General features: G+C 44.6%; 3 protein-coding genes and 1 pseudogene across 6 annotated transcripts; 1 reads left to right on the top strand and 3 right to left on the bottom strand.

Annotated features, from left to right (window-relative positions):
• Positions 1 to 2,663: 2,663 nt before the first annotated feature.
• On the bottom strand, positions 2,664 to 3,686 carry LOC308531915 (transcription factor E2F3; the record flags this gene model as incomplete). The annotated part of the gene is made up of 1 exon (XM_081109006.1): positions 2,664 to 3,686. The coding sequence occupies one exon, from the start codon at positions 3,684 to 3,686 to the stop codon at positions 2,664 to 2,666; it is 1,023 nt and encodes a 340-aa protein (XP_080965132.1).
• Positions 3,687 to 25,749: 22,063 nt separating this feature from the next.
• On the top strand, positions 25,750 to 81,145 carry NDEL1 (nudE neurodevelopment protein 1 like 1). 3 transcript variants are annotated; one of them, XM_081109005.1, is made up of 10 exons: positions 25,750 to 25,897; positions 41,216 to 41,313; positions 43,081 to 43,234; positions 44,319 to 44,467; positions 46,452 to 46,588; positions 50,794 to 50,967; positions 55,340 to 55,431; positions 58,738 to 58,889; positions 66,243 to 66,313; positions 80,924 to 81,145. In XM_081109005.1, exons 2-10 carry the CDS (start codon positions 41,228 to 41,230, stop codon positions 80,944 to 80,946), a joined length of 1,038 nt encoding a protein of 345 aa, XP_080965131.1. In that variant the 5' UTR covers positions 25,750 to 25,897; positions 41,216 to 41,227; the 3' UTR covers positions 80,947 to 81,145. The 3 variants fall into 3 exon arrangements, with proteins under 3 accessions (XP_080965131.1, XP_080965130.1, XP_080965129.1); XM_081109004.1 differs by lacking the exon at positions 80,924 to 81,145 and adding an exon at positions 78,431 to 79,249; XM_081109003.1 differs by lacking the exon at positions 80,924 to 81,145 and adding an exon at positions 66,550 to 67,601.
• LOC308531797 (bifunctional methylenetetrahydrofolate dehydrogenase/cyclohydrolase, mitochondrial-like) lies at positions 31,429 to 35,820 on the bottom strand (annotated as a pseudogene). Its single transcript has 2 exons — positions 35,815 to 35,820; positions 31,429 to 32,283 (listed from the first exon to the last, which is right to left on the bottom strand). The product of its transcript is annotated as a bifunctional methylenetetrahydrofolate dehydrogenase/cyclohydrolase, mitochondrial-like (transcript).
• Positions 74,226 to 218,438, bottom strand: MYH10 (myosin heavy chain 10). The gene is made up of 42 exons (XM_081109002.1): positions 218,174 to 218,438; positions 210,632 to 211,007; positions 188,701 to 188,857; positions 180,400 to 180,427; positions 168,519 to 168,621; positions 167,912 to 167,941; positions 161,040 to 161,132; positions 143,287 to 143,350; positions 142,302 to 142,400; positions 140,659 to 140,802; positions 140,330 to 140,425; positions 136,322 to 136,440; positions 135,626 to 135,778; positions 132,335 to 132,508; positions 127,779 to 127,952; positions 127,419 to 127,533; positions 113,338 to 113,531; positions 113,131 to 113,252; positions 109,460 to 109,529; positions 109,211 to 109,371; positions 108,677 to 108,785; positions 108,455 to 108,586; positions 107,361 to 107,567; positions 103,798 to 103,935; positions 103,221 to 103,344; positions 101,430 to 101,601; positions 100,061 to 100,273; positions 96,466 to 96,610; positions 95,029 to 95,235; positions 92,311 to 92,415; positions 90,803 to 90,955; positions 89,922 to 90,170; positions 89,439 to 89,651; positions 87,269 to 87,481; positions 86,094 to 86,255; positions 83,567 to 83,695; positions 81,065 to 81,153; positions 80,155 to 80,278; positions 79,860 to 80,068; positions 78,480 to 78,588; positions 76,858 to 77,030; positions 74,226 to 75,866 (listed from the first exon to the last, which is right to left on the bottom strand). Exons 2-42 carry the CDS (start codon positions 210,974 to 210,976, stop codon positions 75,722 to 75,724), a joined length of 5,961 nt encoding a protein of 1,986 aa, XP_080965128.1. The 5' UTR covers positions 210,977 to 211,007; positions 218,174 to 218,438; the 3' UTR covers positions 74,226 to 75,721.
• Between the last annotated feature and the right edge of the window lie 2,337 nt (positions 218,439 to 220,775).

Raw genomic sequence — 220,775 nt, 5'->3', positions numbered from 1 at the left:
TGCTATGCACAAGTCTGTACATATAAACACACACCTTAACACTGTTTGACAGCTCATGTGTTGCCCTTTATACAGTTTATTTTCTAAGGCTCACGCAGTCATAATTTGCACACTTGTAACTTTTAGCCATTTCATGTGTGAGCTTTAATAGCAGCAACTCAATGGTACCAGGAAACCGGCATACTTTGACTTAAAGTAACACAAATACTGGAGAACTAACCCACTTTGTGTGCCGGACACTATGTTAAAAAAAAAAAAAAAAAAAAGACGAATGCGAACAACAAAGTATGGACATTTCACTAATGGACCCCAGTTGAGCCCATTAACTGGAGAAATCTTATGCATGAAGGAACTTTTAAGACTTATTAGTATTCCTTTCATTTTAAAACAATAAATACGGCATTACATTACGAAAGGTTTAAGGAGAAATTCAACAAAACACACAACAACCTAGCCAGGTGAGCTCAGTCGTTAGACTTTGGAAAAAAAATTAGCTTTGTGCAGCTGGCAGAGAATTACACAAAGCTGGAAGCAGAGGCAGCTAACCAGATGAGATAAATATGGGAAATGGGGAAAAGCTTGGCATAAATGGTTTCCTATCCAGGAAAACACCCCACAGTGCATTTCCAGTAGGCACTTGACACAAAGCTCTCCTCCCCTCCCCCACCCCAAAGCTTCATCTCGGACCACATATTTGTACCAAGTCCAGTGTGTGAGGGGAGGAGGCTGGGGATGGAGGCTGAAGAAAAAGGAGGGTAATCTGCACCTTGTTTTTCTTCCCAAACACACACCCACGCATACCTACACAAATCGTTTAAAGTGCTGGTGTCATGCTTTTGACCCCCACCACCACTTTGCATATTGTGGAACTCTACCTAGAGTAAACTGGCTGGGGCGTTCGTGGTTGACCGTTTTGTATTTTTCCTAAGGGATATTTTCAATTCAATCACACACGTGAATAGAGTGCCTACTATGTGCCTACCAGTGGGCCAGGCACATAGCACTTCAGTTTCTCTGTTCCTGTTGAGGTTGTTTTTTTTTGTTTTGTTTTTAAATAAGACTCCCTCATCCCCCTGGTCTTTAGCATCCAAGGAATGGATTTGAGGTACTAAGTCACATTCCCGGTGGGAAATGGCCACCTCCCCTGGCCAATGGGAAAGCCACTCTTGGACATAACTGGTAGGATTTGCAACTGACACGAAGCCTCCCACCCGGGACACCATTCCTGAAGAGGAAAGTGGGAAAACACCCCGGCATTCTATCGCTTCATTTTCTACGCCCGCACTTCCCTGGGTCCAGCTTACTCCTTCATAGGGAAGGGGGACAGGTTGTGGCCAGGGGCGTTGCAGCCCTCCACAAAGCGGGAGCTCCCTGGGCTCACCAGCCTGAGTAAATGCCACTGGTAGAATGCCACTCACACAATGGGATGCCTTTCTCCCTGGAGGCCTCTCCATCTGACCGCATCCTGAGAAGTGGTCTCCCTGAGTGCAGTGTAAGAGAGCCCTTTCCCCGGTCACGGGGCCCCGGGAAGCCCAAGGACGGAGGGACCCACACCTGCTGTTCCTTGGGACGGCTGTATCATCTGACCTGGCCCTCCTTTCAAAGGGGCCACCAATGTCAGCGAGGACAGACTCGCTCCAAGCTCCCCTCCTGGGAAAGGAAGCCAAATGGGGCAATGCTTCTGCAGAGGCTGTTAAACCTTAGGTCACACTCGTTCAGATGCTCGGATCAGAGAGGTTCTCTATCTCTGCTTAAATAATTTGAATGAGCAAAAACCGCTTCAAAGTAAACAGTTAAACTGTAATGGTGATGGGTGCCACAGGAATGCTTAAATGGCAGCTAAAAAAAAAATTTAAAAGTCTAAAACAATCCACAAAGAACTCCTCAGTAGGCGTTTGCTACAAATCAACTTTAAACTCACAAACATGTTGGGGGCAGGGCAGTGGGAGTGGTTTATGGAGACAGGAAAATCCACAACAGCTTAACAGTGGCAGATCTCAACTATTCTTCTGTATCTGCAACAAGTATTCGAAAACAGGTTCTTCATCCGAAAGGCTGTTGGAGGTTCTCTTGACCTCCAAGTTGGACCCATGGCCCATAGCTTACACTGAATTATGACAGTAATTTAAATATTCCTAAGAAGAGCTGAAGACATCCGTTTCATACTTTTGCATGACTTCAAGTTTACAGTTCCTGCAGTTCCATTCCATATTAGCAGACCCCAAAGACATGCATTCTGCAGAGAAGGCACGGCTTGAAATGCTATTAAGGAAGATTGCTGTATTCCAGTGGCCCAGGTGGCCAGACCCCCTTCTACAGCCCATCCGTCAGGCACAGCAAGCCAATCCGGGAGGGAGGGAGGGAGGAAAGTATGGGTGAGAGACACCTGATTGCACATTTTCTCACTTGCTGACTCATCCAGGAGATTTTGGAGCCTGGGGCAAAGCAGGGTTTTCCCAAGGGAGCCTGCAACTGTGCGTAGAGACAATTTATATATATATATATATAAAAATTCATTAAAATGTCAGCTTTGTTCTGAAGTCTGTAGTTTACTTCATGATACTATCTTGGAGGAAGAAGGTAGGAAGGGACAACACTGCATGACAGATGTTCTGGTTCCATAATAAAAAAATATTGGTTTATAAGGAGTTCACAAAGCATAATCAACTACACATAAAGTCTTCCACCAGCGGGAGCTTTTCCAAATCATAAGCATCGAAGAGATCGCTGATGCCTTCTTCCTCCCCGAGGCTTAGGAGATAGTCTTCTTGGAGCAGGGGAGGCAGTAAGTTCACAAACGGTCCTTCTAGGTTGGAAGGAATTTGGTCCTCAGTCTGCTGTAAGAGGTTGGCTGGGGAGGCCAAAGGAGAAAGGCTCGCCATAGAAACTGAGCAATCACTATGTCCTGAGTTGGTTGAAGCCAAGTCTTTGGAAGTGGGTTTAGAGATATTCCCATTGTGGTCTTGGTTGTTTGTTTTCATTGGACTGTGTGTTTCAGTCTCTTCGGGACACAAGTAAACCTCAATGGGCCCTTGGGTACTTGCCAAGTGTATTTGCAGGCTCTCTATTGGGTCAGGCACTTCAAGTCTTGTTTCTGGAGGGGCTTTCACAACTATAACAGTTTGGTCTTTAAGGCCACTAATTTTTCGAATATCTTGATATGTAGCATAAGCTAACCTTTGATTCTCTGAATCCTCGGTTAACAGTTTGAGGTCCAGGGTGCAGCTTTGGATCAGTTCATCTAATTTCTTCTCTTCCTGACTGAGCTCGGTCACTTCCTTTGACAGGCCTTGACACTGGGCCAGCATGCCCCCATCCTCAGACAGACTGCAGCCCATCCATTGCACGTTGTTTTTAGACTTCTTCTTAATGAGGTGGATGCCTTCCAGTACATTGGTGATATCATAAATCCTTCTCTTTTGCACTTTCAGCACCTCTGCTGCCTTGTTCAAATCCAAGACCCCATCAGGTGACTGGCTCAGGAGCTGAATGAACTTCTTGGTGAGCAGACCAAGTGAAGTATCATACCGTGTTTTTTCTGAGGGAGATTTTGGAGTTTTGGGACTGTCTGGACTTCGCAGTGCAGCTCTCCCTTTGCCCTTTGGGGTTTTTAAACCATCTGAGAGGTACTGATGACCGCTTTCTCCTAGCTCCAGCCTTCGCTTGGCCTGCTGCTGTAAGGGCATTTCCGAAACCAGCCTGGCTCTGGGAGAGGTGGGGGGCCGGCTGGAGAGGGGCCCGGAGGGCCGAGCAGACCGGCGGCGCCGGGCGAGGGCGGGCGCCCGTGGGGGGGTAGGGAGAGGAGAGGGAGGGTGGCCGTGCCGGGGGCGGGTGCGAGGGCGCCGGGACCGTCCCGAGCCAGGGAGCCGGCGAGCAGGAGGAAGTGGGTGCCCCCTCTCCCCTCCAGCGCCCCCTCCCGCCGCCGCCTCCTCCCCAGTCACAGGCGCGTCCTCCGCGCACGTGTGCGAAACGTCACCGGCGGGTCCCGGCGAGAGGGACAGAACCGGGCGGCGGGACGGGAGCACGGCTGCACCCGCCCTCCGTCGCCGGGGGGCGGGGAGGGGGACAGGGCGGGGAAGGAAGGGGTAAGGGGAGAGGCGGGTCAAGGGCAGGCCCGGGGCCCGGCGGGGAAGGCCCGGGCGCTCGGGCCACGCGGGCGCTGCCGCTGCCACCGCCAGGATGCGCCCAGGCCGGGGCGCCCCCTGGCTAGCCCCTCACCCCCAGACAGCTCACGCCCCGGCCCGCACCCGACTGCCAGCTCCACCGCCTCCCCTGCCAGCTCAATAAAATATATTTAAAAAATAAAATAAAATATCTTTGGCTATTTGTATTCTTCTTCTACCTGTATATTTTGCCCAGTTTTCTATTTGGATGCTTTCCTTTTCTTGTTGATTTCAGATAGACATAAATATAGGCAACTAGAACGGTGTCCATGGGAATGTTGCACATAATCAGTGTTAAATCTTTATGCTGTGGTTCGAACACTCAGGGCCTGGTTTGACCGCTTGCTTTGACATTAGCGAGAAGAGTCCGTAGTGAGAACGCCCGATAGGTGTTCACCGCTGCCTAATGAATTGAACTGAATTGAGAAGGTCAAGGGGATAATAAGAAAACATGGGTTCTACATTATTGTCACCTAGAGAATAAGGACTTATCCAAGCCCACGGCAGGAGTAGCGAATAGTGAATGTTGAAGGCCAAAAAGGGAGCAGAAATAAACCGGGCTGCCAAGAACTACCGGAATTTGACAAAGACCAAAATGTGTGGTACATACCCAATCAAGGCCAGCAGGCGGCGCTCTAACCATGTCCCATTGCTGCCCAGACTACCAGGGCCAAACCTGAGCGCTGAGGGAGTGGAAACTGGTGGAGGCATGGGGAGAGTCTGAGACCTAACTTTTTGGCCCCGCGTTTCCTCCAGGGGTGAAATCCCAGGGCTCAAGAGCCCCCCCACCCCCTCACCTTTTTAAAATTTTCTAGGCTTGCTTTGCCCATGCGTGCCTGTATAGCAACATCCATTCAATTCAACTCAGTGTGGCTCTAACTTTGATGAGCAAATCCATCATCTGATTCTCTTGGGAAAATGTACATGATAATTCAGTAGGACTGAGGTGGGGCCTGAGCTTTTGAATTTCTAACAAGCTCCCTGGCGATGACTCACTCCGTCATTCTGACATTTATAACACGGCTGCCTGCAAGGTCCCCATCTCTGTGCAACACGGGAGGTTGGAGAAAAGCAGACCTGGGTTCTGCCCTCCAAGGGTTTAACAGCTCCCTAGAGTAAAATCCCACGGTAATGTCTGTAATACAAGTTAGAGTGTGAATCCACGTCCTGTGTGACCTGGGGCAAGTTGCATGACCTCTTTAGGTCTCATTTCCTTATCTGTAAAATAGGAATAGTAACAGCTTCTACCTTAAAAAGTTAAAGCAGGTAAAGCAGGATGTTGTATATAAAGCGGAGGGTCTGGCACATAATAAGCGACAGGCTTGGGGATACACTAAGAGACTTGGGGTACACTCAGACAGTATGGAGCCAGGCGGGCAGCCCTGGTGGGGTGGCAAACTGGAGGGAGGTGAGGGACAATCTTTTTTTTTTTTTTTTAAGATATATTTTTATTGATTTCAGAGAGGAAAGGAGAGGGAGAGAGAGAGAGAGAGAGAGAGAGAGAGAGAGAGAGAGAGAGAGAAACTTCAATGATGAGAGAGAATCATTTATTGGCTGCCATCAAGCCTGCAATTGGCATGTGTCCTGACCGGGAATCAAACCCGGGACCCTTCAGTCCCCAGACAGATGCTTTATCCACTGAGCCAAATCGGCTAGGGCGAGGGACAATCTTTAAGAAGGTGCCATCACCTGAAAAGCAGGTTAGCAAGGTGAGGACAGAGAGCCAGGAGGAGGGTAGGTCTCCTGTCAGTTGGCGAGTCAGCGCCAGCTAAGGGTTGCTTTTCATAGATTTCAGGATGCTGTAGGCTACGCAGGCTTCCTTCTGGAAATGCACAGGGTGTGGGGGAGCAGGACTCAGGCAGATGAAGCTTCAGCTTTCAGCAGCCCCCTCCCGCCCCATTCCACATCTTGAGGGGTTTTAGGGGATTGTGAGAGGAGCCAAGGATCGCCCTGGCTCTGCCCTCCTGCCCACAGCCTGCACAACCTCAGCGCCGCTGCTACGGAGCCCCCGGCCCAGGGACCTCAGTTTCTCTCTGTGCTGTAAAGATGGTGGAGTTTCCATAGCATCACGAAGGTCCTCGAGCATTTATAGACTAACGCCTGCGGAAAGCTCCCGAGGATACAGAGACAGATCCATGCTGCCCCTGCCCCTGCTGGGTGACATCACCGTGGGAGAGGAATGATCAGCGAAGGGCCTCGTAGCAGCTCTTCACCGTGTGCTTCTGTGTGGTGAGACGAAATCACTCACCTGTAGCCACTGCGGAGGCGGCGGGTGCTCAGGGTGACTGCCAGACCAGGGAGGTCTGGTCTGAGAAGACCGAAGGAGTGGGTCCGATGTGGAGAGGCAGAAAGGTGGCGAGTCACCGCCAACTGGCAAAGGGACCAATTGGACCGTATCTCATTTCAGCTGAAACAGTGCAGTGCAGCCAGTGCTGGGATTGCCTCCCTTTCATAGGCGAGGAGACTCAGGGATGAAAGCAGCTCATTCAAGGTCTCGCAGCTGTAAGTGGTAGCTGGAGTCTATCTGACTGTTTATTTTTTTTTAAAAAAAATGTATTTTATTGATTTTTTACAGAGAGGAAGGGAGAGAGATAGAGAGTCAGAAACATCCATGAGAGAGAAACATCCACCAGCTGCCTCCTGTACACCCCCTACTGGGGATGTGCCCGCAGCCAAGGTACATGCCCTTGATCGGAATCGAACCTGGGACTCTTCAGTCCACAGGCCGATGCTCTAGCCACTGAGCCAAACTGGTCGGGGCTGTTTATTCTTTCAAGTGCCCTGTATGTGCTATGCCAGGGTCCGTGCATCTCCTCCCCTGAGTAAGTGAGCCAGGATCGAGTTTCCATCTACAAACCAGAAGGTCAGGGTTCTATTCCCGGTTGAGGCACATGCCCAGGTTGTGGGCTCGATTCCCAGTGTGGGGTGTGCAGGAGGCAGCTGATCAATGATTCTCTCTCATCGTTGATGTTTCTCTCTCCCCTTCTCCCTTCTGCTTTGAAGTCAATAAAAAATACATTCAAATAAACAAACAAACAAACAAACAAACAAAGTGAAAGCTCTTTCCCGAGCCCTTCCCCTCCAAACACAGGACAGAGGCGCACACACCTGCAGGGGCAGTGGGGAACCTTGAAGGCCTGGCTAACGAGATAGATTTGCGTTTTTTTCCCCTTCCCGGGCACTGAAGTCTTGCTCAAGTCCAGCTGAGCGGTGAGGCCGGCAGGGTTGCCTCACTTCTAGAGGGCAAGCCCCAGCCCTCCTGGCCCAAACCCACTTCCTGTGCTTGTGCCTCTTTTGTCAGAGGTGACTCTCACGCTTCCTGTTGACTTCTGTTCCAGCTGGCCCCGTGAGCTGCCGTTGATCGGATTCGTGAGGCCGGGGACGCGGGACCAGGTACACTGGGTCGGTGCAGGGGTCTTCTGGGAGAAGGTCGGGGCCAGGTGAGGCCGGGCCTAGGGCACACCAGAGTGGGGGCTCCTGGTGGCCTGAGGACCCTCCCTGCCCACATGGTGGGGGGCTGTCAAAGGCTGAGGTTGGTTTGTAAATGTGGTTATGCCCCTGTGGGGGTGACACTGTCTGCCCACATTCCCCCAAGATCTCATCACCTTGATGTGGCTTTCTGTTTCCGAGGCTGCCAGGGAGCATTGTCCTGGGGGTGCAGAGTGAGTTTCCTGGGTTCCAACAGGTTTACCTGGGACTGACTGAGCTTTCGTTGGCGTGGTGCTTGAAACTGGGCTGGGCTGGGCTGGGCTGAGCTGAGCAGGTCAGGGGCTTGTGATGACGTCCTGGCTCCTGGTTTTTTTTTTTTTACTTACTAGCCACTCTCTCAGCTTCCCTCTGAACTTCTTTCCTCATCGACAACATGGCAGAATATCTCTATTTTGTGGGATTTTTGTGATGCTTAAGCAGGACAATGATTGTGAGAGTGTTTTGTAAATTGTGTGCTGATATGCTTCAGGGTTTGAGGTTACTTTTATTTCATTTTCTAAAGGAAACTAGACTTTTTAAAATGAGAATATGATCATTGTAAAAGATCCAAACAATACAGAGAAAGTGGAAGTTTACATACTTCCTTCCCCAAAGATTACTATCGACACATTAGTATATAGACTCATATACTAATATAATTCAAAAAAATTCTTATTGTGGTAAAATACATAACATACAATTTTAAAAAATTTATCATTGCCGGAACCGGTTTGGCTCAGTGGATAGAGCGTCGGCCTGCAGACTGAAGGGTCCCAGGTGCTATTCCGGTCAAGGGCATGTACCTGGGTTGCGGACACGTCCCCAGTGGGGGATGTACAGGAGGCAGCTGATCGATGTTTCTCTCTCATCGATGTTTCTAACTCTCTTTCTCTCCCTTCCTCTCTGTGAAAAATCAATAAAATATATTTTTTAAAAAATTATCATTGTTAAGCGTACAGTTCATCACTGCCACCCACCTCCAGAACTTTTTCCACCTTCCCACCCACAAACTCTGTGCCCGTTAAACAATAACTCCCCATTCTGTCTCACCCGACCCTGGCAGCCACCATTCTACTTTCTGTCTCGATGAATGTGACCACTCTATGTACCTCATTTAAGTGGAATCATATAGTATTTGTCTTTTTGCAACTGCCTATTTCACTTAGCATTAATGCCCTCCAGGTTTATCTGTGTTGTAGCATGTGTCAGAATTCCCTTCCTTTTCATGGTTGAATACTATTCCATTGTATGTATATGTCATATTTTGTTTATCCATTTATCCGTTGATGGACATTTGGGTTGTTTTTTGGCTATTGTGAATAATGCTGCTGTGAACATGGGTGTGCAAATATCTGAGTCCCTGTGAATTCTTTTGGGAATATACTCACAAGTGGATTTGCTGGATCACATGGTAATTATATTTTTAATTTTTTGAGGAACCTTCATACTGCTTTCCATAGTGGCTGCACCATTTTGCATTCTTTTTAAAATATATATATATATATTTTTATTGATTTCAGAGAGGAAGGAAGAGGGAGAGAGAGAGAGAAACATCCATGATGAGAGAGAATCATGGATCCGCTGCCTCCTGCAAATCCCCCACTGGGGATCGAGCCCACAACCTGGGCATGTGCCCTTGACCGGAATCGAACCTGGGACCTTTCAGTTCGCAGGCCAACGCTCTATCCACTGAGCCAAACCGGCGAGGGTCCATTTTATATTCTTACCAGCACTGCACAAAGGTTCCAATTTCTCCACATCCTCGCCAGCACTTGTTCTTTTCTGAGTGTGTGTGTGTGTGTGTGTGTGTGTGTGTGTGTTATTGTAGCCATCCTAATGGGTATGCAGTGGTGTCTCCTTGTAGTTTCGATTTGCATTTTCCTAATGATTAGTGATGTGGAGCATCTTTTCACATGCTTATTAGCCATTTGTATATCTTTTTTGGCAAAATGTCTATTCTAGTTCTGTGCCCATTTTCTAAATCAAATTGTTCAGTTTTTATTGGTGCGGTGGTGGTGTTTGAGTTCTTTATATATTCTGCAAATTAACTAGACTTCTAGACTTTTTTATTTTAATATATATTTTTATTGATTTTAGAGAGGGAGGGAGAGATAGAAACATCAATAATGAGAATCATTGCCCTACCAGTGGTCGGCAAACTCATTAGTCAACAGAGCCAAATATCAACAGTACAACGATTGAAATTTCTTTTGAGAGCCAAAATTTTTAAACTTAAACTATATAGGTAGGTACATTTTATTAACTTAATTAGGGTACTCCTAAGGCTTAGGAAGAGCCACACTCAAGGGGCCAAAGAGCCGAGTGTGGCTCGCAAGCCGCAGTTTGCCGACCACGGCCTAGCCAATTTGGCTCAGTGGATAGAGCATTGGCCTTCAGATGGAAGGGTTCTGGATATGATTCCGGTCAAAGGCACATGCCTGGGGTTTTGAACTCCAACCCCAGTAGGGGATGTGCAGGAGGCAGCTGATACATGATTCTCTCTCATCATTGATGTTTCTCTCTCTCTCCCCCTCTCCTTTCCTCTCTGAAATCAATATAAATGTATTTTTAAAAATAATAATAATGAGAATCATTGAACGGCTGCCTCCTGCACACCCCCTATTGGGGATTGAGCCTGTAACCCGGACATGTGCCCCTAACTGGGAATTGAACTATGACCTCTTGGTTCATAGGTCGATGCTCAACCACTGAGTGACACTGGCCAGGTGAAAATAGCAGTTCTTAATGACGACATCTAACATTTTTTTTTCCTCCTTTGGATTACAAAAGTATCTGTAGAAATTTTCTATAGAAAATTTGAAAAAACAGATCAACACACAAAAAGGTATAGATCACCCAGAGATAACCACTGGTTATTAATATATCCTTCCAGTCTTTTTTTTTTTTTCTGTGAGTGTGTACTTATAAAAATAAAAACACAGTTATTTTATTTTGTGTTCATGGTTTTTATTTACTAAACCATAATTTGTTCTCATATTATTACACATTGTTTTATGGCATCATCATTAGTGGCTATGTAGTATTCCATTGCATACAATCATTTATTTAGTGAATACTCTACTGATGGCCATCTATCAGTAGGTTCTTATTGGGTTAAAATTTTAATTTACAAGTTTCTTTTGATCATTAACCCATCTGACCTTGTTTTCACTGCGTATCTGCTTAGCAATCTCTTTTTCTGGAGGGAAAGGATGAAGGTAAACATTAATGCTGTTCTGGTTAAATTATTACTGATTCCAAATTAATGAATACAGACCCATGGAGATTTTTAGCACTTAGTCTTGTGTTTCTGGTTTTGTTTTTCCTGTGGGTCAGAGTGAGAGAAGGGTCACTTTCATTGGATTCCGCTACAGTTTTCGAGTAGCATGAACACGATGAAGGGCAAAAGCCCCAGTGAAGGGTCATGTATGGAAGCATGAGAAAAAAATAAGCAGATCAGGCAGGCACCTGAAGAAATCATCCAAGAAACAAAAGCTTAAAAGAGAGGGAATCGCCTGATGGGGGTGGGGGGGTGGTGGTGGTGGTGGTGGTGGTGGTGGTGATTCAGTGCTTGAGTGTGAACCAGGAGTTCCCAGTTCGATTTCCCATCAGGGCACATGCCCAGGTTGTGGGCTCGATTCCCAGTGTGGGGCGTGCAGGAGGCAACTGATCAGTGATTCCCTCTCATCATTGATGTTTCTATCTCCCTCTCCCTTCCTCTCTGAAATAAAATTTTAAAAAACATATTAAAAAAAAAGAGGAATTTGAAAGAACTGATCTAAGAGTTGAAGATAGGAATTCCGTCCCTGAGTCTGCCGCTATGTCCTTGTGCAGCTTGCTCAACCTCTCTGGCTGTCATTGTCATTCCTCATCTGAAGTGGATGTCTCATTCTCTTGTATCCTCTGAGGTTCTGTGAACACAGACTTTGTCACACCAGCCGTGTAACCCTGGGCACGTTGCTTAACCGCTCCTAGACTTTGCTTTCTCATTTGTCAAGTGAGAACACGCATAGCTACTCCGTAAGGTTGTTGTGACTGGATGTGTGTAAAGCACCTGTCGCAAGGCCCGTCCCATACCAAGTATCCAATGAATGAAAGCTGTTTTTATTGCAGGCCCGGGGTTATGTAAGAGGAGGACAATTATATCATCTCACACTCTGTGCAGGAACTCTGTCTTCTCAAAAGTGGTTTTCAAAGGTCAGTTGGCAGGTGGGAAAGAAGCCAAGGGGCATAGTACAAAGTCACCCCCAGATAAGTAGGCTGCAGGGGAAGCAATAGGAAACCCCACTTTTCAAACATACAACATCCGTGAGTGTAACAGAAGGGGAACTGAGCCCTCCATGATAGGAATCACCAACGCAGGATGGTATTAAAGAAAAAAGGCAGACATATAAGTTGTGATGAATGAGCATGGAGATGAGGGGAAGAAGTGGAGGCAAAACTTTCCTGAAGTTTTTGCTCTTTGCTGCTGGGTATTCTTGGACACATTACCCTTTTCTGTAAAATCAGGGTTCTATTTTTGTTCCCCAAAGGATGTTCTGTGTGCTACTGGTAGAATGGAAAGTGATGTTATGTGGTACAGAGATGAACATTTGACATTTTAATAGCCATGTATTTAATTTATGGAATATCAGGGGAAAATGACTAGCCATCACTTTAATGATTTTATAGATATGACTAGAGGCCCTATGCACAAAATTTGTGCAAGAGCCTCAGCCCTCGCAGCCCTGGCTTTGTCCTGAAGGTCGTCTGAACGGTCGTTCTGCTGTTCGGTCTAATTAGCATATTAGCTCTTATTATATAGGATTGTTTATGATAAGGCCAACGTAGGATTTAAATTCATTTTTTTAAAAGTGGGTCAATTCAAAGAAAAAAAATCAAAGATGATACACAGCCATGACAAATACACGTGTTGTGAAGGTGGTAAACTGGAACGTTAGGTGTGGTAGGCAGAGTAAAGCCCCCGAAAGATGTCTGTGTCCTAATCCCCAGGCCCGGTGTGTATTGTCTTATATGGCAGCAAGGACTTTGCAGATGTGACTAAGTTAAGGATTTTGAGATGGGAAGATCATTCTGTTGAGAAACTCTCTGATCTCCTGCCTTGGAAGGTACAAGCCAGGCAGCCAGCATTCTGGGAGGCCGTCAGGGCACAGAAGCTGGTGTCTCATCATTTATTATGTAGCCTTTGAAGAATGCCCCTCCCTCTGTCCTGCTTCCCTTTATAATGCAGTGATTCAGCCTTGCCCTCTGGTGTGCCCAGTGTCCCCAGGTCTAGAGCTTCCCTGGTTTAATTTGTCCAGGGAATAAACCTATTTCCTCCAGCCTGCTGGCAGGACTATCTGGGTGGGTGGGCCCCACATCATCTGAAGGGTCTTTATAAGAGGGCGGCAGGAGGATCACAGCCGGAGAAGGCAGCGTGATAACAGAAGCAGTCACTGGAGGGATGCAGCCGTGAGCGAAGGACCCCTGCAGACTCCAGAAGCTGGAAGTGCAGGAGGCGGGCACGGCACCAGTTGTCAGACCAAACATGGTTTTCAGCAACTGCGGTGCTTGGGTTCCGGGTAGAAAAGAGTTCAGAGCAAGACCCAAACTGTAAGAGAACATTTATTGGGTAAATTACAGAGGGAGCAAAAGTCATTCCTGGAAGAAATGGGCTTAGCAGACAAGTTCCAGAGGTAAAGAAAGGGCCCTTGGAGCTTGGGGTCAAGGAAGCTAAAGGTAAATTGCCTGGTGCAGAGGGAGGGGGAGAGTCAGGGGGAGGGGGGAGGGGAAGGGAAGGGAAAGGCACAGGGATGCTCCCAGGAGGGAGTGCGATCTGGGTCCTCTCTCCTAAGGGTTTAAGGGTGGAGAGTTTAGGGGAGGCCCCAGGGGAAGATCTCAATAGAATAGTCAGCAGTTTTCCAGGTGTGTCCTCAGGTTGTGGTCTCCACGGATTGATTGGCTGGTATCAGGGCAGGGGGGGTCATCATTCAACGCAGCTGGTCCCGACATCAGCTGTGGCTGGTTTTGTTGCTTATCTGGACCTGGAGCTGATATACAACTGAGGCCTAGATATTATCTCTAGGGAGGAAAGGTCAGGGGGTGCAAACCTCAGACCAGGGATATGCTAGAGGAGGAAAGGTCATGCGGGGGGTGGGGGGGGGGTGAGGTCCTGCCCTACAATTGATTGTCCATTGCTAGGCACCTGGGCTTTCCATTCTGGTGACCTGTACCTGGCCCATTGTCCTTGCTATGCTCATGTCTAACTGCCTACATACAGGGGTCCTCAAACTTTTTAAACAGGGGGCCAGTTCACTGTCCCTCAGACCGCTGGAGGGCCGGACTATAGTTTAAAAAAAAACTAGTCGGCTGCTAAGCAACAGGCAAGGGACGGCAAAAACACCCAGCGGGCCAGATAAATGTTTTCGTAGTTTGAGGACCCCTGGCCTACAACGTCAGTGGTGAGGAACTGATTTTCCCCTAGGAGCTTCCAGAAGGAACCAGCCCTGCCTACACCTTAATCTTACCCTGGCTCATTTTGGACATCTGACCTCCAGAACTCTAAGAGAATAAATGTGTCGTGCTAAGCCACTGAGCTTTTGGTGTTATGTCAGCCACAGGAAATGAACACACCAGACATTAGACAAACTTGAAGTTGGTGCCTCCTGCCTGTTCAGCGATTCCCCGGGACACAGGAGAGGAACGCTGGCGTGAATGAGGCTGTCCCTGTCACCTGTCCCCGCCCATCTAGGAGAGGCTGGCTCCGCCATCAGTTGGGCAAACTGGCTGAGGAGAGGCAGGGCTCTCAGGGCCCCCAGGAGGGTGCTTAGCACCTAGGAGACATGGGTCCTGACTCACAGGAACTGGTTCAACCTGCTCATTTTACAGATGGAAAAACTGAGGCTCAGAGAAAGGAAGCAACCAGCAGAATCACCGGCGATGAAGCTGATTTGGCTGAGAAGAATCGACAGCTGGATTCCTCAGGGGGGGGAGGGAATACCAGCAGGCCACAGCGGGGTGGGGAGCCCTGAGGAGGGGTGGGGAGCCCTAAGGAGGGGTGGGGAGCCCTGAGGAGGGGTGGGGAGCCCTGAGGAGGGGTGGGGCCAGCACCTTTGCTGGGAGTGGAGGTGGATCTTGCCACCTTTTGATCACCTTCTCTGTGTGTCTGGGCTTCTTGCTTTCTTTTTCTTTAATATTTTTATTGATTTCAGAGAGGAAGGGAGTGTAGGGCGCGGCTATAGGGTTAAGCCTCGGACTGACCTGTTGGCAAAGCCACAAACAAGTCCCAGGTTAGAGGGCACAGTCCTCTTAGCACAGTGGTTCTCAACCTTGGTTGCACATTAGAATCACCTGGGAGTCTTTGTAAAATTCTGATTTCTGGGCCTCATCCTCCGGAAATTCTGTTTCTTTGTTACTAATGTTGTGGCCTCACCCCATAAGAAACAGAATTTCCAGAGGATGAGGCCCAGAAATCAGGATTTTAAAAAGATTCCCAAGTGATTCTAATGTGCAGCCAAGGTCGAGAACCACTGTCTTAGCATAATGAGGTTTGACCTTATGAAGCTCCCTAGATCTTACCTGGGGAGCTCATAGGCTGAGGGAGATGTAGCAGGTGCTGCCAAAACAAGTGAAACTCACAAGAACACTGTAACTATGGTGACCACTATCTTGTTTACCTCTGGCTATAAAATAATGGCTCAGCTTGCCTCTGGATCTCTCTCTGTGGCTCAGCCAGGCATAGGAAGATCCACCTAGACCAGCCCTGGGCAAACTACGGCCCGCGGGCCGGATCCGGCCCGTTTGAAATGAATAAAACTAAAAAAAAAAAAAAAGACCATACCCTTTTATGTAATGATGTTTACTTTGAATTTATATTAGTTCACACAAACACTCCATCCATGCTTTTGTTCCGGCCCTGCGGTCCAGTTTAAGAACCCATTGTGGCCCTCGAGTCAAAAAGTTTGCCCACCCCTGACCTAGACCTAGCTTATTCTCTTTGTCATTTCTTCATCCATTCACCGCCCTCACTCAGGCTTGTGAACCCTTGGCTGAGCTGGCTCGGCACAAGGGAGAGGGAGAAAGAGATGGAAACATCAGTGATGAGAGAGAATCATGGATCGGCTGCCTCCTGCACGCCCCACACTGGGGATCAAGCCCAAAACTTGGGCATGTGCTCTTGACCGGAATCGAACTTGGGACCCTTCAGTGCACAGGCCGGCACTACCCACTGAGCCAAACCAGCCAGGCCTCTTGCTTTCACACTGCTTCCTCTAATGTTTTTGGTCAGGGTTTTCATAACCACCCTGTTAACACATGGCTTTAGAAAACTGCTGAAAGAGCCACGTGCTTGGGGAAAGGGATCCCCAGCGCCCCCCTCATCCCGCCTTCAGCACAAGTTGTCTTCTTGTCTGCCTGGCCCTCTCTCCACAGGAACGCCGACTTTCTTTTCATAGAAGGGGTGGTGATCAGGGAACCCGGATGTTTCCTGTCTGCATTTCTGCATATCGGAATCTGAATTGGCCTCTGGGGAATGGACACTCCTGAATATCAAAGCCCAATCTCCTAATTTTAAGCAGGAAATATTTTCCATATAAAGGCTACAAGACCTCCTTGTGATTTTCAAAGTGGCCCTGAAGACCTGCGTTGTATTATACAGGACCTGATGAAAGGTCGTGCAAAATCTCCTCTGAGATCCCATGGACTGGCATTTCCCATGTTAGGGTGTAACTATAAACGGTTAGGGTACAGTTCCCTTATTTAGACAACCAGACAGGTCACCCCAAGAGAAGCAATCCTCACAACCCAGGTTACCTAGAGTTGAACTTCTACCACTCAAAGTCCCAAATATCCCTATATTGCCAATAAACAGGGGTTCAGAAGATGTGAAATTAAAAAAATTGTAGAGTGGAAACTTTATCAGTAGAACCAGCATACACAGGTGGGGCAAAAGTAGGTTTACAGTTATGAGTATGCAAAACAGTTTATTTTTATTATTATTTATTATATTAGTTTCCACATGAACAACTGTAAACCTACTTTTGCCCCACCCTGCATTTGTTGACAGGAGGTAATAATATCAGGTTGGCCTAATTAGGGAAAGAAAAAGGAATGAATTTCTGTGATCTGTGCCATGGAATTGGGAGCCCTCCTATCGAAGCTCAGCCATAACCAGTGTCTGTGCCACTCTTGCATCTGCTGGAGTGACTTGGCTGAAAGGATGGATTTTAAAAAGGTCCTAAAGCCAAGAAAAATAATTGGCCAAGAATTTCGAGGACATTATCTTGCTTTGTTAAATTTGGATGCATTTTTAATTCTCTTCAGGTAAATTCCTAGGAGAGGCCGATCGCTGGGGTTGTGTGTTTTCTGTGTGTGTGTGTGTGTGTGTGTGTGTGTGTGTGTGTTGGGGGGGGGGCGCGGTAATCCTCATTCGAGGATATTTTTCCATTGGTTTTTAGAGAGAGTGGAAGGGAGCAGGGAGAGACACACAGAAACATCGATGTGAGAGAGACACATTGATGGGTTGCTTCCCTGACTGGAAGTGAACCCCAGCAACCCTTTAGTCTGTGGGCTGACTCTCTATCCCCGGAGCCAAACCGGCTAGGGCAGGGCTGGCAGGGTTTCAAGTGTCTGGTTCACACACCCGAACTGCCTATCAGGGAAACTCCATCTAGTGATACCTACCCGCTTGGTGCCCTTACAGGAGAGTGCTGGTTTCTCTGTGCTGTGTCTGCACTTTGTAGTGTGTTTTAAAATCTCACCTATTTGTTTGATGAAATATGGAACCTCTGCTGTTGTATTTGGAATGTTTTTTTAAAAATATATTTTATTGAATTTTTACAGAGAGGAAGGGTGAGGGATAAAGAGTTAGAAACATTGATTGGCTGCCTCCTGCGCACCCCCTACTGGGGATGTGCCCGCAACCGAGGTACATGCCCTTGGCCAGAATCGAACCTGGGACCATTCAGTCTGCAGGCCGAGGCTCTATCCACTGAGCCAAACCGGTTAGGGCTGGAATGTTTTTGATTAGGAGCAAGGTGGAATATACTGTGATTGTGAGCCACCTGTGTTTAAATTTTTTTAATTTATTGATTTGAGAGAAACATTGACTTGTTGTCCCACTTATTGGAGCATTCATCGGATGTCTCTTGTATGTGCCCTGACCAGGGATCGAACCTGCAGCCTTAGTGTATTAGGACAACGCTCTAATCAACTGAGCTACCTGGCCAGGGCCGCCACCTGCATTTTTTAAATTGTGCTAATTGCTGCTTGTTGTTCATTGTTTTATGGGGGAGTTCTATATTAGTGTTCTAGATGATGTAAGTGCTTTGATGCAAGAAGAGAGCAATGAAAATCTTAAAGTTAAAAACATTTACTGCAAGGTATTTATTTATTCAACAAATGTGAAGTGCCTATTACCTGCTAGGCGTTGCCCTAAATGCCACCCTAAATATAAAGTATCGAAAAGTCCTAACTTTTTTCTCCTTAGGACTTATTGTCCAACATACTATTTCTTTATTTTCCATTTCCTTCTTTCCTGTCAGCTTGTTTTGTTAGCAGTTCTATCTCTGGGCCTAGAACAGTGCAAGGCACTCAGCAATATTTGCTGAATGGTTGAATGCATGATCTTCAGTCCTGGTAACTTTGACTCATTGGCGTAGCTGGTGATGGGAATGTGGCTGAAAATGGCCAGATGCGACCAGCTCAGGTTGGTAAGAAACATTCCATGTCTTTTAAGCCCTGTCGTTTCATTAGAGTGGTGTGGGAGTGGGTAACACTGGTGCCACCGTGTCTGTGTACAGGTGCGTCAGCAGATACTGCTTTTGTCCAGGGAGAGTCACACTGTGTCTGGAGGTGTGATGTCAACCGTCGTTGGGGTTGCCAGGTGTGAACCAAATTAGCAATCAACACTGTCATGCCATCCTTTTCTGTGGAGGTAGCTGTCACTCTGGGGTGCGGGTAGTGACAGTCAAGGGGCTGGGTGGGGACCGGGGCTGACCGTGAAGACTGAAGTCTGGGGGGAGTGGAGGCTCTGAGGCCACAAAGACCTCCAAGAGGCTGCAGACAGTTCCAGAACAGTTCAGGGAGGCTGCTGGGGAAGAAATTGGGGCAGCTCCGAGAGCGTCATAGGAGCAAGGCAGGATACCATGGTACCTAAGGAGAGAAAAAGGGCTAAGCAGAAACTCTTAACACCTCAGTTTACCCCCCTGGCTGGGCATGAGGGCCCTTTCTTTCCAGATACCAGGAACCAGGGCAGGACCCGGATGGAAAGGTCTTTTACAGCCTTCACCTTAATTGTTCTCATTTTTCTCATCTGCAAGAGCCACTTTGCAGAGAAGCTACACCTGGAAACAGTGTAGCACCGGACAGAGTGAGGCACCCTGCTGGCCAGTGGACCCAGGGCCAGAAGCAGGCTGCATTCTCAGACACGCAGGACATGCGAAGGAACAGGAGGGAGGTTTGGAACGGAAAACAGCTCAAGGGAAAGTCACCATACCCAGTTCTTGCCATTCTGTTGACTGACAGCCACTGGAGTTTGCAATTTAGGGGACAAATTCTGACAGAAGAGCTGAGGTTGGGAGCCTGTTTGTTCCAGAAGCTACTGAGGGTGCAATAAAGGCAATAAATGGAACCTTCTTCTCCCTTCAAGGGGGTACAGGGATACCCTAGGCTGGGAAGTTCATGGCTGGCTGGGCCAAGGGTCAGGGATTAACCAGAAGTGGACATTTTTCTATCAGACATGAAAGGTTACCACTCCTTATCCTGAACGGGAAATTGATCATCTGGTTGAAGGCGATGGCATTCTGTAAATCACCTAGCAAGTCATTCTTCCAACCAGTATTTACTGAATGCCCACTCTCTGCCAGGCCCTTTGATACACTTCTCTGTTTAAGGCATCTGCATATATTTCAACATTCTTAATTTCACAACTCTGTTATATTTTATTTTATTATTTTTTAAAAATAATCATCATCGTGGGAAATTTCATCTTTTTTTTTTGAAAACCCAAATAACCATGGTTTATTATTTATTTATTAAAAACATTTTTATTGATTTCAGAGAGGGAGAGAGAGATAGAAACATCAATGATGAGCCCTAGCCAGTTTGGCTCAGTAGAAAGAGTTTTGGCCTGGGGACTGAAGGGTCCTGGGTTCGATTCTGGTCAAGGGCATGTACCTTGGTTGCAAGCTTGCTGTGTGTGTGAGGGCAACCAATCGATGTGTCTCTCTCATGTCAATGTTTCTGTCTCTCTTTCCCTTCAAATCTCTCTCTAAAAAAAAAAAAAAAAGAAAAAAAATCAATGGAAATATATCCTCAGGTGAGGAGTAACAACAACAAAAAAGAAAGATCAGTGAGAATCATCGATCAGCTGCCTCCTGCACGCCTCCTACTGGGGATTGAGCCAGCAGCCTCGGCCTGTGCCCTTGACCAGAATCAAACCTGGGACCCTTCAGTCCACAAGCCAACGCTCTATCCACTGAGCCAAACCAGCTAGGGCCCTGTTGCATTTTATACAGCAGCCCTTCACAGGCATACCTCAGAGCTGTCGTGGGTTCACTTTTAGACCATCGCAATAATTCATGTCATAATCGTTTTGCTGGGGGGCCGGTCTTGCCTTCAATTTGTAAATAATACAACATCTGTGAATAAAATGAGGTGGACCTGTATTTTAAGGGCCTTACCTATTTTATAAAGGAAAGGAATCCCATGAACATTAAGCTCTATTTTCACTCAGGGAGCAGCCTGCCGCACCTTATCCTCTTACGCTGGTTATATTTCTTTATAGCACTTGTTATGACGGACAGACCTGTCATGTCTATTTGCTTATTGTCTGCCTTCCCCACTAGAATATAGGCTCCATGGGGCTGGGGCTGGGGTGAGGTGTGCCTTTTATAGTTCAATGGTTGAGTCCCTACGACCTAGAACAGAGCAAGCACTAAACTCATAGCTCCTGAATGACAGACTCTCCTCCCTCCATAAAACCACTTACCACCTCTAGGTCCAAGTGTATACTTTTTTAAAGTTAAAAAACTATTATTACTAGTATTTTTTATTAGCAAAAGATGTTGCTTTGGGTGTCATACGTGCTATAGATTGGGTTTAAGATTTGGTCTAGAGCAGTGGTCGGCAAACTCATTAGTCAACAGAGCCAAATGTCAACAGTACAAGGATTGAAATTTCTTTTGAGAGCCAATTTTTTTAAGCTTAAACTATATAGGTAGGTACATTCTACTTTGAATTCAACTTTAAATTCACGGTTTTCGTCTTCCGTGTTTCTTTGCTTTTTCTTTGCAGCCATCTCAAACAGGGCACCTAAAAAATGTTTCATTTTATAATAATAAAGCCACCAACACCAAAGAATTACAATTCTTAAATTGATGACAAAAATACCTGTAGGTGCCGAAGCCGGTTTGGCTCAGTGGATAGAGCATCGGCCTGCGGACTGAAGGGTCCTGGGTTTGATTCCGGTCAGGGGCATGTACTTGGGTTGCGGGCACATCCCCAGTGGGAGATGTGCAGGAGGCAGCTGATCGATGTTTCTCTCTCATCGATGTTTCTAACTCTCTATCTCTCTCCCTTCCTCTCTGTAAAAAATCAATAAAAATATATTTAAAAAAAAAAATACCTGTAGGATTTGCAGCTGGTTGGAAAATACAGGTAACTTTATGCTTCGAGTAGGTACTTTTGTCACCCTTGCGAGGTTTGCGGACGCAACTAGCACTAACCACTGCACAACGAGACTGCTGACCGACTGGCTCACTCACCTCGTGCATGAATCGCGCACGCCTCCCCCGCGCTGCGTATCCCGGGGCCGCCCGGCCCACCGACACCCCCCACTTCTTCTAACGCCACTTCTTCAAAATAGACTTGCCCAGGCCGAAAACTGACTTCTGTGCATGGGCCACGAAGTTTCAATCGCACTGTACGTGTGTGCCCGCACGTGGTATTTTGTGGAAGAGCCACACTCAAGGGGCCAAAGAGCTGCATGTGGCTTGCGAGCCGTGGTTTGCTGACCACTGGTCTAGAGAACAGTCGTAATTGCCCATGACTTGAATCCCAGCCCCTTTATCACCTGGCGTTACCTAAGCTGGCCACTCATAGCGGTGAAAATCTTCTCTCTACGAGATAATTTTTCTCAGAAGTTGGGTCACTTCCCAGGAAGTGCTGTTAGTCCTTGTATTTGGAGTTCTAGCCACTAAATCATTGATTCATCCTTTCATTTTCACCGAAGCATATTACACAAGTGTGTGTGCTAAGTCCCTTTTGCTGGGGATATTAAGACAGTCAACAGCGTCCCTGTGCTCAATGAGCTTTGGTTCCTTGGGGAGTTCAGACACCTCCATGACCAAAACGCTGTGTTCAGTAAGTCTCCTGTGAACTATGCGGAGCTCTACCTGAGCTCAGAGGACGGAGCACTCACTGGGGGCTTTAGTTAACAGGGAAGGCTTCCTGGAAGAGGTAGCGTATGCGTGGGACTTCAAAAGGCAGAGCGAAAGTTGGGCTGGCCAAACCTAGGGAGCAGCTGCAGTGCACAGGACAGTGGGAGTTAATAAAAGGCCAGAGAGGAAGGGGACTGTCTCTTTGGGGCATGCAGTAGAGGCTCTGTTCAGACCCAGATGGGTGAACTATAAGAAGCAGTCTGGAGCCCTAGCTGGTTTGGCTCAGTGGATAGAGCATTGGCCTGCGGACTGAAGGGTCCCAGGTTTGACTCCGGTCAGGGGCAGATTCCTGGGCTATGGGCTCGATCCCCAGTAAGGGGTGTGCAGGAGGCAGCCAATCAACAATTCTCTCTCATCATTGATGTTTTCCTCCCTCTCCCTCTCCCTTCCTCTCTGAAATCAATACTATATATTAAAAGAAAGAAAAAAAAAAAAGAAGCAGACTGGATAAGTGTGTTGGAGTTGCTTTGGGAAGACCTTGAATGCTAGACATTGTAGTTTGTACTTCATCACATAGGCAACAGGAGGCCAAAACAAGTTTTAGAACCAGTGATGCTCTGTACAGTGGGATTTTAGGGAGATTATTCTGATGACTCTGTGGGCTGGAACAAGAAGAAATTTGAGAAAGAGACGTTTGGGAAGTGAGGGACAGATAAATGGATGACTTGGGACTGGGGAGATACAGGGGGAAATACTGGGAAATGGGTTTTTTTTTGCCAGGAAAGACATTGGACTGCTTGTTCATGCTCTCAGGGACTGTGACTTTGACCCCTTTGGCTCTACCCAAGAAAGACCTTGTACTGGGACTCAGGCCTCAGCAAACCCTTCCTAATGGTTTATGAAGGCAGAGGGTAGGGCAACCACCACTCACCTTTTCTACCTTCACAAAGCTGATTTCGTCATTTCTGTTTCCCTTGGAGGCTGCCTTCAGTCTTCACTTCCACTTTATTTTCCCTGGATGGGCATACCGGAAGCAGGGAGTGGGGCAAAGTCTGCTGAGAAAGCTCAACCAACACGAGGAAGGAGATTAGCACAGGGCTTTGATATGTCTGAGAACTCTGCCAAGCGAAGACTACTCATTAAGGTAGGGCCAGGGTATCAGTCCTAACAAATACCAGTCTGGGTCCAGGCTGGGTGGGAAAGGTGGTGGACTGAAAGGTGACACCAGCATTTTCTGCAGGGCCTGGCCTACCATTAGGTGACTCAGTGTGTTCCCTAGGACTCAGCCCGGGGGCAGGGACAAGAGTTGCAGCCCTTTTTCCTCTTGGGATGGACTGTTCTGTTTTGGCACTAGGTCCACAGGAAGGCCTCCCTATCGAATTACCTCTCTGCCTGTCAGCTCATCAGCCGGAACACAGCTCCAGTCAGGGAAGCAGAGCCCCAGAGCATAGCGGAGCGTCCATGATGTCCCAGGTCACCAGGCTTGGACTAAGCCCTGCGTGGGGTTTAAAACCCCAGCTCCTCAGTTTTTCAACATAAAAAATGAAGGACATAATTTCAGCCTCACAAGCTGCTTGTGAGATTGAGGGAGGCATGTATGTAAAGTACTTACGTTAGCACTATGTTCTAGCTCACTAAGTGGTGGTGGTGGTTATTTTTAATCCCCACCTGGGGATATGTCTTTTTAAAAAAAATATATTTTTATTGATTTCAGAGAGGAAGGGAGAGGAAGAGAGAGATAGAAACATCAATGATGAGAGAGAATCATTGATGGGTTGTCTCCGGCTGCCTCCTTCATGGTCCCTACTGGGAATGGAGTCCACAACCCGGGCATGTGCCCTTGACTGGAATTGAACCCGGGATGCTTCAGTCCACAGGCCAATGCGCTATCCACTGAGCCAAACCGGCTAGGGCAGGATATGTCTTTTATTATTATTATTACTATTTTTTTTTCTTAGGTAGTGAGAGGGAGAAAGAGATTGGGAAACATCAATGATCAATGTGAGAGAGTAATATTGATAGGTTGCCTTTAAAACCTGGGCATGTGCCCTGACCGGGAATCAAACCTGCAACCTTTAGGTCCATGGTCGGCAAACTGCGGCTGGCGAGCCACATGCGGCTCTTTGGCCCCATGAGTGTGGCTCTTCCACAACATACCACGTGCAGGCGCGCGTACAGTGCGATTGAAACTTCATGGCCCATGCGCAGAAGTCGGTTTTCGGCCTGGGCGAGTCTATTTTGAAGAAGTCCTGTTGATATTTGGCTCTGTTGACTAATGAGTTTGCCAACCACTGCCTTAGGTGCACAGACAATGCTCCCACCAGCTGAGCCACACGGCCAGGGCAGAGTGATTATGGTAAATAGTCGTCCTTCTTGAGCAACAGGATAATAGTGATTCACAGTGTGTTTTCTGGGTTAGACAGTCCAGACGAGGTGGGTGTGAATCTTGAGTTCTCTTTTTTCTTGTTGAGTGACCTTGGACAACTTCATCTTGCTGAGTCTCCATCCCCCATTTATAAACTGGGAACGCTAATAGTACCTATCTCACAGGATCACTGTGAAGACTGAATTATGCAGACCAAGCATTTAGCAAAATTGCTAGTACGTACAAACAGTACAACAAAAGTAACTGCTCATTATTGTGATCTTTTCAACACTATTCTAGCTCAAGGTACCATCCTTTCCACAAACCCCATTAATCACTTTTCTGATCTTCATTGATTGGGATACCTCTTACAATCCATCTTGCATTGTTTCTGCTTATGACCGGGCCCTCAACAATACAACTGGACCTCCCAGGCTCACCTTGCTCTCACCTTGAGGCCTGTCTTACACATCATTATCGTGTCCCAAAACCCCACAGATCCAATCCCAAGAGCACTGACATCAGAGAACCATTGCACATTACACAGCAAAAGCTCCTAAACTTGTTTAAAAAATAGCGCGATTTCTTCGTTTCCACCCCTTAAAATGTTGCTTCTCCCTTTTCTGAGCTACAACCCCCCTTCTTTCTCAAGTCTCCTAGGGGGAGTATGTATAATATACAAAATGGATCCCATTCCTTGGGGACTCCAGGGAGGTGAACACACACAGATTTATATAAATAAATACACGCTTAGATATATAAAGTATATATTTATATTCCCTTTGCCCTCAAGGAATCCATTAATTCAACAATAGTTGAGTGCCCGCTTTGTGTCCGGACCAAGGTATCTGTTGGGATACGAACAGCCTAAGATAGAGGTTCTAGCTCTCAAGGAACCTACATTCTCCCGAGGATCACAAGAAAAATATAAAATTTCAGCTACAGGAAGTGCCCTAAAAACAAACAACATCGGCATTTGTGAGCGAGGAGGGGGATTAGAATACCCCTGCTATTCTATTGGGTGGTCAGGGCGGACTCGGAGGTGAAATGAGCCGAGATTCAGTTCATAAACGGGAACACTGAAACGTACAGTTGAAGGACCTTGGAGGCCGAAAAACTGCGAGATCGGTTCTCCTCCACGCGGCGCCCCTTTCCGAACAGCTGCGCGTTTTGGGGAACACCGAAGGCTGAGTTTTCGCACTTCGCGGCGTCTGGGGCGCCTACGAACTGGCCGCCGGCAGCTTGACGTCAGCGCGGGGCGGGGGCGGGGCCCGGCCCCTGTGACGCCATCATTCCCACAGCCCCGCCCCGCAGCGCGCACGCTCCCGCGCATGCTCCGAGCCCCGCCCCCGTGCGTCACAGAATGGCCTCCGGCCCCCAGGCGGCTCCTGACGTGTCGGGGAGGAGCCGGGCGGTGGGGTGCGCGCAGTGGAGCTCAGGCTGCGGAGGGGAGCGGAGCTGAGCGGCTGGGCGGGCCTGGGGAGGCCAGCGGAGCGGAGACGCCGGTCGGGTGGCGGCGAATATGCGCTTTTGATACGTCGGAGGTGAGCCTGCGGCGCGCGGCGGCCGCGAGGGTGCCGGGCCGGCCCGGGGGCGCCCAGGCCTGTCCCCGGGGAGCCTGCCGGGCCCTCGGGCAGTCTGAGGCCGCGCCGGACCGGACTCGGGCCGGGTTCTGGGGCGGCCAGCGTGGGGGCCAGGGTTCCAACCGCTCTAACTGCTCCGTCGCCGCCCTGGCCCGAGGTGTGGTCCACGAGGGGCGCCTGCAGGGGAGCGAGCCGGGCGGCCTCCCGAGGATGTGCCGGTGGACGGAGGCCGGGACGTGGCACCGCGGGCCTGGGGCGCTGGTGGCGCAAGGGGTGGCTCCGTTCAAGTGGCAGCGGCGTGTCCAACCTTCTCCCCGCCCCTTCCCACTGACATCCCTGCGGCCGGGAGGCTCGTTTGGAGCGGGTTGAAGGTGAGCTTCCTTCGCTTTCCCGTCGGGGGCGAGAGCGGAAGCAGCCCACGTTGGGCTGCAATGGCATTCCCGTGACTGCGCCCCGAACTGCCAGTCACCCCTCTTGGAGTTCGGAGAAGTGCCACCAAACGGGTTGAGGTGGCTCGTGCGCGCCTCTCTCCTGCTGGTTGGTTAGCAACGAAGCAGTCCTTGCAGTTTTGCGAAGGAAGCGTAGGTTCTTCCCCCGGAGCGTCCTCACACATTTGAGACCACTTTTGCCATCGCGTTTGAACCTCATCGCCCGGTGGTGGTGCCTGACCCTGTTGTCGCCTTTGGACGGGTGGGGGGGTTGAGCCCGGGTGGGGCGGGAGCTCGGAAGTGATTTAACGGGGATTGCGGATTCCACCAGCTTGTGAATGGGTTCGCTGGGTTCGGAATTTACTAGGTTCGGAGTTGGGAATTTTTCTTGGTGGGATTTTTATTTTTATTTTTTTAATATATACGTTTCTCTGCTAGAAAGCAAAGCAGAAAACTTGACTTGCCAAAAATATACCAGAAGGTGGTCTAGGAGAAGACTTACTCAGATATTGTGAGCAGACTCACCTAGGGTTGGAACTGCTACTCAGTTACAAGAAAGGTCCTTCACGGGTTGCTGGCTAGTTATCTAGGTAACGGCTTTGCTAAATGGTGAATTTGTTGGTATAGCATGAAGTCACGGGTTGAAGAGAAGTAAAGGGGAACCGAATAAGATATCTCTTCCGAATTTTTGTTAAAATTGGAGATCTAAGGAACAGAGAAAACCGTTGGCTAGCCCTGGTGAGAGGTTGACCTGCTTCAGACAGAAGTTGCTAACACTTAAAGAAGTTGTTCTTTTTATTTATTTTTTTTAGTTCTGTTTTGACGCAATTAAATAAATTGAAGTTGGATAAGGAACATTTAAAATACGTAAAAACCTCAGTAAAAACTTAGATCTTGCTCTCAAGACATCTGCAAAACTTATTTTAGTCTCATTTTGAACCACGTTGAGATAAATTTACTTACTTAAAGCTTAAAATTACTTCTGACATAAGTATCTGTGCACTTCGTAAGGTAGAAAAAAGAAGTTCAGGACCAAAAGGGAGGCCACATTTAGATCGACTTAGGAAAGTTAAACATTCTGTAAATGTTTCCTTTGGGAGAAGTAGGAGAATTTTGATAAAAAGACACGTATTACCTACAGCATCAATTTTCAACCTGTGTGCTGCAAGAATTTAAAAAACATGCAATGCTTGACTATTTAGTCAGGGGCGCGGAGCTGTTTTCCCTTAGGTTGTCAAATAAAATAATGACAGCCAACACAACAGTAGCTGTCGGGTGAGAATGAATCAAAATTATACATATTTTTTGTGAGATCTGCAAAAAATACATTTTTTGATGTGTCACAGAATTTTAGTAATTAGTTTGTGTGTCATGAGATGAAAAAGTTGAAAATCGCTGACCTATAGTGAGGTCCAAAAGAACTTCTAATCTCATTAGTGCATTCTACAATTATAAACGAGAAGACAGCAATCTCATATAAAATGGATTTTCTTACCAATGCACAAAGAGTAGTTCCTTTATAAATACAGCATTTTAGACATACTGTTTTATACCCAAATGAGTTGATTTGTTAGTTGCTAGAAACCTGAAGGTCATATACAGTATGATAATGCCCCATGTGAAAGTTGTCATACTTTAGAGATTCATAACTCCATCCATGAGACATGGTATTGAGGGACGATTTGGGTAGCAGAGGAGAGAACATAATTATCTGCCTTCATTTAAGCTTCAGGAGATTATAGATGAATCATTAGAGTTTTTTTTATTTTTTTTACCAGTATAGTTTTCTATATTGGCTGTCTATAGCCTTAGTATCTCTAGTTACATAGTTTCAAATAACACAGTGAACATATCCTCCCACTGTAACTTGAAGCAAACTGAACAGACTGTCTTTGCAACCCCTGAAAAGGTCTTTTGAATATCCACAGGGGTAGCAAACTTTTGTCATTTGTAAAAAATTTGAATTTTTGGAAAGGGTAAGTCTGATGAATAAAATTGGAGTAAAAAAGTTGGATAATACCAGTTGTCCAGTAAAATGAGGTGGTACCACGGAGAACTTATTTAGTTTTTAATCTGGCTCTTCAAAACTATTCCAAAAAAGGTTTTAGAAATGTTTTCAGTAATGGTGATATCATTGGAATGTGCATATAACTTCTGGAAGTGATTAATTTTAAGGGGTCATTTGTATGTTATAAATTCTAAAACACATTTATATTTTTCCAGTCAGAGGTGTTTTATTCAAAACAAAAGAAAAGAAAGTTTGATTACATTCAATATTAACTTAAGCTCTCAGAAATCTATCGGGGAAAGCTGACAGGTGTACCAGAGAAAAGCAGGCAGCTGCTGACAATTCTTTGATGGAAAAGTAAGTTGCATACTTATACAAGCTGCCCAAGGTTTTTTTTAAAAAAATATATAATTTTATTGATTTCAGAGAGGAAAGAGAGAGAAAGGGAGGGAGGGGGAGAGAGAGAGAGAGAGACATCAATGATGAGAGAGAATCATCATTGACACCCCCCCCCCCCCCCCCCACACACACACACACACACACAAACGATTGAGACTGCAACAAGGGACTGTTTCCTGACCCGTAATCAAACCCTAACCTCCTGGTTCATAGCTTGACACTCAACCACTGAGCCTTGCCGACCAGGCTCAAGCTTTGTTTTTCAAAAATTGGTTTCAAGATCTATCAGAGAAGCCATACAGACATCCCCAACAGTACAAAAATTTAACTGAAGTTTAAGGATATGGGACAAATCGAGTGTGACAATACACATGAATTGTTTATAAAATGAGCCTTTCAATCCTAGTGGAGAAACCTCACGAATGGTAACACACATAAGACAAGGGCTAAAAGCATATGGAACAAACGGAGATGTTTTCCCAATGACTGACCAAGCTATAAAATAGCTCAGGGTACTGTTAACATGTAGCTCTTCTGGTTATCAGTCAGTATGTGTAAAATTTGGATAAATTTTTTTTCTGCTCAATTACCATCATTTCTTCATTTTACCTTTTCCCTAATTTTCTTTAGTAACATTTTTCCTTTGTTTTGAAATATGCCTCTGATTCATGGTTATCAGTCAGTATGTATAAAATTTGGATAAATTTTTTTTCTGCTCAATTACCATCATTTCTTCATTTTACCTTTTCCCTAATTTTCTTTAGCAACATTTTTCCTTTGTTTTGAAATATGCCTCTGATTCATGGTTATCAGTCAGTATGTATAAAATTTGGATAAATTTTTTTTCTGCTCAATTACCATCATTTCTTCATTTTACCTTTTCCCTAATTTTCTTTAGCAACATTTTTCCTTTGTTTTGAAATATGCCTCTGATTCATCTTCATCGTGTTAATGTGAAAAACAACATTCAAACCTGTAAAGAATTTTTGTGAGTTTATTTGAGCCAATCTATTGACATTTGCCGGGAATCAGAACCTCAAGGATTGAGCTAATGCTCTGGAGAATGGAAGGTTACATCTGTATTTATACATTGCAATCAAAGGAGGGATGAAGGTGGGTTACATGAAACCCATTGGTGATAGACTAGAAAGGCGGGAGAAAGCAAAGGTGAGGGGCGAGGGGGACCCCTGGGATTGGATAAAAAGTAAAATGATAGACACATACTTAGGTGGGTGCAGGAAAAATGAACATAACAATGAAGGAATTTGTGGTATCTGTCCTGGCACCCAGGCACATTAGATTGTGCCCTAAGGGGTCCAGAAAAAGAAGTTTCAAGTTACCCAGACATTTTAAGGGTATGTTATTATAGATGCAAATAGATAAGGCTCAGTTAAGGTAAAGGTTGACCTTGTCAGTGAAGATACCAGCCTAGAATGTAACTAGCCACCATAATTGCTTTTAGTTAAAGTTTAATTTCAGACCATCCTTTTTGGTTACTTTAGGTCTCTGAGTTTGCAAGACCGCCATGCAGGCCTTCCCTGAGCTTGTCAGGTTAGCATGTGGCCAGGCTGTTACTGAATTTCCCCAGAGCAAATAGGATGTGGGGGGTTAGGAGGGGGTATGAGAGCTGTGATTCCCCTAAACAAAGGGAGATGGAGACAGCTAGAAAGGTATCAGCCCAATATTTTAATGGCCCCCCAATGGGAGACAGCAAGACCTAGGCGCTGTATGAGAGCAGGTGATCTCACAGGATTCAGCCATTGAGGAGCCGGAGGAGGGACTAAATAAATAGGCTGTGTTCCCTGCCCCATGTGTGTTCCTGTACAATGGGAATGTTACTAAAAGTCTCATTTCGCCATGTTTCTGTTTTCTCATTTCGCCAGTCCGTCATTTGAAATTTGGACAGGTGAGTCATTTCTCACACCAGTTGAACTCAAAAGGTTTGGAACCTAAAGTGAGTATCAATTGGAATAGCACTTGGGAAGTGCAGTCTTAGAAAAGGCAAAGTGTAAGTGAAGTGGTCTGATAACGTTCAGCAGCCATTCTCAATGTGACAGTGTCCCCCATGTCAGTCAGTAACTAGGATAATGGCTTCTCTTATGGCTAGATGACATGACCCAGCTTGATAATGGGTGCTCCCTGGTAAGGTGCTACAGACCTATGTGTGCAAACACCCATCAGTTAAGTTTTCAGAACAGAACATTTAAAACCATGTCAGTAGAATAAATTAAGAAATACTGCATTTCTATTGGCCTGTTTTGCCTCATGAATTGGCTTGGAGTACTGTTCTTGACCCAGAAGATGCAATAGTTAATGAGTTGTCACAACAAACTCCTTAGAATTCAGTACTTCTTTGTTTTTAATTTATTTTATATTTTTATTGATTTCAGAGAGGAAGGGAGAGGGAGAGAGAGAGAAACATCAATGATAAGGGAGAATCATTGATGGGCTGCCTCCTGCATGCCCCCTACTGGGGATCGAACTCACAACCGGGGCATGTACCCTTGACCAGAATTGAACCCAGGATCCTTCAGACCACAGGCTGACGCTTTATCCACTGAGCCAAACCAGCTAGGGCGAATTCAGTACTTGATCTTCAAGACTCAGCACTTTTTTTTCTGCAATAATGGGATCACCTCATTAGCATCACCATGGGATCAGTGCCCCCTGGGGACTGGAGTGATGTAACTGGGGACTAGAGTGATGTAACCGGCTTTTTTCCAGACTCCTTCAAAATCCACCTCTCTGACCAACTTCAGTTAAGCAGTGATGGGATCTTGAATTTTTATTTATTCCCACATCAATCACGGCTCCTCCTTCCTTGATCATATCTGCTGTGATCAGATTTGGAATGCCTGCATTGGAGACCACAAGACCTGCAAGAATTGTATGTTTCTTCAGCTGCTCTTTGGGAGTGATTGAGACTTTGTGACAGTGACATCATCTCCAGGACATTTGTGTGCTCCACTTGTGTGAAGTAACATTGCAATGGGCATTCTAATATTTTTTGACCTTCCAGCTACAATCACATTCTTCCCTAGGGTTGGAATGCTAGCTCTCTTCATTATTTCCCACATACCCCATTGGCTAAACACAATCACCTTACCTTAATTACACGAAAGCCGTCAACATCCTTGTCTGGACAAACAGCTTTGCAGATCTTTCATCAGTGTGCTTTGGAATAGCTGAATAAGAAGGCGGTCTACATTATCATCATTGTTTCTTGATTAAATTCAACAGTTCTTGCTCTGAATTGAAGCTGGTTTCACAGTTGTCTGTTGATTCTGGCATTTGCAGCAGCCCTGGTTTTGTTGAGGACATAGGAATGACTTCAGGATCTCACCAAACCGGATCATGCTCAGGTGTGGCTGTTTGTTGTCCGATGCCACCCACTCTTCCACCTCCTGCCACACTTCCTGCTTGATCTGCTTGGCAAGTTTTCTTCCAGATACGACAACAGCTTCATTTCCAACTGCTGAGAGGTGGAAGGGATGATGGTGGAGGTGGCAATTCTGTGTGTGGCCAGAGCAGCCTGGTAGCCAGCATTGACGCAAGGAAAGCAGCAGCTGTGATGCCAGTGCTGGGAGAGCCTGAAGCACACTTATTTTGTGGTCAGACTTGAAAGGTCCACTACACTGAACTACCAGGTTTTTGTTTTGTTTTTTAACTACTCACCTGAGGGTTTTTTGTTTTTTTTTTTGCGAGAGAAACGGGGCGAGAGTAGAGAGGGAAGCATTGATATGAGAGAGAAACATTGATCGGTTGCCTATCATATGTGACCTGGGATTAAACCTTCACCTAGGTATGTGCCTTGACCAGGAATCGAACCCACAACATTTTGGTCTATGGCCGTGGTCGGCAAACTGCAGCTCGCGAGCTACATGCGGCTCTTTGGCCCCTTGAGTGTGGCTCTTCCTAAGCCTTAGGAGTACCCTAACTAAGTTAATAACAGTGTACCTACCTATATAGTTTAAGTTTAAAAAATTTGGCTCTCAAAAGAAATTTCAATCGTTGTAGTGTTGATATTTGGCTCTGTTGACTAATGAGTTTGCTGACCACTGGTCTGTGGGATGATGCTCCAACCAACTGAACCACCTTGCCAGGGCTTGAACTACCAGTTTTTTATAATTTAATGAAATTTTTGCTGCATTTACTATGTGCCAAGCTCTGTACTGAGTACTTTATAAATATTAACTCAATCTTCATAACAACCCTATTTTAATTATCCTCATTTTATAGGTGAGGAAATGGGGCACTGAGTAGTTTAGTAACTTGCCCAAGGTCAACTAGAGAGTAGAGGAATCTGATTCATATGCAGGCAGTTTGGTTCAGGGTCTAGGTTCTAAACCACTATGCTGTGCTGCTCCTACCACCTGTTCACTTGATTAAATGTTTTTAATTGGTTTATTCTGGAAAAGATGATGGTCATTTTTAGTAAAAGGTTTCTGGCATCCTATCTAATAATAGACAAACATGGTAATTAACTGTACCTTCGCTACGCCTCCCATTGGCTAATCAGCGTGATATGCAAATTAACTGCCAACAAAAGATGGCTAATTTGCATACTGCAGGCAGGGCAGGATAGCGCCATCCTGCCTGCCCTGCCGCCATCCGGGCCTGCTATCTGCGACTCAGGACGGCGGGTGTCCGTGTGTGACCCGACCCGGGGTGGCCAGGCGGGGCAGCAGCGATTGGCTGGCCCGCCTGGGCGTCCCATGTGCGACCCTACCCGGGGCGGCCCCCCAACCCCCGGATCGGCCCTGCCGTGTGTGCGACCCAGGGAGGCGGGGCAGGCACCGAGGGATCGGGCCTGCCATCTGCCACCCGGGGAGTGGGCCTAAGCCAGCAGGTGGTTATCTCCCGAGGGGTCCCAGACTGTGAGGGGGGCACAAGTGGGGTTCAGGGACACCCCCCACTCCCCTCCCCTGCCAGTGCACAAATTTTTGTGCATCGGGCCTCTAGTAGATTATAGTACTGTTTGAGGAGCCAGTAAACAAGCTGTAAAAGTAGCCTGTTAATTAGAAAAATTGTCAACATTCAGTCCACATAAGATTCAGCAGGAAAATGGAGAAGCGTGTATGAAAACATTGAAATAATTGTGTTAGAATTTGACCCTTAACTAAGTAGTTAATAAGGAGGATACAAGAAAAAGAACTAGATTCTCAGGAAGTTTCACATGAAGGGTTATTTAAAACGTGGGTCACCAGGGAACACTGGAAAAGTTGGCAGTTGTATTAAAAATAAGGCCCTATTGCCCTGGCTGGTTTGGCTCACTGGATAGAGCGTCAGCCTGGGGACTGAAGGGTCCCAGGTTCGATTCCAATCAAGGGCATGTACCTTGGTTGCGGGCACATCCCCAGTAGGGGGTGTGCAGGAGGCAGCTGATCAATGCTTCTCTCTCATTGATGTTTCTAACTCTCTATCCCTCTCCCTTCCTCTCTGTAAAAAATCAGTAAAATATATTAAGAAAAAAAATAAGGCCCTATTGAAAAACCCCAAATCAGGGACAAATGGATACTTTATTGTACACCTAGAGGTGTGAGCAGTGAGATTTCTCGGGACAATACTTAGCTAAACTCTCTTCAAAGTATTAACTACTGGTAGGTCCTCTGATACTGTAATAATGGGTCAGTAACAACAACAAAAGTCAGCTTCACACAGAAAAGTTTCAAACTGGGCGTGAGAATGATAACATTTATAGATAAAAACAACCGTAACCCTATTTGTAGAAGGTTTGGCTCCATATTAAAATAGATTCAAATAGCCCGGCTGGCTTGGCCCAGGAGATCAGGGCACATGCCTGAGATGTGGGCTAGATCCCCAGTGTAGGACCTGCAGAAGGCAATCAATCAATGATTCTATCTCATCATTGATGTTTCTATTTATCTCCCTCTCTGAAATCAATAAAAATATATTTAAAAGAAATACACTCAAATGTTAAATGCCAGGGAAGGCATCTAATTGCCATTATGACCTTTTATAAAGACACTGATCCATGAACCACACTATATATAAAGAGGAAAGATACAAATTAGGCCAGGACGCTGTAACAGGTCACGACCACAGGAGGAGGTTGCGCATGCAGGTGAGGCCTTGAGCGGAGATGGACAGGACAGGGATGGGAGCCGGCCCACAGCCTCCAGGGCCGAGTGCAGGCCCAGAGAGCAAACGGTGGGCCCGCCTCCCGCGGAAGCAGCGTGGGTCCCTCCCGGCTCCTGCGCAAGTGGCATGGCTCCCTCCCGGTTCCCGTGGCGCTGGTGGCTTGCTTCCACCTCTAGCGGAAGCTGCACAGCTCTCATGGAAGCAGCGTGGCTCCCGGCGGCGCGCTGGGGTTCCCACTGGCTCCTGCGGAAGTGGCGGGCGGCCTACTGCGTGCGATAACGTGCGATGGGCTACTAGTGTATATAACTATAAAAGGCTAAGTGACTATCGACCTGCTGTACATATGACGTGCACTGACCACCAGTCACTTATAATAACAGAAGGGGTGCTGAAAACTTAAAGAAGAGTACCCTACCCATGAATAAAATGTTGGTCCAGAAAGGTATATATGTAATCTAGAGCAGGTCCAAAGCATGACCTTGAAAATATTAAGGGACTGAGATGGATAAGCTAAAAAGACAAATATTCACTTTGAGAAGACCAAGGAGAGCAGTATTATCATCAAAGTCTATAAAATTAGCCTGGCCACTGTGGTCAGTGTTTGAGTGTTGACCCATGAACCGAGACATCACTGGTTCGATTTCTGGTCAGGGCACATGCCCAGGTTGTGGGCTCTATCCCCAGTAGGAGGCGTGCAGGAGGCAGCCAATCGATGGTTCTCTCTCATAGATGTTTTTATCTCGATCCTTCTCCCTTCTCCTCTCTTTTTAAAATAAAAACATATTTAAAAAATAGTCTACAAAATTAGAAAGGGCATTAAAAAGAATACAAACTTGTTCAAGAAATTCTAGACCCTTACAAGATAGCAACATAGGAAACTTGTGGTAAATTTAAACCAAATGTAGGAAATTCACTGATGTCTATATACTTGTGGAACTTACCTCCATTACATACAATAATATAAAATCAGCAAATAAAAATTTTTTAACTTGAAATTGTTGTTAATCCTCATCTGAGGAAAAATTTTCCAGTGCTTTTCAGAGAGAGTGGAAGGGAGGGAGGGTGGAAGAGACAGAGAGATAAGGAAGAAATATCGATGTGAGATCCACTGGTTGCCTCCTGCATGCACTGGGGGCGGAGAGCCCACAACCCAGGTACGTGACCTTGACAGAATTGAACCTGTGGCCTTTCGGTGTTGCTCTAACCACTGAACACACTGGTCAGGGCTGAAATCTTTAATTTAAAAAATGTTTTATATATAAGTGTTACTGAACTCAAGGGGTTTGCTGCTGGGGTGCTCTGTTCAAGAAGGAGAAGTGGTTGGAGCAAGGTAGCTTCATTTTCTTGCAGCAAGTGAAGGAGATGGGAATCATATTCAAAGGGAGGCTTAGCTATTGCTTATATACGCTGTTTGGTTAATTACATGTTGATTTCTCCTTAAGTATAAGTATAGGCAGTTGGCTATACTTATGAGGTTTATCCTGTTTACAGCTGCAGCTGCAAAATTCTGAGCTGCATTTTAACATTTAGCAAGAAATAACATTTAGTGATAACATTTAAAACTGCCCAGACCTTGAGACCCTTGTCCTATTTAAACATAAGGGTCAGGACATTCTTATACTGCATTTTGATTTCTCTGGAGTTTCTGCTGCCTTTTTTCTTTCTTTTTTTAAAAAATATATTTTTATTGATTTCAGGGAGAAAGGGAGAGGGAAAGAGAGACAGAAACATCAATGATGAGAGAGAATCACTGACCGGCTGTCTCCTGCACGCTCCCTTCTGTGGATGGAGCCTACAAGCCAGGCGTGTGCCCTTGACTGGAATCGAACCCGGGACCCTTCAGTCCTCAGGTCGACGCTCTACCCACTGAGCCAAGCCAGCTAGGGCTGCTGCCTTTTTCCTTATTGACAAGAGTGATGTGCTTTCATCACAACCTCAGATTTACCTGGTTCCCAGTCGTGCTCTCTGTTATGTGGGATTCCTCACTTTTCCTGGAGCCATCCAGCTGGTTGATGACCTAGGCTTCATTGTGAGACCTTTGCAATCCTGATTTGGAGCCCTTATTTCTTATACCTTGTGCTTTCTAGGTCTTGGCTTTGTTTCTTCTTTGTAACTTGTCTCAGGAAGTGTGTGGGAGGTAACCCTTCTGAGTTGTTCTATGAGAAAAAAGTTCTCTCATTTCCTGAATTATCTGTTTCCCCTCAGTTCAGTAGGTCCTAGGATTTTTGTATTCATGCTACTTAATGGGTTTTCTCATTTGTCTGGATGGTTCTTGCTTGCCCATTCATATTTAAGATGGAGGGGCTGACGATGATTATTTTAGGTAGCAAGGCTCTTCCCAACAGGTCCCATCAGCTCCCTACTCTTTGATGTGGAGCCTATACTGAACTTTAAAAGTGCCTGTGAATGTGGCTTGGCATGCATCAGACTGATAATTTTGTCTAGCTGAGAATAATAGATTTATAACCTTTGTTTAATATATGGTGGTACATTGTGAGGTAGAAATAAACTACCCACAAATCATTTTGCTTACTTAATCCTGAAATAGGAATTTATTTATTTTTTTTATTTTTTTTTAAAGATCTTTTTTTTTTTTTTTTTAAATATATTTTATTGATTTTTTACAGAGAGGAAGGGAGAGAGATAGAGAGTTAGAAACATCGATGAGAGAGGAACATCGATCAGCTGCCTCCTGCACATCTCCCACTGGGGATGTGCCCGCAACTCAGGTACATGCCCTTGACCGGAATCGAACCTGCGACCTTTCAGTCCGCAAGCCGACGCTCTATCCACTGAGCCAAACCGGTTTCGGCATGAAATAGGAATTTAGATGTTAATAAAGTGATACCTTGAAAGTAAAGAGGGAATAATGACAGGTTATAAGTCAATTCAAATATTTGTTGGATTTTTGGTGTGTTTCATTTTCTGGTGATGCAGAAAGTATCCTATATAATAAAAGCCTAATATGCTAAGTGCCCGGTTGTCTGGTCATCTGTTCAACTAATCAAAGTGTAATATGCTAATTATATGCTAAGACTGCTCAACTGCTTGCTGTGATGTGCACTGACCACCAGGGGGCAGAAGGTCCGACCAGTAGGTTAGCTTGCTGATGGGGTCTGGCCGATCAGGACTGAGCAAGATGGGCTGGACATGCCCTGGAGCCCTCCCTGGCCAACCTCTTGTGTCCCTCCCTGGCCCGATAGTGCACTCGTGGGGTCCCTCGGCCTGGCCTGCTCCCTCTCGCAATCCGGGACCCCTTGGGGGATGTCAGAGAGCTGGTTTTGGCCTGATCCTGCAGGCCAGGCCGAGAGACCCCACTGGTGCACGAATTCGTGCACTGGGCCTCTAGTTTATAAATAAGACAGAGGTCCTGCCTTCAAGGAGCTAGCTGGAGAGACTTAATCTTTCACTTTTCTTTATGTCCTTTTTGTTTTAAGTTAAACTTGTGTTATTCTGATCTTCATTACATTTTGCAAAAACATAATTTTTCGGATTGTGTAGTAGAAACTGAATATTTGAGCTGCACATTGATACATGGTTGGCAGTATTCAAATGGCAAGTGCATTTATCCAAATTTGAGAATCAGTGCCAATAGTTTATTTAGGACTGGCTTCATAGATTAAAAAAAAAATTTTTTTTAATTGATTTTTTACAGAGAGGAAGGGAGAGGGATAGAGTGTTAGAAACATAGATGAGAGAGAAACATCGCTTAGCTGCCTCCTGCACACTCCCTACTGGGGATGTGCCTGCAACCAAGGTACATGCTCTTGACCAGAATTGAACCTGGGACCCTTCAGTCCGTGGGCCGACGCTCTGTCCACTGAGCCAAACTGGTTAGGGCTGTAGATTTTAATTGTAATCAACATTTTTTTTGGCACTTTGGGGAAAGATCTTGTCTAGAGCATTCAGGGGACATAGTGATTATTGCCTCACCCTTAGATGCTTCTCATAACCTGTAATTATATCTTCATCTGGCTTGTTAATACGTCCCTTTCCTCAAGGATACTTGGGCAGTAACTCTCAGAAGTTATTGATACTATAAGGTGATGCCTTTAAGTGCTTTGGATTTTCTTTTGAAATACAAATACCTCTTTCTGCCAGATTAGCCTCACCCTCATTCTTACCTTACTACAAATTAAATTACAGTTACAAATAAGATTATTCCTACACTTGGGAAAATAGAGTGGGAATTAGGAGCCTTGATGAAGGAATAGGATTATAAAATGAATCAGTATTATTTACTAATCAGAAACATACTTGAAAAACACATAGTCTCGTCCAAACTCTCATTAGATGAAAAAAACTCTGACTTAAAAGACATTTAGCAGGTTGAGATTTTAATGGTAGAATTGGAACCCTAGACTCCAGTCTCAACAGCACTCCCAAGTCTGGGGGGGGGGGATTTACATTTTAATGTGTTATCATATTTTAAGGATACCTCCGAGAGTAGAATAATACAAACAAAAATGTGCCAGTGTAAGGATAATCAGATTACAGGAGGGGTGCATGTGGTGCACTAAATATTTGTCCAGTACTTAATGTTTGATACATAGTAGGTGCTTAGTAAACATTTGCAAGCATTCTGTACTTTCTATAAACATTTGCAAGCATTCTGTACTTTCATGTTATGCTTGATGCCATGAAGGGATGCAAAATACGGAAAGGATCCATCTCTTTTCAAAGAACTCTTAGGCTGATTGGTAATTTAAAATAATTGGAAGATTGACTAACAGATGTCAAAAGTAATAGATGGTGTAGTCAGGAGAGACTTGACTAAAACAGAAAAAATTGCAGTAGGCCACAAAGGAATGAAAGTAAGTGCATATAACTACATGCTAATTTTACTCACTGGAAACCATTTTGAAATTGAAGTTCTGTATTTGTTCTTGTTGGTGACTTTTTGCTAAACCTTCATGAATAGCATTCTACAACTCTAAGTTTTTATTAATTTGCTTTTAAAGCGGGTCTTGAATTCTTGCTGCCTGGTATGGATTAGGTTGAATCAATTTTGGTTTAATTTAGTAAGTACAGTATTAGAGTATCTGCTAATGTGTAAGCAGTGTGCACGGGTAGAAAAAAGTCAGAATAATGCATAGCCTAATAAGGGGACATGGAAGTGTAGGCTGTGTGGTAAATATATTCATGAAAGCATGTGAGGGTATAGAGGTAGCCAAGAGTGTGGGAGATGTTAGTGTGATCTAGGTGAGGGTGAGAAAGGCTTTCTGGGAAAGATGACAGCTAGGTTTTTAAATTTTTTTTTTATTTCAGAGAGGAAAGGAGAGGGGAGAGAGAAACATCAATGAGGAGAGAGAATCATTGATTTTCTGCCTCCTGCACGCACCCTACTGGGATCAAACCCACAATCCAGGCATGTGCCCTTGACTGGAATTGAACCTGGGACCCTTTAGTCCACAGGCTGACACTCTGTTCACTGAGCCAAACCAGCTAGGGCTGACAGTTTAGGTTTTAAAGTATAAATAGAAGCTCTCCAAATATACAAAGAAGGGAGAGCCATTCCAGGTAGAGAAAACATCCCGAACTGAAACAGAATGGTGTGTTAAGACAACTTTGAACAGTATTGCTGGATATAAAGTGGGATGCTTGGGGAGGGGATTACAGGAGGTAAGACTCTTACAGAACTTTGCTTCTTAAAGTTAGGCATGTATGGAGCTCACTGTCTTTGGTATTCCATTTGCCCTTGACAATCAATTGGGAGTTTTAGGTAGTCAGTCCAAATGCAAGGTTAATTAAATAGGCATTTTTTTCCTACCTGCTCTGAACGCCTTGGGAGAAGAACCAAATGAAAGAACATTAAAGTTGGAGGATTAGTGGATTTAATGGAAGAAGCTTTGTATTTAAAAGAGAATTAACAGGAAGGTTTTACAAATGCAATAAAAGTAACTTATTGAAAACGTGGTATATGATCTCCTAGTACGATGACCTGGCTTAAGTGTCTCCAGCAGGTGTTTTGAAGCAGTTATACGAAAGGGAAAGGCATGCAGTAGAATTAGTTCTGTCAGTAAGCTTGTTACTGTCACCTGATTTCCAGAAGATCAGTTGGCTTTAAGCCAACTGCTGGAGCCCTGTGTGCAGGATGATTCTGTTGGGCCAATCCACCAGAACCTTGGGCTGCTGTGACCAGAAGTGCTTTATACCTAAGAACTTTGTTGATCTTCTGTCCTATCATGACCTCACCCACGATATTGGTGGTCCCCAATAGTGGGTAGTGAAGTGATTTATATGCCTGAGTTACAATAAAGAGTTAACCACTCTTAGAATCTTCCATGTTTAACTTCCTCCAAAATGCTGCAGGTTTATAAGTGTGTTTTTAATATTTCACAGGCTTTCTTGATCATGGATGGTGAAGATATACCAGACTTTTCAAGTTTAAAGGAGGAAATTGCTTATTGGAAGGAACTGTCCTTAAAGTATAAACAAAGGTAATGTTGAAAAACATCCTAAAAATAGGGGAGGGCATTTGGAATGCACCATCTCTAGCATGTGCATTTTTTTTTAAACATAAAGCTAAAATTAAGAGTTTCAGATTTCGGATTGGGATTCTAGAGCTAGTCATAACATTGCTTGTATTTAAATAGTACAAAAATGCCATAAATCCTTATTATATTACTCAAGTTATTAAAATAGTAAGAAAACTTAGTGTCACTGATTTTTTTTTTCTGGTAGCTTACATCCTTTTATGCATATTATTCTAATTGGCCATGTTTGGCCTGCTGCAGGTGCACTGCTGCCTCATCATTTCTGTCTTTTGGAGATTCTGATAGGCTGTCTGAGACTTCAGACAGCAGACCTCAATTCTCCTCAGGCAAACACTATCAGTGTCTGCAGCCAGAAAAGCTTTGAGGGAGGGGAGAAGAGCTTCAGGTGTATGGAGCATTTTATAAAATCTCAATTATTTTAATTAGTTGGGAGAATTTTTACATGATCTTGTGAGCACCAAGACTTGGCTTAAATTTCTTTTTAAAATGGAATTTTTCTAAAATAAATATACATTTCATACTTTGATTAACAGTTTTCTAAGTCTTATTAAACCTTTTATTGCTATTTCATTGCTATTGCTGAAGCTAGTTATATTGTGCCAGTGGATTTAAAAGGTGGGTGTCTATGGCAGGGATTCTTTTTTTTCTTCTTTTTTAAAATGTATTTTTTATTGATTTCAGAGAGGAAGGGAGAGGGAGAGAGATAGAAACATCATTGATGAGAGGGAATCATTGATTGGCTGCCTCTTGCACGCCCACAACTAGGGCATGTGCCCTGACCAGAAATCAAACTGTGACCTCCTGGTTCATAGATTGACGCTCAACCCCTGAGGCACATTAGCCAGGCTATGGCAGAGGTTCTTGTTTTTTTGTGTGCCATAGATTCCTTAATAGGCTGGGGAAACCTGCAGACCCCTTCTCAAATAATGTTTTTAAATGCATAAAATTAAATAATAGAATTACAAAGGAAACCAATTATATTGAAAAACTTATCTAATAATAAACTGATTTGCAATATAGTAATATGTGCTTCTTTATTAATACACTAGAGGCCTGGTGCACGAAAATTCATGCACTCGGGGGGAGGGGGTGTCCCTCAGCCCAGTCTGGGAGCCCTTGGGAGATGTCCAGCTGATGGCGGGGAGCGGGCCTAAGTCATAGTTGGACATCCTTAGCGCTGCCATGGAGGCAGGAGAGGCTCCCGCCACTGCTGCTGCGCTGGCCAGCCATCAGCCCGTCTAGTGGCTGAGCAGCGCTCCCCCTGTGGGAGCGCACTGACCGCCACCGCCCCGCCACCGCCTCGCCACCGCTGGTCACCACCGCCACCCCAATCGCCGTCCCCTCCTTCTGCCCACTGGCACCTGCTTTGGCTGGCCTGGCGCCGTCCACTCGCCAGCCCCACCCCCTGCCGACCTATCGTTCCACTGTTTGGCCGATTTGCATATTAGGCTTTTATTATATAGGATTAAGTAAGGAAGAGCTAGCAGTGAGTGTATAAAATGTGAGTCCTTTTAGGGCCTATAACTCATTTTCATTGAGCCTTGAATATAGAGTAAGAGATGTGTAAAATATTATCTTTATTATTTAGTATATTTTATTATAGCATGGCATTCAGGCATAAATTCTTGAATTGGTATGTAATCGTCTTTAAGATGATCCTTATGGTTCCTACTAACTACAACTTATCTTTCCCACTTTGTTTTTTATTAGCTTCCAGGAAGCTCGGGATGAGCTAGTTGAATTTCAGGAAGGAAGCAGAGAATTAGAAGCAGAGTTGGAGGCACAATTAGTACAGGCTGAACAAAGAAATAGAGACTTACAAGCTGATAACCAAAGACTGAAATATGAAGTGGAAGCATTAAAGGTAATTGTGGCAGTAGGAGCCTGGTGTCTAATGTACTGGGATTTATTAAAATGAAAAATGTACTTTTTTAAGAGGAGTTTAAGAGCAGCTGGCAACAAAAAATATAAATAAAAGGAGGCTTAAAGTGAATTTTTGTCAAACTGTTTTCTTTCATGGAACTAAGAGGAGATTTAGAGTTACAGGGGTGAGCAAACTTTCTGACTCGAGGGCCACAATGGGTTCTTAAACTGGACTGGAGGGCCGGAACAAAAGCATGGATGGAGTGTTTGTGTCAAAGTAAACATCATTACATAAAAGGGTATGGTGTTTTTTTTTTTTAGTTTTATTCATTTCAAACTGGCCGGATCCGGCCCGCGGGCCGTAGTTTGCCCACGGCTGGTTTAGGAGCTCACTTAGAAAGTCTGTAGCCATCAGTGTTTTAGTGATCATGTTCCTAGGTATACTTTTATAGTCCCTATAATTTTCAGAAGCTGCCTGATTGTTTTGATAAGGCACCTCATTTTGTGGTACTTAAAAATTATATTTGTATGAAATATACACATTTATTTCATTGTTCTTCATAGTCCCTTTAGTTTTAGAGTTTAGTTTGGATTTAAAAATTGCCTTCTAAAAAGGAATTTTCAGGAGTAAAAGGTTTAGCCGCTTTTGTTGCTCTTTAACCACCTGCCTTAGCCAGATGCTTAGAGACTTTCCGTGTCTGGGGAGTCGGTGGGTTTGGGAAGGTGGGGGTGGGCAGGTAAGGGGTAGGGAATTTGAACTCTGTCAGTCTACTTCTTTGTGCTCACCCTGAACTGCATGTAGCCTGAGAACTCGGAAGTTCCCCACCATGTTTGGGTTTTCATTATTTTACTATTTTCAGAGAGACCATTATTAGATTTCTAAGAGGACAATGGGTGACTATTTAAACCTTATATGAGTGAGTTAAGTCACTTGGGATGAATGTGTGATTGTTTTGAAATATTGTAAACTTGGATTGTGGGTGAATTCTTTGGATTTTCCCTCCTCTTTAACTTGGGTTGCATCCTTCATTAAAGAAAACTTCATATTAATGACACATACTTTTTTCCTATATCCATGTCTTTAGGAGAAACTAGAACATCAATATGCACAGAGCTACAAGCAGGTCTCAGTATTAGAAGATGATTTAAGTCAGACTCGAGCCATTAAGGAGCAGTTGCATAAGTATGTGAGAGAGCTGGAGCAGGCCAATGACGACCTAGAGCGAGCAAAAAGGTGAATGATGTGCATTTTGTTAGAATAACGAAAGTTGGCAATCAGTGATTAAAATGTATGTCTTTAGGTTCAATCTATCACCTAGATCTTAGTCCCAGAACACTTCCTTTTGGTACTCATTACATTGAAACTAACCAGAAATTCTTACCTTCCCAGATAATTCCCTTCTAAGCTTTTCTTTTTTCCTTCTTTCATGTGCTGCTGTTCCTGTGGCTTTTCATTAAAATATGTATCATTCATTCCTCTATCTTTCCCTCTCTTTCTCAATACCACCACACTTTTTGTAGGTCCTCACACCTTTTTTTTTTTTTTTTAAATCAGTTGTGTTTCTTTTTAAAAAATAACTCAGATGTATTTCTTCCTTTTTTTTTTTTTTTAAATTGATTTTACAGAGGAAGGGAGAGGGAGAGAGATATAGAAACATCAAAGATGAGAGAGAATCATTGATTGGCTGCCTCCTGAACACCCCCTACTGGGGATCGAGCCCATAACCCGGGCATCTGCCCTTGGTCAGAATTGAATCTGGGACCCTTCAGTCCGCAGGCCAATACTCTATCCACTGAGCCAAACCAGCTAGGGTGGTCCTCACATCTTAAACCTGAATTCTGCAGTTATTTTCTAGCTAATCTATCTTTAAATTTTTACTCCTTTTTATTCTCTTCTGTTTTAATACCGACAGATGAGTTTTCTCAAAATATTGCTTTAATTATGATTTTGCTGAATAACCTATAGTGGCTTGCTATTACTATTGCCAGCTTTCATGTATCTGTAAATTAGTTGTTTCTTAACCACTCAAAATTTAATTCCTCTTATTTTATTCCTATTACTTTATTATCTGGTATTTCTTTCCTTAATAGTTGAGTGACTTAAATGCCTGATATGATGCTAGAGTTGAGGATACAAAGATAAACTAGCTACTGCCCTTGGGTATAACAGGTGTGGAGGTTTGATATGATAAATTATCTAGTAGAAAGAGTGTACAAGTCGTTCCAGGGCATAGAGCAGGGAGCAGCTGAAGTTACCCTGGGAGAGTTGGGGAAGCAGAACGTACAAGGAGAAATAGAAGTTAACCAGGTGAAGAGAGAGATGCAGAGTCAGAGAGGCAGGAAAGTGTGTGAGGTATTAATATTTCACTTTGAAATATATAGAGACATGGCTGAACAACATGAGGCTGGAAGGTGGTTGAGGCCAGGTTGTGAAGAACCTTGTGTGCAATGTTTGATGTCATTCTGTAGGCAATGGGGGCCTCTTTAATAATTTTTTAAACAAAGGAATACTGTTTTAGACCATGATGTCAGCAGATAGTACTGAGGAATTGGAATAGAGAGGAGGAGATGTAAAGACCTCTCATCACTACCATTTAGGAGTAATCCAGGTATTGGATGGAGTATTGAACGGGGGCAGAAGATTGAAGGAGAGCAAATGGAACTGAGAGATATTTGGACAGTTGACAGGATATGATAAAATTGGACATTGCATTATGAGTTCTGATGAGGGTAGGGAATTTTATATCTAGCAGGTAAGCACATAGCAGGTAGTGGACACATAGTAGATACATGTTAATGTTTGTTGAATAAAGGAGTAAGATGAGAAGTGCAGGAAGAAGAAAAGGATTGGTAGGAAGAATGTAAATGGAGTGGGACCTGGGACTTTGTGTTTTAAACAAACTTTTAGTTAATTCTTACGTATTCTAAAACTACTGCAAAGTTTTCCTGAACTTGATTGTATTGTGTTTAAAAATCCAGTGGGGAGAACTTTAAGGAATTTAGATGGGAATTTAAGAGAAAAGAATATATTTAATGGCCTTAAATGATAGCAGAAACTCTAAATGCCACCAGAGATCAGAAGGAGTGAGATCATTGTCTTTCAACTGGGCCAGGCTTTCTAGGTCAGGAAATGATATGAGATAAACTGACAGTTTCCTTTTGTATTACCTATTTCACATTATTTATTTAATTCATGGGTTCTAATTTTTTTTTTTTAGGGCAACAATAGTTTCACTGGAAGACTTTGAACAAAGGCTAAATCAGGCCATTGAACGGAATGCATTTTTAGAAAGTGAACTTGATGAAAAGGAATCTTTATTGGTCTCTGTTCAGAGGTTAAAGGATGAAGCAAGAGGTAAAATTTATAACTTAAATGAAATTCTGCTGTCCCTAAGCCAGAGTTCGAAGCTAGCTTCAGGATCAACTTGTTAAAGCTATAGATTTATGTACTTTATCAGACACTATGCTAAGAACTTTTAATCTTAACTTACTTAATACCTACATCATTAACTCTAGGAGGCAGGTTGGTATTATCATCCCTATATTATAGGTCATAAAATTGAGGCACAGAGAGTTTGCATTTGTCCAGAGTCTTATAACTTGTCAGTTGGGATTCAGACCATGGTCTGTTTTCCAAAGCCTTAATCACTACCGCTGTGCATATACTGCTTGCTTAGTTTGGGTTTTTCTTCTACCTAAATAATTTTGTTATGCATATAATAACGTGTACATTGCTGTTTATATATTGCATGTCTAATGAATACATATATACTTTAAAATTCTCCTTCCCTCCCCCTCTTTTTAAAATGCATTGTAATATGTGAAATATTACAAAGAAGAAAATAAAAATCAATGCCAATCCATTTATCTTGAGAGAACCTACTAGCAATTTGGTGTGTTTCTTTCCAGTCTTTTCCATGAGTGTATATGTATATGTATATGTATACACACACACATATATATTTATTTATATACATACATATACATATATATATAATAAGAACCACACAATATATACATATGTATTTTTTTCTGTCCTCCCCTTTTTTCACTCCTTAATATAGCGAATATAATTCATGCCATTAAAACATCTTTTAAAACAGGTTTTAATAATGTATAATGTTTATTATATATATTTTATTTGATGGATTCTTCATTATTGGTGATTAATTTCTTGCTATAAATAGTGCTGTGAATAGGATTTTTGTTCTTAATATTTAGGAATATCTTTGATAATTTCTTTGGAATAGATTCCTTTTTTTAAAAAATATATTTTATTGATTTTTTACAGAGAGGAAGGGAGAGGGATAGAGAGTTAGAAACATCAGTGAGAGAGAAACATCGATCAGCTGCCTTCTGCACACTCCCTACTGGGGATGTGCCCGCAACCAAGGTACATGCCCTTGACCAGAATCGAACATGGGACTCTTGAGTCCGCAGGCCGACGCTCTATCCACTGAGTCAAACCAGTCAGGCCTGGAATAGATTCTTAAAAGTGGCAAAGCATATAAATGTTTTAATGGTCATAAAAGACACTGCTAAATTACTTTTTTTTTAAAAAAAATTTTTTTTATTTTTTAGAGAGGAAGGGAGAGGGATAGAGAGTTAGAAACATTGATGAGAGAGAAGCATCGATCAGCTGCCTCCTGCACACTCCCTACTGGGGATGTACCCGCAACCAAGGTACATGCCCTTGACCGGAATTGAACCTGGGACCCTTGAGTCCGCAGGCCGGCGCTCTATCCACTGAGCCAAAGCGGTTACGGCTAAATTACTTTTTAGATAATTGCTATGTTTATACCCCCTATGGCAGTGATTGAGAGTGTTCTTCTCACACTGTTAATTAGCATTGTGAATAGTAAAAATAGATTAAAAATTATTTAAAAACCCATTGCAAAGTTGAAAGCTGTTATCTAATTTTTAAACAATTTGTAATTCTTTTATTTTAAAAAAATACATTTTTATTAATTTCAGAGAGGAAGGGAGAGGGAGAGAGAGATAGAAACATCAATGATGAGAGAGAATCATTGATTGGCTGTCTCCTGCATGCCCCTGATTGGGGATTGAGCCCATAACCAGGGCATGTGCCCTTGACCGGAATCAAACCCAGGACCCTTCAGTCTGCAGGTTGACACTCTATTCACTGAGCCAAACCAGCTAGGCTTTGTAATTCTTTGATTACTACTTATGAAACATTTGATCTAATGTTTAAAACTAGTTTTACATGCTCTTTTTTTTAAGAACTTCATCTGAAGAACTTCTCATAATTTATATAATTATAAAATATTAACTCTTATTTATTTGTTTACTAGAGGCCCAATGCACGAAAATCGTGCAAGAGTAGGCCTTCCTTCCCCCAGCTGCCGGCACCGGCTTCCCTCTGGGCTTCATCTGGAATGACATCTGGTCTAATTAGCATATTACCCTTTTATTATTATAGATAATTGTGGTCAGAACATGTAAAATTTACATATATATTTTTAGAGAAAGGGACAGAGAGGGAGAGAGAGAGAGAAACATTGATGTGCTGCCTCCCGAGCTCTCCCTGACAGGAATCCAACTTGGAATGTAGACATGTGCCTTGACTGGGAATCAAACCCTGGACTTTTTGGTGTACAGACAGATACTCCAATCCACTGATCCACAATGGCCAGGGCTAAAATTTACCATCTTAACCATTTTTAAGTGTACAGTTCAGTAGTGTTAACTATATTCACATTGTTATGCAACAGATGGCTAGGATTTTTTCTATGTTGTACAATTGAGACTATACTCATTGAACAACAACTCCCCATTTCCCTTTTCCCCAGCCCCTGGCGATCACATTTCTCTTTCAGTTGCTAGTTATGAGTGTGACTACTTCAGATACTTCATATAAGTGAAATCACACAGTGTTTGCCTTTTGTGATTGCTTTTTTCACTTTGCATAGTATTCTAAAGATTCATCCATGTTGTGGCATGTGATAAAATTTCCTTTTGTTATAAGGCTTAATAATATTCCTGTGTATGTATACTGCACTTTCTGATCCATTTATCTGTGGCTGGACACTTGGTTGCTTCCACCTCTTGGCTACTGTGAATACTGCTGCATTGAACATGGATGTGCAAGTGTGTCTGTGAGATCTTGGTTTGAATTCGTTTGGATTTGTATCCAGAAGTGGGATGACTTTGTATCTTTTTTTTTTTTTTTAATATATTTTATTGATTTTTTACAGAGAGGAAGGGAGAGAGATAGAGAGTCAGAAACATCGATGAGAGAGAAACATCGATCAGCTGCCTCCAGCACATCTCCTACTGGGGATGTGCCCGCAACCCAGGTACGTGCCCTTGACCGGAATCGAACCTGGGACCTTTCAGTCCGCAGGCCGACGCTCTATCCACTGAGCCAAACCGGTTTCGGCCTTTGTATCCTTTTTTTAACATAAAAAGTATTTTGTAGGTCTGTTGCTAACTGGAAAAGAAGATATTAATTTTGAGTTGAAAATTCAACTTTGAATACAAGAAAAAATTGCAACTATTTTGACTACTTCCTTTCTAAAACAAAATATGTCATAGTGACAATGAACAATACCAGCCCATTTAAAATTATAAAAATGCACTTTATTGATTTTTGCAATGATCCCCAAACTACATCATCCTATGTAATAAAGAGCTAATATGCTGATGAGACTGAACAGCGGAACGACCTTCTGGACATCCTTCCGGACGAAGCCGGGGCTGTGAGGGCTGAGCCCTTGCATGATTTTCATGCATCAGGTCTCTAGTTTCAAAATAAAAGCAAACGATAATTTTGTGTCATATATATGTTTTTTCTAGTCCTCACCTGAGGACATGCTTAGAGAGGAAAGGAGAGAGAAAAAGAAAGAAACATTGATTGGTTGCCTGTTCTATTCCTTTTTTGCATATGGGCATAAATAACAGTTTTCTTAAGTTACAGCATTTTTCAATTCTAAAACATCATTTAACCCTGGCCAGATGGTGCATTTGGTTAGCGCAGTGGTCGGCAAACTCATTAGTCAACAGAGCCAAATATCAACAGTACTTTTTCAAAATAGACTCGCCCAGGCCTAAAACCGACTTCTGCGCATGGGCCATGAAGTTTCAATCCCACTGTACGTGTGCACCCGCACGTGGTATTTTGTGGAAGAGCCACACTCAAGGGGCCAAAGAGCCACATGTGGCTTGCGAACCGCAGTTTGCCGACCACTGGGTTAGCATATTATCCCAATATGCCAAGGTTGTGGGTTTGATCCCCAGTCAAGGCACATACAAGAATTGATGTTTCTCTCCTTTCTTTCTTTCACTCTCTCTCCCTCCTCCTCCCTTTCTCATTTCATCTCTCTTTCTCAAAATTTTTTTTAAAAATAAGTATTATAAAAGAAAGGTCATTTAGACTGTAGGATTGTCATGTTTATCCCCCTAGAAATAATTGTTAAAAAGGAAATTTATATTTGAGAAATAATAATTTAGGAAGAAAGTCTTTATTTATCATTTTAGATGACTTTGCTTTACGTATTTGCTTTTTCTAATGAGTATTACTACCTTTGCTACATTTTTCAGATTTAAGACAAGAACTAGCAGTTCGGGAAAGACAACAGGAAGTAACCAGAAAGTCGGCTCCCAGTTCTCCAACTCTAGATTGTGAAAAGATGGACTCTGCTGTCCAGGCGTCACTTTCTTTGCCAGCAACTCCTGTCGGCAAAGGAACAGAGAACAGTTTTCCTTCACCAAAAGGTTTGTAATGTCTTTTCTTTTGTTTCTTGCTATTCTTTCTTTTGTTGTTACTCTTCACCTGAGGGTATTTTTTCCATTAATTTTTTAGAGAGAGTGGAAGGGAAGGGGGAAGGAGGGAGGGAGATGAGAGACATCGTTTGGTTGCCTCTCATTGGTTGCCTCCCGCTAGGCTCAACTTGGGGCCAGGGATTGAACCTGCTACTCAGGTATATCTCCTTGACCGGGAATCGAACCTGCAACCCTTAGATGTGAGTACGATGCTCATACCATTGAGCCACATGGGCTAGGTCTGCTTTTTAAAACTATGGTAGATTATCAACTTAGAGGATTTGCTGATGAAGCAGTAGTTGCTAAAGTTTAAGCAAAATTTCAGTTTAAAAGTTGGTTAAATCTGTGTGAAGAAGAAGGAATTATTTTCCTAAGCCACTCAGCCATAGGAAACAATGAGAATGCTGGCTAGGTTTAAGACAAGCCACTTAATAAATTGAGATTTTGAAAAGTTGGAAAGTTTTTAAAGGAAGTTTATTTTTTTATTGTAGCAGTAATATATGTTCATGCAGAAGATTTTAAAAACAGAAAAGAAAAAAGAAAAACCATCTGTAATCTTACCGTTTAAAGTTAACTACTCTTAACACTTTGATTTTTTCTTATTTTGTGTATGCTTATTTGTGTTTGTGCCTACCTCATTACACACATTCTTTGGGGATCATATTTAAGTCTAGTTTTATTTCTTGCTTTTGCCACTTAACATATCGTGGGTAGACTAGACGCCTTTATGCTAACATTTGAGAATTGTACATGGGATATATAGAGACTCAAGTTACCAGACTCGAGTACCATTGGCTTGGATGGGCACGTCCAGTCTCTTACCTGCCTCTGTAGCTGAATGCTGGATGTCATAAGCGACATTCAGAGGAACTGTTGAGTGGTGCATAGAGAATATTCCTTTTGCCATCAGCCAATGTGGTTTTTAATCCTGATAAGTAGAAAAGCCATTTAGTAGCCACTAGAATAGAACCCTGATGCTCTCAGTTCAGATTTAGTTTTTTGCAGCTTGCAGATCATATTTCAGCTACTCCTACTCCCCTATGGAGGGATCTTCCTACCCCTTCTTTAAATACAGGATTATATCTTTTAGTGATATAAGATTTTCTGTCTGGGCAATTAGTGTAGTAAGCTCTCTATATCTGTGCTGTCCAATACAGTAGCCACTAGCCACATGTGACTAAATTTAAGTTTTTACTAATTTAATATGAATTAAAATTTAAAAATCAGTTTTTGGTTGTATAAGTCACATTCCAAGTGCTCAGTAGCCCTTGAATAGATAATTCACCTGTTCTTGAGTTGAAATTAGATAGGGTACGTGAAAATGCTGAATAGTCAAAAGGTGTTACTAATTGTACTAGTATGTGTTGAGTGTCTTGCTGAGGACATAGACCCAGTAGTATATAGGTTGTAGCAGTCCTCAAAAGCTTTCACTGTTCATTTTTCAGAATAGTGCTTGTGTATTTGAGGCCCTCAGAATTACTGACATTTGAAAATTAACAAAGGTTTGCTTTTACTCATTTGAATTATGCAGATGAATTCTGAAAACTTTTTATTTGAGTACTAATCAGAATAATCAGGAGCTGAAATCAAGGTAACACCCAGAGGGAGGTGTACATTCTTTTACAGCTCATTAGATTTTTCATGTGAGAACTTGGGGTAGGGGAGTGACAGTAGGACATAGAGCTTACTCTGGCACAGAATTAAGATAGGTCAACCCAAAGGCTGTAATCTTGTCCAAATAGACACACTTTTAGACTGGAACTGACAGTGTAAACTCACCTAAAAGCTGCTATATAGTGGATCATGGCAGTTTTGTGACAAGGAGATCAGCACAGACATACTAGTAGAAGCAGGAGGTTAGATAAATCAGTGACAAGGTTGAAGAACATCTCTGTGAACTGGTCTTTTAAAAAAATATTTTTATTGATTTCAGAGAGGAAGGGAAAGAGCGATAGAAACATCAGTTATGAGAGAGAACCATTGATCGGTTGCCTCCTGCAACCCTTACTGGGGATTGAGCCCACGGCCTGGGCATGTGCCCTTGACCAGATTCAAACCCAGGACTCTTCAGTCTGCAGGCCTATGCTCTATTCACTGAGCCAAACCAGCTAGGGGCTGAAATGGTCTGTTTTTAATTGCATTGCATTGATACAATGCCCGTTTCCCAAAAGCACTTAATACAGTTTATCATTAAAGCACAGATATAATACCTAAAGTACAAAATTTGAGGAGAATAGGGAAAGCTGAGATTCAGAAATCCCTGCCAAGGAGTCTAGTAGTTTATTTATATCAATTGAGCACCTATTATGTGCCACACATTCTAGATTCTGGGAGTATAGTGGTGAATAAGACAAGTCCCTACTGTCAGTGAGATTACATTATAAAGGACAGAATGGTAAACAACAGCCGCAGCTGCAAAAGCATTTTACAGGCTGACCAGCACTCTAGAAAACAAAAAATAATAGTTAACATTTATTAAATACTGTGCTAGGCATTTTAAAAGCATGTTAACTAGTTTAAACTTCACAACAACTTTATGAGGTAAGTTAATTATTAGCTTCTTTTGCATATGGGTAAGTTACTCAAGGTCACACAGGTATCAAATGACGAGATGGATTTGTATCTAGCAGTTCCACTCAAGAGCTCTTAACCATTATGCTATTTATGTCAAAAATAAATTGGAGAAAGATGCATAATTGGAAATCTTTGCTGAAGGGCATGGAAGAAGAGCATGAATAGCATGCTCAATACTATGATTCTGAATGGAAAGACTTAATTTTGTTGTAATATCTATTCTCCCTAAATCAATCAATAATTTAAATTTTTAATAAGAGTCTTAGGATTTTTTTTTAAGTTGTCAAGTTGATTTTAAAGTTACTCTTGAAGAGTAAATGTGTAAGACTAGCCAAGAGCCCAGCCGGCGTGGCTCAATAGTTGAGCCTGGACCTATGAGTCTGGAGGTCATGGTTCGATTCCCGGTGGGACACATGCCTGGGTTGCGGGCTCAGTCCCAAGTGTGGGGCCTGCAGAAGGCAGCTGATCGATGATTCTCTCTCATCATTGATGTTTCTATCACTCTCTTCCTCTCCCTTCTTCTCTGAAATCAATAAAAATATATTTTTTTAAAAAAAGAATAGCCAAGAAAAGTTTGAAATAGTTTACTAACAAGAAGAGACTTTGCCCTTCAAGATACCAAAATTTATTTTAATACTATAATAACCGAAGCAGCATCTTTCTGGCAGAGTGGACTAATAATTTAATGGAGTTAGGGAATTCAGTATATGGTTTTAGTACTATTTCAAGTGCTAAAACTATTTTAGTACTTTTTCACTAATTGGCTATCCATTTGGAGGGGAAATATGTAAATATTTGATAAGTGATCTAAGGGCAAAAAAATTTTTAGGAAAGCAATTAGGAGAAAATATGGGGAACATTTTTTATAATATTGAGGTGAGGGAGCCAAAGGCTTCCTCCCCAAAACATAAAGCTTAAAAGATAAATGTCAGCCCTGGCCAGTTGGCTCGGTGGATAGAGTGTTGGACTGAAGACTGAAGGGTCCCAGGTTTGATACTGGTCAGGGGCACGTGCCTGAGTTGCAGGCTCGATCCCCAGTGTGGGGCGTGCAGGAGGCAGCTGATCGATGATTCTCTCTCATCATTGATGTTTCTATCTCTCTCTCCTCCTCCCTTCCTCTCTGAAATTAATAAAAATATATTAAAAAAAAAAAGATAAATGTCACTCTGAGAAATACAACATAAAAGAGAAAGGGTGAATATAATTATTGTTCCCTTGCAAATTGGTTAAAGGAAAGACAATCTAGTAGGAAAAAAATGCAAAGGATAGGCAGATAATTCCGGAAGAGATTCAAATGATTAGTTACTAAGGAAATAAAAATTAAAACAAAATGACTATCAAATTGGCATAAAAAGATGTCTAATATTATTGACGACACCACCGTACACATTGCTGATATTGACATAATCTTCTTGGTGAGCATTTTGGCAGTCAGTAACTGTTAAGGTGAAAGAAATGGGCATAGCATATCCTCTGACCCAGCAGTTCTATTTTTAGGAATCTCTTCTTCAGAAATACTCATCTGGATGTTTTAAGGCTATACGTCCTTTTAGCATTATTTGTAGTGATGTAAAATCGGATGTAATCTAAATACTCATCAGTTGTAGAACTGTTAAACATGTTTATGGAATCTCCACTTTATCTGTAGTTTGGAATATATATTGATTTTTTTACATTGAGGGTATACTATTTTGCATAGCAACAAAACCCAAATTGCATGTAGAAACACTTGTGTTTTATTTTTCTGTAGCTATACCAAACGGTTTTGGTACCAGTCCACTGACTCCTTCAGCTAGGATATCAGCACTAAACATTGTGGGGGATCTCTTACGGAAAGTAGGGGTAAGTAGTCAATTATTTATCACTAGGTGTTTCGATTGCAAAGGTATTGAATTATTTCTGAATGTGAAGTCAGGGAAGAAAAAAGGATACCTCCCTGTGGTAATTAAACTGAAAAGCAGAAGCATCCGGTGATCAGCTGAGGCTGGTCCAGGTACTCACCTCCAGGGCGTGGGCTTGCTGGTGTCTCTGCAGGAGGCCCAGCGTGCTGACCTCCTAAGCTTCCACTGAGAACTCTGCATGTTCCCCAGGCCTGTTTCTAAAGGACAGTGAGTCCTCCACTTTTTCCTAAAATACTTCCTGCTGTATGTCCTTTTTTTCCCTTTAAATTAAGCTTTTTAAAAATTGATTTTTAAAGAGGTAGGAAGGGAAACATCAGTGTGAGAGCGAAACATTGATCGGCTGCCTCCTGCATGCCCCACACTGGGGCATGTGCCCTGACTGGGACTTGAACTGTGACCTCCTGGTTCATAGGTTGATGCTCAACCACTGAGCCATACAGGCCAGGTGCTAATTCAGTTTTTTTACTCTGTATAATACTCTTGGACCTTATCAAGAGAGTAGTACTCAGTTGTGTGTTTTTCAGCACTCTCTTGCTTTAACTTTGTTCCTGTTCATATGCGATCCCACAGATGGTTTCCTCTGTTACTGTTGAGCATGGTGTTTTTGGCCATGGAGGAGACCTGCAGTCTGGATCAATCAAGAAATGTGACTTCTTTCCTTCATTCAGATCACTGGAAACAATAATATGATTGTGTGGATTTAAGCTTTTCTTATTTCCCTCAGTGACTTGAACCTCTCTTTTCAGTAATCTACCCCTGAAACTTCCCACTATCCACCATGCCTTTACTTATTTTTTGTGTGTAAGACACTTTCTGAAAAAAGTAGAAGTTGCATTATACTTTCTTTGAAGAAGAAATGGGAGGCCAAGATACAGGGTCCTATGTTTACCTTTTCTAGCTTATGGAATTATTTTAACCATCAGATTCACTCTAAACTGCAATTTAAAGTTGCTATAAATAGTAATGTGCTTAAATCATTCATACAGTACACAGTTTTTTCTTACTTTTAAGATAATCATTTTTATCCAATTTGTTGTAAGAGTTATGGTATTTACCTCTGTAACTTGATAAAATAATGTTTTATTTTTCTGTATCTTGACTAACCAATTTTAAGCAACAAGATGAGGACTTTAACTCACATTCTCGCAATTTTTATTTTTTGTTGTTAGTGTTTTTTGTAATTTTAAATATAAAACCTCTATTTCTGAATTTATTAGATTATATTGCAACTCCTTATTGTGTGTGTGTGTGTGTGTGTGTGTCTGTGTGTGTCTGTGTCTCTTTGTACCTTCTTTTACTCTCCATTGGTTAGTTCTGAAGATTGAAAATTAGTCAATAGCATCTATAGTATCATGCCCATGTGTGCTACTGTATAATCATAGAGGACAGCTGGCTTTTGGGTTATTTTATTCATATTGTTCAACAGATGGTTCAAGCATTTTGTTCTTTATCACTTACTCAGAATCATATCAGATTTTTTTGTATCATGTGAGAGCTCACCTGTATGCCTTTTTCTTTTTTTCTAGTCTTCCTAATTACCCTTTATTGTTATAGATAGAAAAAAATGCACTCTTTGCAGTATCTCATACCTTCCGGCTTCTTACCCTCACTCTTTGCTGAAAGCTCTGATAGGCTTATAGGGCTGCTGCACCACCGTCGTCCTTGACTTTCTCTTCATTATATGCTATTGGATCAGCACTGTCTATTTCTGGACCCCAAGTTGTCATCTTTCTTTGTTCTTGTTTATTTTGTTTTAGTGCCATAAATAAACTATTCAGAAATGGTGCATTAAAGTTGAACTTGGAGTCCTTGCATGGTTTACCTGTTTACCAGTCTCCCAAGATGTCATAAAACTTTGGTCTGCTTATCCGCCAGCTCCTGGCGTGCTTCTATGAATATTCTTTTGTCCACTGACTAGAACTACTCGGAAGCCGCATCCCCACGCTTGCATCCTCTTCCACTGAGAAATCAAGGCCATCTGACTTGAAGTTTTGTTTTCTCCTTTTCTTTTATTATTCTGTTACCTCTGTTTGTAGCTCTTCTTCCTATTTCAGTGGTAAAAGTGTCATATTCGTGCTCCTGGCTAATTTTGTCCCTGTGCTTTGGATCCCATTCCTTCTAGCCTTGTCATCTTTATGTCTTGGACACAGGAGCTTAGTGGCTCTCGGTGTTACTGTGTGTGTACATTAACAAGCTGCTGAAATAATGCTTATGTAAAGCTTACCCCACACGGTCACTGCCTCTCTTCTGTTTGTTCTTATTTTATAGGTCATTGTACTTTTGTTATAGGAAAGGAGGATAGAAGACGTTTGTTTTCATTTCTGTTTCTTAACAGCTTGTATTGAAATTATGGGGGGAGGATTTTTAAAGTGCATATGTTATCTGTGGATTTAATTTACTTATGCATTCCTAATTCCTTAGTGTCATGGATAATAGGAATGGACTGTTTTTTGCCCTCCTCCTTTTTTTTTGTCAGGGAGAGGGGTTTGAGTTGGTCAGAGTGTCTATGGGGAAGGGGGAGTTGGTGATATCTGTGTGTGATGGAAATAGATGAGGAAGTCCTGTTCTCTTCATGTCGTCTGTTTGTAGAGCCTGGCAAGTACCAGGTGCCAAGAAAGGCACCCAATTTAGAGGTAAATGCTCTAAAGGTCTGGTGTCATTTTCCGGTGAATTATTTAATTATAGAAAAAGGGTATCAGACATTTACACTGTGTTCTAAGAAGTAGGAATAGTCTTTAACGTCATGTGAAGTGTTGTAAATGCTCTTATCCATTTTAATGCATTAGAAATAACTAAACTGAAATGCTGTAGAAATAATTGGCTGCTTTAAAAAATTCTCATGATATTTTTGCATTCTTTATGCATTTGCTCCCAAAAGAGCCCTCCTCCATACTCATCCACCTCTAACTAGCCAACTAACAAAACTCAGAAAGACATAATGGATGGGGTCAAGAGACCTGGGGTCTGTCTTGGTTTGCTTGTGCCACATTTTTCTTATGTGAGTGCGGATATTTGTATCCCTCGGAACAGTGAGAGGGATAAGTAAAATGTTCTGAGCTCATTAGAAAGGGAGTCAGCATGAACATTTCCTTTGTCTGCCAGAAAGGTGATTGATTCTGGCTTAAGTAGCCACCAGTATCCACGGAGAGAGTAAAGTTTGAGTCTCAAAATAGAAATGGTTTGAAATGCAGATTTTTATGTGCAGCTACTGTTTTGACAACCAAATCATTCCTTCTTTCTTTTGTAGGCTTTAGAATCCAAATTAGCAGCTTGCAGGAATTTTGCAAAGGACCAAGCATCACGAAAATCCTATATTTCAGGGAATGTTAACTGCGGGGTGATGAATAGCAACGGCACAAAGTTCTCTAGATCAGGGCATACGTCTTTCTTCGACAAAGGGTAAGTTTTGGAAGTTTTAAATAATTTCAAGTATTAAAGTTACACGTTATTAAGTGAGCTTACTGAAGCTTTGAAAAGATAAACTCAGTTTGATAAATCTACCTGAAGCCTGTTACCATTCAGACCTCACAGGACATGAAATCTGTTGCTGTCTTCTGTCCCCATGGAGTCTGTTGCCCTGGGAACCCTGACTCTGAGCATCTGTCCTGGAAGCAGACTCTTGGAAGGCAGCCGTGCTAGGCTCTGCCCGTGATATAGTCCTTGTTCTCAAGGCACTTACAGGCTCATAGACTTTTCTGGCAAGTAAAGAATGGGGCAAAAGTAGGTTTACAGTTGTATGGACAATAATAATAATAAGAACAAACGGTTTTGCATATTCACAACTGTAAACCTACTTTTGCACACCCCCCCACCCCAGTATTTGTTAAGGGTAGAAGAGAACACTAGTTATGTATACATGCAAACTCTGTAACGAACGTTCTGCCTGAAGATTTTAGAAAAATATAAAACCACTGGATCAAATATAGTTTAGGAGATACAAATTTTGTATGATGTGAAGATGGTTTTTAGGGAATTGAGAAATTAAAAAAATTGTGTTAGGATTGAAGCCATGATACATCCTTTTTTTTAATTTCAGAGAGGAAGGGAGAGGGAAGGAGAGAGAGAAACATCAATGATGAGAGAGAATCATTGATTGGCTGCCTCCTGCACGCCCCCCACTGGGGATCAAGCCTGCAACTGGGCATGTGCCCTTGATTGAAATCAAACCCAGGACCCTTTAATACGCAGGCGACGCTCTATCCACTGAGCCAAACCAGCTAGGGTGTGATATATCTTAAATGCAAAAAAATTTCAATTGGTGCAGAAGTACATAAAATAAAAGTAAATGTTTTTTTGTTTTCACACTATTTTTACATTCTTACAGTTATTTCTAGTCATTTACAATCATATGTATGTATCTTCTATAAGCTTTTAAGATTTATGAGATTGTACTTCAGATATTCTTTAACATGCCTATATGATTTATATTGCCAGTATCTTTTCATGTCAGTACATACTACTCTACCTCAATTTAAAAAACAAAAACATTGCATGGTTATACTCTTTTATGGGTGTGCCTTAATTTAGGGAACTAGTTAAATAGTTAAGACCTGTGGTCTGGGGATGCTGACCACGTTACCCAAGGTAGCTGTTATTAGAACAACGACTGAGGCAGCGCCATCCCTTGGCACTGTCTCTGCTTTGAGTCGTAGAGGCTGCTCATTCTTGTCCTGTGAAAGCAACACAGATACAACTCTAGAAATTTTACCAATTTCTTAAAGGAGCTTGTATGTTCTGCTTTCCTATGTAACTGTGGCATTTTTCCGGAGGGCCTGAGAGATTCTACCTTCATGTATACATATTTCTTTAAGGAGAGCATTCTAAAATACCAATACATAAATCAGAACTTTATTTTAACCATTGGGATTCCTCAGGGGGAGTAAGTGTAAAATTAATTTTCCTCAGGTTTAGGAGTTTCAGGCAACCTTGAGGAATGCTCATTTTTATACAATAATGATAAGTGGAATAAATAAGTATTTGACATTAAATTGCCATTTGCCCCAAACAATACAGGGATAGTTTAGGGGTGCCTAATTATTTTTTTTCTGTAACCTGTAATTACCTCCGGTAGAGTAGTTATTAGTCTCTACCTGGAATCATGTTTCTTTCCTTGGGCACCTTATGACGTGAGAATAGGCATGGACCAGAAACAGGTTGGTTGACAAATAGCTTTGCATGTAGAAAGTCCTTAGAACAGTCATGACGAAGGAGGAATAACAGTCAGTTCAGGCTCGCTGCTCCGGTCTTCGTTAGAGACTGGCTTCCATTTGACCCCTGATGCAGAGCAGTGGTTGCCCGGAGGCGAACCCATTCTTAGGTAGATGCAGAGGCTTCAGGTGACCTGGAACCAGGCCTGGGCCCTGGGCACTGTGTGGAGCCCCACCTCCGCCCTCTGGGAAGCATCCTGGACGCCGTGCAGGCTTTATTCCTGCACTGCACCTGGAAGTGTACCGCTCCATAGAAAGTTGCAGAGGATATTTAGTTTTGGTTTAAATAGGACACATTTTTAACTATTATTTCTATTAAGAATTCAGTATGCTTTTGTGGGTTGGTCTTTCCTCAAGTGTTTAGTTTATATGACAAATAGGTTGCTTATACACACTCAAATATTAACCTGTTGCTTGAGTTGCATTTGTCTAGTTGCCATATTCCTATAGCTCTCTTTTGTGGGGTTTTGCTGTGTTCTTACTTCCTTGCTGCTTTACTTTGATTCTGGCTTCCTTCTGACCCACCTGGCTTTTTACCTCTGACCTTTCTTCCTGCAGACCTATCCCATGTAACAAAGAGGTAATATGCAAATTAACCCTCACGCCCTCACAAGATGGCTGCCTATGACCAGGCCGGCAGGGGGATTAGTGAGGGACGACCAAATGACTGAACAGCAGGCTGCATGGGGCGACCAGGCCGGCAGGGGGGGGTGGCAATTGGGGGTGACTAGGCTGGCAGGGAGGGCAGTTGGGGCAACTAGGCGGGCAGGGGGGGCAGTTAGGGGTGACCAGGCCGGCAGAGGGGGGCAGTTGGGGGCCACCAGGCCAGCGGTGGGGGGGCAGTAAGAGGCGACCTGGATGGTGGGGGGGCAGTTAGGGGCAACCAGGCTGGTGTGGGGTGCACTTGGGGTGACTAGGCCAGCACGGGGGGCTGTTAGGGGCGATTAGGCTGGCAGGGGGGCAGTGAGGGGCGACTAGGCCAGTGCGGGGGGCAGTTGGGGGTGACCAGGCCGGCAGGCGGTTTAGTGATGGACGACCAAATGACTGAACAGTAGGCTCCATGAGGCGACCAGGCCGCGGGGGGAGCCGTGAGGGGCAACTAGGCCAGCAGGGGAGGCAGTTGGGGGTGACCTGGCTGGCAGCACGGGGGCAGTAAGGGGTGACCAGGTTGGCGGGAGGCGGGGAGGGAAGTTAGGAGCGACCAGGCCGGCGGCGAGGGGCAGTCAGGGCAACCAGGACGGCAGGGGGGTAAGTTAGGGGTGATCAGGTCAGCATGCAGAGGCAGTGAGGGGTGATCAGGCCGGCCGTGGGGCGGTGGGGGGGGGGGGCAGTTAGGGGCGACCGGGCAGGCAGGTGAGCGATTAGGAACCAGTGATCCAGGATTGTGAGAGAGATGTTCTCTCTGCTCCATGATTAAATGTCAGGTTAAAAGAAGAAATGCCAGTTCTTACAGACTGCAGCTTGCAGTTTCAGTGTGAGAAAAGCCCTTCATTTTGAAGTCTGGGCTCTAGAATGTGCCTGCTCTATCTCTCGCTCCTGGGCAGTGTCTGGAGCACTGGCACCAGCTTTACCGGCCTCCTAGGGTCCTGGAGGAGCATTGTTTGGGAGGTTAAGGCCAGTTTGTGTGTGAGTGCGCATGTGTGTCAGGCGCAGTGAGGCCTTGCTACATAAAGCAGTGTACCGTATTATTACATTTACTTTATAGGACTTGAAAATATTCTGTAAGTTCTGGTTATTTGAGGGCCTCTTGGAATCAGGATTTTTATCTAGTCTGTGATCACCTCTGCAAGTTCCTAAAATATGGCTCGCTGGACCTGCTTTCCAGGTGTTGCTCTGCTTCTTCCAACCACTAGGAGCCCTTAATATCACTCATCTGAAAAGATACAAATTCTGTGTAGTATAGTCATTTATATTATCTCAAAAATATTCTTTTTTTCTTCATAGCATTTATTTAGTTTTCTATGTATCACTTAGCCTAATTTTGTAAGCCAGTCAGATTTCTTTTGGGCTATGTGTAGGTAGGTGGGCATACACTAATTTTAGGGCACGGTATGAAAATAGTATTTGCATTACTGTTTAATGTTTTTTCCTTTTTTTTATTAGGCAAGAAAAAGTCATATTTCCCACGTTGTTCATGGGTAATTGAATTTGTTTGCTGTGCTATTTTTTATTCTTTTTCAATCATGATGTGTGGTGGGAGACCCATTAACAAACTGTTTTCACTAACTGCATGGGGCTGACTCTGCTTTAACCCACTTACAGCCCATAAGTGAGCCTTCAAATTCCTGTTTGACTCACCTGTATACCATTATTGGTTCAGCTGTGCAAAACCAAGCTGATGAGTTGTAGTGGTGCTGGGCAGTTGTGAATAGCAGGCACTCGCTGTGTGGTCAGGTGCTGAGAGATGATGCAGGACTCGAGTCGGGGCCACGGGTACCTGGCAGGTCCTGGGACCATATTTGAATGTCTCTGTGGGACTGGGTTCTTCCTGTTACCAGTGTGTCTTGTTTTTTCAAAGCAGGCAGTAATGATTACGGAGCCTTGCTGGGGGGACTCTCCCCTCTGCGCTCACTCTTGTTTCTCAGAGCACATTGGAATGATAGATGGAGGCGTGTATAAGATCTGCCTTTCTTCTCAGTTTTCAGGAAGGCACATTTCAGTTTGTAGGGCCTGGGGCAAGGTCGCAAGCTGGCTGAGCTGCGCGACTCCCAGGGACCATCTAACTAGGAAGATGGGTCTGGAGTGTGTCTGCTGCCTCCTGCATGAGCGCTGGCCCACTCTCAGGCCTTTCTCTACCGCCCTCTCAGGTGTCCTCCACTTGCTGCTTTGTGTCCATACGTCATCACTGTTGTGTTCTGTTTATTGCCCTCCTGACTAGCTTATAAAGGTGCCTTTTCACTTCTGTTGTCATTTTATAACTCACGTTAGTTTCTTTTCTCAGCTGGAGTCTCTATTTTTCACTCTTTAACTAGATTTTGGTGGTAAGGCCATGAGATTTCATAGCTTCTGTAACCTGTTCACATAGATAATTCCCAAGATCTGTGTCACCACCCCTGCCTGCTCTCTTTCCGTTCATTTCTGTGGTGTCCACTGGGACATTTCCTTTCAGCTCTTTTGCTGCTTCCTGAAACCAAATGTGAATATGGAGGTTTCTTTCCCCATTTCACAGCTTTGCAGTTTCCTGAAGGTGCCTCACCAGACACAATCCTACCTCTAGGGTCAGCTCTCTCCCTCTGGTCTTCTGCATCCCACTTCTTGGCTCAGGAAAGAAGTGCTGGGCGAGGCCCTTGTTATTCTCTCTCTATTCTGTCCAACTTGCAAATCAGAATTTCCATTCCCATTCATACTGAGAACGACTCACCTAGTTTCTTGTCCTTTTGTATTCTGATCGCACTGCTTATTTTCCCCACTATAGCTGACTTGGGTTGGGAGCACCAAAGTGGTTGCTCACTGAGGGCTGTCAGGTCTCCTCTGGCCAGGAGGGTGTTGGGAAAGGAGAATGGCCTGGACATCTGGAGGCAAGTTATGAGCCCTGCTTCCCCACTGATGGGCTCATAGGTGAACTCAGGTGAATGGCTGGACCTTCTCCTGCTTTGTTTTTTTGAGCATTACAACAATGGGGATGGACTTTATGTTCTTTAAAAACCTGTCTAATTTGAAAATGCCAAATCTCAGTCCTAAGCCTGCACGTGGAGCCGTCCTTGTGGTCGCTGCTTGTGCACACCCCTGTGGAGCAGGTGCCAGGTTCTTCCTGGCACCCACAGTGCTCCCCTTCTGCTGGTTTTGGGGGTGTCTGTAGTACAGCCTGCAGAATGTGGTGTTCACCTGTGTAAAGCTGAGGTTTGTGAGGCCTGCCTGGTTCTCCTTGGGCTTTGAGGAGAAGCGGGCATTGGTGGCTCTGGGACTAGTCAGACAAGTGACAGCTGGGCTTATTACGTGAGGGCTGCAGTGGCATATAGGATGGGGCCTTGGGAGAGTAGGAGGGATGATTTCAAGTTTTCACATACAACGAGGCTCAAATATCAGGCCTCCCCTAGCCCTAAACAGAACACGGGTGTGCAGCAGGGAGAAATGACATGTAGAGCCCTGTGGCTCTGTGTGGGTAGCTTGACTTCAAACTTGAAATCTGGACTCTGAGGTTATTTCTTCAGGCATTAACTGTTTCTTCAGGGTAGCGCAGGGTCATTTGTCAAATCTCTTTTGCATGCCTGTTTCTCTGAGATTACCCTCACCTCTTCAGTGTATGTAGCACTTATCTTTGTGGGGAATGTGTGTGCATTTTTGTAAGAATGAGTCTATACTCAACTCCCTAGACCCCTCTGATGAGTGGATGGCGGGGGGCAGTGGTGGGCAAGTGTGGTGAGTGCGGCCTTTTGCAATTCGCTGTATTTCCCAAATTGCTAGTGGGACACTTTCCTAGGAAGTTTTCCAGGATGGAGAGGCTGAAGTGGCTTCCTGAGAGGTTTCAGACCTCGTACTCACCCCTCACTGCCTCCCGCGGCTGTGCTGCCAGATGGGTGGGCTGAGGTTGGCACTCTGCATCCCTGGGCTCAGGTGCGCGGCCCTCCTTGTAGACTCCTGTGCTGGGCTGGTTGCTCAGCAACCAGTCTGCAGAGCAGCCTCCCTAGCTGGCTGCTTAACAATGTAAAAAAGTTACTTTCCCCCTTCATTAAGATATTCATGTATATTGTAGGAGATTTGGAAAACAATAAAGTATAAAGTAGTAAACAAAATTTACCCATAACCCAGAGGGAAGAAAAGTAACTTGTTATATTTTCTTTCTATAATATATATGATTTTATGTACATATATGTGTGTGTGTTTGTGTGAGTACCTCTACACATTCTAGAATTAGCTACACAGGTAGTAATGCCTATCTATAGCCCTAAGGGGCTATAGTCTAGATTGAATACATACTACTTACACTTTTTCTTTTTTCTTCACATCATTGAACATATATAGTTTGGTAACCTTTTTCTACTCACCATTAATTACATTCTGAATATTTTCCCATGCTGTTAAAGAACTGTGGAAATGGATTTTAAAAATATTTTTATTGATTTCAGAGAGGAAGGGACAGAGAGAGAGATAGAAACATCAATGGTAAGAGAGAATCATTGATCAGCTCCCTCCTGCACGCCCCAAGCTGGGGATCAAACTTGTAACCCAGGCATGTGCCCTGACTGGGAATCACACCGTGATCTCCTGGTTCATAGGTTGACACTCAGCCACTGAGTCATGCTGGTAGAGCATGGGGAAATGGATTGTTAATGGTCGTATACTATTTTATCATTTAGTTGTGGCTGCAGTGGCCAGTGTGATGAAGCTGCCCATAGTCTCATTTCCGTAGGACCACTGAGTTCTCAAGTCTAACCAACTGATGCTCGAGGCAGCCACTCTTCCCTGGGCCGTCGGGATTCTGCTATGGGCCGGGAAGAGGGGTAGTTTTAGAGAGAAAATGAATTTGTTGCTGTGTGTCAAGTGGTTTTAAATGACTGTCTCTCTTTTTCTTCCCCTTCTCTCCTCTGCTCTGTCACCCCCCCAGGGCAGTAAACGGCTTTGACCCAGCTCCTCCTCCTCCTGGTCTGGGCTCCTCGCGCCCCTCGTCTGCACCAGGTATGCTGCCTCTCAGTGTGTGAGTGCCCAGCTTCCCAACGGGGGCTCCCGCCCTCCTCCAACAGCCCAGGACACCCACGCCTCACCCTTCGGTGCCTGGGCCCAGCCCGTGGCTCTGTCTGCCTCCCTAGGGCTGGCAGAGAGAGGGCAGGCTGCATGCAGTGGTGGCTGCTGGGCCCTGCCCAGCCCCAGGACTGCGCGATATCAATACTGGCTATTTTCTCTTCTCGCCGTAGTGCCGTTGGTTTCACATGATTGCACTTTTGTGGGTCACAAAGTGATACGTACATGTATTACTTGGTCACTGGATGCAGAAGTACCCATTCATCACACCTGCCTCGTAGCCCCGCCCTGCTGTGCTGATAGGATTTAGTTGTATTTAGGACATTGCAGATCTTTTAGACGTTCTCTCCCAAATCAGGTCAACGTGTGCCCTCCTGAGCTCCCACCCAAGCACTTTTGTGCTCATGATCATGTGTTTGTCCCCAGCTCCACCCCACACAGCCTGGGCCTGTTGCTGGCAGACAGTCAGGAAGGTCACTGAATTAGGGAACACAGTCTCATTACCCTAGGACCACTGAGCTCTCCAGTCTCATTACTGCGCCTTCTGATTTTGCTTCAGCAGTTAGCACTCCACAGCTTGGCCTCCCAGAGCAGGAGCCTGTGGGGCCTGGACGAACAGCTGGGCCTCTGCTGTCTCCTCCGTGTGCCTCAGACGCGGGCGGGGTGGAGGTGGTGCAGCCTCCCACCAGCTTTCTGGTCACTCAGTTAAATGACAGCTTCACAGCTTTTGGTTTTGTTCTGCGGCCTCTCCAGTTGTGTTAGGAGGACTGAGCGGCCTGGTTCCGGGGGCCGGCTGGTGCCAGCTCCTGGGGGCAGACTGACCCCAGTGGTTGTCCCTGTGCACCTTTGGTTACTCTCATGCTGCATTGACTGTTTACATTTGTTGTTTTGTACATAGGTTTGTAAACATTATTGCTCAAGATATTTGTAAATAACTTGGGCTTTGTAGCTTTTATTTATTCATAAGAGCTCATACGGCATGTTAATGACTTATGATGGTGTCCTACTCTGGGCAACTGTATAGAATCATCATGTGGTTAAAAAAAAAAAAAAAAGAAAGTACTTCCCCTCCAAAAAAATCTTTTAATGTGGAAACAATAAATTTCACACAAAAAAGTATCAAGGTTGTGTTATTGGGTTCCCGCCATCCTGTGGGAGAAGAGCTGGAGTTACAAAGCCAGGTTCAGATGTTGCTTCTGCTCCGACCTGGGACATGTGGGTGGACAGCAGCGTGGATTGGGCAAAGGCAGTTCAGGCAGCGTCCGGAGAAGTCTGACGCCCGAGCAGGTGTGCTCAGGCCGGTCCTTGTAGCTGAGTCTCCGGGGGCAGCCTGAGGTGGCCCTGGGGGGAGGCCCCGGACTTTGAGGGAGGCCACTCGCTGGTCACAGGGTAGCTGCGACGGAGCCAGGCGCTGGCCCTTCCCTGTGCTGCCTGTCGTGGTGTGTGGTGTCCTGGGAGTAGAGGTGACTCGGGCCTGGGCTTTTCTCCTTACCCCTCAGGCTGATGTTGGCAAGTGGGAGGAGGCGCCGTGTTTGCAAGACATCAGTGACCGGACTTGAGAAATGTCCAGACGTAGGAGTCAGTACGGATGTATCACGTTCTGAACGTTGCTTATAACAGAGCAAAACCAGGATAGTGTGTAGTTTTAAATAAGTGAAAAGTGAATCAAGTTCCTAAGGGAATACTGAACTTTAAGGAGGATACATTAAAAACTTCCTCTGTCTGCTAATATGTGGGCAGGAATATTCTGTTAGTTGTTCCTGGAGGTTTTGCTGTGAGCTGCCTCCCGAGAGATGTGTCCAGGGGGGTGTGCTGTGGAGCAGGGGAACAGAGAACTTCCGGCCTCTTTCTGATGGGCGGCAACTCGCAGCTTCTTTCCCAATCATCGAAGCGATTGGATTAGACCAGAGGCTGAAACATTTAGCCAGACCTTTGTTAATGCAGGAACCCCAGATCTAACACATAAAGAGCAGAGCTACTCTGCTGAAAGCAGTGATGAGTTCTGGAGCCCTGAGTCGTCGTCCCTGGCTCCCAGTGATTTCCCGGTTCCTTCTTAGCTGAGCACCCCTGGAATCATCTCATCCCGGTGGTCTGTCAGTTCAGTCAGGTGGTGGCAGGGGAGGCCCTGGCTGCAGAGGCCCAGTGTCATCCCCAGACGTCATCTCTGCTTCGAGTCCAGGAGAGCAAGGGCCAGGCGCGTGAAAGGGCAGGAGCACACTGCTGGGCTTTATAGCAACAGCTGCCCTTGGCGTATGACCCATGGGGAAGCTGGATGACTCTCCTGGCCTCAGTTTCAGCTGTTTGGATGATTTGGTTAAATGCTTAGCTAGAACATTTGCTGCTCACACGAAAGCTACCACATTCTGTCTGCTCTTCTAGCTAAAGATTGCCTAGCAGGCCCCTGCCCCTCAGTGGGTTCTCTTCCTGGGGCCCCCCATGCCTAGGTCTGCCTGGCCCTCGCTGAAACTTTTAGGAGTGATCCCTCCCCTGAGCTGGGTCCACGGGTGGTCTCCCTGCTTGGAGGGGGTGAATCTTCAGGTGGTGAGTCCTCTTGCCTCCAGATACTGTTCTCTCACCACCTGGTCCCATCCCTTGCTCCTGAAATGCATGAGAGTAGGAGTGAGTGCTCCACTGCCTTTCAACCCAGAGTGGTAGGAACTATGCCCAACCAACTCTGCTGAGGTCTTAGCCAAAGCTGGGCATCTGAGAGTTAGGTGTAGGCAGCCTGAGAGGAGAGGAGCTGGCTTACCTGTTTACAGAAGGGAAGGCGGGCCCAGAGTGTTGGTGACTGGCCTGAACTCACACAGCTAGTTCATAGCAAAGCCAGGGTTGGAAGTGAGCTCTTTTTCGGCTGTTCTCCACTTTTCCAGACTTGAGGCCTCGTTGCCCTGACTCTGTCTTGTGCCTCAGGAGATGAGCTGCTGTGGATGCTGGGAAATGTGTGGGGCGGGCACAGCCTTTGCAGCAGGAGGAATGTGATGCACCCCCCCTCCGCTTCCAATCCTGTACTTGAGTATTGACTGTGCTGCTCTCAGCAGCTGTTGCAGAAGGGCCATTAACATCTCTGAGAGCCAAGGTGGGAATGGTGCCTCTGGGGCCGGGGAGGTGTCCTGGGGTGGAGCCTCAGCTTTAGGGAGCATCTTGCTAGCAGCGGTTCTCAACCTGTGGGTCGTGACCCCTTTGGGGGTCGAACGACCCTTTCACAGGGGTCGCCTAAGACCATCGGAAAACACATATATAATTACATATTGTTTTTGTGATTAATCACTATGCTTTAATTATGTTCAATTTGTAACAATGAAAATGGGGTCACCACAACATGAGGAACTGTATTAAAGGGTCGCGGCATCAGGAAGGTTGAGAACCACTGTGCTAAAGCCACAGCGTCCTGCCTGGCCAACACAAACAGCCCGTCCGGCTGCTGGTGGGACTAAGCCCAGGAAGGGGATGGGTCCAAGCAGTCAGTTTTCTGTTTGCCTCGATTAGAAGATGCTAGAGGACCCTTTCCTCCTTCCAGCATTTACTTCAAGGATTTTTCTCTCTACTTTTGCCCCAAAGGTTGGAACAAATTGAGAAACGCTAGCTTCGCCTTCAAAATTTAGATGTTACTTGAATCATTCTTAAAAATGGGAGTAGGGGAGGAGGCATCTTTGTAAATCTTCCTATGACTTAAAGCGTCTTATCTGAAAACTGGTCCTATGACTAAAAATAGGACCTATGGGAATACAGTCGCCTTTTTTATTTATTTTTTTATTTTTAAAATATATTTTATTTTTTACAGAGAGGAAGGTAGAGGGATAAAGAGTTAGAAACATCGATGAGAGAGAAACATCGATCAGCTGCCTCCTGCACGCCCCCTACTGGGGATGTGGCCTCAGCTAAGGTACATGCCCTTGACCAGACTCAAACCTGGGACCCTTGAGTCCGCAGGCCACTGCTCTACCCACTGAGCCAAACCGGTTAGGGCTACAGTCGCCTTTTTTTAAATGTTAAGGAAAAACAACAATCTGGAGTAAATATTAGTTTAACAGACTCCCTTGATAAGATAGCACATGTGAAGAGGCAACTGTGAGAACGGAGCAAAGCGTATAGTGCTGGTTGGGGGACCAGGCGGGTTTGTGCCGTGTGGGTTATGGTTTGCAGTGATGTTAGTTGCCTGTCAGTTCTGAAGCCTTCACCAAGCGAAGCTGAATAGGAATTTAGCTTGTTTACTTCCGGGGAGTTTGTAATCAGGTGTCAGTTTGACTAGTGCCCATTAAAATGCGGAGGTCCTGCCTGGTTGTGGTTGCTGGTGGAGGTCTGGAGGGTGCCAGGCAAGCAGGCCTTGGCACAGTTTGGATAAACAGTCAGATGAGTGTCATCCAAATGAGCTAGGGCCCTGTTGCTCCCTGTCGGTTCGTGATGGAACTGAGAAACACTGTTTTTCTGGTTAAAAAAGGTGATTGTTTTAACTAGGAAAAAATCCCAGCGAATCCCACTGTCATCTAGACTTTAGGGCATACACCTCTGCATTTTTGGTGTCACTAAATTATTTTCTGTAAGTCTTGAGTCTTACATAAGCTATACAAGCTCTTTCTACTTTAGGGATAACGTCTCATGGTAGTAAGAACAAGTAGAGTCCATCTCAGTGGTGGGAGTGGAAGTGTCTGATGGGGAACGGCCAGGAGGACGGTCAGCTGTGCAGGATTCCGTAGAAACCCGAGTGTGCAGACGCAGCTCGTAGGAACGGAAACCGCCGGCGGGAAAAGGACACAAACTAAATGAACATATTAATTACAGCTTTAAAAAGTCAGAAGTGAAATGAAAAATGCAAACAGTTTACTGATTGAGGCTTCTGATTTTTTTGGTAAAGTTGCCCAAATTCATTTTTTAAAAATTGAAGTAATGAGACTGATTTTCTTTCATTACCCAATTGGCCTGAGGACGTGTGCTAAGTTCTGAGATTTGAGCAAGTAGCTCAGAGCAGAGGCTCCCTGGCTGCTGGGTGACCAGTGAGTGCATTTTAAAACGGACTCCCCCAGGCTCCACCCCAGCGCCAGCCCCGGGAGGAGTGCACATTAGTTCACAGAATCTCAAACCAGCAATTATGAGCACCTTATTTTGTGAACCGCTAAGAAAAATGTGCCAGTAGAACTGTGAAAATGCTTATCATTTTGACTTTTTATATTTATTGAGAATTCTTTAAGATTTTAGACGGGTTTTCATCACGTCACACTTCATATACAAAAAGGAAATTGTGCGACATGGCTAAGACTTCACATTGTGAACCACTTCTGAGTTGTCCTTGCAGTTTTCCAAGCAGCGTTGTCCTTTGGGTCCTGGTCAGCGCTGGTGATGCAGTTTCTGAAAAGATGTTCTGTTGATGGCTCCAGAATTTTCTTCAAGGCTGCTGGTACCCGTTCTGCAGGATCTGATGCTTGGGGTTTATTGACCTTCCTCTGACAGCCACATCACAGCTGCCACCTGCTGGTGGCACTTGTGAGACGCACGCGTTCACATGTGAGAACACGGGTGTCTTAGGGCCTCTGCAGGATGGCATTTTGTCGGAGGCAGTGGCTCTGCTTGGATGCTTGTCAGACTCGAGTTTAATAGATGCCACTTTACATCTTGAATGAGGCTTCATGACATCCTGTCAGTGGGGATGAAGTCCATTATTGGGGGGCTACTTGGAAAAAACAAATAGACCTGTGTTGTAATGAGTCAAACACGAAGTTCTAGTCTTGGGAAGGGTTGAAGGACATGGTCACACTTCCGTGTGTGGCACACAGGTACTGGAATTATAGTTACCATTGTCTGAAAGCTGGCATCATGCCCATATACCCTTATTGATCGTTTCACATTAGATTTCTGTCAGTTGTATGAGACACGTCACAAGATTTGCTAGATTCCCAAACGATAATGAGGCTCCACTAGGGCGTGGGCCGCCCCATCTGGTCCTGACAGCTGGCACAGCGTACAGCACCCTAGCGGGTGCTCAGAACTTGGTACAGATGTGAGTTCCCAGTGACTAGAACCGATGGTGCATGGGGACTCCCTTTGGGTCTCAGTCACAGGCTTCCCTCTCAGACCTGCCTGGAACTTTCTAGATCCCAGCCTACGGCCTGTTCCTGGGTGGGCTTTCTGAGGGGGTGAGGATGAGACAGGAAGTGGTGGTTGACAGCTTTGAGCTGTTTCTTCTCCAGGCTTGACACAGAGGCAGGGGCCATGGGTCAGCCCTGCCCAGAGCCACAGGGGGGCTGCCTGTGAGGGGACGCCACAGCTTGTCTTCAGGCTCACACTTCATCTTAGCGGCGGTTTCCAGGGATGGGGAACTGGTGACAGGAAGGAAAGGTGACATCAGTGACACCCTTGGGCCAGTCCCACTAGGACTATAGGTGTGCTATTCCTTCTGACGCGGTTTAAAATAATTCCCGAGTGGATGCATGAAAAAAGAAAGCCTAGGATGTGGCAGGGGCAGACAGCGTGAAGAGCTGAAGTTAAAACCCCCACCTCATCTCAGCAAAAGGACAGGCGTTCCCAAGTCTCGCCTGGTCTCTTCCTCACGACGAACCACTCTCCTGGTGGCAGCTGGCCAGCAGCGTTAGTCTTTTTTTTTTTTTTTTTTTTAAATATATTTTATTGATTTTTTACAGAGAGGAAGGGAGAGGGACAGAGAGCTAGAAACATTGATGAGAGAGAAACATCGATCAGCTGCCTCCTGCACACCCCCCACTGGGGATGCGCCCACAACCAAGGCACTTGCCCTTGACCGGAATCGAACCTGGGACCACTGAGCCAAACCGGTTACGGCAGCAGCTTTAGTCTTTGACCCAAAGCCCAGCTCCCATGACTGTCTTCCTTGTGCTGTCAGTGCCCGGCGAAGGCTTTATGCACGACCTTTCCTGAGACTGCGAAGCGGGGCTTGTTGAGTAAGGAAAGGCTCCTTATGGCTGGCATCTCTGGAGTCAGGAACTGGAGTCAGTCTGTGGAGATGGAGTTTCTCCCGATAGCTGAGTCGTCAAACAGTGACTACACCAGCCACACCAGCCAGGTGGGAAGCATTCCTTCTGAGAAAAACCAGCCTCTGAATTCCACACGCACCTGGACTAAACTAAGGGAGCTGAATGCCAGGGTGGACACACGAAACGTGGTAACTCACCTTTTTTCTCCCTTGGTAGTGACACGGGAGGAAAGGAGTACGTCTGTCCATTTTTTACATTCTCTGCCAGGAAGCCTGGATATGTGCCGTATGCCCCCAGGGCCAGCCTGAACTATGAATATTAGGGAATAATAATAAAAAAGCCAGCATTTCCTACGTGATTTTGTGATCCCTAGTTACTCCTCTCCAGCCCATCCTAATTGACCCACACTAGTGAGGCTGCCCTTGGGTCTTATTACTGAATCCCTCCCTCCCCGCCCCCCAATTATTTTCAGTGTGAATACTGCTTGAAAATGCAGTCTGAACCTTGGATTTCTTAAAATACTTCAGTCCAGCAAACAGCTCCATCAGCTGGTGACCGAAACCCTCCAACAGCTTCATCCTCAGCCCTTTTCTATTAGCGAGCGGGTCGCCAGCCCAGGCCCTTTTCCTCCCCAGTGCAGCTACATACAGAGGCCACTGGGCAGGATGCGACTTGTAGCCGACTGCCCAGAGAACTAGCCTGTCACCTGACACTTGGGAGTGCAGCGCCCTCAGAAAATGGGCCTTTTAAGTCTGTGGGACTCTCAGCTGCCAATCAGATCACAGATGGGAAATCGAGAACAGAAGGTAAGAAAACAGATTCCACATTCACATGATTATTCTCATTTATTGAGGTCTGTTTATTCTTAATGGGTGCTTTTTCCTCCAAGTAAATAGAGCAGGCGTAAATATCTATAATGAATAAATTTATTGTCTTACAAAAATCATTGTCTAGAAATATGGGAATACAAGAAAAGATATTTGCAGTCCGGTGTCTGGTGGTCAACAGCCAGTACAGTTCATAACGGGGAAAATCAAAGGTTCCAAACCCACATGACAAGTTCTTCCTAAAGATGTTAAAGCTTTTAACCCAAAAGGTTTGTGTTTTCAAGCACATTGCAGAGGATCAGGGATTTGTACTTAACACTGATTCATTGTCACTGAATGTTGGTAATACCACTTTGACTAGAGAGGTACATGATATGAAGCACAGTCAAACTTAATACATTAAATTGTTACAGAGGCAAATAATAGATTTAACATTGTCTTAGTGCTGTAGTGTCTAAGGCACTTTCTGTAATGTCAGTTTGCTTACCTATCAACCAAAAACAGAATGTTAAATGTTCACTGTTAACACTGTCCAGAGGGGAGGGAACGGGAAAATGAAAAGGGATTCACATCCACTGGCATGTCAACATTCAGGCAGATGGCATCTGTTCTTGAGGGTCGGTAACCTCATCAACAACTTGGAACAAGTCTTGGACACAAAACCAATGTCCCCATTTTGGGCTCAAAGCAGCGGCTGAATTTGTAAGGTCAGCACAGGGGCCTGGCTGGCAAGGGAGGGCCTCCCACTGACTCTGCTGAGGCGCCCACAGCTCCTGTTCCTGAAGCGAGGCGCACACTGGCAGGGCCAGGGGTTCAGGAGACCATCCGGGCGTCGACGTGATTGCTGCCACTGGGGCTTCAGCGGCAGGCGGCTCCTATCCTTTCTACGCACAGACCAGCCCTGGCCAAGGACAGTTCACACGAAGAGACGAGGGGATACCACCAACAGCGAGACAGCATGGTAATCCCCAATGAACGCTGCTTCCCCAATCCATCCCACCCCTCCTAATCTTTCCAAAAAGCCCCTTTCACAGTTTGCTCGCTGAAATAGTGTTGATCGTTGTTTGAAGGAAATGAGATACAAGTGCAGTTTAGGTTCCACAATGTTCTAAGAGAATTGATGTGGCTGAGGAGTCGGGGCCACATGAACACAGCTAAGGTACCTGTCTGTCTGACAGAGAGCATGCAGAGCGACCGAGCAACAACCACGGGGCTGCCCCAATACCCAGCGACTGGCAACAAGGGTCTGGAGTTTGTTTGAAAAAGAGTTCTCTTCTTAACATGTATTATAAAATGGTCTCTTGATGAATATATGGAAAATAGATGCAATGATGAGACAGTCTGTTTAATATGTGCATGTTTTGTGTATGTATATATATAAAAAGGGGAGCAATTGTACCTAAATCTGAAGCAGGATACAGTATGTGTAGGCTGGAAAGCCTTAAGACACAGTTGATCTTGCAGTAAGGAGTCCCGTGGCTTGCCAACTTCCTAATCTGCAGGAGGCCCGAGGCAGGCTGGTGCCGGGTGCGTTCCTTCGTGTCCCACTGTATTGCCTCCACTGGCTTCCGGTGACCCTACTCCGACGGGGGTGGCTGTGTCTCATTGACATCACTGGTCTTGCTTTCGGTGTCATCATCTGACAGCTCCAGGGAAGCCCCTTCGATGTGCAGCTGGCGCCGGCCAGATCGGCTCGAAGAGAAGCTGATTGGGCCGCCTCGCCTGGCAAGAGTAGGAAGTAGACACGTGGGTAAACATGTAAGAACATGTGGCAGTCAAGTTGTCCAGTCACCAAACTTCCACCCCTTCCTCAGGACACACCACCTGGGGGTGTGAGTGGCACGATCAGGACAGCCTCTGGGCCTTCCGCCTCTGCTGTCACCACGCCTGACTGCCATCCTGGCCAGCACAGCGTGCACTTGGCAGGAGGTCCTCAGTGTACCTGATCCAGTTACGGCTGGCTGTGCTTGCTAACCAAGGGTATTTCCATAAAGGGCATGTAACGGAAGGGAGGGGGGGAGAGACAGAAACACTGATGTGAGAGAAACAGCCTCCCACACGAGCCCCGGCTGGAGCCAGGGATCGAACCTATAACCCAGGTATGTGCCCTTGACCGGGAATCGAACCTGTAACCCTTTGGTGCTTGAACCAACGTTCTAACCACTGAGCAACACCACCCAGGGCAGATAGTAAATATTTTACTTAGGCTTTGTGGGCCATATCAGGTCTCTGTTGCATGTAAAAAACATTCTTGGCTCACTGCTGGACAACAGCAGGACACATCAGTTTGGCCATGGGCCAGCCTGCTCCTCTGGGGGAGGAAGTTCAGTGCTCATATTCGGGCCTCTCCCTGGTGGGGGTGAGGACGGGGAGGGGCTGATGGTGCCAGGCCCTGGGAGAAGAGGCTGGGACCTTTCCTCACATGGATGTTGGGACATGGATGGATGCGACCTTGTCCCAGCTTGGTGTGTCTGTCTGTCTGTGTGTGTGTCTGTGTGGGTGGGTGGGTGGGGGCTGTTCCTCCTGTTCTCCTAAGGAAGGACTACGAGAGGTCAGAAATCCCGAGTGGATAAACTTCAGAGCAAGAACGAGTAACTCCATGAACTAAGGAAACCAGAACAATCAAGCCCCAAGCCTAGAGATCCGGCTGTTTTGGGAGCTTTGGCCACAGACTCCACGAGACCCAGCGCCTCTGAGCCCCTCAGTCGCTCACCTCAGCCGGTTCTTCAGGGTGCTGACCTCGCGGCTCAGCCCCTCGTTGGCCTCGGTGGCATCATCCAGTTCCCGCTGGAGTTTACGCCGAGATGCATTGGCACGTGTAGCTTCTTCTTCCGCTTCCTCCAGCTGCCGTTTAAGCTGCTTCATCCTGGCATTGGCCTTCTCCATCTTGGGGAAGTGACATGAATCAAGTCAAACCAAACTGGCGAGTCCAGATACAGTCCCACCGCATCCTGAGTGCCCGCCAGCCACGTGACCTGCCATTGTCAGCAAAGCCAGTGTGTACAGAGCAAACTACGTGAAAGGAAATCTCTAAAAACTTAAACCCCTATTTTCTCCACGAGATTTTAACAGAAAATGAGTGTAGTATCTTCACATAAGGTATTAAACCTATGGGAGAGCCAGCAACGTGAGTCTCTAACCCCAGGAGGTGGTACATCCATGTTTATGCCTCCTTTCAATACGGGTGTTTCAAGTTCAAAGCCTCACATGAAGACCTGACGTGGTCACACTCGTGCAGCTCACGCCCACCCAGAAATGCCCCGTGCTCTATGCTGAGGGCGGGGGTAGGAAGGGAAGGCTGGGTGCCTCATGAGCAGGGGAAGAAAAGGGAGGGGGGTTGGGGCCAAAGGCGGCAGAATCATCTCCGTCCACCTCAGCTACCTAGGCTATTGTCTATGCAGACCTGGCCGTAGTCTTATTAGATTCTCCTGATACTTAAAAAAAAAAAGATGCCTGGAAGCAGACAAGGAAAACCATTCAGGTCCTGCATGCAGTACATTTGTTTCTCTCTGCTTTCTATTCTGCATCCACCCCCCTTCAGCTGACACCGCCCGGGAACTACTCTAGGCATCTGAGATGCTGGGGAGGGAGACTGACAGCGAGGCAGAGATCGCTGCACTCATGAAGCGTGCACCCCGCGGAGGAAATCGGCCTCACACTTCAATGCCCTCACCTGCAGTGTGCTCTCACCTGCCCCTCCTCTGTATTTCTGGTGCTGGGGGAGCCCCGAGGGGTGGGGACGGAGTCTTAGTTACCTGTGTCCCCAGCACCCAGGAGTGCCTGGCAGGAACAGCATGTGTGTGTTAAAATATGAGCATTTAAGAGTTTAAAATAGCATTAAAAAATATTTTTATTGATATCAGAGAAGAAAGGAGAGGGGGAGAGAAACATCAATGATGAGAGAATCATTGATTGGCTGCCTCCTGCACAGCCCCTACTGGGGATCGAGCCCGCAGCCTGGGCATGTGCCCTTGACCGGAATCGAACCCAGGACCCTTCAGTCTGTAGGCCAACACTCTATCCACTCAGCCAAACTGGCTACGGCAGCATTTTCTTTTTTCAATTTTTCTTTTATTTGCAAAGAGAGAAACATTGACTTGTTCTACTTATTATGGACTCATCAGTTGTTTTTGTATGTGCTCTGACGAGATCGAACTCGCAACCTTGGTGTATCAGGACGATGCTCTAACCAACTGTGCTAACCCAACCAGGGCCTCAGAGAGCATGTTCTTAATTTAGTCACCAAATGGTAACACGTGGCTCTTTTGCATTGTCTCCTTGTAAAGCATTTCTAAGATGGAAGACATTTCATCCTGGCCCACCTTCTTCCCTTACCTGTTCTTTATACTGATCTGCATGTCGACGCTCATCTTCAACCTGCATGAAGATTTCTTTCAGTTTCTTCTCCGTTCGTCGGACCAGTTTGTTGGCTGCTGCTCGTTCCCTGTGAAGATGATCAACCATTAATTAGCCTTTGTAATTCTTGACATGATAGTTCGAATTGAGGAAATAATTTTTAAAGTCCCTTTTCTCTGGAAGATGACAAATGTTGGGAGTGTTTTCCAGGGCCTCTCTGATGAGAATAAATTATGATAATACGGCCCAGAAGTTTTTCCCTTCTGGTCATGAGGGGCCATAATAACGTATTCTAACACAGGTAGATAAAGAGTATTCCTTCACGTGCAGGCATTAATTGAGGGATCTCCTAAAGATCAAACATTACACACAAGCTACCTGCCATATGGAGTGCGGACTTTTTGAAGACAAAAACCTTGGTTGGTTATTCTAATCACCTAACTTCTTAGCCTGGAGACCAGAACAAAGACCCATTGTGATGCTCAGGTCTATGGCAGCTAATGGGGGAGGGGACCGCCCACACTCACCCTTTAGTTTAGTTAGAAGGCAAATCACCATGTTTCTAGACAGGCCTACACTGTTCCTTAGGAAGGAGAGCGAGCTTACTGGGTGAACCCCATTGACAACAGCGTGCGGGAGCTCAGAGATGCACTATGTCCAGCAGTAAAGGTGCCTGGGAAATGTGGGCCTCTTGAACCTGTGACTCTTGGTGTATGTTTCTCCTATTAAAGCTCCTATGAGTCTGAATAAGGCCGCGTGTCAGTGCTTCTGAATCATGTCTGGTCTGAGTCCTGAATTTTAGACTTTTTGACCTTTCCCCAACAAACAGAAAAAGTCCATTTGTTCCTGGACAAATGTTATACAGAAATGGACCGTGATGGAGTTAGCTGGAAGGATTAAACTCTGGCACCTAGAAAATCCTGGCACAGTCTGACCAGCTGAATCCTGGCAGAGCTGACAGGTGAGCCCAGCCTTCCTGGAGGCTCACACCATCTCTCTTTCTCTCTCTCTCTCTGATGACATGTATCCTTGCCACCTCCCCTGCCACAGGGACTCCCTCTAGGGCAAGTGCCTGGCTGCAGGCTGGACCTGGCCCTGGCCCGCAGAGATGCAGTGAGTTTTGGTTTAGTTGCAGGGGTCCTCAAACTTTTTAAACAGGGGGCAGTTCACTGTCCCTCAGACCGTTGGAGGGCCAGACTATAGTTTAAAAAAAACTATGAACAAATTCCTATGCACACTGCACATACCTTATTTTGAAATAAAAAAACAAAACGGGAACAAATACAGTATTTGTATTTGCATGTGGCCCGCGGGCCGTAGTTTGAGGACCCCTGGTTTAGTGCATCAAAAACCTCTTACTTGGCCTCCTGCTCAAGCTGCTCCTCCAGCTGCCCAATCTTGGCTTCCAGGGCCGAGATGGTGGCCTTAAACTTGGACTTGACAGCGCCCTCTAGCTCCTGCAGCTTGGCCTTCAGCTCCTTGTTCTGCCGCTCCAGCTGCTGGCGCGCATTGTCGCTCTTCTGGGCAGCACTGCGCTCAGCCGCCAGCTCTGCATTCAGTGTGTCCACCTGGAGACGAGAGACGGTTTAGTCACTCGTGCCAGACGGGCAGCACGGCCCCTCCCAGGTGACGGACGGGCTGCCGCCTGAGCCACCTGGAGCGTGGTCTTGCGGAAGCGGTCGTTGAGCAGCTCCATGTTGCTCTGCTCCTCCTCCAGCTCCTCCTCGAGCTGTGCGATTCGTGCCTCCAGGCGCCGCTTCTCATCCAGCAGAGCAGACCTGTGGGGCAAGGAGGCGGACAGCTCAACGCCAGCCCCGTGTCCCGGGCCTGCGCAGAGGGCTCCTCCTCCCACCTGGAGGCGACAAACAGCACCACTCGACTTTTCTCTCCCCTGCACCCGTCCAGCACCTGTCAAGTCCTGCTGATCACACTTCCAGACACCACTCACTTGTGCCCTACGCCTGCCCCCTCCAGGCCCCCTCCCCTCTCACTTGGACCATGGGAGCCTCCCCGTGGCCTCCCCGCTGCCCCTCCCTCTGTTCTCCACAGCCAGCAGCTTTCAAAGGGCACAAAGACTGGCACTTCTACTTTACACTCTACTGGTTGCCCGGAGCATTGAGGTAAAACGCTAACTCCCCCTCACGGCACGCTAGGAACTGACCGTGATGAGCCCGCAGACGGTAATTAAATAGAGAAAGCGACGTCCTAATTGGAAAAAAAAGATCTTTCAATGAAAACTCATTCAAAAAAAGGTAAGTCAAAGGAACCTACTTGCCAAACCTAATGAATTTAAGAGTGAAGATTGCATTGCGAGGCCGTACAGTCTGCGGAACCGGGTTCATTCTGAATGTACTTCCTCCTCACCTGTGGGCATGACTGGCACAGTGGGACCTGCCTGGAGCATCTTGTGCTCGTCTTTCCAGAATTTGACCAAACCAACTACTGACCCCTGATTGCCGGACCCCGCCACGGCCTTCTCGGTGCAGCAGGCCCAGGTGCCAAGAGAACCAGGGGCCGCCACTCATTTCCAGAGGCTACCCCTCCCACTGCTGCAGGAGACTCACTTGCCAGAGGCGCTGTTCGCGATCTCATCCGCCAGCTCGTCTCTTTCTTGCTCAGCATGTCGGCGGGCTCGCTCGGACGAGGCAAGTTCCTAAATGAAGTCAGATAGGATTTAAGCTCTGGCTGTTACTGTTTCGTCAAATGTGAAATCTGATGAAGCCCGCAGGCTGCAGCCACCTAGCTCAGGCATCTGTGTGTGCCTGAAACTGCACTTAGATTTGAGGGATAACACTGGAAGGCTTGTTGAGGGAGTATTCGGGTGCAGGTCAGCCAGGTGCTGTGCTGTGTCACCATCCGGACACACAGGTGCCCACAGAGGGAAGGCCTAGTCTCTGTAAGGGCGTGGCTGCCCCAGTGTCAGGGATGGCTATGTTCCTGCCCTCCTGAGAAAGCTGGTGTTTCTTAAACATGAACTGAGCGAAGCTTTATGCAAACCCAGGACTACGGCAATTCATGGTCGTGAAGTATCTGTTGCACAGACAAGGAGTACAGTGTGGACGTAAAGCACACTACCCAGACAGACCGGAGAACAAGGTGCTGGTGCAGTACAGTGAGCACAGCCCCCTGGGAAGGGTGGGTCTGACCTCAGCTCAAGGCAGGGCCTGGGTGGTGTGTAGGGCCTCTTCCTTGAGGAGATGGGAGCCCTGGCCGTCAGGCTCCTGGGCTCTGCAGGGCCTCGGAGAACTGGGCAGGGCAAGGGGACGCCGGTGCCTGCCGCCTCTGGAGGAAGAGCTGCCCGATGGCAGCTTTCGCACTTTCCTTGGGGAGCGGATCTCCCCCAGGCAGGTGCCCGTGTGCATTTCTCACCCCCCTGGGTCAAGATCAAGATCACAGTCTCAGAATCTGAGATGCACAGCGCCCTTATTTTATGGAGGAAACCGAGGCCGTCGATGAAGGGCCTTGCCCAAAGCCTCAAGGTTGGCCAACAGGAGACACTCAGGGTCCTGCCCCTCCCTGCCCAGAGCTGCTTCCCACCAGCCGCCCCTCCACATGGTGCTGTGTTTGGAGGAGCACATCTCAGGATGCCTGTGGGCTCCTCTGTGCTGTGCACGGGCACCTGCGTCTACTTAGAGCACAGGATGCAGGCCCCAAAGGCCTGGCTCCAGCGCACAGCCAGCACGTGGGGCAGGCATGCGTCCAGCTGTGACAGCAGCAGGTGGAACGCAGGGCCGGACCGAAGGCCTCTGTCGAACACACTGCAAGCGCGGCTCTGCCATCTGGCCTCTGCAGTCGAGTTTCCTGGGCCCGGCAAGGGCTCCTTCCCGACCACTGGCTGGGTGTGCGACAGACGGGAGGGGCCCCTGGGAGGAGGGGGAGGCCCCGAGGGCCTGTAACCTAATGAACAAAGGTGACGGAGGTAAGGAAAAACAGAAACAGACGGGAGGACAGCCTAGCTTTCCAGTCAGTCCCCTCCGCGAGGTAGTGAGCCCTTGTCTGAAGGTCTGCAGACCTGCAGCTTTGAAGACACAGAGCGCTGGCCTGCAGGGTGTGTGGACACAGGCCATGCCAGGCGCCCTACAGGACACAGGCTCCCAGAGCCCATCACCTCTGGGGATGGCATCACTGGTCAACTACATGACGACGTACATAGGTCCTGACATGCTGCTTCAGTGACGAATCCACTTCCTCTTTAAGCACACATGGCCCTAGAGCTGCTCGACTGTGTTCTCTAACCATAAAACTAGAAACCAACGAAGAAAAAATAAATGCCATACATTTGGAAATTTGAACCGCACTTTTAAACTATTCACGGGATAGAGAAACCGTAGAAATTAGAAAAATTTGGCATTTAAATGACAAATAGGAAGGATACAGTGAAAACTACCCTGAGGGGAATTGACAGTGTCCCATGAACATACTAGACAAGAGGGAAGCTTGGGAATCACTGAGTGCCCAACTCAAGAGAAAATCCAAAGGAAATAAAGGCACGAGCAAAAATGAACAGAATAGAAACCAAGAAGGATTAGCCTGGAAGCTGACTCTCTGGTAATCTCAGGATCTGCTCAGTGTTTACTTACGGATTTTCCTTCTACTTTTCTGACACCTTGGGAGTTAGTGCCCTTTCTTTCTTGCAAGCTCAACTCCGCATTTACTTGTTCTTGGTAACTTGTTGGATTACAAGATGATTCACTTAGAGATTCAATGAAACCACCTCACACAGCGCTTCTGTACACACAAGGCCATCTTCTATCACTGAGGTCAGAGTTCAGCTCCGTGGTCCTGGTGCTTGCCAGCACTAAGTACACGTCACTCCTGTTTCTTACTCAGGAGACAAGACTGGAAAAGCTACTAGTCAGCTCCTCTGCCTCCAGCCAGGTAGAGGGATATACGAACAGCATCAGGCTGACCACTTTACTGAACTAAAGCAATAGATGGTCCAGTCACATAGTAAAAATGGACAGAGAGATTACACACGGCTACGGCGACATTAAGATAGTTATCTGCTCTCAGAGAATTGCAAGGACAAATATTTGTTGAACAAATGGATGAATAAGCAAACAAACCTCCTGCAATTGAAGGATTTCCGCTTCTAGACTCTTTAATTTCTTTTCACTCTCTTTGGATTGAGCAAAAATCTCATCCCTGGAGGCACGAGCTTCTTCTAACTCACGCTGGTAATCCTTCATCTGAGCCTAAAGATAAATAGGAAGCAGGTTTGGGCAGTTTTCATTCTTTGTCTTTAAACAGTTTTTTTCCCAGATTATGAAAGTAATATACATTCATTAAAAAATAAAAGTATATAGAAATGACAAAGCTATCACAAAACATTCAGACCAATAGCCCTTATGAGTATATATGCAAAAATCTTCAACAAAATAATATCCATCAACATATAAAAAAACATACATATAATTTATACACCACTATATCCCACCATCCAACTGAGATACATATGAGCAATGCAAGGTTGGCTTGATAACGAAAAAGAATTAATATAATCATATAATCATCTCAAAATTCGGAAGTTGTACTTGACAAAATCTAACACCCTTTTCATTATAAAAACAGTAAGCTGAATAGAAAGAAATTTCCTCAACGTTGAGAAAGGCCATCCATCCAGTTGTCCCAGAACTATTTGTTAGAAAGACTGGTCTTTCTCTCATTGATTATTCTCTCCCATAGAACTATATGTCATGAAAAAGAAGGACAAAGATGGAGAAGTCACACTTCCAGATTTCAAAATTCACAAAGCTACAGCAATCAAAACTACAGTATTTGCATAAAGACAGACATATAGATCAAGGGAATAGAATTAATTCAATGAGGGAAAAACTGACAGCTATTATGATAATACGATACTTAATGGTCAAAGACTGAATGCTTTCCACCTAAAAGCAGCAGCAAGACAGGGATATCTGACGTTGCCACTTCTGTTTAACATCGTAATGGAGAGTCTAGTCAAAGCAGTTAGGCCAAGAAAAAGTTACTCAAGACATCCAGATTGGAAAGGAAGAAATAAAACTAGATCTTGTGTACAATAAATCTTAAGGAATTCATTAAAAAAAAACCCACTGGAACAAATAAGTCCAGGAAGGTTGTAGAATACAGATCAATACACAAAAGTCAATTTTATTTCTGTACACTAATTATAAACATTCGAAAAATTAAGAAAATGATTATACTTAAAATAGCATCAAAATGAATAAAATATTAGGCACCAATTTAGCTAAATAAGTAATAAGGCCAATACACCAAAAACTATACACCATCATTGAGAAAAGGTAAAGAATAGGTAAATAAACGGGAAGATGGCCATGTTCATGGACTGGAAGACAATACTGTTAAGACAGTAATGCTTCCAAACTGATCCATCAAGTGGACACAATATCAGAACCCGAGCTGGCCTTTTTTTTTCTCTCTCGCAGAAATTGACAAGTTGATCCTAAAATTCATATGGAATTGCAAAAAACCTGGATAGCTAAACAATCTTGAAAAAGAAGGACAAAGTTGGAGAAATTACACTTTACAAAGTTACGGTAGTCAAGACTATTAGTATTTGCATAAGGACAGACACATAGATCAGTGGAATAGAATTAATTCAATGAGGGAAAGAATAGTCTATTACACAGATGGTTCTGGGACAACTAGATATCCAAATCCAAATAAATAAAGGTGAGTTTATATATAAAACCACATGATAATTAACTCAAAATGGAGTTTAAAAGAGTAAGGTTTAAAACTCTTGGGAGAAAACATGACCTTGGGTCAGGCAGTGGTTTCATAGATATAATATTATCCAGGGATGACTTTTCCTTCTAAATTCTCTAAGTATGTGTATCTACACGACTATATGCAAACATCTACACACACGTGCAGGATTATAAACTCAACTGCCCTACCCAGTATCTTCCTTTGCTCACGTAGGCCCTGCTATCACTGCGCACACATCTCCAGCATTTAAGCGGCTGTCAGTCCACCGACATGTAGGTTGTTTCCAGTTTTGCTATCAGGAACATTTTAGCTGTGACCTTGGTATATGAACATTCCTTCTCATCTGTATATTTTATTAGAACACATTTTCAAGATGTGGAATCACCAAGGTCAAAGGGAAGGAGGTTTTCTAAAGCTTTTTGTCCAACAAATACCCCCCAAGAAGTGCCTGCGTATAGGAGGGACCGTCCCCTCCTGCCCGCACCAGGTTTGTCATGTGATGGTGACACCAGCACAAGCGATGACTGAACCAGACTGAAACGATGACCAACGCTCACGGCACCCAGGAGGGGAGTCAACACCACCTTCCGCTCTGGTGGCTCCGTGGCCCCGTGGCCCCGTGGCCCCGTTGGCGAAGCGCCAACAGAAGCTGTTCAGAGCCCGAAGAGCATTCCTACTGGTGGGTGCTCCACCTGTTGACCCCACCCTGGCTCTGCCCAAGCTCGCTGAGTGCTGAGTGCGACGTGCCACCTTTGGGGCTGCTGCACCCCCACAGCCAAGGTGACGGCTCTTGGCGGTAAGATGTCAGGCTGGGAGTCGCACAGGCCTTCCTCCCGGGCAGGACGACACCATCGAAGACCTCTGGTTGGCTGCACATACCTGAAGTTTACGAAGCTGCTTGATGACTTCATCCCGAGCCTTGTTTGCAGCCTCAATTTGAGATTCAAGGTCCTTCAAGTCTATTTCCATTTTCTTCTTTGAAGCAACAGCAAGCGCGCGCTGCTTCCGCTCGTCCTCCAGCTCTGCCTCGAGCTCCCGCACCTAAGAGACAGCACCGTGTGCCGGTCAGGCCCCGGACCCTGGCACAAAGGACAGGCAGCCTGGCGCCATACAGGGCTCTGGTGACTGCACAGGTCCCCCGCCCCCAAGCAGTTACTGTTATTAACAGGAAGCCACAGTAGTGGCATCTTGTTCACAGATCTTTACAAAACACCACCTGGCACACACCATTTCCACCGACTGCTACAAGGCACCTACCAGGGCTGCGTCCCTGATCCCAAGTTCATGTTCCAGGTGATGCAACAAAATGGAAAGACAGGACCATTTCTTGGAGTTCCCTCCAGGGACAGACACTCAAGCAGCCCGTGGGGAGGCCCAGGTTCCAGGTGCTGAGGTCTCGGGCCAATACCACGGGGGTGAGCCTGTTGGACAGGATCCCCCAGCCCACCAGGCCCCCAGGCAAAGCACCCGCTGAGTCCAGAATTCCCCACCTACAGAGGCTGTAACAAGTGTTGTCTTAAGCCACTAAATCTGAGCTAATTTGTTATCAATAAGTGACTAATGTAATAAAATTAGTGGAATGAAAATAAACCACTTAAATATCTAAGAACTGATTCCATGAACTCCAAGGGAGTGTCACAATATTCACAAAATTTTTTTAAAGTAAATTTTTAGAAATTTAATGTACATTTTAAAAAGAACATAAATCATGAGTGCCTAACCACTATTTTAGTTACAAAAATATAAATATCTTTTTTCTCCTTTAGAGAGTGGTTTACTGAGGACACGTGATTGGAATGTAAGCAATAAGCTGAACCACCTGTCAGTACGTTTAGATTCTTTCCTCACCCGTACCTTTAAGATCCACAGAACATGAATTTACACCATATTCCCCAGAGATTTCACTGAGGGCTTTTCTATCGATGATTATGCCTTGTAAGCAGCACCGATACTGCCTGAGACCAGGAATTTACTTACATTAAATGTAAAGAATAAACCTGATGATTTGACTCGTGAACGTGCTCTAACGAGAGGATGGCCGTACGCCCACCCACCTGCTTAATCAGCAGCCGCTTTTTCTCTTCATTCTGCTCGTCCCTGGTCTGCAAGTCCCGCTCGAACTGGGCCTTCATGGCCTGCATGTTGACCTCCAGGCGCAGCTTGGCGTCCTCCGTTGCCTGCAGCTCGTCCTCCAGCTCTTCCAGCTGGGTCCTCATTTCTTCCACCTGCTGCTCCAGGGCCCGCTTGGATTTTTCAAGTTCATGAACCTAACCCAGTGGTCGGCAAACTCATTAGTCAACAGAGCCAAATATCAACAGTACAACAACTGAAATTTCTTTTGAGAGCCACATTTTTTAAACTTAAACCATATAGGTAGGTACATTGTTATTAACTTAATTAGGGTCCTCCTAAGGCTTAGGAGGAGCCACGCTCAAGGGGCCAGTTTGCCGACCACGGACCCAAACCACAGGCGGCATCGAGAGCTGACCCCCAGCGGGGGTGCAGCATGGCCAGTGCGTCCTGCTTACAGGCCCCAGCGTGGTGGACGGCAGGCACCGGGCCAGCTTCCGGCCCCCGCGACCCCTCCCTTCCCCTCTGGGCTGCTGCCAGTCCCGTCCAGGCTGCCATGTGAGGGACAGACAGCACTGACGCCTCTGCTCACACGTGCTCGGTAACCAGCACTTGATTCTCTGACGACCTGGACGCTGAGAGGTCTTTAAAGCCGAAGAACAATGCAGAGCGCCTGCCTTCGCAGTGTCTGGACTCGGCCCTACAGCTCTCCTGCTGGGGAAGGTCATTGGTACGAAAACGCACACGTGGGAACTTGTGAATCTGAGGGGGGTGAGGCCTGAGGCAGGGCACCGACAGAGGCCGCCCTTCTCTGACGGGCTTTCCCCTCAGACCGGCAAGCGCAGGTGCTGCCGCCCGCCTTGGGTCCGTGCTGTGCCGCTCTCGGGGGCAGGTGAGGAGACTGCACCACGGGGCCTCGTCTCAGCAGCGTCTGGCCCGTCACAGGCTCAACAGAAATGTTTTGGGAATAAATGTGTGACCGTCAGTTACTCTAGATCAGCGGTTCTCAACCTGTGGGTCGCGACCCCTTTGGCGGTCGAACGACCCTTTCACAGGGGTCGCCTAAGACCATCCTGCATATCAGATATTTACATGACGATTCATAACAGTAGCCACATTACAGTTATGAAGTAGCAACGAAAATAATTTTATGGTTGGGTCCCAACATGAGGAACGGTATTTAAAGGGCCAGAAGGTGGAGAACCACTGCTCTAGAGCAAGCGAATGTGGAGCAAGGAAAGGGAGTCACTGTGGAGCCCTCTCCACGCCTCACTGACCAGCCCTTCCTACCCCAGGTGCCTCTCCTGGTCCACGGGCTGGTTGGTCCCTGGGCACGAGGCTGTCGGAGACCCGGGAGAGAGGTGGGCAGTCTCCCGCCCTTCCGCTGTGGCCGGGAGCCCGTGTCCCATGGAAAGGAGACTGTAGAGGACGGTGCTTTGCGAAGCACCTGCAGTCGCTTCACTCATCCGGGCAAAGGTGCTGTGCATTTGACAGGTGAGGAAGCTTAGGCTGAGAGAGGTTCTGGCTTCTGCTGGGCAGACGGACGCTGGTGGGAAAGCCTCGTCCTGGGCCCAGGCTCGCTGACTCTCCTCACATTGTACACTGGGGGGCGGGGGGGGCATGGGGGGGACACTGGGGGGCGGGGCGGGGGCGTGCGGGGGGGATAGGATCCAGCGCGGCTCCTGTGGGCGAGGTGGTGCGGGGAGGAGAAACAGTTCCCCGAGACTCCCACTGTGAGCGCGTCCCCGGTGCACCTGAAGTCTTCAGGGAAGACACGGGGCTCCCTGGGAAGCCCACCTCGCTCCTCTCCAGGCCCCGCTCCGGGCGGAGGGGTCCCACATGCCTCCCTCCGAGCGGCCCTCGTGCTTGGCAACCACCTGCTCACTCAGGAGCCGTGAGCCCCTCCAGTGAAAGGGCCGCCAGAAGCAGGTCCGGGCGGGAGGGCCCGTGAAAGGGACAAGAATCAACAAGCCTCCACCACCCGCAGGTGCGGCTACAGGAACGCCACACCAGGAGCAGGCGGCAGGAAACCTGGCAGTTGGTTCCAGAAGACTCTAGCCTCGTGCTTAGCCATGGGCCAGGCCCTCCCAGGCCCCCCCGGCCCTCCAAGGAGCTGCCTGCTCCCCGTGACGGGACCAGCCCAGGGACACTCACGTTCTTGCCCACGTCGTCCTTGGAGCTCATCAGGTCTTCCATGTCTGCTCGGAGCTGCTTGTTCTGCCTCTCGAACTCCTCCTTGGCCTCCAGGGCCTCCTCCAGGGCTCGGGCCAGGGACAGGGCTTTGGTTTCCTTCTCTCTGGCCTCCGCTTCCGCGCGGTCCCGCTCTTCCGCGTAGCGAGCAGAGATGTTCTTCTCTTCTGCCAGCAACTACACGGAATGGCATCGGGAAAGGTTAAAAACAAGTTCAAAAGCAACGTGGACCCCTCATGTCTGACCTATTGCTGAGAACACTGCTGCAAGATTATGGGTGTTCCCTTTTTTCCTTTTCCGCTTTTTCCAGTTTTGCTGTAAGTGTATCTTGCTTCCCAATAGGAAAACATTATTTTAAACTAAAATAGGACCGAGAGCTCTGCCCGGAGGAAAGGCCAGTGGCACTGGCTCTGGAGTCAGAGAGACGGACGCAGAGCAAGAACCCACCTGGTCAAACTTCTTCTGCTTCTTCTCCAAGTTGGAGACGATCTGGCGCTGGTGGTCCAGGTCCACCATCAGATCGTCCAGCTCCTGCTGCAGGCGGTTCTTGGTCTTCTCCAGCTTGTCGTAGGCCAGTGCCTTTTCCTCCAGGCGCTGGCTCAGCGCCTCCCCGTCTTTCAGAAGCTTCTTTTTGGCTTCTTCCAAACTTTCAATTGTTCCCAAGTCATCGTCTACTTTCTTCTTTGTATCAGTCAACTAGGTTTTACGTCAAGAAAAAAAGATCAATAGTAAAGACGTCAACTGATTTTCACATTTGAGGAAGAAAGAAAAAATGTGTTTTCAATAATTTGTGGGAAGAAATAACAAATCAATGCTATTTGATTTTGAGCAAATTAATCTCAGACAGTAACTTAATTTCTTAGCTAATAATCTACAAAGTGATGATGGGATTAAAACCTTACATAGTTGATACAGTCCTGTGTCTTTATTTTATTTTAAAGTATTTTTTATTGCTTTTCAGACTGAGGAAGTGGCGGGCGGAGAGAAACACCGATATGGTAGCAAAACATCCACCGGCTGCCTCCTGCACGGCCCCCACTGGGGGGTCAGACCTGCAACGGGGTGTGCCCCGATCAGGAATCGAACCAGCAACCCCTTGGTGCGCGGACGACCCCCATTCAACTGAGCCAGGGCCTGTGTCTTTAAATGCTTCCAATATCAGAGCCAGCACAGCATCGGCATTTGGCTGGGTCAAAGAAAAACCACTTAATGGGCTTTATTTAGTGCAACCTAGTTAACGGTCCCACGTGAGCTGAAGCAATCCAGCACAGCGGGACACGAGCTGCTAACACACACTTCCGGGCCACCACCGCCTCCCGAGGACACACCTGGGACTGCAGGGCCAGCACTTGCTTCTCCAGGTTCTTCCTGGCCTCCTCCTCCTCCTCCTGCTGCTCCTGCAGGCTGTTCTTCTCCTCCTCCAGCTGCCGGATCCGGCTGCTCAGGTTCAGCTTCTGGCGTGTTTCTTCCTGAAGAAGCTCCTGTTTATTTTATAAAAGGTCGATACTCCAGTTACCTTCATCACCCTCACAAAAGACCCCATTAAAAATGCATGTCATAAAGCACAGAGAGCCTCGGTGTATGAGAAATACTCAGTGATATTAACAAACAGAAAAGATTTAAAAACACGTGATCACGTTATAAAAGCTCTTAACACAAATACTGCTTCAAACTCATTCAGGAGGAATGGCAGCATCCTCTGTCCACCCAGCGCCCAGGCCAGGAACCTGCACGTGGCCAAGCCACCTCCCCTTCTGGCACCTCCTCATTTCTAGACCCTCTGCCTGTCCCGCCCTGCCCCGCCCAGGCACTGGCATTTCTCAGGAGGATGACTATTTCCAGGACTGGGCGACCCTTCCATTGCTTCTCCTTTACACTTTCTGCCCGAGTAATTATTCTAAAATGTAAGGGCAAACAGGTCTTTCCCACTTAACGCCGTCAGAGGCACAGGCAGCTTTCTGTGAGCGGCCCTCTGTCCCTCACCAGCCAGGAGGGGCCTCAGCACAGCGTAGGCCAGTGATGGCGAACCTATGACGCGCGTGTCAGAGGTGACACGCGAACTCATTTTTTTGGTTGATTTTTCTTTGTTAAATGGCATTTAAATATATCAAACAAATATCAAAAATATGTCTTTGTTTTACTATGGTTGCAAATATCAAAAAATTTCTGTATGTGACACGCACCAGAGTTAAGTTAGGGTTTTTCAAAATGCTGACACGCCGAGCTCAAAAGGTTCGCCATCACAGCGTAGGCCCTAAGTACAGTGACCCTGTCCCACTACCTCCGATGCCACTCCTGTGTGTCTCGATCTTTAACCTGTATCCCCAGCACCCAGCCCAGAACCTAGCAAATACGCTCTATAGAAAGTTTGAAAATTTAACAAGAATTTTACATCTCCAAGAAAGTTGCTACATTATGTTCATATTATCATGGTCATTAACCTAACTGCCATCCTAACCAGTAAATTAACACAAGTCTTATGAAAGTACGATCAAGCTTCAACCCACCCTTTTACAAAACGGACTCTTTCTCCGAGGTCAGCGTATTGACATTTCAACTAGAACAAACCCCCTTATTGAAATGGCCAGCGACACACGTGTGTGCAACAGGACGCTGCGGGCGAGCCACGCCCCAGGCAGCGCCCCCGCCGGGCCCACGTGCCTGTGCCACAGAACCTGGGCTCCGCACGGAGCCTGAGCTTCAGGGGCTCCCGAATGTCACGGCTGTCACAGTGCAAGTGGCTCCAGACAGAAGTCACCGGAAACCCGAAGGCAATTCACATATCGATTCCGGAAATGGTCGTGTTATTAAAGGCCCCTCACTCCCCCCGGAATACCTGTGTATCCTGCAGTTGAGACTCAAGACTAGCTGCATCCTTAGAAAATTTAATGCCCTTCTTCTCCGCTTCTTCCAGGAGAGAGGAGACGTTATCCAGTTCATTCTGCACGGAGGAGCAAAGTTACATGCAATCCGTCAGTGAGCAGATAAACGGCCCAGAACCACCTCCCACGTGAGCATAAAGCAGCGTTGAGGGAGGACGCCAACTCGGTTAAGGAGGACTTTCTCACCGAGCGCCTGTCACCTCCCAACAGTGCCCATGTTGGCAGGCACTGTCCCAGCCGCCACACACAAGGACGTCGTCTCTCCCCACGGAGAGGACAGGGAGCTTGGAACTGCAGGGCGCACGCATGGCGGCTCTCCCAGCCGCTACTACCTGGTTTACAGTGAACAGGCAGTTACAAGCCGCCCAGGGCTGCCCGCCGGTGAGGGGCCTGAGGGCAGCAGGCGGCTACTCCATCCTCTTTCACACAGAGAAGCAGTGACCATGTGCGGGGGGGGGTGGGGGGCAGTATGATTACTATTCTTACAGAACTTGGAAGTTTTATCAGAGAGATTCAGAGTTTAGATTCTAGTCTCTTTAAGCTTTAAAACATCAGTCAATAAGGTTGTGATGACTGCACGGGGACAGATGGCTACCAGACGCAGTGTGGCGATGACATCCTAAGGTATTGCATGTTGAAACAAATATAATATTGTATGGAACCATACCTTAATACATTTAGAACACTGGTATTAATTGGTATTATATATTTATCATGAATACTTAGTTACCTCTTATGGTCAAATTTTATGAATAATGTGGTCAAAAAATTTTTTTCATCAATTAATGCTAGCTCTAAAATACCCCTCCCCCCATTATAGGTCCCCACGCTGTAAGACCTTCCACAGGTCTGGGGACGGGGGTGTAAGAAAGGAAGAGGGATCTGGAGGGGACAGTAGGGCCCCTGTGTTCTAGCTGGTCCTCCAGTCAGATTAGCAGAGGGACAAGTTAAACAAGTTTCTAAGCGAATGACATTTCTATTTTTGCTCATCTTAGCACGTCCTTCAGAGAGCCACACGCCATCAGTCTTGGCCACAGCGTGGAGAAGGGCTCTGGTCCCAGCACACCGCCCGCCGTGACCTGCGAGGGAGCCACCGAGGCAGGCAGGCAGCCCGGCTTCCGAGCCTCACATTCATTGCTCATTGCTCATGGCCCGGCCCGGCCAGGGTGATGGAGCAATGACCCGAGAGCACGGACAGGAGCCGGATGCATGCCCGGCGCAGCACTGGTCCGGGAGCGCCCCTCGCCTCGCCTCCCCACCACACGCGGTTCTGACATCTCGGAGGAAAGCGTGGGTCTGTGAGCACCTGAGCATCACACCCGACTCCGCTACAGAGAGGCGCTCGCGAGGCGGCCCTTGGCTGGCGTCAGGGAGCTTAGACTTTGGGAGGCTCCTACGTTCCCCACGTGACAAACGGCTGGCTGTGCCTCAACCAGGAGCAGGAGCACGAAGCTCCTGGGAGTCTTCCCAGTGATGAGTCGTGAGGCGGGCGGGCCTCCCACTTCACACATTGGTGTGAACAATGGTTTATGTCGAACACCTGCTTCCCTCTGGATCTGGCATTTTGGTCTGTGCCGGGCAGAGGGCGCCCGTGCCCGGCCCCTAGTCACCACCCGGGCGCTGTCTCTGGGCTCCCCTGCAGCTGCGGGGCCAGCGCTGCTCTCTGAGGGCCTCGCAGGGTCCCGTCCCTTTCCTTCCTGTGCCCTCTCACCGGGTCAGTCACCGCTGTTGTGGGGCCGCACGCCGGGCCCGGGTCTCCACGCCACACGCTGATTGTTTGCACTGCAGCACACTAATTACATCTTTCGCACCAACAGACACTCCTACTGAATTGTTTGCACAGTAAGTGTGCAAACAATAAAAACACTTATACTTCCAGCTATATTCTTCTATGCACACTTCTGCAGTAGAGAGGCTGACTGGAATCTGTGTGCACATCCTTAATGGTTTCTCGGGGACAAACCTCTAGCCGTGAAGTCACTGGGCAGGGGTATCATATTATCAAGGCTCGTGGCACCAAAACTGCCACACTGTCCTCCAGAGAAGGCTGTGTTAACTTACACTTAACCACGGTGTAAAAAATCCCAGTTTCACAAGCCTTTCCCAAGACTAGGTACAATTTTTTTTGCCCATTGTTCCTGCTCTTATTGATTAGACAAGCCGTGGGCAAACTACAGCCTGCGGGCCGGATCCGGCCCGTTTGAAATGAATAAAACTAAAAAAAAAAAAAAAAAAAAAAAGACTATACCTTTTTATGTAATGATGTTTGCTTTGAATTTATATTAGTTCACACAAACACTCCATCCATGCTTTTGTTCCGGCCCTCCGGTCCAGTTTAAGAACCCATTGTGGCCCTCGAGTCAAAAAGTTTGCCCACCCCTGGACTAGACTGATGGAGAAGTTGAAGTTGTACTTGAAACCAGTGAAAGTACTATGTCTATGATTCACTGTGAATTCACTAGGCTCAGGCCAATTCATGCTGTCTCATTCCTAAGCACAGTTAAACTTTAACTCAACCACAGAAATGCCCCTGAGGGACCTGCGCTGGGACATTCAGGTGCGATGCGACGCCAGGCACTGAACAGCACATCAGCTCGGTCTCTCAGGGCCGCGGGGGTGCAGGGGGAGCTGTGTGCCACGCTGGGGCAGGTGCGGTGGTCGCCGGGGCTCACCTGCAGTTTGTTCGCTTTCTCGGCCAGTTCCACGCGGAGCCGGTCTCCCTCGGAGACCTTGGCGTGGAGCTCCTGGACCTGGGCATCCAGTTTCTTCCTCTTGTGCTCAGACTCGGCCTTGACCTGCTGCAGCACCTTCACCTCACACGCCAGCTCCTTGTTGTCCGTCTCCAGGCCCTGCTTGTTCTTCTCCAGATTTGCTTTGAACTAGGAGGGGGACGGGAAAAACGGTATCTTCATTACACGCCATGAGAGGCACTGCTTGCTGGTTTGTCGGACTGTGCCTGACACAGTGAGCCTGAGTCAACGCTGAATGAATGCATGAAACATCTGCTGTGCTGTGTGAAGAGTGCTGAAGAAGGAACACACGTGTGCACACTGCTTGGGGTAGTGGGTGCCGATATTTAGGGGCTCACTGCACTGTGTAATGCATCCTTGTCAGTGCAGGCTGGGGGGCGACATCCTGAGCACATCCTGTCCAAAGAGTAACGATTCATTCATGTCCTCCTTGTCTGAAGCGAGCTCTGTGAGTCTCAGGTGGTTATGACAAACGAGTGAGCAGTGTGTGTTGGTGCAAGGTGGTCATAGTAGGCGGGTGTCTCACGGACGACATGGGACAGGCTTTCACAGCCATCTAGTTGGGGGTGGCATGGGGCTCTGTGGCCGTCCTGCCTGGCCTCCATCTGCCTTTCCACTTACGGGCTGTGTGGTCCTGGCTTAACTTCCTAACGAGACTGGGCCTCAGTTCCTCGTCTTTGAGTGAAAATGACAGAGACTAACCTATAGGATAGAAATGAAGCTTAAGAAGGCAGTGCACGTGACTGGTGCACTGTGACAGCACTTGGCAGCGACGGCCACATACTGATGGGAATGTCAGCATCTGCTACTGTTGTCACTGTGTAAACTGGAAGGTGGTATGTGGGCGGGAGGAGAGCGCACCGGGGAAGTCGGAGCAAAGGCACAGAGCGTGGAGGAAAGGATAATGACTGGGAAACGCTGCCCAGGGAGGCCGAGTCAGAGGGTAAATGAAATGAGTTTCATCAGGATAGAAAGCCTGTGCTAGAGACACATAAGAGGGAGCAACGTATACAGCGGTTTGAGGTCAGAGGCAGGAGGGCCAAGGGAGAGACGCGCATAAGGAACACGTGAAATATCGGGGTGGGGGTGGGGATGGGACAGATGGACACGATGACGCGCTGGCAGCACATGAGTGGGAGGAAGACCTCAAACTGCTCAGCTGCTTGAGCTGAGACGTCAGAGAAGGATGGTGAGTGAGAGGCGGCCCTGGGAGGAAATGTGCCTCCAGATGGTGGCTGGGCCCACCGCTCTTGGGAAGAAAGCAGCCGCCACAGCGCGCGCAGAGGGGGGTGGACACTGCAGGGGAGGGTGGGCGGAGCGGGTCTGGCCGCCCAGCTCTCCAGGGCAGGGCTCCCTCACCCGCTTGGCCTGCTCCAGCTGCTCCGACAGCTCCTCCAGGGCCGACGCGTGTCTCTGCCGCATGTCCTGGATCTGAGCCTCATGGTTCTTAGTTTCTTCCTCAAGAGCCTTCTTCAGCTCTGCCACTTCCTGTTCACGTTTTGTTCTGGAGAAATGTGTTTTAGAGAAAGCAGCTCAGAATTAGTTGGCTAATTAAATTAAAAATTAATTTGTTATGTCCTGGGTGGTTCAGTGGTTGAGCACCAACCCATGAACCAGGAGGTCATGGTGATTCCCGTCGGGGCACATGCCCAGGTTGTGGGCTTGATGCCCAGTAGGGGGCGTGCAGGAGGCAGTCAATCGATGACTCTCTCTCATCATTGATGTTTCTTTCTCTCTCCCTCTCCCTTCCTCTCTGAAATCAATACAAACGTATTTTAAAAAAATCAAGAAAACATTAAAAAGAAGTGATGCTTAAAAAAAATGCTACATCCATTACTTTGATTATTATTTGTGGCGCTATTTTCCAATAGGCTGGTGCACCCCTAACTGTGGTGCAGGGAACCTTCCGGAAGCAGCCTGCTCCCCTCCACAGCTGACCTCCGCTGGAGACCCAGTGGACATCCCTGAGGGCTCCACGGTGCTCCGGCAGCCCTGCCGCACGACAGGGCAGGAGCGGCTGACACGGGTGCCAGGCTGCTTGCTGCAGCACCAGCCACACTTCAGTGAGGCTGGAAAGGTGAGTCCAAGAGGCTTTCGGAAGCTCAGGACGTTGGAGGTCAAACCAGTCCAGACGCTGCACCTGAGAGAAGCAGGAGCCTCTCTGACAGCGTGGGAACTGCAGTCACTAAACCTCCCGTCTGCCTGGCACGGCCACACGGAGGCGGGACAGGAGGCAGGAGGCAGGTGGAGGCCGCACGCCAGGCTCAAGGGTCTCTGTAAGCTGAGAGGAGACACGGCAGGTCCCAGACCACAGACCTGGGAAGCCCGGGAGGCCAGGAGGCTTTATCCAACCTGCAGCCACCGTATGAAGGTCACATTAGTATCAAATGCTTTTACTTGGCTTTCTGACTTTTTTTATAATTTGTTATAACATTTGGGTAACTTGAAAAATCAATGTTATTTCACCAACTAGAAAAGCCTTCACCCCAAGTCACTCTTTTTTTGTTTTGTTAACCCTCACCTGACGATATTTTTCCATTGATTTTTTAGAGAGAGTGGAAGGGAGGGGGAGAGACAGAGAGAGAAACATTGATGTGAGAGAGAGACGCCGATTGGTGACCTCCCACACATGCCCTGACCAGGACCAGGAATCGAGCCTGCAATCTAGGTACATGCCCTTAACCAGAACCAAATCCAGGACCCTTCAGTCCGCGGGCCGATGCTCTGTCCACTGAGCCGACGAGGGCCCAAGTCACTCTTTAAGTGGGTGGATCTGAGCACCGTCTTTAAGCATATAGCTTGTCAACGACTGAAACCACTAAGCTAAGTGCCATGTTAACACCAAGAATTTAACTCACAATCATCCTGAAGCACAGCTCTGGCAACCTCGCTCTATATTAAAACCATTTCACTCTCCACACTAAACCAGGAACAGTTAGAACAGTGACTTGCACGCTGACTCCCGTGTGGACACACCGTCCTGTCGTTACTGGTGGAATGGTGGGATCTAGAGGGCGGAGGTCAGCTGGGCCAAGAGAGAAGGGGCCCAGGCAGCTGCCAGCTCTGGGGTGGCAGGTAGCCAGACAAAAGGAATCCGCGAAGACTTCTTGTGGTCCAGCCTCGCTCAGCCCCGGTGCCTGGCAGTGACTATGCATCTGTCTGGCATGTCTCTCCTCCCCGCCCCTCGCCAATCTTCATCCTAAGTCCTAAAGAGCTAAAATGCCAATGAAGATGGAGCCCAGTGAGGGTCCTGACTTGCTGAGCCCATTCCCTTTATGCCAATCATGTGATACCCAGCTGGAGAGGCAGGGCGTGGGGTCCTTAGCCAGAGCGGAGGACTCACGAACACTAGCACATCTGAGCTGCAGGCACGGTAATTCCTCACACAGCAGAATCTATATTTGAGGACAGCCATGGCTTTAATTAACATGCATGCATCAATTGTACTGTCTTAAAAATATGTATTTTCTAAGAGTTGAATGGAAGAAATGATCAGAACGCCTTTTTCTATTGTGCTCAAAAGACTAGCTGAGAAGAAATACTTCAACAAAGTCTAGTTCTGTGGTTTCCAAATTTAAAAGAAGCAGACATTTTAGAGAAGGCCGGGACTTAGAACTCCTACAAGCAGGGTTACTCGCTGAGGTGGGCAGGGAGCCTCCAGCCTCAGGTGGGCTCCAACCGAGACAGGGCCCTCTTTGGGGACACAGCCTCCGTTCGCTGCCCTCTTAGGGACCCGTGGCAGGTCCCTGGCGTGTTCTAGGCTCACCACTGCTTCTCCGCCCCTGAACCCTCTCCTGTCGCCTGCAACCCGACCAGGAAGCCTGCTCTGCAGACACGGGGACGTGGTTCTCTCCGGGTCCCAGCACCCAGGTGAGCACGTTGCAAGCTCCATCTTCCAGGGAAGGGCACCACTGGCTCCCCCCAGCACACCTCCTCCCCAGGTCCTCAGGTCCTCCCACCTCTCTGACCGCCCGGCTTCACCAACGATTCCTCGTCCTTGTTTTGCCCCAGCCTCCTTTTTAGCACGATGGGCTACTACACCCTGGAACAGCCGGCAGGCATGTGTATGTATGTGTGCGTGTGTGTATGTGTGTGTGTGTGCATGCGTGTGTGTGTGTGCGCGCGTGCACACTGCAAGCAGCCAGCCAAACCTGCCAGCCACAGTGAGCTGGGCCCCTGCACCTGGCCGCTTGAGTCTTGAGGGGGAAGCAGATGGTCAGGAAGAGGCCAAGACAGCCGTCTGGGAGATGACATCGCGGCTTCGAGGAGAATTCTCTCTCTTGCCAGCAGGAGCCACAGGCTGCCTCTGCTCACAGCGCGTGGCTATCGCTCTCTGCGACTCTGTGGCTGACACGTGGAGGCCGTGTGCAATGTCTCCAGCTGTGCTCCCTCGCCTGTGCTTGTCCCTTTCTTCTGCCCGCACCTGGCGGCTGGCTCATCTGTGACTGCCCCTGCCCCTGCCCCTGCCTCTACCTCTGCCTGAGTGCCTGTCCTCACCTTCCTCTCCTTGTCCTGAACACGTGCCTCCCTCCCATCTATTCGCTCACCAGTGGTGCTGCCAGCAGATGCGTGCCACCCTGTACCTCCTCCTCTGGGCCTGTCCCAGCTAGTCCTCCGGTCCTTTCTCTCTCACGTGGTCTAAGCCAGTCTCCTTCCAGCCTCGGTGGGTGTGTCTGTCCGTCTTTCCCTTAGATACCCAGCACTGACAGGCTTTCTGATCATGGCTCCCTGATCATGGGCCTCAGTCTGTCGGTCCATCCACCTACCCGCGTAGGCTGGCTTGCTTCTAACCACTGTTATTTTGTTACTGTTCTACCTGCCATTATTTCCAGGACGGAGAGGGGACACTTACAATACAGCCTAAAGAACGCACACCATCTCCTGAAGAGGCCAGCGAACCCGCCATGTCAGCCCGCTCTCGTGCGGAGCCCCGCGGGCGCCGGCCCCCACTCACCGAAGCTCCTGCTGGGCGGCGGTGGTGTCCAGCGTGTCCTCCAGCTCGGTTTTCAGAGCCTCCAGCTCCTCACTCAGGTCCCTTTTCTGCTTCTCCGCCTTGTTCCGTGAAGCCTTCTCGGACTCAAAGTCCTCCTGAAGCTCGGCAATCTGGGCTTGCAGCTCTCGCACCACCTTCAGGGCGTTGTTCTTGTGGAGCGTCTCATCGTCGCCCCTGTGAGGACAGCCAGGCCGGGCCGCGCTCAGCCGGGGCGCCGAAGGGCTGCTCCCCAGCGGAACCGCCCCTGCACGTCTCCACAGGGAGACCCGGTTACCCAGCTCTGCCGTGGCACGAGCCTGGCGCGGCACAGGGCCTGCCCGGCAGGCACGGAGGCACACGGGCAATGACCTGCAGGCCCGAAAGCTGGTTGGCAAAGCTAGATTCACAATCGAGCCCAGCCCCCTTTGCAAAGGGCTACCTATCTCCATTAAGAGAGAAGACAATCACTTTAATGATTAGAACCTTAAAAAATTCCCTATAAAATAAACTGTTATCATTAGAACACCGCTCAGGGTAGCAGTCTAGCCTACCAAACTGGTGCCATGCTACAGGGAACCGGCAAATTCAAAGCAGTTCTTAGAACACACAGCAGAGGAGACAGCCGCCGCCAGGCCTCCCACCTATGCTCTCTCTCCGCCTCTTCTTGCTGGTGTGCGGCTGGATGGAGGCAGACACCGCCTGGGCGTAGCTGGGATGTCTGTGATGAGCGAGGGGAAGCTGACAGCCATGACAGTGAGTGTGAGAACTTTAATTTTAGAATCTAGCTCTCACCTCTGTAAATGAAAAGGCAGAAATTTGGCCAAAGGAAGAGTAACAGTGGTAGAGGACAGAAAAATGTCTGTTATAGATTTTGATTATAATAAATTATAAACTCTAAGTCCTATGACCATGTAGTCAAATAGTTATTCTTAATAAAGAAATGAAAGTATTAGATATAAACATATTCACTACATAGGGTTTCTAATGGTCTAGAACTGAATAGCAAATCACGCTTCAAGTGTATGGGGTGGGTATCCTTTCTGAAGTGATTTCTCTAAACTTCTCGAACATACTGACGTGGACAGAAACCAAACGTTTGCTGTGACACAGTCATTTTTTCTGCTGTGAATTTCCAAGGATTTCCTGAGGAGACTAGTGAGTTTCAGTGCGAATTCTGAGAACGGCTTATGTTTTCTTGCTGCCCCGACAAATGACGTGCTCCTGGGTTTTTAGGTTTGGGTGCCACACCCAGCAACTCGGAAATGACGTGTTCCCTCCCAGGGTTTGGGTCTGCACCCAGACATGGACAGAAAGCCCACACAACACACTCCCACGGGCTCTGGGGGCAGACCTGGCCAGCGCGCCCTGCAGCTCCTCCTCCTTCTTGGCCAGCTGCACCTTGAGCTCGTCGATCTGGGCCTGCAGCTCAGCGATCTGGTCCTGCAGGTCAGTCGTCTCGCCGTCCAGTTTCCTCTTGGCCTTTTCCAGCTCCTGACGGGTTTTCTCTTCCTTCTTTAAGCGCTCTTTAAGGCAAGACAGAGACCTTCAACACACTGAGGCACACGCCATATGAAAAACTTCAAATGAAAACTGATTAAAGTCGAAAAGAAGCTATTTTATTTAAAAGCATGTCCTTGCCCTGATAACACTGACAACACTGTACCAATGAGTCATTCAAAACCCATTCAAAACTGAAGGCAGATCACTGGTGGGAGGAGGGTATTTTAAGGAAGAAGCTGGGTGGGTTCTAAGGACGTCCTTTCATGGGAAGTGGGCACGCTATTAGAGCGAAGCGATCAGAAAGCTTCTCATGATGCGCCCACCGCTGTGCCCGGGTTTGCAGGGGGGCCTGGCCGAGGCTGGCAGTGTGGGCAACGGCCTGTCCCCCCCTCCCTTTCATGGGGAATCCCTGGTTGAACCAAGACAGCCGTTCCCACGCGTGAGGGAGAGAGGGGAGAGGGCTCTGCAGCTCTGCCCTCCCCGCTTGGACTTGGCAATGGTTCCTTAATCAACAGCAGCGACCTGTTCCACTCGGATGCCTCCTCACAACAACGGAAGCTGTAAGCCTCTGTGCTCTGCAGCGGGAATCCAATGCTAAGAGATGAGACCGAGCGTCGCTGGCCCGTCACACAGGGAGCAGCACCTCTGCTGTGGGTGCCCTTCCCCAGGAGGGGACCACACACCGGGAAAACGGCCTCTGAAAATAATTTCCTACGGCAGCCCTTTTGTCTATACCAGGGGTGGGGAACGTCTGGCCCGCGGGCGATGAAAGGCCCACCATTTGCTCTGGCCCTGCCGAGGCAGTAGGGGTGAGTGAGTTAAGTGAATGACCGAATATAGCAGGGTAATGTTTTAAGTTGATAATTTTGTATGGCCCGTGAATGATGCTATAAATATCCACATGGCCCTTGGCAGGAAAATGGTTCCCCAACCTCTGATCTATACTTAAAAAAAAAAAAAGACCGCAAAGCCCTAAACATTAAAAACAAACAAACAAACAAACTCCTTTCTCCCCCTTATGGAAGCAATGCACTGGAAAGAGTGACCACGCCCTGCAGGACCCACAGCCCTCACAATGCTGGGCGTTAAGCGTCGGCTCTTCCCCTCGTGGGGAGACCGCTTGCAGCTGCTTGCTGAAGGGAAGGTTTCCTATGCTCTTCCCAACATCTACCCTTCTCTCTCTCTCTCTCTCTTTCTCTCTCTCTCTTTTAAGAAAGCCATGACTGATTTTGCAAAAACCCCCAGGATTCCTGACTATCTTTTGCCACTGGCGTGGGCACTGTCACCCTCGGCCGCTCTGTCCCTGCAGGAAGCGGTCCCGTCGTGAACGGAGCCCAGGCGCACTTTCTGGATCAGACCCACAAAGCCCAAGGGCCTGAACAGCTCAAACATGACTTCGATCCCAAGTATGGCCACAAAGGGCACCGTGTTTCACCCCGGGACCTAATATTAAAAAGTGAATTAAAAAGAATAATTTACTGCTATTCTATCACAAATTGTGGTGACTAGATCTGTTTTAATAAACACAAACCAAAGGCTCATTAGTAATCACCATGCATCCTCTGTTATCATGTTCTGATTAAAGTAAAATCTAAACATTCCTATGTCCCGGTCCTACATTTTTCTAGCCCCAAACACTAACCTTCTAAATCCGAGATCATCACTTCTTGCTTATTCCTGATTTTGGCCAAGTTTTTTGCCTTTTCTTCCTCTTCAGCCAGCTGAGAGGAGCACTCACCAATGCGATCCTCCATGAGTTTCTTTTCCTGAACAGAAAACACTGCCTCAGAAAAGGCATTCAAAGTAACAACTCGGGTTTGTATAACTTAGAACACAACCGGCCCTGCCTCCCTACAGGCCACATCCTCCAAAGAGGCGGAGGCTCATCATCTTGGTGCTGACCCCTCGGGGCTGCCCAGGCGCCGGCCTTCAGATTCCCACAACCAGAGCTGACAAATGAATGCTGGGCCCGTGGGACAAGTCATCGATGAATGATCGACTTGCACCAAGGGCGCAAGTGAGAAGTCTAAAGGACTATAAGGATGCTGAGTGGATGTAAAACATGACATTGTGACTGTGTCTTTAGAAACCTACACAGGTAGAGACTTAGGGAGAAGATGAATCTGAAATCTTTGTAGAATTTTTTTGGTTAAAGCCCCTTTCATGACCACAGAAATATTCCCGTATTCTATAGCAGCTTGGGAGGGAAACATCCGCACTTTGATAAATTTGGAGTTTTGGTCCTCAAGAAGCAGAATCTCCTCCTCCATCTTCTTGATTTTCGCCTCGGCCGTCACCTTCTCCAGCTGCAGCTTCTGCCGGGCCCCTTCTTCCTCGTCCAGCTGCTCCTCCAGGTCCTGTGAACACACGGTCAGCTCGCATATTCCCACCAAACCCGGCCATGAATACCCAAGGAACACATCGTGAAATGCCGATTCGTGAAAAAACAAAACAAAAACCCACAAACAAACAAACACCAATTTGTGATGCTCAGATGGCAAGGCCATATATGTATACATATATATCTACTTGTTAATCCTCAACCAAGGATATTTTTCCATTGATTTTTAGAGAGTGGAAGGGTGGGGTAGAGACAGAGAGAAGCATCTATGAGAGAGACACATCGATTGATTGCGTCCCGCGCGCACCCCGATTGGGGCTGGGGAATGAGCCTGCAACAGAAGTACATGACCTTGACTGGAATTGAACCTGCGACCCTTTAGTCCATGGACTGACGCTCTAACCACTGAGAAAACCAGCTAGGGCTGGCAAGGATATTTTTAAAAATATGAAATGCAGTTATGTGAAACAGACATTCATATGAACCACAGGTTAACGTACAAACTGGGTCAATCCTTCTGGAAGCCAGCACGAGAAAGTGCAGCAAGCTTTGAAAACAAGCATTTCTGTTAAGCCAGCGATGTCAGGAAATAGTAACACGTGTGATTCATATAAAAAAGTGAAATTTTTTTAAAAATTGATTTTTAGAGAGAGAGGAAGGGAGAGATACAGGGGGACATAAACACTGACCGAAAAACATTGATCGGTTGCCTCCCGTATGCACCCAGACCAGGAATTGAACTCGCCACTTTTGGTGTATGGGGTGATACTCCAACCAACTGAGTCACACCAGCCAGAGTTAAATATGTGTAATATTGAGGAACGATGAACACACTACATGAAAGTCTTGGTAATTAAAAGTTGGCATTTTATTTATAAAATGGGATAACATATAGTAATTAAAATTCATATTTCTGAATTAGTGACACAGGGAAATATGAGTAACACAGAACTACATCAAACACATACTTATCTGTTTCTACTCTATATGTTGGGCCACAAGCTGAGAGAACAGAACAGAAAGAGGAGAGGGCCTGGCAGTGGGCTGGCTCCGTTCAAGCATGCCTTTCACCACAGGAGCACGTCACCAAACTGGGTGGGCTTCTGGTGTTTACACATACTTTTATCATATCAGGCTCCTCTTTATTTCATATGCTGACATTACTGTACACAGTAACATATATCTGATTGCACAAGGTTGTACATACAAAGCAATGTAGGATCAATTTGAGAAAGTGTCATGGATAACTTTGGCTAAATAATTTACTCATGGTTGATTCTGAAATGAAACCCTTGCAAAAGACTAACTTTTTATTGTGTAAACCTCAGACACAGATATGGAGGACACAGGCAGCACAATGAGCCCCACACAGATGCAGCAGCCCCGCCTGAACAAGCATCAGCTCATGGCCAACCTCACTTCCTCTCTGCCTCCACCTTCTCCCTGAGCATTATTTTGAAGCAAATCCAAAACACATTTCATTTGGGAAACCAGGCGGTAGGTATCACTAAAAGGCCACTTACATATATTAGTTTATTTGAATCAAAACCCAAATAAGGTTCGCACACTGGGACAAACCTCAGAGAAGAAAGAAAAAAGGAAGGGGCAACAAGGGTGGATCTTCCCACGGCCAGGCAATTAACAGCATGAGCCTCTGGTATTTCATGAGGAAAAACAGGGATACTTAATAACAAAATTACCGTAAATGTTTTTAGAATGTGTTTGAATTAGTTTACATGTCGCAAAGGGAGAGAATAAGGTAACAGTGCAAAACCCTAGAAATATCAGAGAGTCTGGTAAAGAACGCAAAGATAAAAAGCCTTGAAAAACCAAACCAAAATAAAAACACCCTATTTCTACAAGGACATATTTGTTTTCTAAATAGAGAAATGCAAGTATTTTATTGGAAGTTGTTAAAATGTAGAGTTTATATTAAAAAGTAGGTTGGGGGATTAGAGGTGAATTCGGGGTCCTTCCTCCATGAGTAAAACATATTACTGAAATGAACAGAGAACAGAAAATTAAAACTGCTGATAATGCCTCCAGGGAAACACTGCTGTTGGTGTTATTTGGATCTGCAAATTCCCATATAAAATCCTACAAATAAATTTATGTTATGTAAATACCTTAAACTCGATCCATTGTGTATACTATTTTGCAACTATCTCTATCCAGATATTATAAGTGCCCATGAAAATAAACATCTTAACATTTAGAACAGTATAGCATTGCCCTGGTTTAATAACCCCCCAATGTTAGGTAGCTAGATGGCTTCCATTGATTGATTCTTTGAATAAAGTCTAGGATTAGACTTGATAATGACAGGTTTTTCACTTTTTACAGCTTTTGTGATATTCTGTTAACTTATTATGGGTTATCTGAAAGCTGTGTACTTTGAAGAATGGAAAGTGTCCCAATGATTTACTATATGGGGTATCTGCCAAGGAAATAATATATTCTTTGTGGTTTTGACAAACATCTGAATTATCTGTGTTTTGTAATAAGTCATGGGGTAAGAAAATATTAAGGGAAAGACATGGAGGAAAGGGAGCTTAGTTTGAAGTGAAGGTGGCAGATACAGATGCCCTGACACTTGGAGCATGTTGGATAGGCCGAGGGAGGGAGGCCGGAGAAGGAGAGGGGTGTGTGTCCGAGGTCACACGCAGAGCAACTACTGTCTGTGTCATCTGTCTGAGAGTTCACCCACAGCGATAGCTGTGCTTCCTGTACAGTTTGTATCTATAAGAAAGTAGCCACCAGCAAGGACTGAGTATTTTATTCTGGTTCCTGGCCACCTCCTACGTCAGTGCTAAGCATTTCTTATGAGCCAAACCACCTCATAGATGCCTATCTAATGAATGGAGTGAGTGCACAATTATTAATGACAACACAAAGGACAAATTATGTTCCCTACAAAAGGCTACAGACCTTGGGAGTTCTATTTTGAGTCACTTTACATACTGTAAGATGCCACATCAGAACATGAAAAAGATTCTTCTTCAAAACAATAAATCTGTGTTTGAAGAAAATCTATTACTTGTGTGCGCCGAATGATGGTCATCTTTTAAGAGTAGGTACTTAAAATCTAGACTCCTCTTGCCCTAAATACACATTAAGAGTCCTAGCCTGTTTGGCTCAGTGGATAGAGCATTGGCCCGTGGACTGAAGGGTACTGGGTTTGATTCTGGTCAAGGACACATACTCTGGTCAGGGCACATGCGGGAGGCAACCAATCGATGCGTCTCTCTCACATCAGTGTTTCTCTCTCTCTCCCCCTTCCTTCCATTCTCTCTAAAAATCAATGGAAAAAATATCTTTAGGTGAGGATCAACAACAATAAAAAAATACACATTAAGAATCTAAACCCATAGCTTCTATTCATTCAACAGGTTCACTTGGAAAACCCAAAATAGAATTCTAAATAAAAGTGATCACAGATACCTGAATATGCGCTTGCATTTTTTTCTTTTCATTTTGGAGGATTTGGTTTCTTTCTTCTTCTTCTTCCACCCTCGACTCCAAGTCATGCAGAATCTCCTCCAGCTCCTGCTTCTTAGCAGCGAGTCTGGCTCTCATCTCTTCTGCCTCAGCAAAGAGCTCAGTCTCCGCCTGCAGTTGCTCTGCAAGGATGTTCTTCTCTTCTAAGAGCTGCAATCACAACACAGCGCCCAGGACTAGGACTTGCCCTCAGCACACACACAAGATACAGTCACCAAGATCTCAGTGGTCAATGCACCAAAGAAATGGAAAGTTACAAATATATTACCGCCACTGGCAAAACTTCCAAGTATGTTTTTGGCTGTAGCAAAATAAGCCAGATGAAAACACTTTAGTTGTTTCTGCTGTCTCAAGTTGTAGCATGTTAAACTCATGCTATTTTAAGAACTCCCATTCTTCTATTAAGATAATTTACGAAGGGAGAGAAAAACAGGAGAGGGAAAACACTCAAATGTAATAAAGTTCATGGTGACTGCGAAAGCTGTGTGGTATCAAGTGACTTTTTGGCCTTTATTGTTAACCTTTTTGGCCTTGAACACTCCAGTTCTATCCCTGTCATCTATAAACAGTTCTGAGCCTCTATGTGTCATGAAGAACCACTGCCTGGGAAGGGACATGGACTGGAGACCACTGTCGCTGTGGAGAGGCAGGTGGTGGCCTTGCACCATCTCATCCTTTTACCTTTTTCTATTTCCCCCAGGAGCAGTCACAGGATGGTAGTAACACTGTGAGTCTCACTGAAAACGGGTGCTAATACATGTCTGATAAGCAGACATGCTCATCTGCGTGTCCAAATACAACAAAGACAAAATGCAAGAGGTAAGGCTGACTTTGGTTCATATAAAGACAAATGCATGGCATAACGATGTGTTGTCTCTGTTCTCGAATGCCTATGCTGTGGAAAGGAGTGACAGATACGCATCAACTAAGATGGTATGCGGGTACAGCGACCACAATGAAACGTGTGCGAGTTCCTGCCAGTGGGGGCGCTCACGTCAGCTGGGACGTGTGCCCCTGTAAGAAGCCAGCGCACACACCTGCTGGTGCTTCCGCTCCATCTCCTCCAGCTCCCCTTCCACCTTGGTCTGCTTCTCCTTCACCTTCAGCAGCTCTTCATCTTTGGCCTGAAGTTCTTCCTCTTGGCGAGTGACCTGCAGGAGCGGCTTCACCTGTGACAAAATTAAGCAGTTTATCATCACGTCTCCTGCCGGAGGGTGGTCCCGGGGCGATCGCTGCTCCGTGGAGAGCCCGCAGCCCACCTTCGTGAAGACGCGCCACCACTGCCAGTGCCGCAGCTTCAGGTACGCGGCGCAGTTCCGCTGCAGGACCTTCAGGGCGCTGAGCTGCTGCTGCTTCTTGGCAAAGGCCCTGAAGGACAGCAGGAAAAACTCGTCACATACAGAAAAGTGTGTCGTAAAGGTGGTTGTCATGAGACCACTTCCTAAAGGCAACCATTCTTATTTGGCTAAGACACAGAGTAGGTCCATGTATCAATCAAGCCCTCAGTGACACCACGGGAACCGGCTGCTGCTGGAGCCCAGGTCAGTTCATGAGCCGCCCAGCCAGCCTCAGGCACCCATCACGGACGCCTTCCCCTTTCTTCAGAGATGCTGCCCGACAGCGCGCTGCCATTTACCCCGTCCCACACCGCGGGTCTGAGGCAATGCCGGCAGTGCGACGGGGTCCCTCCCGTTCCCTGGCTGGCGGTTGTAGTCCTGCTCTATTAACTATGTCCTTCTGTTGATCTGTCACAGAAGAGACACCTCCCACCCCCTTTATGATTGCCCACTTACTTTCTTGCTAGGTAACCTCTGCAAACGGCCTGGAAGAAGATAATGATATCGGTAATTTTTAAATCCCGTTCTTCCTCTAAATGTGCCAAAACTCCAGCTCGGAAAAATATCTTGCTCTGTCCAATTCTGTACAAGTTTGGGTCTAATTCTAAAGCCCGGATCTAAAAGCGAAAGAGTTCATTTATTTTTTGCTGTAGGAAAAAGATTATATAAATAGTCCACAAAGCAGGAAAATCAAGAAAAGCTTACCATTCGTTCACAAGCCTGTTTGCCATCCATAAAGCCTTTAGGAATAGCATTTGGAGTGAGGATCTCATATCTGTAAGAAAAGCAGCCAAAAGGTTTTGGTAAAGATTTGTGAATGTTTACCTACTGTGAGTTCTGCTTTCTCTATGAGGCAATATGATGGGTAATCATGTCAAATTAAGTGTAAAGAAGTAACCAAGTGATAATCAGATTTTCTATTTCTCAAAATAAACAAATGAACATAAGGCCAATTCTCCCATGTCAAAGACGAGGTATAAAAATTGTGGCAGAGAAGAATAAAAGCATGGTGTTTTAAAAACCTTTTGCTTTTTGTTTCTCCCACAATGTTCACATGCCCAAGATGCAGGAGAATTGGCTCTCTGTGCCCGATTTGTGGACATCTATTGGATCATAGAAAAGGCCATGACAACAATGCCCAGAGGCTCCACTGAGAAGAGAAAGCAGCAGGTGACATTCAAAATGGCAATGGTTTGGGTGTACATATATTCACTAAGCTGCACGCTGAAGACTGCACTTTATAGTAACTACTAGAGCAGTGGTTCTCAACCTTCCTAATGCCGCGACCCTTTAATACAGTTCCTCATGTTGTGGTGACCCCCAATTTCATTGTTACAAATTGAACATAATTAAAGCATAGTGATGAATCACAAAAACAATATGTAATTATATATGTGTTTTCCGATGGTTTTAGGCGACCCCTGTGAAAGGGTTGTTTGACCCCCAAAGGGGTCGCGACCCACAGGTTACGAACCACTGTAAGACCGCCAGCCTGCTCATCCAGGCTCTGATGCGCCTGCTTGATAGGCTCGATGCAATCTCTGGTAGTATAGTATAGCTGTTTCCAGGCTGGCCACAGCCCCTTCAGGGTAGGGGGTCCCCCCTGGGGTGCCTGGCCAGCCTGGGTGAGAGGCTGATGGCTGTTTGCAGGCTGGCCACGGCCCCTTCAGGGTGGGGGGTCCTGCTGGGGGTGCCTGGCCAGTCTGGGTGAGGGGCTGAGGGCCGTTTTCAGGCTGGCTAAGCCCTCCAGCGGGCACCCTCACCCCATGAGGGTGTGGCCATCCTGGGTGAGGGGCTGAATGCTTGTTTTCAGGCTGGTCATGGCCCCCAGCCACCCAAGCTCCCAGTGGAGGCTGGCTGGAAGCAGGTATCTGGGATTTATTTATCTTCTATAATTGAAACTTTGTTGCCTTGAGCAGAGCACACAGCCAGCTCAGGGAAGGTGGGAAACTTGGCTTCCTCCATCGCCCGGGCAACCAGCCGTGGCTCCTGCTCCGTGGCTGCCAGCCGCCATCTTGGTTGGGTTAATTTGCATATAGTTGCTCTGATTGGCTGGTGGGCGTGGCTTGGGGCATAGCAAAGGTACAGTCAATTAGCATCTTTGTCTTTTATTAGTGTAGACTAGTAGATGTATGGTGCCAGGTGGGTACTGGATATATCAGGGGACCACTTGGTAGAGCATATGATTATCCAACCACTATGCTATACACCTAAAACTAATATAAAATAATACTGAATGTAAAGTGTAATTGGAAAAAAAGATTTGTGTGTTTTATGTAGTTACACCTCAGTAAAAATAAAGTGGAGCAAATAGGTAGTTGGCTATATTAAAGATGAATCCTGGCTACACCATCAACTTTGTCCTCTGGATGTCAATTATGTTCCTTTTTCTCCTACCCATAAAAAGGGAGAGTCTACCCAACTGTTTATCATACAATGAGGCCACAATACAGGTTCCCCCAAACCCATAAGGGCTGGAATAATTGCTCAACGGGATTTCCTCTGGAACAGTGGGAGAAAGGGCCATCCTATGATGGCAGGCTTGTTTATATTATGGAACAACAAAGGCTGCCATAATTGAAAATCCAATTTCCAGGAGAAAAAAAGCAAACTAAATATTAAAGAAAATTATGCAATACATTAAAAAAACCAATTTCCCATCATAAGTTTTCATCCATTTCTACTGCATCCATTTCTGTTATTTTTACACAAACCTAGATGGTACAGCCCACTGCACACCTAGGCTGTATGGTATAGCCTGTTGTTCTTAGGCTATAAGCCTGTTCATGTTACTGTACAAAACATGAGTTAAATGAAGCACAGAGAAGATGATGTAATCAGACATGCGGGAAACATGAGATAGTGAGGCTGCTGCCAATAAAACATGGCACACTGTTTTACAACAACATTTTTAACAAATAGAAGGAGTACCCTCTAAAATAATGATAAACAGTGTAGTATAGTAAATACATAAATCTGTAGTTATTTATTACATTATCAAGTGTTATACACCAGTGGTAGCCAACCTTTTGGACCTCACGGACCACCAGTGGTCCCTGGACCACCGGTTGGCAACCACTGTTATATACTGTACATAATTGTATGTGCTGTACTTTTATATGAATGGCAACTCAGCAGGTCTGTTTATACCAGAAGCACCACAAACACGAGGAATGCGTTGTGCTGTGACCTTACAATGGCTGTGAGGTCACCAGGTGACAGGAGTTTTTCAGCTCCATTATAATCTATGAGACCACCATCATATATGTGGCCTGTCTTTATCTATCTATCTATTTATTTATATATTGTTAATCCTCACCTGAGGATATTTTTCCATTGATGTTTTAGAGAGAGTGGAAGAGAAGGAGAAACATATTGATTGGATGCCTCTGGCACGTGACCCAACCAGGGCCAGGGCCCGGGAGGAGTCTACAACCACGGTAAATGCCCTTGATCAGAATCGAACCTGGGCCCCTTTGCTCTGTAGGCCAATGCTGTATCCACTGAGCCAAACTGACTAGGGTGTGGCCTGTCTTTAACCAAAACATTGTTATGGGGGCATGACTGTATTTTAAAATATCAGCTTAAAAAAATAATTATGGCCCTAGCTGGTTTGGCTCAGTGGATAGAGTGTTAGCCTGTGGACTGAAGGGTCCTGGGTTTGATTCCAGTCAAGGGCACATGCCCAGGTTGTGAGCTCCATCTCCAGTAGGGGGCGTGCAGGAGGCAGCTGATTGATGATTCTCATCATTGATGTTTCTATCTCTCTCTCCCTCTCCCTTCCTTTCTGAAATCAATAAAAAATATATATTAAAAAATATAATTATGTTTAGCATTGGCAGGTGTTGCTCAATGATTAGAGCATCAGCCTGAGCACTGAAATGTCTCGGCTTTAATTCCAGGTCAAGGGCACATATGTGGGTTGCAGGTTAGATCCGCAGCCCTGGTGGGGGTGAGTATGGGAGGCAACCAATCGATGTGTCTCACTCACATTGATGTTTCCGTCCCTCCCTCCTTTCCTTCCTTCCACTCTCTCTAAAAATCAATGGAAAAATACTGTTAGGTGAGAATTAACAAAAACAAACAAAAAACACCAAAAAAAAAAAAAAAAAAAAGTTCAAGCCCCAGATGGAACTGTTTAAATGAGCAACTGGAAGCCTCAGCCGACCCTGCAGACAGCAGTTTCTGAAGCACCACAGCAGTCACGGCGCGACTTCCCCAGGAAGCAGGCCCTCAATAGTCTTGACCAAAAGTGAAGGTAATAAGGATTAGCCTTTCCCACATGTGAAGAAATCGGACTCTCCAGGGAACAGGAAAAGAATGCCTCCCAACCTCGTGCTGTGAGGCAGGTGGAAAGGTGAGCGCGCGGCCCATACCTCTGCCGGAACTCCTGGAACACGATCCGGTTGGGGAAGCCCTGGCGGCAGATGCGGATGCCTTCCAGCACACCGTTGCAGCGCAGCTGGTCCAGCACGAGGTGCGGGTCCAGTTTCCCGGCCTGACCAGAAAGGAGAGTGTTACCTTTGAACCGCTCTACCCCGACCTCGTTCAGTGTCCGATCCCAGCACGTGCTGGACACATACCCGCTTCTCGTGGTTTGGAATGATGCAGCGAACGAAGTTGGGGTTGGTGTTGCGGAGAGTCGCCATCAGCTTGGTGAGAGACTCTTTGTAGAGCTGGCCGACGGTTCGAAACATGCCCTTCTTGGTTTTATAGGCAGAGCCAAAAGCTGTCTCCGTCATACCAGTGACTTGATCCAGGCCCACAATACGATCCACTGGTGAACATAAAGAGGAAGAGGACGACGAGTCAAACCCACTCTCCAGCAGGGAAGACAAGACACAGTGAGTGCAGCAGCACAAGCTTGTGGACAGATGAGGAGAGATGCCATCTAGGGGGGCAGTCAGCATACGGAGACACTGCACAAGCCGTGGGACCAACAGCCACACACTTCAAGGGCGGGTAGTGTAGCTCTGACAGCTTCAGACCACATACCAGCAGATGCCTTCCGCTGCGCTACTTTCAGGGACTCTGCCTGATAACATTTGCCCGTTACATACACAATTACTTGGTATATAAGAGACCATTGGCTGGCATTATTGATACACAAATGGATATTATGACAAGTCTCAAAACAGGAAAGGCTTATAAAGATATACATAAAAATATAAGACTGTACAAAGCAAATCCACTTAATGAATATGGCTCAGGAACTAGGGACCAGAGCCATCTCTCATCAGTCATTAGGATTTTAGTAAAAAAGTCATTCAAGTTGCAGGGAGAGATTGCATTAGTTCAGATTTGTGGGAATGAGTAAACTTCAGCTCTTTCCTCAAAGCGTGAATAAACTTTAATTAAAGGGCAAGAACACAAATTTGGAAGGAGCCTCGTAAAAAGAATCAGCGCCTAAGCTACGCTTAATGATGGTTACACTTCTCAGATCCTTCAGCTGAGGGTTCACATTGCCCACACAGACCTAACACCTCAAATGATGGGATTCTAAACAGAAGTCCAACACAGGGCACCACCCACACTTGGTGCACAATACACTCTCATTTGAAAAAACTGTTACATGAATGAAACACACTACTGAAATATTTTAATCAAAATATCGATTTAATTGCCCTGTTAATGCCCTTGTCAATCTTAACAGCCACCTGCATTTCTTTCATCCATTCCCCAGAATAGAAGGTATGTGGGGACCTCAAGATCTCAATGAGCTTTGTGCAGAAGAGAAAACCATGATCCAGGAGGTAAGGCAACTTTTCAAGTCACACATGTCTTAAACGGAAGTGGGGAGAAGGGGGCTGAAGTCGGATCGATTCCCAGGCCCAGCCTGCACATACCATTCCTCCTAGCGAAGCCACCAGACTCAGGGGTTCAGGTCAAAGCTACTGTTTGTGCTCAGGACTCTGCCTACCATCCACCTCGGAGACCACCTTTCTTCCCTGGCCTTCAACCTGTTCCTCTTACTTGCTCTGGCAAAACCCCCACCAAACCCCACCCCTGCGTGTGCCACGAAGCAATGAGCTTCCTCTAACCTGCGCCTGCCCACTTCTCTGTCTCCTCAGAGCCAAGCTTCTTTCCAGAGTAGTTCATCCGTGGGCCACTCTGCATCCTCTCCGCTCATTTCCCGCTGCCCAGCGCCCTGGCTGCTAGCCTGCCCTCCCTCCACCTGACACGCAGGCAACCACCAGTCAAGTGTTAAGAGCAGGCTGTCCAACATCTATTTTACTTGACCCTGATATACTAGTATTTTCCTGTTGACCACAGAGCGGCATCCTAAAGCCTCTCGTCACTCCTGGCTCCTTTCATGAACCCCACCTTCTCCTTGACTTCTATCGACCTCTCTAGCTACTCCAGTCTCCCCGATGACTTCTCTGCCTTTCCCGTACACCGGGGCACTCACAAGGGGTCCAAACTCAACACCCCTGAAAGCCTTCCTAGGATAAGGCCGGATGCAAGTCCAGGCACACACTGTCTGACCTGCTTTTCCCAAGCCATAGCCTCACCCCGGGTGATCTCATTTGTGACTTTAATGACCTATACCCGACTCCCAGCATCAGTCACCAAACACCTATATTCTCCTCTCCACCCAGAAGTCACAGAGGCCCCTCTGCCTTCCACATTCTCGCTAAGCGCTTGTCATGTGTGCTTTTACTCAACGTTGCACCCTTGCCCCTAGCATGATGTCTGGCATAACAGGCTTGATGCACAGATGTTAGTGAATAAAAAAACATTTACAACTACAAAGTGAGAAATGCACTGACAAAAAGGACAAGATGCTGTGAGAGAGATGGGTGGTTAGAGATCTCGCTGGAGAAACTACACTTACTGCCAAGAGGGAAAGAACGAGCCAGAGGAGAGAATATTCTAGAGAGGGGAACAGCACGTGCTAAGGGCCAGGGGCAGGAAGAAGTGCGAGAGGCCAGTGCCAGTGAAGCAGCACGAGGGACCTTCCCTTGGCCACTGTGGGCAGATGGTGGGGAGGAGGCCTGGGAGACCAGACAGGGGGCCACTGGAGGGTCCAGGTTCTAAGGAAGATGACAGCAGCTTGAACTTGTGAGGCTTAGAGGAGAGGGACAGAGGAGGAAAACTCAGGACCTATTTTGGTGGGAGACTTGACTTGCTTTAATGATTAACTTGACAGAAAATAAGGGAAAGGGGCCAGTCAGGAATAACGCCTAGGAGTTTGGCTTGAGAACTGAGTGGCTTGTGGTGCCATCGGGAAGATGGGGGAGAGGTGGGCTTTGTGGGTAGGAAAATGGGGTCCAAACTGTGTAGGTTGGGGTGCCTGTGGGACATTAAGGTGGAGATGAGAAGCTGAGTGGATGAGAAGCAGGCTGCTGCGAAGAGGGGTCTGGACCGCGAGGTAAATCTGGGATTGCTGGCTTAGTGTTTACAGTCAGGAGACTGGATGGCCCATCTGAGGGGGGTGAGAAGAGGTGAGGGCAGGGGGGCAAGCCCCACGGCGCTGGAGAGGAAGAGCTGGGTGAGGAGAATGGGCGGTAGGAGGGGCAGAGATCAATATCCTAAATGCGAGCACATTCTCTGTCCTCGCTGCTACCCTGTCCCTCCTGTGTTTCCTACAGACGTGACCAACTTACTCAAGCCAGAACCAGGGGTCAGACTCCATTCCTCTCACATCAGCTGCTCACCGAACTTTCAAACATCCTCCATCCATCCCTCCTCTCCGCTGCCCTCGTGGGGGCTCTAAGCCCTCACCTGGATTCGGCAACCCCCTACCTGGTTCCTTCCTCAGCCCCAGTCTCCCTGTGTCCCCTCCCCCTGCCACACAGGTTCTTGCTATGCCTCTGTCCGTGTGTAATGACTCACAAGTAGTTCTGAAAGATAAAGCTAAATGAGTTATCTTTCCCTCCACTTAAGATCCACTTTCTCCTACCGCTTATAGGATATGGTCCAAGGAGTCGTGTAACAGTGATGGGAACTCCGCTCCAAGAGGCAGAAGCACTGCCCACTCTGAGCGTGATCTGGATGGAGCCCAGCCCCCCAACTCCTCCAGCCTCAGCGTCCCCTCTGTGGTGTGACCTGCCCTACAGGCGTCTGTGAAACACTCAGGTGCTCAATGAAGGAGCCTCCCTGGCATTTCCCACACACACCGAAGCTCCAGCTGTGCAGACCGGGGGCATTTTCTGAAAGACGCAGGCCCTCGAGTCTCCATCCTGCTCTCTCTGCCGGGACTGCAGAGCCCTGCTTGCAGCCTGGCAGTTCCTCATCTGGTGCTTCCCAGGCTCCGGATTCTACCTGCCTCCAGACTAAATAGGCTCCTCCCTCCTCCAGGCTTCAACTCACCACGGCCAGATCCCTGGGGCACCTCCCTCTACTCTGTGTATCTCCTCGCGGCCTGGGCTTCCCCAGGGACGTCTGTCCAGCGTCTAACACATGCAGGGCCCGGGGAGCCCTTTCCTGCTGTCGCTGCACCCCTGTGACCACCGGCTTAGACAACACCTCAAACAAGGAAAGAGGAGGCGCGGTGCTCACTGTGCGGGGAACTCCACACACTGGCCCCGTTCTCTGAGCTGCTCTTTATACACGTGACAGCGGTCACAGTGCTGTCCCCAGCAGGAGTCGCTTTGACACTAACAACCCCAAAACACTCAAAATGAACTAGTTTTCAAATTTATTTTATTTATTTATTTTTTTAAATATATTTTTATTGATTTCAGAGAGACAGGGAGAGGGAGAGAGAGACAGAAACATCAATGAAGAGAAAGAATCATTGCTCGGCTGCCTCCTGCACACCCCCCACTGGGGATTGAGCCCGCAACCCGGGCATATGCTCTTGATCAGAACTGAACCTGGGACCCTTCAGTCCGCAGGCTGACGCTCTATCCACTGAACAAACCGGCTAGGGCTCAAATTTATTTTTAATAAAGGTAATCCAAAGCTAAACATTCAGCATGCTTCGGACTTTCAGTTCTTTTTTTTCCCTTAATTCAAAAATTTAAAATCAGGGTTAGCTTCCACCAATGAACAAATTTATCCTGTAAGAGAGACACTTTGGGAACTGCATTAAATGACTTGGGCCACACTAATAAAACACAATTTCACTAAAAAATCAAGACCTATAAAATACTCTATTTTACAAAGACATTTTCTTGTTGAAAATGGTGAGAGCAGGAATCAGAGAAAGGCAGAAAATGAGGAAGACAAGATTGTAGCAGCTCTTTGAAATGAGCATCTCTGCTTCTTCTAAGACCTTCACAGCCACTAAAACAAAACCTCCACGTGCAGAGCCCGTGGTTTCTGGGCTCTGTTGATCCTCTTGCTACAAACTCTCCTCCCCGAGGTGCCAGGAGAGCCTGGCCAGGCTGCACGTGGGCACTGTAACTCACCAGCTGGCTGCCCACTAGCCTGAAAAGATTTCAAAGTATTTTCACAGACAATTTATTATTCTAAAAGCTTACTTGGACAGTGAGAAGTGAGATGAGCTCCACAGAGCTGCCATCTGTAAGGGCATATTTATTATTTAAGAGGAGAAAAATGCAATTTATAATCATCTATCTCATAAAACTGCATGAATAATTTTTTAATGATAAAAGAATGACACTGTCTAGTGCCAGACGCTTAACCGGCCCTTCTTCTAGGGGACAACCTCAGGAGACGAGAGGCTTGTGAGATTTTCACGTTCTTCCAGTCTGTGCATGGGCCAAACACTGGTGTCGCTACATTAGATTTTAATTATTTAGGCCAGCACTTTAGAAACGCACTGCAGTTAATATGGCTAAAAACCACAGTAAGGGGAGAAACTTATTTTAATGTTAATTTAATAGCCAGATAGTAATAAATTAGAACCCTATCAGATACTCCCGCAAAAGGCCTCGGGCACCTGGCACTGTTACATGCCTCGGGCTAGGCATGCGCATGTTCTCAATGCTCATTTAAACAAACTGAGACAATTCCACACTGATGTACACTGAAATGATACTAACAGTTAAAAACAAATTCAGACACAGCTATGTAACTCCTATGACTTCTCAGCAACGATCCTAACATCAATTAGTATACCTTCATAATATCCCTAACATCAATTAGTATACCTTCATAATATCCCTAACATCAATTAGTATACCTTCATAATATCTCTAACATCAGTTAGTATACCTTCATAATATCTCTAACATCAGTTAGTATACCTTCATAATATACCTCCACTTGTTATATCCCCAGTAATAACAAATTTACAGTGGCCACATAAGTAATTTTACAGTATTGGGAGTTTTTAGGAAAACTGCAGGAAGTCCAGAGGTGACAATACTGCTCCTTCTCCCAGCACCAGTGCGAGCTGAGCCTGAATTTGCCTCCTCTACCTGCCTCCTCTGTACTTCCCACCCCCGCAGAAGCCAAAGCTGCTGGGCCAGTGGTCGGCAAACTCATCAGTCAACTGAGCCAAATAGCAACAGCACAACGACTGAAATTTCTTTTGAGAGCCAAGTTTTTTAAACTTAAACTATATAGGTAGGTACATTGTTTTTAACTTAATTAGGGTCCTCCTAAGGCTTAGGAAGAGCCACACTCAAGGAGCCAAAGAGTCAGTTTGCCGACCACGGTGCTGGGCAAACAGGAAGCCCATTCACCCTGCAGAGTTCCTACCGCACTTCTCTGTGTCTCCCTTGGGCAGGGCCCGTGTGCTTAACGCATCGCCCTGGGCAGCAGAGCAGGGCTGCTGACCAGCTTGGCCTCGGGGCACCATGAGTAAAAGTGGACATGCATTAAGTACTAGCCAAGGAGGTAGACGCTAATCGATTTCTGTTTTGCACCATTCCAACTGCACCAGCACTAGGGCGCACCAGCAACTGCAGCAGCTGCGGAGGCAGCGGCAAGTGCAGTGCCAGACGCCAGGCATTTGGGCACTTCCCGTGTGCCAGGTGCAGGCTCAGGTTGCCTCGTCTGATACAAGAGCCCTGAGAACTAAGTGTCACTGTCCCCATTTGACCTCAGGAACTCCAGCTGCAGTCCCCAAGGCTGTTTCTCCTGGAGCTCCCACCTCCTATTGAGACTCCAGGAAAAACATGGAGGAGACCACACTGCAACAATGAAACCTTCGTCTACTGAAGGATGACAACTGAAATAAGCACTAAACCATGTGAAAGCACTGAACCACAGCTCCTAAAATGGCACTAAAAATAGATTTATGACCAATTGACATAATAATATACAAGGAAATGACAATTATCATTTTATCAGTCATGCTACCTGAATCTAAGTAGAACTTCCTGGTTTGCCCAGCGTGGCTCAGTGGTTGATCATCGACATATGAACCAGGAGGTCACGGTTCGATTCCCAGTCAGGGTACATGCCTGGGTTGCTGGCTCGATCCCTAGTAGGGGCATGCAGGAGGCAGCTGATCAATGATTCTCTCTCATCATTGATGTTCTCCCTCTCCCTTTCCCTTCCTCTCTGAAATCAATAAAAATATATTTTTAAAAAAGGGAAGACTGGTTCAAGGTTTTGTAAGTCAGAACTTCATTATTTCTTAGTATGAACCACGGCTAAAGTAAAGCCTTTCCCCTGAATGACAAGGAGACACGTAAGAACTCTGTGGGCATCAGAAGACGCAGGAAGACCCCAAAGAGTGTGTGAAACTGAGGAAGCCCTCCGAGAGCAGTGACCAGCCCCTCCTTGGTGGTTCTGCCTCAACTGCTGCTACTGTATTGCAAGTCCCGCTTCTATGAAGGACCGAAAGGAGCGAGGGACTTCTCTATCAATAATTAACATTTGCTTCATGTACTTCTCACGTTTTCTCTGGTGGCACCTTTCAGATGTCAGCTGCCACCCAGCACCAGCGAGTGATCAGAGACACCGAGCTGGTCCTACTCTGGAGGCTGCAGGCACGACCCGCGGGGGAGCTCACGCTGTCCTCCAGCACAGCCAGGCTCAGAACTAAACTCAGAGGCCCCATTGCAGACCCTGTGAATCTGAGAACCCTGCCCACAGCTCTGAGGTCGCCATCCCCCTCTGCTGGTTTACTGTGCTTGCATCTTCCATGACTAGCTATCTCAGAGGTCCAGACTTCCAAAATATCTTATATTTGGAAGAAAGCCATCCTTTGCTTGGTAGCACAAACTTGTATGGCCTCCTCATCTGATCTCTAGGGATTCTGCTCCTCTCTCTTCTGCACTGGTCCCCGATGCGTCTGGAAACCCCTCTTTATCCCAGGCTCTCATCTTCATCCTCAAAAGTCTTTAGTCCCCCATAATGCCGTTTTCCTAACAGTATGAACGTTCTTTGTGGTGTCTTAGAGAGATGCTCACTGCATGGTAGCATGTCAGAGGCCACCGCAACTTGGATCCCTAGGAACCCCGTCATCACTGTCTTCCGAGAAATCATGGGAAATGCTAAAGCCTCACATTTTCATTTCAAACCTGTTATTGGGGGTTCGAATCCATAAACACAGATTGAGGAGAAAAACGCTTTGCTGTAGAAACACGATACACAACTTCAAGACCACACTTAGCTGTGGGGGAAGGAGGCCCTCTAAGGAGAGGCGGAGACGGAGACCCCCGGATACTTGGTTCAGCTGCGTAACTCAACAAAGGACACCTCGCGTGAGAGAAACCGCACATTTCAGGTGAGAATGTGCCAAGGGGAGAATGTGGGGTGGTGAGTGGGCTTACTCCCCGCCAGAATGATGCCAGCGAAGTGGCTCTATCCCTGTGCTGTGGGCACAGAGAACACCTGGTCCACAAGGAGGAACATGCGCACTGTAGGGGAGGAGAGGCCCAGCGGGCAAAGCTGCTGTGCATCAAAGTGGGCGTGGAATCCCCACGCACCCACCAGCCCCCTCCCTCAGGGACTTACTGATGGGTCCACCTTTGTGCCACGTGCTGAGGAAACGACAGTGACCACAAACAGGCACTGTCCCGGCTCCCAAAGAGCTCACACCTGGAATTCTCTTTAAATATTACAAATCCCAAAGATGAAAGGAAACGGATTTAGAGAGGGCACTCCAGCTTGGGAGGAAGTCCAGAAGATCAAGCGCTAACCTTTTAACAAAGCACAAGGCTCAGGCAGGCCACGGCTGACAACTACCTCCTGGCTCTCTCTTCCTCCCCCACGTCCTCAACTTGGTCAGGACCCCCCAAGGCCCAGGCTGACGGAGGACTTCTTCCTCTGCAGTTCTGTGGAATATCCATTCCAACTCATGGAACCATCTTTGGCATGACCCCCACCCCCCACCCACCCCGGCCCCGGCCCCTGAAGATTGCAATCTACTTTTTTCATCAACTAGAACTGATGGCAGGAATCTGGACTTGGATAAAAATGGGCACATTCCTTCAACATAGTTTCTAAAAACCTTTTGGGTATAGATCTCAGCATTATCATGTTCTAAAAAGTATAAAGGAAATTTTATAAGATGAATTTGACTGTATTTTTTAATTTCATTACATGATAACATCACTAAATAACTGGAAGGCTGGGTAATATTCATTTTATATTACTGTTCTTTGGGGGGACCTCTAGCATGGTTAGGCCGTATTTTAAAACAGGGCTAAGGATTCAGACCACAAGGCCCATCTGGAGCTCAATTTTAAGTTCAAGGTACAAATTCTACCACCAATGCACTCTATCTTAGTCTCGCCTTGCAAATATCAAGCCTGGTGGACAGTTTCACTATCTCCAGTTCAAAAGAAGCCAACTAGCTAGCTATGCACATAAATCTCAAATAAGAGGTATAACGATGAGACCAACACCTGTGAGGTAAATATGCACTCATTTGTTCATAAATGCTAATGACTTACAGAAAACACTCCTCTTTGGAATTTCTTAGAGTTGAAAACTTAACGGTAACTCAGAGACAAAGAAGACATTACTAGTAGATCAGTTCCTAACCATTCCCTCGGAGGACTGTGTATCAAAACGGCACTACTGGAAAAGGTAGTGACATACCTTTTGTATGCAGTGCTGCAAGTGCTATGCATAAAATAAGAAGCAATGTGTAGGCAGTAGCAATTGAATTGTTTATGCACTCAAACAGTTGCCTTGAAGTAGAATAAAACTGAGCATGAAATGAAAGGTTCATGCAGGTCTATGAGCGAAACAAAAACAGAAACCAGCCGCATCCCTCTACCCTGCCCGCCCGGCCGCCCGGCCAGCCCGCAAGTTCTTCCTGTGGGCTTAGGACCCTTCTGTTTTGGAAGACCTACAGGCTTTATACATTCACCTGGTGGCTCATGAAGACCAGAAACACTGTCATAGAAAGAAGCTCTCTGAATATTCTGAATCTCTAAAGCAGAGAAACAGCAAAAACAGGACAGAAGAGCAAATACACAAACACTTCAGTTAGTGTGAAAGACATTCGACATCACAAGTAAACTTTGAAATTGGGTACGAGAGTCGCTAGTCCTGGGAAGATCCCATGCAAACATTACTCATTAGAGAATCTGCACATTTGGACAAAGTTCTTTATAAAATAGACTTAATCTGAATGAAAATGCCTATTCCCCACTCCAGGTGTGAGCATTTTATCACACCAGTGTTAAATGACCACCCCGCATAAATGCAGGATGAAATGTTAAGAGTAGTAAGGTACTACTCGAGTTGTCCTTCATAAAATCATCTTGCAATTAGCTCATTAGGACAAGGGGCAGTAAGTTACATTCTGATAAGTGTACGCATTAGTAACTTTTACTGTCAAAAATTTACACTGCTGTGCAACTTTACTTCCAATACAGATTCTGGAAATATAATTTACTCCAGATACACATTACTAATACATAGGTAATCACCCTTAAGGAAAACAAAATTCAAGTTCTGCTTAGCAAAATGTTAAAAATAACTTCAAATCATAAGTAAGATGACACTTGATACCCCGAGGCACATTTACATAAGAAATGCAATCTTTGGTTTTTTTGGTCTATAAGCCCCCCGGAATGTGTTGAGAAGTCCCGTGCAGCTGGGAGAGAGATCCCCAAACATCTCTTAGCAGAAAGTAGGGCATTATGAGTCTCTAGGGCAGGGCTGCCACCAAAAATCTTATTTCTCCGGGTTTGGCCTTGAGAAAAATCTTTAACACCCTAACACAAAGTCTATTTTAATACATAGTGTTTTCTAGTCAAGATATTGCACCTTCACAGGAAACTATATTCATACAACACATATTCATACATTTGTGGTCCACTTATTATTTTCTGCTTTTGCCTTTATGTGGCTGTAACAATAGAAAAAATAGAATAGAAAAATACATGTTTTTCCAGGGTTCTTTTCTTTTCCTGGAGAAAAAGCTACCCTTATCCCAAGAGATCTCTACACCCAGAGTGAGCAGCGACGAATTCTCCACCCTCGCACACCCTCTTCCAACTCCTGGGCCTGCCCTGACTTTCTGGATGAAACTCAGTTCTGCTGCTCCCCCTGCCGCTCCCTTGACAGTGGGTGACCTCTGAGATCCTGGCTCTCAGATCACACTGAATAACTGTCCACTACGCAGATGGACGACAGGCGTTCCTAAAGCAGCATCATGAGGAGAGCAGACTCGGGGAATATTCCAGAGTGGATGCCAGCACAGCCGAGTCAGATCCGGGGCCGGTGAGACTGCCAGCAGCCTATTCTGACAAAAGGGACCACACGTGCGCCCAAGCGCCTACCTGCAGAAAGGCAAGGGTCACAGCGGGGCTGTGCGGGCTGTGGGTCTGAGCTATGGAATAAATCCAGACGCACAGGCCTCGGGCCAGGACTGAAGGAGCTCAACAAGGCTGCAAGTGTGTTCTCTCAGCATTTCTGGAACCGAGTAAGTTCTTCGTGGCTATGGAAAGCACAAAAAGCCAGGGGAGCTCTGGCTGCTGTTGCTCAGTGGTTAGAGCACCAGCCTGTGAACTACGGACTGTGGGTTCCATCCCCTGGTCAGGGGCATGTACCTTGGTTGCAGGTTCAAATCCCCAGCCCTGGGAGGCAACCAATCACTGTCTCTCTCTCTCGAGTCTATGCTTCTCCCTCCCCCTTCTACTCTCTCTAAAAAAATAAAAATAAAAAACAATGGAAAAAATATCCATGGATGAGGATTAAAAAAAAAAAGGCAGGGAGCATGCTCTAGACATGGCCCTGCCCACAAGGCACATCACCTGTGACATGGATCACTGAGCCCCCACCTCTATCCTTGCCGGCCAAACCTTATTTTCTTGCAACTTCTGACCCACTGTTGCCAGAGGCTCTCCCACATCTGGGAGCCGAAACAGGCTGGCTCTGTGCTAGGCTGCATCTGCATATCCTGCGTTTCCCACTGGATCACCAGGTCTTGGGGCGGGGCCGCATCTTTCCTCATTCCCCCGAGACTCTCCCAGATGGTAACCATGGTGCACACAGTTACACATGTGCGTTTGTTATATGAATGGTCAGGTGATCACTAGGTGTCCCCACAATATCATTTTCGGTTAAGAAACTACAAAATAAGAGTCAAAGTGGTTCACAATCTCAGAACCAGTATGTAACTCAGGACCCACTTTCTTTACTGTTGTCATTAATTCCCAAATACCTGCTTCTCTTCCCCTTCAAAATGAAGAGAAAATCAGATTTTGAAATCCGATTTACTTCAGGAAAGTAAAAACGCCAGTTTCCTCTGTTCCTTTCTTCCTGTTCATTCCATGCCCACTTCGAGGTTCTTTCCCACCAACCCCACAGCGTTTACGTCAGCCACACGTCTCACCTGCCCTGGCTCACAACCTACGGAAGCTACTTATTCAGTGGAGTCAAGTCCACCGAGACCGGCAATCAGGCCTCTCCACCGTCTGCTCTCAGCCTGTGACCTGGCCTCGCTCCCTGCCCGTACCCTTCGCCCCAGCCCCGCTCTAACGCCCAAAGGCACCACGTGTCCTGAGCTGCAGTTCCCTCACTTCCATCCTCTGATCACTCACTCCACCTGCTCGGCCTCCTCCCATGCCAACTTCACTTCCGAAACGCTCTGCTCCCCTGGTGAGCTAGCTCACCGCAAACCTGCTCACCCTCAATGTTTAAGGCCTGATCAGGACATGGAGGCTCACATCTTAGTGCTGAGAACTGCCCGGCACTTAGTCACTATTTGGTAAAGTCAGTTTTCTTTATTTATGTAACAAATCATTCTCCTTCAAGGACAAGGAAAACTGCCTTCTCCTTCATGGCATTTTAGCGTCCCCTTCACACAGCACTCACCAGGTACGTCTGGTCCTCAGACCTCCGCCTACTCATCCCGCCCCGTTCCTGTGCACTGAGACCTAAGCAGGGCCGGGAGGAGGGGCCACGGGACGCCAGCCCACGTCGTGCCCAGTACAGTCACAGCGGAACTGACTCCTAACAGAACACGAGTGTCCAGGTGGCAGCACTGCTCCCCTCCTCTCTCTGCGGCCTTTCTCACGTGCAGTTCCAGCTCCAGTGCTGGGTTTCCTAGCACTGTGGACACGCTGTTTAGCACAACTGGAGCTCACAGTCCTGCTTCTAGTTCCTCATCTTCCATCTAACATTTCACAGCAGCAGGCTCGGGAGTCCCTCAGCGATGGCACTGTGAATACGCTAGTCTCTGCCCTCAGCCCTCACGCAGCAGCCTGGCTGACCGGTGACAGCACGCACCAGGGGACACGCAGCAACGGTTGAAGACTTTCATCCAAAGGCATCAGGATCAAAAGCTTCCGTGTTACGCGTTGGGAACCTAATCTGCTTTCCGAGTCCCGCCTTTTACACAGTCTGTCCCAGGCACTGCTGTCCCAGGACACGTGTATGCATGTGTGCAGCGTGCCTGCTGCGTGGGCTCCTCGCATCTCGGGCGGATGTATGTGATCATTCCTGACTAGATCACCTTTGATACGGTTATCTTCCCCTGCTCACTTTCTCTACATTCACTCTGCTCTTCCCACCTCTTTCCTTTTGCCCAAACTGCCTATACCCTTCTTTCTGTTTCTTTCTCTCTGCCTCTGAGAAGACAGCATCACAAGCTCTTGATTTGCTACAGGAAAAGCAGAGGTGAGCCAGGTTCCTGAACAGGATGGCCTCGGAGTCAAGGCCTAGCCAGGGGCAGGTCCAGGGCTAAGGTCTTGCATGACCTGAGGCCAAGCACAGAGGTGGGACACAGTCAGGATGAGATGCAGGAGGGAGAGCTAAGCTCTAGAAGATACGGTGCCCACTGCATAGGTACACAGAGGTGTGCTGTACTAGCAACTTTCTAGTCTATGACACAACATCGCCAAGACATTCCCCAAGGCTCATGTAAAGAAAAGCACTCAGGACTGATGGGAACAGAAACTGGTCTACACACAGGGGATCTGAGTGTGTACACCAGCCCGTGTGTGTGTGTGTGTGGGGGGGGGGGGGGGCCGGCAGTGGCTAGGATGCATGACCTGCGTGTGGCACAGAGAAAATGCACAGGGCTTCTCGGGTTTCTTGTCCCCTAACCCCTGGATTATAGTCTAACTAGGCCAGGGTGGCCCGAGGATATGCAGCTCTTTCTGGCTCTGAGCCTAGAAGGTTCCCACACTCCCCACAGCATCTGACCAAGAGGGCAGATGTCTTGTGACCCAAGTATTCTCAAAGTGGGTAAATCCCGAGATAATGGCAGCCCTGCTCTAGGGAAAGAGATTTACAGTAAAATATATGTGCACATAGATATGTAAGAGAACCATATGCAATCCTTCATCGTAAACGACTCCGGCCAACCTGAGTTACGAACGTAAGGCGTGCTCACCATCCTTCCAGAGCTCGGCCACAAATCTGTCCGAGGACTGGTGCAGCAGCGTGGCCACGTTGTCGTTCAGGGGATCCATGTTCTTCATCAGCCACTCGTCCGCCTTGTAGTCCACCTGGCCGGCCCGGAGCCGAACGAGGCGAGACGGGAAAACAAACAAAACCCAGAAACAGTTAGCCTTATCCACAGACGTTCACAGAGCAACCTAAGAAGAGGATTGTCTTAAAGGCCCTCAATTGCAATGTACACTATATTTAGGGATTTACAAATGTTTATCGGCACATTTCTTATAAACGCCATCACACGTAGCAAAGTTTCAAACAGTCCTTTTACCAGGAAATCCAGTACTCCAGCCCTTACCTTCCCTGCGTAGTGTATGATGCAAAAATCAGCTTTGTCTTTCAGCTGCCGGGGTTTCTGGAACTTGGAGTGGGAACCTTGCTCTTGAACTAGTTTTTCAACAAAGGTTTTATCTGTGGCTTTCGGGAACCAGCACTCCTCATCCAAAAGGGCAAGCACACCGGGAGGGTTGGCCTGATAACGAGAAGCAACGAGAATGGCGAGTTTGCATGTAATACCATCGGGTCTGATCCAGACCACGGACACCGACGGCTGGGATAGGAGGCCGTGACCAGGCCAACCCTATGCCCCAAGCACCCAGGCCTCCGAGTGCTAAGTAAGTACAGGGGGGACAGTGGGTGAGTCACTTTCTCATAAACACACACGTGTAAACTGTAGGTAAACGAATTCCAAGCAGATAGTCCCTCAAACACAGCAAATAAAAGACACCACAAAGGAGCGAGGAGGTGGAGAGATGAAACTGAATGTTCATAGTCAGTGACTGGATGGATAAGTTATTCAAAACCCCCACTAGGTGGAATGCTTCAGACGTTTTATATCCTAATCCATTTTTCTGGTTAAGTAACGATTAAATAAAATAAATGTACTGCTTCACACTTGGTGAAATGTTTTAAACTATTAAGTAGAGTAGATGGAAGGTGATGAAATAATTTATCAGTTACTTTATAGATTTGTTTCAACAAACACTTGAGAGCCTATTTTATTTCACACAACTAATTCCCTGAAAAAAGATAGAAACATAAAGTAGGTTAGTGTGGTCAGGGACTGGGGGAGGGGAGCAGGGAGCACCTGCTAACGGGAGGGAGTTTCTTTCAGGGATTATAAGCATGTGGAATCAGATGATGGTAATGGCTACACAACTTTGTGAATATGCTGAAACCCACTGAACTGTATACTTTATATTTATTTATTTATTTATTTATTTATTTATTTATTTATTTATTTTATTGTTTAAGGCAGGGGTCCTCAAACTACGGCCCGCGGGCCACATGCAAATACAAATATTGTATTTGTTCCCGTTTTGTTTTTTTACTTCAAAATAAGATATGTGCAGTGTGCATAGGAATTTGTTCATAGTTTTTTTTAAACTATAGTCCGGCCCGCCAATGGTCTGAGGGACAGTGAACTGGCCCCCTGTTTAAAAAGTTTGAGGACCCCTGGTTTAAGGTATTACAAATACTAGTACATATGTTTCTCTTTTTTTTCCCCCCACTGACGACCCCCTGGCCTCCCCTACCCCCCGGCACTTGCCCTCGTCCCCAGTGCTTATATGCGTGCATATAAGTCCTTCGGTTGATCTCTTACCCCCCAACCCTCCCCTACCTTCCCGCTGTAGTTTGATGGTCTGTTCGATGCTTCTTCGCCTCTATTTTTGTTCAATAGTTTGTAATGTTCTTTATTATCCATAAATGAGTGTAAAGAATTGTATACTTTAAAAGAGTGAGTTTTAGGGTCTGTGCCTATAGCCTGCCATTCTCTGGAAGCTCAAAATTTAGTGGCCTGACTTCTTTCTTGGAGGAAGGTGGGGTTCTCAGTGGTCTATTTTATAGCTTCTGCATGAGCATTCATTGCCACTCTGAAATACAGCAACTTGTGATACAAGACTGAATGCCTCCATTCCAGGGCCTATCAGTTTCCTGAATAAATCTCTAGGATCAGTTTTCTGCAACTCACAAGGCCTTTCTATTTACTCGGGAAGAGAAGGCTGTGTACAAATAGCACTTAAAGAGTAACTAGAGGCTATAGTTAAATGTGAGTGAAATAATGTAATAACATGGTCAAGGGCAGGTGACAGCAGAAGCTGAGACTCCTCTGCAGCGAGCCCAGCACTGAGCCCTCCCTCCACGCTGCTGGGTTCGCATCCTCCCCCTGAAGAACTACCTGAAAGAACTTCTGAGCAGCTAAAAAAAGACTGTGATCAAAGCGACCGGGATCTCTAACTTCTGAAATAGGATCCCAAATATAATTTAATCTTTTCTAAATGACTCAGTGACAGCATAATTATGAATATCCATTATGGTGTCTCCTTGTTATTTTTCCTGCGTCATCCTTCAATGTCAAGTTCACTATTAGCACTTCTTTTAATTGGAGCTGTAAGTATGAGTGACTGTTTCCTGCCTAAGGCCAGAGGTACTCTCAAAGGTTTTTAAGCAGCTTTCTGAACTTAGAGGCTCACCCACTGCCGCGCCCCCCCCCCCCCCCCCCCCCTAGGCTGGGCAGGGCTAGGTTTGGGAGAGAGGAGGTCAAGACTGGTCCATAGTTTTCAAGGTATTTATTTTCCTTCTGGAAAATGTTCTCACTCTCCATTTTGAAAGAACCATCAATAGCATCATTATCCCATATTGTACATGCCATAGTTAAATTTCCTACTGTTATAACATCTTTATGTTTCTATGGATAAGTAGAAAAGGGTAATCCTAAAGATTTAAAGAGTGAGTCAGCATTCGATCCTAAACTCCCTCCCTCCCCTTTCTGAGCCGCCTCTCCTTTAAGTTGGGACCAGTCAGGCAAGAAATAAAACGGTACATTCTAAAGTCTTTTGGGGAAGAGCCTAGAGATGCCAGTACAAAAAGTATAGGAGGAAGGAGGAAGGAGGAAGGAGGAAGGAGGAAGAAAGGAAGGGGAGAGGGAGGGAACAGGGAAGCAGTGAGGAGAAAAGGAAGAATTCATTCTGCTCACTGTCCTTAAGTATCTAGACCAGTGATGGCACCTATGATACCTCTGACACGCAAACTCATTTTTTTGGTTGATTTTTCTTTGTTAAATGGCATTTAAATATATAAAATAAATATCAAAAATACAAGTTTTTGTTTTACTATGGTTGCAAAGATCAAAAAATTTCTATATGTGACACGGCACCAGAGTTAAGCTAGGGTTTTTCAAAATGCTGACACGCCGAGCTCAAAAGGTTCGCCATCACTGATCTAGACAAAGCTGGCATATCCTCCCCATGCCAATAGCTTCTGAACACCCTGACTGGACAATTTTCCTAAAATCCCACTATCCTCCCAATTTCTGGAATGTGGCCCTTGGAACGCTCTCCCACTGCTGTCCTGGCCTTTACCGTCTCCAAATTCAGAGCGTCACTGACCAGGAACCACTAACCAGTGAACTACCACCATGTTCTGCTCTGTTCTCTGGCTTTAAGATCAGGTCCCTTAGGACCAGGGCCATGCAACTACTCCCCACACCCCCACAGCACCCCAATCTTTTTATTTCCAGCTGTAATAGAGGAGTTAATAAAATTTTGCAGCCTCGATCTTATCCTAATCTAATAATGGTCAACAAAACAACTAAAAGTGCAGATAGTTAATACTTTCTTAACACATAGAGCTCCCAGTGTTACAGATACACATAAGTGAGCATCTCAAATCATATGATCGCTGATAATACCAATATTAAATGTTCTATTCCCTTATTTATATTAAATTCCCAAATAGTTTTTTGGGCAAAAAAAGCTGTAAGGAAATAGATGCACATGTTTGTGTGGACACTGGAAGTTACTACGAGTAATGCCTTCAATATTATTGCTAAACAATGCTTCAGGGTACACAGAGCAGCATCCTCCCAAGTGCAGTAATTTGAGAGTTCGGCCCCAAACAAGTGGCTGCAGTGCCTTGAAAGGTAAAATGATCTCTCATGGATGAGCCAAATGAAAACGATGTTCCTTCCCTTAAACCCAAACTTCTAATGCGCGACAAGTACGTCTCTAACAAGGTGAGTGTCCTCTAGGCTCCTGTCCCTCGTTCGGAACCAGGTACTGAGCATCCAGGCTTAGGCATTGGTCCTCCAACCCCTCAGACACGAGAACATGGGTGCAGACTGAGTAGCACAAGGAGAACTACTCTACAGCCTAGAGCGCCCCACAGAACACACCCCGTGGGAACACGCGTGCTGAACCAGCATTAGGCCTTCACCTAAATGACTGGTATCGGTGCTTAATTGCGCTTTAGTTTTCCTATGTTTTGGTAGTTAGCAAAGTAAAATACATTCACTTGGGATCATACAGTTCCATTCGAGAGTTATACATGTTCCATGTATTTCTACATGATACTGAACCAAAAGAAAATGGTCTAAGATTGCTATAAAAATATACCTGCCTTAACCTTAAAAATAAAAACTTCTAATTAAAAAAATCTGTCAGAATAAAAACATCCTTGTGCTTATCAGGATAAACTTTAGTTATCTGAAAAATAGATTTACACGCCATGTCTTAGTTTTGGGCAAATGAAGTGCCCTGTATTGCCTAGGAGGCTAGTCAGGTGGAGCCCTCCACCCTCCCAAGGTGCAGAGGATTGTAGGTAAACGTGACGGCCACCACCATCGTGGCACCTGCAGTCTGGGAAGACCGGGTACATGAGACAAAGAAGGGTCTGAATGGCATGCTACTTACTTTTTCAATAGGTACTTTATCACAGTATCACCTTCCTAGAACATTTAGATTAGAAAATTAACACTGAGCAGACAGGATAATTCACACAGATCAGATTAAGCCAAGAAAAACTCAAGGCACTGCCTGCAGCAGCTCTGAAAGCCAACAGCAGGGAAACACTCACAGGCCTCTCTATCAGGTCGATGCAGGGCTGCAGGTCGAGCCCGAAGTCGATGAAGTTCCACTCGATGCCCTCGCGCTGGTACTCCTCCTGCTCCAGGATGAACATGGTGTGGTTGAACAGCTGCTGCAGCTTCTCGTTCGTGTAGTTGATGCACAGCTGCTCGAAGGAGTTCAGCTGCCAAGGTTGAGAGAACGGGTTTCCAAACATGGGGAGGGGACAGAAAAGCAGAAACAGTCATCTAGTTATCAAACAATTCATTAAAGGTCAATTAGGTGTCAACTATGTTATTGCTTGTAATGATAGCGACTGAAACGAGAGGGTCTCTCTCTCTCTCTCTCTCTCTCTCTCTCTCTCTCTCTCTCAAACACACACACACACACACACACACACACACATTACTGAACGGCTACAATGAGAAAATAATAAACTCAGTATGCTAACTGAATAATCTACAAATAAAACAAAGCTTATTAGTGAATGGTTAGTGAGTATAAATTATGAAATAAATGAGAAAGAGAAGAAGAAAAACAGAGAGATGTGGGCAGGCAAAGGAAAGCAAGCACCACTCCATAAGCTCTGAGGGGCCTAGAGCATGGACGTGGCGCGGTCCCATCTACTCTTCACTCAGCTGCCAGCGCAGAGGGAGCTCAGAAAGAACGAGTGTGTACCTCACAGGGATGTTGTTGAGATCTAGCCGGGCCTGACGAGCAAAATGCACTCAACCCAGTGTGAGGCTCCCGGCTGCTCCCTAGGCATCCCTTCTGATCAAGTGTCTGACCTTTGCCAATACTAACAGTGACACTGCATTGTTCTCAGGAAGTGAACTTGAGCATCTTTGCATATGTTACAGACATTTGTTTCCTTCTCTGCGATCTCTGCCTGTTTTTCTATTGTGCTGTTAATAGGATGAATGACCAAATGGATGAATTAATAGGCACAATATTCTTAAAGCAATCACTTTCTATATTAGAGGCACTCAACCCTTTTTCCTGCCTTCACACTATTCACACAAGTAGCAAGTGCCCATAAATAACCTCTTTCATTATAAAAAGTGATCCTCAAGTAGGGCAGGTACAACCCATCTCCGAGGAATAAATTTATAGTCTGAGAGACATTCTAGTCCCCCACCCCCTACGGAGGTGTTACACTCACCATTTTGGAATGAGGTCAGGCTAGGAAGGCAGGGGCAGTGTTTGCTTGCTCAAACACATTTCGAGTGAGCCACACGAACATCTACAGGCTGCTCGACGGTGCTTATTCATGTTTGTGTCAATGGCATTGCTCTGCCTTAGGATTATGAGACCTTATTCTCTGTTTAGCCTTACTAGTATGTGTGGTGGTATTTTTTTAAATAGTTTTTTTTTTATTTCTCTTCCATATTTAAGCTATCAACTATATGTTAAAACAATCAATATTTACATTGGTAATTCATGGTATAAAATTAAAAATGCACAAGAATTGCAGTCTCATTCCCTAGAGTCAACTACTATCACTTAATTCTTGTGATCCTTCCAGAAATAGTCTGTGCACTTATAAATGTGTTACCTTGTTTTATTTTTTAACTCAACAATGTATTTGGAGTCTTTCCATATCAGTAAATAAAGCCACGTACTCTTTATAATGGGTGCGTAGCACTCCACTCTATGGGTATCTCTAGATTAATTGAACCAATCTCCTAATGGTGGGCATTTAGCTTTTCCCATGATAAATAACGATCAATAACATCCTTGAATTTTTAGCATTACACACTTTTCTACTGTCCGTGTACTTTCATGTATAGCTTTCTTTTACATCCTTTAATACCCTCGTGAAGATTTAACCTCTACAGTACTACATTTTCCTATCCAAGAACAAGGTATGCTTTTTCAACTGTTCAAGTCTTCGATGTTTTCACAGTAGCCTTATAAAATTGTCTTATAAAACTGTCTTCAACTTAATCTTGCCCATTTCTTCTTAAATTTATGCTTAGATATTTCATCTGCTTTTGCTGAAGTTGGAAATATAATTCTTTTCTTTTATTGCATCTTCTGATTATTTATATATAGGGTGGAAATGATTTTAAAAATGTAACTTTAAGTTACAGACATTTCTGTTTCCTTCTCTGTGAACTCTGCCCATTTACCAGGCCACCTGTCATGATTTCTCAAGTTATTTACAAATCAATGCACATTAAAGCAACTTCTTATTGTGGCAGTTGCAGCTGAGCAGGCAAAACAGCGTATACGGTACCAGTTCAGACTGCATGGAAGGAGATGTAATTTTAAAGTGGCCAAAGTAGCACACTGATCCCAAGAAGTACATTATTATTTGTTTCTTACATATATACAATCAGCCTATCAAAGGAAAGATAAAGATATAAATATTTAAGAGATCAAAATGTTATCAACTTTTTTTGCAGGCGTACAACTACAAACCTTTGATGGATTGATGTTGAATAAATGGAAAAATCTAGTCAGATCAAGAATAAAAGATATTGAAATCCATCATCAAATCCTATGGCTTTATCTTCAAAACAGAGATCATTATCCTTCCTGATTTCTCCATCTCACACTGCTTATTCCTGACTCCTGAGCCGGCCACCATCCCCTGGCCCCTGGGCCACGATAAAGGCCAGTGGCCTCACGGTCTCCCTACTTCTGCTTTTGCTCCACACCACATTCCAGTTCCCGTTGGGCAGCTACATCTAGTCACTCTGGCTTTCCAGCAATTTCTAACATTAACAAATCCCCTCCCATACAGGACTGCTGCCTGGAGAACTTAGGGAGGCTGGGCTTCTCCTCCTCCATGTACCCATAAGGCCAGCACTGCAGAGACACCTCCCAAGACTCCGCTGTCTAAAGCCGGCCTCCCCATTCTCCTATCACAGCAGCACTCACAGTTCTGAGAATGTAGTGGCTCTTCCTCTTTTATGGTCTGAGTCTCCACTAGAATGGCAGGGACTGTCCCTGCTTCTCTACCACTACGTCCCCAGTGCCTAGCACAGCAGTGAGTGTACATTGTGAGCCTTCATTAATATCTGTTAAAAGAATAAGACGAGCCCGACCGGCGTGGCTCAGTTGAGCATCGACCTATAAACCAGGAGGTCAGGGTTCGATTCCCAGTCAGGGCACATGCCCGGGTTGCAGGCTCGATCCCCAGTTGGGGGCGTGCAGGAGGCAGCCAATCAATGATTCTCTGTCAACACTGATGTTTCTATCCCTCTTATCCTCTCCCTTTCTCTCTCTGAAATCAATAAAAATAAAGAAAGAAAGGAAGAATAATTTGAAGGAAGAGCAGGAGGGAGAGACACACCTCAAAAATTTCAAATCCAGCAATGTCCAGGATTCCAATGAAAGATGCTCCCTGACGCTTGGTCCTATCCAGAGCTTTATTGATCCGGTGAACGAGCCAGCGAAAGAGCCGCTCGTAGGTAGCTTTTGCCAATGCTTCCACTGCAAAGTCCGCCTGTAATTACACAACACCATGCTTTATTCTGGGAATGATCTCAACAAGGCATTCATGGCTATTATATATAGTTCAATGTTCTACAAAAATCCTGAAATAGCATGTACTGCTTAGTCATGTCTCAAGTTTACACATCAACAAAGGGTGTTAGTACAATTAAATGTAAACTAGAGACAATCAATTTAAGGGAAGGTGAAGATGGCCAGTAAAGAGGAACCCCTCCCTGTGTCCCGGGGCTTCTGTGAGCCTATCTGCTCGGAGTCTGAAAGGAGTCCACCCTGAAACGGGGGAGTCCAACTCCTATACTCTTGGCGGGTGGGCTCTACAAGGACATAACTTTGTCCTCCTGGATCTACTATCTACTGGGGAAAACTCAAATTTCCTTTTAAAAAAACTATACAAGAAAACCCCCACTCAATTAGTCCCAGGAAACATCCATATTATAGAGCTTTATCTGATTCAGTTTGTCACACACCACTCAGAAGGTCTTATGACCACAATTTATCATTCAAACAAATGTAGAATAATTAATGGTAAATGTACTTGTTCTTTGGTCTGGGCTTTCTGCACGTAGTCTCGGCCGACCTTGATCCGGGGGGTAAGGATGGCCCGGGTGAACTCCATCACATTCATCCCAAGAAGATGGCACAGCTTCTGGGCAACTAGAGTGTAAAAAAAATCTCCTAAATAGTGGCCTCCTCCTTATGATCCAGTCACAACACATGCAATAAACACTCGAAAAACCCGAGTCATCATTAAATTGTATTAAGAAATAACAAGTTTTAGGTCTGATGGAAAATCCCTTCATCCCTTCAAATTAATAGCACTCATCCTTAGGTTATTTATAAGAGACGGCTAGCCAGCAATTACTTATTATGGCTAATAATGCAAGTTACTGAGTCTTGGAAGCCATGATAACACACAGAATGAGAAAAACAGTGCTACCAAGATAACTGGCTGTGATCATGTAATGATCCTAATAATATTTTAATGGGTAAGAAATCTATAAGTTTAAAAAAAGTTATTTGATTACATGGCTAACATGAAACACTCGATACATAACTGCTACTTTTGTTATTGTTGATTCTCAGCAGCATTAGGGCACCTGCCTCACTAGAAGTTCATTGTCTAATATCCCCCAAGGTCCACCAAGTATACAAATTATTATAATTAGTTTTGAACTAAGTGTTAAAAATAACAATAATATTCTCTAAAGGTAAGCGCATTTTGAATTATGTTACAGGGATAACCTACCCAGGTCATTTCAAGACCTGCATCCTATTACCCTAACCCAGGCCAACTGCTGGCCGCCTGCAGGAGCCCTGTCTGCAGGGCGGGCCGTGCCTCGAGAGCACTTTCTGTGCTTTGGGGCTCTTCTCACCGGCTCTTATCAATGGCCCTGCCTCAGCTGCTAGGTCGTGGCTCCCTTTAGTTAATGAGTGGATCATGAGTGTAGGTATTGGATAGAAAATTAGAAAATACAAAGAAGTACAAAAGGCAAATTAATCCCTTTGCTTTGAGACAAATATCATTTCAGCAGCTAAAATATATACTTCACAGTGGGGCTATATCTTGGTTTACTTCATTCCATTGGATATTTAAGGTAGCTCCCTTGTCGCCACTGCGTACATCTTTGTGTGGTAAGTGTTCTGTCTGTCTCTTATTCCCCTTCCTGAGACTACTTCAAAGAGCCAAGCTTAGCACAAAAGTTCCAGAAGTTAAATAAAACACCGTAATTAATTAAAGCTAGCGAATAGGAAACTTACTGGCCATCTAGCCATGGCAAGTACAACTTTGGTTTTATGATGTTACGGTAAAGAAATGTGGCTAAATGTTTAAACAGGCCTATTAGAACTCATCTATCTTATGGAGAGCTGGCACCTTGGGTGGCAAACACTCACTACAGGGCTGAGTGCTGCTCAAGGAAGAATAAAACAGAAACGGGTGAGACTGATTTCCGACAGGGGTAGGTGGAAACAGGGCAGAAAGAATGGGGGAAGGGAACAGACTGGAAGAGATGGGGGTGGGTGGGAACAAAATCAGAAGTACACATTTTTCTGTAGCTCTTTTAGAATTATTTATATGTTGCATATACTAAAATATAAGCAAAAAGGGTTGATGGGGGGCAAAATGCAATACAAACAGAAATAAATGAAGCTACCTACATTACAAATGAAAGCGTAGCCAGTCGAAGGCGGAAGGAGGGAAGAGTAAAACAGCCTTTTGACCCACCATCTGCTGATGGGCACTTAGGCTCTTTCCAAATCTTAGCTATGGTGAATTGTGCTGCTATGAACATAGGGGTGCATATATCCTTTCTGACTGGTGTTTCTAGTTTCTTGGGGTATATTCCTAGAAGTGGGATCACTGGGTCAAATGGGAGTTCCATTTTTAGTTTTTTGAGAAAAACTCCTTACTGTTCTCCACTGTGGTACACAATGGAATACTACACTGTGGTAAAAAAGAAGGAACTCTTACCATTTGCAACAGCATGGATGGAACTGGAGAGCATTATGCTAAGTGAAATAAGCCAGTCAGAGAAAGATAAATATCACATGATCTCACTCATTTGTGGAATATAATGAACCACATAAACTGATGAACAAAAACAGATCCAGAGACAGAGAATCATTGATCAGATCGTCCAACCTCAGAGCGAAGGTAGGGGAGGGCGGGGTTAAGGGGGAGAGATCAACCAAAGGACTTGTATGCATGCATATAAGCCCAACCAATGAACACAGACACCAGGGGGGTGAGGACATGAGTGAGAGGGGAAATGGGGGGATAAGGACACATATGTAATACCTTAATCAATAAAGAAAAAAAAACGCAAACAAACAAAAACCCACAGTATTTTGACTCTGTACTCTAATGCTAACGAACCGTACACAGATACTGTTTATTAATTAGCAGGTTTGTTTTCCGGAGGAGTACAAGTAAGTAATTCTGAAGCTCTTTTATGGGTATTCTAGGATCAAACAAACAAATATACTGTAGATAAGACTTCTTACTGTCAGAGAAAGGAGTTTCAAATAAAGAAAAGGAAATGGCTAGCATAAAACCTGTAGTGTCGGATCAAAATTGGAGGTATCAGTATAAATCCATGGTTTTGAATATACAAACAAAGAAAAGAAAATAGGAGTGAGTACACATGTATGCATGTTCCCTTGCTCTGTCCTCTGAGAGAAGTCAGAAACAAATGAGACCCTACAACAGTGATGGTGAACCTTATGAGCTCGGCGTGTCAGCATTTTGAAAAACCCTAACTTAACTCTGGTGCCGTGTCACATATAGAAATATTTTGATATTTGCAACCATAGTAAAACAAAGACTTATATTATTGATATTTATTTTATATATTTAAATGCCACTTAACAAAGAAAAATCAACCAAAAAAATGAGTTCACGTGTCACCTCTGACACGTGTGTCATAGGTTCGCCATCACTGCCCTAAAACAACCAGGTATTGGCAGCTAAATCCCATTCTTCAATATGAAGAAACGGTAGCGAAAGGGCCAATTCCAGGGCCGGGCTGGACAAATACAAAATGAGTCTGGAACATTTTGTGTTGCCATAAAGTAAGAAAATGCTTTAAAATAAAAGTGACAGAGTCATGTCAAAGTGGCCTGAGCACTAGCCTGAAGGGCTCCAACTCCTCACGGCCACACCCAGGACAGGAATGAATAGATGATTACGGAACGGACCATAAACCACACAATTAAAGACGGGCCCACGTGTCTATACTGACAGGAATGAAAAAGCGAAAGCTCTTCCTTACAGTAGAATTCCAGGGAGTGAATATACAAGAACGATGCAGACAGAAGTCACCACTTGACATACACCACAAGCAAGACTCATTTGCGGTAAGAATCATAAACGGATGCTACAACTAGTAGCCCCAGAGCCTGATGAGAGCCTGGACTTCCTTTAGTCTCTGTGTCTCCCTCCTCTCCCAGATACTTGTTCCAAAGGCAGAAGGTAATCCGGTAGCGGAGAAACCCAGTAGACACTTCCTTAACCAAGCGAACCTCGCCAACGAGACAAACTCACATAGGCCTGCCGATATGATGCACGAGAAGGCCACACCACTTCTGTGATATTCTTACCAAAAACGCGTAACCTGAATTTAATCAGGAGGAAACCTCAGACAAACCCAAATGAAGGGACGTTTTCCAAAACCACCGGCCAGCATTCTTCTTCAAAAGTCAAGGCCACGAAAGACAGAGACTGGGCCTATGGTCCTGGTAAGGTCAACGCTGGTAGGTCTCAGTAGCTGCAGCTCCCTTTCCGATCAGCTGTGTGGTCTCTGCAGCTTAGGTCTCCGCATGCCCCCATTCCCAGTGCCTCCCCAGGCCACGGCGGGGTCTCCAGGGCTGCCTGGTGTCCTACACACATCTCTTCCCTCAGATGACAGCAGAGTGGCCCTCACACATTCTGCTCCTGAGTCTGTGGCACTGCGTCGGGAGTGCTTTCTATGCCTGCGTTAACATGTTCTTGGAGAGCACAACCACCGACCATTTAAACGGAAATAAAATCAGCATCGTCAGTTACCTGTATTTTCCGGCATAGAAGCTTGATCAGTGTTTCGCTCCTTTTTGAAAGAAATGTTTCCAAACTGAAGCACTGAAGACACTACTTTAAGCATAGCTTTATTAAAGAGAAAAAAATTAATAAGAATATTGCATCGACATATAGCAGAGATATATTCTAATTTATTTTGGCTAAAAATTAGCTGGACAAAACTTTTCAGGATATCTCTGAGGATGTCATAAAATTACAGGCAGTTCTCAGTTCCTCGATCATTTTCTAGTTTAGGCTATTAACCCCCAACATGTGTCTTATTTAAATGAGTATCAGAATCTTAGAGAAATCCCACATACACAGAATCTCTTCATGAGAGAAGCCCATTATATGCATCGCTTCCATCGTCTCCTGGAAGTTATCTTTGTCTTGCTGTCCCGGAATGGGAATATAACCGTTGGAGAGAAATCTGTAGTTGTTAAATCCTTCAAGCAGCAAGTCAGCTACGAGAAAACAGAACGGAATGCCTTCAAGCAACACTCATCAGCAGACTGAGCATGCCCACATCCAGGCGGCACCGATGCCCCAGGAGGCCAGTGGTTCTCCACCAACCATCACCCCACATACTTCTCACCCCCACACTTTCTCTTTCTGTATATGTTCATGCTAAATACACAAACACATACAGTTTCCCATCGTCTGCAACCAGGAAGGAAAATGATAATGTAAACTGCACAAATCTCAACGGGCGGTGGGGACAGTGGTTTATATAATATTTTAAATCGGATCGTGGGAAAATGATGTAACTTTTCCAGAGAACTAAAACCTTATTGTTTTCAGATTTAAATATTTTAGAAAGCTTGTAAACCCATCTTCTATTCCTTTCTTAGCAAGGAGTTTATAGCAAACACTATGGGGTCATATGAAGACTAAGTGAACCCAAGATAAACACCCAGCCACCTCGAAACCTCTCTCCAAGGCAGTCTATTTAGTGGTAAATGTGCTTTTGAGAGTGATGTGCAACATAAAATATTATGACAGAATATTATAATGGATAATACCCCCAACTGTCTACTTGTACTTTAGGGGCCGTGAGTTAGAGACAACTTGACTCCCTCTTTCGATAAATGTGTTTGTTCCTGGAGAGCAGAAGGCTGTTTCTCAGGAGGGATCAAGACAGACAGGGCAACTTATCCCGAGAAAGGATGCCAGCACATGCTCCCAGCCTGCAGAGAATTTCTGATCGACATCACATTTAACTCTACTGGGTACTGACTGCTTTCTTTTTCTCTATCTTGAATACTTTGATATTATGTCTTTTGATCATTACTATTGCCAGTTGGGAAGCCTGAGAGTTTCCTTCCCGTTAGCATCACATACTGCATGTGTAGAAGCCTGAATTTTCAGTCTCTTGTTGGCTCTCTTTATTTTTGTTACTTATTTTTTTCCTTGCAGGTCATTTCCAATCAATTTCTGGGTTCAATGCTTTCACAGCAAAAGCATTTCATTGCAAAAGTCTACATCCCAATGAGAAAAGCATTACTGTGCATGTATTATTTCTTGTGAGATCTACAAAGTATGTTTATAATATTCACACAGAAGCACTGAGTTTGAGAAATTGGAAAGTTGTGCCTCTTCTCCCCTCATATACTTAGAAACGTGCTTTTACCCTGCCCAGGCCTAAGCTTCCAGTCCTTGTGATTCAAGAAAAACCCACCATAGGCTTTTCCCAGGACTAGTGGAAACATAACATATATATTTGTTAATCTAGAAATAAAAATGTTTGTTCATTAATTTTATTAAGTTTATTTTTTCTAACTTGTATATTTATAAATGCTGAAACAAAACTTTATAAAAACACACCATTTGCCTTCTAATTTAAAAAAGAAATAGAAATAATATAACACCACTCATGTACCTACCACTTAAAAGTATTTATCCCATTGGCATGGAAATTCCATTTCACTTTCATCACCTGACCAGCTAGAGTTTTGTAACTTACACTTTAGGTGTTCTCCTGCTCCAGACAGCAGCTGGTAAAAGATATGAAAAGTACGCTCATCTTTTGCTTGGCGAACAGCACGAGATTTTTCCAGAAGGTCTGAGCAAAGACGGGTTAAGGATTAAGTTGGTCCTTTTTCCATGTCTATTTAATTATAAAACATTTTTTCTCTCTGATATAGGTCAGGTATCCTGCTATTAACCACTCTAAATGGTTAAACTTTGTAAGTGAGAAAAGAAAATGTATGCAATTTATGTTTCCCACTAATCTACTAGATCCACTGGGCGAGTGGGGAACTTAAAACCTCGGAGTGCTTTCCTCACACCCCCCCCCCCCCCCCCCCCGTTCTTACCTTGGATTATATTCAAAGAATACAGCACTATACAAAGAACTATATTTATATCACTGGAGATTATTCTAACAAGAATCAGAGAACTGTCATCTGTAACTTTCCTAACTGGCACACTACCAGTTCAGAAACACTTCTATTTTATTATCTGTACCCAAATTAATTCCATATAGACCTACCATATCTTAGGACTAGTGTATGTATTTGACATTTTCTTCTAGTTTTGTTCTGCTTAACACTAACTGAAACGGCTTTAACTGTACTTTTATGAGGCTTGTTTCAATGGGTACACACCCATCCTACGAATGGCAGAAATAGGTGGTAAAAAATAAATAAGCTAACACAACCATAACTGAAGAGTAGTTCAATTTAACAGTATTCACCTAAAGGTCCTTACACCACACAAACATTCCTTGGGCTGATGACATATAGGTGATCCTCACCTCTGCGCAACTCTCCACTTCCCCAGCCACATGATCAGGTTGTGACCTGGTGTTATAAGACCAAGTCACAATCTCTTGGGACGCAAGTTTTACCATCTTGATAACGGGAGTGATATCACAAAGGGTTTCTTTGAGGCCGTAGGAAGAGGAAATGATTCTTTATTTTAGATTATACTATTCTGAAAAAGGATACATGTTTCAATGTTGGCCCCAACAATATAGCCAGTTACATCAAAGTTGATCCGAATAAATTTGCCCTGAAAATAAATTACAAAGAAAAAATTGAAAATAAATAAGGCAGAAAGGATCTGAGCACCATCATAAATAAGCCAATGTGCCCTGCCAAGTATCCATAAATTTGTTATAAAAATGAATCTTAAATATTGCCTCAAATAAAAAGGGGGAAAAAAGCTTCAATAAATTCCAAAACTGTAGCAATAGGATAGGTTACCTTCTTGGACTATAACATAATAAAAATGAAACCCTAATCATTTAGAACTTTTAAAAAGCTCTTCTAAATAACCTGAGATATAAGCAATTTCAATAGTATAAAAGGAACACTACACCCAGCCTTATAATGATAGACTTGAAAAACTGAATAATATAGATAATTTCCTAGGAAAAGAGAAATCCATTTAAGAAAAAAACAAGAGAAAACTTGAATGGACCATAATCACAAAAAGTAATGAAGTCATTTGGCAAATTCCTAAGGAATATGTAATTGCCTTACTACATAACTGTTTTAGGGAAACAGAACCCAGTGATTATTTCATAATTCACTTTAAAAAATTATCACAACACTGAATACCCAAACAGGTAAAGATAGACTAAAAAAAGGAAAGCAAAATAAAACTGAATATCTTACTCATAAGTGTGTGTGTGTGTGTGTGTGTGTGTGTGTATGTATATATATGTCAAATTAAACACTGCAAAACAAAGAAACACAACAATGATCAAGAATGGTGTATTCCACGACAGTTAAGAAGGGCTGATGCTAATATACATACTACTATCATTCATCACATGAGTAGTCAAGGGACTGAAGGGCTTTCTTCAAAGAAATGAACAAAGTGACTCTAAAATTTATAGGGAAATGGAAAGGACCTAGAATAGTCACAACAATTTTGAGAAAGAGAACAAGAACCAGAGCTGAAGGGCTCAAACTATTCAATTTCAAAAAGCTACAAATGTATTAAGACAGTGTGGGAAGGATAGAGACCGAGTCCAGGCATAGGACAGACATGTACGGCCAATCCATCTTCAACTGAGGTGCCAAGGTAATTTAACAGTGAAAGGATCTTTTCAACAAATGAAGCTTAAAAAGATGTAAAATAAAATAAATGCCAAACCTGGACCCTTACCTCACTCCATACACAAAAATTAAGTCAAAGTAGATCACAGACCTAAACGTATGGGGTAAAACTATAAAACTTCCATAAGAACAGAAGAAAATTTTTACAACCTTAAGTTAGACCAAGATTTCTTAGACAAAATGCAAAAAAGCAGGAACCATAAAATTAAGCACTGATGAATTTTATCAAAATTTAAAACTTTTGTTCTTCAAAAGACACTGTAAAGAAATAAAAAGAAACTTCAGACTAGCAGAGAATATTTGCGGAACACATTGTCTGATAAAGGATTTGTACCCAGAATACATAAGGAACTCCTACAACTCAATTATAAGAAGACCAACCAAAGTTTTAAAAAGTTGGATAAAAGATTTGAACAAATTATCTCAATGATATGTATGGCTACATTTTAAAAGAAAGACTAGCAAGGATATAGAATTAGAACTCTCACAAAACCCCGGTAAGAATGCAAAATGGTACAGCCACTTTGGAAAATGGTTTGCTAGTTTCTTATAAAATTAAACTTAAGTTGCCATATGACTCAGCAGTTCCACTCTTAGGTAGTTAGTTACCTAAGAGAAACGAAAGCATGTGTCCACACAAAAACTTGCACAGGAATGTTCATAGCCACTTTATTCTTAACAGCACTCAATGAAAACAACCCAAATGTTCATCAAGTGGTAAATGGATAAAGAAATCATGGTATATTTACACAATGAAATCCTACTAAGCAATAAAAAGGAACCAGTGATATGCTATGTCAAAGAAGTTAGACATAAAAAAACTACACAATATATGATTCCATTTATTTGACATTCTAAAGAAAAACTATAGAGACAAATAGATCAATGGTTATCAGGGCTAGGGGGTAGAAGCAGGAGGAGGGGGCTGATTGCATAAAGGTGAAAGGAAACTTTTTGGGGTAATGGAAATATTCTCTCTGGATCCTGGTGCTAGTTACACCACTATATTAAACACTCACCAACACTCATCGAACTGTACACTTAAAAAGGGTGAATGTTATTGCATACAAAATATAACTCAATAAACCTAATTTTAAAAACTACTTAAGGGAGATGTCTTGATACTGTAGGACCCCTTAAATAAATGCCAATTTTAAAAATATAATTAATCATTTATTCTTTATATTTACTACAAACATTAAGCATGTTACTTTTTCACTAAAGTGAAAAATCTTGGCTTACACTCTTGTACTTATTTCTCCACTCAACTTGCTTATTCTTATATCCACTACTTTAGGCCTTTTCTTGTCTTTTCAATGTTTTTTTAGTGTAGAAATATTTTAAGTAGAAAAAGATGAGTACTCAGTACTTGAATGCTACCACAGAAAAACTTGAACTACATTTTATTACATATAAATTGTTCCTCAATAATACTGTTTTTCAAAACTGAAGAGGGTAATTTACTAAAAATGTATGATCTATTATTTTGTCTAATTTTATGAGCATTCATTAAGAACTCATCCAAGCCTGACTGGCTTGGCTCAGTGGTTGTTGACCTATGAACCAGGAGGTCACAGTTCAATCCCTGGTCAGGGCACATGCCTGGGCTGCAGTCTCGATCCCCAGTGTGGGGCATGCAGCTGATCAATGATTCTCTCTCATTACTGATGTTTCTCTCTCTCCCTCTCCCTTCCTCTCTGAAATCAACACACACACACACACACACACACACACACACACACACACACACACACCTATGTATATAAAAGCCTAAGTGACTGTTCGACCAGTAGCTATGATGTACACTGACCACCAGGGGGGAGATGCTTAATGCATAGGCATGGAAACATGGAACAGACTGATGAATTTCAGAGGGAAGTGGGGGAGGAGGGAAGAGATTAACCAAAGATCTTATATGCATACTAGAGGCCTGGTGCATGGGATTCATGCACTGCTGGGGAGCATGGCCTGCGGGGATTGGCCTGCTGTGGGAGTGCTGCTCATCCTGGCCTGCCGAGCAGCTGCTCCCTGGTCCGGTATCTCCCATGGAGCTGGAGCACTTGCCTCTCCAGGGGACCCAGTCAGGGCCAGGCCAGGGACAATAGCACTGAGAGACAGCAGAGTAGGCTTCAGTCCCGCAGTGGCCACAAACCCGCCTCCCAGTCTCCGGTCAGCCAAGTGGCACTTCCACTGTGGTAGCGCACTGACCACCAGGGGGTAGCTCCTGCATTGAGCATCTGCCCCTTGGTGGTCAGTGTGTGTCATAGTGCCTGGTCAACCAGTCATTCTGGTTGTTCTGCCATTTAGTTGCTGGGCTTTTATTATATAGGACTAGAAGCCTAGTGCACAAATTTGTGCATTGGTGGGGTCCCTGGCCTGGCCTGCGGGGATCGGGCCTGCCTGCAGGGATCGGGCTGTAACCAGCAGTCCAACATCCCCCAAGGGGTCCCGGATTGTGAGAGGGTGCAGGCCAGGCCAAGGGACCCCACTGGTGCACGAATCCATATTAGTCTGAAGATGAATGCAGAGGGACAGGTAGCGCTATAGACTCTGATGATGACAGTGGAATTGATTCTGTAAGAACACGTTTCTGAGGACAGGAAGCATGGCATTAGCATTCAGCAGGAAGGACTTCCTTACTCATTGTTATGCAACAAGAACCTAGACCGTTGTTTAGTTAAATGGACATGTAACAATATTCTTAAGTGATACTCTGGCCTCTAATATATATATATATATATATAAAAGAACTCATCCAAGCCCGGCTGGTGTGGCTCAGTGGTTGAATGTTGATCCATGAACCAAGAGGTGATGGGTTTGATTCCCAGTCAGGGAATATGCCTGGGTTGTGGGCTCAATCCCCAGTAGGGGGTATGCAGGAGACAGCCGATTGATGTTTCTGTCTCTCTATTCCTCTTCCTTCCTCTCTCTAAAAATCAATAAAGCCTTGCTCTGAACAGAAAATGCATAGCTAGTTTGATACACCTAAGGTATCATGCCATCACAACAAACATGCATTCCGTTACAGACCTGTTTCAGACGCCACTAAGCCTCAGAATTTAGAGGGAAAAGGGAGTATGACTACAAAGAAAAGGCATTTTGTGACAAAGAGCCTCTTAGCACCTCTTACACAGGCATGTATACACTCTGCATAATAAATGATCAAAACATTGGCTAAACCAAAAAAACCTCTGGACATGGTCTTACATTTATAACAGAGTGTATGTGAGTGGGATAGAATATACCAAAATGGAACATATCTGGGAAACTAGGATGTTGTCAGTCACAATACCTGTCATGTCCTCTAGTCTAAAAGCTCTCAGACCACCCAAACTTCCTGAACAATTTAAATGCCATCGAGGACAATGCATCTTTAAGAGGCTGCTTAACAATGGGTAGTAAGCATTTAACATTTTCTTCTATAAAGAACTCATTAAGAGGCACAAAACCAAAATGACAATTTATGTGGGGTTTTTGGTTAGTTTTGTAGTACGGGAGAGAAAAGTTTTGTTTGCATTTTTTCTTAAATGGGAGAAACATTTTCTCTTTTGAGATAGGGTCTCGTGATGTCATATAAGCACAAGTTTTATACATATGACCACTTGACACAAACAACATATTTGTGACATTGAGAGATGCTGACCTAACGCCCTAAACTTAGTCAAACTGTGAGGCTGTGTTCTTTCAACACGTGAGCACAGTGAGTGGTGCGGGCACTTCCAAAGCACGAGGTGGGATGGGCACACACAGGAAGGCATTGCAGAGAGAGTGCCATTCGAGCTGATTACGGTTTATCAAGTATATTAGTTTGCTGCAAGCTAAATGGTAATGTAAAGGGAGGTTCTATGAGTCTCTTTTCTCTAAAAAATTATATTTATGGGATGATATTGGTTAATAAAATTATGTAGGCTTCAAGTGTAACTCCTTTATTTCTAAGTTTTCTTAAAACAAAACTACTACAAAGAGTCGTCCTCGAAATACTGCAATCTGATTTCAACCCCTAAGTTGTGAGACATTATTTTCAAGAGAGACAACATTCTGGGCTAACAGCGGTTCCAAGTGGCACCTATATTCTCTTCTGCCAATAGGTTCTCACTATTGTCCTTGTGTTGTCAGAATGCGATACTTGAAGAATATTTGAAACGTTTGACGGCTCATAATTTTGTTAGAGTGGAAGGACTTTTTTGCTCCATAACTGTAAGACATTTTCATTGTTAGATTTACAATCACCAATTAGAATGGCCAATCCAATGAATTTCATTTCTACATCATTTCTTTCCTTCCAATAACTTTCATATACACATTTGCCTTCAGCATTGGTCCACTTATAAACCACATCAGATAAACTGTGGTAGATAAGCATCACATAAGAATATTGTTACATGTCCATTTAACAAAACAACGGTCTAGGTTCTTGTTGCAAAACAATGAGTAAGGAAGTCCTTCCTGCTGAATGCTGAAGTCCTTCCTGTCCTCAGAAACATGTTCTTACAGAATCGATTCCACTGTCATCATCAGAGTCTGTAGCGCTACCTGTCCCTCTGCATTCATCTTCAGACTCACCTAATGTTTTTTGTTTTTAATATATTTGATTTTTCAGAGAGGAAGGGAGAGAGCTAGAGAGTCAGAAACATCGATGAGAGAGAAACATGGATCAGCCGCCTCCTGCACACTTTCCACTGGGGATGTGCCCGCAACCAAGGTACATGCCCCTAACCGGAATCGAACCCAGGACCCTTCAGTCCGCAGGCCAACTCTCTATCCACTGAGCCAAACCGGCCATGGCTCACCTAATGTTTTTTAAATGCTTTCCTCTATTATTTTTCTTCTCTTTGACATTATGGATAGAAAATGAAAACTTCTGACTCTTTGCCCTGGCCGGTGTAGCTCAGTTGGTTGGGAGTGTAATCCCGTTTACACCAAAAGGCTCGGGTTTGATTCCAGGTGAGGGCACATACCCAGGTTGTGGGTTCAATGCGTGTTTGGGGCACTTCAGGGAGGCAACTGATTGATGTTTCTCTGTCGCATTGATGTTTTTTCTCTCATTCTCTCTCTTCCTCTCGCTCTCTCAAATCAACAACATATCCTCAGGTAAGGATTTAAAAAAGAAAAACCACTGGCTGGTCAGTTAGTTGGAGCCTTGTTCCATGCACCGAAAGGTAGCAGGTTTGATTCTGGTCAGGGCACGTGCCTGGGTTGTGGGCTCCATCCCCGGTAGGGGGTGTGCAGGACACAGCCAAGCGATGATTCTTTCTCATCACTGATGTTTCGCTCTACGTTGATGTTTTTCTCTCTCTCTTCCTGTGTAAAAACCAATAAACTAGCCTTTAAAAACCCCACAAACTTCTGACTTTCCAATTATGTTCCCTGAAAAGCTAAAAGTAGACCACAAAGATGGTGTCCCTAGTCTTCTGACATACCTTCTTGAAAGATAATGCAATATGATCACTGATACCCCATATAATGTATCTTAGATTTATAAAATCATCCAATGGACTCACATAATAATTATAAAAGAGAATGAATTTTATTTTTAAAATAAGTAAATTTTGGGGTCTCCTTCCTGCACTTGTCATCACATCCCTGTCTAGATTCCCGGATGCCTGTCCAGTGCCGGACCTCTGCCCACTGCCCCCATCTCACAGCGTCCGGGCTCTTCACCGGCATCCATATCCAGGGCCACTGCCAATGACCAGACCCTATAACTCCCAGGGCAGAGCCTGGCCCTCCCGACCACCCATCTTAGCGCCTGCTCTCTGGGCATCCAGGAAAGGCTGTGTGAGGACACAGTGAGAAGGCAGCTGCCTGCAAGTCAGGAATCGAGTCCTCATAGAAACCAACCTGGCGGAACTTGGACCTCAGACTCCCAGCCTCCATAACTGTGAGAAAACTGAAACTACCTTAAAGATCTAAAATCTGTTGTTTAACCCCACCCCCGCAAAAAGGGAAATTGTGTCTTTGTTCTCCAGAAGACCCTAAGAAGAAATAAAGTTAAAAAATTATTAGTCCTTATAAATAGTTGGAATGCCTCAAGAAAGAAACTAAAAAAAACCTAAAATCGGGTCCTGATGTTCAAATTTTAAACAGCTGTATTATCTATACAATATCTCATCGAGTTAATAAAAAATTGCTATTTTAGAGACAGTAGTCAAAAGACAATGTTATTCCTTTAAAGCTGCAGAGAATACGCTGCCAACATACTGTTCAAGAAAATACTTTCTCAAACTTCTCACTGTAACACTGCAGAAAGTTTAATCAAAATCATATGGTATCACGTCATTCTCACTGAAGAAAATATTTCACTCAAAAAACTCGTTACATAGAAAAACAAACTTTCAGATTTCAACATGTCTGTTTAACTTCTTTATTATGTCTATATCAACGTGCTGTTTAAGCTTTTAGTTTCTTATGCTATTTCCTATTCGTTTTCTTGATCACCCCTAATAGAAGTTCATATTCATTAAACAAAGTATTTTTTTTAACTTGGGAAATAAGATAAAATTGTTATATTGATAACTTTAAACTCTAATAACTTAAAAATATAAAACAGAAAATTATCCACTGTATATTTAGTAAACTTATTTTGCCCTTACTTCTTGGAAAATTATAAAATAGGAAAGAAAGTAAAGGAGAAATGGAAGAAACAAAGGTTTTTGGCCTTCTGAACAGGCAACCTAAAAAGAAGTTTCTCAAAATAATTTAGGCACGTGGTCCCTTAATTGGATAAACGAAACCACAACATACAACATTTACTAATAATTGTCTCATCAGTTCCTTGGTCAAATTAGTTCCCTTTCTTTCTCATAACTGGTGTCCATAGTTGTTCTAGCCAGTATAGCTAGCGCTGAGAAATATCCTCTGGCTAAATAAAAATGGTTAATAAAAATGGTTATGCAAAAAGTAATGAAATAAAGGGACAGAATGAGTTAAGAGATGGGGCAGTAGAAGCCTGCTGTGGGGGGAGGCGGCAGAGTGGATTAGGTGTCCCTCCACCCCTCCTCTCCACCGACTTCTCTTATTTACACCCAAAAGAAACCAGTATCTCTGAAAACAACATATTTAGTCACTAATAAATACTGGTTATAAGCCAAAGCTCTAGCATTGATTCTATTTTGAAAACACTTTAACAAAACAAAAACCTTACAAAGTTGAAAATTATCAACTCTCTATGCTAAGTGACATTCACATTCAGCTGTATTACAAGATCTACCCACACATGTTGCCAACACGACAAAGTGAAATTTCAGAACCAAAGAGAAATACTTCCCTGCACATCCCCCAACAGTCCAGGATTCAGATTCCCCATAATGCTGGATACCCTGAAACACCAGGCCAGAAGCAGGCCATGAAGTATGAAATCACTTCAGTCTTGGGCGGAGGAGGAGGAAGGGGACGGAATAAAATCTGTTAAGTTAAAAAGTCTTTTTCTCACAGTAATAAATACTTTGAGTTAACATTTTTATTAAATGTGGAAAAGAATTTTACTGTCAAGTGGTCCTCTAATCTTTAAAACATTATGTGAAGAAACTTGTAAAAATGCCCACTTCATATTTGATTTCCACGTCAGATTATGGCACTCAGAATGTTGAACCAGAATTTCACCAATAAAAACAAAAACAAAGAAAAACCCTCAAAATATGACCAGTACATTATGTATGAATTATAGAGCATGTGCTTTAATGCCATATACATGTTGAATACCAATCCAAGAACCACCGAGACCCCACACTTCCTGCACGAGCTCTGGGCAGCAAAGATGAGTAGAATCACCTCTCATACACTTTCACTTAAAAGGTGCAATTGGACAACTTGGATATTTTGATATTGTCAAGAAAGTAATAAGAAAAATGTTTTATTTAAAGAATTTTATTCCTTGTGAATCGACATTGATTTTCTAGACCTTTCTGTGCTGTTTACAATCTATCTGTAGTAATTACACCTAGATGGTTAGCAATTTACTATAGGGGTACAGGTTTGTTTCATTTGAAAATATTCTCCCCTTCCTAACTTGATATTTAAAGTTGTTATAAAATCTGTAATTTACTTTAAGACACGTCAGTACAGTGTGCTGTGTGTGTGTGTGTGTTAGTTACTCCACTAAAAATCTACACTCTAGAGCAGGGATGGGGAACCTCGGGCCTTATAAGACCCGAGAAATCATTTGCTCTGGCCCTGCCAAGGCATTAGGGGTGAGTTAATTAAATGACTGAATATAGCAGCTAATGTTGGTAACGTTGTATGGCCCGCGAATGATGTTATAAATATCCACATGGCCCTGGGAAGAAGAAAGGCTCCCCGCCCCTGCTCTAGAGACCACTATTGACCCTAAGTGGGAAAACCCATTCGAGGAGTAATTAAGCTAGGATTTAACCTACAAGCCAGATGGCTATTTTACATGCTTCCGTTATCCTAGCCTCATGTAAACTAAGTAGCCCTGTTACTTAGGATCATGGATATTAGAAATTCCTGGGATAAAATGAGTGGCATTAAGACACGGACTGATTGGAAATACACAGATAATCCCCCACTCTGGTGTGAACACGGTATTTAAGACTCTAGTGGTGGCCACCGCAGAAGCGCCAGCGGTCAAAATGAAGTTTAATCACTCTGACTCCTGACCAGAGCCGTAAAAGGCATTTCGATGCACTTTCCTACGTTCGCAGGAAGATTATGTCTTCTCTTTCCAAAGAGCCGAGACAGGAGTACAATGTTCGATCCATGCCCACCGCAAGGACAATGAGGTTCTGGTTGCTCAAGGACATTACAAAGGGCAGCAAATTAACAGAGTCGTCCAGGTTTACAGGAAGAACTACGCCACCGACACTGAACAAGTGTAGCGGAGCAGGTGAACGGTACAACTTCCATGCGTGTGTTCACCCCAGCACACTGGTTATCAAGACTAAAGCTGGACAAAGGCCGCAAGAAGACCCTGAACGTAAAGCCAAATCTCGCCAAGTAGGAAAGGAGAAGGGCAAGTAGAAGGAAGAAACCATTGAGAAGATGCAGGAATAAAGTAATCTTATACACAACTTCATCTGAAACTTAAAATGGAAAAAGAAAGAAGACTCTATGGTAAACGACTCTGTGCAGCCACTTAATTGAAGATGCTGGTGGCCTGGTTCAGACCACGTTCTGTCTCTGTCACATCTGCCTCAGTACATCTTTAGGGTCAGGTAGGTGAGAGGACTAAAGACAGACAGCAGGGGCTGCCTTCACTATTTCTGCAAGGGCGCAGGCTCTGGCTTGCTTCCATTGTAACCTGCTAGCCTGGTGGGAGGGCGCATACACAGAGCCTTTATCTATCTGTGACTATTGGAAGCAGCTTACCAAAAGGTACATCAACTGGGGAATTGCCAAACTGGCTTAACACGTTAAGCGCCCAGTCAATCACCGGTGACTGACACTATACTTTCTGTCCAGAAGACAAAACAAGCTGGGCGCTTAATGTGTTAAATAAGTTTGGAAAAAAAAAAGATTTGAGCAAATACAGAAAGTACTTCCTACTAAAACTTTCTGAGGGAAGATGTATCTGCTGATACGATCATTTTGAAATTGAAATCCCTGTTTTTAAAGTTTCATTACAAGAGATTCATTTTACGTAAAACCTCCCCCATCTGGAACACATTTTACTTCTCCATAAACAGCGAACTGGAGTAACTGTGAACGATTATTTTCACAAGGGTAATGCTCTTCTAAAGAATCCCCTTTAACACAAACCATATGTTAGCATCTTTGAAAGAAAAGATATTCTTCAGGAAATTACTTGTCTATTTCAGATCAAAGAAATGGAAACAAAAGGATTCTAAAGCTTATGGAGTTTACAATTTCAAATATTTTTCACTGTGAGCATGTGGTTTGTAAATACTGACTACATGAAATTCCACTGTACACCCAACTCATTTTTTAGTATCACATTGCTCTTCCAGTATGAGGTATAACACTAATACCAGCCCAAGGCCTGGCCCATACACGGAGCCACCGCCTCCCATGTAACTTCTTCTCATCCTTCAGAAACTGGGGCAGGCACACTCTCAGGGGTCTAGCACACGCCATACGCTCCATGAGCTCAATTGTACGTTGTGGCGTGTCTTTGAAAGTATATTAAAGTTAAACCCAAAAGAAGGTGAGCTCTCTGAGGCTAGGGGCTTTGTTTTTGTCCACTGATATATTCCCAGGGCTTAGAGAGTGTTTAGCACTTAGTAGGCAACCACCTTTCAATAAAGGGATCACACACCTACTATGTACTTACATGTGAAAGGCACAGCCAGAGACTAAGGAGCCAGAGAACAAGGTAGATGAGGTCCCTACTGTCAGAGAGCTTACACTCTAGCAGGAGAGACCATAAGTTAGCAGAGTAATTAACTATACGTTGTGATTAATGCTATGAGGGAAATCAATAGGACACTGATAGACAACAGACGAAATTCCTGAGACAGGGTGTTAGACTAACTAGGTGTTTAAATGAGACAGAAGAGAAATATGGACAGATCTGAAATTCATGCTGGAAATAACCAATAGGGTTTACTCCTGGCCTGGACTTGGGCCATAAAAAAAAAAGCTGAATCAAGGATGATTCATAGATATTTTGTTTCTCTAGGTTTTTTTTGGTTGTTTTTATTTTATTTTATGCTTAAGCAGGTGGATGATTTGATGATATCATATACTGACATAAGACTTAAATTTTGAACAGAAAAGATGAAATTACATCTGTAAGATGTTAAATGTGAGAAATCTATTAGACATCCAAATGAAGATAACAGGTAAGCAGCACAGTGCCTGGCAGAGAACAGGAACTTAACAATTAACGACACAACAAAAAATATAAATTATATAAAATTTACTTTAAAAATGAGCCAATGCTGGCTACTCTCTAAACCCATGAGAACCAGTGTTGGCAACACCCACAGACAACTGCTAACGGGATGTTTGAACTGAACATGAATCAATTAATGGAACTAACCACTTTGCTATTTTATGGAACCACTAAAATCAGCTACTTATAGTATTGTGTGATGCCTTATGATAGTAGTAGCTAGCTAATAAACTATTTCTTTAAAAAAGATACCATACCTATCAATATAAAGTTGACTTTTTTTTTATGTTGTTGTTGTCTTTATTCAGGAGTGAAATGTGGCCAACAGTGGTGCATAAAATCGCTGAGGAAACAAAGGGGTGGGCTGTGCTTGATTATTTGTTATCTTTGAGATAGTAATTTCATTTCCTTGGATATATACCCAGAAGGAGGATTGTTGGTTTGTACAGTAGTTTTTTGTTTTCTTTTTCTTTTTATTTTTTTAATTTTGTTTTATTGCTTAAAGTATTACAAAGAGTATTAGATATGTCTCCTTCCCGCCCCCCCCCCCTTGACATTCCCCCAGCCTCCCCTACTCCCCAGTGTCTTGTGTCCACTGGTTATGCTTATAGGCATGCATACAAGTCCTTCGGTTGATCTCTTACCACCCCCCCTCCCCCAACCCTCTCAGGCAGAGCAGCATTGAACAGACTGTAAAGTTGACTTTCTAAAATAAAGCTCAGCCTAGCCAGAGTGGCTCAGTGGTTGAGCATCAACCTATGAACCAGGAGGTCACGGTTTGATTCCCAGTCAGGGCACATGCCTGGTTGTGGGCTCGATCTCCAGTGTGGGGCGTGCAGGAGGCAGCTGATCAATGATTCTCTCTTATCATTAATGTTTCTCTCTCTCTCTCTCTCTCTCTTCTCCCCTCCCTTCCTCTTTGATATCAATAAAAAATATTTAAAAAATTAAAATTAAAAAAGCCAAAAGCCAGTAATTAAAGATACTTTTGTTTCTTGTTTGAATGAATAGCTATGTCTAAGAATATTGCCTTCATTAAAAATATTTTTCTAAAACAATTAGTTTTTAATATATTAGATTAAGCATAAAGATTATTATACAGTAACACAAGCACGTTGGAAGGTGGATTATCAGCTGAAACAGGGTTTGCTGAGAATTTAGATTGGATGGCGGATTCCTGCTAGAATCAATCTTGCTAGCAAACAACCTAAGGCATTCTACCTACCAGTAGAATTTATAAGTTTCTCCCAGAATTATTAAACATTGCATAAATAATGAGACTCACGTATAGTATTTACTTTGCAAATTAATTTCAAAAAGTAAGGAACAAGCTAGAGCAGCGTTTCTCAACCTCAACATAACTGACACTGGGGCTGGGTGATTCGCTGCCTGTCCTGTACACTGCAGGGTGCTTAGCAGCATCCCTGGCCTCTACCCACCACCAGATGCCAGCGGCACACCACTACCCACTGCCCAAGCTGAACAACCAAAACTGTCTCCAGACACAACCAAATGTCCCCTGGGGCACCCTAATTGAGAAGCACTGGCCTAAAGTAATGCAAATTACAGATTATAACCCACACATGTCAGCATGATTATTTTATTAACTAGAGGCCCGGTGCACAAAAATTTGTGCACTCGGGGGGAAGGGAGGGTCCCTCAGCCTGGCCTGTGCCCTCTCGCAGTCTGGGACCCCTCGGGAGATAACGACCTGCTGGCTTAGGCCTGGCCCTGGGTGGCAGAGGGCAGGCCCAATCCCTAGGTGCAGCCCCTGGTCGGGCTCAGAGCAGGGCCGATTGGGGGGTTGGGGCACCACCCCGTCACACTCAAGGCAGGGTCGATGGGGAGGTTGCGGTGCGACCCCCTGTCACGCACAGAGCAGGGCCAACCCGGGGGTTGGGGCACTGCCCCCTGTCACACACAGAGCAGGGCCCATCGGGGGGGTTGGGCTCCATACCCTGTCATGCACAGAGCAGAGCCCATCAGGGGGTTGGGGAGTTCCCTCCTGTCACACACAGAGCAGGGCCCATCAGGGGGTTGAGGAGCTCCCCCCTGTCACTCACAGAGTAGGTCCGATAGGGGAGTTGGGGCACCGTTCCCTGTCACACACAGAGCAGGGCCGATCAGGGGGTTGGGGCGCCGCCACTGTCACACTCAGGGCAGGGCTGATGGGGAGGTTATGGCTCTACCCTGTCACACACAGAGCAGGGCCCGTGGGGGGGGGGGGTTGGGGCGCCACCCTCTATCACCCACAAAGCAGGGCCGATCAGGGGGTTAGGGCACCGCCACTCTCACACTCAGGGTAGGGCCGATGGGGAGGTTATGGCTCTACCCCGTCACACACAGAGCAGGACCGATCAGGGGGTTTGGGAGCTGCCCCGTCATGCTGATCCCGGTGCCGGGAGGCCTCGCGGCTCCGCTGATCCTGGTGCTGGGAGGCATATTACCCTTTTACTATATAGGGTAGAGGCCTGGTGCACGGGTGGGGGCCGGCTGGTTTGCCCTGAAGGGTGTCCTGGATCAGGGTGGGGGTCCCCACTGGGGTGCCTGGCCAGCCTGGATGAGGGGATGATGGCTGTTTGCAGCTGGTCACACACCCTTCAGGGTGGGGGTCCCCATTGGGGTGCCTGGCAAGTCTGGGTGAGGGGCTGAGGGCTGTTTTCAGGCTGGGGGTGACTGAACTCCCAAACGCTCCTTTTTTCCTTTTTTTTTTTTTTTTATTCTGGGCCAGCTTTAGCTTGAGGCTTGGCTCCAGCTCTTAGGCCTCCGCTCCTGAAAGTAGGTTTCTGGCCTTTGCATACAATGTTGCGAATCTGCTGGCTGAAGTCCTGCGGTATTTGTTAAAATGTTTCAAACTGCAGGCTCAGAGGCCTGCAGCTGCAGGCGGGGATGTTGGTTTCCCCCGTCACTGAGGCAACCAAGCCTCACGTTAGTTTCAAGCTGCCTGGCTGCCGGCAGCCACCTTAGCTGACAGTTAATTTGCATATCTCGCTGATTAGCCAATGAAAAGGGTAGCGGTTGTACGCCAATTACTATGTTTCTCTTTTATTAGTGTAGATGATTTGTGGCAGCCAATTTTCAAGATGAGTTCAACAATCCCCACCTTTTGATATGTCATTATGTGACCAATAAAATATATCAAAGGGATGGTATGTGACTTCCAAGGTGGGGTCATAAAAAACACTGTGTGGCTTCTGTCTTGCTCTTTCTTGAATCCCTTGCTCTGGGGGGATGCCAGCTGCCACGTCAGGAGCAAGCAACTTTATGGAGAGGCCTTTGAGGTGGGGAACGAGGGCCTCCAAGCAGCCACCAGGAGGAAGTGAGGCCTCCTGACAGTAAGCTTGGAAGAAGATCCTCCAGCCTCAAGTCTTCAGATGACTGCAGCTCTAGCCAGAACATCTTAATGACAACCTCATGCGAGACCCTGAGCTAGAGCCACCCACCACACAGAAACTCTGAAATAATCAATGTTTTAAGCCACCAGGTTTTAGGGCAACTTGTTACATAGCAATAGGTCACCAATACAGAACTGTACTTCTGTCTCAAACACAAAAACCCTGGCAAGTATACGAACCCTTACTGCTTAGTAACAGAATCACTACATTGTTTATCAAGGACACAAATGACTGATTCGTAGCAATTTATCTTTTCTAAGCAAAAATAAGACAAATGGGTTCAAAACTGTTTCTCCTGAATTTAAAGTGTGGTTTAGGGGAGAACACTGGAACAGACGGGTAACTGGATTTATGTGGTAAAATAAAATATTTTCCACTAACAAGTCCTTGAAAATCTTCACAGAGATTGCATACCTAAGTTGGTAGCTCAGTGTCTTCTATCCCATGATACAGCCACTAAACACAGGGCTTTCAGTAGGAAGAATTCAAGATTTAATTGTGGCTCAGGGGCAATGATGATGATCCATGGAATGACAGAAACTCTACAAACAAAGCTCAGTTTCCCCAGATGTCTTGTATAGCCAAGCGTCTTAGCTGAGCTTCCTACTGCCATAGGCACATTTGTAATCCCCCTTTGTACATAAACAAATAAAATAATTACTAAGTGAATGCGGATTAAGTGATTCAGAATAAACAATATTCTAAGCAAATAGATCCTTATTTCTCACATAACTTGGAAGCCTCTTGTACTTAAAATATCTGATGGTGTTATGGGCTACCAGCGGTCCTCAACCTGTGGGTCGAGACCCCTGAAAATACATCCTGCATATCAGATATTTACATTACGATTCATAACAGTAGCAAAATTACAGTTATGAAGTAGCAATGAAGATAATTTTATGGTTGGGGGGTCACCACAACATGAGGAACTGTATTAAAGGGTCGTGGCATTAGAAAGGTTGAGAACCACTGGCGCTAAACTGTGCCATCCCCCCAATTCATGTGCCAAAGTCCTAACTCCCAGCACCTCAGAACATGATACTTGGAGACTGGGTTTTTACCGAGGTAACTAAGTTCAAATGAGGTCACCAGGAGGGTCCTAATCCCAAATGATGGGTGTCCTTTTAAGAGAAAAATAGGCCACAGACGCACACAGAGGGAAGACCATGAGAAGACATGGAGAAGATGGCCATCTACAAGCCAAGAGAGAGGTCTCAGAAGAAACCAACCCTGCCAACCCCTTCACCTCAGAATCTAGCCTCCAACTGTGCGGCAGTTAATTCCTGTGGTTTCAGCCTCCCAGTTGGTGGCAGTCTGTTATGGCAGCCTTAGCAAACTCGGATGGCCACCTGGCTGGCTGCCTTTGTGTTTACCAGGTCCTCTGTGACTCTGAATCTGGTCACTTCTACTGATCGCAGAGACCATGTCATTAGAAAATTGACATGCAGACCATGGCTTTACATTTCCAGAATAAAAAAGTATGTGACAATGCTTTCAGATTTCCCCAAATTAGCCACTGAATTGAAGCCTCACTTATTCTGGCCTTCTTGACTTTTACAACACATCTAATATCAGAAGAGGGAGAAGAAACAATTAACTCCAACCACTGAAGTAGAAATATAACTGAAACCAAAGACCCTCTCCAAAATGACCGTGGAAAGGGTTATGGGCTCTTGATGACTATAATCCAGGGCAAAAGATTTGCTGAAGGAACGCCCACTTTGTTGAATATGGGTTTAGAGATGATCTGCCATGAAAGTGTTGACTCTGAGCTGGTGGAATGGGGAGGACAGGATCCTCATACTAATACTACTTTGGCTACCACTTACGATAATATCCTCAGGTGAACTGTTACAGTTGATCCAACTGAGGGAGAAAGTAAAGCTTTTAATGAATCAAGAGAGTTGAACAGAAGAATTTTTAAAGAGAAATAATAGTAATGACAACTTATTTTGAAGTCCATGACATGGGAACAGCAAGATATGAGAAGGGTAATTTACTACATCGAATACCAACCTTATGTGTTGAGCATTTACTATGCTCAGTGCTGTGTTAAATAGCAAACACACATCTTTAAGTCCCCATGCCAGCCCCCTAACAGGTATTACATATCATCCCCGATCAAAGATGAAAAAATAAGTTCAGAGAGGTTACAGAATTATATATCCATACAATAATATGTAATTATCTATTTATGTAGAATATATGATTACAATTAATTTCACAATTTTTCAGTTGCTTTTTTAAAATGTGCCTACTAGAAAAATTTAAATTACAGGTTACCTGCATTATATTTCTATTGATAGTACTATTCTATATTATATTGATTAGCCTCTTTCGAAAATCTATACAGTGCTGTATAATGAATCATAATAGACACTTAACTAGAAGTCTGAGAAATTAAGTTTCTGATACTTTCAACTTACAAAACGAGATGAGTTATCATTTTTCACAGTCTTCGCATTTCCAAATGATTCCAGAATTGGATTGGCTTGCAAAAGTTGCCGTTCAAGTTCCCCCTAAAAGACATTACACATACACACATGTATACACACATACACACAAATAAAAGCAGATGTGTGTTAATCTAGTGTCTTTACTCCAGTCCTCAGGGGGGGAAAACAAAATAAAACAAAAAACTGCCTCTTTCCCTCAGTCCTCTCATCTAGTTTGTCATCCAGCAACCTTTGTTGGCTTCTTATTCTAGGTCATAAGAGGCTCCACTGAAGGAAAAGAGTTAGCATCTATAAAGAAGAAAATGTCACACTGGTCACAGAAGACACATTTAAGGACAGGGCACATAAATTAGGCAGAGAATTCTGAAAATAAAACAAAAGTAACTGGTTTTCATAAAATAAAATTTAGCATGACACTTCAATTAAGAACATATTAATACTTACATGTTATAATTACTGGTATAAAGCTTGCCATTTTCCCAAGGGTTTCACATATTTTAATAATGTAGACCAGGCAATGTCCTCATCCATCTCCATGATCAGAGATGGTGATATTATTGACTTCTTGCTCAAATGTAAAAGACTTAAATATAGACTATTTGATATAATGTATGTGGGTTTTTGGATATGTTTTACTTAGATATGCAAATAAAACAGATTTTACAAAAAGATGTGAGTATATTAATATGTGTTTTATCATGAAACACAACAGAAAGCTGTATGAGAAAGCATGATGTCATTTCTGACCATAAAAACTCTAGAAAGTTTTTATGCTTGTTCCTGGAATGTAATTTCAGAATTATATTGTATGATTTCAGTAACTCTGCTTTTTCCAAACACAAATCTCACCCCTATATTTTAAAATAGCCACAAGCACTCTAGACCTAATGAAAGAAAGGACTAAAAACCACTAGCAGCCCTGACCTGTGTTGCTCAGTTAGCTGGAGTGTCATCCCATGCACCAGAAGGTCACAGGTTCGATTCCTCATCAGGGCACATACCTAGGTTGCAGGTTTGTACCGGAGACAACCGATTGATGTACCTCTCTTACACTGATGTTTTTCTCTCTCTCTTCCTTCCTCTCTAAAAATCAATAAAAAACAACAAACAACCACTAGCAAATGTGATTCTCTAAGCAGTGGTTCTCAACCTTCCTAAAGCCGCGACCCTTTAATACAGTTCCTCATGTTGTGATGACCCCCAGCCATAAAATTATTATTTTTAAAATATATATATATATATTTTATTTATTTTTTACAGAGAGGAAGGGATAGGGATAGAGAGTTAGAAACATCGATGAGAGAGAAACATCGATCAGCTGCCTCCTGCACACTCCTTACTGGGTATGTGCCCGCAACCAAGGTACATGCCCTTAACCGGAATTGAACCTAGGACCCTTGAGTCCGCAGGCCGAAGCTCTATCCACTGAGCCAAACCGGTTAGGGCCATAAAATTATTTTTGTTGCTACTTCATAACTGTAATTTTGCTACTGTTATGAATCGTAATGTAAATATCTGATATGCAGGATGTATTTTCAGGGGTCTCGACCCACAGGTTGAGAACCGCTGCAAGGGAAACAAGGAATATAAGGAACCTCACATAAGATTTGTTACGTAATGGTCAGTTGCTATGTGACTAATTATACTATAATCAAATCAAAAACCAGGAACAAATATATGCCAAATTGACTCCTGTACTCTGAAAGGGTGAGGACGTTTTTCTGAGGCACACGACACAGTGAGGAAATATGTTCCTTATGTCTACTCTGCAGCACTTATCAGGATTGTTCAGACTTTTACAGGTGCTAATTCCAGTCTACAGTTGTGTCCCATTGAGACCAGTCAGGAACCGGTCCCTTGTCAGAACCCCAAGCTGCATAAATTTCATGCTACCAAGTACTGAAACACTTTCTTGGCACTAGATAATATGCTCTTTGTACAGTGAATCTAGTTTATTAACTTCAAAACACCAGATTATTTCTGATGTAAACCTTTCTAAATATTATATGCTACCAAAATTTCTTTAACATGGCATCCTGAGCCAATTTTAATGACTGAGAGTCATCATTAAAAATGTTAGTATCTGCCTGGCCTGTGTGGCTCAGTGGTTGAGCGTCAACCTATAAACCAGAAGGTCACGGTTCTATTCCTGGTCAGAGCACATGCCCAGGTTGTGAGCTTGATCCCCAGTAGGGGGCATGCAGGAGGCAGCTGATCAAAGATTCTCTCTCATCATTGATGTTTCTATCTTCCTTTCCCTTCCTCTCTGAAATCGATTAAAATATATTTTAAAATACTGTATCATTCTGTGATATATCAGTGCCTTTCTCCTGAGGTCACGTCCAGGGGTGTGCCCATGGCTAACATCCTACAAAAGCCCTCAGATGCTGGCTCTGCAGTAGTTGTTTGGGCTCTAGAATCCTTTGACCTCACTCAGAACATGTAATCAGAATGTAGAAACTGTTAGAAAAAACTAACTTTTCATAAGTGAGGCATTACCTTTACAACACCGAACATCTGTTAGATCAAGGAATTAGAATAGGTTCCTCAAAATTACCCACTATTCTGCCAAATAAAACCGTAATGAAAATACTTTAAGAAGTAATGCACCTTTAAAATGTTTTCCTAACTTGGGAGGTAATACACGTGTTGCATATTCCATTTTAATATTCCTTAGGCATGGCTACAAGAATTCTTTGGATCAAATTTATTGATTCTTTTCCGTGTGTGTGTGTGTGTGTGTGTGTGTGTGTGTGTTTCTCTCCTGCTGGCTTATAGCAGCAATTTTCAACCTTTTTCATCTCATGGCACATATACACTAATTACCCAAATCCTGCAGTACACCAAAAAAAACATGTATTTTTTCCTGACCTGAACAACAACAAAAAGTATAATTCTGATTCATTCACAATGGACCACTATTGTTCTGTTGGCTGTCATCATTTTTTAAATTTGATAACCTATGGGAAAAGAGTTCAGAACCCCTGACTATATAGTCAGGTATTGCATGTTTTAAACATTCTTGTGGCACACAGGCTGAAAATCGCTGGCTTATAGTCATTGACTGTATTCCCTGCACCTAGCTCAGTCAGTAACGAGTCAAAATGATGCACCGGGACTATTTCCTGAGTAAATGTATAATCAGAAATCCTAGAACATCTAGTAGTATTTGGGTAAGGGATGGTGATGAGCTAAAGGTGGTAACAAGATTTGGGTAAGGGTCTCCGTAGTCATGGAAGTAGCTGTAGACATTGGCACTTCCATGTCCCTCTTGGGGCCACTACTGTAATAGCCTTGTGGTATTCTGTCCTGATGGATATGTGGCTTCAGTGAGTCCGGACAAAGACCTCAAAAACTCATCAATGAATCACCAAAAACGTGACACGAAATATACAAAAATGGTCTTACATTAAGGAAGTTACCACTAAATTTGATCATTTCTGTGTTGAGCAATTTCATATTTAAACAGTGCCAAGATCTCGCAACAAATGACAAAGCCCCTGGTAAACCATCGGGGCAGTGACTAGCTGTTACCCTTTCTGCTAGAAGTGGGTGGGCAGTGGCCCTTATTTCTATCCAATATAAGGAGAAGTGGCGTTTGGGAATGTGGAAAACAGCCGCATTAGCTATTGACATTATTTTTTAAATTCTAAGTACTTAGAATTGTATGGTTTATAGATTTACCAATAGTGATGAAAACCCTGTTTATTACATAGTGTATAATATACACTTGCTATATGATAGATAGAGGATGACTTTAAATCGGTAAAACTATATACCCCTTTCAAAATTTCAGTTCAGCCAACAAGGGGACTCAGGCTGAGAGGGCAAAGGCGTGGTGTCGCACTGACCACAGGAGGAGGGACGAAACAAGGTTGCAGCAGCTAGTCACAATGTTGAGAAACAGACTCTAATCACAACTGGCAGGCCTAATTTCTGTACTTGCTATCATCTTGTGTCTTATAGTTCAAGGCCGTTTAGACCAGTAAATATAATGGTAGCCTGAGATGCTGCCTGGCTTTGGGGCAGGTGAGCGGGCTGGATGGATCGCTCTTAGGGAATGGTCAAGTTTTAGAAACTGGTTGTTTTAAACCTTCTCTGAAACTGAGCTGAGCTCCGCCTCTGGTGTGGAACTGAACACTGTACAGGCTCTGAGGCCTATGACAGCGACCGATGACAAGGGAAGAGGGGGTGGAAACTGTACTTTCAGTTGGCTGGGGGGCAAAGCCAAATAAGATGTAATTTTATTATAAAAACTCTATCAAAGGTTTATAGGCAAATATTTAATGTTTATTTAAATACTGTGAGCTAAATTTTAAAAATTGATGTCATGTATTTGTTCATGTTTCCGTAAGTTTCAAAGGCACATATAAAAAGGACAGATCACTTTGCACTGCCAGAATGGCTACCATAAAGACAATGACAGTGTTGGTGAGGATAGGGAAACTGGCACCCTCCTAAACTGCTGGTGAAAATGTACAAAAATGGTACAGTCACTTTGAAAAATAGTTTGGCAGTTCCTCAAAATGTTAAACAGAAGGTTACCACAACTCACCAATTCCACTCCTAGGCATACACCCAAGAGAACTGAAAATCTATGTCCACACAAAACTTGTCTGCAAATGCTCAGTGCAGCATTATTCGTCATGGCCCCCAAATGGAAACGACCCCAATGTCCATCAACTGATGAATGGATTAACGAAATGCGACATATTTAATATCATGGAATTTTATTCAGCCATAAAAAGGACTGGAATATTTGTACATGCTACAGCACGAATGAACCTGGAAAACATTATGTGAAAGAACAGTCACAGAGAACCACATATTATAGGATTCCATTCATATAAAATATCCAGAACAGGCAAAGTCTTTGAGACAAGGTATTTTAGTGATTTCCAGGGACTGGGAGGAAATGGAAGGTGACTCCGAATAGGTACGAAGTTTCATTTTGGAGCGATGAAAATGTTCTAAAATTAACTGCAGTGATAATTATACATCCTTTAAAAAACTGAACAGTATACTTTAAATGAGTGAATGCTATGGTACATGAATTAAACCTCAATAAATAAAGCTGATTTTTAAGAATAAGCAAATAGACAAATAATAATAGACTCACAAAATCAGGAGCTTAGAAATCATACTAATGATAATATGCTAGAAATTTATATAAATGGTTCCTGGGAACTTGAGTAAGTTTTGCCTATGAAGTTCATCAATGTAAATTAACAAACCAGTGATATCAAGCCAAAAGAAACACTGACTTGCCAAGTCTAGACTTTCAACATTATAATTGTTACTTTATGGCAGTCACCCTCAAAATGGGACATGGAAATCACGACTAGGGGCACCCCCGGAGGGGGAAGGGAGTGTGGACAGAGAAGTAATTACTTGCTAGGATCCTCTCCAGGGTGTGCGCATTCCCTACTACTCACGAGTAGCTCATATCCCTTAAGTGTGCTGGGGAAGAAAAATTAATAGAGAACCAGTGTTCTCATGTTTCTAAAAACATAATCGCAGCTACTCCTTGACTAGACTATTATGAAATAACTTGGGAAAAGCAGCCTTGGCAATGCGGTGCACAGGAAATCCATGCAGGAAGACATGCAAATCAACGACGACAGCGAAGCGCGGCCTAGAGAAGCGGTTGCCTTCTTTGGGAGAACTTGCTACCCAGGGACTGATTTGACCGAAAGTTAAATCTGGGGGGAGGCATGCTACTCACATACAACAGGGATTCACTTGGTAGTTTAAAATGACATCGAAACAAAATGCAAACAACCATGATTTATGTTTTCCATAGAGGGCTGGAAAACCTAAATCTGTACTTCGTTTAAGTAGGATCTAAGTACCTATTAAAAGGGCAAAAGCTGGTTTCTGGCCTAGTGGTTCCTTCTTTAAATATCCTATAGGATGATGATCATTTCATTAACCCTCCAATTTGTCTGAATGGTCTGGTCTGCAGCTAAGAGAGCTGAAAGACACCATAGGCCTTCAGAGGTATAGTACAGCTCTGGATGTGAGAATTTCTTACATTTTTAAGGAAGACATCTGAAAATCTTAGTACCTGTGACTATTCCTTTATTTCTATTCTGTTCTAATTAGAATAGAAACTTGTGACGGTTTCTTTATAGTGATAGTTGCTTTATATTAGCTTTGTAGCATTATGTTTGGGGGAGACAGACAAAATCAAGGCCATTCCCATGCTAGGAAGGGTTCCGACCGAGGATGGATGGCCCATTCTGCCTGAGGCCCTGGCTCGGCTCTGCCCGCCCCTCATCCCCGGGGCAGCAAGTGCTCCGGTTCGCAGTTTGTTCACTGCTATGCTCTGTGGAGCTAAAGAGGTGGCATCTGAGAGCTGGGAAGATCAAGACATGCCACAGACAGAAAATTCTAATTTTATAAAATATAAGCAGACCTTTAGGTTAAAACACATATGGCCATAAAATTTTAACAGATTTGAAATTTAAAGCTGCAGCCCCAGATTCAAAATTTAATATATGGCACAAGGCCAGGCTTCCATGTGTTGAAGAAGCATTAATATAATTCCCCCTAGTCCTTGGCGTATGAAACTCTGAGGTTCTGGCTTCATAAATGTGCGATTCAATGTCATGATAAAAGAGTAATTACTAAAATTCATCTAGAAAACAAATTTAAAGCAAAACGGCATGCTGCTTCTGATGAAAAGAACAAGCCTCTAAGCAAGAAATTGTCAAAATCAAAATGTTCTTTAGAATAGATTTCACTCAGAACTAACGGTATTGTTTCTAGTAGAGACTCAATCTAAAGACAGAAATTAGTGCGCACACTCAAGACTAGGAAGCATAAAGAAAAGCACTTGCCTGGTGTTTCACGGGTTTGGGCGATTCCTGCTGCTCGTTACAAACAGACAAATGCAGACGTTAGCAAGAGTGGTTCTCCCCTAGAGCCGTAAGCCACCTCCACAGCGCCCAGGCCCTGCAGTTAGAACTGGGAGGGCTGGGAGGGCTGGCATTCTTTCAGGCCACATTAACTAACAGTTTTGCAATCTACAAAGTAAGGATAAAGGACGTTTATATCCTTACCCCTTTTCTAGCTCCAATTCTTTCCAAATTTCTAGCCTCCCCTCAAGCTGCTGTGGGCTGCTCTGCAGAGTTCAGAAAGAACTGCTAAAAATATTTGGGGCTCCTCTTTTGGTGGAAAATAAGTCTTCAAATGTACTGCTCACCAGTTTTAACAATTCTCACCAAATCTTGGCAAGAAATGAGGCTTCAAGCCACAGCCATGATTGACAGCCATTTCCTGATCATCGGCTCCCTTCTAAGTGAAGGAGAGAGCTGCTGGGTGGGGAGGGGGGACAGGGCGCTGTCAGAGAGCAGCACACTGGGTGGACCCGCTTCCTCAGTGTTTCTGAAACGGTGAAAGAATGAACCTAAGGTGTGAAACGCCAGCCACAGAGCGAGCACTTACAGGAATATTATGGTCCTTGCGTCCTTTGTGTGAGGAAGCGACGTGAGCAAGGTACTGGATGACCTTCTTCGTGTTCTCCGTCTTCCCGGCCCCCGACTCGCCCCTGGAAGAGACAGTAACACAGGCCGCCTTGAAGGAAGCACAGTTCACATTCCGAAATTATACTCAACAAATCAAACTGAGCGGAAACAAGAATTAGAAAATAAAAAAAAAAATAAGTAAAGGAAAAAAATCTACCAGCAATAGTTAGAAAGTTATTGTTTTTAAATGGTATTAAATTAACCCAAATGTTTTTTGGTAAGGGGCCACAGGAAAATGCTCACAGCACTTTTTGTTCTTGGCACAAGGGTTCTGGCATGGAAGTGAAATTTATTAGAACGCTTGCGAAGAAATCCCTTAGCACCAGAAACGTACCCAGCACTGGAGATGGAATTCCTAAAACAGTGAAATGAAGGTAATTTAATCTGAAGGAACCGAGTGAACTTGGCGATGCCCACCAATTACTGACATTCGTTTCCTAAACCAGCCAAAGCTCTCTGAGCTCATCCCTCATCGCAGGTGAATGATGGTTCTCTCCCGGGTACCAGTACACAGCACCGTGCACCTCTCAGCTTACACCTTCAGAGAGACTGTGCATTTGTTTACTTGTATGTATGTGTTTATTTATTTGTGTTGCTTCTTTTGAATATTCATAGCCTTGTGTTGTGTTGATACATGGCCAGTACACAATTTGTAGAGAAACTGAACAAATAGTCTGATTTTTGTTATGAGGCAGGTAAGACAAATGCCATCACTTTATATGATTTATATGTTTAAACAAGGCTGGCATATTTTGCTTATATCTACTCAGTGCTAAGCTTGAAAGTCAGGTAAAAGTTGCTAGCATGCAGTGACACCTGAACTGGGGTCTCTCTGCTCAAATGTTTAAGGCTCCCTAGGATATAATCAAAGCAAACCTACCTTGACAATAAAAATCTCAATTTAAATAAATATGTAAAATTTAATATATAATTAGATTATTATTTTTTAAATATATTTTTTATTATTTTTTTACAGAAAGGAAGGGAGAGGGATAGAGAGTTAGAAACATCCATCAGCTGCCTCCTGCACCCCCCCGCCCCCCTGGGATGTGCCCACAACCAAGGTACATGCCCTTGACCAGAATCGAACCTGGGACCCTTCAGTCCGCAGGCCGATGCTCTATCCACTGAGCCAAACCAGGTAGGGCTAGATTATTTTTAAAAAACCAAACTCAAAAATGTTATTTGACACATTGCCAACTAAGATTCCTGTCTTATCTAAGGCATGAAAAATCTGTTTTGTTCCAACAAACTTTGACCCTTTCTTGGCTGTACTATGAACTATCCACAACTTAGCAATTTTTCAGTAGGTTTACTGGTTGCATTATCTTCCTAACTCTCTGTACCCAGATACCCACAATCTCAGAGGAGGTGACCAACTAGCCGTATGGCTCTGAGTAAGGCAATTATCTTTTCTGGGCATCAGCACCACCATCTGTAAAGTGTAGGAATTGGTTTAGATCCTTTCTAGCTCCAAGATTCGATAATTCTAGATATAACCTACTTATTACTTTATGAGAATATATTAATCTCCACCTGTTGTTATATTAAAATTCAACCCCTTCTTTGTTTTGCCATGTAGAAGTTTTAAATCTTAGGTACTCAAATTGATAACCTTTCTTGTAAGGCCTTTTCTGCACCAAGATTACATCCATCTATATTCTCATTTTTTAAAAAATATGTATTTTTCTTGATTTCAGAGAGGAAGGAAGAGAGAGAGAAACATCAATGATAAGAGAGAATCACTGATCCGCTGCCTCCTGTACACCCGCCACTGGGGATGGAGCCTGCAACTTGGGCATGTGCCCTGACCGAGAATCAAACCGTGACCTCCTGGTTCGTGGGTTGATGCTCAACCACCGAGCAACACCAGCCATGCTATATTTTCATTTACAACTAAATCTTTAATCAACCTGAAAAAATAATTTATGGTTGGAGGTAAAGATTTAAACTAATTTTCCCCCAAATAACTCAACCTATATCCCAATATCAATGGTTCACAAAGACATTAATTCTCCAGTGATATGAAATGTTATATTTATCTTATACTCACTTCTTACACATATGGCTTATTCCAAAGCTGGTAACATATTGCAGTCGTTTTAAAATATGACTAATCAAAGTACACATCATTTTTCTTCTTAAAAAAGCACACAAACCAAGTTGTCTCCGGGGTTTGTTTTGTCAGATAAAATTCAAATAATTTTGTTCTGCTATGTCTCCTCCATCTCCTGCTCCCACAAATAAACAGGCGGAATTTTGAATTAAATAATAATAATATTAACATGTATGCTATTTTTAGGAGAAATGATGTTTTCACCTCTGTCTCTCAGGTAACTGTATTTTTCTAAGTTCATAACAAGCAAGGACCATTTATCTTATTCATCTTTAAAGTCATAGTGCCTAGCATAGTAAGTGCCTTTGAATACAGGTCCTACACATGTTTTGTTAAGTTTACTCCTAGGCTCTTTGAAAATATTTTTTGTTCCTGTCATTAATGTCCTTTCATCACCATTCTATTTTCTACCTGGCTACCACTGGTACCTAGATAAGGTTAATACTTTTCATTCACTCACTCCACAAATATTTACAAGTTTACTTCTACGTGTAGGGCATTCTTCTCAGTGCTAGAGAGGTAGCGGTGAAAAAAAAATGCATGTCCTTATGGAGCTCAAGTTTAGGAAAAGAGACAGAAAATAAGCAAGAAAAATAAGATGATTACAGAATGTGAGGAATGCTACAAAGGATGAGGATCTGGGAAGAGCTTCCTGAAAGATGAGCCGGAACTAGCAAGTGAAGAGCGGGGGGCAGAGTGTTCAGGCAGATGGAAAGACAAACACAAAAGTCCCGCCAGCGTGGCGTGGCTCAGAGACTGAGGGTCAACGTATGAACCAGGAGGTCACGGTCTGATTCCCGGTCAGGGCACATGCCACGGTTGTGGGCTTGATCCTCAATAGGGGGTCTGCAGGAGGCAGCCGACTGATGATTCTGTCTCATCAATGATGTTTCTCTCTCTCTCTTCCCCTCTCCCTTTCTCTCTAAAATCAATAAAAATGTTTTTGTTTTTTTTTAAAGCCCCAAAGAAGGAAAAAGCTTGGTAAATTCTAGGAACCAGCAGCCTGTGTGTAGGATTTGATGTAACTAACCAGCAAGGCAGAGAACAGCAGGAGACACTGATGATGTAGGAACAGGGTGATGTATGCGCCCAGGAGTCAGGGGAAAGAATGTGGGTTTTATTCAAGTATAATTTCTTAGTAGCTATGGTAGAGGTGTTCTCTGTTTTGTTCTTAACTTTATTCAACATACTTAGTGTTTCAAGGTTAATCATGATGTTGGCTGTCGGTTTCAAACATAATGTTTATTATGCTGAGAAATGAGCGTCTCATTTGACCGATGATGACTCGTCTTGTACAGTTATGACTGAGGCTTTTCAGCTCAGTTTGTCTCTGGTTTCTCAGCGAACCCTTCTCACCTGGACATGCTTCAGTTTGTCCTTAAAGCACTCTCCCCTCCCGTCACACTTCCTGGGCTGTTTATTAGCATAAACACAACTGTTTAGGAACTCTGCTACATTTCACACACTTTAGTTTAAAAAGGTAACTTTGCTGTAGAAATTATTGTTTCAAAGTTGGATGTATTCAACACTTGCCTGCTGAGTTACCAAGGGGGGAGATGATGAGCCTTACATCCTCCATCTTGGCAGGGGACCACAGCCTCTGCTGTGTGAGGCGGTTGTGAAGAAAAAGTACCATCCATCTAAAGCACATGATTAGCGTTCAATAATCATTACCATTACCGGCCGCACAACCGTCCATCCACCATACAAGAGGTCATTTGAATGACTAAACTCCAAATGACTTCCTGAATCGATAGTGTAAGAGTGTGGCTCTGGTGTCAAAGTGACCCACCTGGATTCAAATCCCACCTACCACTTCCTGGCTATGGCGCTTTGGGCAAATTACTGAGCTCTTTGATCCTCAGTTTATCTGCTTTAAAAAGAGATAGTTATTTCCCAGGACTGAGAGAATGCATGTAGGAGCCTAACACTGCACCTGGCAAAGTCTCTCAATAAATGGCTGCCGGAGTAGTAGTAACAGCTATGATGATGATCAATAATGATGATGATAAATATATTAACAAGTTTTATAAAAACCTTCAATTTGAATATGAAAGAGATGGAGGATCAAAGGAATACAATTCTTGGAAAAGATTTTTAAAATGGGCAATGGCACATCTGTCCTAGATGGAAGCAAAGAAAATAAAGCCGCATGAACAAAAGTCACAGGAAAGGGAACCAACCAGATAGTTCAGCAGACGTCTCTTGCAGAAAATGAGGAGAATTCTGAGAGGAGAACAACAGGACGAGATCTCAAAGAGAAGGAGGACAAAGGGAATCTGACCTCATTTCCACCAACAACACGCGGTCTGCTGACCCAGGAGTTCTGTGCTGTGAGTGACGGCTTGTTTCTGTGCTGGTCTCCTGGTTCAAGGGCAAGGTTAACAGAACAAAACAAGGAGCCTGCTGGGTGGGGTGCCTGTGTCTGCTGCAGCGCTTCCGGACATAAAAGATCAGGAATTCCTAATCTGAAGGTATTTGTGTTTTCTAGAAAGGTCTATGGCTTTCTCGGCTCCTCAAAAGGATGTGCAATTCAAAACAAAGGCTTAAAAACCAAGAGTGGAAGGAAGCAGTAAAGCAGATCATTAATAAATGATCAGTTCCAGGATCTTTCTCAGATTCCCTCTAGACCAGGGGTGTTTCCCCAATGAGAAACCCCTTGCCCAGATCTTCACTAGTTTTGTTTTTATTCTCTCTGGCTATTTATAAAATTCAATTCAGTCTAGCTTCAAAAACACCCTTTGCCTGAAGTTCTTGCTTTAGATTATCTCAATTTGAAAAACAACATATATATTATTCAATCTACTAGAGGCCCAGTGTGAGAAATCGCTTGAGACCCAGACTCGCCCCACCGGCAGGACCCCAGACCCGCTCCTGTGCGAGCCGCAGGTACTGCCGCCGCCAGCCCTGCGCGAACGTGAATCCCGAACCGTGAGAGGTGCTCCATGCACCTCCTGGAGACTGGTTGTTTGGTCATTCCGCTGTTACGGCGTCACAACCACGGGCCTTTTACGAGATAGATAATAATAAAAGCATAATATGCTAATTAGACTGGATGTCCTTCCAGATGAAGCTGGGCTGTGAGGGAAGCCCGGGTCCTGGGTGCCAGAGGGAAGCCGGTGCCAGCAGCCGGGGGAAGGAAGGCCTATTCTTGCACGAATTTTGTGCATCGGGCCTCTAGTATATATATAAAACATTAGTCAATTTCTTATAGTTTCAAAACTGTTAGAAAGTAGTCTACTAGGAAGAACAGAAATTTTATGGTCAAGATAGGCTTGGCTGGGGCAGGGGGCAGGGGCGGGCTAGAAGAGGTCAATGGAGGAAGAAAGGGAACATATGTAATACTTTCAACAATAAAGACTTTTTTTAAAAAAGGCTTGTGTTCAAGTTTTCCATCACACATGTAAATGTAACATGGGTGTTGCAAAGATTAATGGAGATATTTGCAAAGTCAGTTCCTTGGCAGATTTGCCTAGAACATTTTAAACTTAGAATTACAAGTTGATTTGCATACTCTCTGCCCACTCCCACCTCCCCCCCACCCCACCCCCCCCCCCGCCCCACCCCGCCCCTCCACTACAACACAGCTACAATAACCTAAAAATTCCTTTAGTTGAGACTTGAGGACAGCTAACAGCGTCCTAGAAAAGCAAATTGAGGTCTAAAAAAACTGGCTGTCTGGCCTAGGTCACAGAGCTAGTTCATGGTAGAGCTGGGACAAGAAAGAATTCCAGATTCCTATCTGACAACATAATATTTCAACTACACCACACTGTTGCCTTGGCTTTTTTTTAAGACTTAAATTTTTTAAATAGCAGTTTTAGGTTTATAACACAATTGAGTTCCTGTTGCTCCAGCCTCACCAGCATTTGTTGCCAATGTTTCGGATTTCATCCTTTCTAGTGGGTGTGTAGTGATGATGAGACAGGATGTGAAACAACTCCTCACATGCTCTTTTGCCATCTGCATATCTTCTTTGGTGAGGAGTCTGACTGCTGAATTTTAAGCGTTCTTCGTACATTTTGGATAACTGTCTTTTATAAGATGTTATCTTTTGCACATATTTTCTCCCAATCTGTGGCTTATCTCATTGTCTTGCCAATGTCTTTTGCAGAGCAGTTTTTAATTTTAATGAAGTCCAGCTTATCAATTATTTCTTTCACGGATCGTGTCTTTAGTGTTGAATGTAAAAAGGCATCTAGGTTTTGTCCTATGTTCCCTTCTAGGAGTTTTATAGTTCTGTCTTTTATATTTAGGTCCATGATCCATTTTGAGCTTATTTTTGTGACGGGAGTAAGATCTGGGTCTAGATTCATTTTTTTGCTGTTGTTCCAGCACCATTTGTTAAAGTGACTGACTACCTTTGCTCCGTGGCCTTGGATCCTTTGTCAAAGATCAGTTGGCCTACATTATAGGGCCTATTTCTAGGTTGCCTTAGCTATTTAATCAATTCTATTGAATCGATTATCTTAACATTTTTTAAGGCATGTTTCTCATAGCAAGAATCAACTGTTCTAAATCCAGGTTGGGGTGGTCATCACCATTTAGTGTAATACTTGTATATGATAGATAAAATTCCTTAACAAAAGAAATCTATTGTCACATCCTGCTAGAATGCTGAAGTAACCATTGTTTTACAATGGTTGCATTATATTTAAATATATTTTATAGGAAAAAAGAAAACTTGGGTTAACCAGAGTTATTCATAAATGTAAACCGAATTCTTTAAAAGGAAGGCTTAGACGACAAAGTCAATTCCTCACCAAGTATGAATTTTAATTCTAACAAGAAGGAAAGTCAGCCCGAGGCTTATCCTCTCAACAGGATTTCACGTCCAATTAGATGGAGGGCATGTGGGAAAGACTTTGCTCTCTGAGAATAAAGGAAATCCTGAGTGTCCTCACCAAAGACTGTCAGGATACCAGGCTAAGACTGAGCAGGGTCCGGGGCCTTTAACTGGGAGCTCCCTCTGCCTCCGAGTCTGCAGGAATAAAGGCTGGTTGGGGGCTGTAGGCAGATGAGGCCAGAGGGTAAATTACATGCTCATCATTTTGGGGAGAAAAAGTAAACTACAGAGTAAATGACTAAAAAAACAAAACTTAAACAGAAGGAAATGCTGCTTCCAATTGTATTTTTTCTTTATGATACAATGCAGACATAGATACTTAGTATAAAATAACTATTAAATTAACGTGACTGAACAATTATTCTTATACAGAAAGTTCATTAGGTTGGCTGTGCACTAAATTTAAGAAGACCCTTGTTATACACTCGTGGAATTCATTTGGTAGGTTCTCAAAGGCACCAAGGAACATATAATATTTTCTTAAACCTAGGATACTTTGTTTCCCATTTTCCTGTTTCTCAAGTCACAATGTAGCTTATAATAGATAGAAATACGAAAAGCTGTTTATTAACATTCATAACTAGAGGTATCTAAGAATTAAGAAAATGTGGTGATGCTAAAAGAAGTGAGGGGCGGGATTTGCTGCAGGTACACAGGGGGAATTCTGGGGTGATGGTGATAGTAATGTTTTCTATTTTGATAGGGATTTTGGTTACTTAAATAACTCAGCACATGTATACTTAAGATGTATGCATTTTATTACACGTAAATTGTCTCAAAAGTTAAAGATGCAAATTCTGGACTTTAGTGACTGTTAGATATGTTGACGTTATTCAAGGGGAAATGTACTGACATGCATCAAATTAAGGGATTAGTAGTTCATCAAAGTGGTATAAAAACTTAAACTGAAAACATCTGAACAATCAGCAGCCACAGAAAGAAACATTCTCTAACCTTAAGCAGAGCCTCCTGAAAATACAGCTGCCACTGACCCCACCCCAGGCAGTTGCCTGATGGGAAAAGACTGACCCTTAGCACCAAGGAGTGTTAATTCAGCTGTCTATTAACATCACAAAGCCGAACAGGCCCTTCCATACTTTCCCCAGAAAGCCCTAATTTTTCTACTCTCCCCTTTTTGCTGAAGTTTAGTATAGTCTGTAAGCCTTTTGATTTCTGGCTATTCAGCAACTTACTAATCACATGCCTGTGTAAAGAAACTTTGCCTGTTATCAATTAATTTTCAGACCCTCCAAACTCTGGATCCAAGTTGGAAAAGTTAGTTTTCCTCCCAACAAAAATAAAAATAGATTAATGGATGGATAAAAGAATGAACAGGTTAATATATATAATAAAGCAAGTACAGAACAATATTAATGGTAGAATGTAGGTGGTCTATATATGGGTCTTGACTGCAGCTTTATGTAAAAGTATAAATAAGATGTTCAGAAAAGTTGAAAGAAAAAATAAGGAAAGAGAGGGAGGGAAAGAAAAACAAAACAGACAGACATGGCACTTGATTGCTACTCTGTGCCCAAGAGGTAGCCAGCTGCTAGGGAGACTTACCTCATACCCAAGCCTATTAATTGATGACAGCCCTCAGTCTAAAATGGAAATAACCATCTAATTACAAGTGCTAGTGCCTGTAATGGTCACTCTGGTGCTGAAAGTAAATTAGTATTCACTGACCTCTCGTTAGGTCAAACAGCAGTCATTCTCTCCCCAAGTGTTTCCTGCTGCCAGACATTCCAAAGTCATCAGCAAAGGTCATCCAAGCTGCCAACCCCCCAATCAAAGGGAGTGGGTGCCCTGCACCTGACTCCCTGCTCTGTCTGCAGGGTTACCGACTGCAGCCCTGCAGATGGGCAACACAGCTCTGTCCCTCCCTAGCTCACCCGCAGAAACATGCAGCTCCCTATGCTCGGTTCCGGGAGAGTTCCGGGGACTAGAAGCTGGCTGCGGTTTTATTAACTCATGCTGCATAACAAAGAATTTGGCTGGTCTTTGTCCCCGGTTCCTGGGAGGGAGCCTCTAAGTCCTTGGAATGTCTGTGCTATTCACGTGGGCCCTGACCGTTTATGCTAACGAGGTGACTCATAGTGGGCACCTAGACCATTCCAGGATGGGAACTGGCCAAGCTGAAAGACCAAAAGGGTGGTTAGAGATTTGGGCTGCTGAACCACATAATACCAAAATGCAAACATATGAATCCCAATAAAAACCCTGGACTTGGACATTTAGGGGAGCTTCCTGGTTGGTGACAGACAAGGGTGTGCTGGGCAGGAAGTGTCCAGAGACATGGAGGCTGTGTCTTTGGGACCCTCTGAAGGGTAGTGGCAACACCCAAATTTGTGTTACTTTGTCAGAAGTCCCCAGGGCTTGGGAGCCCCTGAGCTTGTGGCTGGTGTCTATAGTGCGGGCACCAGGTGGGAAGTCAGTGTCAGAATCATTCTGCAACAGATAATTTTGAAAAGACATCTGCACACATGCATAACCCATGGACTCAGACCACAGTGTGGTGAAGGCCTGGGGCAGGGGCTGGGTACGTTGCCAAGTCCCACTCCTCATGTGAATGACATCCCGGACCTGGCAACGTGATACCCTCAACTCCGATGACCTCCTCCTCCTCTCTTCAGTTACCCACTCCTGCTGCCACACCCGAGGTGCTCCCATCTCACCTCGTGCAGCCACGCTGCCTACTCTTTCTGCCTGGCACTCCAGTATCCCCAAGATTATCTGTTCCATTTCATCAAGACCTCTAGTTCTTTGATGCAGCTACTTCCTCCCTCTCAACCCCCTCCTCTTTGCCCACTTCCCATGGTCCACTGAGACAGTTTCTCTTGCCAATCTCCCCAACTCCTAGGCTCCACTGTCGCCCATTTGCACCCACTTGCAAAAACTGGGACTGGACTTGGGTGGACTGGATCTGGTTCCATTCCACACACTCATAGTGGCTAAGCAACGGCCCCAACTGTCCCACCTCGCTGTGTCCACTCTCTTTGGCCGTGTCTCCACATGGACCCTGGCCGTGGCCCTGTGTCTTGCCTGGGAATGGGACAGTGGTACATGTGACACAAGCAGAAACCTGGACTTCGTTTCACACTGGCTCTCACGCTGCTCCTGGAACCCTGCCACCAGGTTAAACCAGGGCTAGCCAGCTGCACACCGAGGGGACAGGTGGAGGAGAAAGCACGGCTCCCAGCAGGTGACTGCAGGCGCAGGAGTGAGCCCCACCTGGGACCGCTCAGCCGGGCGGGATCAGCAGACCCACCCAGCTGAGCCCAACCCAATTCCTGGGAAAACGGTTTTAAGGCACTGAATTCCTGCATGGTTTGTTGGTTAGGAAGAGCTAATTTGTATAACCCAGAGGCTAAGCAATGCTGGAAAGAAGTTTACACAACAGAGCAGACTGGTGTCAGCTATTTCTACCTCTCTTCTCCCTTCAAACCCACCCTGCCTACCAGATAACAAATGCTCTTCACTTCGTGGAAGAGAAAAACTATTTGACAACTTTTTCAATTCCCAGCCTCCCCATCCCTACTTACCTACCTCAGCACCTGTCTGCCTCCGGGGCGTGTAGAGGGGTCCCGGTCCCCACCCAGCCCGGACACCCAGCCCCGCTCTGGTCTCACCATCCTGCTCACCCCCTCAATTCCCTCCTTCCTGCCCCCACCTCCCTCTCATCAGCATTTCATCTCTCCCCCATTAACAACACCAACAGTAACAACAAATGTTCTCTCTCTAGCTGCTCACTACACACAGACCTTGTTTATTGCACTTCACTGGAGTTGAGTTCTTTTTATAAACTAAAGGCAAGACCCTCCACCAGGAAAAAGGTTCTGACTCGACTGACTGCGTGGTCTGGAAGCATCTCAGCAACATCTGCCGGTTTTCGCCGTCTCTGCAGCTCCGCGTCCTCTGCCTGACCCTCACCTGTCGCTTTTCCCCAGGATTGCATCCCCGTTGTGCTCTCTCAACATTCTGCTGGGGCATCTCCCTCACGGGCACGGCGTCCATTACCATCCAGGCTGCTGGCTCATCAGCTCGCTCTCTCTGCCCTGAGCTGCACCCACATATCCAATGGCCCAGTGGGCAGCTCCACTTAGATGAGCCGTACACACCTCAAAGCCAACGTGTCCGCAACCAAACCCATTATCTTCCTCTCCAAATCTGTTCTTTCTCTCATCTTCCCAGGTCAGGAAACAGCCAGAAATCATCGTAACCCCACCTCTGCTCTCAGCTCCTCTTTCTTAAGCGGATAAATCACCACGTCCTGGCGAGTCTGTCTCCTGAACTGAACGCCACTGAAACTCGTCCATTTCCTCCAGGCTCGTGGCCACCCCTCTAATATCTCTTGCCTGGATAACGGAACAGCCAGCCTCCACACTGCTCTTGCTCTTTTAACTCTTCCTCCAACCCATTTCCACACGACAGCCAAAGTGGCCTCTCGAATGTGCAAAACTACTCACTTCCTTCTGTGGATACTGTTTTATTCAACCTTGACTCTCTCGTACTTAGCACAGAACACCAGGCACATAATAATCGATAACGCTTATCGGGGAGCATGGCTACATTACTGAAACGTTTAGTAGATCAACATTTGGAAATACAACTAAAGATGGAAGTTTCACAGATTAACATTATGAAATGTGTGAAAAACCCAGTTTGCAGTAATACCAAATTTAAGCAACTTATATAATCTTAGTTTTAAAAATAACTACAAGGTTTACAACAAACTCAAAAATTACCGTTCTACTATACCCTGCCCTCCATACAAAAAAATTAATTGCTTTACTTTCCAACAGAATCAAAAATGAATCTGAACATTCAACATTTACTTACGTGCAAAGAATTGACTGGTCCTCACGATCTATAAGACAAAACAAATAGAAAAAGAGAAAGTGACCATTTGCCTGATTTTTAAAGTATCTGATATAATAAAGTTACAGTAACAGCTTCTAAAATAGTAACTGTACACCTCTCAGGTCAAGTTAACGCTTCCCCAACCTGTTAGTCCCAAATCCAGTCAAGTTCACTTACTCTTTCAACAGATTCTCTGGGAATAAAAGCCCAGGCTTAGCAAATTTTATATGCCTATCAACCTTGATTCTCAGCCACTTCCGCTTATCAAATTCAGCTGGGAAGTTTTATAACAATGTACTTCTTGGAGCGCCACCTTTGCTAAATTATTTTCAAGTGGTGTAGGGATTGAAAAATCCCACGTGAAGTAAATTCCCTAAGTGATTCTGAGGCAAGGCCAAGTTTGGAAAACCAATGCCTTTCAGAATGGCTTCAAGAATACCCACAACCATTATTAATGTGACCATGTGACCTTAAAGGAGAAAAGAACTAGCATCAAACACTGAATAGAAAAGAAGGTTCAAGGAGGATATATCTCTATGTGATTTTTAGCCACTGTCTCAAGTCAAATGTTATATATACCAAAAATAAGAAAAGCAAGAGCAATGAAAAAAGTCCAACATGATTTTAAAGTGATCAATGATTTAAGTATTCAACTCAATTTTCAAGTGAAAAGATGAAATTCAAATCCACATCTGGCCCATGGACAAAACCACCGATGTAGGAAGTATGACTTCCGATCACTTATGAACTAGCATCACTGTCTCTATTTTACAGATGAGAAATGTTCCCCGGGAAGGCCAGGTAATCCTCCCAAGTCACACACTACTGGAGGGCAAGGTGCTGGGGTGAGGACCAGCCAGGTCTGCCTCCAGCGCCTGTGTTCTCCGCACTACTGACCAAGCTCACCACTGCTTCGCAACGTCATAGGCCTGCCTAGGCAGCTTCTTTGTCACTACCTTATGCCGGGCTTGCTTCCCTCATCAGGTGCCCAATGAGGATCTCACAGCAGTTCAGGCATAAATTCGTGTGACGAAGGAGAAATAAATAGTTCATTCACTATGCCATACCTTTTCCTCTATTGGTAAAATAAGCAAATCCATTCATATAGTCTATGTATAAACTGAATTATATTACTGCCCGGCCCAGAAAGCTTACCTCCTAACAGACATACCTCCTCAGAGATTCCAGACCACCACAATAAAGCGAGTATTGTAATTAAGCAAGTTGTAATCTTTTCTGTTGGTGGAGGGTCTTACCTTCAATTTGTAAAAACCCTACATCTGTGAAGCACAGCAAAGTGCGATAAAACAAGGTATGCCTGTAGCTTCTACCAGGTTTCCCTTCCTTCTGGTTGCCGTAGACAGCGTTCATAGTACACAGTTGATGTGCACCTCCTCTGTCGGCTCATTTTCCCAGAGGTCATGCCATATCCTTTCCTCAACATGCTCCGCCCAGATCCAAATACCTGGCCGTCTCCACGTATCCTCTCCTGCGCGGCTCCGCTGTATCTCCTCTGGGAACCACCCAGACAGTCCCTCAGACTCCTCCCTGTTTCCTTCTTTGAGCCATATTTTCAAGTTAGACAAACAATAGTGCCAACTCCTGCCCAGTAGAATGTGCTGCCTGAGGTCAGAAACTGTCTTATTTCTTCATCCACAGAATTAACGGTAAGGCCTGCTGAGAGAAATTCAGTGCTGGGTACCAGGCTGGGCACTGGCAAAATAGTGGGATCTGGAATCTTTTGTTCTCACTCTAGCTCTGCTGCAAACAGACTAATGTAGCTATAGATGACACACTGATTCCCTGCTGGTTTCAATTTCTTTACCTATAAAACTAGGTTTTAACAAGTTTTTGCTTATCTTATATAATAAAAGGCTAATATGCAACCTGTTTCCTTGACCAGGAGTTCAACCAGGGGATGAGCCGGCTGGCCAACTGCCCGAGGCCCCTCGCTCTGGCCAACCCCACCCCCATCAGGGCGGTCGGCTAGACCCCACCCACCCATGCACGAATTCGCGAACCAGGCCTCTAGTTCACTATAAATATGAACTGTCAGACCCTGAGATTCTTCTGTTCTGAGCAATTTCTATAGAACTCCACTACACCAAGTGTTTTTTAATGGCTTTTGTAAACTGGTTTATAGATGTAACTGAAACACAAAAATTAACCAGAATTAAATTGCATTCCATCCTTAATCCATTGAGAATGGTTTTCTTCCCGCATCTGTACATGCTATTATCATTGCCTGAAACCTGAGACTTAGACAACCCAAATCTATCCCTCAAATCTGCGCAATGCTTCATTTCCCATGCTCCTACCCCCCGGCCAAAAACAAAACAAAACAACTGTCTTCTAAGCGAGACTTGTTTATTCTCTTACTCATCTGTCTGACTTTAGGCTTCAGTGTCACTAGCAGTACAGTAAGGGGAGGGGCTTCATAACCTCCAAGATTCTCTCCAACTAGGACTGTCCCATCCCTACTCCTCCCTTCTGCTTCACTCAGTTCTTTACATCCTTCAAGGACCAACTTCAGCAGCACTATGGCAATTTATACACTGATCTTGAAAAACCTACAAAAGTGACCAGACACAGCCTTATATTGGTATTTTTTAAAAAAATATTTTTTATTGATTTCAGAAAGGAAGGGGGGGGGGGAGAAACATCAATGATGAGAGAGAATCATTGATCGGCTGCCTCCTACACTCCCCACACTGCGGATCCAGCCCTCAACCCAGGCATCTGCCCTGACCAGGAATTGAACCATGACTTCCTGGTTCATAGGTTGACACTCAAATACTGATCCAAACTGGCTAGACCAGCCGTGGGCAAACTACGGCCTGCGGGCCGGATCCGGTCCGTTTGAAATGAATAAAACTAAAAAAAAAAAAAGACCGTACCCTTTTATGTAATGATGTTTACTTTGAATTTATATTAGTTCACACAAACACTCCATCCATGCTTTTGTTCTGGCCCTCCGGTCCAGTTTAAGAACCCATTGTGGCCCTCGAGTCAAAAAGTTTGCCCACCCCTGGGCTAGACTATATATTGATATTTAAAGGAAACAATTTTAATTTTAAAAAATGCAAATAGCCTTCTGAAGACTAGGGACTCATCTGATAACTCATATTTTCCATAGTACCTCCCCAAAATCACATACCATTTATGGAGATACTCAATAAATCCATACAAATTAAATCATATTTTCAACAGTGAAAATAGTTTTAAATCAATGCCTTCAGCTCCTACCTTAAAAGAAGGTAGAGGCGACACCTCTACAGATCTCAGATACTAAAAGGATAATAAGGAAATATTAGGAATTACTTTATGTAAAAACTTTTGATAACTAAGATTAAAGGGACAGTTTCTTGAAAGACATAAACTATTAAAGCTCACTCAAGAAGAAATGATAACCTGAACAGTCCTATATCTATTAAAGAAATTGAGCTCTAACTGCTGTGGCTCAGTGGGTTGATGTCATTGGTGCACCAAAAGGTCACCAGTTGATTCCCAGTCAGGGCACATGCCCGGGTTTCGGCCTCAATCCCTGGTAGGGGGTATGTAGGAGGCAGCCAATTCTCCCTCTAAAATCAATTTTAAAAAGAAAGAAATTGAATTGGTAAAACTAGTATGATATTATATGTCAATTATATCACAATAAAAAAATAAATTCAATGTGAATTAAAAACCTCACAGCCCGGCCAGCGTGGCTCAGTGGGTTGGAGCATCATCCTGTGCACCAGAAGGTCACAGGTTCGATTTCTGGTCAAGGGCACATACCTGGGTTGCAGGAGTCAAACCTTCCACACTCTCTGAAATCAATAGAAAAAAATATCCTCGGGTGATGATTATAAAACAAACCAAAAAAAACCTTCCCATACAGAAACACAGCTTCACTGGTGAATTCTACAAAACATTTAAGGAAATAATTCCAATTCTATATGAACTCTTCAGAAAACCGAAGAGGAAAAACATTTCCCAGCCCATTCTAAAAGACAAGCCTTACCCTGATACTAAAATCAGAAAGAGACATTATAATAAAAGAAAGTGACATACAAATATTTCTCATAAACAAGGGGATAAAAATTCTTAACAGAATGTTGGCAGATCAAATCCAACAATATATAAAAAGGATAATGTACAGGAGCAAATGGTGTTTATCCTGGAAATGCAAGGTTAGCTCAACATCCAAAAGGCAAACAATCTAATTCACTGTATCAACAGACTAAAAGGAAAGCCATGTAATCATCTGAATAGATGTTGAAAAAGCATTTGATAAAACTCAATATCCATTCATGATTTAAACAAACTAACAAAAAAACTTCAGCAAACTAGGAACACAGGGAATTTCATCAACCTGATAAAGGGCACCTACAAAGAAGCCTTTTGTTGATATCATCTTCAAAGGTGAAAAACTCAATGCTGTCCCCCTAAGATGAGGAGCAGGCAAGGATGTCTGTTCTCACAATAGCTTTTCAGCATCACAAGGCAAGAAAAATAATTAGAAGCATAGGATTGAAAAGGAGGAAATAACAACGTCTCTATTTACAGAGGCCATGACTGTGTATACAGGAAATCCCAAACAATCTACAAAAACCTTCCCGAATTAGTGAGTTTTACAAGGTTGCAAAATACAAGGTCAATATAATGTATATTTAAAAAAGAATATTACTATACATTAACAATGAACAATTAGAAACTTAAAAATTTTAAGTTCCACTTCATACTAAAAACATGAAATGCCTAGTTATTATTAGAGCATATATCATGTCTAGGTATAAATTTAACAAAAACTAAATTTGTAATTTTTGTAATAAAGTTTATGTCTAACAACATTACTTTCATTCATTCATTCAATAAATACTTATTGAGCATTTTATTGAAACTTAAGAAAAAAATTAAGTTTTCTTCTATTTTGCATTAAACGAACCGTTGAGAGGGACCACATGCTCTGAATCCTCTGCATGGTCCCCTCTTCTCTAGCAGCAGATCCTTCAGAGGCCCAGTTACATTTAGTTACTTGCTCACATTTGTAATTGAAAACCTGGATTGATCAGCATTGGAAGGTAGCCTGAGCTTGGTCAGCCACCGCATATGCAATGAACTCCTATCAGATGTCCCAACCCAATTGTGCTGTGTATGTAGTACATTAGCAGGTAGCCCCCTGCTTACACAATGGAATACAACAGAACTGTTTAGCATTTTTTTCAATCTCCTGTATCAATTTGTAAATTATTATGCAATAAAAGCTATAAATTACTGTAATTCCTTTTAACTTTTACATTGAAGTTTATTTTTGTGGATAAGAATGTGTCACATTGCCTTGGTTTTGAATCCTAGCTCATACCTCTTACTAGTTACATTTTCTTGGTTACATTTTTAACCTCGGTGCCACATAAAATAGGGATAAGTGATCATACTTACTTTTTAGGGTTGTTGTGTGGATTAACTAATACACATAAAAGCAATGAGCTCAGTGCCTGGCACACAGTAATATTCAATAAATGTTCATTGAGCATTAATGATGGTATTAATACTATGATGTGCTGATAAGCCACATCTTTTTCTTTGTTTTAAAGACAATAGCTTTATTGACAGATGAGGATAGTCAAGTCCCCTACTCTCAGGGTCCTCGTGGCATCTAGCTCAGGCCTCCTGCAGTCAGAGAGCCACACCTTGCTCCTTCTGCGCTGGGACATTAACATTTACCCATTAACGATTTTGTTAGATCTAATTCCCCATTCAACCTGTCAAGATATTTTAAGAATTCTGTTTATTTTCATCAGATATATTTATTTTCCCTCCCTCCCAGTTTTGTGTCATCTACGAATTTTATGGGCATGCATCCCCCATCGTCAAGTATACTGATAAAGATGTTGGGAAGGGCACAAACCCACTGTGCACACCCTGATAAACCTGGCCAACCGCAATCATTAAGAGCAGTTCAAGTGCAACTTTTCAGTCTACAGCCACAAGGATATCACGGTAGACTACGGAATGCATGTAGAGTCTCTCTGTTTACACTGTCTACTGTATTTCCCTTCCTACTAAGCTAAAGCAACATGGTATTTTCATGTTGTTTTTTGACTGTTAACAATAGAGTCCAGAATCTTTCCTGGAAGGTGTATTAAGCTCAGCAGTTTGAAGTGTCTCTCCCCCTACCTCCTTTTTTTGCTAATCTGCCATTGATTTTTAGAGAGAGTGGAAGGGAGGGGGGATGGGAGCAAGAAAGAGAGAGAAACAATGATGTGAGAGATACACATTGATTGGTTGCCTTCCACACGTGCCCTGACCCTGATTGGGGCTGGGGATCAAACCTGCAACCCAGGTACATGGCCCTTGACTAGGAATTGAACCTGGGACACTCTGGTGTGTAGGCTGATGGTCTAACCACTGAGCACACCGGCCAGGATGCTTCTTCCCTTTAAAAAATTAGAATGATATATGTGAGCCCATCCCAGCATTCTGGAAACTCCCCTTTTAGTTCAAAGACCAGAGTTACAATCTCAATTGTAAGAATGTATTTGTCTTTTTGTTTTTTTAATCCTCACCCGAGGATATTTTTCCACTGATTTTTAGGGAGAGTGGAAGAGAGAGGGCAAGACAGAAAGAAAAAAAATCAATGTGAGAGACACACAGCAATTGATTGCCTCCTGCCTGAGCCCTGACCAGGGCCCGGGCTGAGGAGAAGCCTGCAACCAAGGTACAAGCCCTTAACCGGAATCAAACCCGGGTCCCTTTGGTCCGCAGGCCGAAGCTCTACCCACTGTGCCAAACCGGCTAGGGCAGAACATATTTGTTTAAATGAGGAACTACGGTTTCAATTAGGGAAGAAGTGTACCTTCTCTAATTTCTTCTCCCATATAAGGCAAAGTTTGCTCATTCATACATTACATGCTTTTCTGTAAATAAAGATTATTCTTAACAGAGACACAAAACCAAAAACAAAGAAGCTGACAATTCTTCTTTCTCCATTATCTAGTAGCAATTTATCACTGCCGTAGCCATTTTTAGTATTCTTTGGCTCTGAAAGGTTATTAAATATAATCTTTTTTTAAGCCTAAGCTGATTTTGGATATTGAACCTGTCCTTACCAATCTATGACACTATTCCAATCTTGAAGTACTTCCTATTTGCCTCATAGGACCTGGTACGTAAAAGTATCCAAACAAAACTTGAAAGAGAAAATGGGTATTGTAATTTATTAATTCCCTCACCCTCCCCTTCAGACCCAGTCACCAAGGCAGCCTTTCCATGACCTACAAGCTTTGATGATAGGTGGATATAGCATGTCCTATTTTCTGATAATGGAACTACTTTATAAGAACCATATAGATTTTAATATATCTTATTGAATTTATTAAAAATAAATAATAGTAGATAGAGGGGGAGTTATACTTCACATAGCACTAGCAAGTCCCATGTATAATGTAGTGTTTTTGAGCAATGCTAAGTGCATTAAAAACTACTACATTTTAGCCGAAACCGGTTTGGCTCAGTGGATAGAGCGTCAGCCTGCGGACTGAAAGGTCCCAGGTTCGATTCCGGTCAAGGGCATGTACCTTGGTTGCCAGCACATCCCCAGTAGGAGATGTGCAGGAGGCAGCTGATTGATGTTTCTCTCTCATCAATGTTTCTAACTCTCTATCTCTCTCCTTTCCTCTCTGTAAAGAATCAATAAAATATATTAAAAAAAAACAAAAAACTACTACATTTTAGTTTTTTAAAACATGTCCGTCCACAAACCATTGTGTCTAAAGCCATGATTCAAATGAATGACTCCTTACATTTATATTTCATTCTAAATCCAAAAGAAAACAAAAATCAACCAACTCAACACATTTTTTAACTTTTGCTGTCTCTTTTACACATATTTAAATAAGAAATATTTTATAATCTTTCTTTCCCCAATGAAACATTCACCTTTTCTGTTTATTATTCTTCCTGCTGGCTCTTCCTGTTGGTTTTAAAACCTAGTGCAACAGAGCTTTGCTTATACTGGCTTGTGGTATGGATCAGATGTATATACAGCCTAGGAGCTTTTGAACATAAAAATTAACATGGAGTATTTATGAAGCAAGGTACATACCAGCTTCCTATAAAAATGTCCATTTTGCCCATTCTAATTTTAAGAATTCATAATTTTTTACAATAAACATTTATTACTTTAATTTCTAATCTTTTAAAAATGTTAATATTTTTTTGATAAATGTAGCATCTAATAAGATACCTAATGATGTTTAAAAAACTCTAAGCATTTCGTACTGTAACATTTCCAGTTACCTTGAAGCATGCATCTGTAAGCAGACTCAGATATAGCATAGATGTGTGGAGGCATCTCATGACGTTTCTTCCCTCTGTACATTTCAATAATATTCTCAGAGTAAATTGGAAGATTCTTGTAAGGATTTATGACTACACAGAAGAGTCCAGAATAAGTCTAGAATAAAAATAAAACACAGTGTTTTAAAAAAGGCATATATCGGACAAACAGAAATCACACAGTCATCTGAACAGGGAGACTTTTCAATTATTCTTTGGATAATTAATCTAGTCCCAAAATTAAATCTAGCACATGAGAGGCAATTCTAAACCACAAGTAGTTCTGTCACAGAGAGATTTTTAAGTGGCTCTCTCCTGGATCAATCACTTCATCTGTAAAATGGAAATAACAATATATGCCTCATGACGTCACAGGGCTACCATAAGGTTCAAACAATGTTGTCTTTTCACACATTCTTTCCCAAGAGCACTAGGTATGAAAAGTTCATTAACGTAGTTTCAGAGTCCACACTGCAACCAATCTTTAAGAAAACACCATTTAAGTTTGAGTATACTATCAAGGAAAAATACCCACAGTTATCTAAAAAGGAGATTATTAAAAAGATTTACAAATATGTAAACTTTTCACTCTTCTAATTTTTCTTTTTTGGAAAATATATTTTTTTCCATAAAAAATAATTTACATTAACTTGTTATATATTTAAGTGAATTTATTTAAGTAAATGGTTTATTATTTTTAAATGAACTGATAAATATTTTAAAATTTTGCTTTAATTTCTAATACAGTAAATATCAATAAATATAAGCCACATAAACAAAAGCTCGTGGGGGTCCCCAATGTTTAAAGCCACTTGTCTAGAAGACACAGGCCTGCCTGATCAGTAATCAGTACACAGAACTGATACTAACACTTTTGACTTTGGGGTTTTTAAGTTCACATGGAATGATTTCTGAGAATAATCTACAAAACTGATCCTGGGAATTAGAGAAAAGCAAGAGCAGTTAGGATTGCTGCCAAATGCTCCAAGCCTCTGAGGGACTGAGGTATTTGGAAAGGACACTCGGTCACACTATGAAGCAGACCTTTTATTTAAGGTGACTCGGGTAGACCAAATCCAAAGGCGAGAGGACACGACAGGCGGCTGAGAACTGACGTGTTCAGCTCCCCAGGGAGCCTAAGGGAGCGTCTAACCAGCAGCTGTGTTGGGAAGGGCTGAAACCCTTGGCAGTTGCCACCAGAAGGCACTCTAGAGACTACTCTGTTTTGAATACTGCAGTTACTAGCGCTAAAACAAGAGAAGGAAATCCTGCCAGAAAAGGTTAAGTGGTCAGAAGTATCTCTGTAGCTGTTCTCTTTCTGAAACTCACAATTGTAGGCTCTAACGCGGAATGCCCTTCCTCACCTGGCTCAGGGGTACAGGGGGGGCCAAAAGGCAGAAAGACCCTGCCTAAGGTCGCTGATCTGGGCTGTCTGCCTTATAGCCGGAGCCAGGGCACTTGCCCTCCCTTGCTGATCACTTAGGTCCCCAGACTGCTGGCTCAGAGTAGAGCACACAGCTCAGACAACCCTGGCTAACTCTTGGGCTTTTCACACCATCAACTTGGCTGTTTCTCCCAAATCAAGTCTCTCATCTAGCCCAGCCTCTCTGCCACCCGTATGACAAAAAGGCACTGAGAGAGAATAAAAACAAAGATTGTACTAAGGGTGAGGAAGCTGAGGAGAGGTGATCTGAATATTTTGTTATTGAGTTTTATTTATATAAAGTTAACAAATCATAATTATACATCTTAATGCATTTTTAAATATATAACCTCATTTTTTTCATTCAAAATTAGATAATAGTCTATCATGAAGCTACAGATGATTTATTTTACTTTTATAAGAGGCAAATAATTAGACTGGCAAAAAACAAACAAAACAAAAAACCTCCCAGAAACATACATTCTATATATATGACATGGTAACAAATCATAACAATGACATTTTTAATCAGAAATAATTTGCTTGGCTCAGTGGTTGAACATCAACTAACAAACCAGGAGGTCACCAGTTCGATTCCCAGTCAGGGCACATGCCCAGACTGCAGATGTGGGCTGGATTCCCAGTGGGGGGAGTGTAGGAGGTAACTGATCAATGATTCGCTCTCATCATTGATCTTTCTATCTCTCTCCCTCTCTCATCCTCTCTGAAATCAATAAAAATATATTTTAAAAAATTAAAAATAAAGAAATAATTCCAACATGTGTCTACCATGTGTTTCTGAGGACTAGGATTAAAAAAAAATGAGTAAGTCTCACAAATATGAGTAAGTCATCAAAAAACAAGGTTAAATAGTCATCAGTGTTCTGTGCTTACCGAAGGGCAGTAATAAATATTTAAGTGGAAACATTAAATTTAAGTGCTTAAAGAGGTAACTTACATCTAGAAAATTAGCTCAAATGTTGGGCTCCTTTATCACTTTTGTCCTTCCCTAAGGCACTCGGTAAGAGGGCGATATGTTAAAATAATTTCTTTGATACCTTAAAGTTTAAATTAAACTCCACCGAAGTATTTAAGGACGTACACAGGCCCTGGCGAGGGAGCTCGGTTTGGAGAGTTGTCTGATGCATCAAGATGGTGGGTTCAATCCCTGGTCAGGGTGCATATAAGAATCAACCACTGAATGCATAAAGTAGAACACTGAATCGATGCTTCTCTCCCTTCCTCTCCCTAACGTCAAATAAAGGTGTGTTTAAAAAAAATTTTTTTAAAGACATACACAAGGTATTAAGCAACTTCATGATGCTTATACTCTAGACATGATGACAATTAAGTATTCATTAAATAAACAAGACAATATATGGCACTAAAAAAAAGAGTGGCACAGAGAAAGAGAAAGATTTAGAGACATTATAAATAGTAGAGAAACTCTACTGAGGTGGAACACACTAGCCCCAGGCACTGAAAGTCAGGGCCATCCTGTCAGAAACTGTAACACTAGGAACACAGAATCAAACCTAGTGGTCTTTGATGTTCTTTTAGGTCAAAAGTGGGGGATAAAGGAGTCCCTATTAAAATATTAAGAGCATAAAACTAGGTGGGGGGGATATACCCAAGGCAGAGTGAGGAGTCCAGTCTAGCTACATATTGTTTGTACCCTGGAAGGTGAGAGGCATGAACCCAGAAAGTCAAACTGGACAATTTAGATGTTGTCCTCTATAGATGATTAGGTATCAGAGGTTCAGCAGAGACGAGTGATGGAAAGAAAGAAGCATTTTTGAAAATGTATAAACCTGGCAGCCATGTGGGAAATAGAGCGAAGGGGGAAGAGGTGAGAAGCAGGAAATGGAGCCTGCTGAACAGTCCTGGCCCGATTACAGCCGAGATGAGAGAAAGGCAATACAAAAACGGAGAGGGGACGAGTCACAGGGAAAGCTGAGTGGAAAGGCAATGCACTCAGTAACTCGGAATAGAGGAAAACCACTTACGATACCAGTTAAAGACTCCAAGCTTGAGAGGCTGGAAAGGTTACTGTTGGACAAGAAGAATGATTTGATTTGTGGGAAAAATAATGAATCCCCTTTTAACATTTTGAGATTGCAGTTTGTTAAAAGGGGATTCATTACAATAGGGTAGATTGCCTAGGGCAGTGGTCAGCAAACCGCGGCTCGCGAGCCACATGTGGCTCTTTGGCCCCTTGAGTGTGGCTCTTCCACAAAATACCACGTGCGGGCACGCACGTACAGTGCGATTGAAACTTCGTGGCCCATGCGCAGAAGTCGGTTTTCAGCCTGGGCGAGTCTATTTTGAAGGAGTGGCGTTAGAAGAAGTGGGGGGTGAACATATAGGGAGGATGAACGAAAGGAGATAGAAGAAACAAGTATATAAGACGAGTGTGGATGGGAGAGTTGGAAGGGGTTGACCTCAGCGAACATACCTCAATCAGATTGAGGACGTTTTTAGCAAAGGCCAGCTTAGGAGTACCCTAATTAAGTAAATAACAATGTACCTACCTCTATAGTTTAAGTTTAAAAAATTTGGCTCTCAAAAGAAATTTCAATCGTTGTACTGTTGATATTTGGCTCTGTTGACTAATGAGTTTGCCAACCACTGGCCTAGGGAGCAGTTGGAAATACTGAATTGCTAAAGCCATGAGAAAAACCTGAAGAAATGCAAAGGCTTGAGGGTAAGTGTGCGTGGCCTTTAAGACACCAAGTAACATTATGAACATAAGAGAAATACAAAAATATTTGCAGAAAATAGTTAGCAATTTTCAAACAGGCTATGCTGCTCTCTGCCTCTAGGCCTGAATATATGCTGGTCACTCTGCCAGGAATGTGCACCTCTTGTCTAGTACTGGGAAATTCCACTCATCCTTCAGTGTCAGGCCTCTGTTTAAGAAAGCAGGGATAGTGTACACATTATTTCATAGCTCAGAGTATTGGAGAGCCAGGAAAAGAGGCAGGGGCATGTCAGTGAAATTGTTTAAAAAAATTTTTTTTGAAGACGTACACAAGATATTAAGCGGAGAGGAGTCAGGAAAGGGGAACTGACCTGGGAGCACTGTACAACCTACACCCCAGCTGCAGCTCTCAGAAGAAACCACCCACAGAAAAGAAAGGAAGAACAATTCTCTCACACCACGTCAAACATCGCACCTAGGTAAAATTCCGGTGTGTTTAAGAGAAAACAAACAATTCGCCTGTGTTTAAGAGAAAACAAACAACCCTATGTAATAAGGAGATCATTATCCAGAGGATTGAGAGAAAGAAATTACCTGTGGAAATTATCTACGAAATCGGCTAAAAGGAAACTTTAGGAAACAGTGTTATAGCTGCAACCAAATTTAATATAATATGGATTCTACATACCGGAACAGAAATGCGTAAGGAAAAAAGAGGTGACTAAAGCAAGGAAGAACTGTAAGGAATAATCTGAAATTTAAAAAAGTTAAAAATCACAGTGGAGAAAAAAGGGCCGAATGGATATCAGGAAATCAAGTGATAGAATGGACACATTCTCAGAGGGTGTCTTTCTTTCCATTAATTTTTATTATTATTTTAATTTAAATTCTTTATTGTTGAAAGTATTACATGTCTCCTTTTTTGCCCATTGACCTCTCCCCACATGCTCCCGCCCTCACCCTCCTACTGTCTGTGTCTATTGGTTATGCTTATATACATGCATACAAGTCCTTTGGTTGATCTCTGGCCCCTCCCCCATCCTCCTGGTCTTCCCTCAGAGGATGTCTTTCTTAAAGAAAAATAGAACAAGTGTAAAATAATAAAAAAAAAGGCAGATAGAGAAAACCAATAAAAAATATTTAGAAGACAGCCAAAACCGGTTTGACTCGGTGGATAGAGCATCGGCCTGCGGACTGAAAGGTCCCAGGTTCGATTCCGGTCAAGGGCATATACCTTGGTTGCAGGCACATCCCCAGTAGGAGGTGTGCAGGAGGCAGCTCGTCGATGTTTCTCTCTCATCGATGTTTCTAACTCTCTATCCCTCTCCCTTCCTCTCTGTAAAAAAATCAATAAAATATATTTAAAAAAATATTTAGAAGACAGATGAATATGGAGAGAAGAGAAAGGATAAATAAATATTAATTACTATCATTCCTTTGGAGGGAAACAGGTTAAAACTGTAAAAAGAATAATAAACTAGAAAACTCTGTGTGCATGTGGGAGGAAGGGTGTATATATAGATTAAAAAGAATCCATCGAGACAATAAACACACAAGGAGTGGTGGCGGTTCACTGGCATCATTTTGCAGCCCCGAATAAAATAATAGATCTGGACAGCGCTCACCACTGGCTACTAAAAGCCTTAGGTGAATGGCAGACGAGGACACTCCCAATACACAAACAGGGCTGCCAAAATCCAAACTGATCACTAACTCACTGGTCAATCTCAACATCACAAAGTGAAAGACACCCTGGCATTATTGCCTCCTGAACCCGAACCTGTTCAAGCCTCTAGAACCAATCAGTACTTTATAGGAAGCGCCACAGGAATGAATCAATAAAATCCAAAATATGGGAAATTCTACAGCACAACTGACCTCGTCCTTCAAATTAAAAAAAGGGGGCGGGGGGCGGGGACATATAGATTAGAAGAGACATAACCACCAATTACGATACACGTTGACCTTGTTTGGATCATGAAATGAATAGACCAACTATAATAACATTTATGAAACATAAGGAAAACCTGAAAAATGACTGAATATTTGATGATACAGAAGTAGTGTTCTTTCTTTTTTAGGCAGCTAATAAGTCACCAATCCCAAAAACTAATGCTGAGAAGCAAGAAGCTGAGCAGAGCTTTCAGCAGAATGCAAGGCTGGGAGGAGAAAATGCAGAGTTTGGGTAACCCACGAGGAAGGCGAACACCTGGGCTTTCAGCTCATGCCCTGGTGGCTACATCCTCAGTTACCAGAAACAGACCAGCCTGCACCTCGTTGGGAAGGATGGCAATCACTGATTGTCTACAGGTGATAGCCCCCGTGGCCTGCCCAGAGAGTTCTAGAATGAGCTTATTGTCCTCCAGAGCCTCAAATTACCTTCACAATTTCTCTATACAATAACTGGCAGGGAAGGCAACAATTATGACTATAGTAAAATACAAGACAAAATCTGGATCCCCTGTGAGCCTATTTTTATACGTGTATTATTACCTTGGATAATAATATATATTTTCAAATAATTAAGACATGATTGAGAATTCTGACAGAGAATTGGAAACTATTAAAAAAAGCTCAAATGAAAATTCTAAATTTGGAAAACAGAATAACTGAAATAAAGAATTCAATAGATGTGCTTAACAGCAAATGAGATACAGCTGAAGAAAGAGTTAGTTGACATTTTAATTAGAAGCAAATATCCAGGCCTGGGAAAAAAACAGGAATACAGAAAAATGTGACAGATATATGGGACATAATGAAAAGGTCTGAAAGACGAGGTATCTGATTCCAAGAAGAAAAGAGAGAATGGAGCAGAAGCATATCTGAAGAGATAAAGGCTAAGAATTTTCCAGAACTAACAAAAGACATCAAGCCACAGATTCAAAAATGCTATGAATTCCAATCAGAATATGTAAAAAAAACCTTACCTCAGCACATGAGAGTAAAACCGCTAAAAGCCAAAATCAAAGAGAAAATTTTAGAAATAGCCAGTGGGGAAAAAGAGATTATCTTCAAAAAGAAATAGCAATAAAACTCTAAGCTGGATTCTCAACAACAACAAAAAAAGATGAAGGGAGAACATCTTCATAGGCTGAAAGGAAATAATTGCCAGCTTGAAATTCCAAATCCAGGGGGGAAAAGAACTTAAAAAATGAAGATGAAATACAGACACTGTCAGACAAATAGAGACCCCTTTTTAAAAGGAAGATAGAAGCTAAGAGATGTAGGGGGGGGGGGGGGAAGCAATAGGAAGTAAGTGAATAAACCTAAATGGATGCCAACCAAGAAGGAATAAGCCTCTTGTGGGATTAAAATACAGAGAATTAGCCCAGCTGGTGCAGCTCCATGGCTGAGCATTGACCTATGAACCAAGGTCACAGTTGGATTCTGGTCAGGGCACATGACCAGGTTGTGGGCTCGATCCCCAGTAGGGGACATGCAAGAGGCATGTCGATCAATGATTCTCTCTTCATCACTGATGTTTTTCTCTCTCTCCCTCTTCCTTCCTCTCTGAAATCAATAAAAAATAAATAAGTAAATAAAATAAAATACAGAGAATTAAACAGCAGTGGCACATAACTTTGTGAGGGAGGAGTGGAGTTCAAGTGCTCTGAGGTCTAAGCCAACACTAATGTCAGACAACGCTGCATTACTAAAAATGGAAATCATGATGATTCACCAGAAAGATATAAACATTTTACATTTGTACATATCTTATAACCTAACTTCAACAGCATATAGCAAAAATTGACAGAACTAAACAGAGAAGCAAAGATTTTAATGGTAGTAAGGAACAAGCAGATAAAAAAATCTGAGAACATGCAAAATTGAATGACACTGCACATACAAGAGACACTGCATCCAGTAACTGCAGCATACATGTTTTTCAAGGGCATGATGACCTCTTATCCAAACTGATCATATAATGAACTATACAGCAAGTCTAACAAATTTCAAAGGACTACAACTATTCCGGTTGTTCTCTGACCAAGGGGGGGGGGGGGGATTATATCAGAAATAATGGAATAAACCTAAAAATCCCTTTATATTTGGAAATTAAGCAATTTACTTCTAAATAACCTATGGAAGCAACAAAGACATCCTCATTATTTTGAACGGAATGAACAAAAACACATATTAAAACTTGTAGAATAGTGCTAAAGCTTTTACCTTAGAATGAAATGTATAGCCTTTAAAGTACATATTAGAAAATGACTAGCTAAAAAAAAAAAGATCTAAATCTCCATCTCAAAAATGAGAATGAACAAATTAAACCCACAGAAAGTATTGTAAAAATCTCTCTCTATAAAACCCTAATATGCGGAACAATCGAACAACCGGTCACTATGACGTGTGCTGACCACCAGGAGGTGCACGTGGAATATGGCAGGTGTCGGTAGCAGGCAGCAGAGCGTGGAACATGGTGGGCATCAGCCACAGTGGGATGGTGGAGCAGGTGAGCGAGAGCGCCAGACCAAGGCAGGGCGCCAGTCGCTGTCATCAGGGCAAGCCTCTGGTGGTTACTGAAAATTCTTTGCTCCTGTGCGCCAAGGTCCCACTGGGCACTCACACCTACTGCCGGTGCTGGAGCCGCTGCTCACACCCACTGCCAGTGCCCGGCGCCAGTCACCGCTCGCACCCATTGATGATGACAGCCTCGCTCACACCCGTTGCTGGTGCCGGCCCCAATTGCTCTGCGCTGTCAGTGGGTGCATGCGGGGCCAGCGTGGTCAGCACGTGGGAGTGGCAGCAGTGGGAGCAGGGCTGCCCTGCCGGCAGACAGGGGACCCAGGGGCCACGGCAGGAGGGGCCACGGAGGACGGGTTGAAACCTGCCCCTGTGCCCAGCACAGCCTTGTGGCCCACAATGCCTTTCAAGGCGCAGGAATTCGTGCACTGGGCCCCTAGTACAGTGATGGCGAACCTTTTGAGCTCGCATGCCAGCATTTTGAAAAGCCCTAACTTAACTCTGGTGCCGTGTCACATATACAGTGGGGCCTTGACTTACGAGTTTAATTCGTTCCGTGACAGAGCTCGTAACTCAAATTACTCGTATGTCAAATCATTAAAGTGAACGAGTGAGACACGTGATGCTGGGCTGATGTTGTGGCGTTCACTGTGACGTTTGCTGTGTCAACTAGTGGTGAGGTATCTGAAGCTGGCTCGTAACCCGAATTTTAGCTCGCAACTCAAAGCAAAAAAATTGGCCGAGAGACGGCTCGTATCTCGAAAAACTCGTTAGTCGGGACACTCGTAAGTCAAGGCCCCGCTGTAGAAATTTTTTGATATTTGCAACCACAGTAAAACAAAGACTTATATTTTTTGATATTTATTTTATATATTTAAATGCCATTTAACAAAGAAAGATCAACCAAAAAAAATGAGTTCGCGTGTCACCTCTGACACGCCTGTCATAGATTCACCATCACTGCCCTAGTATAATATAAACAGAGCCACTTTAAAATGGCGTCAGCCATCCCAGAGGAGCTGAAGGTTTTCTGCCTCAACCCTTTGGAATGTTAAAATAGGGCAAATAACCAGCACTTATCTCCAACAACTGTTTACAAAGATAACAAGAAATCTGATATGACTACCAGACTGATGACTTCCAGACTGAAAAGTAAAAAACATTTTTAGAATTAGAGCCACTAGTTAATCTGCGCCTACAGAAATGCCTTCCGCCTTTTGGTGTGACTGTTCCCCATCCCTTTCTAATAAATGCCCCTTGCCTTTGTCTCCTAATGGGAATTCTATTTGGGCTAACGCCTAAGTCAGTGCTTTCCAAATCAAAAGAAATGCTTGTTGCCTCTCACTTTGGCCTTTATTTTTAGGTTAACAGTACCGTTGTGGCCACTTAATGAGAAGGATACGCCTGAGAAATGTGTTGTTAGGCGACTGCATCCTCATGCAAACATCACAGAGTGCATTACACAAACCTAAGTGGTATAGCCTACTCCACACCTAGGCAATGTGGTGCAGTCTATTGCTCTCTAGAGTCTAGAGGAGAAAAAATAACTTTCCCTCTTACTGGGTTCGTGGCTGAGACATCCCTGTGATAAGAAATTAAAAGGAGTGTCAGGGTCCTTCGGACCAAAGGGTCCCGGGTTCAATTCTGGTCAAGGGCTCCTTCTAGGCCTGGGCCCTGGTTGGGGCTCATGCAGGAGGCAACCAATAGATGTGTTTCTCTCACATTGATGTTTCTGTCTTTCCCTCTCTCTTCCACTCTCTCTATAAATCAATGGAAAAATATCCTCAGATGAGGAAAGAAAGAAAGAAAGAAAGAAAGAAAGAAAGAAAGAAAGAAAGAAAGAAAGAAAGAGAAAGAAAGAGAAAGAAAGAAAGAAGATATTGGGGTGGGGCAAGTCAGTTATGGGAGGTTATCAAGAAAAAACACAGTAAATAGGGTAAGGTTGTTCTGCAGATATAAATCTTCTGAATTGATAAGAGTTTCCAGAAATAAGGTCATCCCTCTCTACCAGGTACAAGAGGGAAGCGCTCTTACTAATGGAGATTTCCCTTACAAATTTGTTACCTTTACAAAAGGCAACTTCTACTTGGTTTTTCAGAGCTTCTCCCATGTCTGCTGTTTCTTAAAATTAGCCTAAAATAACCCTTAGGCCAAAGACACATATTTTGCGGTGTCAAATTCTGTTGCCCTATAAGCTCCTAGGATACAGATCTGTGCAGCATGTTACTGTATTGAATACTTAGGCAACTGTAACTCAATGGTCAGTATTTGTGAACTTCATTGTGCATTACACATTACCATCTCACTGGGTAATAGGAATTTTCAGTTCCATTAAAACCTTATGAGACCACTGTCATATATATATATACAATCCATCACTGACCAAAACATCATGTGCAGATGACTGTAGAAAAAAAACACCCCAAATGTGTGAAGGTAGGTAGATAGGTAAAGAATAAGGTGGTTAGATGAAGGAGGAAGAAAGGAAGGGAGGGTGGAGGGAGGAAGGAAAGAGAGGACCAACAAAGTCAGAAGTCTGTTCTTTGAAAAGACTAATACTGATAAATCTCTGATGAGCCTAATTTAAAAATAAAAAGGGTAGAACGAATTATTAGTATCAGGAATAAGTGAATATCACTACAAATTCTACAGAAATAAGAGGATATTATGAACAACTTTATGCCAATAAATTTGAAAATTTAGGTGAATTAGACAAATTCCTAGAAAAAATTATCAAAACTGATACAAGAAATTTAAAATCTGAAAAGTTCTACATTTATGAAAGAAAACATTCCCACAAAGAAAACTATATTGTTATTTTAAAAAGAAATAACATCAATCCTATCCAAACTCTTTCAGAGAACACACAAACATAAAATATTACTCAATTCACTTTATAACGCCAACATAATCTTGATAGCAAAATAGGACAAGGACACTGCAAGAAAGGAAAATTTTAAGTCAGTCTCATTTACAGAAATACAGGGTGTCCCAAAAAAGTGTATACACACTTTAATAGCTGATAGCTCAAATTTGAAAATGAAATGTATTTTAATAAACACTGCCTTTATAATTATTCCAAGTGTGTGTATACATTTTTGGCGGACACCCTATATGTAAAATTCACAACAATCTCTCTATATAAAAGCCAGCAACCAGAACGGTGGAATGACCAGATCGACCAGTGGCTATGACGAGCACTGCGGCAGCCAACCAGCCTGATCCCAGCCCTGATTGGCCCCCAACACCCCGATCGGGGGAGGGGCTGGCCGGCCAACTGCCCTCGGCCCCTCCCCCTGTCCAGCCCCTTCTCTGATCGGCCCCCAAAACTCTGATCGGTGGCGGAACCAGCCGGCCAACTGCCCACAGCCCCTCCTCCCTGCTGGCCCAGCCCAATGGGCCCCCATCGGGGTGGGCCAGCTGGACCCCACCCATGCATGAATTCATGCACCGGGCCTCTAGTAACAACATAATCAGAAAAATCACACTATCACCCATGCAGGATAAAAACTAAGAGGAGAATGAAACTCCCTTTAATCTGATAAAAGAATATTCAAAGCAAAAACTATAGTAAACATCAATCTTTAAAAAAAGTTTTTGAATTTAATATTTAATTACAGTTGGCATGCAATATATTAGTTTCAGACATACAACACAGTGATTAGACACTTATATAGCTTACAAAGCAATCATCCTGAAAAGTTCAGTACCCATCTGATACAGTTATTACAGTGTTATTGACTATATTCCCTATGCTGTACTTTATATCCCTGTGACTATTTTTATAACTAGAAAATTGTACTTCTTAATCCCTTTCACCCTTTTCACCTATCTCCCTAACCCTTCTCCCATCTGGTGACCATCAATTCTCTATTAGTTTTTTTTTTTTAATTCTTTATGTAAGTGAAATCATATGGCATTTGTCTTTCTCTGCCTGACTTATTTCACTTAGTATAATATCCTCTAGGTCCATCCATATTGTCCCAAATAGCAAGAGTTCCTTCTTTTTTTTTTTTTAATGGCTGAGTAATATTCCATTGCAAACATCATTCTTAATGATGAAATGCTGAAAGCTTTCCCTCTGAGATAGGAATGATATAAAGATGCCTCCAATCACTACTTCTATTCAACAAACATTTACTGAATGAAGGTCCTGGACAGCGCAATAAAGCAAGTTAAAGTGTGAATGGGAGAGGGGCTTTGTAGCAAGCCTGACAAGCTCAGGGACCATGTAACCTAACCACATAGGATGATCTGATCATACATTTCCTAACTGGGCAGGTCATGAGGCAAAGTCACATTGTGAGTTATAGATTCCTTAATAAAAGGTCAATCTTTGCCTTAAGGGAGCCCTGTCCATTGTTTTTGTGCATCTAAGATAACATACCCTTGGAATATCAGTCACCATCTTTTCCAGACCTCTCAGAGGCATAACCACCCACCTTCACAGGACAACCCCAAAACTCATTTTCTTGTTGTCTGTACCATCTCTATATACTGTAAAAGTTAAATGCTAACTATCCTGTGCCCACTTAAAACAAGTATGTATCTCTCCACTTTGCTTTTCATCCAATCCTTAAGACACCTCCCCCTGGCTTTCTCCCACCTCTTTAATCTACCACTAATGACTAATGGATTGCATGGAGCCTTCTCCTTTGATTCTAAAGTAGAAAAAAGAACTGCAAAAGTGTCGTTCTCCAGAGTGTCACTCCTTTGAGATTTTGCTTGTGGGTTGGTCCTCAATTTTTTGGCTCAAACTCTTATAAAATTTATCTATAGGTTTTGACCTACTTTTGTTGACAAAAGAACTATATAAGAATTGGAAAGGAAACTGTCAGTATTTGCAGACAACACTGAGTGCATTCATGGGCAATCCAAAAGAATACCCAGCTGAACTATTATAATTAATAAATAAACTTACTAAGGTTAGTGATTATAAAGTTAAAATACAAAAATTAATTGTAAAAAACATAGCAACTGTATTTGTACATAATGGTAACAATTAAAAAGCAATATTTAGGACACCGTTTTAAAAGAGTACCTGAAAATCAAATACACAAAAATAAATTCAACAAAAGATGTACATGGTCTCTACAAAGGAAATAAAATATATTGAGAAAATTTTTAAAAATAAATAAATAGGTATACCCCTAAACTACAAGATCTCATTTTCCTCCAAATTGACCTATAGAACCAACAAATCCCAATCAAATTTCCAATAAGGGTGTGTGTATGTATGCACACACATAAAACTATAAAAACCAAGACAATATCTACTGGCTCATAGACAGGCACACAGACCCATGAAACATACTAAGGAGTCAACACACTCATGAACATCTGGTTTATAACAAAGGTGGCACTTCAGAGCAGTGAGACAGGACTGTTTCAGTAAACAACACTGGTCACTTGGGGAGCCATTTGGAAAAAAAAAATCAGTCTTACACTGTCCACAAAATTCAATTCCAAATGGATCTGAGGCAGACCTAAAAAAAATTAATTTAAAAATATATATATATCATTGCCCTGGTTAGTGTGACTCAGTTGACTGGACATCATCCTGTGCACGGATGAAGAATGGCAGGGTTGTCGATTCACTTCCAGGTCAGGGCACATGCCCAGGTTTCGGCTTGATCCTCCCGTAGGGGGTGTGCAGGGGTCAGCCAATTGATGTTTCGCTCTCACATCAATGTTTCTGTTTCTCCCTCTCCCTTCCTCTCTAAAAATAAATTTAAAAATTTAAACATAAAATCCTATATAACTAAAGGCTCATATCCAATTCGACCGAACTGCGGAACAACCGGTTGCTATGATGTGCACTGACCACCAGGGGGCAGATGTTCAACAGGAGCTGCCCCCTGGTGGTCAGTGTGCTCCCACAGGAGAAGCGCCACTCAGCCAGAAGCCGGGCTCATGGCTGGCTAGCCCAGTGGCGGTGGCAGGATCATCTCCCGCCTCTGCAGCAGTGCTAAGGATGTCTAACTACCAGCTTAGGCCAAGTGGGCCTAATCTGTCAGTCAGACATCCCCCAAGGGCTCCCAGATTGTGAGGGCGCAGGCTGGGCTGAGGGACGCCCCCCCCCCGCCCCCACCAAGTGCATGAATTTTGTGCACCTGCCCCCCCCCCTTTTTATATATAATCAAACTCCTCTCTTCTCTGGCTTCAAACTGAGTTCAACCCATGGGAGACATTAGCAGGAGACTGAGGCTGGGAGGAGGTGAAGACAGATAATTTATTCCCCGGGATCTTCCCTGCCAGTTGTCATGAGTTATGGGCATCCCTCTTTAGGGGCCACAATTCCTATCAGGAAGCCCTTTCCATACAACTATCCTCTCCCAGTTGAGGTAAAGTTCTTTCCCATTGCTTTTTTAAACACCAAGCTGTGTCAAGGGCTCTCAGCCATCACTAGTGCTGGATACTGTACAACTAGCATGTTTTCTAAACTCTATCCACGTGTTTCTAAATCGTCCCCTTAGTAAGCTCTCAAAATACCTAGTTTGAGGGCCTTCTGTTTCCTGCTAGACTCTGACTAAATCAGGCATTATCTAAAAAAGCTCAAGATATGAGTTAAAAATATGCATATTCTCTAATCCAGGAATCCCACTGCTAGTTCTATACCTTACAGAAAGGCATGCTTATGTGCACTAGGTACATGTCCAAAGCTGCTCACTGAAGCAATCAATGTTCATAATGTTCAAGTTTCCAAACTGGAAAAAACAAATGTCCAAAAACATTTGGATTAAAGAAAAGGGTCAAAAATCTGAAATGGAATATTACACTCAAACAAAAATGAACAAAATATTCAAACTTTTTATTTCAGAGCCGTTTTATACTCTTAGAAAATGACTACAAAGATCTTTTGTTTTATATAACTGAGTTTTTAAAATGTACCTGTATTCATTTTAAATAACAATGAATGTGTTAATATAAGTAACATTTATAAAATTAACTATGTTTTCTAAAAAGTAAAAAGACTGACAATTTTATATTTTTGCAAATCTTATCTGGCTTAATAGAAAATCCCATTTTCATATCTGTTTCTACATTTAATCTGTTGTGACATTTTGTTTTGGTTGAAGTATGAAGAAAATCAGCCTTACACAGACATATAGTTAGAATGGGAGAAGTAGTCTTACACTCTTTTCAAGTAATTGTGGATATTCTTCTTTGATACTATACCCAAACTCAACAAGTGATAATTTCTTAAAGATCAGAGGCAACGTACCTTCTGAAACCCTATCAATGAACTTTTCATACTGTTTTCATTAAAATCCAATGTCTTATCTTGCATGTTGAATGAAAGCTATTACCTATGCATGATTTTGTAATATCTACACACATCACTTGCAAAACACTGGTTCACTGAATTATGCAAATCTTCTCAATGATGGCATTGCACCACTCTATGTCATAATCACATTTGTCTATCGAAACAGAAAGGTTAAGTAGTGATATTGAGTTCACAGTGGTAGACACGAGAGTCTCCAAATTTTAATTATCATGTGAAAATTCAAATTTTATCATTGGCAACAAATACAATCAGTTGTTTTCTTTGAAGTGACAGGCTCGCTTTATTTCTAAGAAAATATCTGCCAAACACTGAAGTGGAAGTAACCAGAGTTTATCTATCAGCCACTCTATAAAATAAAAACGGTATTCTATTTTAAAAGTAGCAAATGTAGTCTGCAACTTAATAATGACATGCTTTTCCTCAGGGCGACCACCGTAGTTCAACATGCAGCAGAAGTGCTTTATACATACTCACCATTTCATCACATGGAATATTCAAAAGACATGGACACAAGGGCTGAGAATTAATAAAATCAATAATTTATCTGCTTTATCAAAGACATTCTTCTTTTATTATTGTTATTTTTTTATTTTATTAAAGCTGGGGACAATGAGACAAGGAAGGGCTTAGGGTAGAAGAAGTGACAGGAGAGCCTAGACAGGGCTGCTTTGGGTCTCCAGAAACGTTACAGGAAAAAAATGAGCGGAGGCGGGGCTGCTGTCAGCTCTGGAAAGTCAGAGAAAAGGGGGCCTTGGAGACAGGTTGGGGGGTAGCCCGGGGCCAGGCAGGGCTGTCCATAGCTCTCCTGGTTGCAAGTCTCATGGGCACCCTTAGGACTGAAGAGGTGCACGCCTGAGAGGGAAGGCATGGCGTGCTCCCAGGAGGGAGAGCACTAGCAAAGACATTCTTGAGTGAAACTGAATCAAAATGACCACTAGGTACAGTTTGGGGTCACCATCTTAATTCATGACAACGTGTCAATGGATTTTCTTACCATTGTCTGTTCACTGTTGACATCACTACCAATGTCAACAGTGAAAAGGGCAAATAATCATGAAAATAGTTTTGACCACACGGATCTTGGGAAAGAGTCTTGGGGAAAAACCCTGGAGTCCATAGACCACAATTTGAAAACTACTAAATTATTCCAACACAAAGCAATATGGATGATCTTTAGAAGGTAATGCTGAGCAAAAAATAATAATAATAAATAATAAAAAAGAGGCAGAAAAGGCTATGTAAGATTCATTCACAAACAGGCAAAACTCAACTATATAATTATATTCTTTAGGAATGTATACCTTGTTGATAAGACACACTGAGAGATTTTAAGATACTTCTCAGTAATTGATAGACCAAGCAGACAAAAATAAGTCTATAGAAGATTTAAACAATTAAAAATCTTAGTCATATACAGAATAGACCTTCAATAACAGAATATACCTTCTTTATAAACACATACAGAACTGTCAATATCTATATAAAGCAAGTCTCAACAAAAACAAAGAATGTATTATATGGACTATATTCTTTGACTGCAATGCAATTAATTTAAAAATAATAAAAAGATAGCCCTAGCCCTGACCGGTTTGGCTCAGTGGATAGAGCATCGGCCTTCAGACTCAAGGGTCCCAGGTTCGATTCCGGTCAAGGGCATGTACCCTGGTTGCGGGCACATACCCAGTAGGGAGTGTGCAGGAGGCAGCTGATCGATGTTTCTCTCTCATTGATGTTTCTAGCTCTCTATCCCTCACCCTCTCCCTTCCTCTCTGTAAAAAATCAATAAAATATATATATTTTTTTAAAAAAAGATAGCCCTAGCCCAGTGGTCGGCAAACTCATTAGTCAACAGAGCCAAATATCAACAGTACAACGATTGAAATTTCTTTTGAGAGCCAAATTTTTAAAACTTAAACTATATAGGTAGGTACACTGTTATTAACTTAATTAGGGTACACCTAAGCTGGCCTTTGCTAAAAACGTCCTCAATCTGAGGGGTCGACCTCAGCAAACGTACCCCCACTTCTTCTAATGCCACTTCTTCAAAATAGACTGGCCCAGGCTGAAAACCAACTTCTGCGCATAGGCCACGAAGTTTCAATTGCACTGTACGTGCGTGCCCGCACTTGGTATTTTGTGGAAGAGCCACACTCAAGGGGCCAAAGAGCCGCATGTGGCTCACGAGCCACGGTTTGCCGACCACTGCCCTAGCCGGTTTGGCTCGGTGGATAAAGCATCGGCCTGCAGACTGAAGGGTCCCGGATTCAATTCTGGTCAAGGGCAAGTGCCCAGGTTGCAGGCTTGATTGCCAGTAGGGGACATGCAGGAGGCAGCCAATCAATGATCTTTTCTCATCATAGATGTTTCTATCTCTCCCTCTTCCTTCCTCTCTGAAATCATAAAGATATATTTTTTAAAAAATAAAAATAAATAATAAAAAGATAACTTAAAAACCAACATTTAGAAGTTTTAAAAGTATACTTTTAAGCCGAAACCGGTTTGGCTCAGTGGATAGAGCATCGGCCTGCGGACTGAAAGGTCCCAGGATCGATTCCGGTCAAGGGCATGTACCTGGGTTGCGGGCATATCCCCAGTAGGAGATGTGCAGGAGGCAGCTGATCGATATTTCTCTCTCATCGATGTTTCTAACTCTCTATCTCTCTCCCTTCCTCTCTGTAAAAAATCAATAAAATATATTAAAAAAAAAGTATACTTTTAAAAGGTTCATAGATTAAAGAAGAAATCATAAGAAAAATTAGAAAATATTTAGAACTAAATAATACAAATACTACAGAAAAAAACGTACGAGGTGAGCTAAAACAGTACCAGGGGAGATATTCACAGTGTTGAAATGGTTTTTACTAGGGGAAAAAATTAATATTGGATGAGAAGTTATATGTCAGGGAGATTAAATACAAAGAAAATATAAGGAAACTAAACCTGTGAATATGAATTTTTAAAAATTGTGGACAAGATCCTCCCAGACCTCCACTTCTGCTGTGACCTCAAAACTTACAGAAAAACTCAGATTTCTCTTCTTTAAAGATCAAGGGGACCATAGTTTGAAAGGAAACTCAGAAAGTCACTCAGGTTATACCTGAGATAAGTGGGGAAACTCAAACACAATAAAAGATACTTGCAAAGTTGTAGAAGTATAATAAAGCATGCCTACAAATAAAATGTCTTTTCTTTCACCCCTTCTCTTTATCCCACAGTCTTCCCCTTCCTAGTTCCCTTCTCTCTCCTGGTGGCAGGAGCCTACAGAGTACAATGTGGGGAATGGAGGGGAGACTGGCAGAAAGAGCCTGGCTCCATTCCACAGCGTTTTGGTTGTGTCATCACATGGAGCCTTTCGCAAGTCACTGCGCCCAGGCATCATCCGAAATTGACCCACAGCTCAAATCTTTGCTCACCATTACGATCTGACCACAATCTCTTAGTTTTCCAGTTTTCTCTCTCCTTCATGGCCATTACCTTCACTCCAGGCCCCTTTGATTTGTTTGACAAGAGAGAGAAGAGAAAGGAACTGTGCTAGCAGTGGAGACACACAATGGTCAGGCTCTCCTGCCTTCACAGACCTGGGCAAGCCTACAAATGTGGCAAAACCAGGAAGACAAACACCCAATTAAAAAATGGGCAAAGGACCTCAATAGCCACTTCTCCAAAGTGGACATACAGATGGCTAAGAGACATATGAAAACATGCTCAAAGTCACTGATCATCAGAGAGATGCAAATTAAAACGACAATGAGGTAGCATCTCACACCTGTCAGAATGGCTACCATCAACAAATCAACAAATGACAAGTGCTGGCGAGGATGTGGAGAAAAGGGGACCCTCTTACACTGCTGGTGGGAATGCAGACTGGTGCAGCCATTATGGAAAACAATATGGAGTTTCCTCAAAAAATTAAATATGAAACTGCCACTTGACCCAGTGATCCCACTTCCAGGAATATATCCTAAGAAACCCGAAATACCAATCAGAAAGAATATATGTACCCCTATGTTCACAACAGCACAATTTACAATAGCTAAGATCTGGAAAGAGCCAAGTGCCCATCAATAGACAAGTGGATAAAAAAGCTGTGGTACATTTATACCATGGAATACTATGCAGCAGTAAAAAAGAAGAATCTCTTAGCCTTTGAGACAGCATGGAGGGACCTGGAGAGTATTATGCTAAGTGAAATAAGCCAGTCAGAGAAAGACAAATATCACATGACCTCACTTATATGTGGAATCTAATTAACAAAATAAACCGATAAAGAGTGGATCCAGAGACATGGAAGCATGGAACAGAGTGCGGAATCTTGGAGGGAAGGCGGGAGAGGGTGGGTGGGAGGTGATCAACCAAAGAACTTGTATGCATATATAAGCATAACCCATGGACACAGACAATAGGGTGGGCAGGGGGACGGGGGTGGGCTAGAGAGGGTCAATGGGGTAAAAACGGGGAAATATGTAATACTTTCAATAATAAAGATTAAAAAAAATAATGGCAAGACGACACAGCCAGACAAAAATGTGGTCACCATACATATTCTGTTATTCAGTCTCAGCCAGATCCTCAATGCTACTCTCCAATCGTCTCCTTATCTGTGGCTTATCTTCCAAACCTTTCCCATTCTCCTGGAGCCACCTTCCCAACCCTGGTGCCTCTTACTCACTTACTTTCCATCCTACCTCATAGCAGGGGTGGGTGGGGGGAGAGAGTAAGAGAGAGACCTTCAGGCTACATTGAAATTTCTCTGGCAAAGGTCATGAATGAACTATTCATTTCTCAGATTTTCCCATGGCTAGCTCCCTCCTATCAGTCAGATTCTATCTAGCTCAAATGCTACCTTCTCAGAGCCCTTCACTGACCTGCTGTGGAAAGTCTCCCACTTACTCTATCCCGTTTCATGCCCTTACAGCAGTGGTTCTCAACCTTCTGGCCCTTTAGATACAGTTCCTCATGTTGTGACCCAACCATAAAATTATTTTCGTTGCTACTTCATAACTGTAATGTTGCTACTGTTATGAATCGTCATGTAAATATCTGATATGCAGGATGGTCTTAGGCAACCCCTGTGAAAGGGTCGTTCGACCGCCAAAGGGGTCGCGACCCACAGGTTGAGAACCACTGCCTTAGAGGGTGTATCACAAAGGCAGGAGCCTATCCTGTCCACCACACTCTCCCCTGCAGGAGGTGCTCGGTACATATTCACCAAATAAACTAGTTCCTATGGTAGAGCTAGTTCTGATTTGTTGAAGTTCTAAATTGTGTATGAGCTTCAGTGTCACACCTCGTGCATAAAATTCTTTTCCAAATTCAGACCATTACAATGTCAACTTTTCTGTCTCCTTCTCTTCATTCTAAATCTAAGTTCTACCTACACCACCTTCTTTAAATCTTTGCCAATTGCATCTACCACCCCTTCAAACCTGTTTTGTCATTCTAGGTTTTTTTCAGGACTTGGCTTGCATTTTCCCTCTTCCTTACCCCTTATTATTTTCAATGACTTTTATATGGTCAGTGACTACAACATCCGGATGTGTCAACTGCTAACCACAGGACAACCCCAGCCTCAATCTCACCCTGAACTGTTTCCTCTTAAAAACCTCAGTCTCATCTTTCCCATTTCCCTGCACCCAGTGAACTGGTTCTTGCCCTCCACTTTACAATTCTGGATTTACCCAGCATTTCCTACTAATTTGCTGTCTGTCTCCTCCTATTAATGCACCTCTTAATCCCATATTAAACTCCCTGGTCTTTCTGCCACATGCTTCCCCGATCTTATTATATTCCAGAGCACCACCACAAAAGTCTTCACATACCATTCAGTATATTTCATTAAAAAAAAATTTTAAGCAAAGCAAGATTTAGGGTAAGCAAGAGACTATCTTTAATAGAAACAACAGTTAAACAGAGAATGTGAATAGTCCACATTCTCATTTGATTATGACAGTATGTATAATTTACATTAATTCCCAGTCACTACACTCACGTGATTAGAGGGAATACTTACATAGATAAGTCCTGAATAGTAACGATCCTTCAGATTATGTAAAACAGAAGCTTCATTCAAGCACGTCAATTCTGCCATATCCTCCACCTTGGAAAACTTAGGTGGGTTCATCTTCTGAATATCATCTTTGTTGACCATTGCTTTCTTTCCATTCTCTGCCAACTCCACCATAACTTCATCTCCCCGCTCTTCTTTGATACTAGCTGCCTCAAAACCATGGCGTTCTGATGGAATCCACACTAGCTTTTTCGCCGTCCAATCAGCCTGTGTGGCAGGGTTGTAGATGACAGCCCTGTCCACAAAGAGATACCTCTCTGGATCTTCAAGTCCACTTCTCTGCGCCATTGTAAACAGAAGGATCCAAGAGCAATTGCCTCTATGGAAAGAGGAGGAGGATAAAGTTAGATACTCAAACATATAAAACTAGAGGCCCAATGCACAAAATTTGTGCAGGAGTATGCCTTCCTTCCCCTGGCTGCCGGCACTGCTTCCCTCTGGCACCCAGGACCTGGGCTTCCCTCCTAGCCCTGGCTTCATCTGGAAGGACGGAAGGACGTCCGGAATGACGTCCGAAAGGACGTCCGGTCTAATTAGCATATTATGCTTTTATTATTATAGATGAGCCCTGGCTGATGTTGGCTCAGTTGTTTGAGTATCATCCTGTGCACTGAGAGGTTGCCAGTTCAATTCCCAGTCAGGGCACACGCCCAGGTTGTGAGTTTGATCCCCAGCAGGGGACACGAAGGAGGCAGTTGACCAATGTTTCTCTCCCATTGATGTTGTGCTCGCTCTCTCTCTCTCTCTCTCTCTCTCCTTCTCACTTCCTCTCTCTCAATAAACACACACACATATAAAATCACTTATATTTATATATAAAATTTACAAATTTTGCTCCTTTGGTAAACAGAAAGCATAAACTTTGAGTTAAAAAGCTGGGGTATTCCTCTTTATGGCCATATTAACTGAGTTTCCAAGGTAAATTTCAGGGGTGACCACAAATTATGACTGGTTGTCTGAAGACCACTCAAGACACGCCCTCAGTTACTGAGGGCTGAAAAACAAGCAGAAGGGCAAAGCAAAGTTCTAGTTTGACTTCCCCCCCTCTTCACTCCTCTTTCACCCTCACCACAAATTAAACAGAGTTAAGACGGGAAAGGATAATGAAGAGAAAGAAAACAAAAATTCATAATAAAAAGCCTATGGAGTGGTACCAGAATTTGTTTCACCACCAGGATATAGCTACAGAACACATGAGGAATGACAGAAGAGAAAGCATCGGTCTCAAGCAGGCCTCCTATTCCATCCTCAAATACCCCAACTCAGTTTCCCTATAGCTTGTCTATGGTCAGTGTGGTCTGAATGTGATCAAATAAGGCCACAGAGGAAAAACGGAACTTGGCTTCACGTAATAGTCTTTCAATATGTGATGGTAGCTATTCAGGTCTCCACTCCCCTTCCTGCAGCTGCTCCTACTCCCTCGGTTCCTCTTTAGCATTCCATCACTCATCAAGACTCATTCCACTACCCTGAGCTCTTGCCTCCAAACAGACTCGATGTGCTTATGCCCCTTTAGAGTGTGTGACCAGAAGTGAACATAATATTCCAGATACAGTTCCACCAGTACCACAGAAAAAGGGAGCGCTAACAACCATAGGGCCACACTAGGGAAAGCTGTTAATGTATTTCAAGACCTAATGGGTGCATTTGTACTCATTCACTGTTGGCCCCGAATGAGCTGTCAGCCAAACCTCCACACATGCTGCTCTAAGTTACCTCCCCTCCTGTACTTGTGCAATTGGCTTCTTGGATCAAATGACAAGATTTTATATTCACCACTCACCTTTCTGATGAGACTCACTTATCTCCTTTACAATATCTTTTTGGAATCCAATAACATCATTACACACTTTTGTTATTACTCCAAATTCCAGGTGGCTACAAATTTCATAAGCATGGATTCCATCCATGACTTCATCCAAATCAATACAAGGAGCCAACTGAGAACCTACTCTTGCTCTATCAAATCTTCCCAACTTCTCCCAGACCCCGAACTGATGGGGATTCTTTATAGGCAAGATAGAAGGCTGAAAGGTTAACCATAAAATAGTCCAAGGTTGTTAAAGAGGTTCTTAACCTTGATTCCGTAGACAAATTTCAAGCTCAAATGGTATAAAAAAGTTATACACTCACTTTATACATGTATGTGTGCTATTCTAAAAGGAGAACACTCAGGACTTCCTTCAGATTCTGTGCCCTAAAAAAATTAATCACTGATACTATCCCTTTCACTGCTAGTGAGAATGTACTAGAATCAAATAGTTAAGATTCTTCAGAAATTATTTGTTATAAAGTAATGCATCACGAACACACATGTCTAGAACAGTGATGGTGACCCTATGACACGCGTGTTAGAGGTGACACTTGAATTCATTTTTTTGGTTGATTTTTCTTTGTTAAATGGCATTTAAATATATAAAATAAACATCAAAAATATAAGTCTTTGTTTTACTATGGTTGCAAATATCAAAAAATTTCTATATGTGACACGGCACCAGAGTTAAGTTAGGGTTTTTCAAAATGCTGACACGCCGAGCTCAAAAGGTTCGCCATCACTGCTCTAGAACGTGGTTCTCAAACTCTGGCATGTGCACCAGCAGCACCTACACACTGCCGGGCCCCATCCCAGAGTTTCTGATTTAGTTAAATCTGGGGTGGAGCCTAGTAAGTTGCATTTGTAACAAATTCCCAGATGATGCTAATGCTGCTGATCCTGGACCACACTTTGAGAATCATTGCTCCAAAGTTCTCTAGCTGCCATGGTGGGCCACTGTTACTAACAGGTATTTGGGGGGGGGGGGAGGTGAAAACCAATGTTCTAGACTAATTCATACCAAGATTTAAAGACTACGCTAATGTTTTAAGGATAACAGACATGGACAAAACAAAAATTAAATGAAAAAACGTCACAAAACATGTAACATTAAGACTTCTATAAATAAAATTGCTAACCTGTTTTTTAATTAGTATTTTCCTTCTTACAGAAAATATTCATGGACACATGTACAATCCAAAGAATGGTTTCAGCCCTAGCTGGTTTGGCTCAGTGGATAGAGCATCGGCCTGCAGACTAAAGGGTCCCGAGTTCGATTCTGGTCAAGGGCACATGGCTGGGTTATGGGCTTGATCCTCGGTAGGAGGCGTGTAGGAAGCAGCCAATCAATGATTTTTATCACTGATTTCATCTTTCTTTCCCTCGCCCTTCCTCTCTGAAATCAACTATATATATATATCTTTTTTTTTTTAAAGAATGGTTTCAAAAGACCATTACCTCTAGGGACTACTCTATAAGATCATTAACAAGTTTTCTGTCTTTCCAACTTATATACTGCTAAGGAGGAGGCATGGCTTTGAAGTGGGACTTACCCAGATGAATTTAGAGACAATCAGACACACACTCTGCCTAAAGGACAGTCTATCAAAAACAAAGATATCCAACTCTAACAAAATATGATAAGTTATTCTTAATATTCTTTTTAGCTATTAACTGTATGTCCCATATAACACTTGGAAAACTGTCTTGCTGCCAGTTGGCACACACACACATTTCTTTACTTTTACCTTAGGTATGCTTAAATTTTTTACTATAAGTTAGAATAATTGATCATTTCTACAGCAGATTCTATTTTTTTTTAAGTAAATTATGTATTTAAGAATTATTTTATCGAATTGTACATTTTAAATGTACTAGTACTTTTTTTGGTGGGGAAGTGCTTATAATAGTTCCTACCGATATCGCTAAGTGATTAGAGCATCAGCCCACACACTGAAGGGTCACGGGTTCGATTCCTGGTCAAGGACACATACCTGGGTTGTAGGTTCAATCCTCAGCATGGGGAAGCAACCAATTGATGTGACTCACATCAATGTTTCTCTCCCCACCCGCCTCCCTACCTTCCACTCTATCTAAAAGCAATGGAACAATATTCTCAAATGAGAATTAACAAAACAAAAAATCCAATACATCGCAAAAGTGTAATTACAAAATGTTCCCTGTTTTGTGGGTGGAAATTACACACACACACACACACACACACACACACACATATATACTTTAAAAAAAGCTAACAACTACTCATGGGTCTTCACTGGGAAGTGGGATTAAACTTTTTACTGTTCCAGAGTTTTCTACAACTAAACACTATTCCTTACCGTATGGTAAGCACTCAGCCTCGTCCCTGATCCAAGGAGGGCATCTATACCTACTGGTCAAATATTACATGATTGGTCCTACCCTCATTTCTCCTCCACAACCAAACACCTACCATTCCTTCAAATCCTGACCCAAATGACACCCTACCACAAGTTCTTTTCACGTCAATCTGGCACCTGAATCCTTCTCCTTCCCTTAGCATTTTGCGCTGCTCTTCTGGCATTTTTCTTGCCCGCCTGTGCATTGGCCAAGAGAACCTAGCAGGCGTAGGTACTCAAATCATTCTTTAGTTGATAGTGTTCAGGAGGCCACTGAGGATTTTTTTTGTTCACTTTAATTCTTCACTTGTGATTGCCAAATATGTTGTATTTTTTTCCATTCCATTGTACATTTGGGACCCAATCTTGATAATACTGGTATTTAAAGTGAACCACTCCCAAATGCTTTGCCTTGTGGAAAGGATAATATCACAATATTTAAAATAGCAAATACTGTTGTTATATATCACTAATTATGGCCAGACACTATTCTAAGCAGTTTACATATATCAACTCTTAATCCTCACAAAAGCCCTATGAAGTAGGTACTATTTATATCTTCATTATACAGATGAGGAACCTGAGGCACAGAGAAAGCCAAAAACCAGCTAACAAGTAGCAGAGCTGGGCGTAAACCCAGAGTTCAGTTCCTGAGTTCATTCTACAACAGTGGAAGGTGACAGGGAGGGAATTTTGAAGGGCATGATGTGCACCATGTACTGCCTCTCTACTAAGTAAAAACCCTATCAATTATGGCTTCAAGAGTACAGGCTCGGCCAATAAACACACTCGTACAACCTAGGAAATGCTTTATATTTTACATAAAAAAAAAATAACTATACTTAGGGGAAAAACGAATAAATAGGAACCTCTTTGCAGGAGACACAAAGGTTCTTGGTATCATTTGAAATAACTGCCTAATTATAGTTAAATCATTTATATGTGTATGAATTAAACCCCTACAGAGTCAAAGCCCTATGTCCTTCATTGGTTTTAGGGACGCACACACTCCTGGGCTCCCTCCCACTACACCATTTTTGACTTCCAATAAAACGCCACCCAGAACATTTCTCAACTGCCGTCCAGCACATACCAAAGTATGGATACAGGGAAACAATTAAATTTTATGAGTATCTTGCATACAAAGCCAAACAAAAATGGATAAATTTCCCATGATAGTGCATCCCTCTATGACAGATACACTAAAACAGAAATTGTCCCAATTTGTGTAACACTATCTCAGAGGTCGCTTGCACTACAGAGACCTGCAAGTCTGTTAATTTACCAATATTCTGCTTAATCAAACGAGCACAGATACAAACCAAACGCGAAAGGACACTATGGCCAGTCGTGGCCTGCACCATCTCTCCGTAAATATTTGTGTTACATTATTTCTGAAATGTGAACCCAACACCAGGAATTTTCATTTCTATATGATGAGAAAGTACATAAAACACAGCCGCATATAGCCTTTCACCACACAACGTGCCCTTCAGAATTTCCTCCATCTCACCTTCCATCCAGCCTGTCTTCATTTGTAATCATTTCCCCAAGGAGCCCAAATAAAAAGCCGGGCTCTGGGGTCACATCCCTTTGCTGTAAGAGCTCGTGCTATATCGCACAATGACACCATCTGCTTTCTCCAGATAAGAAAACGGGGAAGAGCTGAATTTAAGATGCAGAAGTAAGGAGAAGCATAAAATGGCCACTTTTCCAGAATCGGAGACACACAGGGCATATACATCAACACCAAAAGCACGGGACTAAACAGAATAATGAATAAGGACGGACTGATGAAGGAAAGGAAACAATAAATAGGTTCAAGTTTTCCAGAGTGAATACATATCAGGAATAATGAAGCCGGCCTCAAAGAATCCTCAGTTTCCATATTAAACACACACACACACACACACACACACACACAATCTCGGCAAAGCCCAAGTATTATATCTGGTATTATATTATTCAGCGAAAACAGCCGTCTTTGTTTCATTTGCAGCCTGGATCTACCCCGCCTGCTCTCCCCTACCCCACCCACCCCACCCCCTTCCACCAGCCGCAGTGATCTGGACGGGAGCTGCAGAGGCCCCGCGGAACAGATAACGGTCACGGGCAGAGGCCACGGGCAGGGGCCGCGCTGCCCAAACCTCCCGGGCTGAGCCCCGACCCACCGAGTCGCCAACCTCCTTCCCGGGGCCCTCGTTCCCGGGCAGGCCCGGCCGGGGGGCCTCCGAGGTCTCCGGGCCGCATCCGCCCACCACAGGCCCACAAAGCCCCGCACTCCCTCTGACCCCATTCCAGGCTGATTTGAGGGGACCCGGGTGTGACCCCCAGATGCACAAGGCCAGGAAGGCTCGGCGGCGGGCCACTGCCAGGTCCCCCACACAATAAAGGGCTCCCGGAGCCAGGGCGGACCCTCCCCCCGGCCGCCCTGCTGCAGCGCGGCCCCGCCACATTTCCCGCCTCGCCCCCCGCCCCCCGCCCCAAACCGCCGGGGCCTCGCCCGCGTCCACCTCGGCCCCCGCGGGCTGCAGAGCACGTTGTCGGACGCCCCCTCCCGCCCTCCTGCCCGGGAACCCCGGAGCCCGACCCGCCCCGTGCCGGCGGCCGGCTCCTCCGACCCTCCGCCGCCCCGCGCTTTCCCGGCGGCGCCGAGCCCCTGCCTCCGGTCCCTCCAACCCACGGGTCCTGGGCGCTCCGTCCGCCTGCCGAATCCTCGGCGAACCCCTCGCCGCACCCTGGCTGCCCGACCCGGCCTAACCCCCAGGAACCCACCAGGGGCCCTTCCTGTCCAGCATCTCCCCACCCCCAACCGGGATCGCGCTTCCCAGCCCGCCCCGGACTCCCACCCCTCCAGGGAGACAGAGACTCGCGGGACCCCCCGGGACCCCTACCAGAGCACCAGCCCCCCACCCCCGGCGCCGGGGCGCTCGGACCCCACACACCGAATACCAACTCCCCTCATCCCCACACCCACATCTCCATCCCAGCCCCCGAGGGGTCGTCCTCCCGCACACCCAGGCCCTGGTTCCTGCAGGGGTCTCGCGCTCAAGGACCTCATTCCCCGCCCTTCCCGGGGTCTCTCCACCCACTGGGGTCCCGTTACCCTACTCCTGGGTCCTTCCCCAGATGAACCTAGATCCCCGCACACAAGCCTCTACCCAGAGCCCCTCAGCTTCCCCCCGCTTCCACTGCGGGCTCCGCTCCTGCCGTCCGGGCCCAACGGGTGCCCGGCCCGGGATCCTCCTGTCCCCCCCAAACCGTCCCTCGGCCCCCGACAGCCGCACCTCTCACCTTCAGCCGAAGATGGTGGCGCCGGCGCACGTTCTGAGCCGCGACCACAGATCCAGCGCCTCAGTCCCAAACCCACCGCTGCCTCCGCCGGGCTCCTTTAGCACTGCTGCTCCGGGCGGCCCCTCCCACCCCCGCCCTCATTGGGCCAGCCCCACGCCCGTCACCGCCGCCCCCAGACCCACTGGTCCGTTTGCGCGCCCATCTCCAGGGGAAGACGTTAGCAACGCGAACGAAGCTACCTTCCCGAGGTCCGCTCCCTCCACCCACCTGGAACTGCGCTCATTGGCTCCCGCTCCCAGCCCGGCCCGCAGAGGCCCCAAGCTCATAGGGCGCTGCGCACGCCCGTCATCGATTCCGGGAGGTGCGGCCGGAGCAGTGGCGCGCGATTGGCTGGCTCGGGCAGAGATGGACAGCTGAGGGTGGCTGCGCGCCCCGCGATCCCGCGGGGCAGCGGATGCAGGCTCTGCTGGGGCCGCGGCGGTGCGGGCGGCGGGGCAGGTGTGCCGCCGCAGGAGCACCGAGCTCCGCCTGGACGCGGCTCGCCCTGGCGTCCGGCCGCCGCGACAACCCCCTCGAGCGCCTTGATGCCCACACTGCTTGCCGCCGCCGGCGTGTCCCGCAGCGGTACGGCTCCCACCGCAGAGTGGCGGGCCCCCAACGCTGCCGGCAGGGGCGGGGCGGGAGCGCGGTCCAGAGGCCTTACGTCACCCTGGCTGCGGGGGGGTGGGGACCGCGGCTCGGCTGCTCACCTGCAGTGGGGGAGGAGAGGCCGCGCTCGGGGTGCAGCTCTGCCCATGCGCACTGGCTCTGCGGGGGGCGGGGGGCCGGGGGCCGACTCGGTTCTGCGATCGGGCCACGGTGGCCGCCGTGGGATCCCCGGTTCAACCTACCCGGGTCTGCTGAGCGCCGACGCGGGACGGCTTCCTCCGCTGCCGCAGCTCTGGTGTGTGCGAGGGGAGGGGCCTTCCTACCCAGCCTCCAGGCCGGGCTTGGGTGCCTGAAGGTGAAACCAGCCGGCCTTGGAGAGGACACTTGGGGAAAGGACTTCGTTCGCCTCATTCATTCGTTCGTCTTTCACCAAATGGAATTTCCTACGTGAGAGGGAGCTGTGAGGAGGTGCTGCTGGGCTGTTACATCACGTTCGGGCTGATCAGCTTTCCAAAAGCCTTAGAAACCTGAGGCCTGAGACCTGAAAAAAGAAAATGGCTCCAAAATGAGGAAACTGGAAAAAATCAAAGTTAATAACCATTTCATGGGATGTCTGCAGAATTTAGTCCACTTCAACACGACTCAAATGCTTACATACACACAGAATAAAGCTTAAGTCACAAAAATAAAGTGAATGACTTACTTTAACAAGCACAAAATGATCAAGGTTCTTCACAAAGAAATTACAAAGAGATAGTTACGTCATGTTGGATATGGGTGCATTTTAATACGGGGGATGTGATAGAAGTGGCTAAGCCTAGGAAACTTAGTCTAGTAAAAAAAAAAAAAAAAAAAAAAGAATAAAGCAATAAACAAAACAAGGCAGGAAAAGATAAGGGCGGGTTGGTGGAATTCAGAGACGGTTCCAGGGCAGCCAAGTGCAGAGTCCTTCCTGGGGAAATCCGAATCAGGTCCTGTATTGTCCTTTGTCCGAGCGCATCTGGACCCCCTCCCCCGCGGGCCTGCTGGGTGAGCTGCCCCTTGTCCAGGTGTCTTGTGACTTGGCTCCATCAAGAGGTCTGTGCTTAGTGCAGCCTGCAATGGAGTATGAGTGAACGGTACAAAATATGTGAATGGGGTTTTTAAGTGAATTTAAAAACATTTCTTAGAGAAGACCAAAGACTGTGTCTCTAGGGCGTGAAGCTCGGCTTTGTGAGCCACCAAAGTCATTTCTGAACGCAGTGTCCCGTGCTTAGAGCATCTATGTACAAATGCAGCCCCATTAGCCACCACGTCTGTGGGTTTTCATAATTTTTAAAACAAACTCAGTGGACCATCAGAAGAGGAGGGCAGGAAGCTCACCAGAATTAAACATCACAAAGATGGTAGGCTTGATGAGAAGGCAATAATAAAGAGAATGTCCCCAAATATATCACTAGCCCTGGCATCTCTTCGGCCCTACATCCAACTCTCTACCAGACATCTCTCCCTAGAGACTGCAAAAGCAACTAGTCCAAAACCTTATTTCTTCCTACTTCCACTACATCCTACCACCCCCAAACCCTCTATTCCCAGCTTCCTTTGTCTTGAAACTTCTTTGGCTCCTTGCTCCTACATCATGTCTCCCTCCACCTCTGTCATCCGTCCATCCTGTGACTCCAGTCTCACTCCATGTAGCTCCGTCCCAGAATCTGTTGCCATTTTGATGTGGAAAACACAGAATTTAAAACTAAATAGGTCTGGCTTTAACCCATCTCTGCCACTTCCTTGGTCTTTAACCTTTGACAAATTTCTTAACCTCACCTCTGAAAATGGGACACAAATATATACGTAAGGGACTAATTCAATGCCTGTGTAACAGGATAATTTACTGGAGGAAAAAGTGGCACTATGAATATATAGATTAAAAATTGTTATTTTTTTCTAGCCCACGAGTTCATTACAAAAGAGTGAG

This window comes from Myotis nattereri, assembly GCF_964212035.1.
Source record: "Myotis nattereri genome assembly, chromosome: 16".
NCBI lineage: Eukaryota > Metazoa > Chordata > Mammalia > Chiroptera > Vespertilionidae > Myotis > Myotis nattereri.
The sequence above is the reverse complement of the archived record's forward strand: the minus strand, read 5'-3'. Positions and strand labels throughout refer to the sequence as shown.

Coding starts and splice junctions, on each gene's coding strand:
- NDEL1 (XM_081109003.1), top strand. CDS start 41,228: ATGGATGGTGAAGATATACCAGACTTTTCAAGTTTAAAGGAGGAAATT. Junction 41,314..43,080: donor TCCTTAAAGTATAAACAAAG/GTAATGTTGAAA, acceptor GTTTTTTATTAG/CTTCCAGGAAGCTCGGGATG. Junction 44,468..46,451: donor GACCTAGAGCGAGCAAAAAG/GTGAATGATGTG, acceptor TTTTTTTTTTAG/GGCAACAATAGTTTCACTGG.
- MYH10 (XM_081109002.1), bottom strand. CDS start 210,976: ATGGCGCAGAGAAGTGGACTTGAAGATCCAGAGAGGTATCTCTTTGTG. Junction 180,428..188,700: donor TTACAGATGCATGCTTCAAG/GTAACTGGAAAT, acceptor TTTGTCTTATAG/ATCGTGAGGACCAGTCAATT. Junction 109,530..113,130: donor TTCCAGGAGTTCCGGCAGAG/GTATGGGCCGCG, acceptor CTTTTCTTACAG/ATATGAGATCCTCACTCCAA.